Here is a 260,000-nt window from a genome sequence, read left to right as displayed (position 1 = left end):
ATTTTTGTTTCTTTTTTTCTATCTAGGATGTACCTAGAAGCCCTGATGCAATGCTAACATTACATATTCACTAAATGACCTCGCTATAGGCTGCAAATCCTTAAAATCCTATTCAAGTGTAGGAATCTCAGATGTAGATGGGACAACACTAAGTTTTCTCTCCACGGTGATAACTCACAAGGTCAGCTGCTGATTGGATGGATCACTTAGTCGTTGATGACATATGTCAGAGCAGGCCCCTCCTTTCTGAGGTTTAACCCCATTCTACCCGATTTGTAACTGGGCCAAAATAAATGGCTGCAGATAACACCTTGGGCGTACTGCACTTTGTACTAACAAAATGGAATCTGTCAACAAACTTGAGCATGGGAGGGGGGAAAAAAACATCTCAACATAATGATCGTCTCCATCAGGTTGAGTTACAATGAAACCTTTGGTAGGAAGAGTAAAAAATGAAATTAAGGAGGTCCTTTGCGCACACAAGGCCCTGGCAGCTGTCAGAGTCAGTTGATGCTTTGAGGTTATTGGTTTCCAGTCTTGTGACATGCCACTAAAAAATTGTTTGGATGTCTAATTAAATCGACTGACAAATGTTTATCTTGCGGAGTCTGCAATTTCCGTGCTAAAATAGAGGAAATGTAGGCTGAGTTCACCGCCCAGGAACAGGGAAGCTGTGTGTGCGTTTTAGTGTGTCTCTACTGAATCATCTGTTTTCCATCAAACAAAAGAGGAAAAAAATAACCCCAATTGGGAAGCAGTCGGTCTAAAAGCCTGTAGGGGTTTTTCACTCATTTCAGTCATATGTCATAATTTGGGAATCAGTCAGTACCGTCTGACACAACTGGATGATTTCCCTGTTGATCCCTGAGTCATCCTATGACCTGTTATACAGATACGCAACTTGAACTGTTTCACACGTCACTCCCAGTGTGTAGCGACACATGTTATGAACACTGGGAAACATTAAAAGTGTATTTTCTTGCTTGATGACGGCCCAGATAATATACAGGCAGAGGCAGACGGACAAAATAATGATGACTACCAGCTGGTGAACACTATCACACTGTGAACACCACTAATACAACCTCTAAGACACACAGCATGTGTGTGTGTGTGTGTTATATATACATAAAGTCACGTGACGGCCATAACACAGATAGCTGTCTGCCCGTGACTCGATGTTTCTCTTCGCTGGCTGGCCCTCACGTGCCCTTGTTGTGCAAATTCGGACCAATGACGTGATGTTTAGCAGGAAGTTGGTTCCTTTTAGTCATACTGGGAATTATATTTCCAGTGCTGAGGCCGACGGTCTCCACCTTTGTCAAATGTGTATATATATATATATATACACATTGACAAAAAGTCAAGCCTAGGCCAATTTATAGAATTACTCTTATATTCTCTTGTGTACTAAATTATAGACTAGCACAGAAAGGCAAGTGGATGAACTAAGTTACAATGTATTTGTGGAAAATAAAAACACCAGAGAGAAACATAACTGAAACTAAAATCCGCATCGGGGCTGCGGCCTGTACCCTCGAACAAAACAGAAACAAAAGCTGAACTCCGCACTATCATTTGATCCCTTCTCCTCTTTTAAGCTCCCCTCTTCTCCTCCACAGACTGTCCCATCCCCCAATCCTGCAGCTCCCGTTTTTTTCTCTCTGCCCTGCGTTTCGACACCACTTTGTTTTTCTCCCGCAGCTCTGATGCAAATAAACACACACAGACTCGCTCAGGGGGAGAGACAGGCCTGCAGCCACTCGCCCTCATGCCATCTAGAATATTCTATATTTAAACACGTATGTATGTATACCTGTGGTATTGTTGTTATAACTATTATGTCTTATCTTAGAGAAGTTGACAAAAGCACAGAGCTCCGCATGAGGTTAGGTTTTCTGATTGCCCTCCCCCTGTGTGTTAAACAAACTGTAAACTGGACTAGCTCACTGAAAATGAACGCTAATACTGGCCTAGGGGATAATAACTAACTGAGCTGTCTAACGTTGCATCGATGATGTAATTCAGCCTCGTACAGTTCAGATAAAACAATGTGACGACAACTGCAAACATGGAGCATTTACCTTGAAGACACAGATCTGAGGGGTTGTGTGTTAAAAGGCAAAACAAGTTGCGCTATCACCTACCGAATGTCCTTCTTTGTTTGAAGGTTTTCTCCGAAGGCATATTGCGTCAAAGTCAACCAGTTGGAGAGTAGACGGGAAACGGAGGTAGCAGCTGTATCAAAGCAAAAATATAAAAAGCTAAAAACGAATTTATAAAAGTGTCCGTGGTTTCTGTGCTGGCAGCTTGTTGGTAAAATACAAAGTGAAGGGCGCTAGTTTAGAGGTGGCTTGATGTCGCTGCTTCCTTCCTTTTGCTGTGTTGTTATCAGAACGAGCTCGAGCAAGCAAAACAAACCTGTCAGCTGACCTCTGACGTCATGCGCCTCCCTCTCTCTCTCTCTCTCTCTCTCTCTCTCTCTCTCTCTCTCTCTGTGTCTCTCTCTCTGTCTGTCTCCCTCTCTCAATTAATTTCAATTCAATTCAATTCAAGGAGGCGTTATTTGCATGAAAGTAAAAAAAATGATGTCGCCGTAGCATCAAAATACAACACTAAACAATAATATTAATATGAATAAAAAATGAAATCTCAGCCAAATTCAATTTAAGTAAAATCCTTTAGTTGTCGCTTAACAAAAAAAAGACAAATAGTGCACCACCATTGAAATATCTGTCTTTACTGACGGGCCATGTACCACAGGCCTTCAAACTAGCTGTAATTAAACCTCTTCTTAAGAAACCTACTCTAGATCCAGAGGTGTTGGCTAACTATAGACCTATATCTAACCTTCCGTTCCTCTCTAAGATCCTTGAGAAAGCAGTAGCAAATCAGCTCTGTGACTTTATGCATAACAATAGTTTATTTGAGGACTTTCAGTCAGGATTTAGAGTGAATCATAGCACAGAGACGGCACTGGTGAAAATTACCAATGACCTTCTAATAGCTTCAGACAAAGGACTTGTCTCTGTACTTGTATTGCTAGACCTTAGTGCTGCATTTGATACCATTGATCACCAAATCCTATTACAGAGATTGGAGCATCTAATAGGCATTAAAGGAATCGCACTTAGCTGGTTTAAGTCGTATTTATCAGACCGATCTCAGTTTGTATATGTAAACAATGAAAGCTCGATGAAAACCAGGGTTAGTCACGGAGTTCCACAGGGGTCTGTTCTTGGACCTATTTTATTTACCTTATATATGCTTCCCTTGGGGAATATTATCAGAAAACACTCAGTAAACTTTCATTGTTATGCAGATGATACCCAGTTATATCTATCAATTAAGCCAGACGAAACTAACCAGTTCTCTAAACTTCAAGCATGTCTTACGGACATAAAAACCTGGATGACCTGTAACTTTTTAATGTTAAACTCTGAAAAAACAGAAGTTATCCTATTAGGTCCAGATCACCTTCGAATTCAATTATCTAACGATATAGTTTCTCTAGATGGCATTGCTCTAGCATCCAGCACTACCGTTAAGAACCTTGGAGTTATCTTTGACCAGGATCTGTCTTTTAACTCTTATATAAAACAGATCTCAAGGACAGCCTTTTTTCATTTACGTAACATTGCGAAAATCAGGCAAATCCTGTCTCAAAGTGATGCAGAAAAACTAGTTCATGCATTTGTTACCTCTAGACTAGATTACTGTAACTCCTTATTATCAGGCTGCTCTAATAGGTCTCTTAGATCTTTACAGTTGATCCAGAATGCTGCAGCACGTGTTCTAACAAAAACTAAGAAAAGAGATCATATTACTCCAGTATTAGCTTCTCTGCACTGGCTCCCTGTTAAATCAAGAATAGAATTTAAAATTCTTTTACTTACCTACAAAGCTCTAACTGGTCAGGCACCGTCTTATCTTAAGGAACTTATAGTTCCATATTACCCAACTAGAGAGCTGCGCTCAATCAATGCAGGGTTACTTGTGGTTCCTAGAGTATATAAAAGTAGGATGGGAGCCAGAGCCTTCAGTTATCAGGCTCCTCTTCTGTGGAACCAGGTTCCAGTTTCAGTCCGGGGGCAGACACACTCACCACTTTCAAGAGCAGGCTTAAGACCTTCCTTTTTGATAGCGCTTATAGTTAGGGCTGGTTCAGGTTCGCCTTGGTCCAGCCCCTAGATATGCTGCTATATGCCTAGACAGCCGGGGACTACCTAGGATACGCTGAGCTCCTCTCTCCTCTTCTCTCCCTCCTTCTTTATGTATTAATCTCCTATTTATGCACATTACTGATTTTGCTTCTTCCCCGGAGTTCTTGTGCTTTCTCGCCTCGCAGGTTCCCAGGAATCGGGGTTATATTTGGACTGTCATCGTGCCACCTACTGAGGCCCTGCTGACACCCACTACTACTACCACTATCATTATTAGTCACATTACTATTATTATTGCCTGTACTATTACGCTTATTGACTTGCTTCTACCCTGGAGTCTTTGTGCTTTCTCGCTTCGCAGGCTTCTATAAATCGTGGCTGTACCTGGACCGTGGATGTGCATCCTGCTACGGCCCTGCTGACACCGACTGCTACCACCATTATTATTATTACTAGTCACATTACTATTACTATTACCTGTACCATTAAGCATTTTAGCTTTACTTCCACCCTGAAGCCCTTTTGCTTTCTCGTTCTGCAGGTTTCCATGAATCGTTGTGGTACCTGGACCGTAGTCGTGCCTCCTGCTGTGAGCCGACTGACACCCACTGCTACTTCGATTATTATTATTAGTCACATTACTATCCCTATTTTCATGGCTATAATTCTACTGTAATAATTGCTGCTGTTATTATAAGTAGTCTTATTATATGAATCATTTATGTCATATACATTGAATGTGTTGTATCTAAGAACTGTTATGCTGCTCATTCTGTACACATGACATCTATTGCATTCTGTCCATCCTGGGAGAAGGATCCCTCCTCTGTCGTTCTCCCATAGGTTTCTTCCTTTTTTCTCCCTGTTAAAGGGGTTTTTTAGGGGAGTTTTTCCTGTGCCGATGTGAGGGAAGGACAGAGGATGTCGCATGTGCACAGATTGTAAAGCCCTCTGAGGCAAATTTGTAATTTGTGATTCTGGGCTATACAAAATAAACTGAATTGAATTGAATTGAAATAATACATGTCAGTCAGAAAAACGTTACGTTAACACATGTTAAAACAAAGGTCTATGTTTACAATTATCTGTTCGAAATTAAAAACATGCTGATTTCCCATTTGGAAGGTATAGTAATCTAGCACCATTACCTAAAAGGTCTAGTTCAAAGACCCATCTAAAATTAGATAACCTTTTTTTCATGTTTCATAACTCAAGTGTAACCCTGAGCAACAGCTGCCTTTAATCACCAAGTCAATTTGGCTGAAAACACTGTGACACAAAAAACAATATACTCTTTTTGTTTTTTACCTGTAGCCTTTATTATTATTCTGCAACGACCATTTTCAAAATGCATACATGTTATTATGGTCTAGGACAGTCCCAAACATGAACATCTCTCTCCCAAATCAAAAGGCTAGAGTGCTATAAACTAAAATGTGTGATGTCATCAAGTATAAAATGTGGAAATGCTCCTTAGATTTTACAGTCTGCTGCACGTGAATAGGTTCGTTGGAGTTGACTGTGAGAGCAGCGGCAGCAGCAGGGGGCGTTGAAAAAAAACTGCGATCAAGTCGGACAGTTTTCAGATGCCTTCAGTGAAAACACAGGAAGTCATTGAAATGTTTACATCCTGTTCGTTACGTTTGTAGGCTACCTGTAGTTTGCAGACTACGTTTGGGTTATATGGCGTGTTATATGATAACGTTTGGGTTATTGTTTTCTGATGCTTCACAATCGTTAATCTATGGATTTCACACATTCAAGTTCTCTGACTGAAAACATGTTGACGTCAAATTGGAATTAGGCTTTCTCAATAAATATATATTATTTACAGATACTAAATAAATAATCTTATATATTATGATAATAATACTAATCATTATTATTATTATTAGCCACATCATTGTATAACGTGAGTCCACTAGCCAACAACCTAGCGTCAAATCTTACAATTACACAGAAAATAAGAATTTTCTACAAAACGTGGTGTTTGTTGTCAAAACTAAGAGCCAATCAGCTCTTTGATCAGGAGACAGCCAGGCGTTTCCCATCATGCACTGCGCCATGCAGTCCGTGGAGAGCAACTGCGGCGCCTGGCTCTAAAACCTGCAGCCGCCTCGCTCTCGTGAGGTTATCGTTGCCCACGTGTTCATGACGTCAGAGCAAAGCGGAGATGTAAACAGTCAATAGGTTCTTTCGAGATAAGCCAGCTCCTTCATACAGTCCATTATCAAGCACAGGACCTCCCGTCCGCACAGCATACGGCGTGTTGACCACAGTGTGCTAACTACGCTAGTTAAACACAGCACACTGCACACGACCTGCCATAACTACAACATCCGGTCCATCGCCAACAAAGCCCCTCTGGTCAACAACTTCATCATAGACAACAAACTGGACTATTTATGTCTCACAGAAACCTGGCAGACACATAAAGATTTTTTACACCTAAAGGCAGCTGCTCCACCTGGATTTCTATTTATGTGTAAACCATGTTCTTCGCACCCTTAGTGCAATGTCTCCCAACATCATCCTGACTGGGGATTTTAATGTTCATTTTGACAACATCCACAATATTTTTACTTAAGATTTTAAAGCAATGTTAGATTGCTTCGACCGGAAACAATACGTTGATTTTATAACCCACACAAAGGGCCATATCCTGGACTTAGTTTGTTGTTCCGGTGTTACACCGTATAACATCACCTCTGCTGAACTACCCATCTCGGACCATAAAGCAGTATTATTCAACACCAACCTACCACTCACTTAATTGAGGGTGCAGCGTACTATATCATACTGCAACATCAGACGTGTTAACCCAGAGGACCTCATCAGTTTAATAACATTGAACCCAGTGGCTGCTCCCACCTCACTCCCGGATCTAATGGACCACTACAATGACAGATTATCTTCTGCACTTCATACTCTAGCCCCTCTGAAAACACGTGTTGTCTCGTTTGCCCATACTGCTCCATGGTACACACCTGAACTACGTCAGCTCAAGGCCTTAGGTTGCGCTTGGAGAGACTGTACAGAAAGACTGGACTTGTTGTGCAAAAGCGACTGTATTTTGACCATCTACTCCACTACAAAAATGCTCTTTCTACAGCTAAAACCTCCTACTACGCCAATATCATCAGCACAGGTAATACCAGAACCCTATTCTCAACAGTGAAAAGGTTACTCAATTCACCGGAAAACAGCATGACCAGGAACCCGTCACATGAACAATGCTTTGCTTTTCTGAAGTTTTTCAACTCCAAAACCACCTCAATCCATAAGCAGCTTGCCTCTGCCAACATCATACAGACCAATCTACCGTCCACAACCACCATGAAACTGTCCCCTTCCACTGTTTTAAATTACTTCTGCCTCCCAACAGAAAACCACATTTTTGAACAGATTAATAAATCCAATACCTCCACTTGTCACCTGGATTATTATTGTTATCACAGGCGCAAAGTCTACTGACCACATCACTCCCATGTTGATTCAACTTCACTGGCTCCCTGTGTCACAAAAGATCAACTTTAAAATCTTATTGTTAACATTCAAAGCTCTCCACAACTTAGCCCCCACCTACCTCACAGACCTCTTCCAGACCTACACCCCTTCCTGCGCCCTGCGGTCTTCATCTGCTGGTCTACTGGTTCTACCAACCATCAACCTCAGCACAGTCGGTGCCAGGACCTTCTACTACGCTGCACCCAAACTCTGGAACTCACTTCCCCCTCACATGCATATACTGAACTCCCCTACAGAATTCAAATCTGCTCTTAAAACCCATCTTTTCAAACTAGCATATTCACTTTAACTGCACCAGCTGCATCTTTTCGCATTCTTCCTTTCGTATATGTGTTTATGTATACATGTATATATGTATATATATATATATATATATAAACTTATTTCCCAGCTATGCTCTGGTGCTGAATGTACAGATGAGCTACTGTTGTTTTATTATTGCGATGTTTTTATTAATCTGTTATTTGTTGTGCTTTATCACTGATTTTATATGCTGTAAAGTGACCTTGAGTGCCATGAAAAGCGCCACCAAATAAAATGTATTATTATTATTATTATTATTAAATAATGAATTGTGAAAGATTTCAGATGACACTGAGAGCACCAAGGGTATATGGGTACATTTTCTGTTTCACAACTGAGAAAAATACAATACAATATAACTTGTTTCTCTATTTAAAAAACGGAAATTTCTGTGGGTCCACAAAATCAGTCTCCCATTCATTGTCTATGGAGCAGCGCCAAACTTTATACTTGATGGCATCAGAAGTTTAAGAGGTTTCTGGCTTTGAGAGAGAGAGAAGCTCAAGTTCACAGATACTGACTGAACTTTAATAGGGATAACATATTGTAATTCTTAATTCAGGTGGTGTTCCACTTTGAACTCACTTTATAATTAGTAGAGAAAAGCTATAACTGGACAGACTGAGGGATGTTGTTATGTGATTGATGCGGACAAAATGTGACTCTTTAAATGGCAGTTTGTACTGCTAATGAGCACACAGTTTCGAAAACTTTTAGCAACCTGGGTTTGTTTTTACGGTTGAAAAGCCCTTTATTTTTATTACAGTATTTTAGTGCAGCTTTTAAACTGGTATGATTTGTGTTTTAAAATAAATAAACTGCTTATAAAACAGTTTGAGCATCATATCAGTTACATCTACTTGGTAGAGAGGGCCGGGCAACAACATCCAAAGAATAACACATGTCAGTATTAGAGTAACATAAAATGAAATTACTGGAAAGTCACCAAACCAAATTCATAGATCCCCTGTGGAGCTTAAGTAAAAACTTCCTAAAGGTTCATTGTGTCAGTAACAAAGCTCAATTCTCACTTTTGTAAAAATATTTTTCAGGACCAATTTCTGAATTTTTACAAACTGTTTATATTTTTGGTATATCAGTAGCTGCTCCTGGTGTTGAGTGTCTAGTGGTGAGATTGACTACTTTGTGTACAGTTGATAGTACATTTTCGGGGGTGGAATAGAAGTAGGAAAAAATGAATGCCAAATAAAAGTACCTTTAAACTGTAATTAAATCCATGACTTGAGTAAATATACTTAATTACTTTTCTTCCATGCTCATAGACCCACAGGGCTGATGGTAGTTGTAGTTTAAAGAAAGAAGGCAAAGAAGAAGATGCGGTTCTTTTTTTTGTCCAGCAGGTGGAGAACTCTGATCACCTGTTGAATCCCCTGAACTGCTCCGGTCTCAGGGACCAGAGCAGGGGCTCAAAGCCTGGTGCCAGTGTACCCATATGTACACTCTTTACTGCATGCAGAAATCACAAAACTCTTTTAAATCAGTTTGAGCCACAACTTGGTTTATCTTTTCCTATATTAAGGAAAGCTCCTGCTGTAAGAGAGTCACTGACAACCTAAGAGTCAGGCCTGTGTTAGTTTTTTCCAAATGCAAATTGATAACATAACCATGTCCCTTCACAAGCATTAACACACGCATGTAAGAGGTCTTTGTTTCACTCTCTTATTCACTGAACACTTGGTAATGATCATATTTTATGGGCAACACTAATGATTGTCCCTTCATCTTTCTGTTTCAGTTATTTCTGTATGGATAATGTGACGGTGTGAGTGTTTATCTACAAAGGACATCCCGGTGCATCGTATTTTTAGGTCGTCCATGCTGCGAAGCCATCCCTGCGGATTTCCACCTGAAACCCCCCAACTGGTGCTCAGTCAGGTGTGTGCCAGTGCCTGCTGAGGGGCTGCACGGAGATTGGTGTGTGTGTGTGTGTGTGTGTGTGTGTGTGTGCTGTGCTCGTGCTTGCATCCAACTGGGTGTGTCTACAACAGATATATGAAGTCAGTTAAAAATAATCTGCAGCGAACACACATACACACACACACACACACACACACACACACACACACACACACACACACACACACACACAGACACAGTAGCAGCTACTACAGTAGAGCTGTGTATTCGTCTCAGCATGGCGCAGGCCCAGTGGACTGTGTGTGGAGGTGCATATATGAAGCATCCACCCCTCTCTTTCCCAGTCAAAGACAGCTGAAGACGCTGATAACACACAAAATTGTGCATTGGGGTTTCGAGTGTGTGTGTGTGTGTGTGTGTGTGTGTGTGTGTGTGTGTGTGTGTGTGTGTGTGTGTGTGTGTGTGTGTGTGTGTGTGTGTGTGTGTGTGCATTCTGTGCCTGAGCACACGCCTATGAATCGGGGGACACCCGTACGCATTCAATCAAATATTTGCTGTCAATATTTAGGCCCTCTCCTTCCCTCCTCAACGGGCCCCCGCCTGCTCCCTCCACTCATTAGGTGGTGGTGTTGTGATTTGATGGTTCTCGCCGGGAGGCTCCACAAGTGCAGAACTGGTCTCAATCAGCTGTACAGATGGCTGAAGTGGTAATCCGTGTGAAATGAAATGTTGACAGTGTTATAGTGTTATATGTAACAGGAAGGAATAATACCGGTGCGGTCGATAACAATAACGGTTGAGGAATATGAAGGGGGTAAAGGTGGACATTGTGTGTGTGTGTGTGTGTGTGTGTGTGTGTGTGTGTGTGTGTGTGTGTGTGTGTGTGTGTGTGTGTGTGTGTTACACCTGTATGTGTATTCCCATTCTGTGAAATATTTCCCACTGTGTATGCATCAATGTATAAGAGGAGTATGAAGGATTTGGGAGATATACTCTCGTCCACCAAGCCATAGCAATTTGCTGTATGTTAAGCAAAGGAAGAGACATGGATACGAAGAAGTGTCAGTTCACATAAAATCAGATATGTTTTTTTATTTATGGGGCTCCATGCTCTGAATTTCATTTCTATTTTCTTAATAGAAAAACTGCTGCTTTCAAGAAACAACGTCCTGGTTGCTCTGAATGATCCACAGACCTCACTGTGGTAAGTTGTCGATGAAACTATATCAAATAAATAGTCCCAATTGTCCCAAAATGTACATTTTCAGTGCTTTGAAGAGCACAAACAAAATTCCATTTACTTTGGATCGTTCATTACGTTATCGGTCACCAAATTAGGTGGAATTTCTTAAGAGAATGTCTGTTATGTAGAGACTTCTATACACTTATGACTGTAATAAAATACAAGCTAGCAGTTAGCTTGAAGGCTAACTATTAATGGAATTAGAGTTTACCCACTAAAACAGATTTAGGAGTTATGCTGTCTTACTGGAGCAAAACACAATGAGAGCAAACACAGAGAGCCATCTCTCTGGCATATGGCAGCCATCTTCAAAGTAATAAAACTGTGGCCCTTCAGTCATCGGAGGACATTCTAGCTGCTTTTTTTATATGTCAGGGGATAATGAAATCCCCCCGGTAAATCTTTTCTGACCTTTTTGCAGCCACTGCCTTGTATCCATATGATTATCAGTTCTTCCTTCACAACCTCGCCTGTATTTTCCCCCCAGTTTCAGTAGTAAACTCGAGCACCACGCCGAACTCTTGTGACGCTCTTACATCCATCAGAGTTCAATGTACTGTTGGTGATGCAGTGATTTCGAAACAGTCGTCCTGCTGGGAAGGAAACTCTTTGAAAACATTATTGTCTCCCTGTATCAGGGCAGGACTGACAAGGATTTGACCATGGCTCTGAAATATCAGTAGCCTCGCTGCGCTGGGTGTTAATAAATCCACTGCGCTGTCCGTGGTGCTGAAGTAGCAGGCAGATTTGTAATTGCAACTTTTTCCTGCCCACTTATAGATCCTTTTTTTTTTATCTATAACATTCTCTAAACAGTAGTTGAACCAAAAGAGTGGTTCTTGAAGCAGTTTAGAGTACGAAAGGAACCGCCTCCCCTTTTAGAAATCAACAAATTGCCTACTAGTTATACCCTGTTACACATCATACAACCATGTTATTTTTCATAGTCAATTATGAACTGCAGGAAAGGAACTGGTATGGGGATGTTGGCTGAATATATCTTTTTTTTAAAAGGTAAACTTTCACAGAATTATTAATATTTTCTTTAAACCTTCCATTAACGTAAGAAAACTACAACATATGTGACTGTAGACTGTTGATACAACTTGTTTAACCCTGTACCCATATTTAAATCTCTTTATAGAACAACAATATAGTCACCAATGCACAACTGTTAAGTTAAAATGGAAATTGCTAAATTTTTGGAAACTGAAATGTTAAATATTCTGGTCACTCTATTTTCTAATAATTTGCTACGAGCTGGTAACTATTTTTTTGCCATCTTTTTCAATAATTTATCCATTACTATTGAATAACTATTGGAACTGTTATCCATTACTTTTAAATAACTATGGGAACAGTTATCCATTACTTTTAATTAACTATGTACTGTAGGTAAAAAAGTAACAAATATCTCCATATTTCATATTTTCAAGAAAAAAAAAACAAGCAACACAGAATGAAGAACAGATAGAAATTGGTACTTCCAAGATGGCCATTTGTGGACTTGGCTTAATAGGGACCCCTTAGAGATCTGAAAGGATGTTGCAGACCAAAGACCAATAATGTTGAGGAGCAGAGCATGACCAAGTATATATGTCAGATCTGACTGAGTGATGTAAAACCTTCAATAGAATTAGTGAAAGGGTAGCACATGATGATGAGGTGACCCGTTTTAACGCTCCCTTCCAATAGTCACCTGTTAACTCCATATGTCGTTCCTTCTCACGGTGTGATTCGATTTTCTGAGTTGAATGAGGCTCTCCAATCTGAGAATGAATTATATTTTTCCAAGCGAGGTGAGGTGATGATACTTGAACATACACTAAAATTATTGGTTTTGACATAGATCATCAAAGCTGGGAAATGTGTCATTGTTAAAGCATTCTAGATCTACGTCTTTCTGCTTAGAAAAAGTAGAATCAAGGGTTGATGAAGGGAGTAGATGATTGTTTCTGATAGGTCCTAATACAGATGATGCTTAAAAGTTGTAGTGATTTTGGAATATGATACATATTTTTTACAGTAGAAAGTGCAGCAGGGTTTGAGGTGTAACATGATGGTTTCATGGGAAGTAATGAAAACACTGACGCCGGAATTAATGAAAGAACATTCTTGGGCATCCGTCCTCTTTCCTATTCACTCTACAATTCTTCTGTACTAGTGTCAACTGCACTAGTACTACTGGTGTACAAGTACCTCTGGTTGGGAATCACTGCACACCAATGGGAAGAATATAACTAGAACGAAAGGTTTACGAGTGCTTATTTTGTGATATTTTGTGACGCAGAAGGGAATAAAACATTCCTTTTGAGAGCGCTGTGAAACATTTAATGCTCAGAACAACATACTTAAATTTAAATTGTTAAAATAACTAAGAGTGTTTTACACTGCAGATCCATAATTGCTCTTAATAAATATCTTTGAGTATTTCCCTGTCAATCCGGCCATCTGTGTCCTCCAAAAAAAAAAACACAATGACTAAACCTCACGCTGTAAACCACACTTCTTAGATATTTGTTGCCGACCGCTGTCCAAATGATCAGATGTGCCCGTGTGTGTAGAGGGACCGCTCCGAGAAGGCGAGCACTGCAACAGGAAACACTTAGGATTGTGGCCTTTTCTGGATTACATTGGTTGCGCTGTTGCCAAGACAACAGCAATTAGAAAAGACTTGGTTACCAAGCAGAGAGTGGTTATGTTTCCGTAGCAACCAAGGTCAGGGAGAAGGCTCTGGGTTTACCTGATTCTTAAGAATAAGAAAGATATGACATATTTGTTATTACACTAAATACTGGGAGCCAGTGGGTTCATGTGGTGATATATTATCTGTGTTTGCATTGAAGACTCCAGCAGGGACTTTAAACTCCACGGTGTCCTGCTTCCTTATTGGCTTTTAAACATCTGTGGGGAAATTGAATAGCTGATGATTGCCTAATTTAGACATAAGGCTTACATTTAGTACAGAAAACTGAAAAGATATTAACCCCAGCAGTTTTAGATTGGGTAAAAACATAAATGTGTCTTGAAGCAAATAAACAGACCCTTGAACATAAGAGAGGCAGCACTACAACGTACACGGTCCTGCACATTTCCTATAGGCAATCTGTCATCCTAGAGGAGGACAACAGACAGTGTCCTCCTTTACCTTCGGTTGTCTGTGCCATGCTGTGTGAGCTTCCTGTAATTAGTTGATTATCACAGCATGCTGTCACACACCAGCTTACACAAACATGCCGTAATGACAATGGCATAACACGGCCTCCTTAAGCCCTGATCTCCGAGGTACTATTTACTTTCTGGTTTTGCAGAAAAAAACTAAGCGGCTGTGCATAATACAGTCACCGCACTCACAGAGCATCGATCCCCTGACATCTCAGCCAGTCTATCTCCAGTCTCTCACCAATTGTTTCATTTCTCCATCCGTAAACACCCCTTCTTCCGTCTCTACCTTGAACCCCTCTCTCTCTCTCTCACTCTCTCACACTCACACACACACACACACACACACTTCCCAGGTCCACTGTAGTGTGTAACCAGAGGCTAGGAGAACACTTAATCCCTCCGCACCTGCTCCATACCACCATGACCTCTTGCAGCTGCTCGGGTGTACGCTTTTTCGCCCTTTTTTTTGTGATACCGCCGACCTTGCAATCATGTCAGGAGGGTGTGTGTGTGTGTGTGTGTGTGTGTGTGTGTGTGTGTGTGGGGGGGTTAGTCCATTTGCATATCTGTAGATTATCTGATTGTGTTTGCGTGTTTTTAATAACACATTTGAGCTAAACAGATGTCCCGCGCTTCCGTCCGCCACACAGATGGACCCTGATATAAAATAGGACGCTATACGCGGCAGGAGAACAGACTGCAGGGATCAGTATTCAAATTTAATATGATGACACTTACACTGTGTCTTGTCTGCTCTCCGTATGTGTTAAAGCTTCGTGCTAACGTCGTTTCAGGTTCATTACGAGGCTCCGTTAAGATATGCAGCGACATGTTGGGAACTACCGCCAGTACAGCTAGTTAAGGCATAGATTATTAGATTAGGTTAGAGACAAGGTATGATGGGAAAAGCACTGGATCTGCTGTACGACATGATACTACGACCAGATTCAAGATTTTCTTTTCTACTCCAACGCTTTCCCACTCACATGCACATAAAAAAATGGTGATGTCTGCTCATGCACAAGCTCACAAACCCAGTATTCTACTTCAGGTTTCTTGCCAGGCCGAGCTTTACCCTGTTTAGGGTTAGTACTCTCACAAGAGTTTAAAATAAAATCGAGCCACAGCTACTGTGTACAACTAACTGCATTCACTAAAATGCAAAGAAAAAAATTATATATATATCTCTTCCGTAACCTTCTAATTTCTTCCCCCCCCCAAAAAAAAATCAACACAGACTAAAATTTAGACAATTTTATTGGCATAAAATATATACAAGTGGTACTATGTAAAAACGTGTAAAAGCAATATAATATAAAATTACCTCTTTCCCAATCCATGTGAGAAAAAAGAAAGTTTGTTGCACAGCTGGTCATGGACCAACTGGAAAAGCAATTCTGATATGAATGTGCAGCTTTTCAGTGCACGGTAGGAAAAAAAAGAATACACCTTTGGTTCCCTTCTAAGAGGTCCGGCTACCTACGGCTTCCCACCTCCGTCGCACATCAATCACTCTCTCTACATCTCCATTTACACTTATTCCAGGCTCTCCTCCCTACAGGTCCCTTTTTGTTCCGTGGATGAAGGGGGAACGAGGTGGCGAAGCAGTGTGGAAAAGAAAAAAGGCAGAATTGCTGCCTTCTCGCGGAGGGGGAGGAGTGGCGGAAGTGGTGTGACCACTGTGTGATGGAGGGGGGAAGAGGTGAGGAGCAGTGGTTTCCATCAGGTGGAGAATGCAGGGAGAGGACCGCCGATTTCCTCTGGAGGAGGAGGAGGAGAGGGCGACTAACAGAACAACTGTATTGTGCCTCCAGATGGAGGGTATGATTTGCTGTATTGTCACCAGTGGCTGCCAACAGAAACCCACCGCTCCTGCAATTTGATTCCAAGTGTGACTGTCATTTGTTTGCACAGGAACACAAGCTCCTCACGCGCAGACATGCCTCATGTGGAAGTTGACCACGTACTCGGCGTTGGTGCGCTGCACAGAGATGGCGAAGGGCTCGAAGGGGTGGAATGTGAAGGCGACCAGGCGCCGCACGGCATGATTAACTGGACGCCCCAGAAGGCCGGCCTGTATCTTGAACTTCAGCAGGCCGGAGTCCCGCGCGTAAAACCTGGTGGGTGAGGGGCATAGAGAGAGAAAATAGTGCCATTAAATCCTTCCAGGATTAGTCCAGGCTTTTGGAGAAATGAGTTGACATGGGGAAAGAAAGGAAAAGGAAAGAAAGCCAACACATGGTACCATGTGTAACATGCAGTGTATCAGATATAAACATAACAGATCAAAAGTTTTGAGATAAGAAGCCTCAAACAAAAACTGATGCTAGCTATGTCAGATGCCTTGTAAAGAGGTCATGTAATCTACATTCATCTGTCATATCAAACAGACTGAGATGTATCGCAGATATTTTTTGTTTAAGCTTAACACAAAGATTATGAACAATTAAATATAGAATATAAAATATAAAAATGCATTTCATTCTCAACCTCATCCAAATCACACAGCTGACACTTTCTGTCCACCTATGGAACTGAATGGAAGTTTCCAGTTTCCACAGCCAGAGGCAGGATGCCAGATCTTAACTGAGCACAAATAAACCTGAGCTCTGATCAGGGTAAGAGTGCCATAATGCTGCCACTACTAATTATTATTTTTTACATTATTTTCGATTAATCGCTTATTGAGTTATATGAACATTGTGAAAAATGCCCATTCACAATATCCCTTGACTGCTAAAATTGATTGTTTTGTCAGACTGCCAGTCCAAATTATACCAAGTCAAAAAAGAAGAAAGCAAAAGAAACATTCATTTGAGACATGACTTAAGGGAAAATGTGCCACCTGTTATGAAGATGTCCAAATCAGTGTTGGTGGTTTGGTTTCCTCAGTGTGTGCTTTATTGACAGAGAAAGTTGAGTTTGCCACTGCTCAATCTCTTGTTCTTCCTGCATCCAGTGCCGTCAGGCAAGGAAGAACTAAAAGGGTATTTCAGATTGTATTTGTCGTCTCTTCCTCTGGGTAGCCAGGGGGGCGCATGAGCTCTAAATGCAAGTGCAGAGGATGCTATGGATATAGCTACATACTCAGACTCGGATATTCAGTCACATTTATTTGAGCCAGAGTATGCGGCCGAAGAAATGCAGCGGAGTGAGGCCGAGGCTGAGGCTGCATTAGCCGTGCAGGAGGATAAAGGCGGGTTTGGACCCTTTGGGTGTCAGAAGCTTGTGCTCACTGCATCCACCTTCTTTTGGTCAATACAGCAAGCACTGAGGAATGTGTTTTTTTCAATGGTAAGGCTTCAACTGTTGCCATGGTAATCAACGTCCAATTAAGTATTCAAATGCATCTGCTGTTTTGGTTGATTTTTTATATGCATGTATATAGCCCATGGAATAAGGAATAGTGATCTCACTAGGGGTGGAAGGTATAATAATAATAATAATAATAATAATAATAATAATAATAATAAGTATAGTAAAGTAACAATTCAAACAGGCCTGTTTTCAGCTGCTGCTCAGTTTCATATTTTGGATTTTTTTCAAGTCAAATTTGAGTTGACATAAAGCGGCACAGACAGTTTGATGTGTTCAAATGTTATCTTTTAAATGTAGTTTTTGGTGAGACGCTTGAATGAAAACCGGAGATGTTTTTTTATGACCCGTTTAACTCCCTAACACTATCTCTGAGCATCTTATTATAGAGTTTTTAAATGACTAATGCCGGGGTTGTTTAATCAAAGCAGATATTTAAATAAAACACTATATTAATTAATTTCCTTTTCAAATTAGATAACGTGTTTCCTGCAATTAAACTATAGACCGCAATAACAAAGTAAAGAGATAACATTTAGAATTTTTGAGGTTTAGATTGACTTTGGGATGGTTGAAAGTTTGCCACGCGATGCCATGCCATATCAGAAGCATCTACATCGACATAGGGAAAAACAAATAAACAGTGATATTTACCGTTGTCGTCCATGCTCCCAAATTATACAGAGACATACATTTTAGGCCTTAATGCCCAGACCTAAATTCCACTTTATTCATGCGAGTATCCATCAACATGGATTATTACGAGTTATTCTCAGACGGACAGCGCTGTTTGTTGTGTGTAGAGGCTGTGTGCAAGTGTGCTTGCGCTGGCCCTGCCATAGAGTCCCATACCTGATGGGGTGATCTCCGCAGGTCTTGGGCCTCTCCATTACTGACACCCACTTGTCATCATAACTGAAGAGGGAGAGGTCGAGGTAAGGACTGCTGCTGTAGGACTGGGCGCTGATGGGCAGCTGACCCAGCAGCCGACGCACCGCCTCGGTGTGCCCGCCGTATTTGGCGTTCACTATGGTGTCCTTGAATCTGAGGCACAGAGAAATGAAACAGCAACAGGAATCTTGATGAGTGAGTCTCTTTTGGCACTGTTGCCGTGATGTAAAACTTTCCACAAAAGTGCTTCTATGATCCTAAAGTGATACTCCTCTTGGTTTGGTTTGAGGATCAGAAAGGAGTGAACAGTGTCATTTCCACAAATTTATTTCGCTTTGGAGAGAACTTGGAGAGAACTAAATAATAATCCCATGTCTCACTACACACAGCAGGGACTTTGTGGCGTCGCTGTCCATGCTCCATCCATAGTTTGAGTCTTTCCTCTCACCTTGTTTTGTGCTCCATACTTGCAGACCTGCAGGTCTCTCTATATCTGGTTAGTGGCCATATAAAACCCTGTGAATTGGGTTTATGCTAGCCAATTGTAAATGGTACAAATCTGGTTTGCTGAATGTGCTCGCCAGCTTTCAATATCTCCTCTCCTTCTCCCCGACATCAGTTTTCACCACTCTAAAATCCAATTCTAAGCCCTTTGCCTCGCTCAAACTACCCTTTATCTTCTCCTTCCTCACACCCCTCCCCCCGTTTGTCTGGTCCTCCCTCTTCACCTTCCACACAGGATTTTGTCACCTGCACTGGCGAGTCGAACCGCCAAATTCAATCACAGCTCCTCCAGCCAAGCTGACTGTCTTAATGTCTCTCTTCTATATCTAGATTAAGTCCTAAAACTTCCGCCCTCCTCCAGGCGGTCCCCGCTGATCCGCTTCCCTCCCTAACCGCCTTCTTCAAATCCTCCCTGACATTTGGCTTCACATCATCAGGTTCAGTTCTTTTTTTTCTATTTCATTCAGAGAAAACCCCCAAACCCTGCAGTTTGCCAGCACAATTATATTCAGACTGAAATACATTCAATGTTTTGCAGAAATATATTTTTCATTTGAATTCAATAATCTAATATCCGTCCGTACACATGACATTTCTCCTCTCAATACCTTCTCTGGACCTGCCGGGCATAGTTGTTGGATGAAGCGGAGCAGGGGAACTGGACGGCTTGGCTGTGCAGCGTGGCGTTTCTGAACAGGTCGCAGAAATTCTCAAAAAGCTCCAGCAGCTGGTCGGAGGTGTTCTCAAAGACGGCCAGCACCTCCGTGGACACCATGTTGTACACAACGAAGAACGACGGCTGTGGGGGAAGGGGAGAGGGTGAAGATTCAAAGAAAAGATGATACAATCCAGGTGAAATACCAAGGAAAGCCAGGAATGGTGAGATGGTTATTATACTGTAACAAATCATTTGAGGCTTTGGCTTCTATGTGAGTTTATAATGAATGAGATTATTTATATATTCTCCATTGGTGAGACGAATAGCTGATCTGCAAGGAGCTCTGAGAGGGGAGATTTCCAGGAAATAAAAACATATATTAATTAGATCTGTTAGTTACTATATTTTGTTTGCCGTCATGAATGATTAGCAGGGCTGAAGAGAATCTGTAAGATAAACGTCTCCTTGGAGACCTGAGAGGAATCCCTGCTATGCAGCACAAACAACAAAAGACACGAGAGAAGCGGGGGAGAGTAACAAGGAGAACACTGGGAGGAATTCATATGTGTGTGTGTGTGTGTGTGTGTGTGTGTGTGTGTGTGTGTGTGTGTGTGTGTGTGTGTGTGTGTGTGTGTGTGTGTGTGTGTACCTGCGAGGGGTCGGTGACTCTGAGTGTGACCACGTCTTCGCTGGTGTATTTAATGAAGAGGTGGTGCTCATCCAACAGCTGCATCTTCCACATCCTCAACCTCCTCAGCTGATCAAAAAACTGGAAGAATCTGAGGACAAACGCAAGAGCAGGGTGAACTAAACAGATCACCAAATGAGCATCTAACATCAGTTCATTATGGAAATGGTACTTGATGGACTGAAGAGCTACATACATATACGTACATACATACATACATACACACACATATATATACATACTGCCCATCTTTCGGCACAGGCTGAAAACTCACCTCTTCAAGAAGTACTACCCTGAGCCTTCCTCGTAGCACTTATTGCATTCGTATTCGTTTGTTGCACTTATCCTATTCGTATTAGTTTGTAGCACCTATTGTATTCGTATTAGTTTGTTGCAATTATTGTTTTCGTAGTAATTTGCTTCTGCACTATACTTTTGCTCTGGTTTATGCTTTTAGATGCTTGTTTAAGAAAGGAGATGCACTTATGACTTCTGGTGACTAGTAGTTCTCTTGAATACCTATGTTGAATACACTTCCTGTAAGTCGCTTTGGATAAAAGCGTCTGCTAAATGACTGTAATGTAATGTAATATATATAAACATAAATATAATTACATATGTAATTAGACATTATATATATATATATATATATATATATATATAAATATATAAACATATATATATATATATATATATAAACATATATATATATATATATATATATATATAAACATATATATATAAACACGCGCACACACACACCTCAAATTAATTAATTACATCCCACTCAAACATCAGTCACGCAACAGCAAAGACAAAGAAAGAATAAAAAAATAAACCCAATGACTGCATTCTTGTTTCAGTTGGGTTTCAATTGGTAGCGTCATTTTTTAATCCATGATTGGACTAAAATTTGTTATCTTCAAAGATCTTGAAATACGACAGAAATACAGGAATGTGCAGGGTTGGACACACAGCGCATATGAAAAATAGTTCTTCATTCTTTCTTGCTGGTTTAACTGAATAATGGATGAATTAATCTTTTTATTCCAAAAAAAAAAAAAAAAGAAAAAGGTTGCTTTTCAATGCCGCAGCTCTGCCCCTTCTTCAGACATACACTGAGGCAATGCAGCTTAGAGACGTTTAAGGAACTTTCTGATAAATTAATTCTCACTCATGATGCCATGGCTTCTACTGTGGCTAATGGATGAATACAATCAAAAAAAAAAAAAGATCGATTAAAGTAAGTTACCATTTTCTCTAAACATCCACTGAGAGCATGAGAGTAACGTTGTGTACCTCCTCTTAGCGGTGGCGCTGCCGTCCTGCTCAGCCCTCCTCCAGAGGTAGACCAGCAGCCTGTGTTTGAGGGAGTTGATGGTTTTGTCAGTGTAAAGGCGGGGGAAGCCCGGCTGACTCTCAGCCTGGGCCTCAGTGTAAACTGCTGAAAGAGTCAGGAGGTCGTCCTCATAACAGAACCGCCCAATCGTCCTCACATCTAGAAATGTTCCTTCTGGAGTGACCTGCGAGGGGATAAGGAAAAAAAACAATATGGTACTTGGAGTTTCTTTAAGCAGCAGTCATTCCCCAAACTAGATCGAAATAAATAGAAAACTTGAGTTAATTGTTAGAAAAAAGTTTGTACATACGTTAACAATCAGAACATTTTTCAAACCAGAAGCGACAGGAACATTTCCTCTCACATCCGAGCATAAATCTGCTTCTTAAAAAGTAAAACCAAACTGAATTGTACCGGGCAGAAAGGCTGCTGCTGCAGGGCCATCTCTACATAATAGCGTTAAGTAGGGAGGTCTTGATCGGGGCCGATCAAGGCATTTTTTTACTGATCAGTATCGGCTATATTGAGCTACCGATCACGATCCGATCCTTCGTTTTACGTCAGCTGTCACACAGATATTTTTACTCGCGAAGTTTTCATGCACAGCAACGCAACGAACTGCTGCCCCTGTCAAGTCTCTGCTGTCTCTCCTTCACTTCGCTGAGCTCCATGTGTGTGACCACAGACTGAGCCCCGCCCACAGCGAAACAACACACACTATTAACGAGGAGCAAAATGCAGTGTCAGATTGTTTTATTCATGTTATTTAACAAATTCATCTGCACGTGACATTTTTTAAAAAAGGGACATATAATTTCCCTCGAGACAACAAGGCCAAAACATTTACAGTGAGGGTTTGTTATTTTATGCTTTGTAAATGGGTAAAAATTTAAATTAAAAAACATTAAGGAACAGCTTGGATGCAGGCACTTTTCTTAATGCAATGCAGAACTATTCATCTGTCAAGCATATACATTTACTGTGGTTGAGTTTACTAACTTAAACATACTTGAATATTGCACTGTGCAGCTGTATTATCTAGGAAAATACAAGTATGGGATCAGGACGGCTGAGGACTGATGAGCGAAAAAACTTGATCGAGACATCCCTAGCTTTAAGTATGTTAACAGTCAAATTAATAATGTCTCAGAAAGTGTTTTGCCTTTTATAAATGTCAAAACACCTCCTTTAACATCACTTACCGCCACGTCACCAGCAGGGAAACATGCTTCAAAGAGTTACATTTTAAACGGTAAATATGCTCACCTGAAACACATGTATGGTCTGCTGCTGGACCGACAGCACAGCCAAGATGTTCCTGTAGAGGTAGAGGCCCTGGTTGTGGGACAGGATGATCTTGTCACACTTGAAGGACCTGGTGTCACAAAGCCTGCCAGTGTGGAGGTCGATAATGTGGAGGGAGTAGTCTTCTAGAGGAGACCGAGGGTTGGGAGTCACAGATTCGTTGTTGCGATACACCTGGTAGGAGATGAAGTGTGGATGAGAGGGGCGGTCTGAGCCAAACTATAGAAACGAATTTGTAGTTTTAATCATTTTTTTGATTTCCTCGTAATTTTACCGTTAGTATGACAGTGTTCTTACCTCAAAGAAGTAAGGCGGCGGCTCCTCTGGGACGTACACAGCCGACCCGACAATGACATAGCGGCAGTCGTCTGTGAAGAGGCTGCACTCCCGGTTGAGGTGTTCTCCGTTCGAGGCCACATTGGTGACGTGGAGCAAGGAGAAGAAGCGCTCAAACAGGCGGCCTCTGATGTTGAGGGAACGCTGGTCATTGGCCGTTACAAGAGTCTCTCCCTCTTGGCCTCTCAGCAGGTCCTGAGCCGCTTGGCAGCCTTGATATTCATATATCTGTAGGAGGAACATTGGGATTGGAGTTTATTTTACTCACAATTTTGTCTTGTGTATATTTTGTAGTTTAGATGGCCCAAGTTTGTTCCAGTCTTGTTAGGTTGCTTTTTAATCACATAATATGTGGTATTTAGGGAGTCCAACTCCAATGTTCAGAGGGAAAAATAAGCTAAATGAACTGATCTTACCTCCAGAGAAGTCTGGTCAGAAGAGAAGGCAATAAAACAGCGTCCATCTGGCGAGAACTTCCTGAGGAAGCAGGGGGGCTTCTCCACGTTGACCACAGTGAAGTTGGGGAAAAGATTTTGGTGGAAGCACCGTACTCTGTACCAGTGAGCTCCGGGTCGGCCCGAACAGATCCTGCGCCTCTCAAGACGATGAACCACGTTTTGATTCTGGATCCGTCTGGGCTTCAGGGTCGGCGTGTCGTCATCCATCGCTGTGATTAGAGAACGATCTCGAATTCCTCCTCAGAAGGTAGTTAGACAGTTGGCCGGAACGGTGAAACGACTACATCATAGGTGTAGTCCTGTTACCTAGGTTTCCTATAGAAAGTGTGAGGAGAGACAAAGAACACACAAGTAAATCGGTTTTGAAGAGAAACAGGTTTTCGAGTAAAAAGAAAACGATCGAGTAACACATTCCAATTTTGATAACGGGTTCACAATTTTAAGTAACTGATCGAGCAACTACACAGTTTTTGTTTTTTTTCCAAATGTGAAGGGATACTTGCTTTTTTCATGTCACAAACCATTCAAGTTTCGTGGCTGCTAGTTGGACAAAGTGAGGACTTTAAAGACAGATGTCTCGTCTCGTATGGAATCTTATAACCAAATCTTTATTCACACAAAAGAGAGACACTCAGGGTTGGAAATTAACTTTAATGGGCTGGTTGAGTGAAGCAAATCTACCAGCCACTTGCGTATTTTACCTGTATTTGGCTGGTTCCAATTCCTACAATACTCGATCAAACATTTCCCATAATGCAACGCAACAGTAGCATTCGTTAAAACTGCCCAGCTTGCAGCAAAGGCTTTCTGCTAAGACGTGCAAGTCCAGACAGAGATAACCCTGATGATTATTTAAGACTTTAAAAAGCTCCTTCACAGCCGCAGACGACTTGATAGCAGTAAGGTTAACTTGGTTTGGTGCCCTTCTCTGCAGCGGTGTGTGGACGTCTTCATTTGACTAGCAGTGATAGGAGGACTGTCTTCTGCTCTGTCCAGACACCCACAGTCTGCTCTGGTGTGTGATGTGTGTCACTAGCTCAGCCGGCTCGACAATAAAGAGCAGCCACCGACCATTATAACACTAGGCATGTGGCACAGCCGGTGGTTACTTACTTGTTGTCTTTAAAAAGCCAACAGGGAAGCTCTCTTGGTCCTCCAAGTTCAGTTGGCTGTGTTAGCAAGAGCAGTGAAGTTTGGCTCACGGGCTCGACAAGTTACAGCGAGCTACCACTTCCACCTCACGACAGTGGGGAAGGCTCGGCCTCAATTGTGTCTTATAGTGCACGAGTAGCCGTATCCTATCACGTTTCTACAAATATCCGCCTGTCTGGGGCATTTTGGTGTCTTAAGAGCCGCTCTGTTTGTTGTGGGTGAGCCGTGAAGGAAACGCAGAAGAAGAGGAAAGCGGTGCCGGAATTAAGAGCAGCTCAGGACTGGGTTTTTTAAAGCAGCGCCACCACATCATCCTCAGGTGAAAAAGTGACATTGCACCCTTCAGCAGTTGACTCAAATAATCAAGTGGGTTTGTGACACTGGCAGCTGAAAAAAGGAACAAAAATCACATACAGTCATAATGTGCCGACGTATCTTTGTACAATGGTTACAGCGCAGTATAACTCAACAATTATGTTAGATGGAGTATATAGATAAATGAAACAATAATTATATTGACAGAAGAGGACAGAAACAAGGGACAGAAACAACCACACTTAAATAACCTTTTGTTATAATTATAAAATATTCTACCATACATGCTTTCAATCCAAGCTGAAAATGATATGCTATAAATGTATTTTGAAGCATCACAGTGTTACATTTTACAGGGTACAATTTAAAGTAACCAACTGCAGTGAATTGCATTAAGAGGCAACCTTATAGTGTGGCCACAGACGAGTCAAACATGCACCCGCTGATTTCACTGAAGTGCCAATTTACTGATCAGTAGGTGGGTTTGCAGGTGAGGAGTGCAAGTGTTCCAGCAAACTTTGAACATGACTATAATTGCCTCGACTGAATTTGAAAAAACCAAAAGCCCTTTGGCCACTGTACCTACAGTGTATATAACTGTCTTGTTTGTTTAGCCTATTTCGTTTAATTGATTTGTTTATCACAGCGTGTAGCATAAGCGAACCCGTGGTGACCTGCGTTTTGCCCCCCATAATGACAGATAATTAAATTATGATTATCCTCTTTCTTATGAGGCATGTTCATACGGGTTGAGAATAGCATTATGAAAAGAAAGAGAAAAATTGTTCGCAGTGCATTGGTCTTGGAAGACTGCTAATGGTTCTTTGTGCAATTATCCCTGACCAAAGAGTCTCGTTTGAATGTTGTAATTTTCCATAAAAGCACATGCAGTGGGCATAAAAAGCCAGTTTGAAAAGAAAAATGAAGAAATGAATGGAGGGAAAGATGTGAAATTATCCACTTTAAAATCTAATGGCATTTTCCTTTTCAACTATACCTGATTAAGCCCGCGCTTCAAGATGTGTGTGAGTGAGTGTTTGAGTGGTGTGTTCGTGTGCCTCAATATTGTGTGCTTATGTGTGTGCGCACACAGGTGGGTTTGCGTGCCACAACAATAACCCGCACAAGAGTATTTCAAAACAGAAACCGTGCACTATCCTCTGGTTGCTCTTCTGCTATTTTCTAAGAAATGACTACACAGCACCCTCGCCTCAGCTTTTAGTATTAGCCCATGAAGTAGAGACGGGATGGAGAGTCTACATCTGATGGTTTTTATGCACCTTCTTTTTTTTTAAGCCCATCTGCCAGAAGACACAGTGCTTATTAAAGATTATTTTTTCATCCTTCTGTGCTTTTTACAGCCCAAAGTGGACAGTGTCTGTTCTTCCCACTCCCCTTTTCTTTTTCTCCAGGTGAAACAACACCAAAATTTGGCTTTTAACTGCGTGCTTTTGGCACTATCGCCTTACCACAAAATAGAGTTACTAAAACTTCAAATTGTTCCCCTTTCAGCAGTCAGGGTGGGATGAGGGGTGGTAAGGAAATGCAAGCAGTGGCTTTCTGTGACAACAGGTATTATGTGCAATGCTTCAAGCATGTAAGAGACAGAGAGGAAAAGTAGGGCTCTCCAACGCCCTGTTTTGGAACAGTAAATAATGGAGCTGAACAGAGTGCAACAATTGCAGTTATTATCATCATCATTATAACAAACTGAAATATCCAAAAGAGCATTTGCATTAAAGGACATCTGGATGAAAAGCATAGAGCAAATTCATTGACTTGATCAAACCTCCATAAAAAAGGCATTTAGAAAAGGTTACTCAAAGCATGGGGAGCAAATAGAAATACATAGTTTTACCTTTTCCTCCATCCTTTTTTTTTACTCAGACAGTTGTGTTTGGCATTTAACAAAAGCTTTTAACTTTTCGATCCAGCCTAATTTCAGAGCACAATCGGACATTTTAACACTGTAACTTTCCAATCCTTACTCAGCTGAACTTTTCGTGTCTTTTGTGACGTGAATGATTTTTGCTTCTTTTTTTTTTCCTGAGAAATTACAGTGATCACAAATACATTATGGTAGGCCAGTTTGCCGCGGTTTTCTCAGCTGCTGCAAAAAATGCGTATTACCGGACTGTGGGAGAGGTGAAGGGGAGAGAGACGAGTGAGAGGAGGATGCTCCTACAGGCTACGCTTATTTCTGCCTCTTGCATGGGGGGGCCTACACGGGACAGGTCCGGGGCCCCTAAGGGTCAGGGGGCCCCAAAGCTGGACCCTTCTGATTTTAGTATCTCTCTATGCAGCATTTATTTGTGCCAACAACAACAACAACAACAAAAAGCCAGATTCTGATTCTTTACTTTCAGTTGAAGTTGCACAACTGCAATATAGAAACATTAAATTTCAGTCCAGCATTTAAAATATCACAATCGAAGTGATTAAATGTTCTAAAGTATAAAGAAATAAAAGAGACACTCATGATCCAGCTTTTTTTGTTTCAATTTCGTAGTCATTTTAAGCCAAACCATGATGTTTTTAACTAAACCTGACCAAGTCGTTTTTCAGAGTTTTAAAAAATAAATATTTTTCAATTTACAATATGAACAACGTCTTTTCACTGTTTCAAACTTAGACAGTGATCTAGGAAGATTACATTTCCCCTCGGAATGTACTTGAGAGAGCTGTTTTGAAAGTAATTTTGAAGGCGACAGGGTTGTTGTGATTGTTTTATTATCATATAATATGTCAGTGTATAGTTATTACTGCTTTATACTGTTTAAGCCATTACAATGCATCATATTTGATCAGATCACCATATGTTCCGCTGCTATGTTAAATCTTAATCGAATATATATATATGTGTATTATTTCTATTTTATAATGAATATATATATAATGAATATATATATATGTGTATTATTTCTATTTTTTATTATATTATTTTCTTTGTCATTTTTTTATTATCTTGTACGTACCAATCTGGAAGCCGTGATTATCTGCATGTATGTTAGACCCCAGGAAGAGCAGCACTAACACGGGTGTGCTAATGGAGATCCTGAATAAATTAACAAATAAACAAGTCTGCAAAGCAACCAGTGATTAGAGCCTTCAAATAAAAGTAGTGGGTTAAAAAGTTCAAGTTGTCCTTCTGTGCTGTGGAGGAGCAGCATCAAATGGAAATACCAAAGTAAAGAACATTAACCTTGAGTTTTAGTTCCCCCTTCACGTGTTTTAAAATTGATTGATTTGGACCCACGACTTGCCAAAATAAAGAAGTGGGGATCAAGTCAAACCAAATTGAATTGAACCGAAGGGAATCACATTAATTGTCACGTCACACTTTACATGAGCAGGTGTGAGAGAAAAATAACTGGATATACAGTCCTTCAATATGGTGCACAATGACACTATTGTACAATAGAATAGTCATGTTATGGGAAGACACTATAGTTGAATAGGGTAAAAGACATACACTAATAGATGTCGCCATGAAACCTTCCCAGTTGACCACTTGCATTAAGTCAAAAGAAATTTGTACTTTAAGTTTTCTGAAATTTGATCTTTAAATATACAAATGGGAAATTTTCTAATGGTAACTTTCGATGAATTAAGGAGGAATCTACCGACCCAAATAGACCAACTGGTAAAAATAAACTCCTTAATGTGTTTTAGGATGTTTTCTTAACCACTATTCTGATTCCATAACATGTTATGGAAGCAAAATACCCCCATATCTGTTTTTGCCTGTAGTGTCTCCCCTTATTAAAATAAGTACAATGGACATAAAAAATAAAATCAGCAACATATGCACAGAACAATAAGAACGCAGGAGTCAGCACACATGAATCCAAACAGAGACACTTAAAGTACGTATAATTTGAACACACGCACCGTCCATATACACCTATGAGCACAATGAAATGAATTACAATACACGCTGATACATAGAACGTCTCATGATCCTCCCGTGGCCTCTCGGCCGAAGGTGCAGGCGTGTTTATGAGAACAAAAAATATGCAAGTGCATGTGATGAGAGACACATCAACTGACATCCAACCGTGAATCTGAGCCAGCAGCGTTTTAAATGTATGTGTCTCCTGCCCAGACCTCTGGTAGCACATTCACCCACAGACAGTGTGTGAGGCTGGGAGGCACGGGCCAAGTGTGACGAGAGCCAACGGATAAGAGAGACAACTGCTGCTGTTTGAATATTTTATGGAAATGTTTTCTTCTTTTTTTCCCCCTTTTTTTTCTTTTCAGTGAGCCCACCCACACAAATCACATCTCGTTTAGGCATGCAAAAGAAAGGTTCATAGGTTAAATATATACACAGGACAATACAAACACACACACACGCACACACACACACACACACACACACACACACACACACACACACACACACACACACACACACACACACACACACACACACACACACACACACACACTGACATACACTGTTCTGTTTGTCAGCAACATTTGGTTGAACACTTGGTCAACACAATGAGTCTTAAAAGTCCTAAGATGATGCAAAAAACAAACAACATTTTTCAACAAGTCATATTAGTCTTTTAATGATTTCTTAAAAGTGATTTTATCAACACGACTACACACTACTCTCTCACACACACACACACACACCAGAACACCTCAGATTTTATTCTGATTAAGTGATATTGTTTGAGTTAATTCAATTAATATGTTGACCAAACACAACGCACAAGCACTGCACACTGATGACAATATTTGTTTCCCTCCCTCATCGTAAAATCAGTCAAAACATCCATGTGTTTCCAAAGGTTGCATTTTGCTCTGACAATCAGAACATATTCTAAATAGAATATGGTTCATAAACACAGTGAGGACATTTGTGGAAACAAAAAAGAAAGCCTGAATTATAGCTCAATTCAACTGCTTATACATGTGTTCGAACAAAGGACCCTCGCTGTTGTTATAAACAGGAACTCACCTGTGGTCATTGTATAAAGCTTACATCCTCATTGATGAGTCAACAGTCAAGCAATCAGGTGTTTGGCCAGAATCGGCTGATTGGTCAATGTGGCTCTTTGAAGTGTCTCCTGTGTCTTATGCAGAGCTGTCGTTTCCAAACACTGGGTTGGGACCCACAGGTTAGTCGCAGGAGATTTTTTTAAGGTTGCCCAATACATTTGCAGCATTATTTCCTTAGTCTTTTAACACACATTTACGTGTGCAGTACACATTTATGCTACACGGAGGAGCCTGAATGTTCGTATTGCTCTGATGATTGTAGCCGACTCATAACTTTGGATCACATATGAAAACCTAGCTTACATCTTGTTTTACTGATAAGAGATAAAAAGATTGAGATGCATTCATAATTTATAAAGTAAGTGTTTTAAATAACACTTACATTAAACAAAGTTGTGATCTGTCAAATGTATAGCTCTTTAAAATGGCTGGTAGATAACAAGGTAAAAATGGCAGTATAAATGGTCAGGAACATTCATTTAAGCACAAATTTGTTCTTCTTGCTTTTTATAGACGAAGCCTGTTGTGAATAGGGTCGTAATGATTCGTCATGTTTTTGAAAAAGTGGGTCCCAGAAAAAAATAAAAAAGATTTGGGAGACATGAATGCAGAGAACTGTGTGCGGTGTGTTGCAAAAAGTGTCATGTTGAATTGCAAAATGGGTGCAAAGCAGAAAATGTGTTTAGAGTTTTGGAGACTGGCGCTGAGGTTTTTCTCTCTGAGTGTCAGTTTCTATAAATGTGCTTTATGTGTCATTTTAGGATAAAGTAGAAAAGCATAAACAAAAAAAAACATGACTCGCAATTAATCATGTACATTTTCTCAAACTTCCTGTTATTTATTTTCGCTGAAAATAACTCCTCAGCCTCGGGAAGCCATTTTCTGGTTCTTGTGTGTAGTTGGTTACAAGGGAACCCTCCTGCTAAATGTTCCACATTTTCAATTTCAATTTTCTTCAAGTGCGGCTTAATTTTAGATGCGAGCTACCAGGGGGAAAGGAAGGATAGTGAAAATGCAACAGCCAGTACACTTGTTCTTAAGTGTGTGTGTACGTGTGTGTGTTTGTGTGTAAGGGGTTGTTGTTGTGTTTGTATGTGTGTTTGCATTTGCATGTGTGTGCATCTACTTATGGAATGAAAACTATTTAAATTATCCATTATTTTCTCTTGATCACTGCAAACAACAGAAAATTGCCATTCCCCAGTTCCAGTTATAATTCAGTATTTTCCTCAAACACACACATTTGTCCCAGTTTTTTTACCTCTCGGATTTCCCATTCGCCAGGCTTTAATATAATGGACATAAGAGCAGAGGTTTTAGTGTTTATGAGGTAAGTGTGTGTGTGTGTGTGTGTGTGTGTGTGTGTGTGTGTGTGTGTGTGTGTGTGTGTGTGTGTGTGTGTGTGTGTGTGTGTGTGTGTGTGTGTGTGTGTGTGTGTGTGTGTTTGTCTCTGCGTGTACAACTGTTTATTGGCTGCAGACGACAGAACAAGCATCAGACATTATGACAGCATCGATCACGAGCAGGACACGGACAATTCTTTCCCACCGGGTCAAACTTCCTCCTCGCTCAGGTTGCCTGCACAAGACGAGAAGTCAGGGACACAATTATTTTGCCATTTTTCCCCAAAAGAAAAAAAAAGAGACCGCGCTCAAAGGAAGAGCTTAAAAAGAGGTCACCTGAACTTGCCTCACTACCCTCTCACGTTCCCAATTCAGTCGGAGGAGAATGGACCGTGGTGGGGGTCTGAGCGGCTGTACACATTACAGCCGAGTCTCTACAGCTAGAGCCGAAGCAGGCCTGTAATTTCTGCCATTTGAGAGTGTGAGCTGAAAAGCAGAGTGATGGCCACTTTTCTGTTATTATTCCTTTGGCAGAGTGCTGGCTGAAGGAAACAACCGTGCTTTAAGAACACGTCCATCAGCCGCTGGCAGTATTTGGAGATGGTATTTGTAAAAGTAACTCTGTCATGTTGTATTGTTAACTTTGAAAAGCAAGTGCGGACGACGTGTTACTGTATATAATATCTCAGCCGGCGTCCGTCCGCCTTGCCTCTCCTGCATTATACGGAGGTAGCAGGTTGTGGCCGGGCTGCTGCTGAAGTGTCTGACGGCAGAACACAGCAGAAGTGTTTTAATACTCAGATCACTGACAAACAGCAGGCTGCCAAAAGCAGCAGTGTTCAGTAGGTTGCATATTTGCATCTGATTAATACTTTTTAGTAGAAAATTCACCACATTAACCTTGAAGGCCAAGCCGCCTGCAGGCCTCACGCCAAGTGGGAGAGACTGTTCATGACAGCCTCCTATTCATACTCCGGAGTCGGAGGTAGCGGGTATTTCCAACAGCTACAATATCTCCCACTTGGCGACAAGAAAAACAATAAACTGTTGGGAAAACGGCTGCAAAGTCATGACCGCTGGCAGTTACATCTGCATAAAATCCAATATTAAAGTTTATAAATTATGGGTTTAAAGGAACTAAGGTTGTTATATATCATTTTTATAATAAACCAGATTTTCTTTTGCACATATGTGAAATGGAATCTATTCTTTTCAGTTAAGATTTGGGCCACTATTTAGATGTCCTGAATAATCTGAACATCAGAGTTTGTGCGACTACTACGTCACTGGCTGCACCCACACACAGCTCCGTACAGAAATAGCAGCCATTGCTCCATAAAAAGACATCATTAGAAGTGTCGACTGCTCACGAATTTGCTGGCTTCCACTGCACATCAACGTGAAAATGAAACCGCAAACACTGATTCCACAGTTCGAAGTCTCCCAGTTTTCCTTTTAGAATGGCGAATACCGACTACCACTACCTGTTGATTGGTATGTTGTAATATTTTCAGACCAAATTGGATTCTAGTGATTCTTAGAGTTTTTCATCTATTCTGTGTCACTCATCACAAAAAAAATGCCAATGGAAAGTCAATTAGGACTCTTTCTCATGGTAGGCACATGAATTAAAAAGATCAACGTGACTAAGCAGCGGTCAGAGCTAGTGACGTAGTATTAAATATTGATAAAGATCACTTATGTCTGGTTGGTGGAGAGGTGGATGGGTCAAACAAACAAAGGACTTTCAACCATGAGGCTGGTGTTAGAAATAGCGTGTCCGCAAGTGTTGTTGCTTTGAAGTGACACATTTGTGACGGTTTTACTAATAAACCTAACAAAGTCGTTTTGTTGCTTAAAGCAATGTCGTCCAGACTGACAGGAAAAACAATTTGTGCAGGCACGAAAGATACATTAGTTTGAAAGTTTTGCTGAGCGACACAAAAAAAGACGAAATTCCTGTCCATGTTTACAAAATGACTATTTCCCATCTGCGGTGAGACTGTTAAATATGAAGAGTTATTTCATCTCACAGGTCACAGAACATACAGGCTAGTTAGTCGTTGGCTGTCCTTGCGATGTGTTCAAGTGCTACTTTTTGGCCAAGACACAGGCCGCTAGCTCTTTTATGTCTGTGCTTGGTGTCCATGTCCGTAAAGACAGCTAATTAAGAATTAATTTCCATGTGGTGTGACCACATAAGGCTTTTTCATAGCAGACATTTTGACTTGTAGTCATCTTCATAAAAGCACAAAATAAAAAGTGGCTCAAACAATGGAATATAGATATAAAATATGTTTTATAATACTGAATGAATTCAAGGGATTTGTTGATAATAACAAAAATATATAGAATATCACCAGATTTATCCAATAATCAAATATCAGATTTTTTTCCTGTGTCATGTCGTTAATTTCAAAGTCTCTCTAGCTTTCCTCTTTTGTTCTATTTCCTAAACAAAACCACAAGTGTGAATCTTCAGCCTCATTCCAATAAAAGCAATATGTGAAATTACCATCATGTCACTAGAACCCCCCCTTTCAAGATGCCTTGCCAAGTTTCAGGTGTTATCAACCATGCTTATGAATAAAGAAATGCAATACAAGACGATGTTTGTGTCGAAAGAAATAGCCTCTGCATGTCATTATTGTAATGGCGCTTGCTGTTGAGGCGTACAATTGTTTACAGACCGAGAAGACATATAATGAAAGGGAAGGTGTGATTGTACAAGAGCTTATTCAATAAAGACCATAAGCGGCAGACAACAAAAACTGACTAAACACTAGCGTAGAAATGTAAATGCGGTATTTGGACTTTCTTTGGTTGAGAGTTTTGGACCTCCTGTTGAGCTGCAGCTGCATGTCGTTTCCCTCCCCCTCCCTTTTTACTTCATCGTCTCCCTTTCTCTATCTCTCTCTTGTCTGTTTTCAGACCTGCCTCCGTATTAGCAGGTAAATGAGTTCTAGTGAGTATTAACTAAGATCAGTGGTGGTTATCTGATCAGAACGGGTCACATGGAACAAAGACCTCTCCTTTTCCTCCAGCCACCTGCACTGCCCACTTCAAATGAGCCTGAAAGCCCTGTGTGTGTGTGTGCATGTGTGTGTGTGTGTGTACCTGCATTTGTGCATGTGACCGAATGCTCATGTAAGTATGTTTATCTATGCATAACTGTGTGTGTGTGTGTGTCTCCAGGGCCGAAGGGGTCGACAGATGCTCCTTCTCAGTGAACACAATGAATTACTTATAGGCCGTTAAGCCAAACACGGCCGCGCTGGCCGCTGGTTTACCCAACACTGATAGGGCCATCTGCCGAGGTGACTCTGCCTTCCCCACTGCTCTTTACAGACACGTAACCAGACGCTTATCTGCTAGGGTGGGGCCCCACTGCTGATTAAAAACATCAGGACGTCTACAATCATCCGTGTGGATTTGTTCATGTGTGTTCACGTGTGTGTCCGGGTTATGCTGCCGAGCGAGCGTGGACGTACAGTCCACGCTCGCCAAAAAGACGATGAGAGGGGTCAGTGTGTGGGCAGATTTAGGGTTAAGTTCAGGTCTGGAGGAAGGAGGAAGGTTAAACGAGGGTGACTCAAAACACAAATTGACTGGCATTGCGCTGCTGCACGGGTTTTTACCCTTCGCAGATTATCCACTTTAGGAGGGAATGAAAAAAGGAGCAACCTCCACCCACACAGAGCCAGAGTGAATGGAGAATAAAATAAAGAGAAGCTACATCCAAGAGGTTGGCGTAATATTTACATATAATAAAAGGGTACTATTAAAAACAGACATTGGTCAGGTTTTCATAGAACAGCCGACACCTTTGACTGCAATGTGATATCAGGAGGTACACATAATATGCAAAGAATGCTAATAAAAACGTAAAAAAGGATGTTAGCTAAGCAGCTAAACTGGTTTACGATGGTAAGACTGATCTTACATTTAAAAAAAAAAAAACATTCAGAAAAAAAAAATCACTCTCTTTTAGCTCAGTTTTGGTCTCAACCAAATATGTGGCTCTTAAATGCTCCACTATGCTAGTTCCTAACTTTGTCTGTCTGTGGTTTGGTGCTGAGCAGTTGGGATACAGTGGGCTATGAGAGCAGTGAGAGTGAACCAAAACAGTTAAGTTGCTAAACTATTGCTTAAACTCACTATAATGCTCTGCAAAGCTGAGGGAAGCTGCCGATTCAGGTGATTCCTACTGTAATTTGGTTCATAGCTACTTGTGACCCCTTGACAAGAAAGAAATGCTGTTTTTATTTCCATGGCCTCTACATACAGCTAATGTTAGCTTAGTTGGTACTGTAGCAATAGCTTGTGAAATCTATCAATATCAGTTGTCATTCCAACAAAATTGTTGTTGTTGGTTGGAAATGAGAAAACTTTTCTACCTATCTGTCTTTCAAGTCATTGACCCATTGTCTCCTAAAAATTGTATTTTCTTACAACAAAAATACATTGTAAATTATCCTTTTTTTGGGGTCAAATTACAAAGTTTATTTGTGTGTTTAATACAATGTTTCCCTTAAAAATGTAATTGAGAATGCAGATTAGTTGTATATCACCATAAAAATTAGGAGACAGGGTTCAAATCTGCCACAGTTATTAAAACTTTTACATCATGAACAATACTTCATAAAACATACAACATGGTCAATCAACTCAGGGTCCGAATGTTCTGCAATGTGAATAACCGATTTTTTTCACAGGGACAATAAGTGTTTTTTCAAGGCTAGAATTGACATTTTTAGATTAACGTTATATTTCTGTTACACTTATTTAATTCGTAAACTGAAGGTTTGAATGTTGAGTTATGTATGTGCGTGGTTGTGAATATCTGTTTGTGTGTTTGGGAGCGTAGGTGTATCATACGTACCTGATGGTGGTGTGTTTTTGTTTGTGTGTGTGTGTTTATGTGTGGTATTTGTAGTGGTTGCCATGCTTACAGGGCCCCTCTGTATGAACTGCGGAGACAGAATTATGAATTAGGAAGGTCTCTCTCTGTAACGATGTTTGGACGTTCTTCTGTCAAACTGTGCTGTCACATTAAACTCTGTGAATATATATGTAGAACAGTCTGTCAAAATGACGAGAGGATACTGTGAGTATACAACATGCCCAGTTTATGCAAGTTAGACATTCCTAGATGTCTCTAATATGTTGGGATTTTGCATTCAGAGTGCCATTTGCAGTTTTACACTCTCAGTTCCAATACGCATTTGCTTTAAAGATAAAAGAATGAATTATGTATGTTCAATAGTTACTGCTACTTATATACTGTAAAATGTTTTAATTCAAAGCTGCATACTGCAATGCCATGGTAGAACGTTTCTGCTTTGGTGAGCGTGATGATTTCATGTGACATGCTGCTCTCTGGGTTTGCACCAATGGGCATTAAACCTAACTGAAAGAAACTGTGCATTGTCATCCAGAGAAAAACAAAGGAATTATTGGCTTCTTTCAGATCAGTTCCACATTGTGACTGGATATTTATAATTCTTATAAAACTGTCTTAGGGTTTTGTGCAACATAGAAGAGGGATTCCTTGCACAACCGCAGGGCCAAACCTTTCATTTTTAATAAAGATAAAGTTGATTAAGGTATATCTGCCAGATATTTTTCATCTGAGGACAGTCATGTAAAAATGATAGCAATGCCAGATGTAAAGGGGAGTTGACCAGGCCAAGGACAGCAGGAGAAGAGAAGAGCAGCTATTACTGACAGCTCACAGTGTGTCTGTATCTGAAATGAATGATTACATTTCATGTTGCCTGAGCACTGCACTGTTTGTCAAAATTGAATATAACAGCAGATCGTGCAAAACATCTGAAAAAAAAGGACAATCATGCTAAACTGAAACATTATCCAGATTTCCCCATGGGAGACCATTAATCTATTATTTCATCTAACAAATGTCACATCATTTTTAGATTCCTTGGCTGAGTGATATTTGGTGCATGCAATAATCATATGTTGTTGTTTGTGTCAATGTATGAGGACGTTCTATTACATAAACTTAAAAGTGTTAATTTCTACGGTTGGTATTTGAGACAGTGGCCTATTATACATCCAATGATGAGAGAGAGTTAGACTTTGATTAGTCTGATTAGTATATAAGGTTGTTCATACTGTATATTAATTTGGTTGTAAAGGTTTTAATTTCCATTATTATTAGAATATTTTTTTTAACAAACACATTAACTCATCTGTTATGTTTTGTGTTGCATTTTTTCTCTTTGCTAAAGGAATTGTTAGATTTTTTTAAAATACACGCATTAAATATCTTGCCTAGTATTACTTGAGAAGATTGATACCGCTCTCATTTGTGTACACAGCCAGCCCTTGGTTAGCCTTGCTTTGCAAAAAGACTGGGAACAGGGGGAAACTGGTAGCGGGGCTCTGTCCAATAGTAACAAAACCTGCATACCAGCACCTCTAAAGCTCGCTAATTAAAGATGTTAAATTCAAAATACTGAGTATATCTCTGATTGAGAGATTGCCTCCAAACAGCTCTCAGCATGACAAAGGCTGAGCTGGCGCCTAAAAGCTAACAGTGCTAACAACACGAACCGTGCAAACAACAGCAACAGTGCTGACAGAGCTAACAGTGTTAAAGATGCCAAATTCGACATTCATTGCATTTATATAGGCACAAACAGCTATTTGTGATGCAAAGATGTAGAGGAGTAATGTCTATCTGAGTAGAGAGTGAAGACACTCTCCCTCTCCCGATGTTGTAATCTGAGCTTATTCTTGCTTTGTTGACATAGGGGGCCAGCTGTGCAAGCTTTTTAGTGCATGTCAGAGCATGTTAGTGTGCCCCACATGATACTCATACGGAGGTTACATTTGATAATGCCATCCCAACCGACGGCATCATCACGTAGGATAGCATCCACCCCCCCTGGTTCCTCCTCTGATAAAAACAGGTGGCTCTTTCAGCACTTTTGCCGTTGTTTGCACTGTTAGCACCGTTAGCTTCTAGCCGCAGGCTCAGCTGTCACCATAATAAGAAATGCTCCCGATCTCGTAATAGAACCTTTAACCTGGGGAGGAACTTGAGGGTGAGGGCTTTATAAGCTGTAACCATCATATGAGTGCAGTGCAGCGCAATTGGTTATCCACTGGGGCACACACACCTGGACTCACATGCACTAAAAGGCAGGTGCATCAGGAACATTTATGTAAAACAAAGCACAGAAAAGCTTAATTACAAAACACACAGAGGGAGAGTTATTTCTTCATTCTCTGTTCAGGTAGACATTACTACACTAGCCAGAAAATAGTATGAAAACAAACAAGATTTGACCGGGTGATTAGTGTGCTTTAAGAGGTGTTTCCCCTTATTTCCATTCTTTATGCTAAGCTAAGCTTAGAGAGTAGTACGCTGGGTTCACTGTAAACTGGTAGAGTGGTACAGTCAACCTCGCCACCCCCACTGTTCACTGTCGTCACTGCCTTTGTCAAACTACTACAGTCTTGCATGAAAGGCCTCGGACTTGGCCTAGATGCATGTGAAAGGGAACACAGACAAACACAGGTTACATTCAAGATCCTAAAAAGACTGAAAAAAAATGTCTGTGTGTGTGTTTGCGTGTATATATGTGTGTGTATGCAGACCCGTTACAAAAGCTGCACAAAACCCACAGAAAGCAACAAAAAAAAAAGCACTCGACAACACAATTGCATTTCCCACAATGGTTTCTGAGTCTGGGGAATTAGAAAGTACAATGATGCACGCAGCACACAATGGCCTTACAAATTAATCATTTGTGTCAGAAAATACAGCTCTTCTCTAGCGTTTGTGCCATCACTCCGTCAGGGAGACACGGTGACAGATTATGCGTAGCTGTCATACGCTGGGCGAGTAGAGTTCATATGAAATGTAACATAATTTTTCAATTTCTTTATTGGCTCTTAATACTGTTGTAGTGCTGCCTGCTGCTTACAGCTGGAGAGCAACAAGGGGCCAGTCAGGAGTGAGGGGTGTCAGGATGATACACATAATGTATGAAGCTTCCTTTATTGACATGCATGTATTCCTTTTCCAAAACACTAAATGGGAAATATATATGAACAGTATTACATTTGCTGGGTGGTTACCTGTTCTATATTTAAAAAAATAAAAGGGTTAAAAATGACTTCCTACCGGGAAAAGAAAAATCCAATTTACTACACAGATCTCATTAAACACATCCAACATTCAATAACAATAATCAGTAAGTATAGAAGATATTCATTTAGATGTGCGTGGTTATCTCACACAGAGGCCGTATTCATGAATTCATAATTGACACTCAAGGCTGCGACACTCACACTATGATGCTGCCTTGGATGTTAATGGTACCTGGTAAAGCTAGATTAATTATTTGTGTACTTACCTTGTGTTTTTGATTTAATTGCTGTTTCGGGGAAGGTGGGCTGCTGTGGACCTACACACAGACGCTGGTACATCATTTACTGAAGTACAATGTTAAAATGCTGCCATTCCACTGGTTTCATATAGGAAAACATGTGAAATCTTGATTCAATGCTGTATAGTTGCAGGTTTACATGCTCTCCTGTGTGATGCGGTACATTAATTTAACCAATGTTGGTCTCATGAAACACTTTCAAAGGTTCGCATTAACCTTAACACTTGGTTGTTAATCTAAAAGTAAAGCATTTTTCTTACTTCTAAGTGTTTATTTTCTTAACATTTGCAACAGGCTCATCTTCTCCATGTTTTTCTATAATGTGATCGCACCGTTGGCTTTTGATTTTTTTTTTTTTTAAATGAAGCTGTTCAGACCTTTTGTTCTTTCAACAAGAAACCACTGAAACAGGACTCACAACACCAACGAATATAATTGGTGTACACATTAGTTTCTTATCCATTTGAAGTGGATTTTTTTTACTAAGGTAACTGTAGCAAAGCCACAGAATAAAAGTTCTCAATTACAAATCAAATACCTGTTTTGCTTAAAGCTACTACCTTGAATCTTTATTTAGTTTGATTTTGGCGGTCCCTGTGGACAAACACGGTAGTGTTTCAAAGCACCAGATTCCTTTTAGAAAATCTCTCATTTTACGGCAGCATGGTCTGACAGTCTCCCCTGCCTATAGTTCTGGTTCTGGTTCTCCCATGCCTCCCTTTCTTCCACCAGGAATCAGCAATACAGCCTGGATCTCCAGAAGCGTGAGGTCAGCAGAGCAACGAGGAGAAGCGGGAGCTCCGACTGCAGCTCCAATCCAGCAGTGAAATAAATACTATATTTTGGAATATTTCCCTTTGAAAAGGAGTAGAAGTATAAGGAAACATAAAAATGCAAATACTGAAGTAAAGCACAAGTACCTACCTACAAATGTTGCTTCATTACAATGTTTGAGAAATATGCACTTAGTTATATTATGCTGTATGTAGGCCTACAATTAAATATATTAATCAAACGCCAAATATGAAGAACATAGTCAGATGTTGAGCTGCAGCCTGTTGCACAATTCACATGTCACACATCTGGGACTCACCTGCTTCTCTTTGTCTGCGCGTCTTCCGTTGTGACTAATATTGGTAATAGTGGAAACGTGTTTGGATTTATTTCTTCAGTCGACATCATGAAACTGTGAAGCAGCAATGCGTTCTCAAGATATTCTGCCGTATGTTCTTGTGGAAAAATCACACAGCATGCCACTGTTTTTTTGTTTTTTTTTAATCTCTGTAATGAAAAATCTAATAAAAGCAGGAAATAATAAATGAAAGGAGGAGCGCAACACAGCTGAGCACTTACACCAAAATCACCGAGACTTGAATGCCCCTGTGAAGGGTTTTTTCTATGTCGAGGAAATAACGCAGATATAATTTCTCCTATAGTTCCAAACGAATAGGGGGGTCGACGGGGGGGAGGGAGAAGGGGGGGGGGCAGGTGGGGGAGGTGACGTCAGGTCCCATCAGGCTTACAGACCTCCTATTGGACCAGTGGAAGCTTTTTAAAGGAGCAGGCAGCAGCGCACCGGAGGCTTGCTCTCCGCGTCAGACGCACCGCACTTTCCCCGCATCTCTCCATCCGGCACGACGGAGGAGCGCAGCAGCGGAGCCGGACCGACAGCAGACAGGTGAGCGCGGGGACTCTCAGCATCTGTCATTTTAGGAAAGAAACGGACCTAGAAAGAGTGTAGGAGGAGGAGGAGGAGGAGGAGGAGGAGGAAGAGAGGGGTTGTAGGGGAGAAGCGCACTGACTATAGTGCTTGGTAAGCTGCTGGAATAGAGATAATGAAAGGGAAAAGCCGTGAAACAGAAACAACACGATTTCAGAGAGATTTGAGGTAAAAGAGAAATGACGCGTGGCGCTCATCTTTCCCTGCCTGATCCTCTTGTTTTCCTTCCTCGTGCTCTAGATGTGATGACGACGAGGACGCACGGAGCACGCACGCGGAGCCGACTGACCTGGATATCAACAGGTACGTGAACACACCGATCAGAGACATCCAAGTATCGTAGTCTACACTTTAGAGTAAGGAACAGGTGGCCGACCTCTCCACAAAAAAGTAAATGTCGCTCCCGGTGTTATGCGCCTGTATTAATCTCGAGACGACAGTTTCCCCCCATTTACATTATTGGCAGCCTAATTAGATTGAGAGAGAAAGTGTTTTTTTTCTTGGCTCTCCTGCAGACAGAGTAGGTCCCTCCCGATGGATTATCAGCGCCCCATCCACACACTCCGACTCACAGCATGTTTGGGCAACCTTGGGTCAAATGACAACAGCTCAATGTTGACTGAATCAATGGCTTGTCTCCTGTAGTTTGGACACATGAAAGAAAAGAGAGGAAGAGATACAGATAAGCTTCTTAAAAAGGTGTTTAAAGTGTGCAGCGGTGAACGTGTAGTTACAAAAATAAAAAAGCTCAGGTGCCTCCGTACAAGACTGTTGCCGCAAAGGATTTCACTTTCGATAGTTTGTTTCTCGCTAAGAGCCCTGTCCTTGATTTATTTTTTTTCATACTGCCGTGGTGAAATTACAGAGTGAAAAGAGAAGTGTGTTAAAAAAAACCTTGGCAGAATAGATATTTCAGCACCGGAGCGGCGGACAGCTCCACACATCTGGCCAGATGCCCCACAGCAAGGACACGAGAGGGAGAGGGAAGCAGCGTCTCTTTAGTTACACCGGCTGAATCTCAAACATTTAACAACACACACACACACACACACACACACACACACACACACACACACACACACACACACACACACACACACACACACAGAGAGACACACACACGTGCGCGCAATCAGGCTCACTTTATCTTCTACAACAAACTGAACTCTACACGTGTTATTTCAGCACTTTACAACAGATGTAATGAAATCGCCTAACCCCCCCCCCACCCCCACCCCCAAAAACCCCCAGAAACTAAAGGAGACTAGGGGTGACAGCATGAGAGGTGTGAAGGCCAAGATGTATCATGTACATTATTCATTTTTTTTGTTGTCAAAGTCCCAAATGATTCTGGGTGAATCGCCTCGGGATGTGTCAGCAGCCTTCCTTCTGGCAGGGTCTGAGGTGTCAGGATGGAACCTGGAGCGCAGCCAGGATTTCCTTTCTACATACCCCCAACCCCCTTTCAATCTGAGGCTCGCACAGAGATACATACATGCACCCCCACATGTACACACTCGCACACACGCGCGCACCAAATGGTGTGACACAGCACATACAATCTGTAGCCATGAGAGAAATTCAGTGCTAACAGGTGTTCAAACAGGCCGCTCGGTACATTCTTCCAATTATTGCAATTAGATGCTGCCTGGTTACCACTCCATAATGTACAACTGCTGTGGAGGAGTGTGTGTGTGTGTGTGTGTGTGTGGTCACGGAAATAGAAGACAAACAGCAGGAGAGAGATAGAGATAGAGATAGAGAGAGAGAAAGATGCATTTGTGATGATGTTGTTATCTGTGGAGGATGAAAGGAAGAAGAAGAAGAAAAAAAGTGCAGTTTAAATTATATACTATTGAGTGAACGTGCTGTGAATGCATAACTTATCCCCTTTTTGCCTAGAGTCATTATCAGCTTTAGCAGATTGTCTAGAAACTGCAGGATATATTTTTTTGCCTCTGGTGCAGACAGCAGTGTTTGATTTCAAATAAATATATATATATATATATATATATATCTTTTTCTTTTTTTTAAAAGCCGGTTCCCTGGGTACAGTGGAGTGATTGGTGCGTTTTAGATAAACTGGTTGTTATTACTGGTTTGCTGTCATGTGTGTGTGATTGTGTGTGTGTGTGTTGTGTGTGTGTGTGTGTGTGTGTGTGTGTGTGTGTGTGTGTGTGTGTGTGTGTGTGTGTGTGTGTGTGTGTGTGTGTGTGTGTGTGTAGATGCACAGCATGCAGATTGGGATGGAGGGAAGCTGTTTGTGTACAAGTGACGAATAAAACGATTTTTTTTTCATTATGGATCAATGATGCCGATTATCACCTTGGTGACAATTTCCCAGAGCCTTCGAATGTCTCTGTTTTCTCAGAACAACAGTCAGAAAACCCAAAAGATAATCAGTTTCAGATGATGTGAGAAAAGCAGCATACTGTCATATTTAAGAAGCTGGAGCCAACAAAGTCTAAATGTTATTGTTCCTGCAGCTCTTTTTTCAGCTCTTTCTGTTCGGGTGAAAATATCCAGTCCTCTTTGGAGGAACTGAAAAAAAACAGAAAGTCCAGATTTTTAATGTGCATTTTTGAGATATTTGAAGTGGCTTTTATAACGAGGCTGTTATACTTTAGTTGAGGGCGGCAAAAAAAAATGACAACCCTCCAGCAACCAGGGAACGAGTCCGTGATGGAGGAGGCCGGTATTCCATCATGACGACTGAGCGTCTTGATTTGATGAGTGATTGAGCTGTCAGACTTTGCGGAGGGAGCAGAGGGCAATCACAGCGGCCGTGGTCTTATCACAGAGCAAGAACAAGAAAGAAAGATAACAGGGTGCCATAAAGAGTGACATCTGAGCAATATCAGCGCTGTATGTGTGTGTGTGTCCGTAGTGTAGGTGAGCGTACACGCGTGTCATATTAAGCAGGAGATGTTTGTGGCAGCTGTCGGCCCTGTTTGAACAGCAATCACAATCAGCGGCAGCAGCAGCCGAGCGTGTGGCGGTGACAGCGCCGGTTGGTGGGAGACTCTCCTGCCATCGCTACCCCCCAACCTTCTGCTCCTCCTCCTCCTCCTCCCTGCACCCTCTGTTCCTCTCCAGCCTCCCCTCACTGCCTGTATGCCCTCCTGCACTTCCTGTCTGCCTCCTCTCCTCCTCCTCCTCTCCTCCTGTTGCTTCTCCTCGAATCGGTGGCATTGCATCAGTTCCGCCACAGTGGAGGCAGGATCTGGATTGATTCTTCGCTCTCCCGCTCAAGTTATTGCGGCTTCAGATCTCTTTCATCCGACTTCAAATAAGCGTCCCTGTAAAGCCGTGAAAACAATTTGTCCGTGTTCCTCTAGTATGGCCTTGTACTGCTCTTCTTCAATGGTTGGAAGATAAAAAAAAAAATCTCTATACTAATACTGCTTGGCTACCTGTGACGGATTGCATTTCAGTGATTCCCTGTGGGGAAATTGGGTGGTTTCAGCAACAAAAAGTAGGATGCAGAGAAGAAAATATGGTTCAAAACACAATCATTATATTTTAATTGTGTATTGTCTGTGTTTTTAAGTTGGGCTAAAAGATTTATGTTGCTCCTTTTCCTTCCATCTTTCTGTTTTCCTGTTATAAAGAGATGAACTTTTCAACTCACATTCTTTAATCCCTCACAATATTATTTTTCTTAATTTAAAATAACCTGATGAAGGTCTACGCACAGAAACGTCGTGACTAAAATACATTTATACGCAAGTGAAGAAGCCAGTGTGCGGGAGTTTTTGTTCTTAATTTAAAACCCCAAAAATAATTAATAAATCAGGGTGCGCAACACAACAAGCACAGTGAGAAAAAGATAAAAAAAGATAAAAGAAATTAATTAAAACATTCAGATAAGTACATATTCAACTGAAGGTGCTAGTCAGTGTTTCATTTGCACAATGACTTTCAACACTAATGAGAAGACAGAAAAAAAATTGTAATGTTTGAATGTAATCAAAATGATGTGTTGGATGAGATCAGTTTTAACAAGAAAGTTCAATATTAAAGTGCAAATATTGACCGAATGTTATGTTGTGTCCTGGAGATTTCCAGGGTTTGAACTGAACGCTGTGACGTCTTTTTATGTGGATTTCCTATTGAAGTTTAATGTCCAACCAAAATTAAATAGCATTTTTTTGCAACACCATATATTCCTGCTCTACGTACAGCACTCAAAAGGGACGTATTCATATTTTACTCTCATGCATTTACCAGTCAGAATGCTGTTTGTTCTCCGTCCACAAAGACTAAGAATTTATTCTCTTACAGCTTATCAAACCTTTTCATTTTATCTTAAGGTATCCTCATGATTTAGATGCACTTCTCCTTTTATTACAGGCAATCAATAATTGACTCTGTAGTTAGCAGATAACTGAGACTTTGGACATTTTTAAATCCTAATAATTTTTCATCATTATTTACAGGTTTACAAGTTTATCATTTGTAAAAGGAAACTCACTGCATCACAGGATCACCTGCAGAAATGATGCCACTATCTAATGAAAATATTTCACATTCAGAATTCAGACACTCAAATGAAACGGCCAAATGCACCGCTAACGTAAGTTAGCATTTAGCTAGTCAGCTACAGCACCTTAAACATCGTAAAAACGTACCTGCAAATTAATTAATTGCATTCAATGACGATGCTCGTGAACCCCTTAGGGCCTTTACACTCTGGCAAAAATGGGCAAAACAAAATGGGAAGTGCTGCGAATATCTCGATAGCAACCGCTATTGACCCAGAGCAATTCTGTCAGTCTGTCTGAGGTGAAATTGTTGTGTAGCCTAAACTTCTGTTTGCTATTTTATCGAGTTTCCTTTTAGCGAAAATGCTCTGAATTAATTTGAGTTCAATCTGGAGTTACGTCTATGTCTAGGGCTTTTATTGTGAAAGGTGAGAAAGGAAGAAGTGGATCTGGTATGGGCTGTCTTTGTCAAGGTTGAAAGGAGTAATAAAGTTGCACTCTATAGCGTGCGTTTCAAATATGCCCGTTCCGCACCACATGATTGGTCGATGCCTTTATGCGAGGTGTGAAAAGCGTAATATTTGTGTTCTGTGGAAAAGTACTCCCGACAAAAACGGTTCGAAAAAAACGTATTGACATGCGAAAGACCGGTTCACAGTATGCGTGACAAAACTCTGTTGAGAGCTAAAGCGCAGGTTTGTCTACTATAAGCGTTCAACTGTCAATCACTGACATGCCCCGCCTACAGCAAATATATAATAATTTCCCATTTTGATTATATAAAACTTTTAACTATGAATGTAAAAATGTAAACTTCCGTTCACAGTGTGTTTCTATTCTATCAACACTAAAGCTAACTATTTTTTTATGTTGATTCTTTTCAAATAAAAAAACAAGTGCAGAAGCTTTAATGAAGTTGCCACAGGTCACATTATTGTTTCACTGGGAGATAGGAGAATATTAGTTTTTAATAAAGATATTTTCTGGCCCCCAATGGGAAATATTATCTTATAAGTTAATAAGTTGAAGGTGATTTCTTTTTCAGTTTTAATCTTTTCTTTACAACAATCTGACTAGAAATGTATTCAATAATCTCATTTGAAAGGTGAATAAATTAAACACATCCTTGACTGACAGATGGTTGGATATCCTAATTATAAGTAGTTTGAGAGGAAACGGAAGTGAACACAAGGACACACTTTAAAAAAAAACGGAGAACCAAAAGCTACTAAACCTTCGCTACTTTCTCTTTCACTGAGTCACAATCATTGTTTTCCCCCCCCATACTGAGAAAAAATGTTGCTTTAGAAAAGACAAGTTGTTCTAAACGGAGCAGAAAAAGGCCGTTTAGCCAGAGCCGCTCGGCCCTCCCGACATGCAGGTTGTGAATCACTGTTGGCTCATAGAATAAAGGATGTGACTGTCTGTCTGTCTGTCTGTCCTCTGACAGACTGTAGCATCTGAGCTGTCAGGCTCGCCCCGCCGCACAATGATAAGAAAGGATTTATTTCAATAGAGCCGACAAAGGACTGTCGGCATAAAGGGAAATACGGATTCATGCAAATAAAGGTTCATGCTGTAAAAACTGGAAGGTCAGAGACACGATCTGAATCACGCATGAGTGATGTCTGTGTGTTGCTATGGTACAAACTACAGGCAGCATTTGTTTTAAATGCAGCATGTGAGAATGAAGGCTCTCGTTCGCTAAACGCTGTGACTCCTAATTTAAAATAAAATAATCTTTTTATTGATTTATTTCATTGAATTATTTCTAATCTTTCAATTCTATTATTAATCTGGAGAAAAAGCAGATAAACAAGATTAGATTGCAATTCATTTGAAAGAGTTGTCCAGCACGATAGCAGGTACTTTCAGGATAACAAGGCGAGGGGGGAAATATAATTAAAGATCTGCCGATTAACAATGCAAAAAACATTTATGTGCTAATTACCTTGCATTGTAAATACAATACAACCGTATTAATTCATTCATACGCATCTTTAACGCGACATTTGTTCAGAACAGTGCAGGTTAATCTGTGCAGATGCATGACATCTATTTGAATACACTGCACAGAAGCACAGAGCAGAACAGCTCTTACAGTTTCACACGTCTTAATTGGTAACTATTCACTTTCTGGTGTATCAGACGGGGATGTTCTGCGGAGGGAAAAGCTCGCAGAGCATCATGCAGCATTGTTCACATTTGACTGCATTTTCTATCAGGCCTTTCAGTCGGCACCAAATGCAACATGCAGATAATTATGTATTGCTGCGAGCAGATTCATACGCCTATTTATTGTTTTGTGTGAATGACTACTGCGGTTAACAATTCACACTTTTCACTCCAAGGTCGATGTGGAGTTCTTCAGCGAGAGGCGAAGTGCTTCCTCGTCCACCTGCACGCCGTGAGTAACCGTCAGCATGTCTGCCATCTGTCATCTCCTTTTTTTTTTGTTTCTCTGGTTTGCACTCGGCCAGTATGAATCCATTTTTTTTTTGTGTGTTGTTGTTATTTTTCTCCCTGAATGCAAGACCCTTTTTTTGCACGTTCCTCCATGTGTGAATTCTGTTACGAGTCTGCATGCAGGTGTGAAAGCGCACGTGCTCTGAGGTGATCATCTGCTGCCTCGTTATGTGCACGACTTCAATTGGTTTGTGTGATTTTGTGTTCTTTGTTTGCTATTTCTCCCAGTGCGTGTGTGTGTGTGTGTGTGTGTGTGTGTGTGTGTGTGTGTACTTCTTCAAGCATGATGTGTGTTTCCTAAGTTTGTGTGTCCTTGTGTGTCTCCGTATTTATGTGTGTGTGTTGGTGTGTGTGTGTTTATAATCCAAGGCCATTCAATAGCACCACATGGATCCATCCCATATCCTGGTCGCCATGGTTACCGGGGCCACTTATCACAGAGGGTCCCGGCAGATCAAACAGGTGTGCATCCTGACGATGTCTCTCCTCGACGACTGTTGCTAGGAACCTTTGTTGCACACAACGCACAGGTGTTTGTGGCCGCCGGTGAGAACCAGCAGGAGCGCAAAACCTTATCTTAATGTCCCTGTCTGAACTGATGTGTGGTGTGTGTGTGTGTGTGTGTGTGTGTGTGTGTGTGTGTGTGTGTGTGTGTGTGTGTGTGTGTGTAAATGTCCTCATGGGAGACAGTGTGATTTAGTTCTTCTGAAAGAGGAAGTTCTTTGTAACAATAATAAGAAAAATAGTTCATTTTGTGGGTCATCACTCTATCAAGTTGCTACTTTAGGATCTGGCGCTGCGTTTAGGGTTCAGAATGGAACAGGGGTTAAAGTTTAAAACAACGTAAAATTTTCTCTATAACATCAAAGGGGCATTTCAGCAATTTAGTACTGAAGTTCCGTAATGTTGGGGGACTTGCATGAGATAGATTTAAAAAAGAAATCATTGCAGCAGAGATTTTTTTTCCTAATATGAGTGAAGCTTCAAAAAAAGTAATGTTCTTCAATTTCCAGAATGCAACTCAATAGCGGATTACATTAGGCCTGCCTTACCTAAATACTTCATCTTTATTTCAGACTTTAGAGCTCTCCCTCTAAAGCTACAGAATACAGTATACAACTCAAAGCCCTTTTGAATATTTTGAATATTCATTAATAAATGTGCAACAAACTAAGTTAGATTTCGAGGGAAAAAAAACATTCTTAAGTTTTATTTACCAAGAGTTTAACGCTCAAAAACTGTGATTTAAAAAAAACAAAAAACTGTGATTTAATCAGATTTGATCTTGGAAACTGAAGCATACGACCCCATACCTGTCACCACTGATTCAGATTTTGCTCAATCCTGATTGGTGCGCGGAAATGGGTGACATTGTCTTTTTTTTTCCAGCTGAGCTGTTCAGCTCCAAACTCTTCTAACTTTGGCAGTTTGTGTTCATGTAAGACGTCCGAAACTAGTTGTGGTTTTTTTTAGAGTGTTTAACAGTTACTGTAATTTATTTACTTTATGATTGAGACTTGAGGTAAATATTGGTGCAGGACTTTAAATTTAAATTGTTAAAATTGAGACGCTGGAGATTCAGTCAAATTAAACTGGATATACACTTCTTGTCAGGAAGTTAAAAATTCAAATTTAGTAGTGATGCTCAAACGATCTCCTACATAACAACAAGCTTTTGGTCCAGTGAAGGACAGACGGACCTACAAGGAGCTCTTTACCGCTTCTGCCCTCCAAGAAGATTTGTGTTTAGGGTCAGGGAAAAGATGTAGTCAACAAGAAGAGGATAAAAAAAAGAAACAGGGTGTAGAATGAAATGAAATGATGCTTGACGTCTGGCCAGAGAGCTAGAAATCAAATTGTGAACCTGTGAGTTTTTTTTTTTCGACTTGCACTCTCCACTCTGCCACCTTGCTTCCACCTCACCTCCCCCGCTGCTCTCCGCGGCTCCCTCCCTTCCCTCCCCCCGCCCTCCCCTCCTCCACACGCAGCGCCTGCCCTCCTATTCTCCCTCCTGTCTGTCACTCCATCCTCCACAACCCGCTTTAACCTCGCAAGGCATCCCGCTGTCCTTAAAGCTACGCCCCCCCCCAAATACACACAAACACCTTTCCTCCACTATATCTAAGGACAGACATAAGCTCCGTCCCTCCACCCCCCTAAAAAAATGCCCATTTACCTTTTAAACTTCCTCTCCACCCGGCATTAACATAGGCACAGAGCTCCACCTGACATTTTCAACACATCTCACGGATTCCTCTCCCTCAGTTTGCTTGCACGCACGCGCGCTCCCACTAATAATATTTATGGGATAATTGATATTGACAGGAAGCGCTCATTCAGTCAGCCGTTCAGGCTAAAAGTATCCTCATAAATCCATATTGACAGGTGGGCTGCAGACCAAGCTGCTTTTTAAACCTGCTATGGGTGAGTTTATTTCTGTGCTGTACTACAGAAAGCAGTCTGAACTGATCTGATTCTGGTCTGTCCGGTTGGGATTTAATTAGGTTGTAGTCTGGTGACAGGTACATGATGGGGTCTTAGGGGAAGTTAGGAAGAAAATGTTATTTTTTTCTGTCTTTCCTTCCTTCCTTCCTTCCTTGTTCGCCACCTCGCTCCGCCTCCTTTTCACCTTTTCCATATGTCGCTCATTTCAGCTTTAATCCCGACATAGCACCTATTCCTCTCTCCCTCCTCTACCTCGCACCTCTCTTACACCACTTCCCTCACCTCTCCCCTTCCTCAACAAGGCGACCCCCCCCCTCCTCTTCTCCCCCGCCCCTCTGCTCTTTCCGCCCCTCGCTCCTTCCCCCTAACCCAATGACCTCGCCTCTCGAGGGCTCCCCCCTCGCCTCTCCACCTCACCTTCCCCGCTGCTCTCCCTCCCCCTCTCTCCGCCCACCGCCCCCGCCGTCGCTCGCTGCCTCCCCCTCTTCCCCGCGGCGAGCCCCTGGTCTCAGGCCGCCGTGTACAGGATGCTCCCTCTGTGAGAGGTCAGTGGTCTGGCTGTGTTCTCTGTTCTCCCCCTCAGCGATTCTCTAACCATGACCAGAAGATCACAGAATCCTTGATTCACTCTTCAACAGGCTGCCAAAGGGGTTAAATATTTATTTATATGCCCGATATTGTTTCCCAGATGCTTTTTTAACCCTCTGATTATTTTAGACGGCTGCGCTCTGTGCTCCGTGTTTGATCGCTTCAGTCGCGCAGGGGGAATTTATATCCATCCTGACATGGATTTGTAGCATTTCTCAAACATGAAAATAGCCTTGAGCCCTTGTAATTACCGCAAAACAAGGCTACATGATGACAGCACAGCAGTGGCACTGTGAGGGCTATTATTTCTCACAATTAAGACCTCATTTCCACTGAATGTCCCTCACTCTGTGTCTGTGAAGAGAACAAACAAAATGCATGTAACATGTTCTTAGTTGGACTCAAATAGAGTGATTTGTGAAAGTGTATGCAGGAAACAGGACTCCTGCCCTTTAGATTTCCCTAACCTAGAGTGCAGAAGCCCACCTGAATGTGCTCTATTGAAGGCCTGCGACAGTGATGGAAAATCAGCCTAAAAAGGAATCCGATTAATATTTTGCATCTTATATATTTGTAACATCTTTTGGCTAAGAGTCCTAAAACTTCCAGCCCTTTTTTTCTCATCAATGTTTCTGTGATGACTGCTCATTTCCAAGGTTTTATAATAGCCAAGTACTCTATTAATATTATAATGTTTTTTTTACTGCCTATTGCGTTATGCAGCCACGAAAGTAGAGTTTTAAAGCAGGTATTCACATTGATGCAATACTGCATGTTTTGCATTACAAATTAGGAAATGGAAAAAAATAAGAATTCTATGGGTTCCTAAAATACAACTTAAAAAAAACCGATTATGAATACGCCCACCGTGCTATTTGCTTTAAAATAGGAAAATGTGGCATTACTATACTTGTATTTCCTTTTTAGCCCACTCCATAGGGCTAATTAATTTGTAAACCAATTTGAGCGCTGTAAAGAGATGGTATCATTTATTATTTTCATCCCAGCTGAGAAGGACCTGTAGCAACACACACACACACACACACACACACACACACACACACACACACACACACACACACACACACACACACACACACACACACACACACACACACAAATACTTAATTGCAGAACCTTTTAATTTAACATCAATTTGCTTAAATGTACTTTTGCGAAAATTAATCGTAATAGAAAATTATCTCCAGAATTGCAAATCATAATGTATGCTGGTGGCCAGAGGACAGAGAAATCTGTGCTGTCGCTGGGGCGAATAATGAAAATGTGTCATCTTGGATGAGGGAGGCAGACGCACACTGCTCTTCAGAGAATTCCATTTTCTAATTCTCTGACAGACGCAGAGGGGGAGCCGAACACATGTACCTCCCCCTCACATACACCAATTACCGCAATGAGCAAATGAAAGGTTGTGTCCCATCAGGGCCGCCGTAGGGGGTATAGAGAGAGAGAGAGAGAGAGAGAGAGAGAGAGAGGAGAATGTAGCCAGAGAAGGGGGAGTCACACATAATTGCCCCCCCCCCCCCCCTCCCTCTATACACACATACATTTCTGACAATGATTCACCGCTGTTGATAATCCAGAGTTGTCTGTTGGGTTTTTAAAGCTGGCATTCACTCTCCTTGTTTCATTTATTTTATTTTTCTGTCTCGCCCTTGATTTCTTGTCTCCATTTCCCCATCATGCCATTTTGCCCACCCCACAGATTTTCCCTCCTCCTCCTCCTCCTCCTACTCATCAACTGCCACCATGCTCAGTGACATTTTCACTGACTCAGTTTGTTCAATAATAGCAGTCAAAATATGTAGAAAGAGTCAATCAGGATTATTTCCAGCTTCACAACATCCCAAGGAAAGGCAAATAGTGACTGACTGCTTCTCCAAAAAACTGAATAAACCAACCAGCTCGGTACTTACGTTAACACAGTTCTATATTTAGTTGTCATTATAACCATCTTACTATCAATTGCTCAGGAACAACATCCCACTCCAGAGCCTCTGCAGAATCTAAGGGCGACAAAATGAAAGTTAAAAGTTTGAATCTTTCCGTCTAATTAACGGCCGCTCCGTGTGTGCGTCTCCGGCAAAAAGGAAATAAAATTACTGTTAGTCTGAGAGCCGCAAAGCCCACCTGACTGCACGTTCTAACCGCAGCCCAGTGTCTCTGCAGGCTAATTGAAGTCAACCACGGGGCACGGCTAATGATCAGCCTGTGGCGACCCTTGATGGTCCGTCATCTCTCTGTCTGGAGCCCTGCGTGGTATTTAGAGAGACCCCGAGAGGTTGAGAGAAAATGAGAGACAGGAAAGGTAAACGAAAAAAAAGATGAAGAGATGGGGGAGGAGGAGTGGAGCAGACCACTGGGGATGGAGGTGGCGGTGGTGGAGGTGGGGGTGGGTGTTGGACAAATGACCCCAGGTGATGAAACGACCGCCACACTGTGCAGGAAGTAGCCACGTCCGGCTCTGCTCACTTCCGCTCAGTGGTCATTAACCCTCCCCCCACCAGGGCTCCGAATTGACTAACACAAAATCGATAAGCGCAGGTGGAGTGAAAAAGGTGGGAGGACCGGAACTGTGGATGAGGTGAGAGAGGAGGGAGAGTGCGGGAGCTGTTAAAGGGTGAGGAAAAAAAGAGAGAAAATAGATTGGAAGGAGAGGGCAGATAAAAGGGAGGGGGGAAGGAAAGGAGTCAAGAGGGAGAGGGATGGAAGGAAAGGGGAAAAGTGGGAAGTGAAAGGACAGAAGAGGAGAGGATGTACGCCGCATATTTGTGTGTTTACAAAAATTCAGGACTCCTCTGAAGTCCAAAGGTTATATTTCCATATTGCTTTCTGTAACATACGACATTAAGATTTAGACAAAGAGAAGCTCTGGTTTGATTGCAGATCCATTTCAGAGAGACGGTTCGTGCGTGTCGTTTTTTACTGCTACAGCAACCATCGTAACGACCCCTTGTGTTCTCGTGGCCGGTCACGTTTTGCCCTCGTGGCATTTGAGTTTTTACGAGTCCCAGGAGGCAGCGGTCGACCGTCAGATGAAACGTTAAAAAAACGAGCATCAAGGCTCTGCCAGTCGGACAAAATGTACGGTATTAATGCGAGAGTCCCTCCTGGGCGTTATCAGAGAAGAGCAGAGACACAGAAAAATTAGGAGGGGCCAATGTCGGGTCCTTTTAACCGTTCAGCTTAGACCCCGAAATTCAGTTTAATCTTTGTGTCGTTGCTCAATAAGTCGCCAACTGTTCACAACACGTGCACAAGTGAAAACGAACAAAAAAACATCCCTTTCACTTCTGACATAAGAAACCTGGGTTATCAACCAAGGCTTGTCATCAGATTTCTCTCAGATAACAAAATTAAAGGTTTTGGTCAAAGTGTCGCTATTTCGGTGCATTTTGCACTAAGGGACGTCCTTGAACTATTCATCAATTCACTTTAAAATGAAAAACATTGATTCACAAGAGGGAATGTGAGTTGAGATTCAATGAAGGCGGGAGAGTGATCCGGACGCACAATAACGCCCACACCCGTAGAGCATAAAGTGATACTGAACCAAAATTCACTGCGGTACTCTTACTATGGACGCCAGGGCTTTTCTTTATGCGGCGAGGGTTTCACCCGCTGGAGTCGGATTGCATCACATTAGACAGTACACCTGTTATTTTGTCCATCCCTCTCTGTCATGTCATCTGCACACAGTACGACTTCATTTTTTTGGTTTGTAATAATGCTTAGCCCCCGTGCATCACCACCACATCAAGAGCCTCGTCTGTATGAAGTGGCAGCGTGAATTAAGATGAACTCGAGAGGCTCTCTTCATTTTTTTTGCACGTCATTAACATTGCGGCCTGTTTGAAATCATCATCATGGGCGAGCGGTTAACGATTTAATTATCTTACCGTATATGTAAAGGGCAATTATTCATATCGGATATAATGGAATATGATTTTTTTTTAAAAGCGCCCATACCATTGCCTCTGTAAGAATTACATTTCACTAACTGGCCTTGACAAGCTAATTGAACATTGGTCTTATACCGAACATCACCAGAAGAGAAATGAAAGCCTGCCTGTCCCTGAACACTGCTGTCTTTGGCTCTGAGTGAAAGGACCTTCATCCCAAAGTGAAGAGCACAATTTAGCCCGCTCTAATGACATAGAAGTATTCAGCAGGCTGCCCATAATTGTTGGACCAGGGCTGGGAGAATAATAGTCCAAAAACTCCCGCCCTCCGAGCTCTTTTTCTCCCGCTCAAGTCTGAGTACGTGCGGTGACCTAAGTCCTCCAGAAAGACAGAGAGACGGAGATAACTAGGGGCCAGTAAGTTATGTGAACTGTGGGGAGCCCATTATTTCTTAATATGCTTTTTTAATGTGAGAATTAGAGGCAGACTGGACGTGGAGCTAATTTCTAATGTGTCATTCTGTGTGTGTTCGGCGTGTGTTTGTGTGTGTGTGTGTGTGTGTGTGTGTGTGTGTGTGTGTGTGTGTGTGTGTGTGTGTGTGTGTGTGTGTGTGTGTGTGTGTGTGTGTGTGTGTGTTTAACCAGGCGGCATGTCCTTATGTGGCGATCTTCAATGTTCCTTGGCTAATACCTGTAACTCAGTGGTTCATACTGGACTTTAATGAGTACCGAGAAGGGCACACCTCGCCAGGCAGAGAGAGAGAGAGAGAGAGAGAGAGAGAGAGAGAGAGAGAGTACCGGTGAACAGAGGGAGAAAGAAAGGAGAGCAGTGCAGGTCTAATGAACTCATTGCCGGCCATACACGCTGTCACTCTCCTGCTCAGCGCTGTGACCCGGACAATGCAGCCACACTGTTGCCCTGGCATTGTGTGTGCTAACCCAGGCAGGCAGCGCCCCATAGAGAATCAATGGCGGCTGTAACTTAAACTCGGCGGCGGCACGAGGCCGGCGAAGGCAGCTGTCACTCTGAGCATTGTTGGCTCTGACAGCAGCCTCTGATGAGGGCATTGTAAAGAGAGAAACTCAGCAGAACGGCAGAAAGCCACGGAGGCGACGTGGTGCAATGTGGAGGCTGAACGAACTCTGCAAGATGATAAAGGTTTATGTCTTAATTTGCGGCAGCTAACAGAGCGATTAAGTTAGGGACAGTGCAAAAAGTATTTGGGGAAGGGAGGGTAGATGGGGCTTCTGAGAAAGCAGGATGTGGTCTTTTATTTAATTATTGTATTTTGCCTCACAGCCAGAAAGTTAAGGGTTCGATCCCCGTTCTGGGCAGGGCTTTTCTGTGTGGATTTTGCATGTTCTTCCTGCGCAGGTTTCTTAAGCATGTGCCCAAGTCAGTGTCAGTAATAACCAGTAACTTACTGTTATCCAAAAATAGAAAGTGGGTGAAATATCCAATATTTTGTGATGTCTGCCATAAAATGTGGCAATTTTTAGCGGCACTTCTGCATTGATGGCTCCATTGTTCTTGTTCTATAAAGTAATTGAGGTTTGGGCGTACACAATTAAATAAGTTTCATATAGCCTATTTGTAGAAGCCAAAATGACTTTATTACAACTCTATCGTGTATTTATAGAAGCAACCTGTGACATTTTCATAAAAGTAAATGTCAGGGATGCTACACAGTGTATTTTGATAACAAAAAGGAGAAACTTAATGAAAACTGTGACAGTTTTTTTCTGTTCTCAGGAAAGAAACCAAAAGTGCTTTATTCTGTGTTTTCTGACTTTGCTTCTGTGTATGGCACGAACTGTTAAGTCCATTTGTTCTCACCAAGTTTTTAAAAACTGATCACAACTATGTCATTTCACATTTGAAAAATGCTTAGTAACTTCTTAAAACAGCTGGGCATTGTAGTTTTGAGAAAATGTTACTCAAACAGAAGGAAATACTGTCTTCTGGGTGGGATTATTTTTAGCTGTGGATTTATACACATTTGATGGTCTAGTGAGCATTTACAGCAGGATGGTGAACGTTGGACCAAGTCAAAAGAAACTACAATGCCAACGTTTATCATATTGAAGGAACATATCACCCAGTGCAACAGATGTGTTTTTAGTCGTTTTTGTAGACATGGAGCTTTATGGCAAAGAGGGAGGAGACACATCAGGGTTTGGCTACACAGTCAAAACTTGGCAATTGGATCAATTCATTGCTGGTTGTGGTGTTTTCATGGGATTTGTTGACTGTAGGATGAATACTGTTACTGTAACACCATAGTGAGAGTCGCTTTCAGAAAGCCCATGAGCCCCACAATGCAAAGAAGAATTAAAGAAAGACTTACATTTACCACTTCTTTTTTGGGGGGGTTGAGGAAACAGTATTGTTCCTGGGGAAAGCTGTGATTTTACTGTGATCACATGCTTTTACGTTTATGAAACAACCGCTTGGGTTTTTTGTTCGTTTTGTTCATTTTTTGTCATACTACACCTCCCACAATCCTCTACAGATTGTTTAGATATGCAAACCAGTGAAATCCATTTTCCCATGTTCTGTGAATTCATATCAATCATCCATGTCATGGGTAAAATAAGAATGTGTTACTTAATTCCCAGGGGGGAGGGAAAAGCGTGTTTCTTTGAGATATGAAGTTTTCTTCTAGCGGTAGCAAAATAAGATTTTTAAATTATACATTTTACAGCTCGACAGCCCCGGGTCCAGCTTCTTAATGGGCTTTAGACGGAGATTTGATTGGGTCCTGTAGTGCCTCAACGCCATCGAGGACCTGAAAGGCTCCGCGGAGCAGAGCACCCAGAGAGCAGGGACATGAATAGAAAGGTATTGAAGCAGGTATTGAGGTCCCAAAGAGACGTGTGTGTGTGTGTGTGTGTGTGTGTGTGTGTGTGTGTGTGTGTGTGTGTGTGTGTGTGTGTGTGTGTGTGTGTGTGTGTGTGTGTGTGTGTGTGTGTGTGTGTGTGTCTTTTCAGGTCTTAAGAGCTCTTGTCCCCAAGCAGTAAAACATGGAGCGCCGCACTCCACAACCCTGCCGGTCATTTCATCTACCTCCAAATGTCACCGTGTCACAGACCTTTGTTGAGATCAGCAAGCAGTGTGTGTGCCTTGTGTGTGTGTGTGTGTGTGTGTGTGTGTGTGTGTGTGTGTGTGTGTGTATACACTGTAGGCTACATGAGATTGCCCCTGACAGACAAGGTAAAAAAAACAACTCTCTGCGGCGGCGGTGCCTCGGCTTTGCACCCTTAGGGTAAAACCATCAGCCCGGGGAAGATGGCCGCCATTAGACGGGAAGCCACATCTTGTCCATCTCGTTCCGTAATTAAAGAACAGGAATTCACGGAGGCTTGAAGCAGCTCGGAGCAGACAAAACAGATAACAGAGAAGCATTACAAACATTATAGAAAGTCCACATCCTCGATACGTTTCTGACAAACGACTGATTTTTGTTGTTCCCTTTTCTCTCCTCAAGGACAGTAATGAGGTGGGGAAGCCACGTCGGTCAGTGTGTGGCGCCGGTCCGTTTACCCGCCATTAAAGATTAATAGAAATAGAAGAACGGCAGAGGGGTCAGCAAGCGAGGCTGAGGCCAGCGATATTATCAGGAAATAGGATGAAGCAGAGGCGCTGTAGGCAGGCTACAGCTAAACAAGCCATTATCATTCATTTACAGGATATTTGTCATTCACAACACACCCGGCGACTGCAAATAAGTGTTGTGATGTTTGACTTGAATAACAGACAACTGCTGAACATGAAAACAGTCACCCCGCTGCTTTATTCATACTCATTTGCAATTTGCGTTACTCTCTTTGTCCTTTCCTCACCTTCACCTTTTCTTCTCATGATGTCTTCTTTCCTTTAATTCACACTTGTCTCCTTTCCTTTCTCCGTGTTTTCCCTTTTATTTCCTTTCCTCTCCTCTTATTTCCTTACCTTTATCTTGTCTTTCCCTCGACTCTGCTTTTTCCCCTCTTTCTTCCTTATGTTCTTTTATTTATTTTTCTTCCCTTTTTCCTTTCCTTTATCCCTTCCTTCCTTCCTTCCTTTCCTGTTTCTTTTTTTCCCTTTCCATTCCTTTGCTTTTTCCTTTCCTCCATTTCCTCAACTCTTCTTTCCTTTCCTTACCTTACCCTTTTCCCTTTCCTCTCCTCTACTATCCTCTTCCTTATCCTGCAGAGATCCAACTTTATTGGCAGTGCTTTAGAGACCCAATACCAGGAGATTATGCCTATGTCCTTTTACTCTTCTGTTATTAAAGCAGCCACTCTATCACAACTTCCTGCTCAGCTCTGTGTGTGTGTGTGTGTGTGTGTGTGTGTGTGTGTGTGTGTGTGTGTGTGTGTGTGTGTGTGTGTGTGTGTGTGTGTGTGTGTGTGTGTCTATGATCTCTCTCCACACTCTAGCCCAGCTTATAGCAGAGCTGCGTCCACATTGAAATAGCCACAGTGAGACATTTATGTGTGTGTGTGATAGTGTTATTTGTGCATTATTACCAGCGCCCAGGCTGTATGTTGTTTCCTGTTTGCACCAACACATGCGGAACCCAAAGTGCCTTAATGTCCCTGGATGTTTACCACGTTTATCATGCGTGATGAACGAATACGCTCATGAATCACAAAGTGACTCACAGACACATTTAGGTTGGTCATTATACAGTGTGGGGACATTGCTTGCATAATGTGTTATAATGTGATTCGCCTTAAGTAAGCATTTGTTGCGTCCGCACTTTACATATGTGTTATATATATGTTATTACATTTCATTTGACACATTTATATTATACACACAATATGTTCCTCAGACTGTTTTATATGGATTGACTATTGGTTTATGAACTAGATCATACAAACAGTGTTCTGCACTCATGGACGTAGATTTTGTTTTAAGTTTATAAAGTATATGTTCGGTTGACAGTTGTGTATTGGGTTGTTAGATGATGGCGCGTTATCGTGCCGTTGTGTTTGGTTGGTTGCTTATTGATGTGTTTGAATAATTCCATGAGGGATGGGACATGCAAATGACCAGACGCGAAAATAAAATGTTCAATCATTCATTTATTCATTCAATAATGCATCTTTTTTTCACAGGCAGATTCAGCTCCTGGCCTTCCTGTTGATTCCCGCAGCAAAGAGCAGATAAATCCTTTTTTTTTTCTATCAGGCAGCACTTTTGACTTGGAACGGTGCGACGCGCTGTGGAAGACTAGTGATTTTGTTGTTGTACGTTCACGTTCTTGACAACAAGTCCCAGTCTACCTCAGCGAGTCACGCCCGCACTTCGGTCCTGCTCCTCTTTGTATTTGTTTTTGACCTCCCATGGATCGCCACTCGCTCCTGGAAACTATATATGTTCACAAATGGACTGAACCCAAATACATTTAATGGCTATACCAGATTAAATACCAGCCAAAGATGTAAAAATAAATGGGTTTGATATGATGAATTTCTTAATGACTTTAAAGATACAGAGAGTTTTTTATTTTTATTGTGCAACCCACATTTCTCCTTTAATCTTGACCCTTGACCCCAAAAGTACTTGACCAAAAGGCCCTGCAGGTGTGACCCTCAAATAAGCTTCTCCTTTTTTCTATTTGGACTTCATGTTCTTGTAAAGGTAAGTACTGTGAACCATTTACCACTATACTGTAGCTTCTGAACACGTCTTATATATATACACGGTATGTTATTGTGTAAAGACAATATATTTGTAAAACTGCACTTTTATAAATAATAAAAAAGGAAATATAAAGCTGAACAGTTTCTTGTGCGGATGTGGATACGACAGAATTGCGAGGCAACACCGCAACACATCCGCCCGACATAATGGAGAAAAAAAAAAAGGAATATGGTCTCTTTCTTTGCTATCATTTCTTGCATTTGACTTGTAACTGTATACATTTTCAACTGTACCTGAAATAAACTGAGAGCCTGTAACCGGTTCATGTGAGCTGATTAATGTTCTGCGCTCTGCATATTCCACCCCATTGTACATGTCAGCCAGACTCCAACTGTGGCAATCAATTCAATCAGCAGCGCTTATGAACCCATTACAATCTAGCTGAGAGCAGGCGGGTGCTGCATCCTTCAGCTGGCCTCAGAGTAATTACTATTTAGTCAAGCCAAAAAGGATAGAGGGATGAAATGAAGGATGGATAGATGGATAGATGGATGGATAGATGGATGGGTAGATGGGTGGGTAGACTAATAAAACATGTCCCTAATGACTCGCATGTGACTATGAATATGCATCAGAGCGATTGGGCAATAAGAGTGGGTGTTGCGTTATTTACACCCCCCCCCCCTCTGAGAACTCTGTAGCACGTTGCCACGGTGACTAACGTGTACCATAGCAACCATGCTGAACGTTTCAATCCCGATTCCGGAGGCCAGAGGTCTCTCAGCGCTGCGAGGATGTCTACGGGCCTCGAGGGCGTAATACATGATGTAGGAGACTCATTGGCCACAACGCTGACAGAGAGGCGGCCCACCACTCTTACTTCGAGCATAATTACAGGCTCGGCTCTCCGTCCGAACAAGAAAAGGGGGTGTTTAACAACGCTGGCAGTGAAATTTTCAAGCGAGCGTTTGAACCACCGACCTCTGGACGACTGGCCTGTATTTCTGTGTCACTCGACTGGGAGTTGTAGTGCTGGTGTGTGTGGAGTGTGTGTGTGTATGTGTGTGTGTGTGTGTGTGTGTGTGTGTGTGTGTGTGTGTGTGTGTGTGTGTGTGTGTGTGTGTGTGGCTGCACAGTCAAAATGGTTCGGGGCCTTATAATCACTGATTTCTAGCTTGTTTTTTAACCTCTCCACATCCAGTTTTGAGCCTTTTAATTCCCCCTTAAAGGTGCAATGTGTATCTGGTTGTGGATCTGGACAGAATTCTAGTTTAAAACATCAAAAGAATTAGCTTACATTATCAACAGAATGTAAAGCGATTACGGTGTCAGACACGTTGCATATCTACTGAAATGAGCATGCAATTTTGGATTTAATCCCATAAAGAAACTATAAAATGTACACATATCGTACAGCCTCCAGTTAGTGGTACAGTGTTAGGGAAGCTACTTGTGGGCTGTGCTACTGGTAACCCTACATTAAATGAGAGAAAGAGAATGTAGCAAGCTAAGCAACAGCAACATGGCAAAAGTAGTTTAACTACATAGAAGCTATTTTCTTTTTTCATTGAACTAACTTCATTCCAATTCAATGCTATTATTATACAAATATGTAATAAAATACATATATATGCCTGGTATAAAGTATTGACTACTTTAATAATATAATTAATAATATAATATAAATTCTAATCAATGTTGTATAAAGAAGTGCCATTTTAAGTCTATGAGATAATGACTCTACTTCTCACTTGATTTACTACCTTAGGTAAACATTGTAAACATGAGTTTATGGTCCCAATCGCTAGTTTCAAGTGTTATTTAATACAGTAGGATGCTCATTTCTTAAATGATGGTCCCTTTAAGAGTAAAATACACCATAAAGCAGGGTATGCTTCAGGGCGGGCTACCATGTGATTGACAGGTCGCTATCGCTACCAGAGCTGTATACGCCTTCTCTATGTCACTCCTTCACACTCCAAAAATGGTAACCTCTCCTTACTGGTGGCGACAGCCAAAATCCAAGATGGTAACGGTTGAAACGCCGATCTCAAGTCTTCAAAACCGCATTCCACAAATCAATGGGTGACGTCATGACGACTACGTCCACTTTGGTTGAATTTGGTTGAGCATTACAAAGTGCACTTTTAAGTAGCTTGAAGGATGAAAAAAGTCATATCCCGATCATATATATCATGTTTCAGCTCGTTCCAAGTCTTCATTAGATGACTTGTAGGCTGCAATATTTTATACTAATTTCCATGTTATTCTCAAAATCCAAACTGCAGCCAAATGTTATTCACATTGTTCGGTTTGGCTGCAGGTCATTATGGTGGAAGAGAGTGAAAGAACCACAGCTAATTGCATTTGTTTACATGTTTCTACTCCCGTCTATTTATAAGGGTTACAAGGACACACAGCCCTGTACACCGTCGAGCACATGCACCCACTCCTCTCCTTGTTAACCGGCCTTGACCACAAACAGCCTAAGGTCCAGTGAAAAACACATTCAATTACTGTATTGATTTCTTGCAGATTGATGTTGATGAATAACACTTATTGTATCTATTTTAATGTGAGTCTCATTGATTTTACTCCTAAAGAAAGGAGCGTTGTAAATGGCATCGCCTATATTGCATATGAGGGACGTACAGACAATACAGATTTTTGTTTTTCATCAGATGTTTGAAAATGACAAACTAATTGTTTTCTCTTTGAAAACGAAAGCTCAGTTTGGTATTAAAGCTCAGTAAAATATTTGAAGATCTCTCCAGCTTCAGAACAGGCAGACTGCTGGCATGTGTTATAATAAACATGGATTAAGTTGTCAAAGCTGGAAAAACACCTCCGTTTCAGGATGGACAGCCAAGACAAATAAGCAACAGTTTATTTGGAGAGCAGCAGCAGTTCTGCTCTGAGTAACAGCTTTTTATTTCAGAGCAAATTGTATTTAAAACTGAAATACTGTTCGACGGGGTTGCCATTTTTATTTATTATTTACAAAAAAGGCATTTTTAGAATTAGGAGTCAATAAAAAGATTAGCCATGAGGTTTAAACTGTAGATATAGTTTTGGATTTAAAGATTTACACAGAACATTCAACAGCCTTCTGGTAAAAATCCACTCTGTCTCATACAATCACAAGAAACTCATCACCATGTGGTTAGGATAGAAAAATACATTTTTTATATAGTTTTTTTTTTTACTACAGCTCTGTGCCTCCTGCTGTACAACAATTACATCACATACTTGACAGACAACAGATTTTAGTTGGATCCGATGGAGCCCAGATCGGATGCCCATATCCGTAGGACACCACTGTTTGTCTGTTCCTTTCAAAATGGTTACCAATCACTCTTGAAATATTATCAATTTTATGACGTGACCACGCTATGGTCAGGGTTTGCTTTGGCTTAGGCACAAAAATAACCTGGTTAGCTTTCGGGAGAGATTGTGGTTTGGGCTTTGGCTCTTGAAGGGTCTTTTATATGAGATTGGGAACTTATCTATTGCCTCTCAACAGCTCTTAACATGGTGACTGTTTAGGCGACAGCTAGCAGCTAACGGCTCTGACAGCCTAACAGTGCAAACTTCGAAAAAAGTGCTTACAGAGAGCTAACAGAGTTCATCGAGAGGGGAGCTGGAGGGTGAGTGTTATGCTTCAGCGACGACGCAGTTGGTCGGGACGACGTTATCAGCTGTATTGTCACATTAATGTACATTTTCACACTCTCATACTGAATTGAATCACTTTGAATCACTTTGTGCAGTGAGGTGACACAATCTCTATCTATCCCTAGAAGTTTGGTTAACTTTTATAGCTTTATTTTCCCTAACCTCACATTCTGCAGATTCTTAACTGGGCTTCTTTATTTGCCTTCAACTTCTGCAAGCTCCATGTTTCCCTGAAGACATTTTTCAAATAAGCAGCACATCTCAGCTTTGGGCAAAGTTGTTAAAGTATTCTATTCATCTTCACCCAAAGATTGATAACAAAACTTTATTTTTCACTTACAGACTAAGAAAACTAAGAATTCCTTCCCTTCATACCTCAAAAATATACATTCCACTTTTCAGATTAGTGCTTTTATAAAACTGAGAATTTCACTACAAATCAAGTCTAACATTAATGTGCAATATTTCCACTTGATCAAAATGTAATTCTATTTGAGGGATATGAGGCACAGCTAGTGAAAATGTGTAAATTCAGAAAACGCAGTGATCAGGAGAAGCTATTCTAAAGAGGACCTCAGTTTATTGTATGTATATTCTTTATCTAAAAATGTGTAACATGTACATAGTAAAAGGGAAAAAAATAGTTAATTCTCATCTGAGGATGCCATGTTGGTCATGTATTCCCCAACCTCCTTCTGCCCTCTGCTGTCCAACTGCTATATCACAGAAACACACCACACATAAGCAATAATAGATGACATACGATGCATGATACAAAAAACAAGCTGCGCTGAACACAGTGCCTTTGGTGGAATCAAAAAACAAGATGTCTGCTGTTTTGATGCACTACAACAGGTATACTGTTTGAAAATACAGTACACATTGTATTATGCTCATTTGTAACACATTAGGATGCAAATTATCCAAGTCTTATTGCTATCCTATATCCTATAGGCGTAGAATATGATTCAAACCACTTTAGTCTGCATGTCGATTGATACATTTACTTTACTTTGGAAAATGTTCCATTATGTGTCATAAAAACTATATATATTGTGGCTATTCATTGTGGTTAATTGACGGATAATAAATAAAACACATTAAGCTTAACAATTAGCTTGGTGATGATGAATGAAGACAGCATAGGATTGGTCACATGAGCAGATAGTGCTAGACTTTACTGAAAACAATAATATCCAGTGTAGTTCACTTGAAACAAGTCTTTTTTTCCAATTAAGTCACACTTCTACTTGTGTAAGATTGTATGCCCTGTTTGCAACATCCTTGTTTATTAAGGATATATTCATTCATCAGCCTCTAGTCACAAATATTACCAATAAAACTTTTAAATTTGAGCCGTTGATACTTGATTGCACATCTGCACAAGGGCGGTATTGGGAGATTTATAATATAATATATCTTGGGCAGACAGTTTACATTCAGCAATCCTTCTTGTTTTGCACATCTTTGGACATTGGGAGGGAAAAACACACCAAATAAAAACAGTAAATCAATTGTATGCTTATGGATGTATTTTAATAAAAATAATTCTGTCAAAATTAAACAGAATACAATATTTCTTTTTTAACATGTTTCCAGTACATAGGTATTTTTTTTTTCAATTATCATTTTTACTTTTTTTTTTATATCGTTTTAAAAGTCATGCTAAGTAGAGGGTAACTCATTTCACAATTTTTTTTTACATTTTTTTTGTTGCTAAAACTCAAAAGTCAAAATACGAAATTAAAATCATGATAGAAGTCAATTGTGCACAGCTCATCCGCGATGCCTAAATCCATTTCTCCAGCTTCTCCAGAAGAAGTCCATGTGGCTTCAAGAGGCCCCGGGGGCCAATTTCCAAAACTGCTCACATCCCTTCTTTCCTTAAAACAATCACTGATCACATCAGTGGCTATGTCTATGCAGGGATAAGAGGAAGGGTGCGTGGTAACAGTGCTGAGACGCAGCCCAGGCTCAAACACAAAGGACAGCTGGGAGACTTGTTCCCTACAGGTATGCAACAGAGGTTGTTCTTCCACGTACAAGTGTGTGTGTAACAGAAGTCCTTTACAGCTGTAGAAGCAGATGACGTTGAGTGAGTGCTGTTTGTGTGGTTATTATAGAATAGTTCCTATTATAGCAGAAGGTCTGTATAAAAAAAACAGCTTGGTGAAAAGTGTGACCACATACCCTGTAGTAAATCCCACATATTATTCCAGAATTTCTCTACATCAGACAAACATTCTCTTATAAATGGAAATATACACTTCAGGGTGGATCCACCAGACATTTGCCAGGTCACAACAAAGCATCCGAAAAGTGACACTTTGCCACTAGACAGACAACATTAAGTCAGTGCTATTTGGTAGAAAATAAGTCTGGTGTAAAAACAAAAGAGTTACAATGTTTCACAGAAAGCTAAGGGATGGAACGAAACAAGTTGTTGTTCTCAAAATCCAAATATTGGCTTGGAAATAGGGTGAAGTCGAGTCCAATTTGTCTTTTTGCAATGAATAATCATCTGATTAGATACAGGGACAGAAAGCTGATCATGTTGATAGAATGACAAAATCAATCATTTAATATTAAACTCAAATATTAAATAAACAAACAAGATATTATGAAATAAATAATCGAATGAACAGATATAAGAGAGCCAATGAACTCTGAAACAATTCAATGAATTATCAAAACCCAACTTTGCCCAACTGTAGCAAGCTAGCAAAGGCTGCTTTAATGTTTTTGCACTTCACAGAGTTATGCGTCTTTCTCAGCAGAACATTTCCAGTGCCTAAGTAGCTCTGAATTAACCAGCTAATGTTAGCCGCTAACACTAGCTCTCAGCTTTGGTGCTGCGTAATAAAATCCAAGCCCACAAGCCAACCTAGCTAGTTAGCTGGCTAGGTAGGTAGCATATGTAGCCTTGTTAAGCTAAATAAAAAAGAAAGCTTGGTTACTGTGCAGTGTGTTTATGAGCAGCAGCAACTAGCTGGTTGATTCAAAATTACAAACTAGCTAGTTGGTTAGCTACTAGCTGGTAAATTCTAAGCTAGCCAATAGGGCTAGCTGGAATAATTTTGGTAGCAGAGTGGGCACTGGTGAGAACAGATTTTTGAAAATGGGCATTTTGAAATGTATTTATTTCACAATGTATTGCTTCAATTATGTTTTTGACTCCATACATTCATATGATATTTATTTCATAATGTCTTATTTATTCACTTATGATCAAATAATTTGGGGCTCCATACGAAGTGGCTGACAGCAAGCCTTGGTTGACAAAGGAGGCTATAGCTGTAATGTCATACAGTCGGAGGCCTAGAAGTGATAATTAGATGTTTTTCTACCATTGATCTGACTCCAAATCAGGAGCAATGTGGTTAAATCTCAAGGTGGCCAGCAGCGAACCTGATCAATAGAAAGATGTTTTTTTCCATCATTTTTTTTTGTACATAATAAGAGGCACTTCAAACTTATGAATTGGGACAAACTTGACATAGTCAAGTCAAGTTTATGGGTGTTAGAGAATAGTAAGGGATAGACTGGAAAAAAACATCACCTTCTTCCAACACACACAACTGGTTTTAACAACCTTTCAGGGGTTTGGCATCAAACGCCCAAAATGAAAGAAAGTGTGACATGAATTATCACAATCACAATTATCACCCTTAAAATTAAAAACCTTCTCGTTCGGCAAATTATTTCATCTGTCTGTTTGAATTTCTAATTGGGACATCACTTGCACAGAGCAGGTCAGGCTGGGAGCAAACTGACTGTAGTCATGAAATCGTCATAGGTGACTCAACTTTTAGCCGTTCACACACTGTGCTCGTTAGTCTGCCTTGGATACAGGTGCTGAGCTTGGCCACCTGCAAGGACTTCACTGATTGGTCGATGTTGGGATCATTACAGTAAAAGGTTCCAGCACCTCTTATTTGCCAATTCAAAGGTACAGTTCACTACCAAACCAGAAATACACATTCATTTCTTGCTTACCTGTAGTGCTATTTATCAATCTAGATTGTGGGTGTGAGTTGCTGAGTGTTGAAGATATCTGTCTAATCTGTTAGCACAAAGCATTTTATTCCTTTACACATTCCATTACTGTGACACACAGAGAGATGCATTTTAATTCCAACTTTCTGGAAAAATTTAGGGACCCAGTTTTTGCCTATGTCCGTTTTATATTTTAGATCAGCAGCAGTGTTTAATATTGTCGGAATCAGCCTTGACCGGAGCTAATGATCTGCTCCACATGATCAATGGTGTTTTTCCATTCTGAGCACTTGTTTGCTCGCCCCGGTTGAATTTATTTCATGACATGAATGCACTTCCAAGTATATTTGGAGGATAAAGGAGTCTTTCTGTCTTCTGCATCTTATCAAAGACAAGTTAAGTATGCCTCAGGGTTTGTAAAGTTGACCTACAGTCGTGGGGGTCACCGTGGTAACCAGATGAGGGTATTGTGGTCCGTGATATGGTGAACAACAACAACGTGAGTAAAATACTGATTGCAGGGAATCAAAATCCACCCATTAAAAAAACAGAAGAAAAAATAAAAAGGGGATTCACAATTTGTTTTGTCCAGGATGAGCACAACAAACTGACAAAAAAAAAAGAACTATAAAAATGGCTAGATAAACATAATAATAATAATAATAATAATTAATTATCTTTAAATAGTGTCACACATTTCTTTATTTGATAATACTAAATTAAAAAGGAAGCTTTCTTCTCTGCCGCTCTCCTCCGCTCCTCTGTCTGTGCCGCTGGCTCGGTCTGACGGACAGCCAAACACACCAATCACACGCATGCTCTTTCCTCAGTCGCCATGACAACTACCTGCTGGACATGTCTTCTCTCAGTGCTACTTAACATTAACCTGTGGAGAGACAGGTAATCATCTAAGCAAGGTGATAATTGAGTGTAGCATGATTAAAACAGCTTGCATTCATATTCCTGCACAGCACAGATGTGGTGTTTCGGTATTTTGATAAGTAAGTAATTGTAGTTTATTTCACTTCATATAATGTATGACCAGTGTATAACATGTTATCCAAATGTTTTTCATTTTATCATGCATGTTATTCACTGTAGGAAAATAATGGACAGAGACTGAGGTGGTTTCACTCTTCAGCCATACGGTATTTCAATACTGGATGCCAAATGTCATACGTCAACAGGACAATCAACAGGACAATCTGGTATTCTTTTAAAACCTGGATCGTATTCTCACAATTGTGGCCTATGTCACCCATGTTTAAGTAAAATCATAAGGAGTAATAAGTAAGAAGTGTTGGTTATTACAGCTGATGAAGCTAGATTGGTTAGCTGGCAAGTTGCCCTAAAAATAAATAGCTAATAGCTAATCCAGGGGGCTAATTTCTGTGTTTACTTTCAGTTGGACTATGAGAATTAATGTAAAACTTCGGTCTAACTGGGAAAGTCTTAGGAGGCTCGCACCACTTTTCTAAATCTCGACAGCAGGGGTGGGTTAAGCAAAGTTAGCATGACACGCAGTCTGAAACGAGCACAACTTAGAGAAAGATCTCAGCTGAAATATGATGGAATTCATAAGCACCGATTTAAAGTTGTGATTCAACTGTGAGATAAAAAGATTTGAGTCGGACACAAGTATTGTCCGTGACGTTGGTGTTAATGCCTTTCATTACATAAACTTACTCACCTTGACCTGGGCTAGTGCAAAAAGTTGTCTACTCTGGCGAAGGAGCAGGAACCGGACCGGACCCGGGCCATGAGCTGAACACACTCTGTTGCCTGGCCAAGCGCTAACATCAGCGGAGGCTGCTTGGGCAGATTTTGGGACTCTGGAAAACACAGTTAGCCAATGGTACAACACGTAAGTCACAATGTGTGATCTGAGAGACTCAAATGGTGTTACAGTAAAAACAAAACTGCAGTAGTAGTTTGAATTTAAGTGTATCAATGCGACACACTGTATGCGTCTGCGTCCTTACCCAGTATGGCGCTGTTGAGTGCAGAGCAGAGTGATTCTCTCTGGGTGGGTTCTAACTGCTGGCCCACGGGGCAGTTCCAAGGGTCTGAGTACGCCAGCAGGCTGAATGCATCCTACACATACAGAAAGGACAGACAGACCGACAAACAGATACGGCCAATGTGAATACATTCTGAATCTTTCCAGGTTAGGCTCGTTTGGCTCTGAGTGTACTTTATTTAATTATTTTAATATTTATTTATCTATATATTTTTTTTATCAATTTCTATTCATCCATTCATCAATTGATTTATCGATTCACCTATGACTTTATTTTTTATTTATTTTATAAATATATCTTTCTATTTAATTATTTATCTATGTATTTATGAATTCATTAATTTTTGTATTTCTGGTAATTATAAATGTGATGTGATCTTTGGTTTAAATTTTGAGGATACAAACTTTATAACTTTAGCCTCAGTCAGGCAACTTGACACCCATACTGACACCATCACAATAGTTATTAGTGCTCACTTATGGACCATATATAACCTAGATGGTATGCTTTCGGCCCAGCACTTGGCAGAGAACTGGTGTTATTAAATGGGAGGTGAACATAATCTGGCGAGAAGGAATGTTACTCAAGCCATGACATAGGGCTACATTACTGTCTCTTAGTGCCCCCTGGTGGTTAAACATTACATAATGCAACAGTTGAACACTGTAAAATAGCAGGTAATTCAAAAATAAATGTAATTCTTGGGGGAATTTTGTTGTGATAGAAGTTTTGCTACAATGCATTTATTTTACTATAAAACGGTCTGTAAGACAGAAAACTACAGAACTTTTATCGTTCTGATGCAGTTTATAGTGTTTTTCCAGATACTCTATTGCTTTCTGTGGACACAGCCTGCAGTAAAAAAGTAATTTGAGCCTTCTTCTTCGCAACAGAATGCAAGAATTTAAACTGGTCCCAACTGAAAAAAAAAAAAAAAAAAACAATCTACGCAGCCCAGTTCTGGCGTCACTTTAACCTTTTGTAGCGCAGCTGTTTGTTGAAATAAAAACTGTGTGCACGTGTAGTTTGTGCATGTGTACCTGTAACATCTTCTTGTGCGTGGCGTTCTTGCCATATTCGCGGCACAACTGTTCATTGAGCGACTGCAGCTCCCGTCCAAACTGGATCATCCTCTCTGTGGCTGCCTGGTTCCCTCCACAAAGCTGTCTGCCATTAGTACAACCCTCATCTGCTGGACACACACACACACACACACACACACACACACACACACACACACACACACACACACACACACACACACACACACACACACACACACACACACACACACACACACACACACACACACACACACACACACACACACACACACACACACACACACACACACACACACACACACACACACACACACACACACACACACACACACACACACACACACACACACACACACACACACAGTTAAAGATGACAAATAGAGGGATAGGGGAAAAAAACAAAACAGGAGGCGAGGTATACAACAAAGAACATAAAGATGAATCAAATGAAGGAGAGAAAAAGTGAAACAAAAGGAGGAAACATCATGGATCATGAATCCTTCTTGATGTGGCTAATATGCTACATGCATAGTGTAGATCTGTCTGTGTGTGTGTGTGTGTGTGTGTGTGTGTGTGTGTGTGTGTGTGTGTGTGTGTGTGTGTGTGTGTACCTGTGACCCCATTGCCAATGCTGTTGTCATCAGGCTGAAGGATCTCTTCGTGTTTGTATGTGCCATTCATGATTCGCGCCGAGGAGCCCTCGGTGACACCGTTGGTATAGTGCTCTGCTTCAATCTCCATCTCACTGTCACTACACACCCACACCCACACACACACAAACAAAGGATGGCACACAGGAGCGTTAAACTTAAGAATGACGGCTCATGAAAAAGGCCCAGTTGCCTCATCAGTTCATTTAAACTTTACAGATAAGGCAACAGCTGGCAACCTCAACATGACTCAAGACAATTCTGAGCAGAGGTGATACAATACTGACTAAATAATCATGATTATGATTTGAGCCATAATCTAGCAGCCCTATCAAAAACTCTAATCTGCTTTTTTTTTTATCTGGCAACTTCAGCAAATAAACCCCCACTACAGTCACCAGGATCTGACTCAGATGTTGCTTAATCTCAATAGGCTCACAGGAAAGATGTGACGTCACCTTTTTACAAACTGAGACCCGCCCATTTCAAACCAGACAGAAGAGCGGAGAAAAACCAGCACAGACCAGAATCTCTCATTAGAATCAACTAAAAACCTTTGGCAGATAATAACAGTCCATGTGGGACCAAACCACTCGTAGTTAGAAGTTGATTGAGATAAATAGGTTTTCGGGGCCTTTAGAAAATAATACGCACTCACTCAACGCAGAAGATCAAAATAGACGATTTACTTCTATAAATAATCCAGTGGCACACAAAGTGAATCGAGTGCAGTATCATAGAGGCTGCCAATGTTTTTTTTCTGTGCCAATGTTTTAATTTGCCTGCACTGATTACATATTAATGTCTTAAAATTGCTGTGGTAATAATTTATTGATGATAAACTACCCCATGTGGCACCGTTAAAGATCAATTGTGAGAATACTGAGCATAACTTTACATTACATTACAGTCATTTAGCAGACGCTTTTATCCAAAGCGACTTACAATCAGTAGTATATTACATATCATTCACCCATTCACACACTGATGACAGGCTACCATGCAAGGTGCCACCATCAGACTCTAACTAACATTCATGCAACATCCAGTCCACACCGATGGCAAGCCTTCGGGAGCAACTTGGGGTTAAGTGTCTTGCCCAAGGACACATCGACTGCCGAAGCCGGGTATCGAACCACCGACCCTCTGATTGGAGAACTACCTTAGTCTCCACTACGCCACAGCCGCCCTAACTTCAGGCATTAATTCCTAAATCTCGATATATTTGTAACCATACATTGCCGGTATGTGCTGCATCCGATGCCATTACCAAATACTTCACACACTACACCTGTTGTGTATCGGCCGTAGAGACAATGGCAGGAGCAGCAGTTCTGGGTGTATCTGCTCTAAATGTAGCCGACAGTCCTCGCCTACCTGGTTTCCTGGGTGCTGTGTGGCTGGCTCTTAGTGGAGTCGGAGGAGTTGGACTCGGAGTAGTTGACGGAGGACGGGGAGGAGGAGGTGGAAGAGGAAGCGGAGGAGGACACGCTGGGGTATTTGATGCCGCTGGCGCCAGTGCCGCCGTGGCTCTTTGACTTGTTGGGGGGGGTCACTCCATTACTGCAGGTCGGGCTGTCGGCTCCTGTGTGGTGGGGTAACAGGAAAACACAGGCGCATTTAATGTAATTTCTTAAAGTGACTGGAAAAAAATGTTTTTTGGGTGGCTGTCAGGGGTTTAGAAGAGATGAACATGTGTACCTCCGGCGTGCAGGTGTGTGTTGCTGGCTCCGTGGCGGGGGCTGAGGCTGGGGGAGCCTGGGTAACTGTCCTGGGACTTGGGGGAGCGAATGGTCAAGCAGCGAACCTCGCTGTCTGTGCCGTTCACCATCTCCACAAACTGACGACACCTAGAAAGCAAGGCACGCTCGTGTTATCCCAGAGGTACCGCCTGTTTCTTGTCCAGCAAATTTCCCATCCACAGCTGCATTAGTGAATGGAAACAATCAATGCTTTACTTTGTTAATACAGCATCTCCTGTCCTGCTTTCGATCTTAATCCTTAAAACACTCCGACTTACTTCAACATGAATAGTAGGTTGGGGTTGTGTTCTAACAGGCCGGGGTAAAGCTGCTGAGTAGCCTCTATGGCTTCGCCCACCCGTCCTGCCAGCACCAGCTTCTGTATTCCTATTAGACCAAAGAAACAAGAGGAACCACGCTTACACAGCAAACATTTGATCAGAGGACAAACAATACCCATAGTATCTTATTCCTTTGTTTGAAAATGATGGGATACTTAAAAATATTGTCCATATGTAAAATCTGATATGGATAGTGCAAATGTATTATTTGACAGTAAGAAAGGTTTTCTGTAAGTTTTCTGTTGTAAAAACAGGCAGCTACACCTTAAATGACTCAACAACACCAAGCCCAGAACATTCTTTGGTGCTGTTATGTAAAAAATGTAAAATAATATGCGTGTGGTTGGTTTGTTCACTCACTCTGTCTGTTCTTTATAGATGTCTGGTCCTCTTGTATCATGGTCTCTGTGGCTCTGGCGAAAGCTGTTGCGGTGGCACAGTACCCATGATGCACCAGGTAGCTAGACACCATACTGGAGACAGCACATTAAAAATAGTTTACAGGTTGAATTTCTTAATAAGGATAAGTCAGGTGATGTTCTATCTTCATGTTGTCAACAGATCCAACCATAGGACGACCACTAACAGTGTGTTAATGCTCTCTGACTCCCCGATACGGTCTGTGGCTCTCGGCCCAAAGCCCACTGGTTCCTACTGACAGCATAAATCTTTTTAAAAAAAGCTCACAAATATATGGTTTCATAACTAAAAAATGCTTGAAAATGTCCCTAAACAGTTGAGCACTGTAGTTTCTAGAAAACCTTACCCACACATTAGTAAATAGTGTATTTGTTGGGGACTATTTTAAGCGGTGGACTAATCTACATTTTGATGATCTAGTGAGTATTTACATCAGCAGGACGCTGTGTGTGGGATTGCATCAAAATAAATGACATGGTAATAAAGGAATATGTCACCCAGTTCAACAATGATGTCTTTTTTATGTTTTTTTGGACAGCAATGGCACTTTATAGCACAGCTGCTACATGCCGTCATCTTTATAGCTTTCAGTCATAACTATATTTCTGTAGCAGCACTCAAAACAGCGTGTTCTCATAGTGACAGGTGTGTGTGTGTGTGTGTGTGTGTGTGTGTGTGTGTGTGTGTGTGTGTGTGTGTGTGTGTGTGTGTTCACAGAGATGTAGCACTGAATCTTACTTCTGCAGGACAGCCTGCCACTCCCCCAGCCTCTCTCCTATGGGGAAGCGGGCGATCATGCCGTGGATCTTGGCCCGCCATTCGCTCATGTAGTCCTCGATGTCGAAGACAAACGGCTGCTGGCCAAAGTTAGCGTCTACGATTTCTCCCGGAGTTTGCAGCCCCACAGTCGGGTACAAGTTGGGCTGTTAGATGTTAAAGATAAAATATGATTCAGGTTGTTTTTGAGCATTTCTTTGCATGATCTTGAGAAAATTGCGTCATAGTTATTAGTTTATTAGCAGATCGAACTGGGACACTTAACAGTGCCAATAGTCCACTGTCCCCTTTTTTCATGACAGATATTTTGAAAATTTCCTGGTATATAAATGATACTAGAAATGCAAAAAGAACTTTGTGCCCAAGCCTCACAAGTTCTTAACATTTTTGATTATAGAATTCCTCAGTTCACAGCTTGTTAAGTTAATGTAATGAGAAACTGTCAGTGGGTAAACAGGCTGGCTAGCAATGCTGTAAACTGTCCTTTTACTCGGCTATAATCAGATTACAGGATTCAACTGGACAAAAACCACTAACAGGACATGAAAACAACACCAACACCCATTCGAACGCTGGTTATGTTTGACAGTGGTCGGTAACTCCTTTTTGTCTTGTAGCAACTGTGGCCAGCAGCCAACTGTGATTTTGAGCTCTTATTCTATTCTTAAAAAATGATTTGGCTGGGAAAACCGTGAAAGTAGATGTTTGAGGTTGAACATTTTTTTTCCAGGGGAATGTTCCAGTTCCTGCGGCCACTGGACAAGAAAAGGTTTGTTTCCGAAACCAACTGCCAAGACAAGCTGCAATTAGACATCGACCTGCATGTACAATATCCAGCTGTATATTAGCTTTATCACTACAGTTACAGTTATGGTATGATAAGGATCACATGGGTTCGGTGCAGAAAACTTTGTAATGCTGTATATTTGAGTATTTTCATGGCTTTCAAAGCTTCTACATCTTCAAAACTCAGATACGTCAATGAAAACAGTTCAATAAGAAAAGAAAGTGTTTGTGGAGTTTAGTTGGTTTATCATGAAAATGGTGCGGAAATTTTGATACTATAATGATATAATGATACTTACAGGGAGGTCTGTGAAGGCTACACCTGAGGGACACAAGGACAAAGGAGTTAAATGTACATAAATATACATGAAGCAGTAACAAACAACATTAGTGTATGCGTGAAATAATTATAATCGATTCATGTCCATAAAGGTAACATGTTCGCTAACCTAAACTGATGCCATTTTTGGTGTAAAAGCAAGTGTTGTTGATGAGGTTAACGCAGCAGCCGATCACGTCCCCCGTGGTGAACGTTGGGCCGTACGGTTGGCCGGTCCCGGAGGAACAGAAGGAGTGGCCGTCGTCTCCATGGTAGCCGTACGAGTGCTTGTCCCATCCTGAAATAGGACAGGGATTAGGATTAGTTTTGTTATTTCTTTTTTTTACACTTGTAGGAAAATGTTAATGTTAGCCGAGCCCCTGTGACTAACAACAAAGCTTGATGAGTATGCATGTTGTTTTACAGCATCAGTCTGCTCCCTATTCAGACATCAAGTGAGTGCTGCTCGATATAAAACAGCTTCTGAAACCAGTGGAGCGTCTGAGGTGAAGCGACTTGCTTGAGGTCGCTCCCAACAGTATTTGCTGCTGCTGCTGCTGAAGGGGTGGGGGGGGGGGGGGGGGGGGCAGTTACTCATTGACTTTGGCTGCTCAGATTTTCCAATCTGACTACCGCTGCCTGCGGGGCGTCTTACATACTTTCTGACTCTGTGGCATGCGCTGCAGTTCTGTGGATGACCAGCAGGAGGATCTGGTTTATGCAAAGAAACTGGTGAGTCACTGCCAAGAGGAGCAGCAGCTCAGGAGGATGAACCAGGACAACAGGACAACACGGGTGTCAAGACTTGCTCATTAAACTCCCTTACTTCTTGACCTTGCCTGTGTATGTAAATGTGCGGTATTTATTCAACCAGACTGTTAGCTTGCTGCCGCTGTAGAATTAAAACTGGCACTCAGTATACTTATTTCATGGAAATTTATTTTACATGTTTGTAATTTCCCTCAAATTTTCCAAGGAGCTTATCTGGAAAGAAATGTGTAATTTGGTAAATTTTGGTAAACAGGACTGCGAGGAAAGGTCTCTTTTTCACAGCAGACATTTTGACTTGTCCTAGTAGGAAAAGCACAGGTGTGTCTAACAATAGCTCCATCTAATAACATCAACAACGGAAAGAGCACGCACAATAGCAGGACCCTGAAACTGAAGCAGCTAAATGGAATTTAGCCATCATTCATTTTATTATTTAGACCTGAGCTTTTCCCACTGTGACATGTCAAAATGTCTTCCATGAAAAATAACATTTAAAAAAAAAAATTCCTGTCAGTTAACACCAGTTGCTAGTGTAACCTAAAGCAGTGGTTGGAAACGTTTTTTGGCATGTAATTCCTTGAAAAAAAGTAAACAGTAGGTTTTTGTGACTCAAAGGTTTTTGCCTGAGTAATAGAGCAAATTTTCCTTCAGCTATTAATATATTTGAAAAAAAATTTGCAGGCCTAAATAGGTAAAGTATTCAGTATTTTACAAGGGGAAAAAAATCTAAAAAACTACCAATGTCAGGAAGAGAAATAAGTAAATTGTTTTGTCAAAGAAATATCTCAACAAACAAGATATGACATAGTCATAAATGAGCCTTAAAGGTTCATATTATGTGCTTAAGAGAGAGCCAGGCTAGCTGTTTCCCTTTGTTTTCAGTCTTTAAGCTAAGCTTAGCTAGACCCAAGCTACATGTTTACTGTACAGACCTGAGAGTGGTATTCTCACCTAATTATCAAGTAGGTATTTTTCCAAATATTTCCAAAAATGTCACACTATTCCTTTAGCGATCGTGTGACCCCTCCGGTTAAACCCACAGGTTGGAGACCACCAAGAGAGACTTACAATCAGCATCGCAACCAAACACGCAATAATGTTTAATACGTCTACAGACAAGCATACAATTCTATATATATATTTTTTTAAATAAGGTTTCCAATTATAAATGAATAAAGCAGAAATATGTACTTGGTTACATACAATTACAATACATAGCTTTTTCATGGAAACTTGCTAAAAAGTTGTTACGGAATTAAAGTGTTGCCATATATCTAAAGTATAACATTAAATGTTACTAAAGGATTCCACAATGGGACACCATCAAGCCCTCTAAAGCATTGCATAATAAATCCCTGCAATCTGAAAAATACAGTGGGTACGGAAAGTATTCAGACCCCTTTAAATTTTTCACCCTTTGTTTCATTGCAGCCATTTGCTAAAATCGAAAAAGTTCATTTTTTTTCTCATTAATGTACACTCAGCAACCCATCTTGACAGAAAAAACCAGAAATGTAGAACTTTTTGCAAATTTATAAAAAAAAACAACCTGAAATATCACATGGTCATAAGTATTCAGACCCTTTGCTCAGTATTGAGTAGAAGCACCCTTTTGAGCTAGTACAGCCATGAGTCTTCTTGGGAATGATGCAACAAGTTTCTCACACCTGGATTTGGGGATCCTCTGCCATTCTTCCTTGCAGATCCTCTCCAGTGCTGTCAGGTTGGATGGTGAACGTTGGTGGACAGCCATTTTCAGGTCTCTCCAGAGATGCTCAATTGGGTTTAGGTCAGGGCTCTGGCTGGGCCAGTCAAGAATGGTCACAGACTTGTTCCGAAGCCACTCCTTTGTTATTTTAGCTGTGTGCTTCGGGTCATTGTCTTGTTGGAAGGTGAACCTTCGGCCCAGTCTGAGGTCCTGAGCACTCTGGAGGAGGTTTTCTTCCAGGATATCTCTGTACTTGGCCGCATTCATCTTTCCTTCAATTGCAACCAGTCGTCCTGTCCCTGCAGCTGAAAAACACCCCCATAGCATGATGCTGCCACCACCATGTTTCACTGTTGGGATTGTATTGGGCAGGTGATGAGCAGTGCCTGGTTTTCTCCACACATACCGCTTAGAATTAACGCCAAAAAGTTCAATCTTGGTCTCATCAGACCAGAGAATCTTATTTCTCATAGTTTTGGAGTCATGTGTTTTTTGGCAAACTCTATGCGGGCTTTCATATGTCTTGCACTGAGGAGAGGCTTCCGTCGGGCCACTCTGCCATAAAGCCCCGACTGGTGGAGGGCTGCAGTGATAGTTGACTTTGTGGAACTTTCTCCCATCTCCCTACTGCATCTCTGGAGCTCAGCCACAGTGATCTTTGGGTTCTTCTTTACCTCTCTCACCAAGGCTCTTCTCCCACGATTGCTCAGTTTGGCTGGACGGCCAGGTCTAGGAAGAGTTCTGGTCATCCCATACTTCTTCCATTTAAGGATTATGGAGGCCACTGTGCTCTTAGGAACCTTGAGTGCTGCAGAAATTCTTTTGTAACCTTGGCCAGATCTGTGCCTTGCCACAATTCTGTCTCTGAGCTCCTTGGGCAGTTCCTTCGACCTCATGATTCTCATTTGTTCTGACATGCACTGTGAGCTGTAAGGTCTTATATAGACAGGTGTGTGCCTTTCCTAATCAAGTCCAATCAGTTTAATTAAACACAGCTGGACTCCAATGAAGGAGTAGAACCATCTCAAGGAGGATCAGAAGAAATGGACAGCATGTGAGTTAAATATGAGTGTCACAGCAAAGGGTCTGAATACTTATGACCATGTGATATTTCAGTTTTTCTTTTTTAATAAATTTGCAAAAATTTCTACATTTCTGTTTTTTTCTGTCAAGATGGGTTGCTGAGTGTACATTAATGCGAAAAAAAATGAACTTTTTCGATTTTAGCAAATGGCTGCAATGAAACAAAGAGTGAAAAATTTAAAGGGGTCTGAATACTTTCCGTACCCACTGTATGGTTCCAGTTTCTCTAAAAATAAGGACGCTCTCATAACTACGTTCACGGTTCTAATTATATATCGTTGCACTCAACCATGTCATCCTTTTTACTTGATAAAACCTCAAATAACCTCTGAAAAAAAAGAGAAAGAAGCTTTGTGCACAGAAGATAGCACAGAGGAAGAGGGGCTAGTAGTTAAAAGAACATGGAGTATAGCGTAGTCTGACCTCAAAACCTTTTATATTATATATATATATATATATATATATATATATATATATATATACACACACACACCATTTTAAAGAGGCTGTGAAGCGATCTCTAAAGGGTTACATGTGGCCATCAAAGAGTGATATACTGTCACCAGACAGAACCGATCCCTGTATGTCCCTCAATGCTAATATACAACCAAGAGCAGAAATGACTTTCTGTCATTCATTGAATGCAACACCATTCTAACAGAAACTAAAGCAGTTGTCTAATGTCCAGAAAAACACAAAGACTGGATCTACAAAGAGCTGACAACAAGGCAGGACTCCAAGTATTACAGCACGGATCCCCCACAGGGAGAAGGAACAACTAATTAAAATCAGAGATTCACTTCCAGTAGTTTGGATGACCGTCATGTCATGCCTTATATTTTACACCAGACGACTATTTCTGCTGGACTTCCTTTCCTGAACTGATCTGAGAGGGGGGCCCGGGCCCCGACAGAGTTCAGTTTCAGCTCGCTGCTGCTCCATCACTGTCTCTCCTCAATCACAGCTCGCCCTGCATTGCCAAAACAGCAAAGCGGCGTTAGTGAAAGTAGGTCGTGGGCGAGCCGAGATATTAGATGTGTACTTGTATATGTGCATCTGTGAGCGTGTGATAGAGTATTAACCTGAGCCTAAATGTGTGAATCTGTTCCTGTGTCCGTATCATCGTGCCGTGTTTCTTTTGAACTTGAGCACGTACTGTGCCCTCTCTCCATGCATTCTGTGTATGTACTTCTGCTTGTGTGTGTGTGTGTGTGTGTTGTGTGTGTGTGTGTGTGTGTGTGTGTGTGTGGTGAGGTATTAGATTAATCTGCTGACACGGATATTGCCTCTAAAGCCAGGCTCACTGCTCCAACATGCTAATGAAATGGGCAGGCCTCCACAGCAGGATCAGACACAGAGGTCAGCAGTGGAGAACGTTGTTCTATTAAGGGGACACACACACACACATATATATATACATATATATACATAAACACAAATGATGAACGCATTAGTTTCAGCAGCAAATATGTGGACATGGACATTATAGAGTGCACAAATGCAAACACACACACGCAGTCGAGTCGGAACATTCACAAACAAGTATAAGCTCAGAGACGCAATCAGTCAGTCCAGGACACACACACACATAGACACACACAGACACACACAGACACACACACACACACACAGAGAGAGAGAGAGATCCACAGAGTTCGGGCACAAACACACACTGGCACACAAGCGCACCGAGTCAGTCAGAGTTAAGGCAATCAACAGTAATCTGTCTACCACGGCTACGGACCATCTGTAGTGGAAACCTAGCAACTAGACATATTTTCATAACCACGAGGTGAGCAGGTTTGGAGAGTGTGTCCCTCCACGCTGTTCCGCGGTATTCCACCCTTTGTGTGACTTTCGACACGAATGAGGAAGATAGGAGGATGACTGATCTCTGTTTGTGTGCGTGTGTGTGAATCCAGAGTCTGCGGAACTGGCCGCAGCAGCATTCCAGATCTTGACTAGTCAATAGGAGCAGGGTCAAATAGGCCCCAGCCTGGTGTGGAAGCCCCATTGGTCAGAGCAGAGGAGTGGTCTGATTGGTTGAGAGACGCTCTATTCAGGCTCCAGGCTGCTATACATGACTATTACTCTTCTTCCTGTGTCATCAGAGATCGCTGGACCATTCACTGATGTCACAGTACGAGTGTGTGTTTTTTCAAATCCATTTTCATCTCACAGCAATAAATGACACAACCATGTGACGGTCTGCGATATCATTTTGTGGCAAATAGCTTACAGACAAAATAAATGTTTATGTGTAAGAAGACAAAGGTTTGTTTGACTGTAGTCAGACTGTGTTGTTTTTATTTTTAAATCTTCATAGTAGCATCTTTGTTCTCTGGATACCAACAGTGGAGTCATTGTCAGTGGCCTAAGTCCAACTTTATTCACACATGTAAACAGAGTCACTGGAAAAGGGCCGTATTTATAGGATGACTGATGTGCTTGGCATGTGATATTAAGAAAACAAACAAATGATCAAAGCTGCTCAAACATTCTCTCTCTCCCAACTCGGCAACAAAAGTACCATATTAGACTTAGGAAAAGGGTCGTGGTTTGGGTTAAATGTTTGTTTGTTCTGTAAAATATGTCAGTTTGTTAAATAACTTACATATACGCAACTTTAATTAAGCACATATGTTAAGTGACAAAACTATGGTAAAATAAGTCAACCTTGACTTGTTTTAAAAACAAGAACACGAAATGTGGTCACCTAGGTGAAAGTCTGTGTTTGCTGTAAAAGCAGACTTTCTCGCTCTTTATACTGCATCAGTTGTTCTGACTGTCTAATGATGACGTGAATGAGTTAACATTAAAGTTAGTTGAAAGCCAGGTGCGTCTCATACAGGGTGTCTTGGTATCAGATGCCAAGGGCCACCGACCAAGCTCTGTATCTGATGAGTTTGTAGTGAGAGCGGCTCTGTAAATGTATTTCAATGTAATTGAGTGTAATTTATTCTATCTTTATCTAAGAATTTGTTTTTCTGGTGTTATTTCATACTTGGTGGTAATGTTTTGTAAAGAGCTCAATTCTTTAAAAAAATAAAACCTACCGAGCAATTTTAGTTTGAAAGATATGAGAGTAACCAAGCATGGAGGGTCCAATGAAAATCAAATTGGCTTGCATTACGAGAATTGTAGGATGATAGAACCAGTATTTTGGGGCTTAAAGGTACACTGTTGACTTTATGACCACTAGTGGCGCTATGGAGCAACGGTTTTATATTTGTGTTTCGGTTGTGTTCAGCTCAGGGGTTCTCAACCTTTTTTTACTTAAGTCCCACTTCTGATTGTTAAACAATTCTGGGGACCACCTTACCAAAAAAAGGAGAAAATATAAACTGGGCTGTAATTATGTGGTGTGCTTCTGTCAGTGACCAAACAAAATATTCCATTTACGCTCACCCATCACTGCCTGCCATTATGAATCCAAATTTAATGTATTCAGGCCCATATTTCCTATCCACATCTTTGGAACTTTAATTGCCGCAGAGTTGTCTCCTACGTCTGAGCAGATGTGCATCCCAATACACATTTCTGTCGCCAATTACATGCTTTTACGTCGATGGACAGTCGGTGGCTGTAACTCACCAACAAATGTAGCAGTTAAGCTAGCTAGCAAACATGAGTGTAAACAACGCATGGTTTGAAACATTACAGAAATTCACTTTGCAAATGATTTATGACAAAGGAAATGCATTTAACAGGTTTGTCAGACCTGAAGGATACCCACAATGCATTTTGCTGAATAACACTGAATGTAACCATGACTTTGGGTTGTTTACAAGAAAACTCAATAGCGCACCTTTAACCCATACTAGGGACTAAAGGTCAGGATAGCTCAGCCTTTAATGCTTTAATAATGAACTAGTTTTGGGCTAACTGTTAATCTAACTTAATTCTGTTGTTAATAATCCGGTTGGTTTAATGGTTGTTCACATGAGATCAATTGTGGAATTACTTAAACGCACTATTTAATTCATAATTCAAACAAGCAAACAAACTTCACTAACAGGTTATTTTTGACAAAGATTGCATTGTGATGACACCCTTAGATATGTGAGAAACAAGTTCACATAAATATGATATAATTTGGTGTTTTAGGACCAAAACAATTTTCTATGTTAAATACAGTTTGAGCAATCTATCATTCCAAAGTGAGAAGCAGTGTTTGTCATAAGTCAGAGTAGTCTGAGGTCAGACTGCAAGCCCAAGTCAACATCATCTGTCACTGATCCACATGACTGCTCGGTGACATGTCCTAACATGTTCTTTCTGCAGCTGTCAGATGGAATCCACAAGCCACATCCAATTACTATAGCAACGCCACACGTCCTCGTCTCCTCCTGCTTTCATCCCCAAATCTCATAAATGTTGGCACTTCTCCGGCTACTTTCACTTATCCGCAAAATCTGTTTCTTGTCACTTTCCTCATTCCTTTCATCCACATTTGTTTCTTGCCTTCACACATGGAAATATCATCCGTCCACAATATCTCTACCCACTACTGCCACACCAAAAATATCCACGGCCTGAATGAAAACAATGACTGTGCTAATAATCAACCCTCTTTCAGTGTTTACATTGTTGAAGAAGACATCCCTATTCAGTGATGTAAATGCTAAAGTAAACCAACCACACAGCACTGTCAATGCTTGATTGTAATCTGATCCAATAGGGTCGTATAGGGCTGGAAAGGTGGACCAATAAGTCATTTGGAAAGTTCAGGGTCATGGTTTTGGCCATCCCCTCCAGAGACTGTCCTGTATGTAACCGAATCCGAACAAAAGAAGAGAGAGCTGCTGGATGTTTTTCTTCCCGGCTTGCCAACGCAGTGGTCCGATCCGACCGCTAAGTGTTTGAAAAGCTGGCACTGGCCCAGAGAGCCAGTGTTATCACTGGACATTGCCGTGATTAAGTACACGCTATACACTCTGTTCATGTTGAGTAACCTTGGGAATGGTTAATTCGCCCCATCTCGCATATTGCTCCAGCCATAGACTCTGACCTGATGTTCCACCATCCTTTCATCCATTAATATTGACATCAACCCAACTTTCCCACTGTAACATCCTTAAAGTAATGTCAGCATTGATCTAGCAGACAAATACACATTCTGCTCATGTTATGGTGACATCATGCACATGTTACTCACCAGGCAGTCTGTTCATGTTCACCCCCTGGGCAGAAAGGCCGATCCCCATGTACCTGCACACAAGAGAAGAAAAATGTAAACTTTAGTAGATTTTACACAGCACGCACCAGCATAAAACCATATCTGCAACCACCCCAAGGTATCAACACTTAGGTTGGGTTAACTGTGAATTATACTCAGATAAGCATCAGGCAGAGGTAACTTTGAACACACTGTCTATGATCTCCTTTCATATCCAAAACGTGCGAACTAGTTATGGCAGAGTGAGCTTCCTCAAAGGGAGAGTCGTCACATCAAAAGTGACAGCGAGCGTTGAAAGCTTAGGGGCCAGCAGTGACATCATAAGTCCATCACACGAGGATAAGCGCCAACTGCTGCATCCTTTCCGTGTAAGCAAGCTTATGAAAGCAGAGTGAGAAAAAAAAGCCCTTTCTGCCCGATTGAACGATGCATCAATATTGTCAGTTGAATGCGTCTGGCACAGTCTCAGCTCGCTTTGGCACATGCCGATGTCATCACTCAAATCCCAGAAATGACTTTTTTTCTTGTTCAAGCCGGATGGATGGCCTTATTCACAAGTTTCCTGCTTTATCCTCAGTGACATCTAGGATGTTAGAGGAGGAAAAGACACCGGTGACACATCAGTCAACTGGAAGATGTTTTTAAGGAAGTAGTCAAATAAGTTGAACTAAGGGTACGACAAGAACCGTGACACAGAGTGACATGAATAATTCAGAACACTCCAGCAACTGATTATCCAGGGGGGATTTCATTATTAGGTCTGCCATTATAAAACAAGACACAGAGTCCTCTGCCATGCTATCAGCCTGAGAGGCGTTACTTTGAGCTAAACGCTAACATCAATTGAACATTTTCTATCTTGGCCCAATGATGGCCCTAAATGAAAAGTAAAGAGATCACCACAGTTATTACAATATTTCCTGAGGGGGACATACATGTCTTCACTGCATTTTATTGCAATCCATCCAACAATTATTCAGGCATTTCACAAAAAAAGAATATTTCTTATGGTGGCACTAGGGGAAAAGTCTTGGAATAACTAAAGAATGGTTCATCCTCTGCGGACAATGAACATTGTTTTACTACATTTTGTGCCAATTTGTTTATTGGTCAAAGATTTGACCTGCTGTCAAGCCGGTACGGCAGTAACAATTGTTACTGCACGGCAACGCATGCAAGTTGTCTTTTACACCACTGGTTTGTTCTGTTAGCACTGAGCTGCTCAACTAGAACTGGGGAGTGTTAACAGTATATTATGCAACCTGGGACTATTACTGGGGAGGAGAGTTTCGGTTCCCAGGAGGAGGAGTACAAGTCAAGAAGTGAGTTTTGAAAGCCAAGAAAAATCATTGCAGTCGCTGGTACAGATCAGCAACCACAACAAGCCCAGCAGATGCTCAAGCTAAGGGGGCAGTAATGTGGGTCTCTGTACAATTGAATTTGAATTCAGTTTTCATATAATGCAGTTACTTCAGGAGCAGAGCATGATGTCACCTATTGTTGCTGCTATCTTGGAGCAAACAATGCCTGGATTGGTTTAATCATGGGGTAAACATTAAGTTAGCAGTGAGTGTACTCCGGTCAACATATGAGTACAAGCAATGGCATGATCAATCTGTGAAACCAGATGTGAACAAGCACGTTTTTGTTGTACTAGTGGCTGCGGAATAAAAGTAAAATGAAACACTCTGAACCACTAAAACACAATTAAAACTCTAATTTTGCTTCTCTGCTGGATGGTGTTCTTTGATGTGCATTTATAATTCCTATCTCTGGAAATAACTGGGGCCAAGTGTCACATTTGGATAATTCCTGGACGGTCATGTTTTGTCCCTCGAATCTGACGTGCCAGGGCATGTTGCTCAACCGCTTTTGGGTTGAAACGTCCCTATTTTCGCTGACAAAGCAGATGAGTTTCAACGTCTGCCACTGTTGGTGCAACTCTCTCTGTCGTGGCACTAAACTGTTTATAGAACAGGACAGCTGATGCAGATTTTGGCAACAAGACATGAAACTGCTCTGATAGAGGTTGTGAGGGAGTATTTGGCAATGAACTTGTAACAGTCGTATCAAGATTGTTGTTTTTTTATGCAGACTCAAGATGAGGGAGAGGCTGGTGGAGCAAGTTCACCAATTCACGAGTCATCACAGTGACCCCAGGATGACCTTACCAAAACAACCACAGAAAACAAAGAAAGTAAACTCTAATCAAGTGATGTATGACACATTATGGAGGAAAATACAACCACAGGAATACAGACAGGCCTAGCTGAACACATAAAATGAATTAAATGTACTGGTGCAGTTCCACAATGTGCTATAATAGACTTCCTAGATAAAGTGCTGTAATATTACTTGGCTTGTTAGCTTAACTTGCTAATGTTTAGCATGTTAACATTTTTTCTTTTAGCAAACTTTTAGTATGTTAGCATGCTATGACAACATTTATATCAAACCTTATGTTGGAAAGCTAGTGGGCTATGATAACATTCATCTCAAAACACTTTCAGGGATTTGCTAATGAAGTTCACTTTTTTTATATTGACTTATCTTTTGTTTCTACTAGCTATAACTTCCTTATGTGTTCATTCACGTATATTAAGAAACATATTGGCCGAGTAACTCCTGCATGGCACTTATGTATATATCAAACAATAGGAACGTTGACGCAGCACATCTCATGAGATTGGCTCCTGTTAATAATAGGCCCAGAAAGCAGCCAATGCAGTGTAGAGATGGACAAAACATGAAACTGGGACTTCAGACAATAAAAACAAATTGCTTGGTATACTGAAGTTATTGTTGATCCCATCAATTTGAATTTATGAGCTATTTTTATTTTGTTCGGGCAACGGGGAAAATTAGTGCAATATTGACCTGGAAAAAGTTAACATACCACGAAGGACACATGCAATAGAGTGCTGCGACAATGAGTCCTTAAACCAAGAAATTACTTTTGCACCTCCGGTTCCCTTGTCTCAATTATTGTCTTATTTTATTTTTTTAAATGGGTTTTTGGTTAGATCCCTGAAATAAGGTATTTGGTTAACACATGCTTAAGAGATTTAAATTGTTAAAAGTGTTCTACAATATAAAATACGTCAGTAAATACCCGTACCTGAAAAAAGAGCTCAATGCTAACAAGTGGCTTAATGAGATTACAAAACACGATCACGTCGAATGTTACTCCACTTTTTGCTTGTGATGGTGACTTGTAGTTCGTTTATAGCCCAACATTGGCTTTTTACTTCTGCAGATTGCATTCACTTATTTTCTGCAATAATCCAAAAACCAAATGAAAAATCCCATCGGCTTTGTGTCGAGGGAACCAGTGCGATGCTCACATCCGGGTTGGCCTACATAAATACGTCATCCCTGCACCACTCTATCAGCCTTGAACAGAGTTGTATCTGCTTACCCGTCTCGACCTTTGCTGACAATCTTGACCTCAAAGTAGTAGATCCCGCAGGCAGCAGGGATTGGGTGTGTGGCTCGCACTGAGGCTGCGTCCTTGTGGTTCTTACCATGGCCTGCAAGAGGAGAGTAACAAGATGTACATAAACAACATGGTCACATATTTTTATGTAAAAAGGAAATGTTTTGTCAAGGTTTGTGGTGGCTTTAAGGTCATCTGGAAAGAACAAAACTAATAGTTGACAAAGTGACATTAACCTGCCGTTAACAATTTTCTTTGACTTGCATAATGGAGCTTTAGAATAACATTGAAACTGTGTATGATTGGTGATTTTGTAGCAGCCAAAACAGTTTCCCCAGACATGTTTGGTTGTTGTCTGAGTTTAATTCCAAAACCAGTGGAGGGAAATCCGACAGCGTGTAAAAACAATCCTGTGCACTCAAAAAAGTGCCTTTGTTCTCTCATGATATGATGTAAACTTCTTTCAACTGAGTGTTTAGCATGTTAAAAATTGTTGTTTCCAACAAATATAACTGCAGCTTTACACGGTCAAACTCTCCTTCACATGTTGCAGTGGAAAATTGGAAAAATGCTGGAATATCTGCTCTTTTTCTAAAAATTAAACTACATCCTTATTCCTTTAATTACATGGACATTACATGCATCTTTTTAACATTTCAAAACTCTAATGTGCCGTGAACTTAAATGGACTATAAACAAATGCTATGACACAAGACTGGTATTTCCCTTTGTTTTCCACTGATGTGCTCATCCGAGCGTGTTCTAGAGTTGGTAAATGTGGTTTAGCGGTACAGTTAGGATTAAAGAAAACACAGCCAACCGTACAAGCCAAAGTATAGCGGTTATTTGTCAGCCGTGTGACAATATTCTGTTAAGGCCCGTGACTTATCAGATCCACTGTGCTTTCAATAGCTTTTATTTTTCCATCCCTGAGCTTTTATTTCACAATTAAGCTCCTCTTTGTCATACTTCATTTTCTAGGACGTCATATCAATCCACATATCAGACACAGTCACATCTAACAATTTTACTTGACGCACTGGGACCTGCAATGACATCTAGTGATGAGTCATGCACAGAATAAGCTCAGATAGGACTCCTAATACCCCAGACTTTTGCTAAAGTGATTTTTCTATAATCACATTATAAAAAACATTGATTTATTTTGCATGAGAACAGATAACTGACTTTACAGACAAACAGTGGTAAAGATGTGAACAGCCGGGTCATGTGTTGTCTCTGGACCAATTAGATTCATACACAAACAGTCATTACTGTCTGTCATTCTATATTCAGATGGCTGCTTATGCAATCCCCCGGGTCATGAGAGAGACGGTCTACCGTGTTCAGCAGCGCATTGTGTAACTGCCATCTAGGCTCTACAGTAAATGTGTATCTCTTTCTGTTACATGCAAATCACACCAGTGGCTGACTCCACCTCCACCTTCTGATAAAGTCATTGTGAGCTCCGTGCATATATGTGTGTGTGTGTGTGTGTGTGTGTGTGTGTGTGTGTGTGTGTGTGTGTGTGTGTGTGTGTGTGTGTGTGTGTGTGTGTGTATACGCGTGCGTATGAAATGTAGATAGGCTGTAACCTTAAACGAAGCAGCTGGCTGTCAGGAGACACCTTGAGGCTGGTGTGTGCGTGTGTGTGTGTGTGTGCGTGTGTGTGTGCGCGTGTGCGTGTGGTGGAACTTCCAGCTACAAATGCACAAGCCGGCAAGTCAGGACATACAGTTATGATCAAATATGCTAGTTGACTGAAACAGAGCATGTAGTGTTGTGGTCTATATTTAACCACGACACACTTAACTTTTTTGAATTTTATGTAACATTGACACACATCACACCAAGTACAGGAGATCAATATCATGCAATCGTACCTTAAAACTGTCATCATATTTAATTGCAGTGCATTAGAATTTTGAAGAACATTATTAATACATAGAGTATATACATATGCTTGAACCTAATGTCATCCATGTGACCGGCAAGTGTAAGTGTAAGTGTAAGTGTGTGTGTGTGTGTGTGTGTGTGTGTGTGTGTGTGTGTGTGTGTGTGTGTGTGTGTGTGTGTGTGTGTGTGTGTGTTGTCTGGTCCGACGGTTGCAACAACATTCGTGGCGTCTATTTTTAGCTGCTCCTTGTGAAAATGAGTCAGCAGCAGGTCTCCCTACTGCTGCATAGATGGGCAGGAGACATGGCCACTACTTTCAACAACACCTACCCTTAAATGACAATTGTTGCCTTTTTTAAAACAAAAGCGAAAAAAAGTTTACATCGTCTAGGATTGTTCACATATTTAGGTGATTAGGAGAAACTGTCTAAGGGTGTTTAAGAGGCGTAAACATTCAACTACAACAAAATTAGCTACTGCTACACAACAACTTCAAATGAAAACCTATATAAAAAAATGCTAAGTATCTAACTGGAATAAATCAAATAAGACAAAGCGGGCTCACGCCTTTCAGCTGTTATGTGACAACGAACGTCTCCACCAGAGGTCAAGGATCGAAGGTTAATGTCCCGTTCTCACCCCCGCAGCACAGTGAGGCCGTAATTGCTTACTAGGACACCAGTAATCCCATCCCCGGGTTTTAGGCTCGATCACAAGCAGGGGGGAAAGTGCAAAATCTATCAGCTCAATAACAGCAAGTACAACAAAAGGCCCCAGCGCCACATTGTCCTCTGCCTCTTCCCATCATCAGCAGCACAAGAGTGAACAACACTACCGTATGTGTCCACCAGTGAAGAGGAGAGCAATCATGGAGGAATTAGAGGACACATATACGTTGTCTACAAGCAGAATGTACTAAACACTCATTTGACCCGACAAAGACAATCTTTGCCATTCAAATGAAACCAGAAGCAACCAAACTCTGGTCAAAGTTCACAAAAGATGACAAAGCCCTGTGCTAGATTGTTAGATAAATTGGTCGATTGGTTAGGTTAAATGTTAGGTATCAAAAAACCAATCAAGAATTATTTCAGACTTTTGTTTTTCAGAATAAAAGATCTGAAGACAAAGTTAATATTCAGGTCTGGCTACAAGGCTAGTGTGTACACTGATATAGTCGGCACTTACGGAGCAAGATATTAAGAATTGTTTGTCCCGAAACACAGTAGGTATGCCACACAAAAAATACCAACAAAAACTTACTTTACATTCATTATGAGAATTTTGTGGGAGTGGCTTTTGTGGGAGGCCTGGAGAGAGGAGCTTTCAGTGTTACAGACTTGCCGACTTTCTTGCTAGATTTAGCAATTTTGTTGCAAGCTACTTATATTGTAAAAGAGTTGTCAACTGTGCTGGGTTTTGGGGTTGGATACTTATTTTAAATCCACAAACTCTAGCTTGTTTCTCAAGGTTACCAACCCAGCCTTTAATAAACTGAAAATTAACTGCATAAAGCGTTTTTACCCACAGTGCTTATCACGCACCGACGGTGGTACATTTCAAGGTGGTGGCCTCCTGACTGGGAGCATCAGGGATCAGGGTTTTGTGCGAAGGGTACTGCGATATGTGTACAGGCGGAGCCATGGATGGAGCTCCGTAAAAGTACGTGAAGTTTAGATACCTCACAGGATTCCCATCTAAAATCTGCCAAACTTTATCCTGAACACAAGGACGGAATCAGCCAGGATCACCAAACACACCTGTGTGAATGTGTGGGCCCTTTAAAAACTGAAATTAATTTCCACAGCAACTGTCCCTCATCGATTGTAAAACACACTTCATGCAAACTCAATAGAAACAAAAAAGAATTCATCAAAACTGCCTTGGCTATCATTTCTCACTGTTACGACAATCACCAGCTCTGGTTTGGTCAAAATAAACCCTTAATTCCCAGGCTAGACATGAAAAGAAACAGCCATTATGCTCTCCTCAAACCTACCAGACTCCATTGAAAAACAGTTATTTTACCTTGCTGAAGTAAAACAAACTTCATTCATACTGAACAGAAACAAAATATGACTCACCGAATGTTTTTTAGTTTGCCTAGCCTTTCTACTTACAACAATCACCAACTCTGGTTTGGTCGAAATAAACCCTTAATTCACCACTTTGCTGTAAAAGAACCGCTTGCTTTACTGAAAGAGTCTGTCGCTACGCCAAGAAAGTTTGAACAAACTTTAAAATCGGGCCTAGTAGGCCTAACATGAAGATTCAGCAACTGAATTGGCAATCTCTTGCCAGATTTTGGCAGACTGCTGAAGTGAAATAACTAAAAGATTATGAGGCAATTTCCCTTTGTCACACATCGGGGGAAAGGAAATGCACATGATATTCTGTGTTTTAGCATCCATGAAATTCAGCCGTTTAATGATCCTTCCTAGACTTTGGGAAACACCCATGGTTGAATAAGTTACGTTAGCTAAATACAGTGGTCCCAGCCCTGTTCCATCATTCTTTCACTCCAACTACAGTATTCACTTGATAAAAATGCAATGCAGCCACATAAAACCTAGAAAAAACTGCTGCTAACCATAACTTCAGTGAGCACACGGCTACGATTTCTAACTTCCAGCAGTGCTTGAATGTTTCTTTTTGTATCTGCAGTACCTTTCTTTTTGACTATAGCAGGGTGTTTATTAAACTTGGACTAGTCCAAGGTGTCCTTAAGGGACAGCTCTGGGATTATGGGTCACTGGGGCTGCTCCTATGAGCAATAAGGTCCTTGTATAACTGAACCAAAAGCTTTGTCTTCATCCTTGGCACCTTGTCAAGCACTTTTTCAGTAGATGACTCTATTGTGCTTGGTCATTCTGTTTGTGATATTTTTTCTTTTCAAGGACAGAATTTTAAGGCACAGCCAAGGATTTGAGGATGCCCAAACTTCTTTGCTGACCTTAGAATTGCATGTCAGATTTTTTCAGAGGATGTAGTTCTGTAAGCTTTGTCAGGCTGTGACCTACATCACTTGGGGACGTTTTTGCCTCTGAGCGGGTTGGATGAGGGTCAGCATCTCATGGGTCACGTCATAAAAAGGTGAATTATCCCTGAGAGATTTGGAGTGAAGTGCTGCCACAAGTGCAGAAGCTTAAGCTGCATAATTGATTTTTTTGGCCCCTTGGGGACAGTGCAACAAGTTGTAATCGAAACGATTGCATATCATTGACCTAAGAAGATGTTACGGCGAATGTGTTACGAAACAATTTCTTATTTACACTTCTAGCCGAGCAGCTTTACCATTCATTTTAGGTCGTATCTCTCTTGAGATCTGTTTTGGAGTGATTGCTGATGGATATCTGGCTCGTTAGCTGCTAAATGCTCCTATCCAGTTTACCAGCTAGTTGCTAACTTTGTTCGTCATTCATTTGGTTCTGGTTAGGTAGGATACAGTGGGTCTATAAGAAGTTAAACATTATCTGTAACTGCTTATCCTATTCAGGGTGACAGTGGGGCTGGAGCCGATCCCAGCCTACATTGGTCAAAGGCTGGGTCCACCCTGGACAGGTTGCCAGGCTATCACAGGGCAATTTAGAGTCTTTAATTAACTTACACAGCATGTCTTTGAACTCTGGGAGGAGAACCCGAAGAAGAAAAAAAAAAAAAAAAAAAAAACCGCTGACAAGGGGAGATCATGCAAATCCCACAAAGAGGGGCCGGCCAGCCCGGAACCGAACCTGGTCCCCTTTTGCTGTAAGGACACAGTGCTAACCACTACAAACATTATATCCAAATGATTGTTAATATAAAAAATAAAAAAAAGACTGATTAGAGCAGCTTTAGGTACTTCACATATTCTTCACAGATAAGGGTAAGAAAGAGGCAATGCGAAGCCTTCGATCAACACTTATATCAACACCTCGCCAACAGCATGTGGTTACTGCTACAATGTTATGCATGTTGAATACACAGTTGCCATGGCTACAGGCTACCTCTGCTCCTACTAATGCTCCGTCCAAACTCTTAAAATCATCATATAGCTTATTAGAATTAGCATGACATTGCCAGAACTATTCTCAAATGCAAAATAGTTTTGAACCCCTTTTCACTTTCGATTTCCAAAGGGGTTTATCAGCGGCGTAGACCAAAATATGTTTTGCAATTGGATAACGCTACAACAAATTAGAGCATACGAAACGTGTGACGTCTCGCTAAGCAATCAGTGACCAGGTCTGCCCAGTTAAGATGGCCAATCGTAGCACAGCAGAACCAGTCAATTACAGCACATTGGGGCTGGACATGACGCAAAACAGGTCAGGAAAAAGTAGAGATCAGCTGGTATATTATGAGGGGAAATATGAAACTTTGCCAAATTGCCTCAATTGCCTCAGTTGTTGTCTCAAACATGCCCCATGTTTGATGAACTGTTGTGATTGGCCCGGCACATCTCAGGCTGCTGTAAATCTGTCCAAAGCCTCGGGTGAATATTCGCATCTGCCGGAACAAATTAAGCATGAGCTTCCAGACTTGTCTGGTTCCCAGGCGATCTTAGATTGGGTTTTAGTTTGAAATAGACTAAATGATGAGCAACATGACATGATAAGCAAGGATAGCTAATATCATAAGCTATATATTGGTCTGGGCCAGATCATCAAACTTTAAAGTTGCTTGAAGCCCATTTCTGCAGCTTTATATGTTCACTGCTGAGCATGTGTGTTTAATTCAGGCAATTCTAACTAATAAAATTAGCTCCCACATAATTTCCCTGTGCGTTTTCTTTGGTTACCATGGTCACACAGCGAATGTTGGCGGTGAGTGGAAAAACAGTTCAACTATCACCGACTCAGACAGCAGTGTCAAAAAGCCATGTGTGTGTTGGGTTTTTTTCTCCTTGGTGCTGCTGCTGCCACCTAGCTTGGTGGCGTGGCTGACATGTTTACCCTGAAAAGACTGGAGATAGTCCCAGTGGTCTCTTGTTTCCTGGAATCTTGGTTTCCAGGCAACCAGTGGAGACTCCAGGAAGTGCCTGTGCCATGCCGGTTTCTCTAACATAAGTTCAAAGAAAATCTATTTATATTTTTATTCACGTTTTTTTTTTTTTTTTAAATGTTCCTTTATATAAAGTCCTTAAACATCTTAATCATCTTGGAGGGCGATCAAAATATGCATAGAATGCTAGCCATTCTATTTTTAATCAGCTATATATTCATTCATACTCACAAGGAGCACAGACAACACTATAGAATATGCTACAGCACATCAGGTATAAACAGCATGTTTTGATCCATATAGGTATTTAACTCTACCTGTCAAGCAACTATATCTGTCTTTCTATTCATCGATCCTTAAGGCCTATAAATAAAAAAACAATGAAATCATCTCTACATCAGAATAAAGCAGCGAAATCATTCATGGGCCAGAGTGTTACAGTTTATGTAAATGGAAAAAAAAGACATCACTCATTGGTGTTTTCATAGCCACTATAAATCAACATGTTTATTTATGTACCTATCTGTTGAGAATGGGTAAACGAATCTGTCTGTGCACAGCAGGACTACGAAGGCACGGTGTGGCCTTGAATAGAGAAAATTGGCACACTGGTCAAAATAGCATTCAAACCACAAGGGTGAGGGAACAGGGCAGGAGCTAAAACTACCAGGAGAAAAATTATCCTGCACACTCCAGAATAGACCTATTTATACATCATCCCTGAACAATTGTGCACCGTCACTTAACCTGGGCATTTCTCATAGACATAAAGACTCAATGACCTACATAAGAAACCCCAACATGACATGACAGGTCTTATCTTCAGACGTACATGGGCCCATTCATCATTCTGTGCAAATGCCACAGCTGTGACAAGTGCACAGGTAATTTGAGATAGAATGCCAGGATCTCAATAGTAGTGATTATAATGGAAGGCTAGATGAAAAAAAAAAAAGAAAAACTATGTCACAGCTCTTTTTGTCACACCTTCAACACGAATCAATTAAGCAGCATCCAGAATCTATTCCACTGATAAACAGAATGTAGGCTTGTATTCAAAAACACTGTTCATATCGACAGCAGGGATCTGATCCATAATGCATCGAATAATCTGTGAGTTATATCTGGCAATCTGCCTGATAAAAAAAGGCCTTCCCTGCTATACACAAACAGCAGGACCGTCACTACGTCTGTGCCAAATAAGCTTTCCAAAAAAGGGTTACACAGCCTGCCTGCATCCTCTCATCCTCTGCATGTTTCACTGATGTAAACAGCCAACGGGGCCCAAAGTGGCCTCGCGATGCCTCTGAGGATTTTTCCTAGCCTGAGATACAGGGCTAGCTCTCCTGCTAGTGTTGGGGGGGGCTGACCTGACGTGTCGCCTGACGAAAAATAACAGAGCTGTGAACAAGACTTCGCATAGAGTCACCTTGTTTTGATTTGAGAGCTGGATATATATATATATATTTATTTTTAAATCTAGCTGAGAGGCCTGACAGGCCATACTGACGGTTTGATAGACATCCGAATAAATGATTGATTGCACCGTCTGATGCGTATCGTTGAAGTTGCTGTTGTTGCGAAAATGCCCCAAAATCTACCGATACCAAAGAGTTATTGCAAGATCGAGTACATTTGGCCTAATGCAGTGCGCAGAGGCCTCCTCCCTCACAGCAGCTGTTGTAAACGAGCTGTCTGCCTGCTGGAGGCTGGACATGAGACTGTTGTTGAGCTCAGGGCACACACAGTCCTGAATGGAGTTGGACCGGTGGCTTCCAGGCTGGAAAGAAAATGATTTACGAATTCTGGAAAACACTTCCAGAACACTGTCACTGAAGTCACGCGAGAAACACAACAATGCCATTATTATCCTGTTTTTGGTGCCTGCTGCTGTCAAAAAACTAAAACAATTGCAGCATTGCCAACAGCACTAGCTACATTATGATGTATTAACAACACGGTTTGGCTCGTGCCCCTTTTGTAGCCAGCGTAGCATACGGTGTTAGATAAACACAAGTCACAAGGAGCAGCTAGGTGAGCTAACGCTAGCTAGTTAGCCACAGGGCTAACGAGAGACAGCTGGCTGTTAGCTAGCTCCTGTGTGTTAAACACCAGCAGGTCGCTCAGCTCGGTGCGTCGTTACGGCTGCCAGTGGCCACCTTTCTGTACAAGCTATGGAGGACGTCAGACACACCGTTTACTGCGGACAAATAACGCCGTAAACGGTAAATAAACAAAGGAGAGTTGTGTTGTTGAAGGTGGATTTCAGCGTGGGGGTACGAAGACAGACTGACAGGGTTAGCGGGTTCACTGTCATCCGTTTGGGCATTCCTCCGCTCATGTGTGAAACAAAGCAAGGTTACAGGACAGGAGAGGCAGCTCAGACTAGATTTACCAGGAGTGCGCACACACACACACACACACATACACACACACACACACACACACACACACACACACACACACACAATCAACATAATCGCATACTGTGAGTGTGTGTGTGTGTGTGTGTGAGAGAGAGAGAGCCCCCTCCACAACAGCACAGTGACAGATTTGAGCTGAGACCATATTTGCTGTGGTGACTACTTTGCTGAAACCATCGGGGCTGAGCTCTCTAACCTTTGTAATGGACCCGCAGGTTGTTCTGTGACAGCCCGATGTAGCTGTATTTATCCTTGGGGCTCCAGGATCGGGGTAGAGGGGTCTCTTCCTCGTTCACAGCTGGGTAGAGCCGCTTCAGCCGCTCGTTCAGCTCGTGTTCCTGGTAATTAAAAGCAGGATCTCCCAACGGCAGGCTTCCCGCTCCGAGCTCCGCCATGTCGGCCCCTGCTCGGTATCTTATCCGCTCCTTTCTATCCGAAGCCCCGCGTCAGTCCGCTTGAGCTGTAGGCTGAGAGTGAGAGGGACTGAGGGGAGAAAATAGCAGCGGTGTGACATCCCCGGATAAGCAGCAGAATGTGCTGTCGGCTGGACCGGTGCCGTCTGGGTAATGTAGTTCGCTGCGCGTTGGCTGGTATGCTTCTGTCTCTGGAAAGGACTACACAGCTCCAACACGCTTATCCTGGTTAAAGGGCTGTCGCTGAGAAGGGTAGCTAGGAAATGTAGTTTTTCAGCTGTTACATTTATAGACCGTTTTTAAGACCATAAAAGTTATATAATGTCATCTTCATCCCTAATTGTATCCATATGTGGCACACACAAATGTGGGACATCCAAGTCTTCGCAATGCATGAAAATCAATCAACAGAATTAATAATATTTCCCCAAAATACAGAAAAAAAAGTGTATTTTTTTTCAAAATATATACGAGTTTCTATTCAAGTGGTTTTAGCATGTGATGTTTTTAGTATCTCTGTTATAAGTACTATTATAACAAGACCTTTTAGAAGTTGCAGTTTATATGCGATATTTATAAAGAAGGTTAATCGTTTTTTAATTTATTCATACCTTTTCAGTCATTGGAAATAGTCAGAGTTAAAAGATTACGCAGACGAGGTCTCAGAAAAAGTCGCAGTTTCCCGTGGTTAAAGAGTGCCTCCGTGCTCTCTATTTTAAAGGAAAGTTTGTCATCTTACACAATTTGAAAACGAGTTAGGCGCGCCGCGGTCTACTATGTCGGTCTGGCTGCGTGGTCCTTCCTCGTTACCATGGAAACCCCGTGACAATTGTTGTGATCTGTGATGCTGCAACCAGCCTTGAGCTAAACGGACCAAATTCAGCCACATCAGTTGGACAATAGGTTGTTACGTTATTATTGAGCCTCCATAAAGTCGCTAGACATGTCCCCACATAAAGATGTTAAATTTCCACCTTTAACACCGTCACAAAAACAAAGGCAAGTCATTAAAAGTGTTTCATACAGCGAAAAAATCATAGCTATTCTATTATTGTAATGTACTAGCACGTTATACAGCCAGTAGAGCTACTAGAGTTAGCGTTCATTAAAATACAATGTGCGATGTAACTTCGATATGCCCTTTTTATTTATTTTTTTAGACTTACATATGACCATAGACTACAAAATGACACCGTCCAGACATCAGTGGGAGGACGAGAAGGAGAAAGTGCTGGGTCTGTTTCTGTCCAACATGCAGAGACAAAGGTAAGCTTTCACTCATGACAAGCCTACTTCAGATTCATGAATGATTAATAGATCAGATCCTATTATATGTTAGATGCGAAGATGATTGAGTCACTATCAAAGCTGTGTGTGTGTGTGTGTGTGTGTGTGTGTGTGTGTGTGTGTGTGTGTGTGTGTGTGTGTGTGTGTGTGTGTGTGTGTGTGTTACTCTGTAGTTCTGCTGGACAGGTAGCAGTTACATTTATGCAAGCCCAGGGCGAAAGCCTCAACTCCTGATGCAGCTGGAGAGCTACATGAACAAGGAGCTACAAACTATCAGCTCCCGTGAGCCAAAATATCAGGAACTGAAACTACAGGTGCTATGTTTGTTTGTTTGTTTGTTTGTATTTTACAATAAAACCAGAGGAAATACTATACAGACATTGTAAAAGAGGGTACTCACATATCTTAATCCGGCCACAGGTCTACCGTGATGTCTTTGGTTGTTTCATCAAAGAGTTCAAAACCTACCAACCGCTTCTTTCTGCCATCAAAAAGGAATATGAAAACACTTTAGGTCTGTACCTCTATGAGAAAATGTTCATGATCCTTTTTTAATTCTGAAGAAGTAGGAGGGGGAAAAAAATCAACAAAGACCTGAAGATTGATATATTAAGAAACAGCCAGTTAATGTAGTTTGGTATATAAATTGAACAGGTTAGGTGAAGTTATTGCCAAGAAGCCACTATAGTTACATCTAAGTTTTTCATTTAAGAAATTCAGCTTGAAAGAAACTCAAACATAATAAAATTCTGACAGTTGAAATAAACATAAAACCAGAAATCTATCAGAGACACAGAGAGAGCTTTACCCAATGTTACATAATCTTCTTATTTGTTATTTAAGTGGTAGAAAATGACTTTTGAGTCTGCATCAAAATACAAAGTGACTTAAAACCATGGGACACATTTTATATTTCAAGTGTAGTAGTTCATCATGTAGAGTCACTGGCAAAAATATTACAAAATGCCAATCTGACAAATTTAAGATTTTTAATGTCTGAATTCTTAACTTTTCAATACATTTCTTAAAACTTTTAAAACTTAGTTTTTATTGTTGATTAAGCAAGTGTATTCATTAGTAATTTAGCCTGTAAAATGTTGAACATTATGGCAAGTACCCATCCAAACTTCTCCTATACTGAGGTGATTGATGTCTCCAGATTGCTCAATCATTTACTTTTTATTTGACCGAGTAATTGTTTTAGCCCAATAGTTTCACGATAGATCGTTTTTAATGCATTTTGCATCTGTTCAGCATATCAGCAGGATCAGATCCGAGAACTGGAACCACTGCGTTCCCGTCTGAGGCTGGTGACAGAGGAATGTGACAGGAAGATTCAAGCTCGTTGGGCAGAGGAGCAGGCTGAGATTGGAGCCTTGAAAAGGGAGAAGCAGCAACTGCAGAAGGACATTGAGGCCATGAGGGAGAAAGAAAAGGCCACCCAGGCAGTGGTACATGACATACATACTATATTCATTCAATTACATTTTTTAAGGAATACAACTTTCATGTGCCCTACTGATCTCAAACATGTGTATTAAAAAAAGTTATTTAGGGTCACAGGAAGAGATCTCTTTATAAAAAAAACTTTCTTTTAGATTTAGTTAAGATAGTAAGGCCACTATCTTATACATTTTTCCAGGTGGACCATCTGCAGTCTGAACTCTCCAACCAGTATCTGCAGTACCGGGACGAGCGTGATGCCCGCCAGTTGCTGATCTGGCAGCTCAATGATCTAACGAGAGGCTCTGTGAAGGAGGAGCATCCCGCAGATGAAAACACAGGTAGAACTACGGCTATTTGTTGATTATTCAGTTAGTCAATCAACTCAAAATGAATCAGAAACTATTTTTAAAATCCAGTGAATCATTTTGAGTCATTTTGTTCTATAAATATATCTCTGGTCCCCTGAATATGCTTGGGTTTTGAAATTGTTGGTCAAACAAAACAAGACATTTGAAGAATGATTAATTGATTAGACAAGAAGATAACGGACAGAATAATCAATAATGAGATTAAATTTAATTTGCAGCCAGTATTTATTATGGAAATCATTACCCACTTATTTACAATGTATGGTTAGGGCTCTGACTAAAATCTAAATAAATAGTTTGAGATTTTGGGAAATATTCTGATGCACTACTATATACTACTAGCAGTCATTTAGCTTAGTTTAAAGACTGGAAACAGGGGGGTGGGGACAGCTAGCCGGGCTTTGTCTAAATTAAAAAGCTCCACCTACTAGCACCTGTGAAGCTCAATAATTGACACGTTTTATTGAGTCTGTTATATCCATACAAAAATGAGGTGATAAAAATAGTACCAGGAGTTTTGTACTGGACTATTTCTTGACTTGAAGTCACTGCACCCGACCAAGAAATAGTCCACCTGGCTTGAGCTTCATATTGAGTGTCCAAACAAGAGAACGCTATCAAACTCTCTGCAAGAATGCAATTTGCAAAAGCATATTGGCCAAAAAGTTCTTAGTGATAAAATGAAAGAAACCTTTCATGTTAAGATTTTTTTTATAAATAAGAGGCTCAACTAAATACTTAAACTATACAGAAAATTACCAAATCTAAGCATATTTAGTTATGGAATTTTTTTTCCATTTTAAAAGAAGGGGCTAAGGACCTTGTGGAGCTGCAGCTCACTCTGAAGGTGTGTCGGAAAGACCTGACTAAAGCCCAGGAGGAGCTGAACAGGATGAAGGCGGAGTACTGGGATGTTGTGCCAAGACGCAACTGGGACACCCTGGAACAAACAAACAAACAGAACCTCCTACAGGTGACCACATATAGACACATGTACTGTACACACAGAACACACCTACTCAAACACATACACAGAATGCATGATTTTCTGTTGTGTCCAGTTGAAGACGCTGCAGGGTGACTTCGACCAGTTGAAGAGTGAATATGACACCCTGCTGGAGCTCCACAAAACAGGCAGCATGCAGACTGAGACGCATGAACCCGTCACTGTGCAGGTACTTTATAACACAATAATCAAAAGTAATTTGTAGTGGTTAACTGGTATGGGGTTTTGTCTCCAAATTTGAAGCTAATTAGTTTAGCAGCTCCCAAAAATAACCAAAAGAACCTTACGATTTTACCCTAAATGTGAGGGGATACAGCTAGCTTAGCTTAGCATAAAGAATGGAAACAGGGAACGCAAGCCTGACTCTGTCCAAAGGTAAACAAAGTTCACTAATCAACACGTTATATCTTGTTTATTAACTCTGAAGAGAAAAAAAATTATAATAATTGTCACTTTTACAATTTGGTTTTTGAACAAATAAAAACAAAAAAAGATCTAACATGTTTTAGAATTGCCGTTTGGTGGGTTTTTAAATATTTTTTTTTACATTTGGACAGAGTTAGACTAGCTGTTTCTCCCTGTTTCAATACTTATGCTAAGCTTAACTAAGCTAACTATTTCCAGGCTCCAGCTTCACATTGAAACACAACTGACAGACATGAGAGTGGAATTGACCTTGTCAGATAACTCTTAGATAAAATGTAGGACTGTTCCTTCAAAAGCTCTTTGTTGTTCTCCAGATGGATGAGAGTTTGTCCCAAGGGCAAAGCCAGATTCAGTCCGACCGCCCCAAAGACCCGATCAACTCCGATGCCCCTAAGAGCGGGACGCTCACCGTCCAGGAGTTTAGGTGATATAAATATATTCAAACAGAATCAAACACACAATTGGAGTCACGGCAGTTTAATTTATATAGACTAACAACATCCATTTTGTTTGTCAAAAGAGAGTCTTTTGTGTTCATGCATTCATCTATAGGACGGCCCTGAGATCAGCCTTCCCTCTGAAGTCAGATCAGGAAATAGATGAACTTGTGGCTTCGGCTCAAAGCAAACCAGACAACAGCAATGACGCCATCTCCTCTCAGAGACTCCACAGCCTGGTACGTACCGGCAGAGGTCTTTTCAGGCACATTTTAGTGCTAACAAAATGTGATTTATGTCCTGCATCCTGCACCTTTGTGCTCTTTCTGGGTGAAAACATTGAATTACACTTAAATAATTACAAAACGTGTGGCCATTGAAGCCACGGAAACAATTGAATATATTCAGTGCATTTAGATTATTTTCACACCCCTTCACTTTTTTCACATTTAGCTATATCGCAGCCTTGTGCGTTTAAATCAATTTTTTCCTTCAACCTATAACTCCATACCCCATGAAGGCAAAGCAAAAACAATATATTAGAATGTCTCTCTTATTAAAGAATAAGAATAATGAAAAAAGATTTTTATCTTTTGACTCTAATGCTCCAACAGCTGGCAGAATCCGGTGCGGGAGCCTTATCCCAAGCTCTTGAAGAATCAGAGGAAAATGCTGCATCAAATCCCTTTCCAGCAAGCGACTGATATCATTTTGTCGTATTAATTTTAGAGATTGTTTGTGAAGGAGGTAGAACAACTTGCCGACTTAAGAACAAGTCAGAAAACCATGGTGTATGGAACCTTAATTCTGGAATCGAAGATAATGGATTGTCCCCACAACACTTTTTTAACAGTTCCTGATTCTTAGATAAGTGCAATTGAATGTACAGTAAACTGCATTATCACTGTTTGCTATTGCTGATTTAAAATAACAGAGTGCCATTCACCTCCATTGTAATGGGAGCTATAACAGAAGTCTCCCAATCTGGATTTGGTTGAGGAAACTTTTTGTGATTTAAATGACCCTGACCCTGTGATGCTATTATAAACACAGGTGCCTTGTAGAGTGGGTTAATATCCTGCCGAATGCAACTTATCAAGATATAAATGAATCACTCTACATTAATAATGGTCAGTGGGATAGCTTTTTATTTGTATGTTTATTGCCCTCTTAAGATATTCTGTACAACTTTGAAATACATGTTCATTTCCAATATATTTGTCATATTTCATAAAATGTTTTTTTACCTGTTGCTAATAGCTAAACATTAAATCCTCAACTGTGAGTGTGTGTGTTTGTGGGTGTGTTTTCATGACTTATGAGGACATAAATCTGTATACAGTTACATTGTGAGGACTCGCCTTCCTTATGCAGACAAAATGTACTCCCCCATAACATAAATCATTCATTTTAAGGGTGAAGACTCGTTTTAAGGTTAGGGTGTGACTGGAAGCGGCCATGGTTAGGGTTAGGGTAAGTCTCCAGGAAATTAATGTGTGTCAGTGCGATGTCGCCAAAAAACCCCAAAGACATGACCTCACTTGACTCTACTGAATAGGACACTGTTTACCGTGGTGAAACAAAGGTCAAGTAAAAAGTCTGTGGAGGCTGGAGTCTTAATAAAATCTAACAACTGCTGGTTTGTCAGAGTAAACACAGAAGTGAAGACAGAACAACCTTACTTCTACTAAGACAGCATTTGAATTAAGATTTATTAAAGTAGCTGATATAATTCACATATTGTGTTTTTCTCTTTACATGCTTACTTACTTTTACCACAGCCTGTGAAACACCAACAGGCCACACTATTAATTCTGGTGTGTTGCAGTTCTTACAGCTTGAGAGCAGATAGCAGTGCAGATGGTGCATCTGCATAAACACGAGTGGAAACGGGCCGGCCTCAAAATCCCTTGAAGTTAGTGGTCTGGAGAAGGAGATTAAAGAATGTGTGCTGTTTTTGGTAAAGTGGCCACCCCAGATAAACTCCTGTCAGCCATGGACAGTAATCTGTAAATGTTAATTTTACAGTTTCTTGTTGTCATGTTTGAAAATGTCCTGGAGGCTTTTTCCCCAAAATGTTGCCTTGTCAATTTGCCAGATGATAGTGTTATTTTCTTGGTGGCCACAATGTAAAATGAATTCAGAGGATTTAGAAGTTTTTATATACATTGTGACTTTTTTTAATGTATAACTTTAAATGTTATTTTCATTTCTTAAAGTGACACACTTGACTCTGAGGAAAACTTAATGAGCTGCGCTGCTTTTGTAAAAAAGGCTTAAAATTAAAATACATTCTGATAAAACCTGCTCATACAACTAACTCAGATATAACAGAAAAATTGTATTATCTGAAAACCAATACAAAATAGTGTGTGAAAAGATTCCAACAAGACATATGGTAACGGTATTTTCACTATTACAGCTAGAGAAACCACGAGGAACAACACTCAAACACACAACTCAGAGACAGGTGTTAATTCCCAAAACACGTCTTTAGCTGCAAAAACAGGCTCAGTTAATAGGAAGTTGGTTCAGAAAACAAGCAGAGCGAACCAAAGACGCCAGATTAGGATTGAGTCCAAAGAATTTAAAGCTTGAAAATGTTCATCCTCCTACTAGAAAAACCACAATGAAACGCTACCCAAAGTCTGAGTTCCTATTTGGGAACTCTTTGTAAATCAGTTTTCCCCCGACTTCACGAAGAAAGCAGTTGTCTGACGTAACACAATATAAAAGGTAAACCATCAACTAAAAGGCAATGTTAAGTAAATTTGATTGTTTTTAATTAAAATAATACATATCATAAAGTAAAACCTGCTTTGCATGAATATATGTCGCCATGTTAACAGGTGGCTGGTTACAGTAATCTTTAAAAGTGACGATCGCTGCACAACAGTAAAAAAATGCTAGAAAAAGGCTGCACTGCTGGAAGTTCAAATTGTGCTTACACTTGCCAATAATCATCAGTTTGTAACAGTCCGCCATGGTTTTTGTTTATGTTTGGCGTCGTGCTCCTGGAAAAATTTGTTCCTCCGAGATGTCTGGAACACAAAATAATTACACGTGGAAAGGAGAGTTATAACGAGGGACAGGTGAAACTAATCAGGAAGGAGAAGACAAACTAAAATAGGCGGGAAAACACACTAAGGCAGGTGGTATAGTTATCTGAAACGATAGGAGAAGAGTTACAAAATATAACAGGAAACACTTATCATGACTGAATAAAAGACATGAAATTAAGGAAAAAAAGCAAGTTAGGAGCAGATCATGACACATGGTGTTTGTGCCACAGTGTGTGTCTAGATGACCTGCCAGAGAGGAACCAGTCCTCCTTGCCGCACCTCCACTCCATCATGGCCACCACAATAGCCTGCAGAACCCTCCTTCACTGGTTTGCTGGCTTTCAGACAGCACAGCAGCACCATAAACATCTGCAACACAAAAACTGTTTTTTTATTCGTCCATAATCTGTATGTTTGTATGCATACAGCCATCCTCTTGCCTGTTTATTTTCCCGGCAGCAGCCAGAGCTAGAATGCTCTCTGTGGTCATGGTGCACAGCAGAAAGGGGAGGAGGGCACAGAGTTCTGCTCATTCGCCTACACCTCGCAGATTTCTGCCAGTAGCTCACCATTTTCTCAAAATGCGTGGTCTTCTGGGATCTAAATATCTTTTTATTGTTAGGCTGGAACATTGGAACATTGGGCAGACCTCTCAACGGCATAGCCTTCCGGTTTTCTAATTGTCTTCTGGGTTAGAGAGTCAGATACTGACAGATTTCTCCTCCTGGCTTTGCCTCCCATTTACTCTCTTAAGCATCATCTGGACATGAAGAGTCCTATTAGATTTTGTGTGGTATGTTTTGAGCATAGAAATAGAATAGAGAATGAATGGTTGGACAGTTTTCCGTGGTCATTTGACTAGTACAAAAGAAAATGGCGAATTTTGTCACTTGTTATGGTATCAACACGTCAGGGTTTAAGGCCTTAGGAGGGACATTGGGATTGGACCAATGTCTGTTCTACATCTATTCCATTTCTACGGTTTGTAGAGGTTAAAGCTGTATATACTCTATCTACTCTATCCAAAGTTTCAATGTAGAGTTTTGAGAGATTTCATATGTCTATACAGCCACACTTACCTGCCTCAAGCTGGCCTTCCAAGCCAGAACTTTAGGATCTGCTTTGTCATTGTAAGCATAAAGCGCCAACAAATTCCAAGCCCATCTCAGAAGTCAGAAGCCAGGAGTTTAAGAAACACATCCTTCCTGTCATCAGATTCATCATCACTAGGCACAATTTGAAAAAAGGTAGGATATTTTACGCAGATATGATATGATAGGAAAATAATGTGTCTGCTGTGAAACAATCATGGGCTCGAATTATTATCTGATCCTCCACTTATTGCAAAGAATGCAGTAGCTCAAACTCTGCAAAACATGTATATTAGTTAGTACCTGATAGTATGTATCAAAATATCATTGGATTGTCAATACAATCCAATGACATATGGCCCCAACCAGACAATTTTTTTGTAAGGGTTCACAAACTAAATGGGTGGGAACAACTGGTTTAATCTTAACAGTTTGTTTTTTATAAACCTATTGTGTGTTTTATTTTATGTTCAATCTTTATCTATAAATTAACTAGTAATATGTGAAATAAATGTAGTGACGTACAATTTCTCTTTCTGACTTTTAGTGGATAAGAAGTATATAGTATAATTCAACATAAGCCTACTTATGGACCACACCGTAGCCTCAACCCCTCCAATACATAGCTATAATGTTATTGTATGTAATGTTATGTCATGCTTTCTTAACGTAGGGATGTGAGGGTTGACAATGTGCATCTAACAATTACTCATAAGATATAAACAACTAACAGGGCTGGGCAATAAGGTTGAAATTATCACAGCATAATAAAAAATTGGATTACCAAATGGGCAAAGTGGCCAACTGAAATGGGCTTAAAGGGTCAACTTTGTGTAGCAATGTCTGTGTAGTAATTGATTCATTGCAAATAGTTATGCACTATATAAACTGAAGAACAATATAAACTGAAACGGTAAGTGCTTAGTGGCTCTTTCATTTTTTACCTAATCTGTCAGCCCTGTCTTGTTGAGGAGAACTAAATTTAGTTGAACTGAGTGGCTGAATAGGGGCCCACAGCTAATTTTTGACCTGATTGAGCTGTATTTTTCCAATGTTTATATATTCATATCACAATAAACAAATGCATGCAACGTGACATAGACCATGAGATAATCAAATTAAGCTAACTGTTCTCTGGTAGGCTGCACATCAGACAAAACACAACTCAAACTTTTTGTATTTATTTATTTATTTCTATACTTAATTCAAATATCTCTATTATCACGATCATAACTAAATACAATCGTGAGACATACAAATAAATCAAATGTCGAAAAAAATTGGATAGACTACAATTCCCACAACCCACCGCGTCTGGTACGGCTTTTGAATGCGTGACTTCGTAGAGAAGCGGACACTTCACTCTGCCATCGTGAAGCAGGCCTCGGTGTTGGTTAGAGGTAAGTTTATTTAAATTATTTTTAAGAAGCAGTCCTAAGGAATAGTGAATTGAAACATGTGCGAAAACAAAAAGCGCTACTTTAGTCTGACATTTGAACAAAGATAAGGTATTATAAGTAGTTCAAGCGGCTGCTGCTACCCGGTTAAGGCAAACGTCGGGCACGCCTATGTAGGGTAGCTGTGCGCGCGGGCCCGGAGAAAGCGTCAACACTCGGCGGAGACGGGGTATTTTTAGCAACCGGTGAAATGGCCAACAACAGCCAGCCCGTCAGTTAGCTAACGCCTGGAAATATTATGTATCTGACGTCTAACATTAGCAGGCGGGGAGGCATGCTAGGAACATGAACTTCCTTTGCCAACTCAGGCTAACGTTAGCAAACAAGACAGCTCACATGCTAGTAGCAGCAAGCTAGTTAGCTTCCGTTGACTAGCCATACGGTCACAAGAGCTTTGCCGCTTGAAAACGTTCCTAAACACGCGTATGTTCGTCTCCCCCTAGCCTTAACTGTCTTCCAGCGGATGTGGGCCTGTTAAGGTCTTCATGGGATGTTGTTTCGACTTCAGAGCTCTCAGGTTGACCCAGGGGACAACCGTGTATAGTTATGTTGGAGCACATGACTTGTGCTGTCAGTGTCATCTAAGTAACCAGCAGCAGAGCCGGTTGTTCAGCATAACTCTGCTAGTTAAAGTAGTTTTAATGCTTGTTTTTTGTATAGTGTGGTTGTACCCATTCATTTGTGTGCACTTTAAGTTTGACCGTGTTTATTTGTTATCATTTTTTTGTTGTCTGTATCAAGGAAGTATCATTATTTTTTGTTATACAGATAGTAAGTCAGCTTAGTGGATGTAGTGTTGTTTCAAGCAGCAATAAATACAAGTGATCCGGATCAATAAGCCATATTTTTTGCCTCTTTTCCTTTGATTTGTACAATTTGAGGGTATACACTGGCTTTAGATATTGCATTAATCTCAGTATTGCTACAAGTGAATACATATACTCTGACTTGGAGGTTATAACGCATTGTAATTGATTTACTTTGCATTTTTGTTGTAATCTTAAACAGCTCCCCATCTTCCCAGTGTGTTGCAGGGTGAATCAGGATGGTGGACCAGCCTCTGTGGGAGCAGATAGGATCCAGCTTTGTGCAGCACTACTACAACATATTTGACTCGGACAGATCACAACTTGGAACCATATATGTGAGTGTGACAGAACAATGCTTTTGTCCAGTTACGAGATGTGGTAACACAGGGCTGGGCAGCACTTAAATATTAACTATCCTTTTATGAATGCAACACAAATCTAACAAGATCTTTCATACCTCCATTACTAGGTGTGCAATGTAATCCAAGACAGAGCCTGCTTAAAATGGAGTGGGGCCTGTTTTTATGTATGTGGTCTCACTTGATCATTCTGAACACTTTAAGACACAAAATCAATGAATGAAACAATTGTTTAGGTAATCTATTAGTCGGTAGACAGAAATTGAGTCAAATTTTTATAATCACTTGTCCGTTTAAGTAGTGTTGCAAGCAACAATGCCAAATTATCTCTAGTTCCATCCTCTCACATGTGGGGACTTCTATCACTCAAGGGTGTGAAAAAAACTGAATCTTTTCGTTTTTGACAAGCAATCTTGGACTGAGAATTGTTTTGTAGGTTTTTGACATTTATAACTGAACAATTAAGTAACATCAGAGTACTTGTTAGAGAAAACAATTATTAGTTACTTGAGTTCCCTCAAGGTATTTTTATAGTGCAAAGCACACCGTTATTATAGGGATAATTTATTAATATAGAAACAATTGTACTTCTTGCTATGTTTATTATTTGAAATATCTATTATTTTATAAAAATGTGCCTGCTGATTGATCAACTAAAATGAATAAGCCTTCTGCTACACCAGATGACTTTTCAAGCGATTTCACTCTCAAAGACAAATTTCCAAAGTTGAAATAAAACCATGAGAGTATTGCTCGAGTTGTGCCGTGTTCTGGTCATCTCAACCGTTTGGTGTAAGGTGGTAATAAAACTAAGCAGTCTTTTTATTGTCTTGTTCTAATAATAATATAATTAGTCAACAACCAAAAGGGTCGCTCTCTCCAGACCTTTTTCTAGAGTGCAAATGAGTGTATATTTTGCTGCGGCGGCGACGCATGAACGTGAACAAGTCTCAGTTCTCTTTGACTGCGGAAAAGTATTTGAAACTGTCAGAGTGAACATCAGTGCCTCTTTGACGCGTCACTGCAGATGCAAGGACAGCTGTGGCAAAAAACTGCTTCTGTTTCTGCTCCATTGTTCAACAGTGTTTCTTCTTGTAGTCTATTTGCACCTGGTACAGGATGGGAAATAGTCTCACAAGGAATTTAGTTGTGGTGTCTCAAATATTGACCCTGCAAGATCCCCATTCTTTGCAAAACATGATGCAGAAAAACTCTGTGACTAATGACACATCGTCTTTTGATGTGAAAGTGTGCCGGACTTTAGTCCTTTAAAAGTATTTTCAATGCACCCTGTGGATGGGAGGCATAAGCAGAGTATCCAGTCTACGACCAAAATGGTCACATATGTGACCTTTTTTTTTAAACTTATTATTATTTTTAAGTGAGAGTTTAAATTTGGCCAGAGCTACCGGAAGAAAAATTGTTTATAATCCTGAACCAACAAGTGATATCTTTCTGTTTTATTTCAGTTTCAGGCATCAACGTATACATCAGATGTTTTTTTCTGTAGTTTGACTAAGAAAATATACACAACGTATACATAAATTGGTGTCATTATTAACATTCTTACTCTGACTCTCAAAAGACAATTTTTTTGTAACGGTTCACAAACTAAATGGGTGGGAACAACTGGTTTAATCAAAATCAATCAATCTTTATCTATAAATTAACTAGCAATATGTGAAATAAATGTAGTGACGTACAATTTCTCTTTCTGACTTTTAGTGGATAAGAAGTATATAGTATAATTCAACATAAGCCTACTTATGGACCACACCGTAGCCTCAACCCCTCCAATACATAGCTATAATGTTATTGTATGTAATGTTATGTCATGCTTTCTTAACGTAGGGATGTGAGGGTTGACAATGTGCATCTAACAATTACTCATAAGATATAAACAACTAACAGGGCTGGGCAATAAGGTTGAAATTATCACAGCATAATAAAAAATTGGATTACCAAATGGGCAAAGTGGCCAACTGAAATGGGCTTAAAGGGTCAACTTTGTGTAGCAATGTCTGTTGGATGCTCAAAAACTGGATGCTCACATCAATCTCAAGCAGATAGGGCTTGAAGGGAGCAAAGGTAGAACCAACTTGTTGAGTTATGTGATGTGGCTTTTTTTGGTAGACCTTTTCATCTGTAAATAGCATCCTCTGCAGCTCAGTCTCTCTTTGTCTTGCTCCACACAGATCGATGAGTCATGCCTCACATGGGAAGGTCAGCAGTTCCAGGGGAAAAAGGCAATTGTTGGGAAGCTCATTGTGAGTTTATCTGGTTACATATTCTATATACAGGTGGAAGGTGTAAAAGGTGGCGGGTGGCCCAAGTGAGAAACGCAATGACAATGTCTGTCAGTATATTTTAAATGCAACCAGGAAACTACGTTATGCTGAGGAATCTGGTAATGAGGACAATCCGACAACGCATTTATGCACTGTAACCCTTTACTGTAAAATCTGTGTAAACATGCATCCGTCAAGTAATGCGATTTCTCCACAACCTTATGTTGTAGTAAAAACCCAATAGTAAAACATTTTTTATTGAGGACAATTATTATATATAATCATTATTTTAAGGTGATGAAAGTAGTTAAATATGCGGTTGATTTCTTATATTCTTTCAGTGTCTGATATACCTGTATTAATATTCCTTATGTGTCTCCCCCCTGTCTGTGTGCCAGAGTCTACCCTTCCCAAAAATAGTGCATAGTATAACAGTGCAGGACCACCAGCCAACTCCAGACTGCAGCATCTTGAGTATGGTAGTAGGACAGCTAAAAGTAAGTCACACTATCATTTACACCTTATTTTAAAGCATAACCTGTTACAGCCAAGTCATCACACATTAAAGTCAAAGTTTCACCTTTTTATTTATCTTATTTATTATAGACAGGTAATCTTATTGAGACACTGGGTCTTATTCTTAGAAAGACATAGCATCGGTACGACATAGAGTTACAGAGAGTCAGGACATTCATACAAAGACGAGATAGAACACAGGTCCTAAAATATAATGTAGTAAATATAATATAAGTGCCAAAGTGTTGAACAAGGATGCGCACAATTTAATTTGGTGAGTGTAAATAGAAGCTTTGTTTACAAGAGAACTCACAGGTCACCATTGGGCTAAACTCACTAGCTTTAGCTAGCTAGCAACTCATTTCCTCCAGGCCAGAATAACCTAGGTGTCGTTATTGGCGTAATTTTCTCTAACTTGGCACAGGAGGAATTACAACTGTTCCTCCACAACTAGTCTACTGAGTTTGATTTGTAAAACAGCCGTTAAACCACTGTCCTGCTCACTTTGTCCTGATCCCCTGCTGTTTTTGTTTGTGTGTGTGTGTGTGTGTGTGTGTGTGTCATAGGTAGATGACGACCCTGTCATGGGTTTCCATCAGAGTTTCCTCCTGAAGAACATTAACAATGCGTGGGTGTGCACCAATGACATGTTCAGGCTGGCCATTCACAACTTTGGTTAACCACCCTCCCCCCTCTGGTGGGCAGGGGCGCCCCACGTGAGTGACGTATGGAGGGAGGGGAAGGAGGAGTTGGGGATGGAGAGAAGAGAGGACACTAGCCTCTCCCTCCTGCTATCTCATTTACGACCTGCTTGACTCTTGCAAACACCGGATTCTAGATGTCAATCACTGAACCTCATCCAAGAGGGTTTACAGACCGCCCCAGCCAGTAGAACTGCGATTTTCGTTTCTTTGCTGTGAGCCGGCCAACCAATCAGATGCCCCTGTCTGCCACTCCGCTGATCTGCATGACGCCGGAAGTCCCCCATTACAATATCTACACTCAAGGCACCAGAGAGACAAACTGACGCCATCTACTCGAACTCTGCTCCGCTCTCCACCTTTTCTTAATTAAAATCCATTCTAATCTACTGTTAACTCCTCTGCTATCAAATCAGTTATTTTAGCACTGTTGTTTACTGGTTTGTAGCTCCATGTTCCGGTTCATAGACTGCTCCATCAGTTTCGACTTCTTTTGTTATAAGTTGTTTTTAGTTGCCACTTGTGTGTTGCCTTAGTGTGTTCAAATGAGTTTCATCTTCCTTTTACACAACTGTTAACTTTGCCATGATTCACTCTCATGCCTGGTTTTGCTCTTGCAAACCAAAGAATCATGGAGGACAAAGTTTGACCGCGCTGTGTGATTGGCTCCTGAATATTCTCTCTTGCGCTCTCTCTCTCTCAATCTGTCTTTCCTCTTTCACACAGACATGTCTGGCAGTTAACATGGACTACAGCCACGATAAACAATAAAACCTGGACTTTTTTCTTAATGGTGTGGCCTTGTCTCTCCATGTCAATCTCTGTGGCTGATTGTTTCCTTCCCAATCCTTCATTTAGCTCTCCACAATAAGTCTTATTCCAAGTGTTGCTTTTTGCAAACATATCAGTTTGGGTGACCTTGCTACAGAACAATAGCAGTAAAAAAAACAAAAAAACAATACCGAGTTTATATTTATTGTTATCCAGTTGATTTGAGATTTGTCGGTTGCCGGAGCGTAATTAGGCTGATACTGACCTTATTAAGTGAAGTTGTGTGTTGGCCAGATGTGACCGATCCACGTAGAATACAGTGTGTAAAGTTTACTCTGTATTAGTTACATTCATTAAGTCATAACTCAGTTTTTAGTGCCACGGCAAAGCCCTGGCCTCAAGGCGAGTACATAAAAATGATGCCCAGGTGTTCCTCGCTTTGAGTTGTTCGGATTTTAAATCTGGGATGAAGAGAGCACGGATATTAGATCTGTGGTCATTAATGGAAGATATCATAAGTTGCAGTTTTGGGAGTGAAAAAAAACACTTGGCTTTGGGAATTCCTAGTCGGCCATAGCTCAGCTGTTATTAAATATTATAACGTCTTTAGCCTTTATTGCTGTTGCCACTGTACAGCCAATATTGCGAAGACAATAGAAAAGGTTTCAATAAATTGCCAGATGAGGACATAAAGTCAAAATCACAGGTCCTAACAATTGCAGATCGTGGCTCGGCAGAAATTGTGGCAGGCATGTTATTTTACAACGAGCTGGTTAGACAGATTTTCCAGAAGGCAAAGCACACATCTCCACTTCTCTATTTCAGTAGTGACAGCATAACCTGAAATACTGGGTATCTGGGAGTGTAGTTTCTGAACTATCGCAAAAGAAATTCAAAATTTGGAATAGAGGTTGTATCTGTATCTATTGACGTTTCACAATCTTGCGTACTTTGCTTATCATCCAAATCCACCGATGGGTGAAATGTGTCTTACCTAAGTTTTTTGGGTAGCAAAAAAACAAAAAAAAACAAACACCACAGCAAAGAACAGAACAGAGCAGTGGCTTCGTGACACTGGCAGAAAATCTGCAGGAGTGTGTTGGACACAGTGAAGCAGAACAGTCTGTTCCTGAAGAGGGCTTCAGTCTTGAATCCAGTCCAGTTTGTTATTGATTTGGGGATGGCAAGACCCAGGATTGAACTGGAAGTCTGAGGTAAGTGAAGATGAGTGGTGCCAGTAGCGTTCCTTGAGGTGTGTCGGTGTTGATTAATACCACCTCAGAGGCACGTAGAAGAAGAGAATGCCACTGGGCAGTAACGAGACCCATATTTCCGAACCAAGAGACCAATGGTGGAAGTGCTTTCTCTGCAACGAGCAGAGGTTGGATCATAATCGGGCAATCCCAAAGGCATCTCACATTGAGAAACACCAAATATAAAACTGTCAGAAATATACAATACATCCCAGCAATCAAAGCACAGAAAGCATCTCTACCTGTTTTAGGATTCAAATGTGTTGTAGCATAGTTCCTGGCTGTCAAGTGCAGCAGCATTTTCAAAAATGGTATTAGCCCGTGAAGAGAGTTGCAAAGGTTTTGGGAGAATTTCTGAAACCATTCACAATTTATTTCTTTACAAATCAGTATTTAGGATTAGGATTAGATTTTCAACCTGGTGTTTATCAGATCCATTTTGGAACTTCTAATCTGCATTTTCTTTTTTGCACTTTCGGTTCATTAAGGTTTACCATACTTTTTACATTGTGGGGTAAATACTAGAATATTTTATTTGAATGAAAGTAAAATTGGCAATGTGAAATAGATAAAGGCATGAAGGTCAATTAAAATGTACTCTCTGAGTAGATGTTACTGTGATACATTTAAAAAGGGCAGCGCCAGGTGATAATGTTACATGAAAGTACTTTTCAATTTAAAGATCACATTCAGACTTACACTTGGGAAATTACATCACGTCTCAGAGCAAGAATGTCCACCAATAAATTGTAACCTGTGCATTCAAGTGAGTATCGTCAAAGGATATACATCCACCTCTCTCAGTATAACAAACAGCAGCAAATAAAACAGCCATGGCTAACACGGCGGGTGAAACGAGCTGAAGTTAAGCAGCTACTTAAACAACGTATCGAAACATCACCAAGGCCACAACACGGAGATGTAGCCCTGAACAGTGAGAGGCATGAAAAAGACATAAAACGATCTTATGCAATTTCTTCCCATTGCGTAGCACACATGTTGATAATCCCAATCAGAGTTCCCTTCTCTCAATTTACAATTTCAGTCGTTCATTTTTTGCTCGAGTATATGGCACGCTTTTCTTTGCTTTTCTTTGATTTTCTTTGATTTTCCTAAGTATATTCTTATTCTTACAGCTGTTGGGCCAGATTATAAAAGCTTTCGCTTACTTATAGATCAGTAATGAAGGATTAAAATCAAAACATGAAACAGACGCAGTTGAGGGAGTCCTCAGCGTTCCTATAAAAATGGTTAAACCAAAAGCAGCATCAACGACAGAACACAACAAAACCACATATTCAATGCAACTAGAGGCTTATAACTTTGAATTTAATTCGCAAATCCAGGGATTTTAAACACACATTGTACAAATGTTGAAGCCAAGATTGTTGCAAAAAAATACTCATTTGTTTCCTTTATTTATGATCAGATGTGTCATTTTCTAGTTGAATGCAATGTGTTTGTGTGTGATTGTCAATACAAAAAAGAGAGCAGGAAGAACCAGGTGAGTGAATTCAAGGTTGTTATAGTGGATAAACAGTAGATGTTTAATCAAGTAAAAACTTTATTACTACAACCTATTCTATTTATATACCTTAAATGATTCATAACTTATCATCTTCATGTCAACTAAAAATGTAATACCTCTAGGCTCTTGTGTTTCCTCAACTTAAAATCATGATGTTGAACATGTATTTTCTTATTTATAATATACTTACAGCATTATACTTAATAACACAACTCAAACTTAACTTCACTGATTTTCTTAAAACGTATTTAAAGTTAAATAAGGTTTTGAAAGACAGCATCTTGTAAGGCCAGCTCTCTAAAGACCAGAAGACGAGCTCAGGTTGGTTTACAAGTGCTCTAGGCCGGCTCATAGGCTCTAAAAGCCGCCTTAGGAGTTCTATAGAGTCTGGAGTGTGCCATAGGAATAAATAATCGTTTTTTTAAGTGTCAACTAAGTAATAGATACAGTACCAGTCAAAAGTTTGGACACACCTTCTCATTCAATGGTTTTTCTTTATTTTATTTTTTTTTTTTTTCTACATTGTAGATTAATATTGAAGACGTCCAAACTATGAAGGAACACATATGGAATTATGTGGTAAACAAACAAATGCTTCAAAGTAGTTGAATGAGAAGGTGTGTCCAAACTTTTGATGGGAATTGAAATGAAGCCATTCCAAAAAGTTGCCAGCTCACTTTTCTCGCTCAATGCTTCACAAGTTTTTTTTGCTGGAAAACAACTCTGTTGGAAATTATATTATACAGTATTAATAAACATTCCATAAACCAGTGAAAATCACTCCGTGCATCATTGGGGGCGGGGCCTCAGGGCTCCGCAAACTGAGGCGAACATGTTGTCCGCAGCAGGCCTCTCGGCAATTAACGTAATACAACCAAACGCTAGCCAGGGGATGTCACTGAGCAACTCCTGCCTCAGCCCCCTGCACACTGTAACAAATATATTCCACATAGAAGCCATGTCTTAATATCACCCCAATTTCACTGTAAAATCCAACACATTGTTGGTTGAATATATTTTTGACTAATTGTTCGTGTGTGTGTGTGTGTGTGTGTGTGTATGCGCACTCCATAACAACTGGCATGTACTAGGGCCCATCATAAAAGTGTAATTCCTTTCGTTGTGTATGTGGTCAGTCTAAAACATGAATTCTTATTTTTGCCGATGATGAAACTACTGTTTCACCTCAAATATTACTACACTTTTCCCATTGTTCTGTCTGCACATGACCAAAAAACTGAACATTTAAAGGAAGTCATATAATAAGGAAGACCAAGTCTCCTAAATGTTTTATTATTCTGGTTAATTAAACCACTCTGTCACCCCATTTATACATGCACGCTATGCACCGCATTAGAAGACTTTGAGGTAGGAACCAATGAGCTGACGCAGATACCACCCGGAGCCTACGGCGCGGATATGACGGAAGTTTAGACGGTTGCTCTGGGTGAACGAAAGGACCAGTGACAGTATCGCATCAAACAAGAAATTATTCTCTCCCCCTAAATGAACCCAGTTTCCCCTTTCCCCCTACAAATGGCGTCCAATTCTAATATAGATATCGAGGGTGCGACCCAGCATCTCCGGGACATCCTCAAGCTCGACCGTCCCGGGAACAGCACCGGTAAGTCGGACCGGGAATGAAAAGCGGCTGCGCTAGTTTAGGCCGCAGCAGCTAATGGAGCGCTACCCTAACTAGCTAATGTTAGCCACAGTGGCTGAGCGCGCTTCAGCACTGGAGTAAAGTTAGCTGAGCAGCAGTTTCACTACCTGCTAACGAAAGCTACCGCGTTGCGTGAAAGCACAATCTGGATGTCATTAGGTTTACAAATGTCTTTTTGACTAATGTTAGAGCGCCAACTACGACGGGATGGTCTGAAGTACTTCTTATGGTTGTGACTGAGCTAGCCTTACGTTACAAGATGCAGCTAGCTTATGCACCAGTCTGTGTTCTGGGGTAGGAGAGCTGGGTGTGTTAATGCCAGGCGAAAAATAAGTAGAACAAATGTTTCCTTTAATCGAAATAATCTCCTCAACACCTGCTCCCTTGTGACTTCAAAGCGTTAAAGGGAGGATCGTTAAGCCAGAGTCATTTCACTGCTATCAAGAGTTAGCTTTAGCCTCCATAACTGCGTAGAAGGTCGGTGTTCTCGGCCAATTTGAATACACTCCTTTCAGCTTTGTGTGTTGTGTCCGCTGCCTGTTCAACTCGGTCATTTTGAAACTCGCACCTGTCAAAGTGATCGAGTATTGTAAGGAAGCGACTTCTTGCTCTGGGGAGGATGGTGAAACCCCAGCGGGCTCCAGAGCAACCCGCTGCTTTTTAACCTTATACCTGTCATGGGAAATAAACCATATTCACATAGCTAACTGTTACTAATGGTTATTTGGTTTAAAAACTGTTGAGGAGCAGTAGCAATTGAAATATAGTAAAAAAATAATTATAATACAGACAGATGAAAGATCATTAAAGTTGTTCGCAACTTTTTTTAAATCAAACTTTATGTATGATTTTGCTCAGCTCCTGAACTAATTGTTCTGTGAGACATTTTTAACAGGAAAAGCTGTGAAAGCTCTCCTGCTGTGCTTGCAATTATTTGGACAGACAGCAAGCTACTCAAATGGTTATTTCTTGATGCCAACGGAAGTTTTGCACAGCAGGCATTTTGATTTTGTCGTTCCAGGTAAAGACCAGGTGTAATTGATATCATTAATCATGGCTCTGTTTGACTGAAGTGTCCCAGTAAGGAGTGGCTGTGAGCAGCAAGCATTTTAACAGTGCTTTGGAATTGGTAAACGTCAATTGAATGTCATTAGTGAGGTTAATAGTTCCACCTGTGGTTCTCCTCTGACATATCGAAATGTGTTAAAAGATATTTGTCTGCAAAGTAGTATGGTGTGATTTAGCATCTAGCTGACACCATTCTGCTTTCCTTAGAGGATTTTGACCTGTTATATTAACAGGTCAAAATAATTAAATATATTAAAGCAACTATAGCTTAACAATTTAATAACTCTAGTATTTATTGGCTAATTGTTCTTAAAAAAGACCCTTGCGTATTACAGAACCACCTCCCCATACCTCACTAACTTAACTCAAATGGGGATGTTGTTTTCCAAACTTTTTCCTTTTAATATTGCTATCATCCCAGTGGGGTTTTAAAAAGAAAGTTGGAAACTTAGACTGTCAATTGTACTTTCATTCAAATGAAATATATTCTAGTTTTTCTTCCACAATGTCAAAAGCAAGATAAACGTGGATGAGCTGAAAGTGCAAAATGAAAAAACAGATTAGATGTTCCAAGCTGATAAACACCAGGTTGAAAAACTAATCCCAACCTTATCTACTGATTTTGAAGAAATAAATTGTGAATGGTTTCAGTAAAACTATAGGCAAAATGTAAATTTTTAATGATAACATTTTGTTTCTTTTACATTTTTTATGAAGTTTTATGATTCTGTATTGGGCTGTAAGCGCTGTCAAAATATTAAGGCAATAGACTTCCAGAATCATCTCGTTGCAGGTTGTAAATTCTCCGACTGCATTTTAAATGTATTTCTTTTTACAGTGTTTCGTATAACCCCTGCATTCAATGTCTTTCCTCAGATGCATCAAGTGATGGCCTGAGAATGCCATCTTTCAATGGAGAGCTGAATGGGTTATTGGGAGCAGCAGGCCTTCTGGGAGGCACTGATCGGTCATCCATGTCAGACTGTACCCAACCCATCTCCACAGACCTCAGCAGCACTCAGGAGTGTCAGATAATGTACGTTGGTTCTTAGAATCAGCCACATGCACAACTTTGTAGTTAGGCTGACTTTATCACATGAAGGACAATCACAGTGCTGTCTCTCTGCTTATTGAATTTGATAATTAAAAAAACTCGATCAATATTGAAATTAAATGTGCGTCCTGCAATTTCAGCTGCCTTTCTGGTGATGATGGCTCCACCTGTTTCCCCATCACCTCCAACAATGTGGAGATAGTGGCAAGTCAAGATACCAGCATCAACAGCAAGGCACGTGGCAGCAACAAGGTAAGAAGGCAAATCATCAGCAACGCAATAGCACAGTCAATGAGCGTATATATATATATATATATATATATATATATATATATATATACACACACACACACACAGTGGGGCAAAAAAGTATTTAGTCAGCCACCAATTGTGCAAGTTATCCCACTTAAAAAGATGAGAGACGCCTGTAATTTTCATCATAGGTACACTTCAACTATGAGAGACAGAATGGAGGGAAAGAATCCAGGAAATCACATTGTAGGATTTTTAATGAATTAATTGGTAAATTCCTCAGTAAAATAAGTATTTGGTCACCTACAAACAAGCAAATTTCTGGCTCTCACAGACCTGTAACTTCTTCTTTAAGAGGCTCCTCTGTCCTCCACTCGTTACCTGTATTAATGGCACCTGTTTGAACTTGTTATCAGTATAAAAGACACCTGTCCACAACCTCAAACAGTCACACTCCAAACTCCACTATGGCCAAGACCAAAGAGCTGTCAAAGGACACCAGAAACAAAATTGTAGACCTGCACCAGGCTGGGAAGACTGAATCTGCAATAGGTAAGCAGCTTGGTGTGAAGAAATCAACTGTGGGAGCAATTATTAGAAAATGGAAGACATACAAGACCACTGATAATCTCCCTCGATCTGGGGCTCCACGCAAGATCTCACCCCGTGGGGCCAAAATGATCACAAGAACGGTGAACAAAAATCCCAGAACCACACGGGGGACCTAGTGAATGACCTGCAGAGAGCTGGGACCAAAGTAACAAAGGCTACCATCAGTAACACACTACGCCGCCAGGGACTCAAATCCTGCAGTGCCAGACGTGTCCCCCTGCTTAAGCCAGTACATGTCCAGGCCCGTCTGAAGTTTGCTAGAGAGCATTTGGATGATCCAGAAGAGGATTGGGAGAATGTCATATGGTCAGATGAAACCAAAATAGAACTTTTTGGTAAAAACTCAACTCGTCGTGTTTGGAGGAGAAAGAATGCCGAGTTGCATCCAAAGAACACCATACCTACTGTGAAGCATGGGGTGGAAACATCATGCTTTGGGGCTGTTTTTCTGCAAGGGGACCAGGACGACTGATCCGTGTAAAGGAAAGAATGAATGGGGCCATGTATCGTGAGATTTTGAGTGAAAACCTCCTTCCATCAGCAAGGGCATTGAAGATGAAACGTGGCTGGGTCTTTCAGCATGACAATGATCCCAAACACACCGCCCGGGCAACGAAGGAGTGGCTTCGTAAGAAGCATTTCAAGGTCCTGGAGTGGCCTAGCCAGTCTCCAGATCTCAACCCCATAGAAAATCTGTGGAGGGAGTAGAAAGTCCGTGTTGCCCAGCGACCGCCCCAAAACATCACTGCTCTAGAGGAGATCTGCATGGAGGAATGGGCCAAAATACCAGCAACAGTGTGTGAAAAGCTTGTGAAGATTTACAGAAAACATTTGACCTCTGTCATTGCCAACAAAGGGTATATAACAAAGTATTGAGATGAACTTTTGTTATTGACCAAATACTTATTTTCCACCATAATTTGCAAATATATTCTTTAAAAATCAGACAATGTGATTTTCAGGAATTTTTCTCATTTTGTCTCTCATAGTTTAGGTATACCTATGATGAAAATTACAGGCCTCTCATCTTTTTAAGTGGGAGAACTTGCACAATTGGTGGCTGACTAAATACTTTTTTGCCCCACTGTATATATATCGTCAAGACCGAAATGGAAACCCACAACACCAACAATTCAAGACAGTCAAGCTTGTGTGTGTTGTGATGACTCACCAGAGCTGAGAGCTTGCTTTTGCACAAGAGACAAGCTATGGTGCTTTTAAAACATTACAGATCCTTCAATCCAATAAATGTGATGTCTTCATTTTTTTTTTTAAAGATGTAAATTATCACAGTAAATTTTTATTTTTTTATGCTTCATTTTGAATCGCCTGGCCTTGGCTCTGGAAAGCCACAGCCTCATGGTTAAAAAGTCATAATGATCTTTTTTAAGAGAGCTTTAATTGATTTTGAATTGTAAATTTGTTTTTCATTCAGGTGAAGATTCAACCTGTTGCCAAGTACGACTGGGAACACAAGTATTATTATGGCAGACTGATAGCCGTGTCCAACTCCTTCCTGGCCTACGCCATCCGAGGTGAGAGTCCTGGAGGGCCTGTTAATTCTTCCGAACATCAATCATCAAAAACACTTGAGATATTATATATAATAGATATATTTAAAAACAAGAAATGCTCCCACAGGTTGTTTTAAACCTAAACCAGCTGATAAACTATTAACATGGCTGTAAATTGAATACATTTAAAAAAAAAAAAAAAAAAATTGAATTAAAGCTTTAATGTTTACAGTGTAAACATTTGTGCTGCATGGCACACTAATACTAGAAAGGTATCACAATAGTTTGCTGTCAAAAACGGTACATACCCTATTTTATTAGTACCTTAAGTATGACTGTGTTGTAGTGCGTGCGTGCGTGCGTGTGTGTGGCACTCTGCGGCCTGGATTTGGATCTCGCAGGAAACAGTGGTTTTAACGTTGCAGCAGTCAAAACGTATAACTGCGAGTCGTGGGATTAAGCTAGAGTTAACCAGAAGGATGGAGTCAACAAATTATTTTAAAGAAGATTAAAGCAGGTCATGAACCTCGCTGGCTGCACTCTCCTGCTCTGAGCTGGATTTTCTTTAACAAAAACAAGGAATGTAACAACGCGGCTTTTATTACTGACCAAATGTACCGATAAAATAATATTCACCATCTTCTCTGAATCTGTCCAAGCATCTCCTTTAATGGAATCCCTTCACCGTCTCCTGTGCTGCAGTAGCACTCTCTGCCTGGACTATTACTGATGCAATGGCAGGGGATGCTGTTAAACAAAAATAAAAATAAATATTTTTAAATGTGATATCTGCATAGATGACATCAGATTACTGCATGTCGACTTTTTTTCTTAATACATTTTTAATTAATAGAAAAATAGTTTGAAGTTCCATGTTTGTCATCCATTATTCCATAACTTTATCTGAAATCTTAGATTATTCCTGTGGTATAGTTTTAAATATCAGTATCGAGATATTTAGGCAGGGTATGTAATTGAAGTCACAATTTGATTTTGTGACAACATTGATGAGCATTTCATTTTTTTTCTCACTTGTGGTGACACATCAACAATAGAATGGAGGTGAATTGTTTTTGGTCTCTGCTGCTCACAGCATTGAAAGGTGCTAATACAGAAACAGTGACCTTGTTAGTCTGGATAACACCCACCTCACTGTCTACAGCTTTCATAGGAGCCCTTTCCTTTTTCTAAAGAAAACCTATGTGTTTGTGTGCCGAGCATGATACAGGGCCACCGTTCTAGTTCAGATCTTCTCCCAATATTATCCCGTCCTTCTAATTTGACAACATCTCGATACAACATGATTGAATACGTGTATGTAGTTGCATAAATGAAAGTGCTGTGATACTCAAGGTCACCTTTTTAATCTTGTTTTTTTGAATGAACATCTGTTTCCTCAGGAGCCAACAACCACGCAATGATTCGTGTCCTGAGCGTGAGTTTTGCCGAGCGCTCTCTACTGAAGGGCTTCACCGGAGCTGTTACAGATCTAGCTTTTGCCCACCTGGACTCCTCGCTGTTGGGCTGTGTAGACGAAGCGGGCAACCTGATGGTCTGGCAGCTCACCTGCACTGGAAGCAAGATACTGTATCCTGACATGTGGGAAAGATTCAAAAGGAGTGTGTGGGAGGATGTGCAGGTCTATGTGTGTCTCTAGAGTGGTGGTAGTAGTTACTGCTTGGCTTGTTTATTTCATCTTAGTTTTGTGTGTGCTTTTTAAGTGCAAATGTTCAACTCGGAGCAGCCCAAACTGCATGGTGATTTAACACAAACCCCTGTGATATTACAGCCTGCTCTGGCACAGTGATCACTGAAGCAAGAATTTTCCTCAACCCAGTTTGCCTGTAGTGATCAGATTGTGGTTCATATCCGACGGCCAGAAGACTCACCGCTGAACTCCCACCGTCGCCTCATCTGGTGCCCGTTCATCCAGGATGACAACGAGGAGAACCAGGACGACACCAGCCAGACCCTAGCCCTCCTACATGAAGACGTGGTATGAGAGTTTTTACTTTCACAATCGCATCAGGAGAGAGAAAAGTGGGAACTTTGCCCCCCCCTAATTTTATCCCCCTGTCTAGGCTGAGGTGTGGGACCTGGAGGTCTTGAGAGCCAACCACAGCAGTTGGCCCGTCGATGACACAGATGTAAAAGAAGGCCTCATCACAATCAAGGGACATACCCAGGTAGGAGTCAGCATAAAGCACATGTAGGAATTCTTGCAGAGTGTTGAATAGTTCTTAAACAATGATGTTTTAATTAAATGCAGTTCATGTAAATGATGATTTTTCTGCAAGAACATGAAACCATTTTCATTACTTAAGAGGATTTTCATTAGAAAAAATAAAAACTACGGTAACCTCGTTTAACAAAGTGGCATGCTGTGTCTTCCATACATTCCTTGCAGTACTGATTGTGTATTTTGTTTGGTGTCTGCCCCTCCAGCGGGTCAGTGAGGGGGCCCTGTCTCCAGATGGAACCGTGTTAGCCACAGCCAGCCACGATGGGTACATCAAGTTCTGGCAGATATACATAGAAGGGGTACAGGACAAGCCGAGGTAAGCAAGGAGGTTGTCTCTTTACTTTCACACCTCATCATGAAATGCAAATGTATTTTTCTGAAAGAAATGAATCATGAGGTTCATGATGTATCTGTCACCTACTGACCTTTTGTCTGTGTTATTCACCACTAACCAACTCTGTGGATGTGGGTTTCCTCCTATCTCCTCTTCACTTTTCTTTTCTCTCTCTTTTGTCCAGATGTCTTCATGAATTGCGGCCCCACGGAGGACGTCCCCTCTCCTGCCTTCTTTTCTGTGATAACCACAAAAGACAGGACCCCGAGTTAGTATACACATGTGCACACACAGCTTTCAGTGAAAATTGTGACAGACATATATTCATCTGAGGCTGTTGCTGTTTGAATTTTAGTTTGTTTACTCTTTTTCCTCTCCTTTGCCAACTCTTCCACTTTGTTTTTTGTAGAGTTCCTTTCTGGCGGTTTCTTATAACTGGAGCGGATCAGAACCAGGAGTTGAAAATGTGGTGCACTGTTTCCTGGACCTGCTTACAGACCATCAGGTTAATGCTTTAATCCATCATTATAAGTCTAAGTCCTTTTTTTATGCTCTCTGTTTTTTGTAATAAGGGATGCCTTTTACTATACTATAGTATATTAGTCTATATAATACAGTAGGCTCATGTCTCACTGGAAGTCTCTCTTTGAACAGGTGCCTCACACCAGTCTAAATCTAGTTCTCAGGTCAAGAAATATATGGATGATTATTACTGCTATCTGAAGCTCATCCCATTAATGTACATTGTTGTTTAAGAGCAACAGATTTAAAGTTACTAATGGTGGTGTTTTTTCAACTTCAAGGTTTTCTCCAGATCTGTTCAATTCATCAGTTCTGCCAAGTCTGAAGGCCAGTCTGGACCTCGCTGCTGAGTTTCTCATCCTCACCGACGTACAGAGAAAGGTCAGGACAATGTTTTCAGCTGTGTGGTTCAACTTATGTTTATGAATAATTGTTTCCTCGTTTTACTGCTCATGTTACTCCTTAACTTTGTGAACACTAAAGTACTAAACCCTTAGAGACCCACATAGACCATATATTCTCTTTTTATGGGGTTGTGAGGGATCTTGAGGGGGAGATGGCAGGTCAACAGGATATGTCATACAGATGTGGTGCCCATCATCTGAAAGCTGAAAATTAATTTGAGATGTAGCTCAGTGTGTGTCAAGCTGTTCTACACATAAATCAAAAGTACAAAATAATTAATTCATTTTTAACTTAACCTACTTTAAATATTAAATTAATTTAGATAAATTGTGTAAAGGGGCTTAGAACATTATAATGGAAGTATATAAAGACCATTCTCATGATCACTTATGTCTGGTAAGTTTTTGCAGCAAATTTGTGGTACATACCATTTGTTACACAGATTTGATGCAAAATTTCAAAATGTTTGACCACTCAAGAATTGATAAATTAAACAAAAATCCCTCCAAAAATTCCACATTAAGAAGCCAAGACCTTGAGGAACACAATAGTAAAATCTTTTGGTATCTAAAACTTTTTACATTTGAAGATGACTACAATAACTGCATTTCTCGCAGGTTGGATGGCGTGCACTTCTGTTGATCAAAAATCCCCTTATTTTCAATATACTTGGAAAGCCATTAGTCTTCTGAATGCCATATGTTTCTTATTTATGGTGGTACAATTTTAATGAGTCTGTGAGGTCACTTTGTGTGATCTCAATTGGATTCACAAGAATCTCAGCCAGTCATTCCCAGTTTATGCAATTACACAACTTTTGAGGGACACCAGTATGCAGAAATATTCAAATACACCATTTTTAGAATATGCAAAATAACACATTTAAACTGTAGCGCAAAAACGGCTTGGTATTTTCCCAAAACTTTATGGCATAAGTGTAAAGTGGGTATGTCTGCAAAGCTCAAACTTGTTGGTACACCCATTTTCATTCAGATATCTTGAGGTGAGAGGTCAAGGGACCCCTTTTGAAAATAGCCATTCATGTTTTCCACCACCATAAAGTAGTCTTACTTTAATGCCTTATTCAGTCCCTTTCCAGACCAGCTAGCATGACCCGGTTGGTACCAGTGGAGTTATTAGTTCTTCTTGGTTCATATGATAGCTTTAAGGCTAGATTAAGACACTAAAGGACTAGAATTACCGGTGATCCTGCTGGTCTCAGAGGGTTAAACCCTAATTAAATTAAATCTTCTTTGGGTATTCCTCATCTGAGAGAGCCAGTTTGACTAAATATTGTTTAAAGAGCCAGTCTTTCTAAAACTGGGGTTAGTGTGCCGGTGAAAATGGCCCGTTATTTTTGAAGTGGACCCACAATACCACGTCATCCGGCCTCTAGCTTCATACTCTGCTGACGTCATTCTTCGCCAGGTCCTGTATGTGATGGAGCTGCGGCAGGATCTGGATAAAGGCAAGGCCAGTTTCACAGCGGTGTCGGAGTTCCTGCTGACTCACCCTGTACTCAGCTTTGGGATCCAGGATGTTGCCCACTGCCGATTGCGACACACTGAGGTTCTCCCTGCAGAGGAGGAGAGTGAGAGTATGACAACAGGTGTGCATGCACACTCACACAGACACAAACACACTTGCATCAGAAGAAACAAAAAAGTTATTTCTCTCCTGCAGTCTTTTAATCATTCTTGTTACCTTATTTTGTTTTCTATTAATATATTCATGTTCTATTCCAAGAGCCAACTTTAAAACCGGCCGATGTATTTTTTGTCAATAATTTTATGTAGAATTTTTTTTTAAATATACGTCCAAAGAACTGTTATAAAGGTATAAATTAAAATTATTTATTTTCCTATAAAATGTATTATGATTGTGAATTAGCCTTTTTAAAACTCCGGACGGCTCAAAATGAAAGTTTTCTTTATCCCTGTGGAAGATATGTGACGTTGGGTTCCCACTTCTAACGAGGCCAGTGAGACAATTGTATAATAATTGAAGTACAATAATCCATAAAATTATAATTTGGCATATTTAAACCAGGAGCTAGGTTAGTATTAGTGATGGTGGACACAACATTATAACGTTAGTTCCCTCAAACAATGTAACTTAATAACAAAGATGCCCATAAGAGGGGTTTAGAAGTGGGAGGCCGACAGAAAATACAGCGTATACCTGCGTATATCCTGCCCTAAACCAACGCTCAGATGACAAGCTAAGGGTTACCTAAAACTAGCCGTATCCTAAGATTACCATAGATTACGTTACATGAATCTTGAAACACCATCGCACAAAGTAACCCAAGCTAATGTCATAGCTTAAGTATAGCTACATGTTAATGTCAACAAAGTCATCACTTGACATGACGGTCTGTCTAAGTCTCACCCCACCTGACCATGAAAAATGCAGGTTGTGCAACAAATTTGTCGATTTATCTCATTTAATAAGTGAAGTAACTGTGCACAACACGTAGCTGTTTATTTCCTGAATCTCTGCCCCACTGTTCAAACCCCGGATTAACCAAATAGCTGCACTATCCTACATACATCGCCAACAGAACTGGCAACCTCTTGTTGTGAATTGAATGCAATGGAGCGGGGGAATGAGAGTGCGACATGTAGTGGCTTAATGTTATTAATAGCACCTTTTTTAAATGTGTATCAGCATTAATCCTAATTAACAAAGCATTACTTTGTGTGTGTGTGTGTTTTTTCTTCCAGAGGGCACTCAAGGACCAACAGAGTCCAAGTCTGGGATCCAAATTAAACTCTACTGTGTCCACACCAAGTAAGTTTCTTCCTACAGTTTGATGTCCGTGTTAGGATCATGTTGGCTTGAGTTAAGATTTAATGTCCCCAAGGGGCAATCTGGTTAAAGACAGTCAATACTAGTAAATACCAGTAAATACCAAATAACCAAAGACTAGCTTTTCATTTATAACCAGTTAGTGAATCGCAGTCTTTTCAATTTTATGAATGTATTTAATTGTGGAGGTATGGGGATGTCTGTGCGTGTTTGTGGAGTCAGGCACAGGAAGCATACAATGGGCCCAGGTCTTAATCATTAGGGTAGTCTTAAATTAGTGTGTCTGTGTGTGTGTTTTCAGGAGTCTGCAGGATGTCCAGATCTGGTTTCAGCCATACTTGGGTTCGAGCTCTGCTTTATTCCTGCCCCATTCTGATTCTCAGGATGGATTTGGTAAGTCACAGTCCCAAGATTTCAAAAAACAACAGACAAGGACAAATCTCTGGAGATGATGGATCTTTATGTTTACTCAGGTTTCTAACCATACAAATGATATTGAATCAAGTCAACGTTGGCAGCACTCTTTGGAGGCAGACCATTCACTTTGCAAAATACAAAGACAAAAATCTCCCAAAATCGTCCTATTGCACTGTGTGTTTGTGCTTTCTTTGTGTGTAAAACACAGCCACACAAATAAAGCACTCGTTACACTTTGTGTCCAGCAGGGTTTTCAGACCATCTCACTGACCAGAGCTCCGACAAGGAATCAGGAAATGGCTCCCAGACCGACCTAAGGAAGATCCCATCACTTCCTGCTCCAACTGACTTCCTGTCAAACTCGGTTGCCAGCAGTGGGACCAAGCTGATGACTCCTGATGCCTTCATGACACCAAGCACCTCGGTACTTTTACCCCAGAGCCTCTTCCACTGCTTCTCTCTATCTTTCATTAACAAGCTGTTTGGGTTGTCCGCATGCTGGAGTGACCTACAACATCAACCAGTTAATAAAATAGTCCAAAAAACCTTCAAAAGAACATGCTTCAAACTATTTCTTGTATGTTGCCTAGCAACATCTTTCCTCATGAATAGCACCGTCCTCCGGCATATTGTTTGAGTGCTGCTACTGGCACTCGGCAGATACAAGGCCGCAACTCTGTTTGTCCACACTCTAGAGATAACAGGAAGTACATGATTTCTAATATTCATATTAGCTGAATTTTACAAAGAGTATTAGTGGAATATAATAGCTGACTGCACCTTTCGTTTGAGTGTGAGGAGAATTTGGTTGCGATGTGACCAATACCAGTTTTCTCCATGTTGCTTTAGTTTAGTTCAGTTTGTGAATTCATGGGATTTCTTTCTAAATGTTTACTGACTAACATCAGAAAGTATGGCATGAAATATAATGCAGGTTGTAAATACAGTAACAGTGTTAGCTTATTTACCAAGGGTTACTGGTTTTTCAGAAACACTTCATTATATTCGCTGCTTGTTAATCACTTTATTTGTCTCATTCCAGGTACCGGCTTCTCCTGGCAGCAGCGCCAGCAGTCTGACCATCGTGACAGCTATGAGCACCAACTCAGACTCAACTAACAGGTGAGCTTCCCTATGCAGTTTAGAAGGGATAAGATCATAATTATGATAAGATTAATGGTGACCATCATCTGTAATTTCATTGTGGTTATGACAAAAACCTCAACTTCATCAATGTCCTCATAACAACTCTGTTGGAAATCGGATTGTACGGATTGTTAATGAATATCTACTTCTTTTGTTCTGCCATTCATTTTACAAACTGTAAATCACCAATATAGATTAACATACCCACATATCTCCTGCTCTTCTGGTCACATGTGAACTTGTATGTCTGTGTTACTGTGTGCAGAGCTATGGACGAAGTCAGTCAGAGTCCTAACAGAGCAGATAACATCAACAGCAGCAGCAGTAGTCTGGCACTCTCCACCTCCACCAGCAGCCCAAGAGCTGTTTCTGCTGTGCTGCTGCCTGGACTAGAGAGCCTACAGGCAAGACACACTCTATGACTTCTACAAGCCTCTTGATTCTCTACAGGGAATGGTCTTTATTTTATTTTTTTCTCATCACACTCCTCATCTCCATCCTCAGGCAATAGCGTCCCCTAGCGGTCCTCTCGCACTGGACAGCCCTCAGGTTCTGGATTCTCCCCTCCTGCCCCCTCTGGCCTCTCCGACCAGGGCCCGCTCCCCGGACGTCATCTCCTCGGCCTCCACAGCCATGTCCCAGGACATGCCAGAGATCGCATCCCAGACCCTACAACTTCAGCGCAGCCTGGTGTCCAGTTTGGAGCCGTTGCCTCTCTCTGCTCTCCAGACGGACAGCATGGCGTCTGCTGCATCTGCCCTGCACCTACTCACCTCACCACGCACATCCAACAATGGGTAGGTTGATGACGAGCAATGATAGATAAAGCTAAAATGAATGCTGAATGTTCGAAGTAAATACACAAATTGGAAGCTGTCAGCAAAGTATGTCCATCTATCCATCCTTTCTTAAACAAGGATGCATTCTTAAAATGTTCATCAGTAATTTAAAGCATAAAGAAATTCTGGAAAATGAACTTGCAAAAACTTTCTGTCTCAGCCTGTTGCCCCCTGAACTCGGAGGTGCTGATGGGCCAGTGGGCGGGTCAGTGGAGTCTGAGCCAAGACTCAGTCACACCCCGTCTTTACTGGAGAACGCCTTATCGCAGGAGAACCCTGGGGTCGGCGGTGGGTCTTCAGATGGCGGTGTTAGCCACACACCTTGGCCAGCTGCGCCTGATATCACCAGAGAAACCAGGAACAGTCTCAGGGACAATGGTCTTGGAGACTGGTAAGCATTTACACATTCAAATACATTTAACAATTCAAACATAAAAAAAAAAGAAAGAAAATTCTAAATTGGATTGTAAACAAATTGTGTTCTTATGAAAAATGAAAGATTATTTCTTGTGAAACAGTATTTACAAAACCAACCTCGACCCCCATTTTCCCATGTGACTATAAGACAATCTTTCAAATTGGTCCATTATTGAGGGAGAGCACTGCGGCTGCAAAACGAGTTTCAGTATAAATCTTTCAGTCAATTCCTCAGTCATTGTGCGTCCATTAAAAGTGCTTGTTTATGCCACTGACAGGCTCAGATTGTTGTAAGAATTGTCTGTCAACAATATTGAAAGGAACCTACCTTTCTTTACCTTTTCTCGCTTGATTCGGTCTGCTTGTTGTTGTGTCTAACCAAGTACAGTCCATAAGCATTTCTTTCATATCTGGGTTGAAATTGTAGAAGCAGTGTGAGAATAATTTCGTAAAAAGAGGTTTGTGTTTACTTTGTTGTAGTTCAAGAGAGGAGTCGAAGGACAGACACTTGAGCTCACCTTACCACCGACGCTCCTATCACCTCACCCAGAATGACAGTCAGGACGCTGGTGGAGAGCAGAGGTAACAAAAATGAACACAGTCTTTTTGTTTATGTTGATACTGAATTGAACACATAACGGGAAACGAAACAAATTCAGTACCTAATATAAGGCACAATAAAGTTGATTATATTGATCTTTTCCAAGATGATTAAAGAGTATATCTTCTGCATAGATTTACAACAGCGCTCTCTCTCTGTCTCTCTCTCTCTCTGTGTCTCTCTCTCTCTCTCTCTCTCTCTCTCTCTCTCTCTCTGTGTCTCTCTCTCTCTCTCTGTGTCTCTCTGTGTCTCTCTCTCTCTCTCTGTCTCTCTCTCTCTCTGTCTCTCTCTCTCTCTCTGTCTCTCTCTCTCTCTCTCTCTCTCTCTCTCTCTCTCTCTCTCTCTCTCTCTCTCTCTCTGTGTCTGTCTGTGTGTGTGTTTGACCCAGTGACCCCGATGATGAGGTGGCCAACCTGGCATCATCCTCAGCAAATTGTGGCTCTCGTTCTTCTCACAGACTGCCAGTTAAGGACTGGAAGACCTCACCACGAGCCTCGCCAAAAGTGAAGAGGAAGACCAAGAAAGATGACAGGTACATTGATGTTTTCATAGTGAAGGAATCTGTAAAAAGTGGGAAAAGGATTTTGCATTAGGTGACACTTTGTTGAAAAACTCCTCATGATTCAGGTACAAACTAATTTATTTAAGAAAATGACATTGAAAAAATCTTTAGCTGATAATGTGAATGCAGCAGAAATCACTAATGTGAGGTAGAGACCATATAATTAGGATGTTAGCACTATGCTAGCCACCGGTACCACCAACACTAGGTTGATTGCCGAATGGAGGCAATCCCTCAATCGTAAATTATGCCTTGAATTCTGTATAGAATTCCTTTTAATGTTAAAAACAAAATGTTAAAAACAAATGTGGATACTTGTTTTCTTGGTTAGAAAAACACATCTATCTATAATTGTATTTTTAAGCTTGGTTTTATGATGGATGAAAGATTGTCAGGCAGTCACTTAGGTTTGATCATAATAGGTTGTTCACTGACAGAAAGAAGTGATTAGTCACATGAAAAACGACTGTTTTACAGCAGTTCAGTGCCATTTTACTTCGTGCCATTTTACTTCTACTGCTCTTCACATAAAGTAAGAAGCAAAATAAACAAAGAGTGCTCTCAATCCATACTGTGACTTCATTAAGCATAATTCATCTCAATTGAGCAGCTGGGGTTATATAGATAGTCAGGATTAGACAAACGCCATGCTGAAATCATGTTTGTCGCTTCAGATACTTTGTTAGTATTGGTAGTATTCAGTGGGGTATTTCGCTACGATTAATTGGATAGAGTCACAGTAAGAATCAATAACATTCATACCCAAATGTTTAACATTTAAAAACGTTAAACATTTTACTTGTTACATTGAGACACTGGTTCGAATATTATCTTTAAAAGTTTTTTTTACATTCTTTCTCCTTTCTCGTCAGTGAATTGTCTCAGTCCAGGCAAATGGATTCTGGTCAGGTAAGGTGATCTTTTATACTATTAACTGCCACATTGTTATTTTGAATGGAAGAAGATTTTTTCTATTTTTAAATTATTTACATCTTTTGATGTTCTCTTGGAGACACACAACCATAAGTTGTTTTTTTGCTCACTAAGGGGCAGCAAAATATCGAAACAAGCTGGCAGATAGCTAGCGACCAGATTTGAAATACATTAACAATCTTTTAGCAAATAAGTGATTACTTATATCTATACATATGTTCAATCAGCACTTTTTCTCTTCTTTCAATCATGCTCTCCATTCCATAGATGAATGCTGAAGTACAGGACGAGCTGTTGATGCTGCTGCGTAGCCAGCAGAGGGAGTTAACTGACCTGCGTGGGCAGATTGAAGCCATGCAGAGCACCATCATGGCCCAAGTAGAGCACGTCCTCACCAACCACCAGGAACAAGAGCGTATCCTTCAGGCTTTTCCCTGCCCACAGTCCTGTTTTGGTGTTTAGCATTTCAACCACTCTGTACCCAAGGCTTTTTTGAGCTGCTGTTATTCCACTTCTAAAAGATCGTTTGAATTCACCAGCAGCATTAATTTGATTTTGGTCACACAAACTGAGGCTTGGAGTTGACTGGACCACCTGAAGCTACCCTGCATCACTTCCATTAAATGCTTACTTTAAGTGACAAGAGTAGGTCACCTAAGGCCACAAAAGGGTTGTGTATGTAGGGTGATATTCTGAACCTCTTAGTTGTGTTTGAAATGGCACACTAACATACTGGACTTAAATACACACAACTGTATCGATCATGACGTTACCGTTCCAAGCTACTGTTGACATTACCTCTGCCCATAAATGTTATACTTTTCAGTAATATTCTAAGGCAAATTTAAATGATTCAATATTTACGGGTTAAGTGTGTTTTTTACATTACATTATACATGTGAGCTCCAGCATTTTCCTTTTAATATTACATTAACTTCAATTATTTTATCCAACAGTTAATAATTTAAACTGACTGCCTCGCGGTCTGCCATCGGACAGTCTGAGGAGCCGCAGTGCATTATAGGTCGGTCGAGTTTGTCCAGTAAGGTCACATACTCAGAAATTCTTGTCAACCTAGTCGACATCTGGGCATTTCTCACATACACAAATTCCACATAATATGCATTTGGTATAAATGGTTTGTTAGTATGCGATTTCAAACAAATTTCTACAAAGTTGTTTACATGCAGTTCTTGATGATGATCTCTGTGCATATTATTATGAGCCTTGACCTCTCGTGACCTCAGAGCGCAGACTAGAGCGAGTTCTGGCAGAGAGTCAGAACCATCAGCAGCAGCTTCAGGAACAACTCAGCCAGCAGCTCAGCAACACCCTCAGCTCGGTGCTAACCAACAGGATGGACAAAGTGCTACGAGAGGAAATGAAGAAGACTGTCCCACAATGTGAGCACACGCACACAAACGCACGTCATTAAGAACAAAATTCTCAATCACAGAGACAACAGAGCGGAGCTTTACTCTGATTAGACCACGTGGACTGTGTGTAAGAGCAGTCGTCCACATTTGTTACCAGATGATGGTGGTATTGCTCCACTTTTTTGTTTGCCGGTTGCAGACATGGATGATTTTAAGTATATAACTCGACAGTCTGGTGTCTTCTGTCTTTGGTTTCTCTTCTCTAGTCTTTCCACCATCCACTTGAAAATGTACTCTTTTGTTCAGGAGACAAGTGTTTAAGTCTTTTTTTCTTTATCTGGTGTAGCTGTGTATAAAGGTACTTTAAACATTTGAACAATTTCTGACAAAGGAATTGTGCAGCTCAGACAGCTCTCTGTATTTGGATTTGAAATTGGCTTTCAGAGTTTTAGCTCTTTTAGGCATTTTGCAGCAAAGCAGATATAGGACTGGGTGTCCCGCTGTTAATGAATGAACAGATAGCTGACACATTGAATTATATAAGGACATAAACAAAGGATCTGTATTTTGATGACATTTTATGACCCATTTGCTTATCAGTCTGAAAGCTCGGATCAAAATTAGCTTTAAAAATTGCCTGATTAGCAGCTCCTTGATCTGGTCTACTTGGTGTGTTCTTGCTAATCCGTCTTGCCTATTCTGTCCCCTCTCTAGCAATCTCTAAGAGTCTGGAGCCAGTGACGGGGCAGCTGAGCAACACAATCGCTGCCAAGCTGACTGCTGTGGAGATCACCCTGAAGGACAATGTCAGCAAGGTGGTCAAATCCAAGGCAAGTGGCTGGCATTGTTTCTTGTCCTATCCAAAGTCTTCGTAACACCATCCATTCTCTCCTGCCCCTCTTACCGTGCCCACTTCCTGTTTAACAGAACACAACTGATGCCATTGGTCGAGCAGCGGCCGAAGCGATGCAGGGGCCCATCCAGGCAGCCTACAAAGACGCCTTCCAGGGCATCGTGCTGCCCGTTTTTGAGAGAGGCTGCCAGTCCATGTTCCAACAAATCAACGACAGCTTTAAACAAGGCACACAAGAATGTAAGGCGGTCTTATCAAGCATCAAAATGTGCGGTTTTGTCAGCAATTTTATTTTTTATGTGGAAATGGACTTTCCATTCAGTCACTGGATGTCCAGACACTTGAAGCTGTTCTGGTAGCTCACCATGGCCAATGTACCTTTTGAGAAACTTTTAAATGCTACTGTGTTCTCTTTATCGAGGCCTGATATCAGGGTCTGTTTATCTAAAAGTCTAATTAAATAACCATATTTTTCAAAAAAAGCTCAGGGACATCTTTTGTGATCTTTTCCAGACTGAGTGGGGGCTCGGATGTGTTTATAAGCAGTCCATTTATTCTGAGATTGTGCTCATGCCCACTTCTCGAAGCTGGCGGCTAGATGTTTTACAAAATTTACAAAGGCTGTCATAATGTGTACAGAGGGGAGACGCACAGCTACCCTGCAGTAAATAGGGAGGCCACAGAACCCCTCGGAGCACGTGCGCTCTTGTGAGTTTGTTCCAATCTAAATTTAATCCACGATCAAATTCAGGGATTAGCTTTTTGTGGGTAAATATTGATTGTAACTTTGTGAATGCTGCATTTACATCCGCACTGCCTTCCAGCTACTGTGCAAACCTTCAGTTTATGTTGTTTATGCCCAGGTTCTCTCTTTTTTGTTGTTGTTGCACGGTGCATGCAATAACTCCACAAGTGTAATATATATCAATACATAGTGCATTGCTTCCCCTTATTAGTCAGATTCATGGGCGGATGTTGAATGTTAAACTATATATTGAGGAAAACTCTTGAATTGATTTGAAAGAATATATAAACACTAAGCAAAACCACAAGCATCATCTCCATGAAATCAATTACCTAAATCTAGATTGTAATTAAATCCTCATTTTTAGATCACATTCTGAGCTGCATGCTAAAGACCCAGTGACCTCTTACTAGCTTGTTTTGTAAAAGTTTTCTTTTGGAAATTCCACTTTTGTAGTGTCGTGTATTTCCAAATTTTATTGAATGCTACTTTTTTGTTTTTAATTAAAATACCAGAAATCATGGAGTTGTGTGCTGGTTGTTGATTCACAGTGGGTTTGGCATCACTGCTACCCATTCACACTGCTCTGAGTGATTCAGTCTGATTGCTAATGTAGTTTTAAGTGTATTTGTAATGTACCTGTTGTGTTTGGGGGGAGAGCTGATTTTCTGGTGACATTTATCTTCGCAGACATCCAGCAGCTCGAGAGCCACATGAAGAGCAAAAAGCAGAGAGAGCAGGAGACACGAGACCCCTTGATTAGCCAGCTCCAGCAGACGATCGACAGCTTCCAAAGCTCCACCGATCAGCTGGCCAACAACATCACGGCTAATGTGCGGGCAGAGGTCCAGCACCAGATCCAGCAGATGGTGGGAAAGTATGTATCCTGGCTTTACCACACTGTTGGCCTCTTAAGATTGGAAAGCTGCTACTGTAAACTTTTTTCTTCTTTCACATTTTAATAGAATCTCTGTTGTCCTCATCATTCAACTACATTTACTTATCTCCCTAAATATACTTTTATTACTAGCAGTGATTGAGCTGTTAGCATTGATTGACATTCCAAGCGGATATTTTGAATATCAGATAATTCTTATCTGCCAGGAAGCCCTGGCCTTATTCACAGCCTATTGAGCAGGTGCATAATGGGGCTGGAGAGTAGAAACAAGCAAGGCTTAATCCTGAGGCTAATGTAAGAACATAAATTCGATCAAGTCTCTTGTTCCCTCTGCAATTAATTTCATGGCCTCTAGAGTTTATGGATTGGTCGGGAGCGGAGAGAAAGTAGTTGGCCATCTTAAACTTTAAAATCTTGAAAAGGAAATGACAAGGGCGGACTGTGCAGAACCAGATTTTTTTTTAATTAATGATTTAAAGTAATGGCTCAAATCAAATGTTAATACAACATATAGAGAAGATAACGCTTACAAAAGTGTTTGAATGATGTTTTCCTGACTTGGCCAGCCTGCTTCAGTACAGTAAAGTTGGTTGAAAATACACGTAATATGGAGGATGGCCCTCTTTCTCACGTTTCCTTCTCCTGCTGTTTTGCGCCGCAGTTTGCAGGAGTCTATTCTTAGCCATGTGCAGCGAATCGTCAAAGGGGAGGTGAGCATGGCGATGAAGGAGCAGCAGGCAGTGGTGACCTCCAGCATCATGCAGGCGATGAGGTCGGCGGCCGGCACGCCCGTCCCCACAGCGCACCTCGACTACCAGACGCAGCAGGCCAACATGCTGCAGCTCCTCCAGCAGGGCCAGCTGAACCAGGCCTTCCAGCAGGTAACACACACACACACACACACACACACACGCAAACACACACACACAGACAGATACAACCAGGTGTAGCGCTGTACTTATTGTAATCGCTGCAGCTATATTTCTTTTAATGAATGCGTGCACGTTCACACACACACACACACACACACACACACACACACACACACACACACACACACACACACACACACAAAGGCCCACCTGGACCATAAGGTCCAGCGAGCCAATATGCTTCAAATACTTCACATTGCTTCACTCACAGATAACGGTAGTACAATAGCTGTGCTGCAGACACTCATTTCTGGTGTTTTCTCATAAGTAGCTATGTATCTGAAACAAGGACTGTAAGAATTTGTGTCTACAAAACGGGGCCCGCAGTCCAGTGCATACAACCCTATGAAGAGATTCTGATTCCTGGTCAGGCTATAAATGGGAATGTCGAGAGTGTTTTATATAAGATGAGGATGATGTGTCAGTGTTACTCCACCGCTATAGGGTCTGTGAAAGGAAACGCATGCAAATGCATATTAACTGATGTGCCACTCAGAGGAATGAGGAAAAAGCGACCTGTATTTTCAATTTCGTAATATAAGAGATGCTTTTCAGCTTTTTTTAGAATATAGTGACTTGTTGACTTTTGAGATAGTTGGGAAAATGCTGTTAAAAATAAATAAGAAACCTTTTGCATTTTTTTTTTTTTGCACTCTCCCGAACTGTGACTCGTAAACCGGCCATGAAAGGGAACCGTGTCTTCCACAATCTGAACCTACTCTAAGTGGCCGCTATAAACTTTTGTCCCTTACCTTTTCCAGACCCATTTGTTCAATCTTTCTGGCTATTGGTCATCTTCCATGTTGATGTGCAAAGAGCTCAGTTTCTGGACCCATGGCCTTTTAGATTGACACTTGAAAACATCAGAATAGCTTGTCAGCTCATACTTTGAATAGAATCCCTGACTACCTTACATGCCTAGAAGATTGGAGCTTATTACAATTGGACATCAAGAAGAAACAAATCTGTACTTTCTTTATAGACATTTTTCTGGTTAGTTTTAGAAGTAACGTACAGCCACCAAGGTGGATGAAGCTAGTGGCCGAACCCTTTCTCGCTTATGAGTCGGTGTATTGTGTCCTTTTCTTTAGGAGAGATTCATAAAAATGGTTTGACCTGAATACAACGCCCTCTCTCTTTTTCCTTCCAGGCTCTGTCGGCGACTGATCTGAACCTGGTCCTGTACGTGTGTGAGACCATCGACTCTCAGCAGGTGTTTGGTCAGCACCCCTGCCCTCTCAGCCAGCCCGTGCTGCTGTCGCTCATCCAGCAGCTCTCCTCCAACCTTACAACCCGCTCTGAGCTCAAAATCAGGTGAGGCTATTACAAATCCCATCTTTTTGGTACAGTTTGTGATTTTCTGTTTTCGCTAGCTTGCATCCGTAGAAACATTATTCCCAAGTAAACATACAGTGTGTTCTTTGTGGGTAATTTGAAGGCGAACGCACTGAAAATCCAAACACAATAGGCACAGTGTGGGCTTCGCAATGTATTAGGTTTTTGTCAGTGAGATACAAACTTTTTATGACAATGTCTTATGATATTATAGAATAATAATGTTCGTAAGCAGACGGCTTCCCTACACTTGCAATGGGACATGAAAATAATGATAGTGATATTGGTTCAGTTCAGCCATCAAACCAGCCAAACTCAAATATCTGAAATCTTGTGTGACTGCAATAACACATTTTAAAAACAAGCAAATATGTATTCATGTTTGTAAACCCAGTAAGAAATAAGGGAAGAATTATTGTAGTGAAAATGAATTGTCAGATGTTTCCAAACGAAAATATAGAGTGATCTTGCGTGTATCCTTTCCAGATTACTCTCAGTATGTCGCCTCACATCACTGTAGTTTGATGTAAGACCTGTCTTGCTACGCAGCAGGCATAGCTCGGGTTTAATCAAAAAACTGAGAGCTGTATAAGCTCACTTCTTCACAAAATGTCTTTATTTTAGGTTCGTTTTCTCACAAAGCGGTAGCAGTGAACGCATCACACGACTTCTCACCCACACAAGCTGGCTCATGCTCTATCGTCTATCAGTCTTTGCCTAAACTTTTGCTCCCCATCTCATCTCCATCGCGTGTCCGTTATTCCTCGTCTCCTGAGTGCTAAGCGGTGCTAAACTGCTGACCCCATCACACTGCTCCGTCCGTATCCCTGCTACATGGCCGTCCGGGGAGCAAAATCCTGTGAATAGCTTCACGATTTTTAGATGCTCTCCGTGGTTCTGTTCTTTTAACAGAAAAGTGTCTTGTGTTATTCTCAAGATGCGTGTGGATGTGTCTCCTCAGAGAGACGTTCTTTTCTACTACCCCCCCCCAAAAAAAAAAAAAAAAATCTCTTCATCAGAGTCCCTTTACAGCACGACTCTTGTGTCTGGATCGCCTGTTTGGTTCTGCGCTTGCGTTGCAGCTGCCTCCTACTGCTAACACGGCCCTCTGGTGCTGCTCTGTGCCATCTGGACAGAGAGAGAGAGAGAGAGAGAGATGAGGCCTATAGGGTGTGGTTCAGTCTGTACGGGTCGCATGATTTCAGCAGATAGAAACAAAACAGGATAAATCACAAAATGTCTTAACATCTCTTGACTCTTGCCTACTTTAAATGGCAAATTAGATTTGAGCCATGCAGGAAAACTCTGTGCTCACACAAGTAAATAGAAGTCAATTAATATTGGGATGAGACAAAAACTGCAGCAATTCTACGGTAATTTTTCTGAGGCTTTGCACAAGATAAAGGAGACTTCCTATTCTGTGCTTCTGATTGATAGTATCTTTGAAGAATCCATGAAAGATTCCCAAAGAGAAACAAAAAGCAACAATGGGATCGTTGGCCGCTTTTGGAGAACACGTCTTTATCCAAACGGGTCCAAGACTAGGGTGTGAACTAAGGGAGCTTAAAAAGCAGCTTTATATGTTTTTTTTAAAAGGGTCGGACACAATGAAGATAGCAGCATTATCTCCTGTAAGACATAAACTAGCTGGTCAGAGTCTGGTGTTCTAGCCAGTGACATTAAAAGTCACAAAGAGTCATAAAGAGTGTGTAGACAGTTAATGGGGATTTGGTGGACCTGTAATATGAGTGTAGAGGTTCATGTGGGAGCAGCTCTAAAGCTAGACTGGGGTCAGTTAGAGCTCCGGACGCTGAGGTGACGGTCATTTAAACTGTAAAGACAAAAGGTGGCGGAGCAGGACAGAAATGGTGCCACGACTGGACCGTCGAACCGCCAGGCGTCTGACTAGATCAATTAATTGGAGAGTTTAATGTTGTGTGTTCTCTGAGCGAGAAGGCAGGGCGCAGGTGACGGAGGCATAACTCAATCTTTTATGATGATATTTGAGCGAAAACCACAAGGTGCACACTCGCACAGCCGGGAAGACGATCAAGGACGGCACTTGACGATCAAACCAAGATAGAAAATTGCGACAGAGATGGAAGCAGCCTTCCTTTCTGTCCCCTGCAGCTGTTCCTAGGGTCAAAACACAACCTCCAACTGCTTTTATATCTGAATGAAGGAAGTTTTCAGATTGAAGATGTGAAACTTTTTTTTTTTATCTCATAATTATCGACACATCGAACAAAATTGGCCTTTCGTGCTAAGTAACTGTCTTTTAAGGTGCTAAATTAGAGATTCTAAACCGTTCGGAATTATACGTCTGTTTATTTGGCCAAGATGTTTTTCCATTACTGTGGGTGGGGGAGAAAGAGAGCAATCTGAACAGCTCTCATAGCTGTAGCTACTTTCGGACTGAGCGCCGACAGTCCTCTTCTCTGTCCTCGTCTCGTTGAATATGTCAGAATTGGCATATTTCAATACGTTTGGTAGAAATGGACTGAAGGCCCATCCCGACAGCTTCTACGGCTAGTTCTATTTTATGAATATGGGCAGTTGCACGCCAGTTGGATTTGATTATTATTTAAGTATAACATAGTCAAGTTAAAGATAAGTTAATATGCTGCAAATAGATTTTATGTTTATTTATAATTCAAAGGTAGAATTTAATTAGATTTTTTTTTCTTCTAAAATATTCTCTCCTGCTCTTACCTTCAGTAAATAATATGAATGGAAGTTGCTCTTTTCTCATCATCATCTGACATCTCTTTCCCTCCGTCTCCCTGCTCAGCTACCTGGAGGACGCCGTGATGAATCTGGACCACGGCGACCCGCTGACCAGAGACCACATGTCCTCGGTGCTGGCCCAGGTCCGACCGAAGCTCTTCACCTTCCTGCAGCAGGACCCCCACAGCCCCCTCAGCAAGAGGGCCCGGCGCCTGATGATGATGCTGCAGGGTCTCGTCAGCCACTAGTCCCTCATTAAAAGAGGGGCGGTGCAGGAGAGTCGTCTCCTCATAGGTAACGGATCATCACGAGTTCTTTTTTTTTTTTTTTTTTTTGTTGTGAGTCCACAACAACTTCACCCCACCTTCCCTTTCTGAGCAGTTTCTCGGGGCTGAGGACGGGAGGTGCTGTTGGGTGGAAATAGAAAACAAAGGCTCCTAAATGACTGAGTTTGTTTGGTTTAAGATGACGGTTCCTTTCAGCCCACCTGTCCCTCCACACAGATCGAAATCCAGCTCTGTCTCCCCCGGTTCCTTTTGTTCCTGTTCTACCTGCACCAGTGAAGTGTCAAGTTAGGTAATAGAAGCAGTTTTTGTTTCCGTTAGTTTTTTTTTTTCCTGGACACACACTTTAATACAAGACAATAATGGTCTGGACAACACCTAAGTCCGCTGTAGATTCTTCAAGACCTTCGTTACTGCTGCTTCCCCCCCTATCTAGCATTCTGGTCGTCTCTCATCCCTTTTTATCCCGAACCGAGAAACTGAAAACAGCAGCCAGAGAGGCTGAAATTTCTGGTCGTCCCCGTTTCCCAGACACACCGTAACCCGACGCTCTTTTTGATGTTGCTTCATCGAACTGTTCATAAGACTCAAAGAATGTTCAGCCAAGAGGTCCACAAGACCCGTTTCTTTCGTTCTGCCGTGTTCCTCTGACCCGTCAGTCAGACGTGTTGAGTTTTGGGATACCGAAACAAGCCGTGATGCAGGGGCTTCTCCTGAGCAACAGGAGGAGCAGTGCGATAAAAGAAGGCATGTCTCTGTTCAATGTGTCGCATTGTATCTTGGCCTTAAGAGCAAACAGCAAGCTTGGACACTTTTTTTATTTTTTTTTATTTAATTTTTTTCCTCTCCAACACAGACCAGAATCCTCGCTAGACCCAACTTGGAAATCAGCTGCTGCAGGATAACGATGTCCTCGGTTCGTTTTCATTTTTTTTAAACATCCAAGCTAATCCCGGCAACCAAAAAGTATGTAACACTCGGAGACATTTCCTGTCGGCGGCGTATTTCGTTTCAGTTATTTCCTAATAGGTTGGAGATGACAACCTTGCCAGGCCGAATGCTTCTCGTGCTTTTGAAGAGGATCAACATGCTGAATTGTTCTACTGAAAGTTAATTGACTCTGTTCCTGCGTTGTTATTCAGGGTGGAAACTGTGTCTCGCACTTTCTCCATCTGGCCTTGTTTTCACAAATCATTCTAACGAGAGGTCTCCGACGGATACTAAAAAGATTACAGGATGAGAAATAACATTTTTTGAAATGGAACAAGTATTTGCGCAGGTCCTCCCGGCTGAAAAGAATTCCCCTTTAAAAAATCTGAAATTTTTGGAGCTCGACATCGAGTTTTGGCAGCCGTCCATGTGTACAGCTCTGTCATGTAAATTGATCAGACTTCTCCCCATGTTTTCCTCTGTGTCCCCCCTTTTTTTTTTTATTATTATATATAAACATTTAGCATTCGTAAGAGTTGTATACTTGCTTTAAGAGGTGTCAAACTAGTTATAATACATAATTAAACACTTCCTAAATATAAATGGTCACCGATGATGTTCTTTTTATCAGGTTATTCCAAATAATGTTTGTAAACTTAATGTGCAGTTACTTCTCATAGGCTCTAGGAGGCAGCACTTAGTTGGACTGCAGATGTGCACCCCTTCTTGTCATATTAGTTAAATCATTCCTGCTCCTTCAGAATCAGTTTTACCAAACATTTGAAAAAAAAAAAAAACTGCACCAGTCTGTTTCTTCTTTAAAGCGTATTAAAAAGTGTATGATCATTTGTGTACAGCCCATTTACACACGTCATTGTTTAAACTGCAGGGTGGCCACACTGTTTTTTGCTGATTGGAAAATAAAGGTTCTGTTCATTTGACCTCTGTGTTTAGATCTCTGTTAAGGTTGGGTTTGTCTAGCGAAGTGCCTTATTGTAATCTTCATGTTTGATCCCGTTTGGGCTCTTTAGACAACTTGCAATGTTTGAGCATCATCCCATAGCGGCTCCTTTTTACTTTGACAAGCATTTGTGTCGTTAAATAAAGTTGACGGATCTGAACGCCAAACATTTGACCCCCGGGGCAGCTGATTTGGACAGACATCTGAATGATCATGAAAAAGAGAGTGGAGAGAGATACTATTCTGACTACTACCACCCTCACCTTTCAGTTCCTGACCCCGTTTATTGTCCTCGGGGTAGAAGGATGGGTCGACTCCCAAAGTGGGAGCTGTGTGTGAGAAACAACTAGTCTGTATGTTATTTTTATTTTCTCTTTCCATTCTGCTTGGATGCTTATGTTGTATCTTTTACAGTTTATTTTACCCTAAACATTTGGAATAAAAAAAACGACTTGTTTACTTTAGTGTGTCTTTATTCTTTTGGGGGGGTTTTGTTCTGTACTTCCAGTCTTAAAGATCAAGTAATGGTAAATACATTTACATAAGTTCTGCTCTTCAGCACAATGCATTTAATGCTGCTCAATACTTCTACTGATCTGCAATGCAGAGGGTTACAATGTAGCTCATACGCCACTTTATTTATTCAACCGCTTTTCAGATAAAGATTTTACATTCTTGTGGCCCCTTTACAGAAAAAAAACAAAAAAACTTCTCACATAGTCATAATTATGTCCGACAGGAGAAACATGCGAAATGCTTGTGTGAGTGGGTGACTGTGCACCTTCTGTGTCCGTCCACAGCTAGCATTCTGTTTAGGCTTTGTTTTTCCATCTTTTGACATTAATAATATTATGGCCCTTCAGATTTATCTTGTGACCCTTCCAAGGTCTCCAAACCCCTTAGGTTTGGAACCACTGGATTGCACTTCCCTACAGTGTACAAAGTAATCCGGTCACCAGCTACAACCATCTGATATCATATATATATAAGTGTATCTTTACTGCAGAATGAGACCTTGATAGCCAGTAGGCTGTACTTGGTGATCATTCCTCACAGTACTTTAACTTTAGTAGGATTTTTAAATGCAGCCATTAAATTGTAAAGGGGACTGTTAACTTTCACCTAAATTAAGGATGCGAACCACCCGCCCAGTCCTGCCTTCGTGTGGAGCTCATCGGGGACTTTCTGCACTGCTGTAGACCTTCCTCTTTCCTCTCCCTCCTCCTCCTCCTCCCCTCCTCCTCCTCCTCCCCCCCCCCCTCCCCCTCCCCGGCACGGACGCGCCCTCCCACTGTAGTGGATGAGCAGCGGATGAGCGCGCCGTGGATGTGCTCACACCGGAACACAGAGCTGCACCACAGACGGGAGGAGCGGGACAGCTCGGGGTCTGACCTTTTACTTTCGGAAGACCCAACTTTTTCGGGGGGGAGGAGGGGGTGTTTCCCGGTTCCATCCTGAAACTTGTGAGGGCGGAGGACGACTTGTCGTGTCAGCATGGCATCTCTGATGAACTCCGCGTGCCTCCTCTTCTTGCCTGTTGCTCTGCTCCTGAGTAAGTAGTGTTTGGATGTGTTTCTGTTACAACTTGTGTTTCTGAACGATGCAGTGCTGGGGGTGTTTGGCCGAGTTCTGCCTGCGAGTCTGCGCGATGCAGATTTTTTTAATTTTTTTTAGCAGCTGTTTGGATACTCTTCTATTAAAACAAGCATACGTTCCCCATCTTCTAGACTAGACTCTTCCCTGCATCTCTGTGCACTGCAAGTTTTTATCGAGGGTCCCGTAGCTTCTTCCCACGTTAGTCTCCATGGGCTGCTGCTGCTGCTGCAGGAGCGATCCGATCAGGGATCAGGGGGAGATCATGGAAAAATAGCCCAAAGTTTGTGCGTGCGAGTGGAATATGATATCCTCTCCCCGGAGCCTTTAATACCTCTGCGCAATGAGGTAACTTGTATTAATAGTGCAGCGATGGTAGATTCGTTCATGTTAAATCTGTCTATGACGGGAGCCTTTAATTCCTCTGATAGTGGAGGTTTCCCACCTCCCACCTTGCAGTTGAACTCTATGAAATTAAATGTTTATTAAAGTGAAGCATGTTAAATTAAAGGGGGCACTCCAGCAATTTTGTTCTGTTTGCCCTTACAGTTGTAAAGCTTTACAGTATAAAGATTTAGAAAATGAATGGTCTAAATCAGTGCATTGCAGCAGTCAGAGGTTGAGATATCTTGACTTTTAGACACCAGATCCAACAAATCCCATAATGCAACTCAATAGCACCTGTCATTATACCGTTCTTGTGGTGTATGCCCGCATCCCTCAAACTCCATGCCAAAGGTGTGTAACGAAGACTAAACTCAAGCTTAGGTAACCCGGTTACATCACTATGACATCATCAGGGTCATCTTTCAAACTTTGCTCCCTCTGCAGCCGCAATTTTTAAAAAAAAATTTTTAAGGCTACAAAGTACTACTCCTCATGACAGGTAAGCTGAGTGTGTTGTGTAAAATTGTAGGGCTGGCCCTTTAATTGAACAAAAACACTGAATTGGTGATCTGAAACCACATTTAATGCAATTTAAAAAGCAGTATATGTTACAAATCATCGTCATTATTGTCAGCATTGATCATCATCATAGATCATCCTCCCATCCGGATGTCAGAGCAATGTGGATGAGGGGATGGATGGGTGGGGGGACTCCCATGGGAGAGTATTAACGTGGGGGAGAGAAAAAAAAACAAAAAAACATTGATGGAGATAAATGATGAATGATTCACATCTGTCCCTCTTCTCTCGCTCAGAGGAGTCTCTGGAGACTCCGTTCAGCCCCGCATCTGAACCTGACCAGGAAACACTCCTCTGCTGCTATCTGTGGTCTAATTCACTCACTGTGTCACTCAGTCAACTACTAAAGCATAAATTGGCTTGGATTAAAACTATCCTATAATTAGGACTAGTATTTATAGCTGCCTTTGATCAATAGGGGACTTAACAACACACAGCTCCTGTGTGTCAGACAGTGTAGAAAGTATTTCCAGTGTATCTAAAGTCTGTACCAAATCCCGTGGGAGGAATTTCAACATATGTATACAATTTCTGCAAATATTGCAAAAAACAAACAAACAAACTACTTTCTCTTAGGAAAAAAAGAGGAAGCAGAAGAGTGAGAACATTTAATCTGCTCGGCAGCATCAAGAGGGTTGTTCTTAGGTGTCTCTAGAAAAAGGAGGCCTCACAATCAAAAACAAAAGGTTTATTTTATTCCACAAAAGAGGCTCAGGTGTGAATAATTAAACCAATGATGACTTAATTCCATTGAGCTGTGTCAGTCTCAGGGTTCTGGTGTCGTGCATGCTGGCTCACTGTTACACTGTCATGGCTCACTGGGATACTTCAGTAGAACAGAGCCACCGTTAATGTTAAGGGTAACACCTGTGCTTTTCCTACTATGATAAGTCAAAATGGCTGCAGTGAAAAAGGACTATCGTGGGATGCCAAGACCGCCATGCTAGCGGCTCTGTAAAGTTGTAGCCTGCCATAGATAATTGCTGTCAACATGCTAACATGTTCACAGTGGCAATGCTGGATTGCCAATGTTGATATTGCAAAAAATATATAACATGTTATTTAGTTAACTTGATTTGCAACAATTTTTTCCTTGGACGGAGCCGGGCTCGCTATTTCCCCCGTTTCCAGTCTTTATGCTAAGCTTAGCTAACTGGTTACTGGCTCCGGCTTCATTTTTACCATACTGACATGACAGCGTTATCAATTTATCATCAAATTAAGTGAGCGTGCCCCACTGGCTATCTAATGGCCGCCGCTCTGCACTGCGCTCATACGTCGTCGTGGAAACGTAGCACCCACCCTACGATTTCTCCTCAGGTTAACGTTGTTCGCTCTGTCAACACGGTTGTCGTTGTTTGTACTGTTAGCTGCTGGCCGCCAGCTAAGCCATCGCCATGTTTAGAGCCGTATGGAGGCAATAGACATTGCTCTTAATTTTGCATGTAGCACCTTTAACTTCAACTCAAAGTGGTAGTACTGAATATGCCACATTTATTGTTAGAACACAGAGAGCCTCATACAGCGTCTGTCCTCTTCTTCTTTTTGTCTCCAGTTAAGTGTTAGTTCACTGTTTGTCTCTTCTGTATCAAGTATCAAGGCCAGAGGGTTTCCCCTGGGTGCAGGTCTCCTCTCTGCGTCATCAGCACCCCAATAATCACATTAAAAGCAGTCCATAGGCGAAAGGCAGAATATATTTAGCTTTTAATTGTTCTCCCCAGGAAACACTTCCTCTCCTCCCTCTCTCTCTCTCTAAGTTCCCCATCAGTGGGTCGACTGCAGCGTTTTTTTGAAGTGTTTTTCTTTTTCCTTTTTCTGATAAATGCAGCACATACACACAAAGTGAAAGATTCCTCATTAAAATAGGTTTAAAGGTCTCATGGAAAAACTGCCTGTGCTTCCCCCCCCCTTTCCTCCCCATCCAACTCACAGAGATCACAGTCTGAACACACACAGCTGTGTCCAGAACACTGCACACTTTTCTTTCTGTCCTCTTCTTTCCCTTCATCCCCCTCCTTTCCTTCCTCACTTCCAAAACCGCATTTCCTCGTTTCTCTTACTTCTCATGTCTCTGCAGTCATTAATATCTCTATGCCATCTCTCCATCGCTTTTCTTCTTTATTTTTTATCTTAAACTTGCTTATATCTCTGCTTCTGCTTTTTTCATCATCTTCTCCTCCTCTCTTTTTTTCCTCTTCTCAGTCCTCCCTTCGTCCTTTTCATCAGAGATTCACAAAGATTGATAAATCTGATAGAGAGAATCCTTCGTCACGTCTCAAATCAAAGTAAAGCCTCTTAATTTCCAGGATTTTATTTTATTTTTTTAAATAGGAGGATCTTAAGAGATCAAAGGGAGGAGATATACATATCACATGGGCCACACTGACTGACTGACTGACATGAGATCACATGAGATCACATGTGAGGGATACGTTGCAGCAATTATTACTTTGCCCCGAAGATGGAGCAGAAAAAAAAGACATTTGCCCGTCATCTCATTCACATCCATCACAGCCTGTGCTCAGTTTTGTTGAAATGTGACCTGTAAATTAGCAACAAAAACAAGACCAGTAGAAAATGTTGATTGTCCAGTAACAGTATGATTCATTTTGCCGTGAAGATGTAAGCTGCATCTCTTGATTTTACAAGAAGAAGCAGGTAGCAGCTGCACATGTCGTCTCCTCTCTCAGTCGGTTCAGCCTGATCAATCCTAAAGCTGAACATGAGTCTGCTGAATCGTCAGTGTCTTTGTGTCACAGTTTTTGCATTGGAGCTCTGCTCACTGAGGTCTTAAAGACGTCTTAAAAATAACTTCTCTCTACACTACATGTGCATTACACAATAGTTAAGTTAAGTGAAAGATTTGTATTTATTGTTAATACATTGTGGTTGGCCACTTGGGGACAGCAGAAACAAGTTGTGAACCATATCACCTTTTAAGTTGATTAGATGGAACATTATTATCATTTTTTGGAGACATGTTTGTGTCTACCTGATAAATGTTAGTTAATTATTCTCTCTCTTTAAACTCTGTTTTTGGTCTCCACCAATTCCTCAGGTGAAATATCTAGTTAGCTAATACATTCTCGACTTTGTTCACTAACTGTTATTGCTCAATGTTTCTGTCAGCCGTTTTGTACTGGACAGGTAGTGTACAGTAAATGTAGTTTTTTTCATAAAATATTTTTGTAGGCCTTTTCCAACATATTAATTTACTCTCGTCATAATATACAGGGACTTTTTTTCCTTTTTTTCACTGAAAATGGCTCCCTACTGTTAAATCCAGCTTGAGCTGGTAGCTTGTAACCAGCTGGACCTGTTTAAAATCCATAGACCAGCTACCAGCTTTACTAGACACGCCCTGACACGCTAGTAACAGCCTAACAAAGCTAAGAACGATGCCATGAGAGCCGTGAGAGTAAACCAAAACAGTGTATTTTCTAGAGAAGCTGCAGATTCAGGTGAAAATTCCATACCTCTGCTGGAGTCAAACAACCAACAAAGTTAATCTTCCACTTCTTTTTTCTAATCTCCCTGTTCCCGTTTACTTTCTTCTCCTCCATCTCTTCTATCCTTCCTCCTGTTCAGACACCTTCTATAACCATCCCTCCCTCCATCTCTTACTCAGTCTCTATGTATGCATGCTGTCATTTTTCAGCTCTGCTTTCCAGTTGTAAACCAACACGCAGACACACAGTTTGGAAAGTAGTGCCTACCTCAAAACACACCCTTAATGAACAGATAGAAGGATACATGAACACTAACACACACTCGCTTAAATCTTTCACAAACCCGTAAAAAAAACCTCTGAGGGTACACTTGAATCTTACACCTACAAACACGCTGAGACGTACACAACAGCATATTATGCAAACATGTAACACACACACATTAGTGTCCTCCATTTGTGTTTGTAGCCGCACCTCCTTCCTGATCTCCTCGAGAGGGTGTAAGTGTGTGTGTGTGTGTGTGTGTGTGTGTGTGTGTGTGTGTGTGTGTGTGTGTGTGTGTGTGTGTGTGTGTGTGTGTGTGTGTGTGTGTGTGTAAGCAAGCAAAGGGTGACAGTTTGTGTGTGTGTTGAATGAAGAAAGGATTGGATTAAGACCACTTATTTGTGTGTGTGTGTGTCAAGGTTCCCTTTAACAAACACAAAGTAATGAAGTACCAGCGGAGCATAACTCTCTTCTCCCTATTCACAAACTACACTGAGCATGAATATTCATACACACACACACACACACACACACACACACACACACACACACACACACACACACACACACACACACACAGTTTGAAGATGCTGTATGGCATGCACCCGCACACACATACATACTGTATGAAGGAGTCAGTGTCCTCTATTGTAATTAGTCTAATTCAATTCATCTCCTGCTCTCACTGGGTGGTCGTGTGTGTGTGTGTGTGTGTTGGCATGTAGCACCTACAAACCAAGATTGAATCTGAGTGCATGAGTTTGATATGCTGTATGTGTGTGTGCGCAATAAATTCGGCCTAAACCCCTTTTAAACACACACTTTTCACCCGCAGTGTGTACAGAGAGCATATATAGGAATGTTATTGGCAAAGAAGAGAGGACTGGGTGTCCAAGGTCAGTGGAGCTCTTGTCCTTTTGTCTGCCTCCACACGGACACACACACACACACACACACACACACACACACACACACACACACACACACACACACACACACACACACTAATACACAATTCTATAGGGAAGGAATGCAGAGAGCGTTGGCTTTGAGTCTGAAAGAAGCGAGGGAAGCAGAGAAAAAGTGAGAAAATTGCGATGCAGTTTGCGGGAATAGAATACACGAGAGAAGTGAGAGAAGTGTCGTGGAGGTGAGCGAGAGAGGCAGAGGACAAGTACGGAGAGAGAGAGAGAGAGGACTGAGAGTGGAATAGAGACGCGGACAGAGATCAGGACCTGTACTTATCAGGCCTGTCAGAAAAAGGCGGACCATCATGGATCACTGACCGGAGCCCTCCGGACAATTCAATTAAATAAGATCTGAAGCCAAAAAGATACTGTAAAAGCTCTCCAACTCTGGAAACTTTAAATAAAACCCAGCAGAGAAGAAAAGAGAGAGAGAGGGAGCGCACAGAAAACCTGCAGTGTTGTACAGTGGAGGACGGATAAGGTGGAAATCAGTTTCCCACACAGGCTCCAGGGAAGACTTCTTTGAGTACATTAACAGTGTAAACAGAGTCAAGAGGGCCATGTAGCAACAATGGTCCAAATGTAATCAGGCTTCCCTCTAAATGGGCCGAAAATGTGATGACGCCTGTTAGTGTAATAAATGGCCAGATTATGTTGCATCTTTAGATTGATAATGTTCTGGATTCATCCCTGATGGGCAGAGAGTGACACAGCAACACTGCAGTGATCTGCTGATGTAAAAAAGGCCCTCCATGTGAGCAGGAGCAGACGGGGGACCACTGCAGTTCACTACACTCTGTGCAGTATGAACAGTATGCTGGCATTTGTGCTGCAATATGTATTTTTTTGTACACTTTGGAGCAACAGAACCAGCTGTGATTATTGACAACACATCGCCGGACGTCCATATAGGCGAGCTAGGCAATTACGAGTGCGACAGTTTGGCAAGGGCAAGCAAAATGTTGGCCAACCTTTCATGAGCAAAATTTATAGACTGTATGAAATATGGAGGTAGTCTCCATGACGTCAAACATAGGTTGCTGAAGAGCCATTGTGAAGCTCTGGCCGTCGCCATCTTGGCAGTGACGCCTTAAATGGATAAAGATGGATTGTTGGTGGAGCTTAGGCGGTCCTGGGTGACACAGCAGTGGTGGCAGCTAGCAGCTAGCAACCTGACACTGTGAGCATACCAATGTTAGCGTTGCTAATTATGTTATGTGCATGGGATATTGGCGTTTGTGTGTTGATAGTGGTGTGGCACGTTACATGAAGAATGCCTGGACTATATAAGAAGTAAATGCAGTCAATGTGACGTAACCCATTAGTTTATGGACTGCTGTTTTGAAGCCTCAAATTTCGGCGAAATCGCCATCTTGGATTATGGCCGTCGCCATGTTTTTTTTTAGCAACCCATAAAGTAAGGTTACCATATTTGAAATGCGGAGAAGTGAGTAGAGACGCAAATACATCTGGTAGCGGCAGCTACCTGTCAAGCCCACCCTAAGGCATACTCTGCTTAATGGTCTATTTGACTCTAAATGGACCATTATTTACTAAATAAAAATCATGCTGTATTGAAGAAGACTTGAAACTAGAGATTGAGACCACAAACTCATGTTTACAATGTCAACTGAGGTAATTATTAAAGTTAGAAGTAGAGTCATTATCTCATAGACTTCCATACAATTGGACTTATTTCAGAACCAGAGGGATCGCCCCCTGCTGGTCAGACACTTCTGCATTGGCTTCACTCGGCAGAACCGGTTGTTGCTGCCTGGTGGAATAACTGCATAATTGTTTTTCGCCTAGAGAGAGCGGCAGAAGTGCGCCTGACAGCCCTGTATAAACAGTTCTTGGCCACCTGACAAACCTAAGTTCAATCCTCACTCTCCTACTTGATCAGTTTTAGTCTCTGCCAGCTCCTGAGGGAAGCATTAGGCTCTTTAGTGACTAAATGCTCCACTATGTGCCCCAGCTAGTTGCTAACTGGGTCTGATTGCTGCTTGGTGCTGGGCAGGTAGAGTACACTGAGTGAGATTTGATAAGAGTGTTGAGTGACACATAAGAGCCTTTGTGAATATGAAGATATTAATTAATGCAGCGTCAATGCTGTTACTACTGATAATGCCAGGTAAATTAATTACTTATCTCAAGCAAGCTTTAAACCTGTTTTTAGGCAGGTGGAAAACAGTGACTGGAACCATTAATTAATTCCTAACCGATGGTTAGAGGTATCATTTCATTTTCATTTCATTTATTTTCATTTATGTATGGAGGGTAAGCTCATTACTGCAGTGTCAGAACATCAACACATCAACATTGCATTAGACACATGACAAACACAACAGAATTCTATAAAATGAAACTATGATGATTTATTTAACCTTACATGCTTGGACAGTTATGAAGTAAAATAAAATACATTTTATACTGCTAATGGGCTGAACCACAAGAAATGCTGTAGTTAAAAACAACAAAGGAAACGCAACAAATCCAGTTTCTCCTACAACTTTGAAATCCTCAGGTAATGGATAATTATGTGCAGAGCGTTCTTTTCTCCACACAGTATTGTTGGCCTTAATCATTGTGTTGTAAGTGAAGTCATTTTATCAAATCTCATTGAAATTTGTTATTTCGCCTAAGAAGGAAATTTGTTATTTTCGCTTTCTTTTTGAGAGTAAGATAAGAAGATTAGCACCAATCTTGTGCATTTAAGCACAAATTAGATACAATGTGTTGATTAGTGAGCTTTCAAAGAAAGCAGACTTTCTGTTTCTCCAAGCTTTCTGTCTTTATGCTAAGCTAGGCTAATCGCCCTCTGGCTCCACATGTTACAAAGAAATGTATTGATTGATATCAATTTTCTGATCTCGTTCTCGGAAAGAAAACAAATAATCATATTTCCCAAAACGATGAACGGCTCTGTTAAGATGATCAATATTACCTATTTGCATTCAGTGACTCGGCCTTTGCAGCTTCCCCGAGCAGCGTAGTTAATTCATAGTGTTGTTCTTGCGTTGTTGTTTATCCGCATCCTGCCACAGATGAGAGAGGAAGTTGTTTGAATAAATGTGCTCAACCTGTGAGGATGTGAAGTGACACGAGCATTAAAAAAAGATATGCATGCCTCGGCGGATGAGCGCATATGCAGGCTTGCAATGGCCTCTGTGTACTTGTGTGTGTGTGTGCGCTCGGTTGTGTGTGCTTGAATGCATGAACGCCTGTGTGCCTGTGGGACGCACGACAAGGTGAAGTGGACGGAGCGGGTGGTTTTGCGGCTGCGGGGCGGAGGGCTTTGAGGCTTGGAGACGAAGAAAGAACCCTGAACGACCGCAGACTCCTACAGAAACCAGACAAAGGAGATAAACCAGACGCAGTGGTGGGAAAGGGAAAAACAAGCCGACGGGAAAATCAAACCAGAGCCATCAAAGACGTGAAGGTTGAATAAGGCGCATTTGTCGTACACAGCCATTTAGACACACACATAGAGTTGTTTTGAATGAGCTGAACAACTCGTCACCTTTCCATAACCCAAACTTTAAAGAACTTGTGAGGCTTTGCTGCTTAGTTCTTTTCATTTGCGTTTCATATACAAAAAAATCTTTAGCAGTACGTGGTGGTAAGAAAAGTCTGGGTCTTGATTTTCTTTAACATAGCTGTGTCTGAGTTTCATCATCTCCTCCCTGCAGCACTCTATACAATAATCACTCCTGATGGAAATGTACATAGGAACATACAGGAAACATATACAAGTAGCTGGAAATACATGCACATGCAAATGTGTTGATGAAGTAGTACAGTCACAGGTTCACTCCCAATCAAGTAGTGCTCTGAAATGTAAATGTGGATGAAAATTAACACACTTATCAACACATCGCCAGGTTATCGCATGCACACACACACACACATACAGACCTAATTAGTTTCTGTGATTTGAGAAACAGAATTTAAAAGGACCTGCTTTGATTCTTGTGCAATGATTTATACACACATATACATTAGGTTATATATGGTTACACAACAACACATTCAGCCCCAGGGACAGGAAGTGGAAGGTTAGATTTCCATATTGCGTACATTAGAGGTGGGTTTTTTCCCCCCCAAAGGATGGTAGCTTCCTGTTTGTGTTACCCTATGTGGCCCTACAGGGAATCGAGGGGAAGGTTCAGACCCACGGAATGAGCTACAAAGGAAACATCTTTCATCTTTTAGTGATCTTATATTTCACATAATTTCAATGACAGCAAATCAATGACTGTCATCTTCCTCTCTTATTATAATAAGAAGGACCTGATTATCCCAATCATACATCCCCGATAAAACACATGCTGTTTAAACAGATCATTCTGAGCTTCTGTCATTCGAAACATGATTTGTGATGGACTGCATCAGTGAAACTGACTTTACTTGAATAAGATCTTGATGGGGACTTGTTGTTTGCCTTTCACCATTATGTTTGTGCTGGTTCCGCTTCTTGAAAAGATGAGGTCTTATTTTGATTCCAATTCATTGAGGGGGCATCTATTGCCAGAAATGGAAAAAAGTGTATAATAACCTGAAACTAAGAATCGTCGTGTTTCAACAGTAATCCAGAACGGACTAACCAAACACTGTTCTAGAGAGGGATATTTGCATTTTTATGATACTTGAAGGCCATCGTAGTTCTCCGACACAGTCTGCTCTGAATGGAAGTGTCGGAAAAAGGTATTGAAACGGACTAACCAAACACTTGTTCTAGAGAGGGATATTTGCATTTTTATGATACTTGAAGGCCATCGTAGTTCTCCGACACACTTGGGAAGGGTTAGGTGAAGGGGTATTGCAATTTGGTTGGTTGGTTGGTTGGTTGCTTTCTGCAACCACACCACTAGTTGCCACTGAATCCAACATACTAGCCCTTAGAAGATTTTCAATAATAATAATTATGAAAAATGAACAAAATCCTGATGTTGGTCAGGATCGTGTATCGTGACTACGGTTGCAACGGCTCATAAAACTCACAGGTCAGATCCTATCAAGGTTTTGAGTCACGAATTGTATCAGCACAGAAGCAAACATGAGCAAATATAACTTTTAAAGATTCCTTGATTAAGTTTTTTGCCACCAATATCACTTGTCAATCGTCAATAATCCAGATTGGCCGATACAGATCCTTTTTGTTGCTTAGTTTTGCAGCTGGTATACAAGGCTCTATACTATATCCTTTTACTTTGTTATAGGTATCTATAGTGGTTACTTGCAGAAAAACACCCAATCCAAATTATTAGGAAAGAATAGATTGTATTTTTATTGATAAAAAAAACCCATTGCATTGGCAGAAAGTTAAACAGGTCATAATTCCCTCTCTGATATCTATGTTATATTGCTGCGAAAACATCTTCTTCAAACAGCTGAATTACATTTGAACACATCATGAAAATGTTAGAATTTAACTTCGGCCAAACCTTTTTTTACTGACTAGAGCTTGAAAGCATCATAATGTAACTGAAGGGAACCTCCGTATGTTAGCTGTTAGCTCCGGTGCTGCAAACATTACCAACTCTCCTCTTGACGATTTCCACAGGGATTTGTTCACAATGTAGCATGAGCAGGGATCGGTGACTAGAAAGCATTAATGCAGAGCCTCTGATCGCATATATCTGAATATCATCCTATAACAATCAGCAAAATAACTTTATTTCACACTGTGATGGTTAACGTGAGGGGGATCCATATGGATCACGTCTCGACAACGGTCCGTTAAAACATCAAGTCCCACATTTTATGTTGACAGTATTCAGAGGTGGTTGATGATGCAGACAGAGAAAGTTATGTTTCCTTCCTTTTTAACAACATGGTATGGCAAAAGGAAATTAATGTTTGGATGTAATATTTTGACATGTCGCAGTGTGAAAAGCACAGGTGTAAATGATAAAATCACTGAAGGCTGCATTTCATTTAGCTGCATCAGTTTCAGGGTCGCGCTATTGTTCATGCTGGCTCACGGCTTACCCGGACTACTGATTTGACACAACGTCAAAGTGATGTCATCTTCGGACACCTAATCTGTTGAAGCACAAACTAGGAAATGTGCTTAAAGCCCTGTTTGTGAGTTCCTCCGCGTTTTAGTTTCCCCAGGAGACGCTGTTGGTTTACACATCGAGAGCTGACGGCCTGTGCTTTCCCGTGTGTCTCCATAGGTCTTTACACACCCACACACACACACACAAACAGATGCCGTGTGTGTGTTTGCTTTTCTGCGTGTGCGTGCTCCCCTGTGTGTTGTGCGTCTCGGGAGCGAGGTGCTAACAGTGATAAGTTACAGCAGCAGCCTCAGGTGCTGAAGTCAATAAAAGCTCATTAACTCAACAAGGGGGTCAGTGGCTCCGTCCGCCACAATATACCTCCTACTTTGTCTTCTTCACAGGGGAGCGGCTGTGTGTGTGTTCCTGTGTGTGCTTGTGTGTGTGTGTGAGGGACAGGGCTGCGTTATTCCCTGCATACGCGTGCATGTGTGAGCTACAGGATCAATGGGACCACACGGTTGGTTTTCTCTGACTTCAGACAGATGAGGAGGGCGGGGAACGGGAGGAAACAGTTGAAAGAGAACGACTACATTAACAATGATCACAGTGATTATGACTTTGAATTTGTCATGATAATTCCAGAGAAGAAAAGCAGATACTAGTCGTGCTATATCTGTTTGTTTGGCTCAATGATATCTCTTATTGGGACACTGCTGCCATCGTTAATGGTATCAGTCACACCTGTGCTCCTCGTGCTATCACAAGTCAAAACACCTGCTGTGAAAAAGTCCACTTAAAAACAAGCGCTAATGTCAGACAAGGGCTAATTTAACTTCTCTCCTTTGCTTCCGATGTACGCCTCTGTACCACACATATGCTGGTGGGTGAAAAAATACATTATTGATGAGGTAAAATATAAATTACATTTTCTTCTTTTTAAGAGTTTTTTGAGACATTTGAGTTCATTAAATACCTGCAGAGATCGCATGGCGGCAGAAACGATAGGTGCCGCTCCACACAAAGAAGGACGCTGATTTTTTTTCATTTATTTTCTCATGACACAACTGTCATTGCATCCTGTCTCTGCATCAGGCGCTAATAATTTCAACGTAACTGCGTGTGGCTATCAGTGCTGATCTTGAATTGGACTGTTTTTGTAATGAGCATCATTTGCATAGATAGGAGATGATTGTCTTGATATGATGTCTGCATATTAACTTATTTAAATATGTGCGCATAGCATATGAGCACCAAGGCTAAATGATTTGGTGCTTTGAGAGTTACATGGTTTCTTTTGTCTTATTTGCACAATCCTCATGTGAATTTGCCCCTAAGATTGATGTTTTACGTAGGGGTTTCAAAAATCAGGCAAATTATTTATTCTTAGTATCTACTGTATAGATTTTTTTTTAGTTGAGATGTTACCATGTTGAGGAACGCTGATATCTTGCTGGTGCTGCGTAGACATGATAATGATGCCTCTGGTTATAGTTGTGTATAGGCACAATAACGCTTAACCTCTATAAGTCCATACATATAAACCAGTTCATTCGTCCTTATTTATACAAAGGAGAAATTAGATACCTGCTTTAAAATAGTTTTTTTTGTCCACTTAGGGGCAGCACAACAAATAGCCATATTAACACTATAGATATATTAAGTTGCTATGACTGACGTGTTTGTTTATTACTGTAGTAATGAACTGAACGACTGGAACCATTCAAAGATTTTCAACCAATGGTAAGGAATAGGTTTTATAAACTAATGTCTGTGTATGTGATTTGCTGCTAATGGGCTGAACCTTGCAAAAGTTTTAGTTTTAAATAATTTAAAAGACACGGAGGCTCTGCTTAACTTTTGCCTACCATTTTCACCACCTTGTTATTTCCCAAAAAGCTGTCACTAGAGGTAGACGGTTTTCATCGCGCAGCAGCGTCTCACTGCAGAGTATATACCTTGTAGGTTTCACTCTGGTCTGCTCTGTGCTGCCGTGTGCAGCGCTGCTGTTGGTCTCTGCGCTGTTTTCTGCTGGTCTGGAGAGGTTATAACTCCCGTCTCATCTGGAGATGTTAGACTGTGCCTCAGGAGAACTTCATTAATTCATCTGAGATCACTCCCTCTCCTTCTTGTTGCTCTGCTGTAGCCCTCCGTCTCTTTTTGCTAGGATTCTCCCTCTTTCTGCATTTCATTGTCACTCATTTCTTCTGCTCTTTGTCCTTTTGTCCTTGTGTTCTGTGCTGAAAACTCCTCTCTACTTATCTCCCTCTCTGCTTCTACATTCCCGTCTCTCAACCGCTGCTTTATTGCTTTACATAACACGGGCTAACTAAACAGTTTTTTACACATCAATCTTTCATTACAGCTCCGTTGTGAGCTCTCCTTAACAAGCTTTTAGGCTGAATAATGCACCGACCGCTGGTCATCGGCCTCTGCTGCAGGGTCTGTGAACGTTAGTTGTGTGTGAGTGTGTGTGGGTTCGCATCCTTGTAGGTCAGACTCATTTCCATAGCAGAGCGGTAGTCGCTCCATTCACCCATCTGCTGCTTCGTGTCGTTGCGGACAACTCTGTGGCCCTGGGGAGAGGTTGGAGGGTTAAGTGCCTTGCCCAAAGGCACAAAGTGGGACATATGTGAAATTTCTCAATTAAGAAAACACCCTTAAATTGTAACAATTTCCAATGTGACACTGTGAACCGCATGTCTCAATTGGTCAGGCATAAATTACTTTAAATAGTCAAATGAAAGTGTGGAGGTTAATGTGACTCCTCCTCATCAGTGGACACAAATGAGCGCTGTGATCTATATTCTGATCTATTTGGAGCCAGCATCTGTTTCCTCAAATATATGTTAACTTATTGTAAATCAATTCTCTGCGACTCGAGGGAAAATGTCAAAAAGGTATATGGTGGCTGGGAAAACTCCCAGGAGGATTAGTGAGGTCACAGTTGGATATATTTGGTAAATGTTTAAGTAATCAATGGCAGTCGCTCCCTTCGGAAATGTTGTTGAATGAAGCTGCTAACACATCAGCAGCAGATCCATCAACACACTCTCACTACCAACTTGTCAAATAGCGACGCTCAGTGGCCCTACGCTTCAAACTATCAAGCTCTAGCTTTAGTTCTGGATGTGTCAGTGACATGCATCATGTCTTTTCAATTAAACTTCAATGTTCACAGGAAACGCACAGTTTTGCCTTGTTACATGCATACATTTTTCAAAATAAAACCCCGCAACATAGGTTTACTTAGTTTACTTATGCGACAAAACTACTTGGTTAGGCCAAGGAAAAGATTGTGGTTTGGGTTCGAATACTTACGTTTGTTACGTAAAATAATTATGTTAGTTACGTAACAGGCGATAGTAAAGTTACATAACAAAAGTGACGTTAAATAAGTTAATGTTTACTTGGTTTCACATGGGACACAAACAGCGGTCTCCTGGGTAAAAGTCGCGTGTTTGTTTGACCCCTTCCGCCAACCGTGCATGGATTTTCTCTTTAAACTACGTCAGTTGCTCTGACAGTCTAATAATGACACAGATTGCCTCTATATCAGATGCCATAAAGCACTGTTAACATCCTCCGTGTCAGACGCCATGGCACATGGTCTTCACATGGTATTGTGAAGTGTTGAAGACAATTTTCTCCTGCTCTCTATCAAAGGGAACTTTAAAATGATGAATAGTTCCATATTTATTAATGAGTCAAAGCCAAATAGTAATAGTCATAGTTAGCTGGATGCCAGATCTATTCAAAGCCCCCTGTTGCTCTGTATCATAAAGTAAATGAAAGAATGCCAATATATCTATTTGGGAATATAATCAAATCAGGAATGACATCTAAGTCCGGTGTTGTGGGGTAAAATCCAGATCTAATCTTATGCCGCTGTCAGATTTATGCTTCAATGTGATCAAGGAAAATGATTAAGTAGCAAACAGGAGCATCATACTTTTCTTTTTATTGTGAAAAGCCACTTTGCGTCACATAAAACAAATCTGTGTAGCGACAGATGAGGTTTCCTCTGGGAGCAGCCTAGTCTGGAGCATAATTTGTGCTATTTCATTGCTCTCTGATAGGCTGTTATGTAATGTGTATTCTTGCACACAACACCTCATAATGCTACACAGGCACTTATGAATAAAGCACACATTGTGACTGTGCATCATTTTGACGGAAACTGTGATAATTATTTTGGAACTACTGCTACATTTGCATGAGTTTTGAGTGGAATCAGAAACGGCCACAGGCGGCGGATTATAAACAAGGTAATTATCTCAGGGTGTTGCATGAAGGAATACAAACAAAAATCCTTTACTTTGTGCTTGGATCTTGCCAAATGGACTTCCCATAGGTGGAGTTGTTCAGCATTTTTTGTTGTAATTTTAAACAAATGTTTTCATAAGCACTTGTGTTTTTTTACGTTACCATAAGGAATCAAGTTTATTGCTCGGCAGGTTGCACTCACACACCCACAGAGCTGACAGTCATCAGACCAGAAAAACGGCTGTAATAGGTTGGAGAGAGAGTTCTCTCTAATTAGTTTTTAATCACCTGGCAGCTGGGTCTAAAGTGACCAAAGACAAAAGAACAAGCAAATGAAGGTTGTGAAGTCCAAACAGGCCATAGTGCAAAGGGGTGGACTACAATGCACCAAGGCAATAATTATATATTGCGAGGTGTATATTCAAATATGCTCAAAATGTCGCCCCCAACAACATTAATGACAAAAAGTTCCCCAGCTGAAGCTGTTGCCCGACTTCCGTAGGCTTAGGCACAAGCAACGTATGCTACAGTCTCTCTTTTAAATGCATTAAAAAGGGGAAAACTAGAATTTAATGTTAAAGTTACATATATCCAAAGACTGTATATAAGAAGTAGACAAAGTCTCGAGTTAGCCTCAAGTTCCTCATTTTGTCCATCGCCATCTTGGATTTTTGCAGTCGCCATCTTGGTTCTTTGCAAATAGTGGATTTAAGTGACCATATTCGGACGGCTCTGATAGCCACCTGTCAATCAAAAGGTAGCCACGCCCTAAAGCATATCTTGCTTTATGGTCTATTTAACTCTAAATTGGATTATCATTTTCTAAATGAACATCATTCTGTGTATTGAACAAGACTTGAAACTAGCAATTGAGACCATAAACTCATGTTTACCATGTTTACTAAGGTAATAAATTGGGGGAGAAGTAGAGTATTCTTCTCATAGACTTGATGTGCCCCCTGATGGCCATTTGAAAGAATGCAGGTTAAAAGTACTTCTCGCATTGGCTTCCCTTGACAGAACCGGAGGTTGCTGAAAGGAGGTTATATCACTGTTGGTTAGTGAAGTGTTATGAAAAGAGAAGACTAAAGAGAAGAAAATATGACGAGATGAGAACACCCCAGACTCCCTCCCCTGCACAATGTTGACTGTATTGCTACAGCCTTGCAATACACCTCTGAAAGTTTTATCTAATTCAATTCCAAAATGTTTTCAAGCTTAGAAACATCATCTCCATGATGAGCTGCGCTTTTGCCAACAAACAGCTTTTATGTGATTGTGGAAGAAAACGTCTCCTTGCCCCCCCCCCCCACTTGTCTCCTGTGGCCGGGCGAGTTTGTTTTATCATCGGGCAAGTCTCCTGAATAAAACACTGGCGCTTATGTTAAAAGCCTCCTGCCAAAATGATTAGATCCTCCACCTCCTGTGGTGCAACAGTCACTGAGGTGTGTGTACGGGGAACGCATTCAGCTTTTTAAAGGCCCCGAGGATCCCCGACCACTTTGCACCGACACACACTTGCGCGCACACACACACACACACACACACACACACACACACACACACACACACACACACACACACACACACACACACACACACACACACACACACACACATTTTTGAAAGCTGAACAGACATTCCTCAACCAACGCCGTTTGTTCAAAAGGGGTTTTTAATCACCCCGTTGTTACTCTGAGGGGACTGGAACTGAGGCAGAAGTGTGTGTGTGTTGTCTCCACTTACAATGGTGTGTGTGTGTGTGTGTGTGTGTGTGTGTGTGTGTGTGTGTGTGTGTGTGTGTGTGTGTGTGTGTGTGTGTGTGTGTGTGTGTGTGTGTGTGTGTGTGTGTGTGTGTGTGAAAGAGACAGACCAGTTGGGAAATCACCAAGAACAATCATGACCACACATCGCTGCTTTCTCTGTTTTTATAGGAGAGACTGACAGATATTTACCACAGCAGAACGACTCTGTCTCCTTCTCATTTTCTGCGTCTTTCAGTCCATCTCAGTTTCTCTCGTTTCTTTTTTTCTGTCTCCTTTACTTCTTTATCTACTTTCTCTCTTGTCTGTCTGCACTTTTTCCCCTCCTCCCTCACACAGCTGTAACTCAGAACAATTTAACTAACTTCCAGACAGAACACAAGATTTGAGTGGCTGCTTTTTCCCCCACCACACTCTCCCCGCTGTCATTTACTCGACGTCTCTCTCCTTCTCAAGGTTTCCTCTCCTCCCCACATCTCCCTCTTCCCCCCCCCCACCAACCCTTTCTTTCTCGCTCCATCGTCCCAACTTTCCCCAGAGCCTCCTCAAACTTTTCCTCCAATTTTTTTTGTCCTCTCTTAAAATTCTTCTCATCTTTTTCTCTTTCTGTTTCTCAGATAAGTGCATCAGTCTCTCCCACTCAGAGGATTGCCTCCGTCAGATCGTCTTGTGTGAGAGTGAGGTTGTACCCATCAGAGTCGCTCTCTGGAGGAATTCACTTTTTACGCATGTGCTGCGGTGGTTCAAAACCAGCCTTATACATATTCATCGACATAACTCGGAATATTTCCAAAAATGCAGAAAGACTGATGTGTTCCTATTCAACTTTGTTAAGCTGTGTTACGTGCCGCTCTGTGTGGTGAAATGGTGCAGATAAGCACTGGAGATTAAGTGGAAGTTAAAACCACCTTTACTAAAAGTTTGACCTCCAGGTTTAATATGTGGAATACTATTAAGCATCTATTTCTATTTTAGGCAGAGGTCTAAATCGTCACAAAACTGTAAATTCACTGTTTACATCACAGTTAGCAGCAACAAGCTAGCATTTTGTCAACAAAAACATAATATAGTTTAAAAGACAGAGGAACTAATTACTGTTTTAATGCAGAGTCTTGTACAATGTACTGCATGTATTTAAAAAGTAACACATTGTAGCTCCTGGTTATAAAGTATACCCTTCTGCCACAAAATATCTGTTGTTGACAAGTTAACTTAGCTGTTTGACCTAGAGCAGCTTACGCTTCAGTAATACTGTGTTTCGTCCAGTAATGTAAGCTAACCTTACTGGGAATAAAAACATAGAAGAAGCACATTTATGGACTAAATTGATTTACTATACTGTTGATAATTTAAATAAGAATAAGAAGCAAAAACAAAACAGTTGGGACACAACACAAAAACATCAAGACCAGCACATTGACATTTGTAAATAAGCTAATGTTAGTAACGCCATCAAGCTAACGTTGCTTTCAGTCTATCTTCGGTGTTTAATGGGCTATCGGTTGGAATGAGTACAAGATGAATGTTGGATGCCAGAATCTGAATTTATTGGCCTGATCTCACTTAAATACATGAAATGGAGATAACATCTTAATGGTGTATAATGTGGTGGTGACCTGGATGGGAGGGTCAAACACAGGACTCTCACCGTAGACACTGGTGTTTGTTTTCCATGTGAAACCAAAAATCAGTGTTGACTTATTTTAAATTAGGTAGGTTAGGTTAGTTATTTTAACCAAAAACAAAAACATTATATTTTCCTACCTAAACCTAACAAATTAGCATTTGAAATTACCAATAGATTTCTTAAAATAAATACAGCTGTTTTTTTGTTACCATATGCTTTAGCTAGTGTTCTGAAGCTTAACCCAGACAATGAGCAGCTGTTACCTCAAAATGTTTAGTAGACATAAAAATAATAATAAAAAGGAAAAAGACATTTAAATGTCACCGTTGAAAAATGTGACTTTTGTCTTTCATTTATTACTGAAACTAGCAGTGATCAAATTGCTAAAATGTGACTAATACATATACATTTTTTTAACTACACCATTTGTTCGCAAGCTATACTGGAACTGCATATTTAATCAGCCAAATTTAAGTACCCTCATTAAGGCCCAAACTGTTTTTTTGAACATCTCTTTTGCAAGAGTCAGCTTGTTCGTTGGTTATCTGCCAGAGTATCTGATTGAGACTGTCACTTTGCCAGAATCCACCAGTATCGGCTGGTGTTCATTCGAGACTCCCACTGATCTGTCCAACTTTGTTAGCAGCGGTGCCGGCCTGTCTAGGCTTCAACCCACCTTAATCACACTCTGGATGTTTGTTTGTCAGCGGGAAATATAGGTTTGGCAGCCACTCAACATAATTGGCTATGCACCAGCAACTTAAAGCCAAGGCAGAGCCTTATTACGCGGGTTTTACTCAGTAAATCCCACTCCAAAGTGGGATTTCATCCAGTGATATTTAGCAAGATATACAGTACTGGATCTTGGTGTTGTGATTAAGTGTATCAATGAGAGAATGCACATGGGATAGTTATGAAATAATTGGACACATGAATGTGTTTTTGAATGAATAAAAGAAAAGGGAACAGCGCTGCAGTAGAGTATTTTCCTCCCACCTCTACCTCGCTTATCGATCCAAATGCCACAGACATATACTGTATCACCTGCAAGAGACACAGTACACCCATCAGCAACGTGCAGTCATTTCTCCTCAGTCTGTTTGCCGATGTCCTCACAGCGTCTTGTTCTTTTGGAACGGGGAGGGCGGACGCGGCCTCTGTGCGGCAGATTTGCTTGGTGAACTGAGAGAAGCACGAAGCAGAAGCGGAGAGTTTGGAAGATGTTGCAGCACTAATGCAGCACAGGGGCGTGTTAATGGCTCAGAGACCAGGGGCACTGCATTTGTAAATGAAGCAATTTGAACTTTTCTGTGTGAAAGGGGCCAGAAACACTTGTCTGTGACGTCATCAAGAGACGTTCTGTGAAGCTGCTCCATTGAAAATTAATGACTTTGTGGACCCAGCCTTATGGATTTTTTTATTTTTTTTGACATAATGAATTAATAAACAGGTAGGTAGGTAGCTAGGTAGATAGATGGAGGGTTGTCTTCTTTTCATCGTTAGCATTCCACTTAGCATTTGGGCTAGTATCATTACCACATTTCACAAAGATGGCAAGTATGGCTTTGTCCGTGTTGTATATTATTTATATTATATATATATTATATATATATTTAAACGGGGCGTACAGTTTGGTGAAAAAGGCTCCATTAATACACACATACATAAACGTTAGCTGCTCTTACTTCAGTGCACAATAATAGAAGTAGAGCACATAAGGCTGGGGTTTGGAGCATATCAGCAGATTTATAGTGAGCCAGTCTTTCTCCCAGGAGACCGTTGTTTCTGCCCCGTGTAAAAAAAGAAGTCAACGTTGATTAATTAGTCACGTGCCTGCTGTACTTACGTAATAACAATTACATAGGTATTTAAACCCAAACACAATCTTTTCTTTAACCTTACCAAGTTGTTTTGTAGCCTCCACCTAACTACGTTGTTTCCTGTGAAAATGGGAGTTTATTTTGAAAAAACTGTATGCATGAGTGGAAATTCACACGTGTTGCTTCACTTACGTAGAAAAATGCACGGGAAATGAGGAGTAACTTTTTTTGTAAGATATTATACAAACTGTTGTATGAGGATACGTGAAACGCAGTGGTTCCCAGTCTAATGACCATGTCACCTGTTGCAATATCCACTGGTTGTGTTCAGTTCAACCAAAGAGGTTTTTTTCTTCTTGTTTTATTTGAGTAAATTTAAGATGCTTGGTTCAGTAATTCAGAATTTTTTGTGGAAATAGTTTGTTTCTGCTGTCCTATCCAATTATGTCACAATCCCTAAGATTTATCTTGCGATTCATATTGAAAGTCCTTAGTCACGTTTGGGAATCACTCTCTGTAGTCTTACAGACAGCTGCAAAAAGCACAATTTCTGAATCTACCAAGTTGTCTTTGCCCCTTGTCTTTAACAAGAGCCAGTGGTGGTTTCTGGATGCAGTAAAGGCAACAATAAGAGAGTCCCAGTGGGCTCCATCGTTTCTCTGGTGTTCTTCTGCCTGTCCTAGTGAAGACAGTTCGTCGACTTCCTCCACAACTGCAAACCTACAGCACGGCCACTCCTAAATGCAAACAACATAAGCTAGATAGAAGTTCCCACAGTCGAGGTGCAATCTGCTGAACATGAGAGTGAATTACAAATCTGTGCTTCACATGTTACTTTAGACTGGAATGAGATAAGCTACTTTGTATAGCAAGCAGTCAGTCTCCTGTGAAGGCTGTGAATAACACCTCATTTACACAACTAGCACTAAACGTTTGCAAAGCTCAGAGGGTCGATTCATTACCAGTAGACCAGAAAGGGGTGGGGTAAAGCTGCAGCAGTGAAGATATCAGTCTTCTGCTCCGAAAAAATACATACCGACCAATTAAGTGAACTAAAGCTGTCAGTTTGAGCGAAGACTCTTGAGGAGCAGTGAGCCGCCCTCGTTCACCCTACACAGCGGACTGCAGCAACGACTCATCGTGTGTCTGAATATGTGATGAGATTAACCCGCTTCTGCAGTAATCTTAACACACCTAATTGTATGTGCTAGTTTAGGGAGCAGGTAATCCCTTTGTTAGCCCCTCTGGTAACACTGTGGCAGGTCTGAGTGCACACCTGGCGGAGAGCTGAATTGATTTTTCTGAGGAAATGTTGCTGCGGAGCACGTAGGAACAACCACAACGGCATACAAAGTGGAAGCGGATGTTCTGCTGACATGGCGTATTGAGCGTAACCCTATAGCATGCTGTAACCATAGCAACATTTATTACAGACAAAAGGTGCTAAACGGCTTGATCGTAAATTCTTGCTATAACTTTTACCTGACATTCTCTGGCATTTCCTTTTTTGACTTACCCTCCACATAAATGGCTTTAATTGTGTGTCACATTACAGCATCGTATTATGATAATCAGCTACGAGTCCAGCGCTCCTCCGGTGCAGAAATGATCCGAATCAGCACTTCGTGTTTGCTCTGATTGTGGAATGGGTTGTCGCGCTGGCTCATTAGCATGTGTAAAGGATTTAACCATCCCATGGGAGAGAATGAGGAGAAATATTTCACTGCAGGGGGAACGTGGCCTGTGTGTTGGGGGGGCCCCGCTCTGAGGATGAGCTCCAGCTGTGACCTCAACTGTGTGGCGTTCGGATGAATATTCATTCACCGGTGGTCGCCAGCCAGTAGGTGCCCGCACCGTTTCTGATACTTTACTGTTCTGTCCTTTACCTTAAACACTGTTTCAAGATCATCCCAAGGTGGAGAGAAGGGAAGGCGTAGAAGAGGATTGAAAGAGGGATAAAAGACACAGATTTTATTTCAAACACCTCCAGTCCTTTATAAAGCACCTGACATGCATTGGAGCGAGGGGAGAGCGCTGCAAAACACGGCTACAAGCTCCAATTTGACCAATTTATATCAAACCGGAGAACACACACGCTCTGACCTCCCTGCTATTAAAGCCAATTTAATCACTGATCACAAGCCTTATCAGACTTAAAAGGACCTGCGTAAACTTGTTTCATTTCATCTCTGCTTTAGAGGGAAAGTTAGTTTGCCTAGTTGGTATTAAACATCTCGCTCCTGCCAAGAATCTAATGCACCAAACGTATGAAGATCAGAGCTGGCTCACAGTGCAGTAGCATCTACAGAGCTGTGCTGACGGCTTGTTGGTATAAATACAGCATTTGGCCCAATTGTGACAAAGTAATTCTTCCTGCTGTTTTCATTACTGACAATATTTGTGGTAAACAGAGGAAAAGTAGGATAAGATTTTGAGCCGTTAAGTAGGCTAATAAATTTGATTTACAAAAGACCTTTATGGCAATAAACTATACAGAAGACAATACTTCATGGATGTTTTCTGTCAATTAATAAGCCATACCGGCAGCTCTGGAAGGCCGTACTTAAAGGTGCACTCAGCAATTCTAAGCTGCTACTTTTTGTCAAAATTCCAATATTTGTGTGTGCTAAAAAAAAAAATCACGTTTTCATACACAGTCCTGGCTCTATATATGGGAAATAAACAAAGTGAATCAGACCAAGCCACTAAACTCTATTCCGACGGAATCTATTATTAGTATCTGTTTGGGTGTTGAGCTCAAATATTAACAATCATTGTTCAGAAATGCTGACATTTAAACACAACAATCTTCTGAGCTAGATGCTAACGTCAGGATTCTATTGTGTGACTAATTTCTCATGGGTTTTGTTGCATGTCTATTTGTGCTGTTACCGTACCGGTACTTGGTAGTATAAAGAAAGACTTGCATCACAGCAATAACTTATTAAACATCATACGCCTTGTTGAATATGTGAAGTCACCAAAGAAGTCCTTATATGATAAAACTGTTTCTGTATAAGGTTTACTGTGAATGGATTTCTGCTCAGAATGTTCCTATGAATTTATACAAATTGAAGTATATCACTCTACATTACTGTACTAGAAAGGCCAGCTCAAATGACATTGTAACACATTGAAAATATCCTTAATTTTCAACTTTCATAAAATCGTTCCTTTTCAATGAAAACATGTTCAGGATGACCATGACTATGACAATGCCAAGATGCTAATGTTAAGCTAAGGTCTATTGCTTCCCTCCGTTTAGCAAGTTAACATTCGATAAACACAAATGCTGACGGAAATGTCCATCCTTTTACCTGATGGTGATGCTAGAGGAATAGGACACATTAGCTGGGAACAGCGAATGCCCGTACTAAATTTGTGCAAATCCATCTAGTAAAGATGTATATTTCACAGACAGGACAAGTGTAAACTTTGACCTTTGCTGGTGGTGCTAGACGAAAGTTTCTAAAGAATTATTAAAGTAATGACTGCTCATCGAACAACCTGTATCCTGTAATCTTCAGCATCACAAGAATCATTATTTGAAGGTGTGAGAGTCATGTGTGTGAGTCGCCACTCAGAGCTTTTGGGTGAGGTGAAAAATGGATACGCAGTAATAAAACTTGTCTCTGGGTTAACTTGGATTTGTAGATTGTGTGTGTGTGCTTGTATACAGAATTTGTGTGTATCTGTGTACTTTTGTCTACTCTTGAAAGTCTATTTACCCTTGTGCCTGTGTGTTCGTGAAAAGCATGGACCACGGAATGCCTCAAAACAGGGATAATTACAAGACCAGAGGAGGGAGTTTGGGGCATATGCATTGAAACAGACATAGACCTATACTACTGATGTATGAATATTGAGAAGTTACAGATCAGTGATGGAGAATTGTAAAAAAATTGCTTGAGGATATTAAAATAAAACACATTGGTTTGATCATGCAATAGCTTCAGAAAGGCTCAATAACAGCAACAGCTTTTTCAGTTTCAAAATCAAATAATACATTCATGAATCAGAGCACTCATATAAGAATGTAGCACCAGCAGAGCACTAAATATATTCTGAATTTATAAACAATTCTCTGAAAAATCTGCAGAGGGAGGTGCGAAGAAACAGCTGTATGCAGCGCCAGAAACAGCTGTTTCTGTTTGTCTATCAATCTCCTCCGCTCCATTTCAGTGCTATGGACAGCGCCGCTCCTTCTCAGACACACACACACACACACACACACACACACACAAACACAAACACACAAACAAACAAACATCACTGTCCATGGTGCTGAAACAACTGAGTCGATAAACAATGCCCTTGATAGGTAAAAGTCAAATTGCATGGTCTCAGTCAGTAGGAGTGGGAGATGGTGACCAAAATGATTTGGACCGTTTACAGTACAGGTTTTGAGAAAAAACACTCCAAAAGTTACCCTTTACATGAAAAAGAAAAGAGGAAGAAAGATGGAAGTGAAGGAGACAAAGAAGACAATAAACTGTATAAAAAAAGCTGAATATAGGGTACAACCCGCAAACTAAAAGGTGTCACATCAGAATCAGCAACAACTCCATCGACTGTAGTTTCAGCCTTAAAGTAAATGATTTGATGTAAGTCAAGACTAACATTTTAAAGTCAATCCTATAAAGTACAATGTAGAGAAGCTCTAACTGGAGTGATGTGAGATTTTGTTCTGATTAAAAGCTTGGCTGCAGATTCTGGACCAGTTGGAGTTAAAGCTAAGCAGACAGTAGTTGTAAATGTGGTGTAGTTATAGCGTGCATGAATATACATGACATTTGCATACTGATGACATTGATGCCAGAGAGAGTGCAGGGTGTGTGCATTGAGTTTACGATGCCTTACTTCATCTTGTGAATGTCCACATGCTGAGAGTTCCTCACATGCAGCCTTTTCTTTGTTGCCAGTCAACATCACTTATTCATCCAAGATGTCAAAATCTGCTCCTGCTCTTAGATCATGTTTTTTTCCTCTGATTTATGTTTTAAATTATGTTTTTTTGTTTCCTGTTTTATTTTGTCACTTCCCTCGCCTTTCTTTTCAGATTACTTCATTTCTGACTTCATGTGTTTTCCTGCCAGTTATGATTGTCTGCCCTGTCCTGCTTAATTTCACCTGTCCCCCATTAGCCCTGCAGTCACCTGACCTCCTGCTCACCTGTTATAACTCACATAAACAGTCTGTCTCTACTTACACCAGATCACTTCCTTTGTTCTTTATCAATGTCTTCATCTTTTGTTTGGGGCTCTCTTACCTGTTTGCCTGTGAGCTTTCCGGCCCTTTCCTGCTGGTTGTTTGGACCCTACGGCTGAGGTTGCATAGTCTAAAAAATTATGTCAAGGCTACACAGCATAGTTTTGTAAGGAGGTAGTGGAATAGGCTAACTTTAAGCATGGCTGTAAACAGAGTAAAAGAAGTAGAGGTCCCCTTGGCCATCTTACCCATCCATGAAAGAAAAATGGAAAAAGGTCTTCAGGAATGTGTTTCAATTGGGCAAGTTTTAATTGTTCTTTCATGATATGTCATCTTACTTATTATGGGAATATCCGGGAGGACACAGAAACAGTCAGAGTTCAATGTTCACTACCTCAGAATTGATTCTGCCAAAGCATTTCTATATCCCAGTTACTGCATCGACTCTATTTTGAAAAAAGGTAAAAAAGCACCTCAAGCATTCTTGAAAAGCTTTTTTTTTATTCTGGAAGTTTCATCAAAGTTTGCCTTTTCTATACAGCTTTTTCTAATGTGATACTCCAAAATGCACATAAAAATATTTTTAAGGAAACATGGCTAGTGTTTTTACAAAACTTTTCATAAGTCATAAATTAGTCATGACCAACAGGAAAGAACAAGGGTCAGTTATCAGCAAAGGGAACCTTCCAGGAAGAAAAACATATTCTTTTTCTTTCATTTTTTTCTTTCATTTCTGTTCTGCGTCAGTGATGCAAACACGGTTATCAGGCGTAGACAGACTCTAGACTCTGGGAAACATTTATAATGTGGATAAAACGTTAGCATTCAATTTAACAGTTGTCATCTGAGGAGGAGGAGGTGGAGGGATTTGATAATGATAACTGATTTCATTTATTTTTCATTCTTCTTTTTCTTCCCTACTTTCATTCCACCTCATTCTGAGGACTGGTCCCTTTCCTAAAGTTATATCAGGCACTGGAAAAAGCACACGCACACACACACTCACACACACACACACACACACACACACACACGCACACACACACACACACACACACACAGAGGTGTTAATGGAAATATACTGTAGAGCGGGTTTTCCAGTCACACTGGAGAGTCACCTGACCTGCAGCGGTCTAATTATAAGGTGTTGTTGTTCACTTCTGGTCCCATGAACACACAGGAAGCCAGAGCGACAAACAAACACACACCTGCATTAATATGCACGGAGGTATGTACTGTGTACTGTGTACACTTATACATACATGCATATATTAATTTGCCGTTATTTTACTTTTTCAAGTTCCGCCACAACATGGATTTTTGCAGAACTGTTGTGACCTTGACAAACATAAATATGATTAGTTTTTAGCACAAATATGACAAGGAAGATGAACCGATAAACTACCATCTGAGCCAAGATGGTAGAAGACGCTCACTGTCCACGTGTCTTTTTTTTTTCTTTTTTCTTTTCTTTTTTAAACTCTCTCTCGTCATGTTGGTTAAAATATAAAAGGTTATGTCTAGTTTCAGTTTCTTCAAAGACTGTAATGTAATTCCCAGTTTCGCTGGGGTGAAAAGAGGTGAAAAAACTTGAAATAATCAAACAGTAGATGTGTAAATAACATTTTTTTTCTAAATATATTTTCCAGGCTGCTCATCAATACAGTTCACTTAAAACCCAAAACAACCCTACTTTTAATTATTAACTCACATAAATCACATTACAGTTACATTATGGGGCAGGCACCTCATACCAAAACATACGTAGGCCTATACCTCATTTGCAATTTTTATAAGGAGCTAATAAACTTTAAAAGAATGTATGTTAATATCTTAAGATTTGTCCCTTACATTGACATTAGAGTGAACATTTGTAGAATTATGTTTTGAGTGGAATATCTCTAATTTTGCAATACAGTGATGTCTTACCATCACCTCAAATAAAAAAACCTCCCCCCTTTTAACACACACACACACACACACACACACACACACACACACACACACACACACACACACACACACACACACACACACACGCTCACAAACACACTGAAGTAAACAGTCTCATTGGGACGTTGTTTCTCACGCAATGAGGCCTGTCACCCTGAGTACCATCATTAGCTCTACATGTGTTTTCAAGAGGAGGCACGTCAGAGGCCAAAGTTTCCATAGTGAAAGTTACCATAGTGTCATTTGAAAACACTCAGTGCTACATGGCGTGTGTGTGTGTGTGTGTGTGTGTGTGTGTGTGTGTGTGAGTGTGTGTGTGTGGAGGAGGCGGGGCGGTCACAAGGAGCCATGTGCATCATTCAGCAACAGATTGACACTTGAAGAAAAATAGCTGCCCATCTAATCAATTTGAATGTGTTCCCCTGAGACACTGCTCCTTGTGTGTTTGTGTGTGTGTGTGTGTGTGTGTTTGTTTGTCAGGTGAGGTGAGCAGCAGGCATCAGCAGCATTTCAGTCCAGTCAGCAGTGATCTTGCCAGCCTCTGCACGACCAAACTCATGAATAGATCAGTGTGTGTGTGTGTGTGTGTGTGTGTGTGTGTGTGTGTGTGTGTGTGTGTGTGTGTGTGTGTGTGTGTGTGTGTGTGTGTGTGTGTGTGTGTGTGTGTGTGTGTGTGTGTGTGTGTGTGTGTGTGTGTGTTACAGTTGATGTTGGTGTACATGGACGTATCTGGATGCCATCTGCATTCTATTTTCCCAAAGACTTAACGTCATGGTAACCATGAGTCCAGTCATGTATTGGATGTTTCAGTGTGTAACATGACAGCAGCCCTCTGTACGCTGTGCTGTCAGCGGGGCGTCGCTGCTCCAACGCAGCACGCCGCTTTGAAAGTGGAGCAAAGGGGAAAAGAAGAACTTTTATGTATTTTTTCACTGTACGCACAAATGTAAACAACACCTAAGCTGAAAGTAATCCACAAACACAGATAGAGCTGGTATAACGACAAAGAAAGGAGAGTTGGCATCAACTAGCTTACTTTCAGTTCCCCAAAGCTCAGTGGGAAATTACACATCATGTTAAAGTAGTTTTCTGAATATAAGCTTGGTAAAGCTAAACTTGCCAAAGTTAACAGACACCATGAACTGCACACACCCAACAGAGTAACACTGAGAACAACTAGCTAACTTTAGCTAACGTTAGCTTGCGAATAAAGTTGTGAGGTGGGGAGAGCTGTTTCAGGCGTCCACTGTTTTAAAGTTCCTCCAATTTTCTGCAAAGTCAATATCAGGTAACTAAAAGATGGACATTTAATGATCTAGTTAAAAAGTCAAAGGTACAAACTTTAGAAGTTAAATACAATTTCCCAGGACCATCTTGGTAACAAACATCCAATAACGCTAAAATCTGGTTGTGTGAGCGGCTATCGTGAGCAAAAGGTAAAGATAACACTTAATAAGAACTTCAGCAGGTTGAATCACTACATTTTCAGACTATTGGTCAAATATGGATGAATTTGGTCACTGTGGCATAGTGTCTTTTCCCCGAATGCTTCAATGAAGCAGACTTGGTTTGTATCTCTGGCTCTTCTCTGCTCCATAGCACGGCAGTATAATAACCATAAAATCAAATCGATAAAAAGAGAGACAACATGATCTCTTAGAAACTGTTAAAATATAAGAATTGTAATTGTAGATTTTTTAAACTGAAATGGGAATTCAGTGGGTGAAAAATATTTTGCCGAAGCAGCAGCTCCTCAGCTCTGTTAGCACTGTAGCTTATTTGCTAGTTATCTTACTAGCTAACGTGTTGTTTTTTTTACACAACATTTATCTTAATAACAACTTTCAGTTTGGTATCAAGAGTCTTGAACTGCCAAACACAGTTGTCCAGTCTTTTTATACCCAGTGTAATTGTGTGTATTCATGTCTCATCAGAAAACTATTTTTTTTTAATATACTAGCCTAAAACTACAGAAAATAACTTTTCTGTAGTTATTCATGGTCCTCAGCAGATGATGATGAGTTTGTTGACCTTCTGACCTTTCTTGTAAAACCACTGTCAGTCATAATTCTCAATTCAATTCAAGAAATGTTGATTATATGTATATTATCATGAAATTTATGAGCACATTTACGCTCCCAAGAGGATGAAGCGTTTTCAAATTGAAAGATGTACATGCTTGCCTGAAGCCACAAATGTCACCTCTCGGGATATCTAAAGGCTGTTTTGCCATGATATTTGTGTGGATGGTCATTGTCTCCAGAGAACAAACCCTACAGACTGCAGTGACCCCCTTGAACAAAAAATATGCATAACTGACTAGTTCGTTGTAAAACTGCATGTGCTACAATGATGTAGAGTGATAATTTAAATGTTCACCTTAGTTTTGCTTCCTAATAAATAGGTTAGATAATTAGTTTAAGCTCGGATTTTGGTGCAAATCCTTTCTTTACTTGTGTTGCGTTGAGGTTAACGTCCTCTGCCTTCATACTAAACACTACCAGAAAATAGTGTTTTTGCCAACCTCTGGTTGTTAAACTGGTCACCTTGCTGCAGTGATGTAGAAGGGTACATTATTAGCACACCATGATATCACTGAAAAGCAAGGATACAGGTTCAACAAATTAGTGTAATCACTAACCAGAGTGGCAGTTGATTGATGGAGGACAAACAAGTTTACATTCTGTGCTGCTTAAGGATTTATGGTCATCTGATTACAGGCCCTCATTATAAGTGAGTCAACAGGCCACATAGAGTATAACAAAATATGTTTAACATCAAAGTTGTATCAAAGTATATGGCAGTAACATTCATCCTGTATACTGACATGTCAGAGTGAATCTTAAACCAAGAGAAAGTGGAATCCAGCATATATTTTCTTATTTTTTCATGATGAAAAAAAATGAAGGTGAATTTCAAAGTGCCTGGTGGAATATGCGAGGGGAAAAGGTGAGCTGTCTGGTATCTCTGAGACAACAAATCAAAGACAAAAATAACAGTTTGAGTTTCCCACACAATCCTTATAAATGAAAAAAAAACTAAAAAACTCACAAGGGTCAACTAATGTGTCACATCTTTCAAAACAACATCATAAATCACACTATATCACTGCATACTGCCTACTTTTTTGTAGATACATGCCACACTGACCGCTTAGTTTTTCCCTTTGAAAATAAAAACACAAACAAATGCTTTTGCCCATTACACTCAGGGCAGAAAAACAGTTAGAATTTAAGAGAAATGTGTTTGGAGGTCAAGAAATGGAAAAGAATAAATACAATTTTCTTTCAGGGTGCTTCAGGGTTGCTGTCAAGTAACTCAACAGTCACAAGTTTAATAGATAAGGTTGGCAATGGTTTAGATTTTCTTTTTGTCAACAAATACCATGAAACCAACAAAATAAATGATCCTATTAAAGAATATTTTCTGGGTTTTTCATCACCTGGTCTCAATTCTCTGTGCCACAGAGCTCCACTCTTGTCCAAAAAGTATTACAACACAAGAATGAGCCAGAGTCCTGCATGTTTTTTACAACCACCATGGAACTGCAACCTGTACACTCTACCAATCAGTTCCCCAACCCGACCCCCGACCCTTTCAAACTGCAGCTCCTATAATAACCATGCGCTGTTCAAATAATTCAGTTAGGCAGCATGTTTAAACTGATCATTTTGGGCCATTTCATACATGATCTATTTAAAAGACTAAAGTAATTCAGGAAATACAGATATTCTTTGCTTTTACTTATTATTGAGCAGCATATCTCAAATGTTATCAACGCACCTGATTAAAACAACTCTGATATTCCAGGTTGTGCAGAAGACAGAGCCAACACACAAAGCAAAAAGGAATAAGACATAAAATTATTATTATTTACATTTTACTTTAAAGGCCTTAATGCGTATTTACTATCCAACAGTCGTGATCTGACTCGTGTTTTTTGTTTTACCCAGTACCAAACCACGGAACTAAAGTTATGACTAAAAACCACTGACATGGGAACTTTAGTTTATTTTCTATGATTGCATCATTAAAAAAACAAACACTGTTCTGTCCTGCAAACCAGCAACCACTTGTTTCTCTCCTGAATCTAAAAGGTGATGGTAAAGAAACAAGGGGGAGATAAGATCGAATGAAATGTAATTATTTCGGAACTTTTCTTTGAGAGAGAAAATAAAATATATAGCGATGTAGCATTTGGGTGTACTGCTTCCCTGCTTGGTGGGAAAAAATAGCTTGAAATTAAGTGTGTTTCTTTTCCACATAATTACAATGGAACTTGTAAATTTAGTATCACCTCCTGAGCAGTGCCGAATTTGTTGCCCACTTTGCTTTGTTGGTGCTATTTACTCTTTTTGAAAAATGAAACTATATAATTGTGACCCATTTTAAAGATTTACATCTTCAGTAGGAATAAAGGGGCCGGGAAAGAGACAGGGTAAAGAAGTATGGAGAGACGGACTAACAATATAAGTCTTATCCTGGGATTTGTTGACAATAAGAAAATATTAGATAACACCAGTGTTATCCTTTAACATTTGTCATACAGATATTACACCCTGCTGTATTGGATGCGGTGAAAGCAACATTTCCTGACATCAATAGTCCTAAAACAATTCTTCCAAACAAATGCTATTTATCAGTGCAATTAATCAACCCCCTTCAGCTTTTCTGCACTTCTTCATTTCTTGTTATCCCCTCTATCTCTTTTCGATCGCAATCAAGTCTGCAAAGCCCAGAGAATTCTCCCGCTGTCCATATCAATCAGTCACTCCACCTCTCTGCTCTTACTGCTCTCTTCTTCTCTCTCTGTGCTCAGTCTTAGTTCAGATATCAAATATTAATCAAGGCAGGTTGAGAAGCAGTTGATCAGCTGTCCCTTTATTGATCTGCCTGCTCCCCTCAGCCACTGATGTGTCCCAGCAGCTGGAGTTATACTTCTAATAAGCATTTTACGCTTTTTTCCCCCTCTCTGTATTTGTCTACTTCTGCCCACATTTTCAATTTCTGTTTTACCATCCATCCCTGTCTTTGTTAGCCCATGTCTTCATGCCATAAAGCAACATTTTTAAAGCTGCAATATTTTAATTCCAAACTTCAAACCAGCCGTCTGCTGCTGGGCCCTGCTAGTGTTAAAAGAAGTCCATTCAAATTCAGTGAGTGAGCGCACATCTGCACTAACCTTGGCAGTTTCTTGCCACTGACTAATGGAGAAAGTCCTGCAAGAGTTTTAAAAATTCTCTATGGACCCTATAGAGATGGTAGCGACCTGTCAATCACAAGGTATCGTCTATTTTACCCTAAACGGGACCATCATTTATAAAATGAACATCATGCTGTATTGAAGAACACTTGAAAACTAGCTATCAAAACCATAAAATCATGTTAACAATGTTAACTGAGGTATTACATCAAGTAAGAAGAAGGGTCATCTTCTCATACACTACGATACATTCAACTAGAGGAGTTGAAAGTAGATTGAATGAAAGTTTAAGGCACTTTCGCATTGGCTTTCATTCTCAGAACTGGAGGTTGACACCTGTCTAGAAGTATCACTTTTGGACGGCCCAGGAACAATCAGGGCTCAATAGCGCTGACTGGTTGAAGACCAGCCTCGAGATTAAAAGCTAATGTGTGAACATCTATGTTGTTGCTCTCTAGGGGTGGCAATGTCAGTCTGTTGGTCGGTCGAGCTACAATCTTTATCCTCACTGAAATATCTCAATAACTATTGGATGCATTGCCATAAAATGAAGTACAGAGAATCATGCTCCCCAGAGAATGAATCCCGCTGACTAAACTCAAGGGACCTTGACTTCCTGAGTTTTGATCCTGGGACTATTTGGTTTAAAAGGCCCTAAATACATGAAACAAAAGGTTTTTTGCAGAGTTTACAGGCTCTTCACATACATGTCCTTATGTTATAGAAACCAGAAGAAGTTATGAACTATATGCATTAAATGCCATTCTATCAACTCTTTAGATACTTTTTGTGGTGAGGACACAGCGTTTAATACCCGAGCCGTAAGAAGTTGTCCAAGGGCGCCTTGTCAGACCCCCTGTGACCTCAGCGTGGGCTGGAGAAGGAGGAACAATCAAGCCTCGAAAATAGATCATTAGTACATAAGCCAAAACGTGAACAACAAATTCCTGCCAATTGAACAGATGCGCTTCCCTGCCTTGATTTCCCAAGAACTCTTCTCAATTTGAATAGTTGCTGATGGAAATAATGATACAGAACTTCTGTACCTAGAAAATATACAGAACTCTAACTGGAAGCAGGGGGTAGCGAAACGCTGCAGAAAGTTCAGGTTGTTTGGATACAAAATACCTCTGACACGTCATTTTCCCCATCCAGTTTGTGTACAGTTTAATCAAACACAAAGCCTGTTGATTTGTTATCTTTAAAGGTGTTGGTAGGTGGATTTTTAAATGTTAAAAAGGGGATTCTTGTTGATCCTGTGAGAAAGAGTGTCCCCTCAAAAGCAGTTTTTGCTTGTTTTTCAATCATAACTTGCCTAATCAATCTCCTAAATATCTCTCAGCGTCATCTTTGCTCTGTTATTATTACAACCAGCATTGCTGGTGACTCTCTTCCCCCATCAACTCCAGCCCATCTCCCTTTCTCTCAGACCTGTCTTCCCCTTCTCCTGACGTTTTTACCTCCTCAGGTCTTCATTAAAACTTGATGGAGATGAGTGAAGACAATAATCTTCAGGCCCCGTGAACAACCCTGGCTGAAATCAATAGGTTTCCTGGAGAAAAAACAACAACAACACAAAGAAAGTAGGGGGGTGAGGTGGGAGAAGGTCTGGTTTATGAAATATTAAACAGCAGGTCTCTCGGGAGAGAGTGGGAGAGTTGTGGTGATGCGGTGTCTGACCCAATTAGCATCTCCTGTTCACCTGCCAGGCTCCAGCCGGGGCTCCGCTCTGACATTTACTCGTCACGACAAGCCACTTCTGGGACAGTCACACTCTTCAGGAGCGTTAGCCTCGCCGCCTTGTTCACTAATCACGACATGATGCATCTGTGCCTGTCACACCCTTGAAGAGGGCCATCTTGGCTCCGTGAAAAATCGGTCACCACCAGCTCCAAAATGATCTCGCTCTCAAGTCTTGATGAGGCTCCTCTGGGATGAGCTAACTCCTCAGCAACATTGTCTCAGCTCTTTGTGTTGCCAGTCATGATGTTCTTCTTGGACTGTGTTACTCTTAAAGTAACACTAAAACACTTAGCTTTTGTTTTTACATTTTACAGAAGAATCAACCTTTTCATTTCCCGATCGAATTTCTTTTTAAAATTTTGAAACATTAAGCTGATTTCCTTGTAAGGCGGTCCCCAACTTTGCTTTGTTCAGTGTTACTCTGTGCTGCTATCATGTAAATTCATTAGCACTGACTATGCCAGACAGACTGAGGAAGAGACCATTTTGTGTTTAAAAGGTAACTTCACCACCAGGTCTGATCGTTCGTCCATTCACTGCATCAATTTTAAAAATGCAAAAAAGTGGGTGAGGCCTTCCGAGGTTCCTCCACCTCACTCCCCACCACCAAAAGAGTACATTGCCGGGAGGAGAGCGTGCGCCAGCTTAGGCTATAGTCTCTTAGAGGCTGGAAGCAGGAGGGGGGTCTGGTTAGAGTGCGATAACATTCTTTTATTTCATGGCGTGAATTAGTCCCAAACGGTAGACTCTATGTCAGAATTTGCCTGGCAAGATTAGGACTGTTTTAAAATAGTAGATGGCTTTTTTTATCCATTTTCAATCATGACATTTTTATAAATTTGGAAAGACATTGATATGTCAGTTGACGTGTTTCTTCTTCTACAGTGCAGTTATATCGTTTAGTTTATAGCTTAAGAGAATCCATTCAATTGTGCAGTTATTCTTTTATCTTGGAATTATCATATGAATCATATAAAGCCTGCAGCAGTTAGGGAAAATTCTAATGTCTAATGATTGCTAAAGATGTCGACAAACTCCGGTTGTCACTGGTCGCAATTATATATCAGTCTTTAGTGGTGGAAATTAGAAAGGTTTATTTACTCAAGTACTGTACTTAAATTGTTAAAGATTAGGCCAATGTTGGGCTTGTGGCTTCTCACAGGGTCTAATTAGGGGCTCATTGTCACATTTCAGATGTGTTTTAGTTGTTAGCAGTTCCACTGAAGAATGTCCTCTCTAAACATGTTTGATTTAAATAACTGTTTGAGGCTCAAAGAGGCAAACTCTTCAATTGCTTCACAAAACAGCAAAGATTACAAGATATTTTCCTCTCCCATAGGGAGCTCTAGCCTCTGTTGCACCAGCTTCCTTTAACTCAATGCAATATCTCATTCAGGATTTATTTAATTTGTCTTTCGGAAAAAAAAGTGTATTCTGGGTGAAATTGGCACACAGCAGTTGCCGAAATCTGCCGAAAAAAACTACAGCGCCCAAGCGCAGATGCACATTGTCAAAGGGCACTGTGACCTCACAACACACAATTTGGGCCATAAATCAAGAATTCATAAGTTCATTTTGACAATTTCCCAGAAATGTCTAGTACTATAGTAACATAAAATAAACCATGGTATTAGAGCATTTATCAAAATGAATGTCCATATGTAAAGATATGATTTTGGTTTTCTTCTGGGAAAGAAGTTTCAGTTTCACTCTGACTTTCCAATAATTATCTCACGACTACATAACTGTATATAAAGAAGTGAAAAGTATCTCCACTACAACAGCAAAAATGCTGATGATGCTGCATCAGAAAATGTAAAAGGTGATACTATGTCAGTAACTGGAGGCAATTTTTAAGAAGTAATTTTAATAATGTAAGTGCATTTAGCTGATAATACTTATGCACTTTTACTTAAGTAGAATCTTAAATGCAAGTCTGGTAAATAAGTATTTCTACACAGTTGTATCTGGTACTTTTACTTATCTAAAGCTCTTGAGAACTTCTTTCTCCACTGTCTTTTACATAACTGACAAACAATAAATGCTCATGCCAGTGCAAACATTGAATGATTTAAATCAACAGAGTTGTGACGAATGGTAACGATAAAGATGAAAGAAAACAACTGCGATTAAGCTGTTTTTGTGTTTAGTGACGGATCTGTTTCTAAATTTAAGATCACAGTTTTCATCAGCTTCTATTGTCGCTGAGAGTGAATTCCACTGTGTATCACCCGTCTCTCTTGTATATGTGATAACTATTCATTGGTGTGCATTGCCCTTCATGAGACATGGAGCTCTGAGATTAATGAGTAGAGGGATGAATTAAAATAGAAAAGATGGCAACAGATGGCAAAAGAAAGAAGCTGCCAAGACCTTTCAATGCAACTCGTTTTGTCTCCACCTTCTTCATCACTCCGAGTAAGCAAAGAAAGGATGGAGGTGAGAACATAGGAGAGGGACGAAACATGTTTAAAACCACCTTTAAAACAAACATATTTAACAAAGGTCTGTGTCAATCATTTGTTGAATATTAGAATTTTTCTCTTTCAGACAGTCGATTGATAGTTTTTCTAGACGTGCCTCAGACAGTCCAGTGATTCTTCCATTGATCACCTGTCTCGTCTCCTTCCGAAGCAACTTCTCTTGTCTCCCTCTTTATCGGGGATGTAATCACTGTTGACACACCTACATCAAAATCATGATGGAAACGAAATGTAGCCTGATAGTCAGACTTAATTGCCATTTCGTTGCATTGAATCATTCAGTCTGACTTCCTGCTCGTTAGCCGACTTCTTTTGGGGTATTTTACTCTAATTAGTCAGTAACAAGTGATGTATCTGTCCAGCAGACATCATTTTCAGTCAACGTGGAAGCATAGGGAGCAACATTTTCTGATGCGGATTGATGAAATACAAGCTGCATAACATAATTTCAGCCATGTATGTGGCCATATTCTTGGATTTTCTTCTGCCCATCCCTATCTCTTATGTACTATACCTACAAAAAATGAATGCGCTGTAATTCAATGAAATCCAAAACCTATGTAATCAACGTAATGGTTAAACAGGAAGTATAAAGAGCACAACAAATATAACTTGCTGGTAGGTTGGGAGGTGGACAGGTCAAACAAAGAGCAGTAAGTGTGAAACTTAACACTACTTCCATAGAACACATACCACAATCTTTTCCTTAACCTAAATAAGTAATTTTGTTACCTTTAACCTAAATAAGTTTGGTCCTGTGAAGACAGGATTTTATTTTGAAAAGACTATATGCATGATGTACATGTGTTGCTGGACTTAAAAGCTCAAAAGATTTGGTATAATTTTTTGGAAGATATTATACAAACCTTTGTATGAAGATACGTTGGTTTCTTGTGACTGACAGCTCTGATCTGATACAACTGTAAATTATTGAACAGTTCACACTGAGGATAATATTAATGAGATCAATTCTGGATTACAAGGATGCATTGTTTTCCCGCAAATCCCTCATGCCTACATTAGCAATTTGTCTAACGCTAGAATGGCGGACCCCACCACTACTAACAAAGAGGTAATTGCTGAATGAAAATGCATTGAATGGCTGTTGCTGATCAAATGCTGACCATAAATAGCATGGAACACAGGGTTTAATTTTATGATAACCATAAGGATTGTAACTTTAAGGTTGGGGAAAGACCATGCTACTTGTTAAATAAAGATTAGTCTACAATTGGTAGCACAGGACACATGTTTACCCAAATAACAACCTTTCCCTAACCTTAACCAAAGTGTTTTTGTTGCCCAAACCTAATTACACATGGGACATAATGTGAGGTCTCTGGCATTAAGTTCATGTCAACCCCGGACCTATTTGAATCAATGAGAAATCTAGAGTTGTGGACGGTGATTCAAAGGTCTTGAACTGGGCTGAAAATGTCGAGAAAGGGCAAAGAATCTCTGAGTTGAATGAAGGAAGTGAGATCGGAAAATTGAAAAGCCTGTGATGGAATAATTGCATCTTCTGTTTCCATGACACTTATCCGCTCCTCAAATTCTTCTCAGGCTTCTAATTCACATTAATTTGCTTCTGCTGCTTAAAAGACATGAAAGGATCAGCCTAATCAAACAGCGGTGTCCACTCCCAGAGTAGCTCTAGGTCTCTGCAGTGGGTACAATGAAGCTTTCTTCCTTGTCTTTTCAATCCCCTATAAATGACGGTACAACGCCAAAACGATTTAATGATTGCAGATAATTATTTTAAATTCATCAACCAAACACGGATCTCTCTGGATGAGATTTCTCCTCCTCAAGTCTGACTCAACAAACAGTTTTGGGCTTTGGTGAGACGCTGTAAATAGCTATGTACAAAGTAAATGTCTTGTGAGACTGGGTTCTCGGGGGTGTGTGTGTGTTTGTGCACTTTAGTTGCTGGTTTTGAAATCCTTTGAGAAGTTTTCGATGGGGGTTTCTCCACGTTTTCAAGACATGAACAAGAAGTGGTTTCCTGAATGGGCCTCTAATTGTTGTTTTTTTTAGCCTCTGCAACATGACTGTATGTGGACTTTTTATGGATTCAGTGTGACTGAGTTTAGCAACATTTACAAATGATCCGTCATGTTGTGGACCTCAAATCAGAAATCATCACCAACATAGTGAATAAACAAATGCATAACTGCGTAGGTATATGTAACCTTTGTTACTTCCTGACACCTGCCCTTAAAATGCCTTTCCCCTATGAAATGATGTTCTTCAGTTCCTACCCAAATCTTTGTACCTACTTAGAAGTGACAGAAAGCAGCATTTCTTCTTCTTTTTCTTGCTTATTCTCTGTCAGCAACTGTCTTGACAATCCATGCTGACAACCTGAGCAGGTTGACACCTGACATGATATGTTGTTGTTGCTTCTGGTTGGTTTATTTTTATAAAAAATAATCTGCAGTTGGTGCAAGTTTAGAGTTCAGAGGCACTGCATTTACATTTTAGAATTTAAAGCTGCAGTAATTAAGAGTTTTTTCACTTCTTTTGTCTCATTATTTAGATTTTTCAGACATGCAACTTTACTGTTTTGATTTAACATCGCAGCTCTCATCTTTGTTGTTTTTGGCTTTGACAGCTTAAAAAATGAATGAGTGTATATTGGTGGAAATAGTGTGTATTGTCGAGTAATCAAAGGTGTCAGTAAACATAAGCTGTGTCAAGGTGATTGGGTCCTGGCTGCATTCAAACACAATTGTGTGTGTTGTTGCTCCGAACAGAATCGGATCACTGGGAATGAATAAATGCATTTCTCTTCTGTTACATCTCCATTTCCTGGTCAACGAGCCTTGACAGCTCTCATCTTTGATGTGAGCCATCGATCAGCAGCCGACTTCAAACGCTGAATGAGCGAGAGGGGGAAAGGACCCACAGCTGTCTGTAGCTCCTCGTGTCTGATGGATAATACTCAACCTCTAAGTCTATCATTGAAACAAAAAGCTGCATAGACAGCAGTGACACTCACTGGACAGCCGAGTGTTTTTTACATGCACTCATCTCACTCTGGTCCCACAGCTTCAGCCATTAACAACAATTAACAGAAATAGATTTATTTTCAACGGCTGCATTGTTTTTTCTGCTCAGATTGATTTCCCAGTTTATATTAACTAGTGTTCTCAACATGATTTAATCTTTTGTCTGTGTGTTTTCTTTTTTGTGTGTGTGTTCTCCAGTGCTCAGCCCGTGCCCTGTTGCTGCGTCGTCGGCCAGAAGGTGTCACTCTATCTATAAGGGTTTCGCTCAGTGTCTGATGGCGCTGGGAGACAGTCTCGCCAACAACGGCCGCAAGGACGAGGACACACACGAGATACACTCCATCTGCAGGTTGGTTAAATCACGCACATACAGTTTGAGGTCAAAGAGAAAACTAAACCTCAAACCTAAAAGTTTAGGCTGAAATGACTCGGGAGTGGAAATTAGACAAAAAATGCCTTAAGAATGTGGAAAAATGACATGGGCAGGGCTGGTAAAGTGGTTAAGACACGCACAGTAACGTCTATTGTTTGCTCATTTTCGTAACCAGGGTAGCATTAAGATCACAGCGCAAGACTCTCTTTTCTTTGGACTTTTAAATCAAGACATCAGCACGACACAAAATCTGGTGAAATTTGTATTGATGACTGATAAGCTGGCTATAGCAATGAGGAGTGTGCGGATGAACATTAAGTTGTTAAATTTTACTAATTTAGGGACTGGCTTGTTAGCTAGCTAGCTTGCTAACTCTACCATGATTTCATGCTTTACAGAACACGAAAAGCACCACATGAACTGCTTGGCTTGGTCTATGTTACACTAACATGTAGTGAGCTTAATTGTTTAAATACCATTTATGATGGCCTTTGCCCTTTCAGTTAGCATTTGCTAATCACTAGCGCTAATGGTTATCGCAAGCGTGCTGACTATTGTTAAAATGATGATCAGGTAAGTGCTATAAAGGGAGCTGTTATAGTGAAAAATACAGTACAAACTTGAGTTTACATGCAATGCTTTGATATGTGTATGCTAGTAATTAGCATTAGGGCTAACTAATTCACCCTCCACCCTCCATATATATATTTTTTGTTGTTTTTTGCTAACTTTCCTATTTAGCAAATTGGGACTACAGTCTAAAGTTTGTTGTGCAACCCTGTCGTACAATGACAAATAAAGACCCTTGTAACCCATTGTAACCTTGTATGCTAGCGGTTAGCATTATTGCTAGCAATTAGCAGGCTAACTGAAAGGGTAATGGCTACTTCTCACTTTCACTGCAGAGTTGGGAGAGTTGGTTTTATGAGAGGGGGCAGGGAGGAGGGGACGGTTGGTGATGAAAGCTGGCTTCTTATACGTCACCTGGCTCCAGATCAGCCAACTGCAAAATTAAATTGCAATAGCATGGTTTCAACCAGAGCAGTATAAATCACCTATCATCAAGTTCAATAGGTAGCATGCAGAGTTTAAGTATTTGAAGATGCATTTTTAAACCTTTCAGGGCAGTTAGGTCAGTATCAGTGTGTATTTAGTGACATTAGGAGAGAGGGTTTAGAAAACAAAGACAGCAGATCTCCTGGGAAGGCAGAACACATTCTCTGAGCTGGAGTATGTAAGGCTTTTGGAAAGAAAAGTTTAGACAAGCATTTTGCAATTCCTCAAAGTCAGTGTGCTATCTGATATCAATAGGGCATGTACATCTGTAGAATCCCACAGATCGAAGCCTTGTACCTCTAATCCCTCACTGGACCCACCCATGACCTGTTCACATGCAGTTATAAGAATAATACTTCCTAAAATATCTGTGTGTGAACAGTTATCCCAACATCACCGTAGACACATGAGTAAGTTACATAAAGTTCATCGACAGACTGAAACATTGCATTAAAGTTTCATGGCTGTTGTAAAGGAGAATCAGGACCTTTAGAATGTGTATATAACCTTTTGAGTGTTATTACCTACATAAATAAGAACACTAGCTGAGATCATTAGCACAGACTCTAGCTGGGTCTCCGGCAATGACCAGCCCTACATGGACAGACCTGGATCCAGCCAGAGTGCCGACTTCGGCCTTAGGGCCTTCTCCACGCTGGGAGCAAACACTGACACCACGCTGCTGGAGACCCAGGCCATATTACTGGGCCTCCTGGAGGGAGGAGAGGCAAGGGAGAACCTGATCAGGAGTGCTTGGGCAGACTGTCAGACCCTGCTGTAGTAAAATGCTAAGTTTTCCATAGGGACCCTGGTGATTGGAAACACTACCGGTTTGTCTACAGGGGCCACCATAATCAACACAAAATGGAAGTTCCTCATAGTAGCTTAAAAGAGGTACTCCAGCAACTCAGTATAGCCAATCCATAAGCACCTTTTGTAACACAGGCTTTCTGTTATCAAGACTTTCAGTCTCCAATTATTTCGACGGCTCTGTGAGGATTTAAAGACAGTGAAGATGGTTGTGGATTTCAGCAAGAGCGCACTCTCACCTGCCCCTGTCACCCTGTGTGACTCCCTCGTCAACGCTGTGGAGTCCTTCTGCTTCCTCGGCTCAACAATAACCCAGGACCTCAAGTAGGAGCTTGACATCAGCTCCATCACAAAGAAGGCTCAGCAGAGGATGTACTTCCTGCGGCAGGTGAAGAAGTTCAGCCTGCCAAAGACAATGATGGTGCACTTCTACACTATCATCATTGAGTCCGTCTTGTCCTCCTCCATCATCGTCTGGTACGCTGCTGCCACTGCCAAGGACAAGGGCAGACTGCAGCGTATCATCCACTCTGCTGAGAAGGTGATCGGCTGCAATCTGCCGTCCCTCCACGACTCGTTCGTCTCCAGGACCCTGAGGCAGGCAAGAAAGATTGAAGCTGACACAAACTCTTTGAGCCCCTTCCCTCTGGCAGGAGGCTGCGGTCCATCAGGACCAACACCTCATGCCACAAAAACAGTTTCTCCCCATCTGCAGTTGGGTTGATCAACAAAGCCCAGGAGCCCCACTGACTCAGACACTTACATCCTCAGGACAATTTCTCACAGTTATACACCGCTGCACATTTTGACACTTTAATAATATAATATACCTGTTTTAACATTTTTATTTACCATATTTATTTTATATTTGCGCATTTTTATTTTTAAATCATGTCTTTATTATTGCACTTCGTTTTTTATTTACTGTAACTCACAAATTAATCACGCAGCCAAATTCCTTATATGTGTAGCATACTTGGCAATAAACAGCTTCTGATTCTAATTCTGAGGCTGGTGCAAAGGACGGAGAACTCTGCACAGCTGACAGTATATACTGTATAACATATATATATACACAGTATAAGGGAGTATGTCCTGTTCTGTGTCATCAACAGCATGATGCTGAAGACTTTGATGCACCAAACGGAAATCATGACTGTTGTGATAGTTCTTTCCTTTCTCCCTCCATTGCTGCAAACTAAATTTCCGTTTGCCATTGAGAATTCTCCTCCTGATGTGACTTTTCGCAAGCACACATTACAGGATTGTGAGTAACTCACTGATAAAATGAAAAATGATTTTACTGTCTGGGATGATATGAAAGGGATATTGAGTCTTTCAGTTACACAAACAGTGATTACTGTGAGTTATGCAGCTTGACTGCTAGATTGCCACAACTCTGCCAGGTGTCAGTTGAAGTTGAAGGCGAAATCACTTCCAACGTGTTTATCCTGCTCGGTTTATCATTTATTTTATTCAAAGGTATAACATTTAATTGACACTAATGTTAGAAAAATGCTACAGACAGCACCTTTTTTGAGTGATTTTAACCTCTGGCGTTTTAGAGTAAGAGAAGATAAACTGTAGTGATGCAGCAGCTGCTGCTCATATTTTTCCATTTCTAAAAAGTGGAATCAGCGTCTGGGGTTCAGGCGTTCTGGTGGGTGTTTCCCAGGACAGCGGTGACATTTGAGAGCCAGTGTTGCTAGAACGCATCTGTGGTGCTCTATAGACTGGTGCATGTCATATCTCTTTAAAGCATACAAAGAGCATTCAGGATCTCCCCTGCTACACATTTGGTCCCATCCAGGTGTAAAGTTAGTATACTACTAATATAGTAGAAGATAGTTAGCTTTAAACGCTAGCACAGATTCACACTAGTCGTTTCTTTTTATTAATGTTACATAAACACTTGCTGAGTCGTCTGCAGCTCGTGTACACTCAGTACTATATTTGTCCTGCATTATACAAAGGAAGATTACCTGGACTTCCTCCAGGTGTTAGCTGTCATAAGGAGTTATAAAGTAACGTTTGCAGAGCTCATATCACAGATATGACTGTGTGACTTTTGGAATTTAAAAGGTAAATGCTGCTGCTGTCAGTTGTTTTATAGCTAAATTGCCCCCATGGGAGCTTCACAGCAGCTAATCGCTCCTAAAAATGCTTAAGATTGGTTGAATGCAGTGTTCAAATTTAATTTACCTGTGTATAAGTTCAAGTTGCTATGAGGAACATTTTATTTTAGTGTTGCTTTTGGCGGTCCCTGTTGACAAAAGCAGTAGTGTTTCCGAGCACCAGATTCCATTGGAAAAAACTCTCACAGCAGGGTCTGACAGTTTGCCCTGCTCTCCTGTGCCTCCCTTCCCTCCAGCACGCCCAGCAATACGGCCTGGGTCTCCTGCAGCACGGTGTTGGTGTTAGCCCCCAGTGTGGCCGGTGGTGGAGTAGTAGTGAGGCGAAGCTCTGCTCCTGGTCAGAGGAGGAGTCGGTTCTGGGTCTGTCCATTTCTGGGCTGGTTGCTGCGGGGGGCCCCACTTGAGTCTAAGCTGAAGGAGTTTCTGGTAAACTTGTATGATTTCACATCGATTTCGTGCTGAATCCGACCCGGTTACCCCAATGACAACCATAAAGAATTACAATATAGAAATAGCCAATCATCTTGCTGATGGTCTCGTATACTTATGTAGGTCATATAGAGCCATCAGTATTAATTTGAGACTGTTTCATAACCAGTTAAAAGTTCCTCACAGTAACTTTAACACACAGACATGAAAGTAAGATCAGTCCTCTCATCTACAGTAACTCTCGGCTAGAAAGCGAATAAACATATCCCCAAGATGAAGAACTTTTCCTTTAAGGAGATATAAAAATGTCTGGTCATTTCTTTGGTAATTTCAATTTTGACCAAATACGAAAAAACACCAAGGATGAACAGATATCTTCTCAAAAAACTTCCTTTTGATTTTAACTTTGAAAACGAACTGCCTAACAACTCTCTTCTCCCAGCATATCTTCACTCGGCAGCTCTCTTTTTAGCCTCTCATTGTTTGGGCTGGAGGCCTGATGACGCTGATTAAAGATGCAGAGCATCTCTCACTTCCCTTCTCTCTTTTACCCCCTTTTCCCTTCTCTCACCACTCCATTTCTCTATATCCTGTATCAATCCATCATACCTCCCCCCTCTCTCTGTCTGTCATCTCCGCTTACCGCTCTATTTATACATACCTCTGTCATCCATCTTCCAGAGGAGTCGTATCCTCTCGACCAGCGAAGGGAGCCATTAATGTGTGAAGGTTCTTAGAATAGAATCGTTGATCTGAGAGCAGTGTATCTGTTGAGTTAAACTAGTACAATTACACAATGATATTGAACACCTGAAGTGCACAAAATCTGCACAGCAGACTGTAAACACATACTGGGAACAGCATAGGTCAACCAAAACAGGTCAAAGTAGTTATGACGCTCAAATTAATTTGCTACACCACAGAGCTGAAAGGTTAAGTCGTTATTTAAAGCGATATAACAGGAATTGTGACGAGCACTCTTATCTCACTGCATTATGAATGAGGCTTTCGCAAACTGAAGGCGCGATCAGGCAGTGGCGGCATACATGCTCCATATAATACAGCTCACCGCCATTAAGTAGTTCACAGGGAAGTGTTGTTGCTGAGCTCCATGTGAGACGCCAGGGAATCCAGGGAGGATTTCCCTTTTTGTTCAAGATGCATTTTCATTGAGATCTACAAAGCATGACATCATAGTCCTTGTGGAAAAACCTAATGGAGTTATCCTGAATATATCCTCCAGTGAGAATGTTGGCATGTGCGAGCCATCTACTCTCAGAATTGTTGATATTTGCTGCTAAAACCAGATTTCATTGTGTTTCACACGGAATAATAAATAAAGCATCTTATCTTATCTCGGCTCAGACTCTACTGCACTCTCTGGACTCTCCCTTTCCTAGTTTCTTCTTTCATTTTTCAACCATGCTGCCTGACAGCGTGGCTCATGGGATGGAAGTGTCGGTCAGTCGGTTCACCTCTTTGGTCCAGACTGAAATATCTCCACAACTACTGGGTGGATTGCCATGTATTTGACGTTCATGGTCCCCAGTGGATTAATCTTAGGTCAAAGTTTTCTCAGAGAAGTTGTTGAGAAGTATCTCAACAACTATTGGATGGATTCCAGTGATGGAAAAAAGCTAAATACATTCACTCAATTAGTGAGGTACATGCACTTTTTTGTAGTATTTCCTTTTTCTGATACTTAATACTTCTACTCTGTTAAAAGCCTGACAACATTTAATTGATGACTTTAGTTGTTTTGCAGATTAACATTTTTAATACAAAGTTAAAAAAATGAATACATTTTGTTGTATTATTATTTTAGGATAATATTAAAGTTTAGTCAAGACTTTATTGATCCCTTGTTTAAATTCACAAGCTACCCAGCCGAATGTAAAGTAATTAAAAGTAGGTCCACTTTAACCATCTGCAAATTTGAAATGATGAACAACATTGATGCATCAATGTTTACAATGCATTAAAATAATATACATACTTATGAAATGGGACATTCTGATTACTTTTGCTTTTGGTACTGTACTTTAAATATAGTTTACTGATAATACTTTTGTACTACATAGAAATTAGTATTTAGCTTGTACGATGTTTACAGCTGTTCCACATGGCCACGTGTCGGGGGAGAGGTTTCTGACGAGCTGTTTTTCTCTGCATCATTTTAACATGCATGTGTGTATCAATGTGCATTTATGGGAAAGCATTTATATTTTCAAATATTTTGAAACAGACTTTGGTTTTAACAATGACTTTTGATCGAAATATGGGCAGGGTTGCAATGGTATACTGGTATCACTGTAGTATTAAAATTGACAATCGTCACACTGTGTACTTTGGCTTATCTGCGGTATGGTCACGCACTTAAAGAATGTGTTAATTGATAATAATCAGCTGATGCTATTTTTAAATAGGTAGTTCATTTTTGCATTCTATAGTGCAGCCAACATAACATGTTATAGATCCCTGCTATTTCTTTTATAATTCTGTGGTCTTTCATATAAGGGTCATTGTAACTACTTCTTCTACTACTAATAATAATAATAACAATAATAATTACAATAATAATGATTAATAATAAAACAAAACAATGATAATAATGATTAATAATAATACAAAATGTAGTACAACTACTAAACATATTAAAAAAAAAAAAGAATAATGATAGCGAAACTGCATACCGTGAAACTGTTATATTTTCTGAAACGGTTATAAACCTAGAAAAGTTCTAAACTTTACAACAAAAATAAGCGAAGGGAATGGTTTGAGAGAATTTTCTTACAAGTAGAATAACAACTTGTGTGTGTGTGTGTGTGTGTGTGTGTGTGTGTGTGTGTGTGTGTGTGTGTGTGTGTGTGTGTGTGTGTGTGTGTGTGTGTGTGTGTGTGTGTGTCACCATGGCCCTGCAGCCCACCCGTGGTACCACTCCACTGTTGTTAAATCTCCTTTATTCCTTGAGGTACCAATTAAACTACTAATCCTGAGACCCAGCCACCTCAGTGTGAGTGTTGCCTAATGCAGGGACAGGGGAGCTCTCTCTCTCTCTTTCTCTCTCTCTCTTTCCCTCACACACAGTCCACATGTCCGCATACTCTCGTCTCCCCAATCCACACTCTCTGTGTCCTCGACACACTTTTTTGTTCTCTCTCTCTCTCTCGCTCTTTCTCTCTCTGTCTCTCTCTCCATCCCTCTCTCTTTCCTCCTCCTCTTTGTTCACTCTCTCTTTCCCTCCCTCTCTCTTGTCTTCTCTCACCTCTCTCCATCCCTCCACTCAGGAACATGGTTTTAGCGCTTTTATCAGAGCCACCTAATGAGGAGGTAGCATGGCGCTCCCCTCTGAAGATCGGCAAGCACGTGCACACACACACATACACACACACACATGCGTTTTACAGTATAGTCTGAATAAGAGGCTATGATTTGCATCTAGGCCAAGGCTGCTCCATTGTCAGAGCTCTCCCAGGAGTGTGGCGCTGCTTTTATTCCTCATATTCACAATAGGCTTTATGCGGTTGCAATCATTCAGCGAGGATCCAGAGGAGGTTAGGTGAAAAGGAAATATTTGGGGCTAAAGATACAGAGTTACTAGGCACAATAGAATTAAACAGTAACCTTTTGCTGCAGCTTTGAAAGGAGTAGGGGAGGTTTCAGATGAAAAATAGGTACCGCTTTATTAAGGAAAAGTTCTAAAGGGTTATCAGTAATACGTTTATTCATGTTAAAATCCATTTGAATATTAAAATTAAGCCGCTAATATGTATTCCTAAATAATAATAAGATGGCTTGGGTTGCCAGGTTGTGAACTCACTAGAATAGAATTGAAATCTGCCACATTGTGGGTTGCCACATTATAAATGGATGCCATTTCTTTTTAAAGACTAAATATGCTTTAAAATAATAATAAATACATAAAAGCTTTAGTATTTTCTCCCCCCCAGAACTGTCTTCCTAACAGTTTGGAGAAAACTTTGAAACACTATTTGGGACATTATTTTAGGAAGTGAAAATGACATATAGTATAACTGAATAGTTAAAGGTGTGGTTGCACTTTCCTACCAACTGATAAACCCCTCCGCTCACTCCTCACTTTCTAAGACTGTGGTAAAGTAAACTGCCGAGTTCAAAGCCGTGGTAATGCCGTTCGCCTCGCCAGGAAGCCATCCATACCATAATAACACTACTTTAGGAACAATGCAAGTGAGAAGGTGGCTATAACAAGGTTTTGCACTCTGTGGCTATTTCAGGTGATTATGCAGTAATGAAAACATAACAAAGCGCAATGACACTGGCCCTTTAAGTTAAAAAAATAAGGGAACTAATTATGGTTTCATGGTTGTATGCCTCAGCCAATGAGTCATGTTGCAGTTTACATCCATGTCTGTCCAAAACATAATTTTATCCTATTAGACATTTGTCTGAAATTGTCATAATTAAGCTATAGAAAATATAAAGTGGGTGTTATCAGAGAACTCCCTCTTCCAAGGTTTAGTTTTCGTTCACTCAGACTCCTTCAGCAGCCTCTCTATTATTTGCTTTTTATATTTTTATCCTCCACAGATTTAGATAAGGCCATTCATGCTTTCATTGCATCTCATCGAAGCGTCTCTATTCCTATTCCTGCCTCACTTTAAAGTCGCTCTCAGCTCTACAGCTCATTTAGGAATGCGGCGTTTACGATTTAAACTGCCACCAAACAAAGACGGCATAATATTCCCAAGTTGCGCATCTCTTTCTGGTCATCATGTAGGTTTAGAAATTATATTAAGGGGCAAGGAGGAAGTTATTTTTTATTCCTACAAAAAAGCTGTCAGATATAAGACTATAGATCTGTAAAAGCCACTGCTGCAAAATCTACATGAAATAGGTTGTTTAACAAAAATAGTCATTTACTTCTTGAACCTTTGCTGCTGTGATACCACCGCTGCAAAATATAGATCTTATTGCTTATTTATAATACTTGTTTTTTTTATTTTCATTTTTTATCTTGTCTTTCTTCTACTATGTCTCTTGTGTGCACTTTACTCTATGCTGCTGTAAGCCTGCAAATTTCCCCGCTGCGGGACTAATAAAGGATTATCTTATCTTATCTTATCTTAAGTCTTGTGTTGGTGGAAAAATATGTTGTTTTTTTCAACAAGGTGAAAGAAGCCTTCTTGAAGTACGTCAACACGGTAACCCTGATGAAGGCCACTGCAGCTGATGCGTGATGATTTTAATATAAAAGCTTCTCAAACTCTACTTCAAGAATAGCTGAATTCTTTTCATTTCTTTGCTGCTTTTTCAATTCATGCAAACCGCCCGAGCTGAGAAGCATTTCTTCTTTAAATGTATTTTAGTTTTTTTTACTTCTTAGCACATCAACCTTGGACAAAATAGTCACAAGGCTTTATTTGATTTCTGCAGGATTTGAAAAATACCCACATAAGTGATGTTTCAGACAAAATTGCTTTTACATCCTTGTCTCAAGCTGTCTTATAAAAGATGACAGTGATCCTATGGTACATTTTTAATGTTAACACGCGTTCATCTAAAAGTCTCCACTGTATTGGGAGTAATGATCTGATGATACAATAATGATGATATATTTTCGTCTCACCTCTGGGCCAAATTCTTTTTTCTGTTCTTTTTTTCGATACTTCAGACCGGCAATGCATCACCTGGGGTAGGCTCTCATTCCTTCGTCCTTCCTGGTCGGAAAATAATCACATGTTGACTGCAATTTTCCACCATGCTGAACAGATTCTAGGTAGTTGGTAGTACCAGTGTAAATACAAAAACACTGATCTCAGATTTTTTGTTAACATGCAAGGAAGGCCATGTTGCTGGTTAACTGAGGCTTTCACACTGAGATTTGAGTCACATCAGATACTTGAATATTCACTGTCAGTGAGGTAAATAGCTTAATGATGCTGGGTACAGTTACTGATGGATAGCTAATGTTAGCTTGAGTGGGAGGCTGCTGTCCAGTCATACAGTAAAGCAGCGTCTGACTGTCATCTCTAAATATATATCAGCCTATAGATCAAACAGTGGACCGATAACAGGTTGGTTATTTAAAGACGACACTTGTGATTCAATCAAATATGTATAGATGTCTAGATTTATTAGGTATTTGGAACACTCAGGTTCAGACTAAGTTGCACAATAACTATAAAACAAAGCTTGTTTAACAAGAGATAAATGCATTTAAACTTGTCAATATTACAATCCAAAGATGTCAAATTGCATTGACATTTAATAGGATTATCTTTTTTCTATCCCCCAAAAAGTAAGGCACAGGGGGTAATGGAATATGTCACCTTTTTCTTTAAACCACTCCAGAACAAACATGATTATACAAATACATACAAACACAGCCATTCACACCACAGAATCCCACATACAGATGCTGGAGACCCAAATTGTAATCTAGTCACTGATCATTGTGTCGGCAAAATATTTCCACACTTATGTCCACCAAAAATGCTAAAACGAATAGTTTAACACATTAAACAGCTCACAGTAACAGCAGTCAAGTCTTTGTTAAAAACACATCTAACAGATATTAATTTTATTCCAAGGATGTCCTGCCATCCTGCATTTACAAAACATTTGACTCCATGTGGAGCCCTGACCCCAAAGTTTAGAAACTCCTTTCCAATTCGTTCTTTTCATCCAAGTTATTTCAGACTGTGTTGCTGAAGCTGAACATTCTGTCAGCTCCCTTTTTTTTTTTCATGTGTTCCCTTACATATCTCGTGCTGCTCTGCTGTGCTTCACTATTCTCTGTTCTATTTACTTGCGCTCCATTGCCTCTGACTTTGCTTAGATGTGTGAATGTCAATAAAACATACCCTGTACCAACGAGCCGCGAAACTTGGTCAACACCCAGATGACCATAATGCTGTGTACGTTCATTTTCAAGTAAAAAAAAAAAAAAAAAAAAAAAACCATCATAAAAGAAGTCCAGAACTGGGAGTTTGGAGGTTTTTCGGATGTCAGCAGCTGCATGTTAGCAGCAGAGCAGACATACTCTCAAGAGGTTTTATTATTGTGAAAGCAGCTGGTTGTCTGTCAGTGTCCTCGTTGTGTTTCTGCTGTCTCTGCAACACCTGTGACTTGAGCAGGGACCCACACATACACACACCACAAAAAACCCTGCACCGCTGCACATGACGCCATCTCATTCCGTTTTTCTTGCACACACACTCAGACAACAGCCAGATGCTGCATCCTCTCCATCAGCTGCTCCTCCCACAGCAGCAGGTAAGCTGAGTCCTCGTCCAGCAGTCTGAGGTGGACCGCTGAGGTGTTTAAGCCCTGGACACAGGCCAAACACATCCACACACACACACACACACACACACACACACACACACACACACACACACACACACACACACACACACACACACACACACACACACACACACACACACACATGCAGAGTCATCAAGGGAGGCCCGGCCTGCAGTGTTGGTGGTGCCTGATCATTTTATAAAGTTGCATGCGTGTATCTCCCTTGCTGTTGCGACACAGTCACAAAATTCATTGAATAGGTGGGTCTAGAGAAATTATATTTATGTACAGAATGTGATAGCAAAGAGTGAATGTGTGTGCTGGGATCTGTCAGATGGAGATAGAGTGTGTGTGTGTTGTGTGTGTGTGTGTTGTGTGTGTGCTTGCATTTCTGCACTTATAATCAGGAGTAAATGCCCTCAAAATGACACTCAGTACAAATAAGAAAAGTTGTCGCTTTTTACTTATTTAAAGGATTTTTCTTTATTTGGGGCTGTAAGAGTGGTGATTCTGGAGTTCAGTTTAGGTGAGAATCCCAGCTAGACTCTGCAAGATTAGTAATGAAGCCTTCAGGGCGTCACAACGCAGGACTGCAACAATCCCACCGTGATTTATCTTATTTGTCTGAATTAGATCGCGGTGATCAATCCCTCTCAGGCTACAGTGATAAATCAAAACTGATAAACTGCTCCATTCAGAGGCAGCCAGACTCACCAACGATACATTAGAACTTTGTTTCACACACTTTCCTACTTACCTTTAGAACAACCACAGTGCAAAGCTACCTTTTCCTGTGTTACGGAAAGACATAAAGCATATATGGGTAAAGGAAAAGTCTAAAAAAATTAGGAGCGATCAAATCTGAACTTTGATGAGAAGTTCGATATTAGTTGAAAGACATTCATGATGTGAATAGCTTAGCTATGCAATGGAAGCAGGCCCTTGTGTTGTTTTTCCATTGTTTTGACAATGTGTGAATGTAGCATCTGTGACAGACAAAGGCAGCTAAGGCGTTAGTACTTGTCTTGCCTAGCAATGCTTTCTGTGCTGTAAAAACGTAATCAGTGAAAAAATGCACACAAACTATCCTTGAAAATTGAAATCTTTCGACAAGTGACCATTCCATGAAGCTAAACAGTGAAAACATGAACCATCTTCTGTTTAATTTCAGTCTCATCAGACCGCAGGTTAGACAACAAAGGAGAGAATGCTGGGATGTTATTTTAAGGTTCAGACTCGATACAAGGCAGTCAAAGCATAGAACATGTATTGTCAAGCCGTTCTTACTCCAAACTCTTCAAAAACTGACGCTTGGTCATTGGCTCGAGGGTTATTACACAGTCAGAGCAACGGACGTCGTATAAAGAGCGAGAATGTCCACGCAGGAGGGAGGGGTCAAACAAACAGACTTTCAACTGTTCTGTTCGTGATCTGTGTGAAACAAAGTAACTTATGTGCTCAACTAGCGTACATAATTAACCTTAGCAACATCCTTAGTTAACCCAAACCATGATATTTTTTGGGGCCTAACCAAGTACTTTTGTTGCCTAACCCTAACCTAAAGAAAATACATTTATTTTGAAAAGGCACTATGCATATTACGAGCGAAAATTGTACGTTTCCTGTGAGCACGGACGTTTATTTTTAAAAGACACTTATCATGTAATGAATGGAAACTAACACAATCTCCCTGACGCAAATAGAGTATACTTGCGTCATAGTTTGAAGTGTAGGGCCACTGCCAAGCGTTGTCATTTGATGAGTTTGGAGTGTGTACGTGTTGGTATCTGGCGTCTGGATGAGAAACACAGAGCGTCTCTGTTAGGAAAGTGGAACAGCGGCATGTTCATATTAATTATATGGACTTTTATGGTTTTCGTGGTAAAGTGCTTCAAGTATTTTTTGTCAGGCTCATTTTGAACAGAGCCATCTGCTTCTTCTTTTTCCGCCGGCCCTCCTTTTCTTTTCTTCTGCTTAACACTCAGTCGGTATTTCCTGAGAGACAACTTAGCCAACACGTTCGTGATGAGGGGAAGAATTAGCAGCCAATTACAGTCAGATAGACTCAGCTTTAGATGGGGAGGTTGAAGGTTATTGGAATGAAGTTTAATGCTGTGATTCACTGGAAAAAAAGATGTTTATATCCCAAAAAGCTCTGTGTAAGATTACTTCGTCCTGTCTGTCCTCCATCATCTTTCCCTCCTCCTCTTTACTCTTTTCTTTTTACTGTTTTTTTCCCCTTATTTCTCTTCTTAGGTCAGACAAAGTGTTTCAAATGGATGGATATAACACAGCAGTGAGTGGTTCAACAAACACTGTGTTTATGACAGCTTTTCCATTCCCTGTTCTAATGACTTTTTGTCCCCGTTTCAGTCTAACTCGCAGGGCGACCTTTGCTCCCACAGTTGTGAAGTTCAGCAGATGGTCTCTTGGCAACTACAAAGTCAAAGGAGAAAACAAATAGATTGAATTAGATTCACTCAGTGAAAGGACTTGTGCTTCACTGTCGCCGCATCTTCATCAGTTATTTTCAGAGCTGTCTGCTTTGATCATTATTAGTAAGATCATGGGAGCATACACTAGTCAGGATAATCAGAGTCTGTAGGAGATTATTGGCTCATGTGCTTCATGCTAAAGGTGTGGATTTTAGATGTGGTTTAATTGTATTTATAGCACACACACGACAAGTTGAAAGTTCAGGAAAAACTTGTCACCTTCCTCATACAAGGTTGGTGCGTAAATTTTGCTAGCATGGAATGTCTGAACAGTTGGGCTTGAGCAAGAGTTTCCAGCCATGCTAGTGGTTCTTAGCGTACTGAGGCAGTGTGGTGCTTTTGGATTTGTTTGACCTGATGATGGCAATAGCTGAGTAGTATGGAAATCACCAAAGCTGTTACAATTCATCCTAAGGTGAAAGTGAATGTCTGTACCAAAGTCATGGAGACATTTCACTCAAAACCACAAATGTCAACCTCATGGTGGAACTGAAAGAAATCACATATATCATCTGGGAGCTATGAACATGTTTTGCAAATACACTATGTAGATGGAGACATATTTCACAGGATGGATGGAAGGAATTCAAACGTTTACCTTCTGTTGGCACTTGAGGAAAAGGGGATCATCAAAGTCAGTGTGATTCATCCTCTGGGGATCATGGATGCATGGACAAGGTTTCATCTCAATCAGTTCAGTAGTTTTAGAGATATTTCAGTCTTGACCTTAGTGGTCGATCGACCACCACACAGATTAATATCTGAAATAATATCTGCAGTTTACTTTTTGCCGACCTCTAATAGGTCCTGTTGGTAACCGTGCTGTTTGAGTTCTTGTTTTTCCAGCAACATGTGCTTTTTGTTTACATCTTGATCATGTGGTGTTGTCATGTGTTTTCTGTTTTTGTTTTGAAAAGCCATGTGGCTCTGACTCCACCCTGTCTTTGTTTGTTTTCCCGCCATTTTGTGTGCACATCTGATTTCTGTTTGTGGTGATTGGTTGTGGGTATTTCAGCCCGGTGTGCCTTGTAGTCTCTGCCAGATCGTGACAGTTAATACCTGAGCCTTTCCAGCATTTCGTAAATGTTGTTATACTCTGTCTGCCTGTGATTTTTGACCTGCCCTGTTTGGATTCTGTGTTTTGGATACCTTTGCCTTGGACTCTGTTCTGACTTTTGGATTTTTGACCTCTGCCTGCCTATTTGACTACGAGACTGTTTTTGCCCTTTGGATTGTTGCTTGAGAACTTTATTAAATCTACTCTGAACCAAGAGCTGTGTGTCTGCTAGTGGGTCCTTTTCTACTGAATCCCTAACAGGTCCACATCCAGTGTTACCAACTTGGAGACTTTCTTGCTAAATTTAGCAAATTTTCAGACCCTTTTAGTGACTACATTTCTAAAAAGCGACTAGCGTTAAATTAGGAATTACTCAGATCATCAGGAAATAAAGCCAGAAATATTTTAAAATATATTTTAATGTAATCATTCCAAAGCATGCTGCTCAGAGCAATGACAATCCTCGATTCTTCTGCCAGGGTTTCAACACAGGGTTTCTCCATCTCTTCTTGCGCTGTGCACTGGCAGTCAGTTTACGAAGGGAGAGAAAGTGCTACCACATTCTTTAAAAAAAATCTGAGTTGAAATCATTAACCATAACAACCGAGAATAGAAGCCAATCAGAGGCAGAGTAGGGCGGTTCCTCGCGGAAGGCACTTAAACATTTCCCAAAAACTGTTGCACACTTATTGCAAGCATGCCATTAGTAAAACTACCACATACCACCTTTGGCGTGGTTAATGTCGGAAGACAGGCTCCCACCATCCACTACATCCATTTATCATAAACCCAGAAACTTTGCCGTTAATTCAAGCTTTCCAATATTTAGAACCTAACTGTGTAGACTGTTCTGCTGTTTGGACTTCCTATAACTTAAATACTCATTTGGTTTTAGGTCTCTTGCATGTCTGGGCTTCTTTGGTTGTCATGTGTCCCAAGTCACATCTGAATCTGTCCTCTCGTCTCTTTCCTTCAGGTCGTGGGATGAGTTCCATGACTGCGCCAACGTGGCGATGGCTGGCTGTCCGGACGAAGCTGCGGCGGTTTGGGAATCCCTCCGCCAGGAATCCAAGAAGATGCAATTCTCCGGAAACCTGTACGACATGTGCTCCAAGCGCGACGACCACCCAGTGGCCCCGGCATCCCCACGCGGCTCATCCAACCAGGAAGAGATCAACCAGGAGTCTTTAAGAGGTGGCGTCGATCCCCTGGCAGGCGACCTCCACCGTCTCATGCTACTGTCTCCTCTGCTGCTGCTGTTGTTTTGGATATAGCTACCCTAAGAGAAACGGGACTAGTGTGAATAGATATAAACTTTGTGTATTTTTTTTCCCCCCTCCACAAGTCCGTCGACTTTCCACTTCTTTTTTCCTCTACTCTGCCAGGGGTTGAATATTTCTAACTGCATGTTCAAAGGCCCGGCAGGCTTTTTTGATGATGCGTCTTTAAACTGCCAGTGCCGTTTCATGCATAATCTCTGCCTTTTAATTAGTCTCTCTGTTGGAAACGCACACAATTTATACAGAGATACACAACCACTGTACAAAGAGAACTGAAAACACATACATAGTTAAACAGACAGCAGCCTAATGTCATCTGTCTTTACCGCCTTTCCCCCTAAATCTAGTTTATCTAGTTAGCATGAGCTTGTATGATGCTTCCAGGGGGAGTTTATCTTGTAACAGAGAAATAACAAAGACCAACTAGATTAACCTGAAAACTAAGGGATGAAGAGGCCAGATGCCACGACCAGCTAAACTCATTCATTCATCAGCTTTACAGTGTGAAGCATTTGATAATTATGTCAATCTAACATAACTGGCTTGCCTGCTTGATGGAGAGAGGGAAAAGAGAAGTTGAAGTATTGCACGTCAGGTTGCTGTAAATTAATAATAACTCAGAGACAATATGACTCAACAGTTTGACCCAAGCGCTGCTGGAAGTCTCCAATGCCGAACTTTTCAACTCCCGTTCATTTCCCTCTCTAAACTCAGCATATGTTGAAGCCCCCCTTTCTGTGACCAACGACAATGAAAAGCTTAAAAAAATATAAATGAATAAGGAATAAAACCCATACAACTATTTTTGTTATAGTTTGGTGAATTTTTAGTTTGACAAATTTGACACTTGGAAGCAAAAAAAGCAAAGCAAGAAACCTGTGCCCAACACACAATAAACATAGTTAAAGACACAATGAAAACATTTTGGTTGTCTTGCTATCTGTCAAATATACTGTTACACACACATCGTCGGATGCTCAGTACTGAGTGAGACATATCATAGCAGAGAGAACAAAAAATCCAAATTGTGGCTACATTTTACTCGAGAACTGATCATTTTCGTTGTCACAAATGCAAAAAAAGAGAGGTAATACCAGCATTTTATCTAAACATTTGGCCAACCAGCAGAACATAAATCTGTAGGAATGCACAGTTTTTGAATGTTTGGCAAGCAGCCTTCCATCCTCTTGCTCAATAAAGGCTTATTTGCATACATACAAGAATAATAAAGCATTATTAATTGTTTTCTTAATTAATTGTCTTTTTCTCTCACAATATAATAAAAAAGATCCGATAAGACCATCAATAAGGAACCGAACCGATAAGCAGTATTGATAAAAGTACTAGTATCGATAAAATCCTAACGATACCGATCCCTAGTCCTTGTTGACTTTGTCTGGTTTAAGAGATTTGAACAACAAATAATGCTCAATCCTCAAGGCCTTTATTGTTTGTTAGCAAAGCAGAAATGTAGTGTCAGATTTTTTGAGAGCTTTCTAAATTCTCCATTTAAGGATTCATATAAACTTAATTGAACATTGAGTCTCTTCCAACAATCCTGGCTCAGTTGTTGTACAAATACTTTTGTTGTTTGGGGAATCCTCTAGAAAAAAACACCGCCCAGGAACAAAAAATGGATTAGGACTCCTAATAATATAAAAAAAATATTTGGTGTTCAAAAAGTTCTGAGCTTAAGCACATACAGCACTGTCGAATGGCTTCTGGTGTACAGATCTGTCTGAAAAATGCTTTGGGACACAGTAGCATTGTTTCGGCTGGTATGAAAAAACAGATTGTTTTTTAGCTACCTTTGTGGAACAACATTGTCTAAGGGAATCCGAAATATCAATGTGATCAAACTGGGAATGATGGCTCCTGCAATTTGTCTTCATACTGAATACTGAATGCGAGCTATCTCCCCATAGGATCACACAGGAGCACAAAACTGAATAAATTAAAGACAATGAATGAACATTTGCATGCAGTCTCAAACCGCAGTACTGGAAAGAAATTGATGAATCAATAGTTTTACTATAAAAAACAATGCAAATGAAAATGCCTCGGATTTCAGCTTCCTCTGCAGCAACGCAAGTTTGAAGCTGAAGTTAAAGTGAAGTCAGAGTGTTAAAGTTTTTATTTGGTGCTTGCCCAGGTATGAAATCCTCCGAGGCTCCTCCTTGGCATCCTTCACCGTAGCCCCACAGTATGGGACCAATATGTTCACCAGTCAGAATCACGACTTCCCCTCGCATGCCAAGCGTGTTTCATGCTCCGGGAGCCGTGGTTTGGCCCTGCAGGCCCGCCGAAGCTGCTTGTTATTCTAAGTGGCTCAGGGTAACAGTTGTTTCTGTCTGGCCCAGGATCAGAAATACTATCAGATTAGAGACAGACATAGAGGGAGAGAGAGACAGAGAGAGATATGAGTACACCTGGAAAACAAATACCGTTCTGCCGCGTTGAAGATTGAATCCACCTGTCTAGCAGCGAGTGTGTCTTACACGGAGGGGGGGGCTTTAGGTTGGAGGTTTACTTTGTTTATTCACAAAAAAAATCAAAGTCTTGCCTGCTATAAAGAGTTGCACTAGAATTTGAAATGGCAGAAAAATAAATCCTCAAAGGCTCCAACAGAACACACACTTTAAGAGAGGAGGGAATGGATAAGAAAAACTGGTTCACCTTATGAACTGATTGAACGGCGGCCTCGCCAGTGGCAAGTTGATCACATACATGCCTACAGGGCTGAAATAAACAGAGCATATTGGCAAGCAGATCTGGAAACAGTTGTATACAGTAGCGGCAATTTTGTTTGTCTTATTTGGTTTGGGAACTCAATGTCAAAAGTAGAAGTTTCACTGGAATATTTATGTCATTCTTGTCACACAGACTCACACCAACTCAACATGTCGACTCTGGGATGTTTAAAATAAGCTACGCTACATTGACAGAATACACTGCCAGGTAGATCTAAGTGTTAGGCTGAAGGAAGAGTGCAGAAATAAAGAGAGTTAAAACTTCAATCAGCCCATGGCAATTTTTTTTTTTACGTAAGGGACTTCACCCAGCGATATGCTTGGATGGTTTAAAGAGGCTGCTGTAGTTTTGAACTTTAATTAAACTGACAGAATTAGCAATTAGAGGCCTCAATGGCTGATTCACCAAGGTGCAGCCATTTGAAAAACCATCTCTACGGTGCTCAGATAAGATGTTGTCACTACAGGGCTGAATCGGAGTAAATCACAAACTTGAGGCTACATAGGAAAAGCATATTGGATGTGTTTGGCCTACAGTGAGTTCATCATCCCCTCACCAACAGCATTGGTTTATGGGAAAATAACCACTGCAGATTACATTTTAAAGTCTTGCTTTGCGCATAGGTGCTCTGAAACGCACACAAAAAAAAACACTCAAGAAATGTATTTATGAGACGATGTGTTTCATGTAAGGTACGCGGACAAATCTGATTGCAGAGCGGTTTTCAATAATGCTCCAGGGTAAATGCAACTTAATTGACCTGAGCAGAGCAGGGAATTATTTTCCAACACTGCGCTTCGAGACGGTACATCTCCTCGCCTCCAGCAACAAACCCTCCAGGTTTGCTCTGACAATTAGGTTAAATTGGACAGAAACAACTGCGGGAGAAATTGTAACATTCTCAAACACCAATACATCATTGTCACATTAATGGTACAGTATATTTGGTGTTATTACTGTGAACAAATGGCAGAGACCATTAGTAGCCTCTATATCATGCTTTTTTTTTTGCTTTGTGTCGCAACGAAGATAATGCAGTGTCTCCCTCCTCAACGAGACTCTTGGTTTGCTCTTATTCTACTGAAGAGTATAACGTTGTTTAAGGTTGAGGATTCCAAATTCTATCAAACCCCTTATCAAACTATCCGACTCCTGAAATTCAGGACACAGTCCGTAACTATTGCCGCTCTTGCACTCTGTTTCCGATCACGATCTGTCTTACAGAGTTGTGTTTAATTTGCTAACAAGCATTCTTGGTGAAATCAGAAATGACCCTGCAGCAAGTGCATTAAATGTGCTATATACGAGATAGCATATCTATTGTCCTTAACGGCTCTCAATGTGTTGACAGTTGAGCCGGCAGCTTGAGCTAACAGTGACAACGGCACTAACAGTGCAAAATATAGCTAATATTGTTTAACTGAGGGGAAGCGTAAGGGTGGGCGCTACCCTTCCCCGACTTAATTGTCAATGTGGGCTAAAATCTTTGCTAAGATAACCTCATTGCTTTTTACATTTCTCTTTGCTAATAAAAACGATTGAGGTGTAAGGGAGATTCCTTTGTGTCAAAGCTCAGCGACTCCTGCTAATGTGTCAACAGGGTTAGAGCCAGGCCCTAAATATGTCTGAGGAGAAATTTCCCAAACCATTCATTCCTCACATCATTTTGCTGTGGAAGAAAAGTGCCCCCCTTATAGTTTGCCATAGTGCAGATAAATTAATTTACACATATTAAAGAAATAATTTCAAGACACCTTTTCAAGAGTTCGTTGAGAAGCTTAATATCAGTTTCATGACTGAAACAGACAAATTGACTGGTATCCTGTTTGTTTTATCTGCATAGAAAAAGAAATGTAAAAACGAGAAGTTGTAGTTTCAGGTGAAGTATGGTGCTTTAACTATTTATTTAATTAGTAAGCTTTAGAGGGCAAGCTCTGGGACAGAGCCAAACACACAGACCTGAGATTGGTGACGATTTTTTCATCTAACTCTCAGAAAGAAAGCTAATAATTATCCCTACCAACTCCGATTCAACAGCACTTTTAGTCAGCAACACTGAGTGTGAACAAATTCGTCTGGGAGAGACATGGCAGATGGCAGTAGTGAAAAATGTATGACATTTTGACCGGAGCTTTAAGTAGAACAGAGAGGATCAGACTAGAGACAAGACAGACAGACAAACTCCTACCTGGACACACGATTCATATACTTGCCTCCAGCAAGTGGCTGCAAGCACTGCTGTGTGTTTTCAAGTTCAAACCTGAGGCCACCCAGTTTTATTTACTGATTAGACAAAAGAGAAATGACATAAGACTGAAAACTTGGGGAAGAGAAGTACAAGATAAGTACGGCAATGGCTTGTGTACGTCATTGAAGATGCATTTTGTGAAGATTGATTATTTTCGGTTTCACAGACACGCACACATATCGGTCAAGTTAATTGAAACTGCTATTGCCTAATATGGAAAGGCAAATCACTGTTTTATTACTAGAAACACACAGACTGTCAATGAGTTTGGTCACATCATTGTGTATAGTGTGAATAAATACAGCTCTATGATTATCAATGTATATAGCAGTAATATATTACATAATGTATATCGACAATGTCATGCAATTGCTACTTTTAAAAGCTTTAACATTTTCTATCGGTTGTGCTTTCACCTTATCCACATTATTCGCAGCCCCATGATACCATGCGTGATTACGGCCGGGACTATTAAGAACCGGAGTCTGCGAGAGTTAGCGATATCCTATAGTCTTTTCTTAGGGCTCTTTGGCAAAACAAATCATCACGCTACACTTTCAACTTGGTAATGTGATCATAACTCTCCTAGTTACTACCAGGGTATGGGAGAACGACCTGAAGAAATGGCCCAAGCTAGCTAGATCAGCGTTAGCTAAAATGTTAGCAGTTATGTTACAGCCTTTGGGTTACACTGTTCATGGCTACGCTTACAAAAGGTGAACAAAGTTCTGTAGCATCCAACTAGCTCTAGCAAGCACCAGTTCAGTGAAAATTACGGGTTCTGTTGCAGAAATTAGAAACACAAATTAGAATCCCATCGTGATTAGCTGTTAGAAATCCCATGCTAACAGCTAATTATTTAAAAATACAGCCTTTGAACAGCTTTCTTAACAGAATGCTTTATATGTCTAAATAATGGATGTTCGTCCATACCATTGTTAACTTAATAAGGTTTTTTTAGCAACATTTGACAAACACCATTACCCATATTTCTCAGAACTTTGACAAAAGAGTCAAGGGAATGTGGTTAGCATAGACTAAACGTAGGAAGAAAGATGGTTGAACACATTTTTAGACAGAAGAGATTACAGCTAAATAAAATTGGAAAATGGCTGTAGAAGAGGGTGTCTGTGTTTTTTGAGGGATATGGACGAAACTAATTCAGAATGAGAGTTAAAGAACCTAGTGGAACAGACGCTAGCCAGGACATGATCTAATGACTTGGACTCTCTATAATCCACGCACGGTGTTACAGGGCTACAAGAAATCGTCCAAGCAGAATACATAAATCTAATGGAAAGTTAAAATCCTGTCATGTACTGGATTTCCACCTTTAATCAATTGCACAGTAAAAAAAAAAAAAAGCTCAACACAAACTCTGTGGAGATATGTAACTCGATTGTTTGTCTTTTCCTCACTATATGATTGTCTTTGTACTGCAGATGGTGATTTCCTGTGTTCAAGGTTGTGTGCAAGTGTGTGCGTGTGTGAGACAGAGGGAGAGAGAGAAAGGGAGATCAAATATCTCACTGTGGTGTAAATTAGCTTGTTACATTAATCATTCATCCACACAACACATTTTACATTTCATTATTACTGATTAAAATGCTCCTCTCCAGCACTTTCCAATCCAAATGACGCTTCTTTACTTTGTTTGTTTGTAGGAATGGCATGTGTTACTGAGCTTTCTTTCTTTGCCTTTTTATGTGTGAGATACCGACTAAAGCCAGTTTGTACATGTATGATCCTGTGACACATATGTTAACTCCATACGTACATCAAACGCTGAGAGATAAAGAAAAAAAAGAAAAAAACACAGGTTGTCTTTAAAGTGGTGCTGTTGTTGCGGTGGTGGGCTTGCCATCAAACAGAATGGAGATCCAAACATCTGGATCATGGATGAACTTTTCCACGGATGAAAGGAGGAAGCCACTCAACTGAAGCTCACGGATCACATAGCTGTATTTTACTGTGGACAGTAACAAACGCTCTGTATTGTAAGTTAGCGCGAATGGCCGAGAGTCTTTTTCAAACTCAGCAGACGCAGCCTTTTTCTGCTTTCAATTTCTGTAATTTGTCCTTGGCTGTCTTTCGTAATGTCTGCTTGTCTCCCACTTCTTCCCTCTCCCACCCTTCCTTTCTTTACTCCTATCTCTCTGCACCCCTTACAGGTGTTTTCGCTGTCCGTCTATCCCTCTATCCATCCATACGTAGTAGGTTTTGCTACCTTTATAGAAAATCATTAAACTGGTGCTGACTGACCAACTAATCGAGTGTGTTCATATTGCTCTGTTGCTGACGTTCAAATGGATTTTTCCAGTGTGCTTTGGGTGAAAACAAGGTTACTTAAGAACTCTAAACAACCGAGGGCGATTAAATCACACATCAATATAGTTTTTGAACTGTTAATTTTGTAATGAGTACTTTCACTCAGAATGCACATATTTCAAATATATGATCCTGGTAGTTAGTTCTCTATCAGTTTGAAACTATTTAAACCTTTTAAGTGCTGCAACTTTGTAAAATTTGCATTGCTGGCCCTTTGAATAATTTTGATGCGAAATATGGTCAGGGGAATGTTTTGCATTTTTGTGTCGTCAAGGTGTGTAAAGGCCTCACTGCAAAAAAAAAAGAAAGATACATTTTACATTATGTACTCACTTTCAAGGCAGTTGAAACCCTGGTGAAGGTTGCAGTAGCATTGGTTCATGACCAGGCCTTACAAGCTGTATGTGGAGTAGTATTTTATTTTTGGAGCTTTATAAAGTGCGTGGATCGAGCCCTTACCACAGACATTACTTGAGTTTGTGTTTGTCCTCGCTATCGAAAGCTCTTCAGTGTGATAACAAGGCCAAGTTTAAAGTTCATTGACAACCAAACTATTGAAAGAACAAAAGACAAATTTTACACACCAATCATCTGCAGGTCAATGTTGGAGAGCAAGGACAAATTTGTTTCACTGAACAAGTTTTAAGAGAAACTGAAGGACAGAATTCTGACTTAAAACAAGTTTAAAGGATGAGGAATAGTGTTGCTTTATTCATTTATTTATACAGATCTCACTGTACCTGGAACTAGTGAGATCTGGGATTGCTTTCAGTTAAAGAGAAGTCAGTCGATCAATAAATTGGCAAGTTTTAAACAAAGTCCCCAAATTTATTTGTAGGAATAAACAAACTATAACCGTAAAATAATCACCCAAACTGTTTAAAACATCCCATCACATTTAACAGACCTACCCCCTGGTTCAAATTGAATCTACCATACATACAAAAGTAAAGTTTTTCTGTGAAATGAGGGATTAAAACCATCATGTCACTTTCAGTTTGACCTCAAAAGAAAGTGCTTTAGGTAACCCTGCTAAACTGTTAGCTTGTTTACAACTTGACTGATCGTCTGACGGCTCATGTTTCTAACTCTGTTGTGCTTTGCGGTAACAATGGTATCTTGTTCCTCTTATTACTTCCTACAAATGCCCATTGGCAAAATTAAATAAATTGTGACCCTAACAGCTAACCAGATGTGGGTATATCTCTTGTTGAAGTACAGTGGGTACGGAAAGTATTCAGACCCCTTTAACTTTTTAACTCTTTGTTTCATTGCAGCCATTTGCTAAAATCGAAAAAGTTCGTTTTTTTCGCATTAATGTACACTCAGCAACCCATCCTGACAGAAAAAAACAAATGTAGAAATTTTTGCAAATTTATTAAAAAAGAAAAACTGAAATATCACATGGTCATAAGTATTCAGACCCTTTGCTGTGACACTCATATTTAACTCACATGCTGTCCATTTCTTCTGATCCTCCTTGAGATGGTTCTACTCCTTCATTGGAGTCCAGCTGTGTTTAATTAAACTGATTGGACTTGATTAGGAAAGGCACACACCTGTCTATATAAGACCTTACAGCTCACAGTGCATGTCAGAACAAATGAGAATCATGAGGTCGAAGGAACTGCCCAAGGAGCTCAGAGACAGAATTGTGGCAAGGCACAGATCTGGCCAAGGTTACAAAATAATTTCTGCAGCACTCAAGGTTCCTAAGAGCACAGTGGCCTCCATAATCCTTAAATGGAAGAAGTATGGGATGACCAGAACTCTTCCTAGACCTGGCCGTCCAGCCAAACTGAGCAATCGTGGGAGAAGAGCCTTGGTGAGAGAGGTAAAGAAGAACCCAAAGATCACTGTGGCTGAGCTCCAGAGATGCAGTAGGGAGATGGGAGAAAGTTCCACAAAGTCAACTCCACCAGTCGGGGCTTTATGGCAGAGTGGCCCGACGGAAGCCTCTCCTCAGTGCAAGACATATGAAAGCCCGCATAGAGTTTGCCAAAAAACACATGGAGGACTCCCAAACTATGAGAAATAAGATTCTCTGGTCTGATGAGACCAAGATTGAACTTTCTGGCGTTAATTCTAAGCGGTATGTGTGGAGAAAACCAGGCACTGCTCATCACCTGCCCAATACAATCCCAACAGTGAAACATGGTGGTGGCAGCATCATGCTATGGGGGTGTTTTTCAGCTGCAGGGACAGGACGACTGGTTGCAATTGAAGGAAAGATGAATGCGGCCAAGTACAGAGATATCCTGGAAGAAAACCTCCTCCAGAGTGCTCAGGACCTCAGACTGGGCCGAAGGTTCACCTTCCAACAAGACAATGACCCGAAGCACACAGCTAAAATAACAAAGGAGTGGCTTCGGAACAAGTCTGTGACCATTCTTGACTGGCCCAGCCAGAGCCCTGACCTAAACCCAATTGAGCATCTCTGGAGAGACCTGAAAATGGCTGTCCACCAACGTTCACCATCCAACCTGACAGAACTGGAGAGGATCTGCAAGGAAGAATGGCAGAGGATCCCCAAATCCAGGTGTGAGAAACTTGTTGCATCATTCCCAAGAAGACTCATGGCTGTACTAGCTCAAAAGGGTGCTTCTACTCAATACTGAGCAAAGGGTCTGAATACTTATGACCATGTGATATTTCAGTTTTTCTTTTTTAATAAATTTGCAAAAATTTCTACATTTCTGTTTTTTTCTGTGAAGATGGGTTGCTGAATGTACATTAATGCGATTTTAGCAAATGGCTGCAATGAAACAAAGGGTGAAAAATTTAAAGGGGTCTGAATACTTTCCGTACCCACTGTATGTTAGCCAAAAAGTGTTAGCAATTGCATCAAATTAGCTTTTTGTTTTGTATGTAACACTGCAAGAATTAGTCCTAAACCCTGAAATGAGTCAGCATTTTTGCACTTCTGGTTCCCTCGTCTCAAAATCAATGTTTTTATTTTGGTTAGAGGCCTGAAATAAGGTCTGGTTAACACAAGCTTAAAACATTTTTGACATTTGGTTCTATGACATACAATACGTCAGTAAACAACCTTCAAGCATTTACTTGACTTAAAGCCGCAGTTGCTAACAAGTGGCTAAATTAGACAAAAAAACAGTAGTCCGCCTTTAGTGCCATGAATGTTATTGGTCTGTCGTTTGTTTATAGCCTTTACCGTTAGTTTGTGAAGATTATCTTGTGTAAGGATTTTTTTTTCTGAGGGAACCCGTGCGATGCTAACGTCCACAAAACACTCATATACAATAAATAAACAGCAGTTGTTCAACAACTTGGAAAATTTGCTTCCTTGACTCATCAGATCAGAAGGTAAATGCTACTCTCATATCTGTCTAGTAAAAAGATCATTTTTATGCTTTTTTGTTGATATCGTGACCTTTGGAGGGAGACAGGCAGACTGTTTCCAGTCTTCATGCTAGACTAAGCTAACCAGCTACTGGCTGTAGCTTTACATTAAAATTTTTACTGTTTTTTCACCATTGATGATGAAACAACACAGAACTCAGATTACACCACAGATGCAGGACTTGATTACGCAAGATGACTCTAAAAAGTTAGGTTTTTTTCAGTGACATTTCACGACTCTAGATCAAAGCATCACCGGGCAACTCAGCATGTTTCCAGCTCCAAATTGCTGAGAGAGATAAGTGTTTGAACATTTTGAACTTCAATACCCAAGAATCCTTTAAGGTGACATCAGTAAGCTGCACAACATTCTCTTCTGTGAGGCTTTTTTTTTTTTTACCAAAGAGGAGAGCAAAGCAATGAAGGCGTAAAAGGTCTGCCGAGTGCAGGTTTTTTTCCAGACAGAGTGCTGCTCTCTCTGCTGTGTGGGGGGTCAGATTGGATTTCACTCAAAACTGTGGCCAGGAAAGTCAACACATCCAACAGTAGGATTTTATTTTAGCGGACGGGGGAACTTCGCTACAATTTACAGAGAACCTCTTTGTTGCAGCAATACTGCATCAGTTTTATTCTCTTAAATAAGGAATTATTGTCAAAATTGCGTCTCGTGAGGATAATGTTTTCAGATTGACAGTTTTTGCAGGTATTAGTCAAATTCTGAGGTCGTAATGCACTGATTACCATCAAGGAGTTCTGGCAGAATGTGTTAAGAATAAAGAAAATGAAGTGAACTCACAGCATGTGCCTGACAATAATGAGTAGCCTACCACCAGATGAAAAAAGATATGTTCTGCTGCTTTCTGTAACAGCTGCTGGATTTGACAACCAAAGCTGAACACGTGGCCTTAGTTCGATGGAATTCTCCTCTCTGGATTCTTGCTCCGACAACCAAAACGTGACATACAACACGTCTATTTCTTGAAAATAACTTCCAGGTCCACTGTTTTCCCCTTGGGTTAGCGCTTCAGAGTGGATTCCAGGAACACTATTTTTGCACATTATGTGAAATATGATTCAGGATACTTACATGCGGCCCACCTCACAAAACCAGGATAGTTTTACCCTCCTAAAATATCTCCTGTGTGTGGTAAGAGGTGTTACTACCCTGGACACACTGCCTCCTCATGTTTTCCTGCTGTTTGCCTACAATAAACCAAATATGTGGATTATAATGTAAACTATACATAATCTAATATATGGGAATGTGGGCATTTACATAGATAGTGCACCTTAATATCCCTGATACATGAGGGATCAAGATATTGTTTTGTATACGTTTTTAAACATTCATCCATTCAGCTTGCTTGTAGATTATAACCAGAATCTTTCTAATATGTGCATTTAAAACTGCATTATTTTGTCTTTATGCATTTTTATAAATTGATGTAATAAACCTTTTTACTCCTTATTTGTAATTTAAAAACTGCAGTTAACTAGAAATATTTATTTTGTTTCTTAAACTCTGTGTTACAGAAAATATGTCTTGGATAAAAACATATGGATGCATTTGGTAAATTTGTACAAAACAAATATTTCTGCTACATTTTAGCACATAGTTTTTAATGTAACTGTGAAAGACATGCAACATAGTTGAAAATATATCCATATATGTAAATATATATAGCCCATTATTTTATAAATACTGCATGTTATTATATACAGTATATATGTCGGGCCTTCGTTCATCCCACACTGCGATTCATCTTTACAGTGCGGTTTGAGAGAGCGTGAGTAAGTCTCAGGTGAAAGCCACGCATGTTACGCAGGAGTTGTTTTTGCAGATGAATATTTTATCACTGCCGGATGCCTCTGTAAACAGAGAGCAGCAGTTTGTATAGTGGAGACGGCGTCCCAGACCTCTCTGGGTTTACATCAACACAGAAATGCTTGCGGACTCAAACATAACATCTGCACTTACAGACAGTGTGAAGTATGATCACGGCAATCTGCTTCAAAGGTTATTTACCTTCCTGCAGTTCCCTCTATGTTTCCACCAGGCAATGAGCAGCAAACCTCCAGCTCCAGTGGCCTCAATTATAGGGAAAGCTTCTTCTCGGGCTTGCGCTTAGAAAACTGCTAGTAAAAATCTGTGTCAAAGTTCGTTATTTATTCATTCTGACCTTGAGGTGCAAATATTTCAGCGCAGTGGTGGCTTTCCTGCCCATATACGAGACAGCTGCGAAGAACATGTTTGCACCTATGATGATAGCCAGAAATAAGCTACGGCAAGCTATAATTGCAATAGCTACTAATTGTGAGTGGAAGAAGTTAAAGCACTTAAACTGAAGGCGACTCAGATGACTGTTTTGACATTTTTATCAATTTAGATCTTCTAAATGCAATATTATGGTGGCAAGACAGTAAGAGAACAGTGTCCTGAGATACTTTGGCAAGAAGATCAACCTCACAATTAAAGTTGAATAGAAATGCCACCCTTGACTGTTGTGACTAGTTACTCTGCAAATACAAACAAATTCTTTACATGCTTAACATATGATTATAAAGAAATATGATGCCTTGGTATGCTTTTAAGGTGCTATTGTCATGGATGGGGTGTGGACCCAAAAGCAGGACGACCAGGAGACAGATAAAGTTCTGGAGCTTTATTCAAAGCTGAACACACAGCAGACATACAGGCAGGGTCAGACTCACATTGGGAAACAGGCAGGGGATCAGGCAGATGGAAACCAGAGGAAGCGGAGGCTAAACTCGTGGTCAGGGACAGAAGGCTAAGGTGGCTAACCGAGGCAAAGGCAAGGTAGGGGAATCCGGTGGTAGGGGACAGAAGGCTGAGTCGTTGACCGGGGCACAGGCAAGGCAGGGAAGTCCAGACAGGCAGGCAGGCAGGCAGGGTCGGCAACGGGAAATCAGTCCACGGGAATTTGCTGGAAGGTCTGACATAAATGCAACGAACAATCTGGCAGCAAGTGTGTGACTGACTGGGGTTTAAATACTGCAGGGTGTAGGTGCAGCAGAGTGAGCAGGTGAGAGTGATTGTGCTGATGAGGTGGGTGTGGCAGACAGGTGCACTGCATGAGGCTGATTAGGTGAGTGAGGGAGAGTGTGGTGAGAGAGAGGGGGGGCTGGGCTGTGAGCTGGAAGTGGAACTGGGAGTGGCCAGAGTGAACTGAGAGAGAGTGACAGGCAGGTGAACAGAGTGAGCCAATTAGGTGAGTGAGACAGAGTGACAGGGAATATGGAGCTACTGACAGTATGGAGGAAGAACTGTGACAGCTATATATGAGATTGGGAGCATATCTAATGCCTCTCAACGAGCCCCAACATGGGGACGGCTGAGCCGGCGGCTTGCAGCTAACGGTGCAAACAGAGCAAAGCGGTGCTAACAGTAAAAAGAACGGCAAAAGTGCTAACATGAGGGCTGGTGCAATGCTTCCATGACGACGCATTTGGTCGGGAAAGTGTAATTATCTGTTACTAGCAAATAGTTGTTTGCTCAAATTCAGCACATATTCAGCACTATATACAGCAGTGACAACTGTATATATGACATATTGGAACTGTAGCACAAGAAGAGAAGAGCCAGTGAACTGTGAACACAAATATCCAGCAAGAGTACATAAGCTTACATTATTATTTCTTCTTCCAAAAGTTACATAGTCACTTCCTTTGAACACACACAACAGTATATGAAGTAGTGGCTACTGCTTCAGGTTAACACATCAATAACTTAAAACGACCACTCTTCAGAAAGAGTACATGTTTCTTATTCTGAACATCAACATTTACTGCAAGTAACAACCAAAAGCACAGAGAAGAGAAATCTGGGAAGTAGAAATATAAAATTTACAGTTATTAGAGAAAGAGAAACTTACTCTCTTTTTTTTTTTGCTTTTAAAACAACATTATTGTTTCAATCTATGAAGAGCAGAGAGAGTGAAGGGAGAATGGATGAGGCGAGTTAGTGACAAGGAGAGGAAAGGAAGATGGTGAGGATATGAGGACTTAAAGGACAGATTATGAAGATGTATGCAAGGGAGGGGTGAACACGGGGGGAGAGAGACAGAACAGAAAGAGAGACAGAACAGAAAGAGAGTGAAGGTTATACTAATGAATGGTTAAACTGGGGGAGGCAGAGAGGGGAGGAGGAGGAGGGGGACGAGGAAGAGGGAGAAGAAAGCAAAGTGGAGGGGAGAGGGAGGTCAGGAAGAGAATGAGCGGGTGTCAAGGGATGTTTAAAGAAAGATGGTTTGTTATAAGAAAAAAAGGAAGGTGCCGCTATTTGTGTGTGTGTGTGTGTATGTTTGTGTTTGACCTTGAGCAACCAAATCAGTAGCTACATGTTATTTGAGGCATTTTACACACACACACACACACACACACACACACACACACACACACACACACACACACACACACACACACACACACACATATTCAGTGTCAGCAAAGACGACCTAACAGAGTAGTAAATGGTCGACAAGGCTCATTGCGCATGAGATGGATTGATGTTCAGAACAGCGATAGGATAAGCAGCAGAAGGTGTGTGTGTGTGTGTGTGTGTGTGTGTGTGTGTGTGTGTGTGTGTGTGTGTGTTACAACATTGGTTTTCTCAGCTTGAAAAGAGTGTGTCATGTACATGTTAGTTGTGTTCATCTGCCTCTGCTGGATGTGTGATCGTGTGCGTGTTGTTTTACAAGTGGGATGTGAAAATGTGTGTGTGTGTGTGTGTGTGTGTGTGTGTGTGTGTGTGTGTGTGTGTGTGTGTGTGTGTGTGTGTGTGTGTGTGTGTGTGTGTGTGTGTGTGTGTTTCGCTGCAGTAATCCCAGCAACAGTAGCCTTATTGCCCCAGCTGTGGCCTGACCTTTTCTCTAATTCACTCCAATCAATCGAGCTCTATCCTTTCTATCAAGCCGCTCTAAAGGGGGATGATGCTTCTCTTCACTCACCACGTGATCCAGTCAAGCCTTTGTGTACTCCTAAAAGAGGGCATAATACTTAACTCGCCATGCATACCCACAACCCCCCTCTATGTTTGGACTGAGCCCCGAACGTCTACAACGTCTGGGTGCCCTGTAACTGTACTTAAGTAGTGGATTTATTGTGCATTTTATGGGAATAGGAAGCTAGTCCTTTTCCATGTGAGCTGTCTACCTCAGTTTTGTTATTCCCATCTTTCTTATATCCCCACAGGTAAATTAGGTCACGCTCCTTCTTTTCAAAAGGGAGTGGCACTAATTGCAGTGCAAATAAAGGTTGTACGGTATCCACTCGTGGTGTTATTCTTCCTAATTGAGTCCCTGCAGAACCCCTTAACATCATTAGTTCAGTTGACAATCTTAACTCAAGGTCCACTTACTCGCTCATTCCAGAGCTTTCAAGCGTGTCATACGGCTTTCATCAAGCTAAAATATAAAGCTTATGAGTACTAAAAGTTTTAACATCTACAGTTCAATCACAACAGAGCAAACTCAGTCTGCTGAAGACAATGGTGTGATGTTGTCAAAAGCTCCAGAGCAAGTGAGTGGACCTTAATTGAGTTGAGATTGGATTCTCAACTGCTGTTTGCAGACAGTTATAAAGCCGGTGATAGTCTTTTGAATAAACTGCGTTAACTTAGTGTTCCGTTAGCGACGGAGCAAAGCAGTAAGCGGTCTGGTTTATTTTTCTCTCTTTACTAATAATCTTTATTTAATTAAATGATGTTCTATCCAGGGCACAAAATGCCAAGGGGGAAGTAAACATCAGAGCACAGAGAAAACAGAAAGAAGCTTGGGGAGCTATTTGCAACTGCCTTCCGCTCGGCTGAAAATGACTGATTGTACCTTAGTTTGCTATGTTTGCATGTTTTAAGAGTGATTTTAATAATTGTTTTATTGTATGGGGATAGTACATGTTACCCTTAGACCACTGCAAACTTTGTATACCAGATAGGGCCGGAGGGGAGTCTGAGTAAGCTGTGTCAGTAATCGAAAAACAATTTAAGTTACAATTCCCTGACTAACCAGTGGTCTACAGTGTTTTACTCCATCTTCTAGTAACGGCTCAGCTCGTTTAGAACCTCTACGGAAGTGAGACCAAAAAAAACAAAACTGGTACATATTCATATTTAGCATACAGCAATGACACTATTTAGGTTTCCTTCCAAATACATTGAGATAAAAAAGCTGGTGGCAATAATTCTCCAGCTGGGTTTATTAGACCATCGCAGAATACGACCATGACCATGACACTTCCATGAAATATGGAATTTCTGATTGTTCCATGTATTCATTTTCTCAACATAGCTCCACACAGATCTGATGTGCTGCAATTTAAAATATATTTCAGTGGAAAGGACATCACTTTTCCACCTCAGCTAAGTGTATAAACCTTCATTGGTAGTTTTTTTTTAACTTTTTCTCTCTTGACAAGAAAGCAAATACGTACATTTCCAAAAATGTAACAATTTCTTGTTCAAATTTAAAGTTCTCTACATCCCTGTTTTTTGCCTCTATCTATATTATCGTTTCCATGTAAGTTACGGAGATGGCGGCCTTTACTGGGACTTGTTAATGGCTAATGCTTGACTTTTCTACGCTAACCCTTACTCAACTGTTGTTTCTTTGACAACATGACAACATCAATGACATTAACACACACACATAATGCAAAATGTCAGTGATGACACAATAAAGACCTTCTTGATGTAAGGAACAGTGTGCACCTTAAGTTGAATATTGACTTACATCATATTTATTTACATTAAAATGTTACAGATTATTACTCACTTGTAAATTTGTACCACAATGAAACAACTTCTCACTGCATCCAACTGCAGTGGAATGTTTTTCTATGTTACACTAGAAAAGAGGCTGCTTGATAAATTTCTAATGGGCCAAATCTCAGCAGTAGTTCTCCTATAGCTCTGTATGGAAGCTGTGAAGTCTGTCTCCCTCTTACCCCTGCCTAAACACACACACACACACACACACACACACACACACACACACACACACACACACACACACACACACACACACAAACACAAACTTTAGGTACTGTAAGTGTGTGTGGTGACATTCACTGTGCTTCCAGTCCCTCCTCTGGTGTTCACACTGGGAGTCACTCGATCCCTGATCAATACGCTTTTTTTCTCTCTCTCACACACACACACACACACACACACGTAAGTGTGTCGCTGCTGTATCGAGTCGTAATGGTGAAAGTCTGAAACCCGTCCCATCCCCCTCCGCCTCCATCTCTCTTTCCCTGTTGCATCTTCTCTGCTCTTTCTGTCCTCTCTTCACGTCTCTGTCTTATTTTCCTCTTCTTCTTCCTCTTCCTCTTCCCTTTGCCTTCCTTCATCATGTCATACCGATGACAAACAGATTAATGGCTGTCAAACAATATCTTCCTCTTCCACTGATAACAAAACATCATGATAAGTAATGGAACAGCAGCATCTGCAGCATGTGTTTTTGGTCTTGAGCATGAAGAACTGGAGAAGGTGCGTTGATATTGCAGCATTCATTCTTATATTTCTCAAGCTACAGTTATCACGATGGCCGCTACAGTCCAGGTACACTGCTGAGCAGCCACGGGGGACAGAGCTTATCAAAGAGACGCTGCTGGTGTGTGTGTGTGTGTGTGTGTGGGTAAGTGTGAGATCAAAAGTGTTAGAAACTCCCCAAAAAAGGTATGTTAGAGAATATGCACCTTTACAAAATGAAAGTTTCAAGTGGATGAGAGTTGAACCAAGCAAGAGAGTAAAAGAGAGAAAAGTTAAGGAGAACGTTCTCCTGTGTGTGTGTGTGTGTGTGTGTGTGTGTGTGTGTGTGTGTGTGTGTGTGTGTGTGTGTGTGTGTGTGTGTGAGTGTGGGTCTGTGTATACGGGTTAGTATAAGGTGGCTGTGATTAATTTCTCTCTGTAGCCGTGGCTCTAATTCCCGGCTGAGGTGGGAATGGTCCCTGAAAGAGTCCCAGTGGAAATCACAGTAGGCAGGCAGGCAGCAGCTCTGAGAAACACTGATGAATTATCCATAGAGAATGGGGGGGGGGGGGGGGGTGATGCTGGTGAGAGAGATAGAGAGAGGGGGGGAGAAAGAGAGCCCGGGTGTAAAGTGAGCAAGTGAAGGCAGGAAGGAGGTTATGCAAAAACGGAGAGGAGTGAAAGTGAGAAAAAAAGTACACCAAAAAAAGAGTTGGAGGGATATTAGGGAGGAGGAGGAGGAGAGGGAGAAGTTTCGGAGTGGGAGGAAGAAGAGAGAGAGAGAGAATGTTTGCTGACGGATGGAGGGGAAAGTGAAAGCCACAACATGTTTTCCCTCCTGGAAAATCCACACTTATACTGCTCATCCACCCGACCCCCCTGTGAATGTCAGTTTTGTTGTCTCTGTGTAGAAACACACATCTTCAGGTGACACTTCGATACCAGCAGCTATCAGAACAGTGCCAGCTGTAGGGAAAATTAACCCTGAAAGCAACTCACTGAGAGGAAAAGTCCAGCAAAAAGTGACATGAAGCAATTCTACATGATGCACAGAGTTTGGTACTTGTGCAAAATATTTTTTTTGTCCTCACATGGGATTCAATTTAGGAAAACTAATTTAAAAATAAATCAAAGAACCAAACATGGCAGTACAAGCTAATTTCAGCCTGAACACTAATGAAAGGAGGCAGGTCTGATTGCAGCCACGGCATGTAAATCATTGAATTGGTTAATGTAAAACAGGAACGGCAAGTAAATACTGACCTTTTTTTTTTTCTTTTTTGTCCTGCATTTTCTTCTAAGAACATAAAATTCAGAAATTATTGAACCACTATTTGTGATTTTGATTAAATATGTGGAGCAAACTCAGCTAACTAATTGCTTAGTGTTACGTTAAAGTGGAGTTACCCTCCCCTTCAGAATCACTGCTCCTGAGCTGCCTGAAACGGCTCGATTGAATTCTCTCCTTCACTTCCGTAACTTTATGAGGTCATAATGTTACGGAAGTGCTAGCTTAACAAAGCTAGTAAGTTTCTAGCAATAAATGAAACATTAATTGATTCTGATAATGTAATAACCTCACAACATAGCCTATATAAGATAATCATTGACCAGTCGTATGAATAAGGCCATGTCCACACTACTAGGTTTCCATTTTAAAACGCATATCTTTTGCTATGTTTACATTGAGCGTTCACACTAGGCCGGAGTTTTAGAGCACAAAACGGAGGAGTTTGAGAACGCTCCAAGGACGGATGAGATGGAAAACACTGGGTTTACCTCATTGTGTAAACCGGCCAAAACGGATACGTTTGGAAACGATGACGTAGGCTCCCGCGTTCGCTTCTTGATCGGGTCTTAGCAGTCACAACGTGCCCTTCCCTGATTCATCACGCACTTATCACGTGACCCTTTCTGGAAGAAAACAAACAACAGCTATGATTATCGATCGACTACCAGGTTAATTCAACAGGGATAAATGATTACAGGCGTTGCTGACCTTGTTGTGTGCATACTAGCAACTGTTGTGTAGTATATTTTGCATTTTATAATTCTACTGCCGACATTCAGAGGAAGCAAGTTGTTATTGGAGCTTTAAGCAAGCGGCGTGTCTAGCGGCGTTTTCAGCTCTACATCTGACGTCACAGTTCGCAGCTTTGAGGAGGGCGATGGACACAAAACCGATGACTTTCCTTTTCTAATTAATGCTTATTTTGTTCTGCACAACTGTTGTGAAGTCCACAAGGAACAAAAGCATAAATGCTCTCTAGTGTGACAGGGACTTTAGCCACTGAAAAAGCTCAAGTGTAAAAAAAGACAACGAAACCCAGAGGAAATGAGTGAAAGACGTGTGTTGACCAAAAGTTAAATTTGATATATGTGTGTGAGAGAAAGATAGTGCAAAACCTGCAGAGTTGTAACTAAGTCTGAAAAATAAATTGTTTATTATTATGGGGAGTATTATAATACTCTGTTGTATTTTCTGTCACCAAACAACCAATCTGCTTCCTGTTTACACCAGCAAACGCATACAGTGTACATGAATGATCATGTTATATGGGTTTTTAAAGGTTAACATGTGAATGGACATTTCCTCAAAAATGGTGCTAAAACACTCTTGTGGACGGAAATAGTTTTAAAATGAAAACGTAGTAGTGTGGACATGGCCTCAAGCTCATCTTGGTTTTGTCCTCTGTTGTTATTTTTGCTTACCTTCACAATGTACCTATGGTACATGGATGTACTAATGTACTGTTTATCAGACCAAAATGAGACATGAATGAGTGTTTGCTAGCTGACAAACCCAATGTCCCTTCGCCTCACTCCCTGCTGCTGGCAGACTGAGAGTGGTACTCACGGTATGGTAATAACTCAACCAGCATCCGTGCATTGAAAAAGTAGAACAGATGGAAAAGCCACGGGCCAATCAAAGCATTCGCTTTGTATTTTCTAGTTTAAAGAACAGAAAGTAAGCATAGGGAGGAAGTTGTTGACTGCTGTTCAACAACTTCAATGTGAAACCTAGTTGATGTTAACCTATTTTACCTTACTTTTGTTAAGTAACTTACGTAAGCATCTTTAGCTAAGTACGTAAGTTACTTAGGAATGCACTCATTTTAGGTAACAAATATGCTTATCTTAACCCAAACAACAATATTTTCCTAAACTTTACCAAGTAAACCTTAAATAAAGTAAACCTATATTTGTTAAGTTTATTTTGAATAGACACGATGCATGTAAAAAGCGGAAATTGACATGTCCCTGAGACGTCCAGAGTAGATGTGTACCTAGAGCGTCTGTAGGACCACCAATCAAGCATCGGTCTTTGACGAGTTGCGAGTAAGAACATGCCAAACTTTTTTCTTGAAATGTTGTTATTTCATATAGTGGTATTGCTACTTTTACTTCATCATTGTGTACAACTATTCCAGTGTAACTGTTTTATCTAAGACTGGACACAGCAAACTGTCATGACGCAGAGCTACAAATGCGTCAACATGTACATCTCTATGTAAGACTGAAGAGTATAGTCAAAGATTATATAGTGTGAACCTAATTACAGCCATATAGACTTTTTTTATTGACAGGGATCAATTAAAAGTGTATGTTTCTTCATGCAAGCACTGTCAAAATTCACAGCCAAACACACATTGACCTGAACATTGCTAACATATCTTACATCTTACATACATATTTCATTATTGCGAAAGGCCTAATATATGAATTTTTCATACCCCTTGAAATGCTGTCTTGATACACATCATGTTATTCTGTATAAAATAGGTATATATGGAGCTGTAGAATCAGTTGTAAGTGGGTATGCAGCATGTTTGTGTAGTGTATGTAATATAAGTCACCTGATCTGTCATTTAACAGACATTATAGGCTGTCATTAAAGCACTTCATTGACCAGATAAAAGGCTCTCTGGGTATTTCTGTCTGACCTAAAGTCCGTGGCTCACATTAAGTGCACTGTTGCTCTTCATTATTATGAAATTTGAGAGTTACATACAATCTGTCATCACATGTTCCATTATGGATCTGTAATGACTGCATTATGAGGGTGTTTCCCACACAGTTCCTTCAGACTCGCGCTCACTGCCTTGAGGTTTTAGACATTGTGCAAATTGCACCGAAGATTATTATATCATGGTCATTATGCCTGTAATGAACTCATAAGCTGCTTTTAATGTCTAATGACCGGTGCTTAGAAGAGAGGGGCACGGGCATTTACTAAAATACAAGACATGAGGTATTGTGCTCTTCTGTTAAAGGTCCAGAGAAGTGACAGGAAGGAACTTTACTGCTCGCCGTGGGGATATTAGGTACATTTCTTAATAGTAGCCAGCAGGTTAAAGAAAGTAGTGAGCAGTATGAGTGAGTAAGTATGTCAGGGTTTTATTCCCAGACCTCCGTAACAAATGCTTCACCAAATGATGCCTCTTACACTTCCTCATTTTCGAACGGTGGCTGCCTCGGAGGATGCCTTTGTGGCCCTCTCAATCCCTGACCGCAAATCCTCCACTCTCTCTGTTATGTAGATGGGAATGTATCCGCTAAGCCACACCACCCAGACAGGGTTTACACTGGCTTTTCAGCCTTCCTGTTCAGCCTTGGCCGCTGTGTCGAAGCATCTTCCTCCCTGATGCCTCATCTATAATTCTTCCTGTGGTATGGTCAGCCCTGCAAAATAAACAGTCCTTTGTGAATTGCTTCAGGATACTAGGTCAAATGTACTGTCTGCAGGGAATATACTGGCCGAAATCTGACAATATATCCCAATCCCTGGTTTACCACTACATGTGCCTACACAACAATAAAACCTCATTCAGCATTCAAACTAATTGATAGAGGTTTCCTCTCCTAAGGCGCAATAATTCACTTTTGTTTATGTATTGTCATTCGGCGCTATCAAAGGCTTGACAACAATATCAGCAAAGATTAACTTTGCATCTGCGCAAGATATGTTTATGCATTGCAATTGCTGAATATGGGTCATGTGGGGATTCAACAAGAGACAGTCCTCACCAGAAAAATGAGAGCGTTGGACATTTGTTAAAACACCTGCCAAGAGTTGGATGAGAAGACCGGTACGACTCTCATGTCTGTCCATTTCATGCAAAGCCTCAGCCAACAGATGGTTAGCTTAGCATAAAAGACATGAAACAAATGGGAAACAACTTGCAGAAGTGTGGTGTCAACCTTCTTGGCACAACAGCGACAAAGCTAATTTCCCAAAACTTCTTCACTATTCCTTTTAAACAACCTGTGTTTTCCTGACAAGCAGCCTCTTAGAGTGAATGCAAATCAGGACTTCTCTGACAACAATTACAATTTACCGGTAAGTGTAAATTAATGCTTCAACCACACACTCTTGTCACAGCGTAGGAAAGCAAATCACTATCGCCAGACGATTGACAACTTAATTTGGCTCGTTTTCTGTAACCAGTGTACATTTTTAAGTATGGTGGAATGAGCAAGCTAACTAGCCAACTAGCAATTAAAGTACAGATGGCTAGCTTGCTAATTCCACCATGCTTCAATGCTACTCGGGTTACAGGTAACGAGCTGAACAGCAGGCTGGTGGCCAGTGACAGTGCTGTGTCTAACGGTCCCTCCACCTCAGTCGCTAGCTAACTAGCCAGCTATCCGTCTGCAGAGCTGCATACGTTCTCTTACCTGTTTTCTGGGACAACCCTTCACGGTTCCACTGACATGTATTGTCAGCATAGAAACTAAAAACAATCGCCATTTTCTTTAGTAGTAGTTAATTGACCACGGAAAAAACTGTTCAATTGTAAACATCAGTCACAGTTTACAGATATACTTCTTGGTTTAACTTCAAACCTAGCATACATTCTGTACGGATTATTATTGACGTTACTGCTGTGCTCACCTTGAGTTTTACTTGAAATGGTATTTAATCTGGATTTTTGTTGGCTTGTTTATAATTGCACCAATTTTTAGCAATGATCCGAAATGTTACAAATTATTTCTTTAACCTGTTAATGTTCTATACTGACACAACCAAGTGGCAGAGCTACAACAATAAACCCAGTAATTGCCTTTAAAGGAATACACCCACAAAATTACCATTTGTATATCAATTACTCACTACATGTTACCTTGAATTCCTGAAGAAAACTTTGCTTTGACTAACGTCTCATGCTTGAGCCCTTGTGGAGGAAATGTTTTAAATAGAAAGACTTGTGTTTGAGTAGAAATTAGAATGCAACTGGATAACGAGACTTGGTTAATGTGTGAGAGTTTGTAACTGGATGTTTGATTTTGATTTGCTGTTGTTAAACCTGGCCTCCATTACAATTCATCATTAATTTACTCTGCTTTCATCCATTTAAAGAGTCTTCGTTCACTGTGGAGGCATGCAAGAAAAACAAAAGTTTTCTTTAAGAATCCAAGATAACATGGGGTGATTGATTGATATACAAATGGTCATTTTAAGGGTGAACTATTCCTTCAATGTGCTACGAGCGTTGGCAAAAATGCTCATATGAATTGTTTTTCTAAACCAGATGAAAGTTCCTTGTAGTAGCTTTAAAGCAGGTTTAGCTTTTTTCCATTTTTCCCAAGATCTGCACAACTTTACACTTGTCTTGTATTATCGCCCAGTATAAGTACAGATTGTTCAGAACTGCTTCTTCCAAGTTTAATTTCCACTCAGTAATGAGATCATGTCCCCGTGCTGTCATCTCTTCACTCTGGTGGCATCAATTCCAATCAAACTCCAGCACATTTGAATCTTTCCATTCTGCATGTCAGAGGTGACTTAACGACTGCACTGCAAAGAGAAACCAATTCCAAACAAATGAGATAATCATTCTCTAGTCTAACATTGACCTCTCAGCACACACTGTTTTCTCTGAAATCCTCTTTTATTCCTATGTTCTTATTCTCTTATAAGTCGATGCTCCTGGTTTCAGGGAGTTATTCAACCCTTTACGCCCACATAACTCTTTCATTACCAACTGTATAATTTCAAAAAAGCATTATCATCCAAGTAATGCTTCTGTTTTATAGTTTCAACAGTGTTTTTTATGAGTGATGAATGGAAGCGGAACATACAATTACTTTGAATATGAGACTTTTGTACAATTAGAATTAGACTTATTTTCTGTCTTGAAAACAGACTGTTACCACCTTCTTATTGATGTGTATGAATAACTATATTAATACATACAACATGGTGGTCTCCCATCTTTTAGTTATTGGATTTAGTGCTAAATTTCATGAAGAGTTGTGAAATTCTTGTTATTTCTGCTGTATACAGACATATGTAACTTTTTGTCTGAGCAGTTGCACTGCGGTGCCTTTACATTTAAAGGAACCCACAACAATTTTACACATAAAAGTCTGTGAACAGATCTTGGGAAGTACTACTGCATATGTGGAAAAAAAATGCATATAGCTTTTTGTGGCTCCAGAGAGAGCTGTTTGAAATCTTAAAAATTGTCAGTATCAGTTGGGGCTGAGAACTGCATCCAGTATTAAGAGAAGTAACAATACTTCTTTCAATGTATTAGCGTTGTAGTGTAGTGATGTATTAAGACATACTTCATCATCACCACTTTATCCTTTAAGGGTCTTTCTATATTTAAAAGGCACATGAGCTGAAACTAACGTCTGCATATTTAATGATTTCAGTACTAGTGTCCATGCTGGTGTCCACTATTGTCCAATGTGTTCTTAATTTGCTGCTTTCATGAGTTTCCATAAAAATCTAAATCCATCGGGTGCACTGTATACAGGACAGGAGACTCCACTGGGTCCTGCAGCTGACAACTCTTTTATGTATTGTGCATCATTCTGCACCTCTTACTATTCACTGCCAAATATTTTAGCAAAGATTTATTTAGAACAGAATCCTTGTTCATTGCCTTGAACCTTTGTAATGGTGCACTCTATTTTCCAGCAGTTTTGAAGCTTTTCCTCCCACCTCCTACCATTTACCATCAATTTCTGTTCAATTCTGCTTATCGGGGAAAAACAAATCTAAGATCAACTTCAAGAGTTCCAAAAGTGTTTTCTTTTGACAGCTTTAAGATTTAAAGTAACCTCTATGTTGAAGATTCAACTCAGTGGGTTGTTTCAGTGTTAACTTCAGCTGAGTAACAGTAAGCAGAGAGAAATATTGATGGTAAAGGGACATCCAAAACACCCTGTCAGGCCTGACCTCTGACCTCTTGGTCTTTATTTGCTCAAATTCTCAGACGTTTGTAACACGGTAAAGCATCCAGTCCCATTGAGATTAAAATGGCAGAGCCAAAGTAAAACTCTTCTACCAGTGAATCAAATTGCTTTTACCTGCTGTGGAGCTCACATGAAATGCTCAAACTTGTACATTGAAGCAGTTGTGGAGTGAATGTACCTGAGTAAATGTGGTCCTTCTCCCCAGCTGTGTCTGCTCTATTTATCTCTGTCTTCCTGCGGATCCCTCTGTGCCTGCCTCTCTACTCCCGTCTCCTAAGCTGAAAGCTAATGAATTAACATCTACCCACGAGGAGCTCTTAAGTACTTCAGCAGCAGAGTACTTTCTCATTCACTTCTACTAAAGTGGTTTGTCAGGCCTTTAGTTTAACTGGAGTAACTTGTGTCTTCCACTTAAGGGTATCGAAAATAGTGCATTCTCACTTTCCAGAGTTGTCATTGGACGGAAGTTGTTCCAAACTCGCTTGCATTCGTCATTGTCAATAAGTCCGCCAGTAACTCTGCTAGCTGGTCTATTTGCCATTCTGGCGTTCAGTCTATCTTAACTGTCATCTTAAAACTCCATCTACCTGCTGTCCACCTGTCAGTCTTTATCTCCGTTTTCTTCTTTATACATTTTAATCACGGAGTTTAGCACCATTATCCATTTCATATTATTTTATAATCTATTGAGCTATAATGGTTATCTTGTCTTATGTGTTGTTGACATTATATCTTCCTCTATCAGGGCTGTAGCCAGGATCTTGGAAATAATGTGTTCATGTGTCCATTGTATATTCTTACATGCTGTTTAAAATCTGGACCCTTTAAGTTTGATGTGTTTTGTTGAATGACAAAAGCGGGTTCAAACCATGTATGACCCCTTTTATATATATAAACCAGTGAATGAAAGTGACCATATTTGGACCATAAACTCATATTTACAATGTTTACTGAGGTAATAAATCTAGTGAGAAGTGGGTTAATTTTCTCGTTGACTTACAATCTGACTTTTTCTTTCAACCGGACTTTCAACGCTGCACCCCTGATGGCTTCTAGAAAGATTGCATGTTAAGACACTTTTACATTGGCTTCACTTTTCAGACCCCGAGGTTCCCATTGTTTTGGTTTATCAACCACAACTGTGCTGCTCTAGTTCGCTCTCATGACTTTCATCTGTGTTGTTTCGGAAACAACAGGCCACGGTTTTCATCAAAACTCTATTTCACCTTCTCTAGGAATCCTTATCTTTCAGTGTATTGGGTTCTATTTTTACATTTCAGTTCTGTAGTGATGGTGTTGGTTCAAACAAATCATAACAAGTGAAAACTAACCAAGTCAGATGCTACCAAGCTGTGATTGCCCTTGCATTTGAAGTGTAGGGTCTATTTTATGAAATAGAACGTGTTTAATTTCCAGAACTACGATAACACAGCATGAGCAGTAACTTATGGATCATCAGCTGGACGATAAAAGTCATTACCACAGGCGTTCCAGACATGCACAGATCAACAGGGACCTAATGAAATCCCACTGTCTCAATGACACCTGCCACGTAGATGCTCCACCTTCTGACGAGAATAGAAAAATCACTGAATGTTCTCATAATATCCCCATGGATACTGATAGCTTGCCTGAGGTGGTCAATAAGAGCCTCACAATGAGTGTGATGTACTTTATGATATTTTTTTCCAAGTATAGTAATCAGATAATATTCCTTCAGGGAATTATGCACCTGTGGTAATCAATAGTGAGTTAACAGTGACCAGATTGTACTGACGGCATGCAGCAGTGGTCTCCTTCTTTCTACCCCCTGACTATCGAGGGGAGACCCCTGCTAGAGGAGGTGAGAGAAGAGGGGAGGGGGGAGAGACCATAAATAGCAATGTCCTCCAATATCTGACACAGGACCAGGTCATTTTTTAAAAGTTTCTGCTTTTGTGCCAAGTGCTGCACCGGACTACCTGTAAACAGAGACATATAAAGTTTCCCTCTCACTGTAAAATCCTTCAGTCAACTGCATCCTTTATCACAAATACACAGCACATGCCGGCACACCATAGACTTAAAAGTTAAGACACAAATGAGGGCGAGAGGGGGAACCATCATGGGAATATTAATGGAGCCAGAGACACAGACGGAGTCAATTGAGCTTTTAATAGAGCGGGCTCCTCTTCTCCTCTGTATGGATAAATAATACAGCAGTCAGCAAACTTAGATCTAATAGATGATATTGACCTTTGGGGTGGGAAAAGGGGAGAAAGAGAGAGACGGCACAAGCAGGAAACGGAGAGACAGAGGGTGTAAAACCAAAGCTGAGCCCAGGGGGAGTCGGGATGCAGAGGGATGCGCACCAAGTGTCAATAGAAGCGGAGCGCTCAGACAAAGCATCTTAATCAGAGTGCGACAAAGCGGTGATCAATCACCGGGATGACGATGTAGTACAGCAGAGAGTCGCAGAGCCGGAGAGGCCCCGACCTCAGCAGCCTCTGCAGATGGAGCGAGGAGAGGCTGGCCAGGCATTGTGGGCCCTCAGAGACTCTCTTTCTATGCTTTATTCCTCTCTTTCTCTCTCTCTTTGTCTCTTTTCTCTCTCTGTCCCTCCTTCCTAGCTACATTGTGTCTTCCTCTCCTCCTCTGTCTCTCTGTATCGCCCTCTTTCCATTTTGATTACTCTCTGCCGCCTCATCCCTCTGCCCCGCTCCTCCCTCCCTCCCTCCCTCCTTCCCTCCCTTCCGTTCTCCCTATATTTCTGTCTGGTACCCACCATCTGTCATCCGTTGTCTTCCTCTGTCACCCCCCTCCCGCCACCCCTCTCCCACTCATTTTCACTCCCTCAATCCAATTCAAGGAGCTTTTTATTGGCACCATAAGATGAATTTTACTGTCTAGCTGACTCTCTTTTCTGGAACATTTGTATTCCTCTTCCTAATTCCACACTTTTTAATGCTACCCCGCAAAAGTGCCGCGTCCCGTAAGGGCTGGGCAAGTCATGGTCATCAATATTAAAGTCGAGGCCACGCATTCTTTATAATGCCGGTTATGAACTAGCAGGGTGAAGCTGAATGCCACTCATGTCCGAGTGTTTTACAAGCGCGGTGGAGGCGTGATTGTTTGGTTGTAGAGGAACAGCCAGCCTAATAAAACGACTTAAGAACACAGCCTTACAGTTTTGTGAGGGCCTCTAAAAGTGATTGGCTTTTATGTGTATAGTGACACCAAGTGGAAATGCCGTGCAACATATTTAAACATCTGTACTCTTTGTCTTCTTCTGCAAATTAATAACTTTAAACAGTTTTCAAAATACAGATTTTGACCACTTGAAAGATGTTCAAATGCGTGTGCACGCATAGACAATTTCATTCATTTTGAAACACATGTCTAAACATGTGGTTGAGTCCTGTATATATATGATGTATTTAGACCGGGGGCATAGTTAAGTGGGTTGGTGGTGAATTTAATTTGGCTTTATTGTGTACAGGAATTACAGTGAAACTGATCCATCTTCATGTCTGCTGTGAATTAACTGTTGCAGATAATTCCAAATTGAGGTCCATTGACCCCCAGGGGTCCCCGAGAGTAACCCAGTGGGACTCCACCGCATAAAGAAATAACAAAACCAACTATAATCTATAATTTTCAGGTTATTATAGTTCCTTGCCATTCATATTTAGCTCAGTTGTCTGTGGCTTTTGTGTATGTGGAACAGTACGTGCTTAACATCACACGTTCTCTCAGATGTTTATGATCATATCCAGTGAGGGTCACAAAAGAGTCACTCTAACCCGAACTGGTAACGTGCCACACAGACTTCCTAGTACTTTTCCAAGAGAGAAGTCAGCACTGTGTCAGAGGGGACTTCTCATCGTATCCAGGAAGTGACGGTGGGGGACTTAATGGGGTCGAAACAAGCCGAGGGAGGTCGTCCCGTCTCTACAAAAGAAGTTGGGTGGAAGAGGAGCTCCATCGCGCCAGCAAGCGGCAGATAGAAGTACACAGGAAGTTACAGGATTGGGCCTTCGAATTAAGAGCATGCAGTGTGGGTAGTGAGAAAAACAAATGTATGTATTGTATGAGTTATTAGCAGATAAATTCCTCCATTTTTGTAATTTTCCTCACAATGTTAATGTTACAGTAACTGGTAAGACAGATGATAGTTTCTGCAAACAGGACAAATAAATAAGAAGTTGTGAGGCCCTGGGAAAGTTGTCTGCTTTTAAGCCATCACAATGCTTGATGTTACATTACATTACAGTCATTTAGCAGACGCTTTTATCCAAAGCGACTTACAATCAGTAGCTCAAAGCTTATATTACATATCATTACATATCATTCACCCATTCACACACTGATGACAGGGCTACCATGCAAGGTGCCACCTGCGCATCAGACTCTAACTAACGTTCATACAAGTTACTTATAGACATACAGTGTATTACTAGACAACACATAGAACATGGTAAGACTGGAACTGAAAATTTCTCACCAATATGACTTTTAATTTTAAGTATATACTATCCTCAACAATGATATTTCTTGGTCAGGTATTTGGCTTAGTTTTAAATAACAACAAAATAAAAATCACAGATTAAATAGGGGGAAATACTAAAACAAGCTGGAAATATATTACACATCCCATTTAAGTAACTCATCCATAATATTTTCGAGAAAAACACCCTTTCCACCTTGCTGGAAAGAAATGTCAACTCGCGTTTTATTTTGAAAATGTACACCGGAGTTCATGTGTTGCGTTGAGTCTGCCTTCACGTCTCTCTGGCTGAGGGATGGTGGTCCTGGGCGAAAAACATCGCCAGAAAAGTGACCGACGGGGAAAACTTTGAATGTTTTTATACCCCACCTTCATCTCGATAACTAACCACGGTTCTCCAGAATTAACAGAAACTGTCGCTGACAAATGAGGTGACGGATTTGACTTTGTTTGTCTTCGGGAATAAAGTTGGGAAAGTACGAGATGAAAATGGAGAGCCCAGCTGAGTGAGAGTGGGGTGAGGAGGCTGGATTTGGCAAAGTTGGGAGTCCTGCCCTGTTGCTAGCAGGCTAGTTAGCATGCTCAGACACTCCGCTTATCTGGGATAACTAACGAGGTGAGACTGTCAGCCACTTTTACACTTGTAATGGTTACTTGTGAACGTTTTCAGAGACTTACACACTGTTGCCGAAAATAACGGTCCTATGAGTTTTGGGCTAAAGAAAAAACATTGACATGAGTAGGGCCTGGCCATTTTTTTTAATTTTTTTTATTATTCTACCCCAGATTTAATGCAATTGTCTTATTGGTATAAATGTTGGTGTCAGGGTTCTTTCATTGTTTAGAGTATTTTTGAAGTATGTTTTTAGTGATGTGATGCTATAACTGGGGGGGAGTACAATAAGTTGTTAAACATTTTGTCCTGACAACTTTGAACAATATATCAAGCACACAGTTCCAGCATTTAATACCCGGATATAAATGTCCATCTGCGACAGTGCTGCTATTTCTTTCAATGGCAAAAGCTCTCCCTGGTTTTCTTGGCCATTTCAAAACATGTCTGGATGGCTGTATTCATATTTTGGCTGACAGTTTCACAATATGGCCTCATCACGCGACTTCTGCACAAAAATGGTGTGTGACTTCAAGTTGCTAAAATTATCAATGTGTTTGGATCAGTGGCTTTTTCTGCCTCTCTGTGATTTGCCTAATTTAAATCTTCTCCTGTCACGTTAGCTTTCGGTATTTAAACCCCTGACCATGTGTGAGCCGAGCCGTAATCAATCAAGATTCATGTTTCATTTTGTGTTCTGCATTTCAGAGCCTCCCCTCCGCTGTTCTCCAGCCTGCCATTCTCCCGGGGAGCTGCTTTATCTGTGGCAAGAACGCTGCTGACATTGCAGCTTCCCCCAATGGATCAGAGTATAGTTGATGATATTATTTTCTCTGGAAGTTCTGCCTGAATTTTTCCCGCACTTCTCCAATAGGCGACCGCACTTAAACCTGTTTTAAGAGAACCTCTATCCCTCCCCTACCCCGATCAATCATTTTTTTGTCCCGTGAGCATCCACACTAGCTGTTCTCATGCAGTTTTCTGAACATTCAACACAGTACGCCATCTGAGATGGGGCCCTGGTAGGTTCTTCCAGGGGCCTGAGCTACCCCCACCCTCCCCTGCCTGCCGACCGTGCAGGCCTGTAATAGAACACTGCACCAAAAAGACAACCAGTGAAACAGTACTTGCTGATGGAGCCGAGACACACACCGCTCTCGCCAACAATATATTCATGAGCTCTTGGACTTTTTAAACTGGACTTAAGTGGATGTATCGGGTGCGTTCATGAAGTGCGACTGCTGATGCCGGCTCATTGGGACGTGAGTGGGTGTAATCGGCTTTATTCATGAACCCTCTGTCTGAGTCTGGGTACGGCCTGGATGTTGGATGCCCTGAGTGTGTTGGGTCTGCTGTTGCGGTGATGAGGCAGAGCTCCTGGTGGCCTGTGTGGCTGGCTGGGCAGTGGCCCAAGGTGATGTGATGGGGTGCAGGAACAGCAAGGTCCTCCCTGAGCCTCCAGGGGATGTTCAGTTGGACCTGGTCAAAAAGGTCAGTAGGACATCGTTGTTACAATAAAATGGTAATAACACTGTTACCACCGAAGATTCTGTTGCTTTTTCTAACAGGAGCAGTGGGACCAATACTGCTAGGTACACTACCATCAGTATTAGTATTGATCGTATTAACTTTATAGGGCTGTAATTATCAACTGAATATGTTTTCTACTGTCCATGTCTAGTCCAAAATCCCAAAATGTTAGTTTACGGTTCCATTAAACAAAGAGAAGCGGCAATATGTTAGAGAAGCTGCAACTAGAAAATTATCGGCTTCTTTGCTTGTTAAATTACTTAAACAATAACTGAAAATCAATACTGTTGATTAATTGATTTTTCTGTCAATCAATGAAGCCCCTGTGCATATAATTTAATGTGATTATAATATTGTTAAAATACTTTGATCGCTTTAAGGGGTTTTGTTTTGTAGAGAAATGGTACAATCCCAGTAAAGTTTGGTGTCTGAATTTCAGAAAATGTTGAAATTGATAGACTTTAATCAGAAACTATTTTGATAGTTTATTATCATGTCTTCTATGATATTAACCTAAAGATATTTGGGTTCTTGACTGTTGGTTGAAATATATCAAGTTGAGCTTTTGGAAATTGTGACAGGGATTTCTTTTTAACTATTTTCTCAACTAATCAAGAAATGAATCAACCGATGAATTGATAATAAAAATAATTGTTTTTGCAGCCTTACTACACACATACAAGCTTTAATAAGCGATTCACATTTAAAGGGACTGTTCGACCCAACATCAAAAATACATATTTTTCCTCCTACCTGTAGTGCTAGTTATCAATCTAGATTTTCAAATGTATTTTTTCTCACACCAAAACAATCTAGACTGATGAATATCACTACAGGCAGGAGGAAAAATATGTATTTTTGAATTCCTTACATAGTTAAACAGCCAGAGTGCATTGGCCAATTTTAAAAAGTCCCACTCAGTGGTTACCAATAAAAATGAATTTCAGGCATCCGTATCAAGATCATTCATTTATGTAAAAGATGATGACTTTCGCCCAAATATCGATCAGTCTCAGCCTTAGAAATGTATCGGTTGGGTTACACTAACTATAGACTAAGAAAATGTACATCAATGTCTTTACAATTAGTTAATTTAATCTTTACTCTGCTCTGCAATTTGCACTTGTAGTGAACTGTGTTCCTGTATTTTTCAGGTTGATCCTCCCCAGCCTCCTCAGACAGATATCTATAAGCACTTCATACGAGGCGATGGCACTAGGAGCAAGATGGGTGGGGCCGGTGGAGGGGGAGGTGACAAGGCTGGCTCTACCTCCCCGTATCAGGCCCAGGCCCAAGCTGCCACTCCCACAGCTTCCGCCCAACCCCCTAAGGACCCGTCCGACCTGTCGGACCCCCAGCGGAAGAAGGTGGCGAAATATCGAGCCAAGTTCGACCCCCGGGTCACGGCCAAGTACGACATCAAAGCTCTGATTGGTCGCGGGAGTTTTAGCAGGGTCGTCCGCGTGGAGCACAAGAGCACACGGCAGCCGTACGCCATCAAGATGATCGAGACCCGTTACCGGGAGGGGCGGGAGGTGTGCGAGTCGGAGCTGTGCGTTCTGCGGCGCGTCCGTCACACCAACATAATCCAGCTGATGGAGGTCTTCGAGACGGCGGAGCGCGTCTACATGGTGATGGAGCTGGCCACCGGGGGAGAGCTCTTTGACCGCATCATCGCCCGCGGCTCCTTCACCGAGCGGGACGCCACGCGCGTGCTGCAGATGGTGTTGGACGGCGTTAAGTATCTCCACACTCTGGGGATCACCCACCGGGACCTGAAGCCCGAGAACCTGCTCTACTACCACCCAGGAGCCGACTCCAAGATCATAATCACCGACTTCGGTTTGGCCAGCAGCAGGAAGAAGGGAGACGAGTGTCTGATGAAGACCACCTGCGGCACGCCGGAGTACATTGCCCCTGAGATCCTGGTGAGGAAGCCCTACACCAACGCCGTGGACATGTGGGCGCTGGGGGTGATATCGTACATCCTGCTGAGCGGAACCATGCCCTTCGAGGACGACAACCGCATGAGGCTCTACCGGCAGATCCTCAAGGGGAAGTACAGCTTCTCTGGAGAGGTGAGGAGTCCTATCTGCTGCACATTCTCTCTCTCTCTCTCTCTCTCTCTCTCTCTCTCTCTCTCTCTCTCTCTCTCTGTCTCTGTCTCTCTCTCTCTCTCTCTCTCTCTCTCTGACAAACACACAGACTTCACCCATATTTGGAACACATTCCTCACACCGCATGAGGCTTTGTCAACAGATTTCCGAGAAGTTCAGCTTTTCCTGCGAGGTGACATGGTTCATCACACACACACACACACACACACACACACACACACACACACACACACACACACACACACACACACACACATTTTCTATACTCTCTCCTCTCCAGTCATCTCACACCTTACATCTATATCCACCTCACATTCCCTTACCTTTTTACCTTGGCGGACTCACTCTCATGTGTTTGTCCGCTCTAAGTCAATATGCCCTGCCGCTAAGTGTGTGCATGTGTGCTCAATAATTTATGCCCGATCTGTGTATCTAGTTGGAAGAATGCTGAGTGGTCCGTTCCTTTGTTTCACGGCGTGGGATGTTTATGTTGCCAGTGAGCTTTACAAAAAGGGGCCCTTGGTTAATATTTGCCCCACATACAGCAACTCCAGCGCGAATAATAGCTGAGTAGTTTTGTAATATTTAATGAGAAGCAGTTGACTCATCTCGGGTTCTCTTGGAATGCGTCCAGAGTTGAACTTCTCAGGTGTCCGACAGGCAAGATAAGGTTAGATCTGACACATTTTAATAATTTAAATCACTTCAAGGGGGACTATATTTTAGCTGAGGTTTGCAGATATTATAGCAGAGCTGCTGGATGAGGTCTAGGTATGTACAGGAAGTCTCGGAGTCAGTGAGAGAACCTCTTACTTGAATCAACCCGTATGCGTTCTTAAGGTGATATAGTGGTTATGGAGTAGATAGTGTGGTCTTAGTCGTCATATAAAATATTTCAAGTTAAAAAGGGAAGATGTGTCACCTGATTTCCGTTGGAGATGTGGTTTAAATTGGTACGAAAATACAGATTAGAAGAAGAGCTCAGGCTTCTTCGATGGATAGCCTATGACAGGCATTTTATCCCGGGTACACTTGATCTGAGGTTCAAACAGTGGATACCGTATGGAATAACAGCAATATGCACAGTTATTAAAGATGGGAGTGTTGTGAGTTTCTAGGAGCTTAAAGTCAAGTATTCACTAAATAATCAAGACCACTTCAGATATCTGCAATTAAGGGACTTCTTTGACAGAGAAATAAAGCACAATATTAACTTGGATAAAAATGGAATAATCAGAACCGTAATTGGAGTTTACAACTCTAAGAAATACAGAATTATATCTACCTTATATCAAGATTTGATGGACAGTTTAGGAAATGGAACATTTTATATAAAACTGAAATGGGAAAAAGAACTTGATGTGATTATTACAGAGGAGGAATGGCTGTATATTTGGAGGACACAACAGTCTTCAACATCCTTGCATACTTGGAGAGAACATTGTTGGAAGAATGACACAAAACAAATGTCCCTGGCCGGGAATTGAACCAAGAGGTTTCAGTTCTATGGTATGCCTCTAAACCACTATACCACCGGAGTCCCCAAACACATCATTTTAACCAAAGAATTATCACTAATACCAGAAAGAGGACTACACTAATTGGTGGAAGGAAAACATTCATAACTGTTTTCAAATATTTATTATTTTCGTTATTGAATTATTTAATTGAATGATCATTTCCTTTATAAACTACGAGACAAAACCTTCTTGTAACATGTCTTGTAATGGATCTCATGTCAGTTAAATGTAATTAATTTAAAGAAATACAATTTATTTTAAGTGACTTTCTGATTAATCAACTAATTGTTTCAGTTCTACAAATGTTTACAAGTGGTATGTCATGTTTTCTTCAATCATTTCGGCATTTGAAGCTGCTTTTTTAATGCAGTAAAGGCACCCTGTGAAGTTTTTGACCGCAAGTAGCACTATGGAGCAATGTTTCTATGAGTGGGTTACTGTTTTATTTGTAGTATGCGCACAAGCTTTTACATAATAAACCGTTAGACTAGCCAACAAATCAGCAAAGGTAAGGAAGAAAATTGCAATCCAGCAAACCAGCATGTAAGCAATGCAGGATCTAAAATATTTTTGGAAATTTTTCTATATCATCCTTGAGTTTTGTCAGAACTCAAGGATGATACAATGCATTTTGGTGAAAATGTAAGCATGACTTGGTTTGTTTACAAATAAACACCATAATGTATATTTAAAGCTGCTGGTTTTCGGCCCGCTACTTTACTGTTTTGTTTCAGTCTCACTGCTCGCACATCATCTTTTTCAGCCACAGCAGGCAGCCGTTTTCAGAGAAAATGGTCTGATAAACTCACTGTACACTACCTGCTCAGCACCAAACAACACACAGGAAAAGCTAGCAACTAGCTGTTGAACATAGCGGAGCATTTCGGTGCACTACAGCCAGATATTTCTCTCAGAAGTTGGTGGAGACCAAAATCAGAGCTAAAAGAAGAGTGACTATCGCACTTACGATCACCAGGTGTCTGGAAACAAGAATCAATATGAATGCTGAAGTTGCTCCTTATCAGCTGGTTGTGTAAATTGGCGACTAGCTTGCTATATTAACTTAAAATGTTAAAATATGGGCAGTGTGTTTTTTATGCCCCCAAGTGGCCAGAGATATCTGTTGTTGCAGGTTTACGGGGCATTGCAAGTCACAGTAACATGACTTATTGCTTGAACTTGGATTTTGTGTGTCTTAGTGAGCTACATTATTCCACCTTCTCTCCCATTTCTGTTTTCAAACAGAAATGCAAGAATATCTTTTTAAGGAAATATACATTTTTAGGCCCTATTCTTTACTCATGTTGACACAGAATAAATATTCTTCTGTAACTGCTCTCATCTTCCCTTTTTTTTTTTAACACTTTATTTTTTGTTGCTTTTTCATCATAGATTTCATCATAGATAGACATACATAAAAAAGGGTAAAAAAAAACACAAAAGGGATCCGGATCGCTCTGTTCCTTCAAAAGCATTATAAATCTTGAGGTATAGTCAGTTTTTTTTATCCTGTCTTATCGTTGAGATGGAAACATTGTCCATTTCTCCCAGTTCTCATGACATCGCTGAGTTAATAGTTCCATATCATATATTTCATTCACAATTAACAGCCATCCATCTTGTGACGGTGGTTCTTCCTTGTACCATCTCTTCGTGATAGCCTTCTTACAAGCTGCTAACAAGATTTTCAGCAGATACCTATCTACTCTTAACACAATATCTCCAGTCATATTACCAAAGTAAAGCAACATACATGAATTAGGTATATCATATCCCAGAATTTTGACAATAACCAAAAGAACTGTACAATTTTTGGACATAACCAAAATACATGTGAATGATCTACATTTACTGCCCCACATTTCCTCCAACACGGTTGAGCAATAGACATATATTTGCTTTTGATTTGGAGGATGATACAAAATTTACAGCTGCGATCCAAGAACTAATGACAGCACGGACATTGCTGTAGGCCGTGGAGAAGTGTATGTCGGAGACTATATATGTGTCATGTATCTTTAGCCAACACTGGTGATTTACCTGCTGTGTGAAGAGGGGGGTTAGTTGTCTACTGGGAGACTGAAAACACAGCTGGTTGCCAAGCAGGACATCATGTACAAAGTGTGTGTGTGTGTGTGTGTGTGTGTGTGTGTGTGTGTGTGTGTGTGTGTGTGTGTGTGTGTGTGTGTGTGTGTGTGTGTGTGTGTGTGTGTGTGTGTGTGTGTGTGTGTGTGTGTGTGTGTGTGTGTGTGTGTGTGTGTGTGTGTGTGTGTGTGTACAGGCATGCAGGGTTGATATTCCCAAATCCTGTCTAAGTAGGGGGTAGAGCTTGACTCACTGCCAGTCACTCATACTAAATAGAGTCTGTGTCTCAGAAAGAGAGCCGACAGTAGTTGTCGAGATTTTGAGAACATTTGCTTTCAAATATATCTTAAGAAAGAATAGATTTTGGAAACTGCTCCGGCAAAAACTTATACAAACAATCAAGTAGAGGAACATCAAAATAAAATACTCCTATTACTGAGTCTGATGATATTAAAAGACAGAAAAAAAACTCCTTATCACATTGAGTTAATTAAATCAAATGCCGTTTTTCAGTTCACAACTGAAAGTATCCCTCTGCTGACCTCTTGTGTCCAGTGGAAAAAACTGCACTGATGCCAAACAAAGTATGCTGTACATTCTTACACAATCATTCAGTCTCCCTCCTCTCAAAACAGTGTTTTTATTTATTGTAACTTGACTTGAATGTTTGCGCTTTGCCTCTGAGTGATGTATGTTAAGAGTTAGACACTAGGAGGCTGTTTTCACCTTCATCTAACAAAGGTGGGAGTATCTCTGTAATGAACTTTAATCAAAGTTTAACACGTGTACGCACACAAGTGTGATATTCAAAATAAACCCCTGGTGCACATACACTGAGAATTTAAACGAAAGTATGAGTATGAATTAAATGGCCGAAGCCAACATAAATAATTCAAGCATAGTGTTTTTATATGACCTATATGTCTGGAGGAAACCTTTAAAATACTAGGAGGTAAAGATATTTAGCGTACTGGCATTAAAAATTCAGCGTACTCTGTTAATCACACACCTCTGTCTCCCCCCCGTCTCCAGCCGTGGCCAAGCGTGTCCAACCTGGCCAAAGACTTTGTGGAGCGGATCCTGACGGTGGACCCCAGCGAGCGGCTGACGGCGGGCCAGGCCCTCAAGCACCCCTGGGTCGTCAGCATGGCCGCGTCCTCCTCCATGAAGAACCTGCAGCGCTGCATATCTCAGAACCTCCTGAAACGGGCGTCGTCGCGCTGCCACAGCACCAAGTCGGCCCAGTCCACCCGCTCCAGCCGCTCCACCAAATCCAACAAGGCCCGGCGGGTGAGGGAGAAGGAGCTGCGCGAGCTGAACCGCCGCTATCAGCAGCAGTACAACGGCTGAAACGGGGACGGCGACATGCCAGCAGAGTACATTTGAGGAGGAAGCGGCACTACGATGACGGATTTATCAAAATGACTTCAACCATTCAAAGTTGCTGCCAGTGTTAAAGCCAAAGGGGCTTCAAATCCAAAATAATTGCCTTAAAAAACTAAAAGAGGACAAGACTTAAATGACTAACAGTTGAAAAGTAACAGTTGAGATTTCCTGTGGCAGCGTGTCTCCTCATGAGGACAGACGAGGACACACCGGTCAAGTTTTGAACTCCCGTGGGTTACATCATCTCTCCATCCATCCCTTCACCCTTTTCTCCGGCAGGATGGTGCCACTTCCACTCCTTTTGCTTTTTGTTTCTTCCAAATCCCTGTGTCTCTACATATTTATTTATTATTGTTGACATGATGATTAGTCTCCATTCAAACGGTCACTGGATATTGACCTTCCATGAGGATCTGTTGAACAGAGTTCTGGGTACTGAAGTTTCTAAGAAGAAAGGGATACTTTTAGAAGCCCCACTCATTCCTGATTGGAAATTGCTGTGAATTAATTATTGTGCTAATTGTACAGACCTTGTCTTAAGATGTGGGTAACGCGAGCACACTGCAACAGAACCACACCCTTGAAGGTCAAAATGAAGGTCATTTTTTTATTTAGTCCACTCTAAGCGTATCTAATCTTGCCATTATTGCTCTGTTGGTGCCATTTTTTTCTGAAGCTGTCAAAAGATTGTGAAGCTGTTATGCGATAAATCTTCAATGTATTAGACAATAGGCCACACAGCCGCGCTCACAGTGACTTCAATAGATCAGTGGATTCAACCATGAAGGACCTGCTATGATAGCTGCATGTAGTTTATAATAACATGTGACCGTTGAGGGTTTTACATTTTCATTCTAAGTTGCATTTAGGATAGCACATGCAACAATGAAGGCAACGATCTCTGCCGCTGGTTGCACCAGCTCTTTGTAAGTTCAAACTTGGTTCTAACATATACACAAGTTTTTGCTTAACTTAATTAAAGCGGGTCGCACCACACTAACTGACTGTTGCATAGAAATTAGTCGTCACTAGAGATTCACTACAACCTGTTTCTGTAATTAACCAAAACCCGAAGAGTTAAAGAAATATCTGAGCCGACGCTTTATGAATATACTGTTTAATAATTATGTTAACTGGAACGAATCTAAATTACATTTCAGGAAAAGAACCTTAAATTACCAATATTTTTTTTGCTCGGTTAGAATAATCTAATCCATCCCACTGACTCAAAACTGCATGAATACTAATAAAATTCTGCTCAATATTTACACATAGAAATAAAGCAAAAGAATACATACTGTCACACATGATTGGATGTTAAGTTAAAGATGTGATTCGCCCCTTAAAACTACGTTTTGGAAGTTACGCTACAGCTTGTGATGCTACAGTGACTTCCTGTTACCTTTTACCTGATAAAAGTCTTTACAGGCTTCGACATTTTTGTAGTTTTAATGGAGCATGCTGATTTAGTGAATGACTAGTTTAAAACTAGTTAACTTCTTGATATTAACAACTTCTTAATGAATTTACAAACAGCTGGTGCAACCCAACAAAAGTCCTGCCATTTTTTTCCAACATTTGTTACTTTCACAAGAACTTCTTTTATTGGTCTTGTTAGCATTCAGCTACAACGAATCCAACCAGTATCAGCCATTGCCAGGCTGTCAAATAAAATGACTATGTTTTTCAAATGTTGCTGCCATTGTAAAGGGTAGATACACATTTAGCACAGAATATGGAGTGAAAATCGTAAGAACATGATGGACCGAGTTAGCCGGAGCAGCTAGTGGAACAGAGGCTAACTAGGAGAGGAGGTGATGCATAGAACAGGAGCTCTTAGGCTGAAAAAAACCAACCGCATTACTTTTGATTATTACCCTCATGACCAAAATGAAGGAAACAACTGAAGATAATGAGGAGCATTTAGAGGTGAATCTAAAGTCCAATAGTATGTTTGATTATAAAATATTCTTAATTACAAAACCTAGCACACGCAGTCTTATGCATACGTTTTCTTTTGTCTGTAAGTGCACTTAAGCATCATTGCATATTAAGGTTTTGTGATTTCTCAGTTACTCAGATCCTTTCAATATAAAAGTAATAATCTGAAATTAGACTAGTCTAGTGATTTTGTTCTTTGTAATATTGTGGTAGAGTGTCAATGTTAAAAGGCTGCATTACAGCACAAGTTTTTAAACCGTTGAAACAAAGTGATATGAATAATGAATGCAACTTCCTGTTTGGTCATGATAGCCGTGTTTAAATGACTGATTTCAAATGATTCACCCTCAACTTGGTCAATATGATGTAATATTTGATTATTGAATATTTCCCAAAAGTAGCATAACTTTTTTCTGAAAAATAGCTGAGGATTTATTTTTCTATTTTGCTCATTTTATCTGGCGAAAGCACTTAATCTATACATTTAAATTTAATTTTGTTTTTAAATTGCATTCTTCCTCTTTATCAGACCCCTTCACTGCGTTTTAGTTTATTTTGTCCCTTTTGAACACTCCCACAGTAAACTACAGTGTGGTCTCCCCTTCTTTACTTGACTATTTTGCTGTGATCTACCCCAGACTTATAAAGTGTGTAGCTGTTGTGAACTTTTTTTTTAATACACATACTGGAAATGTAACCGAGCCATGTCAGCTGACCTCAGTTTTTTTTCCTTTCTTTTTGTCTTTTGTCTTTTACTTGTTCCAGGATGCTCATCATGTCATCTTTCCATTTTTTCCTTGATGTAAGTCTGATTTAAAATCGTATATTCTTTTGTCCCACTGCTGTCCCCTGCCCTGATGTCTCTCTTCTTGGTGCGACTAAATTGTTTATAAAAGACTGTAAATGAGGCTAACATCGGAACTGGTACTGGCACACTCAAATCTTCACACCAAAGTTTTAGAGATACTCCAACCAAAATGTGTCTCTTATAATAACAAATGCACAGCAGCTTCAAAAGGAGTAGTTTCTTTCACAGAGCCGACAGCTGTGTTCATCTATAAAGAAAGATTTGGCCTTAGATCCGGTAGTTAGTTCATTGTCTGTGTGAAATAAAACATGTTTGATTTTAAATATCACCTCTAATAGTCAGTCACAAAATAATAATTTGTACTCAAAGAAAATGCTGTGGTTGAATTAGTCTGCAGCATTGTCGAGTGCCTAATTGTAAATGATGTTCGATGAATAATCAAATCAGTTGATTAGCAGCTTCGCAAAATGTCAGCACATGTATAAAAGTGTTTCCTTCCGTGTTTTTATATATCTATGTGATTTTATATAAATGCTGTCTTCCTAAATGAAGTAGCCAACTCATCACTGTTACCTGAAAACAGTTTTTTTTTTGTGTTATTGTGTGTCAAAATGAATGATAACACTTTGATTCTTCTGCCATTAACTTTTTTATTTTTTTAAACGGTGAGTTGTATGTGCCAATAAAACACTCCAACCTGACTTTGCTAGATTGCATTTTCTTTTTGACATTCTTGTTTGTGATTGGTCCAACAGGTCGCAGGAGTTTATGTATGTAAGTAAGTAAAAAAATTGTTGGTGGTGAACAAAAAAAGACACAAAGTTAAAGTGAATATTGGACATATATTGAGCCCGGAAATAAATAAAATGGCCAAAAACGTTTCTGTAATGTTCCAGGTTTAGTCAGTTTCTCATCACACATTTGCCCCAAGGGACTTTAGTATCTTAACAGCATACCAAATTCTACCAAATGTTTTTGTTGATCCATTGGTTAATTAGCACATTAATGAAAAATGGTGGCCTACACCATAACAGCATATGACTTTGCTTGTGATTGTTGAAATCTACTGAGTAATAAATCATTTTCGTTGGATACCCATTACCTAGTTTAATCACAGTTGATGAAAGGGAGGCTGAATGATGATGAAAACCAAACTGCCAAGAATCCCATTGTATTTTATTGTCAATAAACCACTGAAGACAGTACAATAGCCATGTATTAAATATTGACTTACTACTATGTCATACTGTCGTGGTTTGACATAAAAAAAAATATATATATAAAATATTTATCGTGGTAACAGGTACATTTTGGGGGTTTTGTATTTAACATTACAAAGAGGGAAATAAGCATCTGAAGTACTTCTGCTCTTACACTCCGGTCTCCTGGCAGTAAACAGCGCCCCCTGCTGGAAGAACTGCAGCGTGACCGTGAAGGCTGGAGGCCCGGTGGGTTGCCAGATTTGATACAAAACTTAACCCAGCATGAAAAAATGTGTTTTTGAAAGGCAAGACGAGTGATCATTAGTAAGTTACCTGAGTTATAGTTTTAAGTTTCTACGAAAATATTAGCTGTCCCGTTACGATGTAATATACTATCTGAAATGTATCGATGGGCTCACGGCGCTCCTCGGTTTAAGGGGGGATAAGTTAATCAGACCTGGCATCCCGTCGTAACCAGACGTCAGTGGTCTGCGGCTGAACCGTTTAGTGAGTTTGCTGCTAGCTTTTGTTCAGTGCACAATAAACCACCTTCTAAGTAGCAACCAGCTTCTTAACACACGGACAGTGAAAACACACACAGATAACCGTGACGTGGGAGACGTTGCTCAGCTCGGTGAGTGTAAGCAACACACAGAAACACCGGCAGATACTGTAAAATATGAACTAAGCTAGCTAGCTAACGCTATACATGTGATAGACTGCTGCTTCCCAACAAATATATTGGCATGTCTTATTGTTTACGTAACAAAACCTATTTCAAGTGGCTAACTTTAAGTTTAGCTTTCTCGACATTAACACGTTCATGGCTTGCAATCACATTATTCTACGTAACTGTCGATGTATTAAATGTCCTCCTCCAGAGACGCATCAGCCTCCAGCGTGTGTCTGCGTGTGTCTGCATGCTTTGTTTATGCCGATAAAGTCGACTCTTCTGCGTTGCTACGGGGCTTTGTTTTGTCATTTGACTTTGTTGGATATTTATATTAGTCTATAGAATAAATGTTGCGTCGCACTAGGAAAACGGTAAACTGTTATTTAATGTGGACGCTGGTGCGTGACGTATGTAAATCCTGGTAACACTAGTTAAATCTTCCATGCACCCTCTTAAGTAAACTAAAGGCATTTAAACGACTATGTAGTTTTCTCAGGGAGTTAACCATGGACACTACCGTTTCTATAGAACAACATTAAGTCCATTTCATTAGTGAAACACTAGAAGTGAAGCTGTTGTGAGCCCTGAAACACAATGACCCTTTATGTGATACACAGCTGCTGTTAACCTTTGTTAGTCTATCTTTGTCATATTTTATTTTTTTTGGAAGGATGGTGCCTGACAAAACTGGTACAATTACAGTCAATTTCTGCTAAAAGCTGTAATTTTACAAGGGACCCCCTCTGCTCAAATCCCAAACCCTGTAGATTACTAACACTCCTTTGATTATGACGGGGGTCCTTTCCCAGCTACTAATCTACATCTGCCCGGAGGTTTGATGCCATTTTTGTGGCTTGGTGTGATGTTGACACAGGTAGTCCCAGCCTGTCTTTTACAGCCCTACCCTAACCAGTGGGGCTATTTTAACAGCCTGGGGTCTAAACCAGTAGTTGTTAGCTGTATTGTTGAATCACAGAGAAAGGGATCCTGCCCCGGGCCGGAATTGGTGAGCGAGCCCCCTCCTGTCGGCCTACACCAGCCAGTGGCTTTTAATTACATCGTCTACGCGTCCATCACTTGTGTAGGCCCCTTTCTGCATATTTGTGATTAACAACACACACACAACAAAAGTAATGAATAGGATTTTGTCGTTTCTGATTTATGTAAACTTTTGTTAATGTGTGCTCTTGTGTTTCCTCTACAACACTTAAGTTATGGTACACTAATACAAAAGCATTGTCAATATGTTCTTAAAAAAGACACATTTACTGTCTTTTGGTCAGGCAGAGTAAACCATTTCTTTCCCCCGCGCTTGTGAAATTAATTAGCATTTTATGAGCAACTTTGTGCTAAAACGTCAGAAGCAGACAACTGTGGAGCTTCATGTGTTGGCTATGCCTTTCACAAAAGTTGCAATCTTCTTGTACATATTTAAATAATGTCACTCACTCAATGAACATCATATACTTTAATTTGAAACGCGTGCTAAATGTGGAAATGTTTGCTAGTGTTAGCCTACTACAGTCTCCATAGAGGAGAACCAGACGGCTTAGATGATACCTAAGTGATCCGATAGTTAAAAGCCGGTTAAGATATCATCACCAAAAGTAAACATTTGGGACTGAACAGAATCTGGACTTGTTGATTCACTGCTGTGCCACGTAAATCTTTTTCTTTCTTTTTCTTTTGTTGATCTCTTCATAGCAATTGTTCCAACTAGTATGCCTACTGTTAGGTAGAACACACACACGTTACTTAGCGGGTTTGTCAACTTGTTTACATCCTTTTGAAGGGAGTGTTTCATTTGTGATGGCAGCCATCAATAGAAACAATAGAGTCGGGCCTGCCGGGATAGAATAGACTAAAGGTATACACACACATGCACAATGCACATTCAGATCTGGAACATGTTGCACACATACTCCCAGCAATTAAGGTTAGCAGTCGGAGAGCAGCTGGTCATTGAGTTTGGTTTTGTGAATGCTGATTGCTGAAATCAATGCTCAAAATGTCAGATATTAGACAAATACAGGCTCTGCAGGAAGGGAGGTTTTCTTATGTAACCTGGGCTGGACCCTCAGGCAGCGTGGGGCTAGTTCTCATGAGCTCTGGTGTTGAGCTTGGCAAATGTGTATGTATGACGTGTGTGTGTGTGTCAGGGCGTCATATGTCACACAGCTTTGGGTCAGTTGAGGCAGCTTGGCTGGTTTGTGTTTCTGGTGTGTGTGTGTGCGTGTGCGTGTGCGTTCAATGGAAAAGTTCTTTGTAAGATGTAGGACTGGCTTTATTGCTGCATGAAGATGTTTTTGATGGGTTTGTTTTAAAAGCAGCTCACAGTGCATCAGTTATGTGCTGAGTTTCTTTACGGGGTCTTTTGTTAGTGGGGATGAAACAGTATGAAAATTTAATTTCACGTTTATTGTCGCCCAAATTACCATGATTATAATTTTTATAAACGCGTTTAGTGCAATACTCATTATTATTTCATGCTGCGATTGGGAGTATGATAACTTTGGTTGATGCTTTTCTCTGAGTTTTTCAAAATTCAATAATGACCGTGGTAGGTTGTTGTTGGCTCTCGATGCATCCAATACCTCCCTTTTTTCCTTTTGGAACAGCAGAGGATACACTCGAACTAGAAAGAAAGCCTCTGTGTGCTTGTTGTACTGAACCTTGGTGTTGTAGGTAGTTAGAAGATAAATCTATTTGTTTACTCTGCAAAGTAGGGAAAATCAAATATCACAACAATCTTTGATCAAATAACTCAATATTGATGGTGCAAAGAGATTGTTGGGTTGACCTCAACAAAATATGTACAAACATTTTTTTTTTTTGTGAATTACCATCAGTAATGTGGATATAATGACAAATGGGTAAAGGCCAGGGTGTAAGCTTAAGGAGGATCTGTCATCAAAAAAAATAATTGGTGAGGATGAAAGTTAATAAGACAATTCATATTAAATTTTCCAGCCCAACACAGAGTTGTGTTTATTCACTGTGACATCTTTTCTAATAAAGGTTCATTGCTCAACTATAAAATATATTGCCCCATGAATGTCATCGTAACTCTCAATTCTTAAGAGTCATTGCCAAAGTTTGCCTGTGTCTGTGAAGTTTTTAATTACAAACATATTAGAGATGACTAATGGTTATTATATTTCCATTATTCTTAAATATTGATTGTTGGGCACTGGCCTCAAAACTAGAGTATTGTCAGGCTCTAATCTTATTCTTGGATTTCAGCCATCAGATGTAGATTGTTTTGCAGCGACAGCTGTGAAAGTAATGGAGGTTAGCAGGCTCAAAAGATCAATTTAGCCATTAATCTGAAGTGATAGGAATTCTTTCATGTTTGTGGGTGTAATAGCATGTTTGACACTTGTTCAATGCAAGTATATTTCATACAATATATGTTGTGTTTGCACTACACTCATCTACTTCCATTTAAATGAGAACAAACTTTGACTCCTAATTATTCATCTTGGTTATTCTTTTCCTTCCAGATAAAAAACGGACGGACTGCACTGGAACTCTAAATTGACAGCAGCATCTTCCTCTATCACCATTCCCACCTTCCGCTCCTCTCATCCACTTCTCTCTCTGGTCACCGCCTTCAGTTTTCAACATGGCCACTATGTTTCTACTCTGGCTGCGCCACTGACCTCCACCCTGGACCACCATCATGGAGAGAAAACGCAGAAAGAAATTAATCTAGCTGCTCAGGCCGTTTGCAGTATGGACTCATTTTTGGAGCTCTGGACCTGATAATGCTCTCTCCCAACCCCTGACCCCCAACCAGGTTTTTTTGCTGCTCAGTTTTTAACTGATACGGCACACCTGCTGCCAAAGTATCAAAGGGCCGGGTCAAACTGATGGTTTACGCTACTTCACAACTTAAAATGCTCCTGGTGTGTGCATCCATGCTTTTGGGGCTGCTGATGGGCTTCCTGCCAGTGGTGGGGATGGAGCCAACGGGAGGAGCCAAATCGGACTCTGACCACGCCCCCAACGCAGAGCCCCTCCCCTCACCGCCGGGCTCCAATTGCTCCGATTTAACCGTCAAATTGGAGTTCTCAACCAAGGTGGTGGAACACGGTAAGAACAAATTGTTCAAACTGGTGGATATGTTTGTTTATTGTGTCCATATAAGTTTGTCTATTTATTTATTATTATATTTTTCGTTTTATAGATTCAACAATTTGACCATACAGTTATGGAAGTGGTAAAATACTAAGTTAAATCAAACATAATATTCCAACTAAATTCTCTTTTTTGTTTGTTGAGTTTTAAAGTCTTCTAGGTCCATACATTTATATGTTTCTTTTTATTTTATGTGTATTTATAAGCTAAAGAAAAGCTATATTCAAGTATTTCCAGAGTTACCAACAGCATTTCTGAAGAAAGTTCTGGAGGTTGTAGTCAGGGAATATCAAGTTGCAGTTTTTTCACATAACAGAGCATACAATGACCTAGCACACAATTAAGCACACAATGAACCTACCTTAAAATTAGGTAAGCCATGCCCAGACTGTGATCCAAGAATGAGGGGGAATCTCAAAACTTCACTCATGTCTCAGAGTCGAGCTTGTTTTGTGTAGTTTTTGGCAGTGACGAAGGTTTTAATCTTTCTTCGCTTTGTAACTGTCTCGCTGTACATTTTAGACCATGGTGAGAAAAGTGGTTTACCATTTCACTATTTTTACCTATTAATTCAAATGTATTGCTGATTTGAGTTGTGGACTCTTCCTCTCAACAGTCACTGCTTCACCCACAGCTGCTCATAGTCCATCAATGCACTGGAGGAGAGAGAGGTTTTTACATCAAGAAAGCATAAAGACACTGAAGTTGTCTTTTTCCATCACATTTGTGACTGAAAGTCATTCAATAAGAAATTATTTCATGTATTCTTGCTATAGTTGTAGTTTAAACCAGAGACACCACAACAATCCAAAGGAGATGAAAATACGTAATTTGTGCCTTTATCCACTGAATATTAAGATGCAACCCCACCTATAAAGGCATTAAGACACAAACGAACTTCAGTTTCATCCATCATAACAGTGTGGTTGTTGCACAGAGCTTAGAACATAGCAGGCCCCCATCCAAGCTAGTTTGGATCGATCGATATTATTCTAACAGATTAGATAAATACCGACACAGCAATAGGAGACAGACTTTTTTTTTCTGGTTTGGAAAGCTAATCAACAGATATTTTTGTTGTTTATTCAATTAATCATCTATCTCAGGGACTTATGAAACCGATTTCTCACAATGTAATTGATTGATTGAGAAGATTAAGTTTTCCTTATAATTTTGATATTTTTTCATCGTTTCATAATCATTCTCCTCTGCCCTCTCCGTCTCCCCAGAGTACATCATAGCGTTCACGGGGTATTTCTCGGCCAAAGCTCGCAGCCTGTACATCAGCAGCGCCCTGCGGAACGCCGCGGACGGATCGCTGGAGTGGCACATCGTCCCCAGGGAGAACCCCGCCTCCGACTTCCCCAGCGACTTCGAGCTGGTCCACATACGTCAAGCTTCGCCGGGCAGCCTGCTGACCTTAGAGGACCACCCTTACATCAAGAGGGTGACGCCGCAACGCAAAGTGTTCCGCATGCTCAAATACACTCCCTGTAAGTCTGACAGCATGGTGTTATTGTGTAGGAAAGGGGAACCAAGGTTGGCCCGTCTCCCGCGGCAATATGAAACTCTGAAAAGATACAAAAAGCTGTTTGTCTGCTACAGTTCACTGAATGTCTCTTTGTCTGTTGGGTCAGAGGAGGCATTTCTCTCTCCGCTGTGTTTGTGTTGTGGAAAAAGGATTGTATATCTTAATGTGAAGTGAGGGCCAACTTGGGGGGTGTTGATGCTGGTCAGGGTGTGTGTGTGTGTGTGTGTGTGTGTGTGTGTGTGTGTGTATGTGTGTGCGCGCGTGTGTTGTTGGGGGATGGGTGAAAGCACAGAGGAGGTCTGTTTGCTCACCCTTGGAGGGAGTAGGTGAGTCAGTGTGGTGGGGCTAGCCTGGATGGGGGGGGCATACACCCTGAACCTGGCAGTGGATGAAAGGCTTCAGTGTGCCCCCAACCTCCATCTACACATGCAGTGTCAGTATGGAGGCCATGTGTCACGCATGAAACCTTTTATGTCTGGGATTGCTTGAAAAGGAACCACAAAGAAGTTTTTAGTCAGTGTTTTTTCCAGATTTAAATCTACCTTTTCATACTTTCTGAAATATCCACTTTCTCTCTACTCGTTCACACTTTCAGCCTCAAACTTCATATTTTCAGCATCTTCTGGACATCATTGATTTTGTTCAAATTTTATAAATACCTTCCATACTTAGAGAAGTAAATGGGAGGAACCCTTCCAACCCACTTCTCTTCAACCTTTTCGTGCTCATTCAGACATTCAGGTGGAAGCTGTTCATTCAAACAAGGCATTCATGACACGGTACATTAATTCAGCTTTTTCATGCCTTTCATGGCTTTTCTGTTATCTCTCGTTTTACTTTGGGCAGAATGTTCAACTGGGTGACGTCACACGCACTCTGGTAGGGCTGTAGTCAACCAAATATCGGTATATATATATATATATATATATATATATATATACACTAAATCGGTAACAGTGCACTTTACCTGGTAGCAAAAATGTATCATACATGAAAAGGTATTTGCAGCATATAAAATTATCTTCATCCTATTTTATACCTAAATGATTACAGACTCAAAGCCGACCAGTGTGCATCCGCCCAAAAAAAGATCTCAACAATTATTTTATATGCAAATGAGAAAAAAAGAAAAAGGAAAGGCTACGTAAATGATGCTAGGGAGTAGGGACTGCACAATGTCAAACAAATGCAAATGGTTCAATTCACTAATAGCCATGTTGTACATCCATAAACCACGTTTAAAGTGAGCTTAAAGCGGAGCACTTTGGAGAAGCTAATGGAAATACTACAGAGCCGAGTCTCGCCGTGTTTCGATTAATAAGTAACCAAACGGTTGGTTTATTAACTGAAGTGTATGAATTCATTCTGAATGCATGAGTGCGTGTCAGAAATGAGCCCCGGCTTTACATTACGTGCTGTGAATCACTTTAATACAAGCGATCTCTGAGTGGATTATCCAATCCTGTAGCATGGAGATTTTTGAGTGTTGTAGTAAGCGGAGAGTCCTTGAATTGAAAAACAAAATGGAAAAAATTGCTTTTCCAAAAGCAATAATTTTTTTCGGAAAGTGTCCATAGTGTCTTTGTTTACCCAGCTCCTGGGAGCCTAGATTATAACGCTATAGATAAGACTTGAACAGGGTTATAGAGTGGAATACCTGAAAACTGTACATCAACGTCTATGAAGCAGCTACCTAGAGAGGTAATTAATTAGTAGAAAAGATAAGAGAGACGACCTCACCCCTGCATGTCACTCCTACTTTAAAGGGATAAAAAGCGCCCACAGGGCTCTGCTGCTGTTTGCTAATGGCCTCATGGTCATTTGTTCTGTCCACGGGATTCAAATTGTGATAAGATTGGCTCGAATGAGGCTGGTGTGATCAGACTCACATCACAGCTAATCGATGGAAGGAGGGAGAGAGACAGAAGGAAGGGGGAGAAAGTACGAGGGAGAAATTAATGATCAGAACACGATAAGCTTGATTTGGTTAACAGGAATATAGTGTTGTCTGATGGAGGTCTGTGGTGGCAGACAGCAGTAATGGGGCATGTGATTATTAGCTGCCTAAGTCTGAAATGAGGCTGAATATAGTATGTAGAGGACGTTTCAATCTGACCTCTGCTTTAACACAGTTGCTTGTGTTCGTCTCCCGTAGCACCCGAACCCGCTGCGCCCTGCAACGCCACACGCTCGTGGCAGTCGTCCCGCCCCTTCCGACGAACCAGCCTGTCGTTGGGCACGGGCTTCTGGCACGCCACTGGTCGCCACTCCAGCCGGCGCCTGCTGCGGGCCATTCCCCGCCACGTCGCCCAGATCCTGCAGGCAGATGTTCTCTGGCAGATGGGACACACCGGTAAGATCTCCCACCTTTGACTTCTCTGATAGAGGGTCAGGACAGAGGGGACAGGGACACACATCTGCCTCAAAATGTTTGCATGATCAAACAGAACCTGCTATTGATGAAACAATGCTCATTAAAAAAAACGTATCTTGAAGATAGTGTTCTTCTGGCATTTTGTTGTCCCGAGTTATTTAATATCTCATTTTTTATGTACAGGTGCTGGTGTGAAGGTGGCAGTGTTTGATACAGGCCTGAGCGAGAAGCACCCGCATTTTAAGAACGTAAAGGAGAGGACCAACTGGACTAATGAAAAGACACTGGATGATGGTGAGGAGGAGGGAGCGTAGTCATGATGATGGCTGATGCCAATGACTAGCCATATAAATGCTAAAGACATCCATGTTAATTATTTTATTGATGTGGTTATAAGTAGACTTGAGTCACACTGGGAGTGCCGAGACCATAAAGGGTGTGTGTTAGAGATAAAGACGGTTGGATAATGATCAGTGTCTTGTTCCCTGTCCTCCAGGTCTGGGCCACGGTACATTTGTAGCAGGAGTGATAGCCAGTATGAGGGAGTGTCAGGGCTTTGCCCCCGACTCAGAGCTGCACATCTTCAGAGTGTTCACCAACAACCAGGTACTTACAGTACATTGCCTCGACATACCACTGTGCTTTGGTCCAAATGTAGTATCATTGGGGGGGAAGTAATCAAAAGGTTTAATATTCAAAGAATATGAATGAATTGATAAAGGAAAGTTCAATGAAATCCATTTGCTAGAGAAGACGATCATTTTTGTTTTGAGTCTTAAAGGAATGGTTGAATAATTTTGGGTAATAATCTGAACACCAACCTCCCTAAAACTTAAACTACTTTTTGAATAAACTTTAGAGAAAAAAAAACATGTTCTACTCCAGAGCTTTAGAGGTGCTAGTACACAGACTTTCCACCATCGAACAGGGCCAGGCTAGCTGGTTCCCCCCGTTTTCAGTTTTTATGCTGAACTAAATCAACCGGTTGCTAGCTATAGTTTCCTTTTAATTTGATGAACAGGCAGAATCAATCCTCTCTTCTTACTCTCAAAAAATAATTGTATGCCCAAAATGTCAAACTACATTACTACTATTTTTACATAATACTGTCAGGTAGTGTCATTTTTTTACTATTACATTTCCGGATTTTCTTCCCTATCCAAGCACTCCAGTGCAGTGGAACACTTCACAGCAGTTATAATATCTGATCCAACAACAAAATTACCAGAAACTTTAAAAACACTGATTCTATGGTAAGCCTTCTCCACATGTCAATGATGTATCAACATCTGATTTAATTCTCTCCTCTCCTCTCAGGTATCCTACACATCGTGGTTCCTGGACGCTTTCAACTACGCCATCCTGAAGAAGATTGATGTTCTCAATCTCAGTATTGGGGGGCCTGACTTCATGGACCACCCCTTTGTTGATAAGGTAAAATAGACTTGTTCTAATCCATAAACTCGATTAGTAGTATCGTCAGAAAGAGAATCACTCAGGATTGCTCCAGTCACATGGTAGCATTTGGTCAGCTTTGATTGATTCAACCAGGTAGATGAGAGCTGGTAGCAGATGTTTTGATGTTTGTTTAGGCATAGAAAGTCACCCCTCCTCCCTCTAAGTTACTGGGTTTAACTTAGAGGGAGGAGGGGTGGTTTGGTGACTTTCTATGCCTGACTTTCCACAAAGTTTTAATGAGCTGGAAAATAAACAGGTCAACTGTCGACTCAAACGGGTCAAACCAGGTGAGAACACGCGTGCCTGGCAGTG

The 260,000-nt window shown here is 40.8% G+C and overlaps 9 protein-coding genes across 14 annotated transcripts in view; 6 read left to right on the top strand and 3 right to left on the bottom strand.

The window, feature by feature from the left end:
- map1lc3b (microtubule-associated protein 1 light chain 3 beta) overlaps positions 1–2,416 on the bottom strand; it is an 8,149-nt gene extending 5,733 nt beyond the window's left edge. Inside the window, exon 1 of the mRNA XM_054620110.1 lies at positions 2,148–2,416. Within this exon, the coding sequence (XP_054476085.1) occupies positions 2,148–2,187 (40 nt within the window). The 5' untranslated portion in view covers positions 2,188–2,416. The remainder of the gene's footprint in view (positions 1–2,147) is intronic.
- Positions 2,417–15,543: 13,127 nt separating this feature from the next.
- det1 (DET1 partner of COP1 E3 ubiquitin ligase) lies at positions 15,544–25,176 on the bottom strand. The gene is made up of 9 exons (XM_054619924.1): positions 24,888–25,176; positions 23,733–24,089; positions 23,278–23,544; positions 22,942–23,154; positions 21,636–21,859; positions 20,298–20,427; positions 19,599–19,789; positions 18,448–18,639; positions 15,544–16,397 (listed from the first exon to the last, which is right to left on the bottom strand). Exons 2-9 carry the CDS (start codon positions 23,979–23,981, stop codon positions 16,208–16,210), a joined length of 1,656 nt encoding a protein of 551 aa, XP_054475899.1. The 5' UTR covers positions 23,982–24,089; positions 24,888–25,176; the 3' UTR covers positions 15,544–16,207.
- A 41,357-nt stretch (positions 25,177–66,533) lies between these two features.
- On the bottom strand, positions 66,534–99,068 carry ranbp10 (RAN binding protein 10). 2 transcript variants are annotated; one of them, XM_054620049.1, is made up of 15 exons: positions 98,742–99,068; positions 89,226–89,337; positions 85,787–85,839; positions 77,197–77,364; positions 77,047–77,069; positions 75,923–76,107; positions 75,125–75,237; positions 74,702–74,810; positions 74,383–74,531; positions 74,059–74,266; positions 72,643–72,782; positions 72,008–72,159; positions 70,929–71,040; positions 70,637–70,778; positions 66,534–69,832 (listed from the first exon to the last, which is right to left on the bottom strand). In XM_054620049.1, the coding sequence occupies exons 1-14, from the start codon at positions 98,938–98,940 to the stop codon at positions 70,648–70,650; spliced, it is 1,854 nt and encodes a 617-aa protein (XP_054476024.1). In that variant the 5' UTR covers positions 98,941–99,068; the 3' UTR covers positions 66,534–69,832; positions 70,637–70,647. The 2 variants fall into 2 exon arrangements, with proteins under 2 accessions (XP_054476024.1, XP_054476025.1); XM_054620050.1 differs by having other exon boundaries at positions 72,008–72,156.
- Positions 98,313–105,069, top strand: tsnaxip1 (translin-associated factor X interacting protein 1). 2 transcript variants are annotated; one of them, XM_054620052.1, is made up of 11 exons: positions 98,313–98,347; positions 100,119–100,224; positions 100,419–100,559; positions 100,666–100,759; positions 101,500–101,696; positions 101,888–102,029; positions 102,866–103,032; positions 103,121–103,234; positions 103,806–103,915; positions 104,044–104,167; positions 104,543–105,069. In XM_054620052.1, the coding sequence occupies exons 3-11, from the start codon at positions 100,479–100,481 to the stop codon at positions 104,630–104,632; spliced, it is 1,119 nt and encodes a 372-aa protein (XP_054476027.1). In that variant the 5' UTR covers positions 98,313–98,347; positions 100,119–100,224; positions 100,419–100,478; the 3' UTR covers positions 104,633–105,069. The 2 variants fall into 2 exon arrangements, with proteins under 2 accessions (XP_054476027.1, XP_054476026.1); XM_054620051.1 differs by lacking the exon at positions 98,313–98,347 and adding an exon at positions 99,731–99,957.
- A 4,320-nt stretch (positions 105,070–109,389) lies between these two features.
- nutf2 (nuclear transport factor 2) lies at positions 109,390–115,026 on the top strand. 2 transcript variants are annotated; one of them, XM_054620079.1, is made up of 5 exons: positions 109,390–109,481; positions 110,563–110,682; positions 112,902–112,973; positions 113,393–113,491; positions 114,077–115,026. In XM_054620079.1, exons 2-5 carry the CDS (start codon positions 110,584–110,586, stop codon positions 114,188–114,190), a joined length of 384 nt encoding a protein of 127 aa, XP_054476054.1. In that variant the 5' UTR covers positions 109,390–109,481; positions 110,563–110,583; the 3' UTR covers positions 114,191–115,026. The 2 variants fall into 2 exon arrangements, with proteins under 2 accessions (XP_054476054.1, XP_054476055.1); XM_054620080.1 differs by lacking the exon at positions 109,390–109,481 and adding an exon at positions 109,630–109,707.
- A 4,142-nt stretch (positions 115,027–119,168) lies between these two features.
- Positions 119,169–146,649, top strand: edc4 (enhancer of mRNA decapping 4). 2 transcript variants are annotated; one of them, XM_054620555.1, is made up of 30 exons: positions 119,169–119,387; positions 121,371–121,530; positions 121,689–121,800; positions 123,848–123,947; positions 125,327–125,513; positions 125,775–125,922; positions 126,008–126,112; positions 126,372–126,484; positions 126,687–126,770; positions 126,912–127,007; positions 127,306–127,405; positions 128,858–129,038; positions 130,156–130,222; positions 130,542–130,633; positions 130,903–131,081; positions 131,700–131,779; positions 132,069–132,207; positions 132,308–132,600; positions 132,803–133,033; positions 133,540–133,641; positions 134,118–134,192; positions 135,095–135,131; positions 135,423–135,570; positions 136,403–136,558; positions 137,246–137,361; positions 137,459–137,624; positions 138,820–139,006; positions 139,689–139,908; positions 141,110–141,273; positions 144,086–146,649. In XM_054620555.1, exons 1-30 carry the CDS (start codon positions 119,270–119,272, stop codon positions 144,267–144,269), a joined length of 4,140 nt encoding a protein of 1,379 aa, XP_054476530.1. In that variant the 5' UTR covers positions 119,169–119,269; the 3' UTR covers positions 144,270–146,649. The 2 variants fall into 2 exon arrangements, with proteins under 2 accessions (XP_054476530.1, XP_054476529.1); XM_054620554.1 differs by having other exon boundaries at positions 134,049–134,192.
- Positions 146,650–147,646: 997 nt separating this feature from the next.
- On the top strand, positions 147,647–206,731 carry nrn1la (neuritin 1-like a). Its single transcript, XM_054620662.1, has 3 exons — positions 147,647–147,748; positions 188,714–188,864; positions 205,137–206,731. Exons 1-3 carry the CDS (start codon positions 147,691–147,693, stop codon positions 205,432–205,434), a joined length of 507 nt encoding a protein of 168 aa, XP_054476637.1. The 5' UTR covers positions 147,647–147,690; the 3' UTR covers positions 205,435–206,731.
- Positions 206,732–236,608: 29,877 nt separating this feature from the next.
- On the top strand, positions 236,609–249,001 carry pskh1 (protein serine kinase H1). Of its 2 annotated transcripts, none has more exons than XM_054619702.1 (4): positions 236,609–236,741; positions 237,632–238,414; positions 239,608–240,531; positions 245,208–249,001. In XM_054619702.1, the coding sequence occupies exons 2-4, from the start codon at positions 238,346–238,348 to the stop codon at positions 245,523–245,525; spliced, it is 1,311 nt and encodes a 436-aa protein (XP_054475677.1). In that variant the 5' UTR covers positions 236,609–236,741; positions 237,632–238,345; the 3' UTR covers positions 245,526–249,001. The 2 variants fall into 2 exon arrangements, with proteins under 2 accessions (XP_054475677.1, XP_054475676.1); XM_054619701.1 differs by having other exon boundaries at positions 236,609–236,926.
- Positions 249,002–249,991: 990 nt separating this feature from the next.
- Positions 249,992–260,000, top strand: part of mbtps1 (membrane-bound transcription factor peptidase, site 1) — a 22,037-nt gene continuing 12,028 nt past the window's right edge. Inside the window, exons 1-7 of the mRNA XM_054619628.1 lie at positions 249,992–250,146; positions 253,689–254,280; positions 255,555–255,818; positions 258,012–258,209; positions 258,414–258,524; positions 258,727–258,836; positions 259,548–259,664. Of these exons, the coding sequence (XP_054475603.1) occupies positions 254,058–254,280; positions 255,555–255,818; positions 258,012–258,209; positions 258,414–258,524; positions 258,727–258,836; positions 259,548–259,664 (1,023 nt within the window). The 5' untranslated portion in view covers positions 249,992–250,146; positions 253,689–254,057. The remainder of the gene's footprint in view (positions 250,147–253,688; positions 254,281–255,554; positions 255,819–258,011; positions 258,210–258,413; positions 258,525–258,726; positions 258,837–259,547; positions 259,665–260,000) is intronic.

Source organism: Anoplopoma fimbria, chromosome 19 (assembly GCF_027596085.1).
Source record: "Anoplopoma fimbria isolate UVic2021 breed Golden Eagle Sablefish chromosome 19, Afim_UVic_2022, whole genome shotgun sequence".
NCBI lineage: Eukaryota > Metazoa > Chordata > Actinopteri > Perciformes > Anoplopomatidae > Anoplopoma > Anoplopoma fimbria.
This window is presented reverse-complemented; position numbering and strand designations above follow the sequence as displayed.

Excerpts from the sequence above, each read along its gene's own strand:
- edc4 (XM_054620554.1), top strand. The coding sequence starts at position 119,270 with ATGAACCCAGTTTCCCCTTTCCCCCTACAAATGGCGTCCAATTCTAAT. Across the intron at positions 126,113-126,371 it reads CAATCAAGGGACATACCCAG|CGGGTCAGTGAGGGGGCCCT; the intron begins GTAGGAGTCAGC and ends CTGCCCCTCCAG. Across the intron at positions 133,034-133,539 it reads GACAATGGTCTTGGAGACTG|TTCAAGAGAGGAGTCGAAGG; the intron begins GTAAGCATTTAC and ends ACTTTGTTGTAG.
- nrn1la (XM_054620662.1), top strand. The coding sequence starts at position 147,691 with ATGGCATCTCTGATGAACTCCGCGTGCCTCCTCTTCTTGCCTGTTGCT. Across the intron at positions 147,749-188,713 it reads GCCTGTTGCTCTGCTCCTGA|TGCTCAGCCCGTGCCCTGTT; the intron begins GTAAGTAGTGTT and ends TGTGTTCTCCAG. Across the intron at positions 188,865-205,136 it reads GAGATACACTCCATCTGCAG|GTCGTGGGATGAGTTCCATG; the intron begins GTTGGTTAAATC and ends TCTTTCCTTCAG.
- tsnaxip1 (XM_054620051.1), top strand. The coding sequence starts at position 99,902 with ATGTCCCCACATAAAGATGTTAAATTTCCACCTTTAACACCGTCACAA. Across the intron at positions 100,560-100,665 it reads ATCAGGAACTGAAACTACAG|GTCTACCGTGATGTCTTTGG; the intron begins GTGCTATGTTTG and ends ATCCGGCCACAG. Across the intron at positions 103,916-104,043 it reads CTCACCGTCCAGGAGTTTAG|GACGGCCCTGAGATCAGCCT; the intron begins GTGATATAAATA and ends ATTCATCTATAG.
- det1 (XM_054619924.1), bottom strand. The coding sequence starts at position 23,981 with ATGGATGACGACACGCCGACCCTGAAGCCCAGACGGATCCAGAATCAA. Across the intron at positions 18,640-19,598 it reads GCCCGGCAGGTCCAGAGAAG|ATTCAAGGACACCATAGTGA; the intron begins GTATTGAGAGGA and ends TCTGTGCCTCAG. Across the intron at positions 16,398-18,447 it reads TGCGGAGATCACCCCATCAG|GTTTTACGCGCGGGACTCCG; the intron begins GTATGGGACTCT and ends CTCACCCACCAG.
- nutf2 (XM_054620079.1), top strand. The coding sequence starts at position 110,584 with ATGGTGGACCAGCCTCTGTGGGAGCAGATAGGATCCAGCTTTGTGCAG. Across the intron at positions 110,683-112,901 it reads CACAACTTGGAACCATATAT|ATCGATGAGTCATGCCTCAC; the intron begins GTGAGTGTGACA and ends TGCTCCACACAG. Across the intron at positions 112,974-113,392 it reads CAATTGTTGGGAAGCTCATT|AGTCTACCCTTCCCAAAAAT; the intron begins GTGAGTTTATCT and ends TCTGTGTGCCAG.
- pskh1 (XM_054619702.1), top strand. The coding sequence starts at position 238,346 with ATGGGGTGCAGGAACAGCAAGGTCCTCCCTGAGCCTCCAGGGGATGTT. Across the intron at positions 238,415-239,607 it reads AGTTGGACCTGGTCAAAAAG|GTTGATCCTCCCCAGCCTCC; the intron begins GTCAGTAGGACA and ends TGTATTTTTCAG. Across the intron at positions 240,532-245,207 it reads AGTACAGCTTCTCTGGAGAG|CCGTGGCCAAGCGTGTCCAA; the intron begins GTGAGGAGTCCT and ends CCCCGTCTCCAG.
- ranbp10 (XM_054620049.1), bottom strand. The coding sequence starts at position 98,940 with ATGGCGGAGCTCGGAGCGGGAAGCCTGCCGTTGGGAGATCCTGCTTTT. Across the intron at positions 76,108-77,046 it reads TAGCCTTCACAGACCTCCCT|CCCAACTTGTACCCGACTGT; the intron begins GTAAGTATCATT and ends AACATCTAACAG. Across the intron at positions 75,238-75,922 it reads TGGCAGGCTGTCCTGCAGAA|TATGGTGTCTAGCTACCTGG; the intron begins GTAAGATTCAGT and ends TGCTGTCTCCAG.